The 288166-nt window shown below is 31.6% G+C and overlaps 8 protein-coding genes and 2 long non-coding RNA genes across 14 annotated transcripts; 5 read left to right on the top strand and 5 right to left on the bottom strand.

Moving 5' to 3' along the window:
• Positions 1-63934: 63934 nt before the first annotated feature.
• LOC145323631 (uncharacterized) lies at positions 63935-67439 on the bottom strand. Its single transcript, XM_080166029.1, has 5 exons — positions 67369-67439; positions 66592-66674; positions 65490-66240; positions 64410-65328; positions 63935-64211 (listed from the first exon to the last, which is right to left on the bottom strand). Exons 1-5 carry the CDS (start codon positions 67394-67396, stop codon positions 64043-64045), a joined length of 1950 nt encoding a protein of 649 aa, XP_080022155.1. The 5' UTR covers positions 67397-67439; the 3' UTR covers positions 63935-64042.
• Positions 67440-86057: 18618 nt separating this feature from the next.
• LOC145324511 (uncharacterized) lies at positions 86058-140726 on the top strand. The gene is made up of 22 exons (XM_080167094.1): positions 86058-86215; positions 86428-86746; positions 86873-87012; positions 87131-87359; positions 87592-88143; positions 88240-88677; positions 96879-96985; positions 98757-98858; positions 104465-104524; positions 105168-105225; positions 116680-116723; positions 117732-117791; positions 117919-118380; positions 119505-119581; positions 122975-123057; positions 126098-126182; positions 128990-129114; positions 134880-134942; positions 136245-136372; positions 137913-138003; positions 139074-139178; positions 140175-140726. Exons 1-22 carry the CDS (start codon positions 86090-86092, stop codon positions 140315-140317), a joined length of 3597 nt encoding a protein of 1198 aa, XP_080023220.1. The 5' UTR covers positions 86058-86089; the 3' UTR covers positions 140318-140726.
• Positions 140727-155654: 14928 nt separating this feature from the next.
• Positions 155655-160900, top strand: LOC145323629 (neuronal acetylcholine receptor subunit alpha-2-like). Of its 2 annotated transcripts, none has more exons than XM_080166025.1 (10): positions 155655-155783; positions 156074-156161; positions 156518-156578; positions 157128-157222; positions 157581-157671; positions 158296-158364; positions 158960-159015; positions 159481-159606; positions 160102-160174; positions 160713-160900. In XM_080166025.1, exons 1-10 carry the CDS (start codon positions 155726-155728, stop codon positions 160803-160805), a joined length of 810 nt encoding a protein of 269 aa, XP_080022151.1. In that variant the 5' UTR covers positions 155655-155725; the 3' UTR covers positions 160806-160900. The 2 variants fall into 2 exon arrangements, with proteins under 2 accessions (XP_080022151.1, XP_080022152.1); XM_080166026.1 differs by having other exon boundaries at positions 155769-155867.
• Positions 160901-161524: 624 nt separating this feature from the next.
• On the bottom strand, positions 161525-201952 carry LOC145323628 (condensin-2 complex subunit G2-like). Of its 3 annotated transcripts, XR_013881028.1 has the most exons (44): positions 201889-201952; positions 201139-201260; positions 200940-201015; positions 200779-200832; positions 199755-199895; positions 199422-199529; positions 199008-199066; positions 198864-198905; positions 197555-197632; positions 197213-197403; positions 195647-195781; positions 195004-195101; positions 194721-194778; positions 194054-194115; positions 190049-190181; positions 189463-189583; positions 188825-188905; positions 188305-188413; positions 183765-183874; positions 182947-183052; positions 182541-182610; positions 182179-182250; positions 181539-181603; positions 180877-180950; positions 180351-180441; positions 171675-171740; positions 170959-171041; positions 170035-170112; positions 169366-169444; positions 168939-169043; positions 168694-168764; positions 168135-168223; positions 167745-167819; positions 167429-167502; positions 167072-167119; positions 166654-166715; positions 166020-166071; positions 165561-165665; positions 165009-165092; positions 164616-164651; positions 163905-163969; positions 163184-163236; positions 161912-162120; positions 161525-161786 (listed from the first exon to the last, which is right to left on the bottom strand). XR_013881028.1 is itself a non-coding variant. In XM_080166023.1 (43 exons), exons 1-43 carry the CDS (start codon positions 201949-201951, stop codon positions 162056-162058), a joined length of 3609 nt encoding a protein of 1202 aa, XP_080022149.1. In that variant the 5' UTR covers position 201952; the 3' UTR covers positions 161525-162055. The 3 variants fall into 3 exon arrangements, 2 of the variants coding, with proteins under 2 accessions (XP_080022149.1, XP_080022150.1); XM_080166023.1 differs by having other exon boundaries at positions 161525-162120; XM_080166024.1 differs by having other exon boundaries at positions 161525-162120; positions 180877-180955; positions 181544-181603.
• Positions 173856-176680, top strand: LOC145324032 (uncharacterized). Its single transcript, XR_013881174.1, has 5 exons — positions 173856-173876; positions 174454-174535; positions 174873-174925; positions 175391-175464; positions 176614-176680. It is a non-coding gene; the product is annotated as an uncharacterized LOC145324032 (long non-coding RNA).
• LOC145324275 (carbohydrate sulfotransferase 11-like) lies at positions 176914-179922 on the top strand. Its single transcript, XM_080166897.1, has 6 exons — positions 176914-177064; positions 177342-177422; positions 177741-177823; positions 178124-178245; positions 178442-178509; positions 179406-179922. The coding sequence occupies exons 1-6, from the start codon at positions 177006-177008 to the stop codon at positions 179578-179580; spliced, it is 588 nt and encodes a 195-aa protein (XP_080023023.1). The 5' UTR covers positions 176914-177005; the 3' UTR covers positions 179581-179922.
• Positions 201953-203269: 1317 nt separating the features above from the next.
• LOC145323627 (uncharacterized) lies at positions 203270-215474 on the top strand. Of its 2 annotated transcripts, none has more exons than XM_080166022.1 (14): positions 203270-203640; positions 207308-207402; positions 208055-208120; positions 208567-208631; positions 208894-208956; positions 209954-210008; positions 210488-210600; positions 211468-211536; positions 211714-211818; positions 212066-212145; positions 212641-212719; positions 213630-213724; positions 213987-214067; positions 214523-215474. In XM_080166022.1, the coding sequence occupies exons 2-14, from the start codon at positions 207309-207311 to the stop codon at positions 214734-214736; spliced, it is 1179 nt and encodes a 392-aa protein (XP_080022148.1). In that variant the 5' UTR covers positions 203270-203640; position 207308; the 3' UTR covers positions 214737-215474. The 2 variants fall into 2 exon arrangements, with proteins under 2 accessions (XP_080022148.1, XP_080022147.1); XM_080166021.1 differs by lacking the exon at positions 203270-203640 and adding an exon at positions 203971-204207.
• A 2873-nt stretch (positions 215475-218347) lies between these two features.
• Positions 218348-237197, bottom strand: LOC145323624 (uncharacterized). The gene is made up of 12 exons (XM_080166017.1): positions 236849-237197; positions 233029-233121; positions 225268-225310; positions 224282-224391; positions 223709-223809; positions 221546-221650; positions 221217-221327; positions 220749-220944; positions 220350-220448; positions 220078-220132; positions 219742-219825; positions 218348-219324 (listed from the first exon to the last, which is right to left on the bottom strand). The coding sequence occupies exons 1-12, from the start codon at positions 236902-236904 to the stop codon at positions 219274-219276; spliced, it is 1104 nt and encodes a 367-aa protein (XP_080022143.1). The 5' UTR covers positions 236905-237197; the 3' UTR covers positions 218348-219273.
• A 552-nt stretch (positions 237198-237749) lies between these two features.
• Positions 237750-239791, bottom strand: LOC145323625 (uncharacterized). Its single transcript, XR_013881027.1, has 2 exons — positions 239597-239791; positions 237750-237794 (listed from the first exon to the last, which is right to left on the bottom strand). It is a non-coding gene; the product is annotated as an uncharacterized LOC145323625 (long non-coding RNA).
• Positions 239792-242940: 3149 nt separating this feature from the next.
• Positions 242941-249762, bottom strand: LOC145323623 (uncharacterized). The gene is made up of 12 exons (XM_080166016.1): positions 249668-249762; positions 249297-249347; positions 248416-248488; positions 248036-248128; positions 247358-247409; positions 246973-247074; positions 246677-246760; positions 246026-246074; positions 245677-245759; positions 245048-245154; positions 244555-244598; positions 242941-243101 (listed from the first exon to the last, which is right to left on the bottom strand). The coding sequence occupies exons 1-12, from the start codon at positions 249723-249725 to the stop codon at positions 243073-243075; spliced, it is 825 nt and encodes a 274-aa protein (XP_080022142.1). The 5' UTR covers positions 249726-249762; the 3' UTR covers positions 242941-243072.
• Between the last annotated feature and the right edge of the window lie 38404 nt (positions 249763-288166).

Below are 288166 nucleotides of genomic sequence, written 5' to 3'. Positions count from 1 at the left end.
GTGAATTAAAGAAGGGGATTTTATTTGCTAAGTTTTAAATTGTAAAGTATAACCAATTAGGGGAGCTAGGAGGATTTTTACAACATTTTCTGTTTTAGATATCTAGATTTTTAGTAATGAAGTTACTCTTTAATTCAGTATGTGTGTCTGTCAGTAACGCTATGAGGGAAATGTGATTGCCTCGGCTGCTAATTAGATAGATAGCTGAAATTTCCGGTTCTGATCCCCTGAACAAATGAGCATCCAGTGAAAATTTATTACGACCATACATAACTATAACTTATTCTAATTGTTTATCCATGATTTATTTGTGCTTCATTATTTAAGGATGCTGTCATTCTTGTTCAATGTGCTTCCTGTTTCTAATTTTGCAATGATACAAGATTTATATCTACAAAATAGTGATTTCTTGAACAATTAGGTTCATATCTTAATTGAAGCATCATAATAACAGCACGCAGCCTACCACCGTTTATAACAAAGCCCCTTGAAGCAAGGATAAGCCAATGCACATAGGGGCAACAAGGGGCAACAATTCACCACCCCCAAATCAAGTTTTAAACATTCTATGAGTATTATTATACCCAATGTACATCAGATTTCAAAGGAATCGTAAAAATACGCTTTTTAGGTAAGCATTCTAATGCATGGAGGTCAAGAAATGCAAAAATTTTCTTACAGAAAAAGGCATTCTTTTTGTGTTTCACCAACAATTTTAAAAGTATTATAAAATCTCTTAGAATTAACGTAATTAGACAAAATAACTTCTGATGAGTCATGCATTACATATATTTTAACAGTATAAAAGAAAAAAACACAAATTCAAGAAATTAGTCCTAAATAATTCTAGTTGAAGTCAAGATTTTAGTTTTTATTTGTTTGTTTTTTAATCAACATTTAAAAAGACAGTAAGAGGAAACATGTTTTCGCCGGGTGTCGCCGGCTAAAAAAACGATATTTGTTTACCCAAAGACATATTTTAATCGCCAGTACTGGTTTCATTTACCCCCCCGCGCCCCCGTAGGGGTTTTTAGCCCGTTTTCTGAACGTGGGTGCACGAAAAGCTTGTAAGAAAAGGCGTTTAAATGCGCTTTTAAAGTCAAAACTTAAGATATAATTCAAATAAATAAAAGACACAAAAACATAGACATATTGGGAAATATTTATTCTGACTTAGAATTAAAGTTAATAATAAATATTTTCAAGTTCTATTGCACTAAATGATGAAGAGAAGAGGGGGGGGGGGGGCTAAACCTAAATCTAAACCTCTTTATGTTTGATGTTTTAATGTAACTAAATAATCGTTTCTATAGATTATTACAAATATCAGGGATCTAAAGGGATAAGACAAAGGTCAATAAATTGTTGTACATCCCCAATGATAATACACAAAATTATCCCTTGTGTAGATTAAAAATAGTAGTTAAAACGTTTGAACACACAACTGTAAAACTTTGGGGACTAGTGTTATAAACAGCCCAATGTCCCCTACCTCACTGCGGAAAAGTAAAGTTAATATGCAAATAACGTGAGGTTCTTATAATCATTCTAAATTGGAATTAGCAAGTAGTCTTCTGTCTGTCTATTGGTAATGCTTTGTTTTTAAATTATGAAGTTACAGGGTATTCATGTTTAAAGTCAGCAGTTTTATTTAGAAAGGGAGGGGACTGTTAATTACACTAGTCCCCAAACTTCAAAGTTTTATAATAACGTTTTTATATTCGTTAGCATAAGAACTTCAGGAAATTTAATTGATTTTTTATTGGTTGGTTCATTAAGATGAGTGTCAAAACTTTTCAACCACTAATTGTCATCTACAGACAAATAATTTTGTAATATAATTTATTAAATATGTATCAATATTGGGGATGTACATATTAATCGGTTATTGTTTTGTTCCTTAGATCCCTAGGTGTTAATATATAATACAAAGTAGCTTGATGTCTGTTAGTCTGTCCGCCCATCCCTTAAGATCTCGCTAACCACTAAACTGATTGAATTCTACTCTTCAGGGAATATATATACTGGTCCTGTGGTTGTTTAAAGATCTTTTTCAAAAATAAAATCCCCCTCAATTTTTTCATATTTCTATAATTAGGGTCGGTCCGTCCGTACGTCTGGTACAGTTAGCTCTTTTACTTAACTTAAACAGGCTAGAATTGTCCTATCGATCTCAAACTTTTCATGCTGATCTCTACAACAGTTAGGTACGACTTAGAAAGCACAGCAACTCTATAATTGTTACCAGAAAGCCCGTACATCCATTTATAATAAGCTGATTTTTACTTTTTTGACAACAAATAATGGTTTTGAATGTTAAAAATATCCTATTCATCTGATTTTTTGAATACTGATTCCTATTTCAATAACGTCTATTGTTATAAGCGAAGCATCTCTATAATCAAGTCCTAAAAACGTCAGTATGTCCTTAAACAGTAACATGTATTTAATCAGTTTTAATTACAATTTTGTATAGACATGCATTAATATTCAGTTCCGACACTTAATGTCAGTTAATGTTCGTTTGTCCTTTCATTTCAGAGCTTCGCTTCTTTCATGGATGTTGTCATCCTTGTTTAATTACCTCTTGGGGCAAATCCCCTAGAGGCTAGGGGCGAAGCCGCTAGTGTACATATAAACAGTAAACAAGAATCATTATAAATATAGATATTAGTTAATAAAAATTTATGTTAATCATGCCCACATTTGTAATGGATTTATTAAACATAAAAATAAAGTGAAACTTGTAGCTTGCTAAAATAAGGATCCCCATCCACCCCCATTTACACCATCCCCTCCCCTCCTACTGAAATGAATTCCATGACCCCAAATTTGACACTTTAAACACTAAAATCGGACTACAATTAACCTAGTTACACTTCAAAGGGCCCAAAAAGCTAGTGATAGGGTAGCTGCGCTACTAAAAAATTCTCATATTGCTCTGATAACCAAAACCCCTAATTAGACATTTTAAACACGAAATTCAAGATAGTTGATGGATAGATAGATGGATAGATAGATGGATAGGTAGATGAATAGATATATGGATAGATATATGGATAAGTAAATGGATAGACAGATGGATAGATGGATGGATGGATAGAGGGATAGATTGATGGATGGATAAATTGATAGGTGATGGATAAAGAGATGAATAGTTGATGGATAGATAGATGGATCGATATATAGATGGATAGAGAGATGGATAGAGAGATGGATAGATAGATGGATAGATAGATGGATAGATAGATGGATAGATAGATGGATAGATAGATGGATAGATAGATGGATAGATAGATGGATAGATAGATAGATGGATAGATAGATGGATAGATAGATGGATAGATAGATGGATAGATAGATGGATAGATAGATGGATAGATAGATGGATAGATAGATGGATAGATAGATGGATAGATAGATGGATAGATAGATGGATAGATATATGGATCACAGTGCGATCTTTTGCCAAAAAACGGGACATTTAGAGTAGACAAAAGTAAACTTCAATAAATAAGCTTGTATTTGAAGAAATGATGTAATTTCTTTTGCTTTAACTCGGAAATAACTTAAATTTTGCCTCTGTTAACTTCTAATGTGCATTTGGTAAGTACGTCTTGCTGTTTTGGAGGAGCGAAGCTACCCTATTTTTAAAAAATCTATAAAACTTCAAAACTTTAGTTAGGATAGGAATATTTTAACAAAATCAACGTCTATGTAAATATTTCTTCAATGCAAACAATGTTTGTGAACAAGAATATAGTGTCAGGTGCACCCAGTTCGAGTACCGGCATTTTTAGGTAGGTCCAGTATAAGTTAAATAGGACACTTATAAGGCATGTTTTCAAATATTTTTTTTACAGATATAAACAACAATAACATAATTTTCAAAACACTTTTGATTTTGTGTTAATACCTTTATTCTAAGTCTAGCTATCTTCATTTAAAGTTTGTATAAGAATATAACATAATTACTTAAATTATATTCTCTCTCAAACGTATATTTCTCCCTCTCTCTCTGATGCGTATATAATGTTTTTGCAATATTATAATTAATCTCCAAATTTGAATTTCTGCTGGACCAAAACCAGTTAGAAATACAAATTTTTTTAGAACACATGAAATTTAGCAAATTTAATTGCTAAAATAAAAGTATTTGAAGGCCATCTTTATTAGACGACTCCTTTAACCCTTAAATGTCCATTAAAACCGCGAGAACGGCAAAAATCGTTAAAAATCACGCCAACGGCGGCAAATAACGGCGAAACGGTTCGCCAGAGGCAATTGATGCATAAGTCAAGAAAGATCCGCCTTAAAAAGTTTGAAAATATTGCAGAGATGACTTTGGGCTCTAAAATGACTCCTTCCCCCTCTAACGGGGGAAAATTTGAAATTAACAAGAACGAAATTGTTCAAACCATGCAATGTAAAATGCTCAATTACTCAAAAACGGACAAGAGGCCCCAGGTTGTGAAAACTGTTTTATACACAATACATGTTGTATATTGATATTATTATTGCAAAACCCGGGGCCTCCTGTCCGTTTTTGGGTAAAATGGAGAAAACTGATTTTTTGGGGTTAAAAATCTTAATATTTTTGGTGAAATTTTCTCACAAAATGTCAATTTACACCACCAAAAAAATATTTTTTTTTTTTAATTTTTCTTTAATTAGACATTGGTACAGGTATCTGAGAGTACCTCAATAAATTTTTTTTTCAAAGGATGAACATAAATTGTGTAAAAAAATCTGGAAAATCATCAAAACTGAAAAGAAATTTTTCACTACCTTTTTTAAAAACGGCATAAACCCGCCAAAAATTAATATTTTTTAAAAATTTCTTTTCTAGCTGTCTACTTACAGCCATTATTAGGTCCTAGGGTAGATCAAAGTCGATTTTAGAATTTTTTGGATGTCCCGATTTTTTTCAAAAGATCCCACTGTGTGGATAGATAGATGGATAGATAGATGGATAGATAGATGGATAGATAGATGGATAGATAGATGGATAGATAGATGGATAGATAGATGGATAGATAGATGGATAGATAGATGGATAGATAGATGGATAGATAGATGGATAGATAGATGGATAGATAGATGGATAGATAGATGGATAGATAGATGGATAGATAGATGGATAGATAGATGGATAGATAGATGGATAGATAGATGGATAGATAGATGGATAGATAGATGGATAGATAGATGGATAGATAGATGGATAGATAGATGGATAGATAGATGGATAGATAAATGGATAGACAGATGGATAGATAGATGGATAGATAGATGGATAGATAGATGGATAGATAGATGGATAGACAGATGGATAGATATATGGATAGATAGATGGATATATTGATGGATAGATAGATGGATAGGGTAAGGGGGGGCTATTTTCGGGAGGGGTTAATCTGGTAATTTTCTATCTACCTTCATAAAATGACCTTTATCTCTATGTTCCTTTCAAATGACAGAAAAAAACATAAAAGCTAATTTGTTTGTTGTTAAATTACCTACAAAAAAGTATGAAATGAAATTTTTGTGAGATGAATTTTAAGGGTACTAAATAATTAAATCCCCTTTTTGGTTGATTTGCCCCAATGTGCAATGGTTGATAAAATCATGTACATCCCCTATGATGAAACACAAAATTACCCCTTCTATAGAGTAAAAGGGGGACGTAACTGAAGCTTTTTTGATGGAGGGGGGGGGGGGGGGGGTTTCTCAGGAACCACTTGATGAACCGTGTAAATTTTTTGGACTTAAGCTTTTATGGGTATGAACATCTTATGGTTTCAAAGTCAACCCCCACCCCCTAGCCCCCAGGGGCTCAAAAACTTAAGCTTAAGCTTTTATGCTTATAAACTAACTTTTAGTATAGAAGTCACCCCCCTGCACCAACCCCTAGCCCTCCGGGGCTCAAAAAAACCTAAAAATTTACCTAACCTTATTTTTTTCAGAAACTATTTAATCAAGAGAGATGGTCACTTAAACTTAAGCTTTTTTGCTTATAAGCTAACTTATAGTTTAGAAGTCACTCCCCTGCTGCAAACCCCTAGCCCTCCGGGGCTCAATAACCCTACAAATGAACCTAACCTTAATTTTCTCAGAAACTATTTAATCAAGAGAGATGATTTCTTAAACTTAAGCTTTTATGCTTATAAACTAACTTATAGTTTAGTAGTCAACCCCCTGCCGCAAACCCCTTAGCCCTTAGGGGCTCAAAAAACCTCTAGAAATGAACCTAACCTTAATTTTAAAAATCATCATGTTTTAAATGGACATTTGGACTTTCTGTTAATGATGATAGAGTAGCTACGTTTTTTAAAATGTACGTAAATGCTATAGAAATTATCATGCAAAGTTTAAAATCAATAGGACAATTATGATATGTCTAAATTAACAAAAAAAGCTAACCCTCACAGACCAAACCTAGTTAAAGAAAAGCTTTGCTTTAACAAAATTTTTAATAAACTAAGTATAGAGTCCCAACTCTTTTTTCCCATAACAGCTGAAGTCCAAAATATCTGCACACTTAATAATGGGGTTCCTGAGAAAACTGAGGTTAGGTTATTCCTCTGAAAGCCTACTAAAAAAAATTTACTAGAAATTTAAGCTAAAGTATATTTTTTAGGGGGGTTTTTGAGCCCAGGGTGGCTATGGGGTGGGTGACTTCTAAAATAAAATTTAGTTTATTACCATATATCTGCCAAACAAAAAAGTAGTTTATACACATAAAAAATCATCTCTATTGATCAAATGGTTTCTGAGAAATTAAGGTTAGGTTTATTTTTAGGGTTTTTTTAAATCCCAGGAGGGCTAATGGTTTGCGGCAGGGGGGGGGGGGGGGGGACTTCTAAACTAAAAGTTAATTTATAAGCATAAAAGCTTAGGTTTAAGAAATCATATCTATTGATCAAATGGTTTCTGAGAAAATTAAGGTTAGGTTCATTTTTAGGGTTTTTTGGGCCCTGGAGGGCTAGGGGTTGGCGGCAGAGAGGTGACAACTAAACTAGAAGTTAATTTATTAGCATTATAGCTTAAGTTTAAGCAATTATCTCTATTAATCAAATGGTTTCTGAGAAAATAAAGGTTAGGTTCATTTTAGGATTTTTTGAGCCCCATAGGGCTAGGGGTTGGAGGCAGGCTGGTGACTTCTAAACTAAAAGTTAGTTTATAAGCATAAAAGTTTTAGTTTAAGAAATCATCTCTATTGGTCAAATGGTTTCTGAGAAAATTAAGGTAAGGTTCATTTATAGGGTTTTTTGGAGCCCCGGAGGGCTAGGGGTTGGCGGCAGGGGGGTGACTTCTAGACCAAACAAAAAAGTAGTTTATGCACATAAAAAATCATCTCTATGGATCAAATGGTTTCTAAGAAAATTAAGGTTAGGTTCATCTTTAGGGTTTTTTTTGAGCCCAGGAGGTCTAGGGGTTGGCGGCAGTGGGGTGACTTCTTAACTAGAAGTTATTTTATTAGCATTATAGATTAAGTTTAAGCAATTATCTCTATTGATCAAATGGTTTCTGAGAAAATTAAGGTTAGGTTCATTTTAGGGTTTTTTGGAGCCCCGGAGGGCTAGGGGTTTGAGGCAGGGGAGTGACTTCTAAACCAAAATTTAGTTTATAACCATAAAAGCTTAAGTTTAAGAAATCATCTCTATTGGTCAAATGGTTTCTGAGAAAATTAAGGTTAGGTTCATTTTTAGGGTTTTTTGGAGCCCCGGAGGGCTAGGGGTTGGCGGCAGGGGGGTGACTTCTAGACCAAAAGCTAGTTTATAACCATTAAAGCTTAAGTTAAAGAAATCATCTCTATTGGTCAAATTTCTGAGAAAATTAAGGTTAGGTTCTTTTTTAGGGTTTTTTGGAGCCCCGGAGGGCTAGGGGTTGGCGGCAGGGGGTTGACTTCTAAACTAGAAGTTAGTTTATAACCATAAAAGCTTAAGTTTAAGAAATCATCCCTATTAGTCAAATGGTTTCTGAGAAAATTAAGGTTAGGTTCATTTTTAGGGGGTTTTTGAGCCCTGTGGGGCTAAGGGGTGGGGGTAGGGGGTTGACTTTGAAACCATAAGATGTTCATACCCATAAAAGCTTAAGTCCAAAAAATTTACACGGTTCATCAAGTGGTTCCTGAGAACCCCCCCCCCCCCTGCATCAAAAAAGCTTCAGTTACGTCCCCCTTTGTGGTTGAAACTTTTGAACACTAAACTGAATTTACCAACCAATAAAAATTTATTAAAGTCCACAAAGTTGTTAAGCCAACGAATAAGTAAACGTTATTATATTATTTAGGGTACAATAAATTCTTGTTCCCTCTCTCTCTGCCTTTAAAGCAAGAGAGCAGGCACTAATGTTGTACACCATATTGAAATTACCCAAGACAAAGAGAAATAAATAAATGAATTTAACATAGGGAAGAATATGTGTGTAAGGGTTTGAGAGTGAATTTTGATTTTACAACTTATATCTCGTTTTTAACATTAACCATAGATAAAAGATAAGATAATAAATCCCTATGTAGAAGGATGGTGCCTGTGTGTAACGAAGGATCTCGCTAACTGTCCTGAGCTGATATGATTCTCCTTTACAGTGTTCGTTTTATTAAAGTAATAGGATGTCTGTGTGCCTTTTAATACCAAAGGATCTCGCTTTTCGCTAAACCATTATGGCTCTTTTTTTACAGTGAAGCTTCTCAAAGGTCTAGGATAGATTTATAAATAATTTGGTGGATGGTACCTGCAACCTCCCAGGTGAAACTAAAAATGTAATCATTTTATTTTCGTCTAAATGATTTTATATTGGAAATTGGTTCCAAAATTAGAATCAAATTTTAGGTGTATTTAATCATCCCTTTGGTCTTGGTGTGTGTAACACTAGGGAGGGAGGGGAAATTTGGCTGTTTATTTCGCTAGTCCCCAAAGTTTAATAATAAAGTTTTTTTTATTCGTTGACTTAACAACTTTGGTGACAATAGTGAGTTTTGATTGATTGATTGATTCATTAAATGTTTCAACCACTTATTGTAATCTACTGAAGAGGTAATTTTATGTATCATCATTAGGGATGAACATTAATTTATCGGCCATTGTCTTATCCCTTTAGATCCCTGGTGTAACCCCCATCTACATTGAAATTGTGAGCATTACAATTCCAATATTCAAATTTTTAACCAATTTTCTGTTTCCAGCTTCATTTTATATGCTTCTGCACGGATTATGGATGAATAATGTTGTAAAATATTTGCAGTAACCGACTCGAAATCGATAATATCCGCTGGAATAATACTGGATCTGATCCGTACTGAAAATCATGAATAGCATTGTATTTTACGAGTAATATAATAAAAATTAATACAAGTCTAGGCTTTGGAACCAACAAAAATGGTTTTATCTTATAAAAAATTATTTCAATATCTGCGGAAAACTGTCAATAAAACAATGAGATAAACTATCTTTTGATTGAGTTTTAACAGTATTACTTTAAAATCAAGATCTGGTTTAATGGAAACAAAAATGTGATTTAATGAAGTGAGAAATTAAAGTCCAAATTGATTAAAGTTTCTGCAAAATCAAAACCTAACTGAAGCATTCTTAAGAAGTAAAAGTAAAAAAAGAGTAGCGCCTAAAATAAAATTGCTGGTATGACGTGGCAATAGTCATCACATTTTACCCCCCCCCCCCCTTTAATTTGGTGTCATAATATCATCATTACTTCGATTCTTATCTCGTCATACATTTCTTAAATCCACATCCCTTTCTCGTGTAAAAATCTATGTTTCTAAAGTCAATAGAATAAAATGTCTTATGGTTGCATAACCACTTTATTTAGATGATAGCGTATCTGCCCCTAAGGAAGGTGTTGGGGGATAATTGACCAGCCACTATTTATTTTAGTTTTAAAGGTAACACTAAAAGTAATGCTTTGGGGTGGTATTTTTTCATGGGCAATATCACAAAAATAGTTATTTACCTAGTCATTAGCTATAAGAAGATTCTCTGTTAAGAGGAACACGATCGGTCTAATCGTTATCGAGATCTTAAGCTACACACATCCTGTTACTTTTGTATAAGGATATGAAAATTTTTAACATAATTGTCTTTTTCTATCTTTAAGGTAACGTGGTAGAAAATTAGAATAATTATAAAAAATCCTGTTTATTATTATTTGATTTTATCAATTGCATATTTTTATCCACTAGCAACCAATTTGTAGGACAGTGAAGGCACTGGCTTGCTTCTTGCGTCTATTAAACTGTCAAATAACAGCACATTTCATAGCTGCAATGGGCTGAAAATTCACTGTAATTTTACAGAATTTTACGTCTTTGAGAGAAATGAAATAGCTGGAACTTGTCATGACAATTCTCATATGCAATAATATTAGAATTTATAGACACAGAAAGCCAAAAAATTCGGGTTTAATTTAAAAATATCAATGTTTCTTTTTATTCAATTTTCTGAGACAATCCTATGATACAAAGTAGTATGGTTGTTTTGTCTGATATCTTTAACGACGACCGAATAGATTGGTTTCTCGATTTCAGGGAAGCTTTATATAGGTCCTGTGCAGGTTTTTAGCTATATATCCCAAAATTTAATATGTCCCTGGCACTAAGAGAATGAAGTAACAGCAGCGTTGATTAATATGAAACGGTAATTAGAGCTTCAAGGAGAATCACCGTAAATTATTTGTAAAAATCCCTACAAAATTTTTTAAAATGCCCAAGTAAATATACATATTTTCCTCATTTCTTTCTGACGATTGCAGAAGCATGGAACTCTGAGTAAAAAAATAAAAATTTAAGATAAAATGTTGTTTTACTTTTAAGTATTTTCCTTATTTATTTACTCTTAGTTCATCGATACAGGTATTTAAACAAGATTATAGGTTGACAGACTTTCTATGTAACTGTCTTTGCACAAGTAATGTCTTTTTATTTAGTGCACTACTACTCTTCATATAATAATCTAATCTTAAAGCATTTTTTATGGAATAGCTTTTTTCAAGAGAAAGATTCTCAGTACATTTAGAATTTTGTACATCGCCAATAAAATAAAAGGCTTGGAAGTCTTTTAAAACTTTACAATTAAGCTTAAAGTTAAATATATTTGTTGATGTTGTCATTCTTAATGAATTACAATTTTAATATTCTAAAAAGTCTAAGGATTTGCATAGGAACATATATAAAGCATAATACAAATATTTTTTAAAAGATAAATGTCACAAAATATAGTTAATACTGGTAATTCTTGTGTTGCTTGAAATAAGTTTGATATAGATATATCCAACCTATTAACTTTGCATTTTTTAACTGTATCAAAATTTGAAAGTTGTGAAGAAGAAAATAAATATTTAGTATACTTTGATTTAAACATAGCGTTTGATACACAATTTCGAACTTACCAAAGGAAGAAACATTTATTTTAAATATCTTTAACCTTGAAAAATAGAAGGACGACAACATACATAAAAAAGCTTATCCGAACATTAAAAAATTATATGAAATTAAATAACAATGAAATTTAATTTTCAACGTTATTGAGAAGTCTGAACGAAAAATTCCGTATATATCTCTACTCAAATTTATTATTTAAGGGATGCTTACTATGGACATAATAATTCTTTTAGACTTGACCGTAGAGAAGGTCAACTTATCACATAGGACCGTCCCAGGAATAATCATTCTAAAAAAAGTTTAAAATCAATATGCTTTTATTGGGCATTATAGTTTCTAAAAATTGTACCTTATAGTTATTGGAATAATCATGTAACGTTTTAAATTGAATGTAATATGCCTAAAATACGGACAGACTCACACTAATTATAGAAATGTTTCGCTTTTTAAAAAGCATAAATGCGCGAAAACCCCAAGTTTTATGAAATTTTGCAATATGTGTTAGGAGAAAATAAAACTTTTCTCATGGATTTAAATGCAAAGCTTGTGGAAAATTTATTTGATATTTGAAAATAATTCTGGTGTAGAGTTGACACTAGATATACAGGTATCGCCAGTCGAAATTTTCTTTTCTCGTCAATGCCACTGCAACGACAGTTCCAACAACCAAGGATGACTGAGGGTAGCAATTTATCTTTTTCTGTCGAAACACGGAGGGTATTCGGTTGGAAACAGACCTTTTTTATCGAAGTTTTAACTTTGAATGTTGGCCTTATTTATGGGTCAGGGCATTACCATTTCTTTTACTATTTATGTCACGTAACTGAAATAGCAGCAGAAGGTATTATCTTTATTATTATTATAACTAGGTATGACAAAACACCAATAAAATAAAATAACGATCCCTGTATGAAAAAAAACACAAAGTGTAAATTGGGATTAGGTTGAAGTAAAATCTCTTATCATTCTACTTTTGCGTAGTTTTCGCTTCCTTTACTTGTGCGCAGAATCTCTTTATCCTATTATAGGAAGTAGTAAGCTTTTCGTGTCTGTGGCGAAGGATCTCGATAACTGCCAAACCGATAAGGTACTCTTATACAATGAAGCTTCTTTTAGGTCCAGGGAGGGTTTTTAATTATTTTAGAAAGGTTATATCTTCCCTCCCAAATTTTTTTCCCGTTTTCGTTTTAAAACTCAAATTAAAATAGAGGGGGTTGGATCAATTTTTTCCTCTCCCACCTTAAATGCCCCTAGAGGTTTCTAGGAGCATAGCCGCTAGCCCTATTATATAAATTAATGAGTTCTTTTTGTATGTAGCTTAAAATTTAAAAAAAAAACTACTGAACAGATTAATTTCTCCATTTTAGGGAAGCTTCACATAGGTCTCGTGAGGGTTTTAAGCTATTTTATTTCAAGTCTTAGGATGGTTTTAGGCTTTTTTTCTGTCTTTCCCTTACCATTAAATTACAGAATACCTAGATGCTAGGGGCTCAGCCATTATTATACTTCATATTTCAATATGCAATGCAATATTGATTAAAAATATTGGAGAATACTAGATCTAATTCATTCTATTTATCTACTATGTTCAAGTTTTAGCCTATTTATAGAAAAGTTAGGTCACCTATTTACTATTTGATAACAATTCTTCTTCCTAAATATTCTTTACCTTTAGGACACAACCAAAAACCGAAAACATGGCAAAAAGTGCGATTTTACGTGCATTTTCTCCAACCTTAAGCTACCTGTGCTTTACTTTTCCTATTTTCTCCTCATTATTATGTCAACAAAAGTATGTCATTAGAATGTCGATATGTCAATATTATGTTAGCCATGGCCACTTTTTATCTACGCCTTGTAGTCGATTAATAAATTGTCGGGGAAAAAGTATGCAGATATTGTGTCAAACACAATCACATTTTATTAAAGCTATATAGTTTACATAAACCCTTAAATTGCATATCGATAATGTCAACGTTTTTACAGGATTGTATTGGCTATACCAGATATTTGTAGGGAAGTTTTTGCCAGTTAAACCGATAACAGTCTTTAAATACCACAAAAACTTCCTACACTTATTCGTATTTTACCGTCTAGATGTTTTTTATTGTAAAAGTTTCTTGTTCTCTCCTCTTTTAATTAAAAGTGTCATTGACATTTGAGTACCTCACATTTTTTTTATTTTTTATCCTTTTCTTAAAAGGAAACATCTTTTGTAGTTTTAAGATTTTTTGAACAAAAATATTAGGATGTTTTCTATTGTATTTTTGGCATATCAGACAAAATTTTAAAAAACGCATTTGCTGATATTCAAAATGATTCAAATATGTGAGATTTTTGATTGGTATATTAAGATATTCTTGTCAACATCAGTTGAAATTACATAACAATACTTAGTTATGTCTAATACAAAAAGAAAATCTTCCCAAAAAATCTTATATAAGTAATTTGATTTATCTGGTTGATACAAGACCTAACATTTATGTCTGAGGGTTAAGATATAACCTGGCCAAAAACCAATTTAAACCTAACCTGAAATAGGCTAAATAGAACAATCATTCTCAAGATCTTACGTAAATATGATTCAGCAAGCCTGAAACTTTGTTATTCCATAAGTTCGTTATTTTGCTTTGGAAGCAAATTCAATAAAATAATTATATACATTGATTAAAAATCTAAAATCTACGTTATATTATTTGAGAGAAGGGATAACCTGACCTAATTCATACACAACCTTTATATTACAAGTTAAATAACTCTGGGCAAAACAGTTTTAGCATACTCCTATCTAGATAACTTAAACTATGAAATAGCCACCTTTAAAACTTACTTTTTTACAGGAAGGGAGGAGACAATAAACTTTGAATCAAGCTGGTAACCAAAGTTTAATAATTATGCAATCTTAAAATTTTTTGGGGGGCATTTTAATAGGGTATTTCCAAACTAGCAGTGTCTTAACTTTTAACCAACAATTTATCATCCATCGTCTTATCCCTAAGATCCATGGCCACTTCCTTAGGATAAAAGAACAAACCTTATCTTAATAAAGTGAGATTTTTACCGATTTTCTTTAAGATTGGAATTTAATTTTTTGTGTAGTTTCCACTAATGTATGAACATGTTGATATTTAATATTGTTGTACGTCTATAAATAGAAATAAGATAGCTCCTTTAATAATTTTTATAAATTAATTGTATATTGTATTTAGTCGTTATGTACACTGTTAAAAATAAAAAAAAATTTAGCATCAGATAATACTACAGCATGACCCTCGAAAAAGTATTTTTAAGCATCTGCAGCCCTTATTTCTCAATGAATTATTAAAAAATGCATATGTCCTTGTTCTCTATAGTATTCCACGTAAGTAGATATAAAAATATTTTTTTTACCTCCATTAACACCGGAGATTTTTAGTGCTAAAGTTTTGAAAAAGTGACTGAGGAAAAAGTAACTTTTAACATGATACGACTTTTTTAGCAAAATTAAGCTAGAAATCCTTTTATTTTTGTTACTAGCAGAAACTTTATACAAAATGAAATAAAAAATTTTGTTTTTGAGTATAAAGCATTTTTTTACACATATTTTTTGAGTCTTTTTAGTTTAATGATATTTTGAAAAACTTACTTATTAGGCAAAATTGTTTAAGATTAAAAAACCAAATAAATCTCTATGAATATAGCAGGAAAATTGTTTTTGTTTCACAATCCTAACTTTAATAACAAACAAGTTATAAAGAAAATAAAAATAAAACATAATGATTTTTTAGTCTAAAAAGCTTAATTTACCCCTTATTAAATAATTGAGATGTCAGAAAAGTAGGCGGAGCAACTGTCATAATTAATCCTTTTCTATAAATAAGGGTTAATAAATAACCTAAAATTTGCAAATAATCAATTCATTCAGTAGTATTTTTTGCCATTAAAAATTTATATTTTTGGTGGAATAAAAAAGAAATATTTAGTTAACTTGTTTTTCTTTGTGTCTCATTATTCAATTGCCAGAAAAATATAATATAACCATCCAAAAAATAAGAGAAACAAAAAAAAATTCTTTTTCTCAGTCACTTTTTCAAAACTTTAGCTCTAAAAATCTCCGGTGTTAATGGAGGTAAAAAAAATATTTTTATATCTACTTACGTGGAATACTATGGAGAACAAGGACATATGCATTGTTTAATAATTCATTGAGAAATAAGGGCTGCAGATGCTTAAAAATACTTTTTCGAGGGTCATGCTGTATATATTCATTTCATTACTGTATAGCATCATCCCATACGTTCTAGCAAAAAAACCTCATTACGATAGAAGTAAGATTCCAATACTGTATTGAGTATTACTAAGTGTTCTATGGAGTAATATGTATTACTAAATAAAGAATGTGAATTTTATATTATTATCTAATACTCTCTATGGAATAAAATTCAATACGCTAGAAGGAAGTTTTTAATACTCTGGTTCGTAATTTTTGTTACTCTGTAGGGTAAAAATTTATACTAAAAACGTAATATCTCTGTATAGTAATAGTTATTACGGTATATAGTACTACATGGTGCTATATATTTATTTGTTAATACAGCACACTTACGGGTCCAGGTCTAATACAACCCCAGCGTATCAATTGATACTAAATGAAAAAATTTTTTTTTCAGTATAGTGCGCCTATGGATGAAGGGTCAAAAGCTTAATGGTGGATTGAATCAAACAAATGGGAATTTTTAAATTTTTAATTTACTGTTGAAATACATAGAGTCAGATAATATCTGGGCCAATCTCAAACATTTAGATTTTCCCTCTTCCTTCCTCTGTTAAGGAGCATAGCTGTTCTATCATTTGTTTTGTCTATTGAAGATTTTTTGGTACTTTCCGTCAAAAAAGGGGAGAAAGAGGGGTATGGTTTTTCTGAAGTGAAAAAAATAACGTAAAAGAGACGTGGACATTGAGTTACTAGTTACAAAGTTAAGAAGGGAAAATAAATGATAATAAATAATATTTTATAATACTTTTTATGCCTAATCTTAAAGGGTGCCTATAGTTTGGATCCCTTACGCTGCGGACTACTCTCTACCCAATTGAACCTATCCTAATCATATATAAAATACTTTTTAGATTACTTTTGTTGCTGTAAACTAACACTCCTCACCTTATTTCCAATTTCAAGTTGCGGCTGAATTTTTTCGAAAATTTGAAAGAAAAAGTTATTTGTCATCCTTGTTACAAAGAGAAAATGCAATTTAAGAGATAGGTCAAGTTAAAACAGATTAAATATATCATTACAATTTAAACAATTTATTTAATATGGTTTTAATTTAGTGTAATAAAATAATAGTAATAATGACCCATATAAAGCTTTAGGGATAATCATATTCAAAAGGACATCAATGAAAAATTTAGTTAAAATCAGAAGAATCCCTGACACAAAAAACCTTCTGTTGATTAAAAATATTGGTGGAAAAGTTTAGACACTGATAGATTGTACAAAATATTCAACAGTTTGTAAAGGTCCCAAAGTTTATAAGCCATCGAATAAGAGAAGGTGTTTAAAGCTATGTATTGTATATTTACCTTGCAAAAATAATTATTGACAGTTTAACTTTAACAAAACATTTGATATGTTACTAAAGTAATAAAATATTTAGGTTTTCATCTGTTAAATACACAAAGATATTGACTCTCAAAGCTCCCCTTATAATGTACGTATGTATTCATTGTTAGTAAAACCTATATAAGATTTAATATCTTAATTTTTTCATTTAATCTCTGTTAAAACATATGTCTTTTGTGTATTTCAATGAATTTGAAGCTGCAAAAATAAATGTATAATTTCAGATGTATAACCCAAACTACTACCTAGCCCAAGTGTTGGGAACCTTTTTCGTCTGCCAGCAAAATGCTTTCTGCTCTTTTATAGCGAATTAGAGATGTTTATATTTCTGACACTATTTGCTGATATTCAAAGACCCAATTGAAAGTCGTCACAGGTTCTTAATGCCCCCTCTATTATTTTACTTCACTGCTGCAATTTTTACGAACATAATTATCCTATTTTAGAATTTTGCAGTTTTTTTCCTTTATTCAAAATAAATCAGGCTTACTATACAAAATTCTATTTTTAGATTATTATATTGCATCAGTTTGCCTATTAATGAAAATTGTTTCATCTCCATTGAAAATTTTGTAATATTTAGAACAAACATTTCAAACATTTTTGAAAATTGAAAACTAAAAATAAAGTTTCTCTAAACAATGTGAAAGGCATCATTAATTATTACAGAGAATTAAAATTATATAATATACAAAGTAGAATGATGTCCGTCCGTCCGTCCGTCCGTCCATCCATCTAATCCCTTATAATCTCAGTAACAACTAAACCGATTGGATTCTACTCTTCAGGGAATATATCTGCTAGTCCTTTGGCTTTGAGCTATTTTCGTAGGGGGTTGTGGGACACCTCCCCCCCCCCCAAACAAAATAATACCCCTCAATTTTTTTAGGTAGTTTATTATTAAAAATCATTAGTTGCATCACCAGAGGTAATTAATTTATTTTCTTTAATTACCTCTTGGGGCAAAGCCCGTAGAGGTTAGGGGCTAAGCCGCTAGTGTTTCAATATTAAGATAAATAAGTCGATCATGTGCTTTATAACATACTAGCGGCTATGCCCCTAGCATATAGGCGCTCTGTATTCGAGTGTCAGAGAAAGGCTGGAAAAATAGCTTAAACCATATAAATACTCAAATATGAAAATAAAAAAATCACATAACCTTTGTGAAGCTTAACTAAAATAGAGAAACCAATCGGTTAAGTAGTTAATAAGATAATAAACACTAGTGAATCGGTGGTGCAGGCACCACCTAAAAAATTATATTCTACGTTATCTCACTTCTGAATATTAACCCTATTCTTCCATTGACCTATCCCAGACTATTAACCTTTTTCTTCCATTGACCTATCCCCGACTATTAACTTTTTTCTTCCAATGACCTATCCCCGACTATTAACCTTTTTTTCTTCCATTGAGCTATCCCTGAATATTAACCTTTTTTTCTTCCATTGACCTATCCCCAACTATTAACCTTTTTTCTTCCATTGACCTATCCCCGACTATTAACCTTTTTTCTTCCATTGACCTATCCCCGACTATTAAACTTTTTTCTTCCATTGAGCTATCCCTGAATATTAAGCTTTTTTTCTTCCATTGACCTATCCCCAACTATTAAACTTTTTTCTTCCATTGACCTATCCCCAACTATTAAACTTTTTTCTTCCATTGAGCTATCCCTGAATATTAACCTTTTATCTTCCATTGACCTATCCCCGACTATTAATCATTTTTCTTCCATTGACCTATCCCCGACTATTAACCTTTTTTCTTCCAATGACCTATCCCCGACTATTAACCTTTTTTTCTTCCATTGACTTATCCCTGGCTATTAACTTTTTTTCTTCCATTGATCTATCCCCGAATATCAACTTTTTTTCTTCCATTGACCTATCCCCGACTATTTACTGTTTTTCTTCCATTGACCTATCCCCGACTATTTACTGTTTTTCTTCCATTGACATATCCCCGACTTTTAACTTTTTTTCTTCCATTGACATATCCCCGACTATTAATCATTTTTCTTCCATTGACCTATCCTCGACTTTTAATCTTATTTCTTCCATTGACCTATCCCTCAATCTCTCTCTCTCTCCGAACCGTACTACAAATCAAGTTACTCATAAAGATTACTACGGCTTTTATAGTTTTGTTTATTCATCAATTTTTAAAGATTTAATGTCCCTCTCTCTCACCCCACTTTTCTTCCGTCTTTAATTTAATTTCATTATTTTTATTTAAAACCGTATTTATAATTTTGTCTTTCTTTTTTAAAAATTTTTTTGGATCCCAATGTTTTTTGTTTAAAATTATCGTCCTTAAAGGGTTAAAGTATTTAGCTAAATGTTAAATTTTAGTTTAATATCTGAACACATTCGGGCGCGTCGCTAGTATCATATTACATTAAAACTTAGTTTTCCTTGATTTACTATATTATAAACTTAAATTTTCTATTTTATGAATAGAAATTTAATACTTCAATATAATTTGAATAGCAACATGAAATAAAAAATTTAATTTATTCTTCATAGAGTAAAATAATGGGTCTTATCATTCTGGTCATTAAGAGTTTATTATTGATTATTGAACCAGTATGAGTTTTTAACATCTGACCTTTGGAAAACTTGAGCTCATTTATAGACATTCATTTCCTATATAGATCTGTCATGGATCTTGATGCAATACAGCAGGCCGTTTTGTAAATGTTAAAAATTGGAAGATTTCATTAAATAAAAGTAATCGCAAATATAAGTATTAAATAAGACAAAAAAATCTTGCTAATTAATATAATAGGATGACTCAATGTATGTACATTGTACATATATTTTTTTTAAAAATCATGTAAGTTAAGACGAAATTACTATGAAGAAGGGTGTAAAAAGTTAACGTTTAAAACCTTTTTTAGATGGACAAAGTAGCAATAGATTAGATTAGATTAGATTTATTATTCTTGGGTGTACATACATAGAAAAAAAACTACAATAATAAATGAATTAAATGAATATTATATACATTTATATATACAGAAAAATTTTATTGATATGGTTAATTTATAAAAATATTTTCTTCCCAAATGGCAGTTTCCTAAAAAATAGGAGTATGCAGTAATGTGTATTCACACATTGTTTTCATACAGGCCATATAAATAAGACAAAAAAAAAGATAATAAGCAATAAATGAAATCATATTGGAGAGGAAAGAATGATAATAGGAAGGATTGATTAGGGCATACAAGTCTCACACCATTATTGCAATAATAGAAATTTTAAAAAAATTTAAACAAATAAATTTTGATTAATTTATCAGATTTCAAACAATATTGAAAAGAAATATAAATTTATCTACATTCTTGACATAATGGGTTGTTACACACTAGAATTAAGCTTGATAACAAAGATTCTTTTAGATTTTTAATAAATTTTTTTCTTGGTTGATTGTGGGTTAATAAATCATTATTACAATGGTTATTCCATAATTCTTGAAAATGATACTTAGGAAATCTTTCAATAGATTTAAACTTCGGCTTTTTAACATCAAACATATTTGAGTTTCTAAGATTTCTGGTATGTAATTGGTTACGGCGAAGCCATGTACCTTGAAAGGAACTTGGTAGCTTACTGTTTATAAAATCATACATAAATAATAATTTCAAATAATTAGCTGATTCATGTAAAGGAAGGACATTCATTTTTTTAAATAAAGGCACTGTGTGTGAGATGTGTTTCTTACTAAAAACAATTCTTATTGCCTTTTTTTGCAATTTAATTAATGGTTCCATAGTAGATTTAAGACCACAACTCCAGGCAGGTAAACAGTAAAGTAAATGACTATTTATAAGGGAATGAAAAAGCATTTTTTTGCTATCTAAATTCAGTATATGTTTAGCTCTATTTATAAGAAATAAGGAACTAGAAATTTTTTTACGTAAATGTTCTACATGATATTTAAAATTTAAAGAAGGATCTATAAATACACCTAGGAATTTAATTGCAGGAATATTGCTACTTGAATTGACATAATTTAAGATTTTTATTTTCTCAGGATCAAACTCATTTTCATTGTTAAAGTTTAGCTTAATATTAAGAGCATTCCAATCAATAGTATTTTCGTTTTTATTAAATATCATAATTTTAGTTTTATCAGGATTTAAGCTCATTTGATTACTCCTAAACCAATCAGATATCTTTTTAAGTTCATTGTTTAATTTCAGTTTTATCTCTGTAAAGTTTTTACCAGAAATTAAAAAATTACTGTCATCAGCAAATAATAGGGTAAATAAATCAGTACAGTTTTTAAGATCATTTATGTAGATTAAAAATAGAATTGGTCCTAAAATAGAGCCCTGTGGGACGCCTCTATCTATTTTCAGCTTTGTTGAGTCAGTGTTGTTTACATGTACAAATTGCTGTCTATTACTTAAATAATTTTTAAACCATTCAAGTTCAATGCCATTAATGCCAATTTTTGACAACTTTTTAATTAAAATATGGTGTGGAATTGTATCAAAACATTTTGCAAGATCACAGAAGACTCCAATTACAGTTTTATTATCGTTTTTTGCTTCGGCTATGTAATTTAAGAGGTGTACCACAGGGTGTATTGTAGACTTTTTTGATTGAAATCCATACTGATGTTCAAAAATGATATTAGATAATATTTTACTTTTTATAAAACTGGTTTCAACCTCCCAACTGTATGTGATAATTGTCAAAGCTTGTTAATATAAAAACAAATTACTAATTCAGAATTCGCAACATAAAGCAGTATATAGTAGATAGAGAGCTTATTCCTATTCTGTAGAAATTAATACTGTGTTTCAAAAGTTTCCAAAGTACGACGGTTTCCCTCAAAGTGCCTAGTCGAGCGAAGATACCTGCCCCCCTATTGTTTTTTAATAAATCATATAGGGAACTCCAGGTGGTACAGTCTCGCATGGGTAATGTATTGGAAAAACCCCTTCATCCCTTTATTTTCAATTTATGGGGGAAGGATACAGTGCTTGATAACAACCTTAAGGTAAATCACTGAAAGTACAGTTAAAACTTAGCCTGACATTTTATGGGATCGAAAGGAACTATAACAATAATCCATTCGCATTTATACGCAAGAAAAAATATACAAAAAGAAAGACATTCTAGTAGCGCAGCTACTTTTTCTTATTTGCGGTAATATAATAATAGAAGACATAAACTACGCTTGAACTTGGGAATTTTTTTTATAAGTTAACTTACATTAGATATTTATGTTACAAAGAATTGTTTTAAACATCAAAATATTTAGTTTGAAAAACTCATTGCTTCACAAAATAACACATTACAGTACCAATGTATCTCATATAATAATATACTGTTATTTTGAGTAGCTAACAAATCTAGAACCCACCTAATTTGATAGTGTCAGAAGCAGTCTACAGAAAACTAGACCAAGATGAAATTTTAACAAGTTATTAGGTATGCTTTCCTAAAATTAAATATGATGAACGAGAGGGACTGGAGGGTATCCCCCCCCCCCTCATTATTTCTTTAGTTTTTTATTAGTTTCATTAAAAAGTTATATCTTATGGTTGGTTATGAACCCCCAAAAAACATAAAGCCTGCTCTGGACTAATAATTTACGTTATTTACAGGATCATTTAAAAGAAATGATTTTTTTTAAAACCTAATCATGCATAGAAACTAAAACAAATATGTAAAATCCTTTATATATTTGGAAAACCTATTATGAGACATTTATGTTTCAAATTTTTGAAAATGATTATTTCAACAAATTATGCCCTAAAAACCGATTTATCCAAAGGCCTTTTTTTCAGAGATCTATGGATTTAAGGGATGAGAAAAAAATACACACATTTTTAAAATTCAAATTGCGTGGCTTGTGTTAATAGTAGAAAAATGTTGCGCATACCGTTGGAATCATCATAAGCTCTAGTTTTTAAAAATATAAGTCCCGTTTTTGTGCTACTTGTAGTTTAGAAGCTACGTTGAAAAATGTGAGAAAAAGGATAAAAGGTTTAAGTAATTGGAACATTTTACCACGTAGCTCCTATGCTATACGTAGCACAGGAATGGTTCTTATATATTTAAAAACTAGAGCCTATGACGATTCTAACGATATGCATAACATTTTTTCTACTATTAACACAAGCTGCGCAATTTGGATTTCAAAAAGGTGCGCAGTTTTTTTACAACCTTTAAATCAAAAAATCTTTTTAAAAAAGCCTTTGGAAAAACCGGTTTTTAGGGCATAATTTGTTGAAATAATCATTTTTAAATATTTTAAACATAAATGTCTCATAATAGTTTTTCCAAATATATAAAGGATTTTACATAATTGATTTATTTTCTATGCATAATTAAGTTTTTTTAAATCATTTATCTTGAATGACCCTGTACAATTACATTATTTACTACTTTTGTGTTTTATCTATTTTTTACCTTGTTTATACCTTGTTAAGAAATATAAATAAAATAAAAATTAGCATAGACAAGAGTAAAAAATTACCAGATAACATTTAATTTTGTTTGGAAGGGCACAGGAAACCATCCAAAATCGTAAATTTTAAAGTTAATTCTACGCAAACCATTGAGGAACTTAAATAATGCTTGCCTTAAATTGAGACGCCAATCGCTTCAATTGATAGTTAGATTACAGCGAACAAACAAAAAAGCTTATTACTTTCATGTACTCTTTATCCTTTTAATATGAATAAAAAAGATAAATAAATCATTTTTCAATTAGTCCGACTGTGGCGAAAACATTAAACCTTATCAAATTTCCTTCTAGACGTTCAAACCTAACAACCTAAAAGCTTTCTTACAATAATAGCAAATCATTATACATAATTAATTTAATTGTGATAAGGAGAACCATTGTGCGTGGCCTATGCTCTGGAAAGAAGAGATAACAGGCTATGATGACAGTGATGAACTTAATTATGATGACTTTATTTTAATCTTTTTTTTAAAAGGATTGGCATTATTTAAATCAACGCATGTCCTAACTTTAAATTTAAAAAAATTCTTTAATTCCATATTATTATGGCCTATTTTTCATTCTTGTACCAAAAATAACCTTTAAGAAAACGTGAACCACTTGCTATCAATTGCCACTTCAAAATCAAATAAAACACTTTAGTAGCGAAATTACACTATCATTTACTTTGTATGTCCGTCCGTTCGTCATTCCGTAACGCTATGCGCAAAATGAAAATTTCTCGGCTGCTATTCAAGAAAGACTGCTGATTTTTTATGTGAAGATTCCCTTTACCATGATTTACTTGGTCCCATGGTCTGTCCGTCATGCTACAAAAATGTAAACGTTAAGACATGTTGTCATCCTTGTTAAAAGCCAACATTCCTACAATAAGGGTCGATCCATACGGCCGTCCAAGGATGTCCAATTGTGGGGTGGAGGTAAAGGGGTGAATACCCGCCCACTCCCCAAATGAAAATGCTTGGATGCCCTTACAGCCATCCGTAGTAGATATATATTTTTGTTAATTAATACATGTTAGAATTGTCCCATCGATTTCAAATTTTGCAAGATGCTTTATTTAACAATTAAGCACGATTTAGGAAGCACAGCAACTCTATTATTGTTACCAGAAAGTCCCTATGTCCAAATAACACATCCTGATATTATAGACAAAAAAATTGTGTTCAATTTTGTTCAGACTTATGAATTAATGTTCTGCATATTAAGTTCTGTCACTCTACAAGAGTTCGTTTTTGTCATCGTTGTTTTTAGTATGTTTGTGGGAACGTTATGTTCCCAGAAGCCTTGTATCAAGGTTGGATATGCAAATAAAAGGCCGTGAAAAAATCTAACTGGTAGATTCATTAAAGGACGCCTGCAAGAACTCTCACGCTTTAACTGCTGAAAGACTGCCACAAGTAGACCCAATACCCCAAATTTGAAGCCTTCAGCTTCAATAACCTAAAAGTTCTAGGCATTTCAAAATAGTATTTTATGTACATTGATATTTTTAAAGATTTCCAATGCTCATAAAAGAAAAAACAAAATTAAATTACGTCGCCTAGACACAAAATTATAACCTTATCTTTGTCAGAAACTTAGATTACCGGTAACTGATTACATTTTTACATTAAAAACACCACATTTCATAGTCAAAATCTATGAAAAAAAATAGATTTAAATTGCATTTGTAAACGAAAATCATAGCGGACACAAAGGGGGAAACTTATACAAGCTCAGCTGTGATTGGTTTTTTAGCTGATTCAGCCTTCTGATTGGCTACAGTACATTCGGTACAATGCAAGTTAAACTTAATTTTTTTTAATGATTTTGACTATAAAAATGGGTATTTTTAATGTAAAAATATAACTAGTTACGGGCAACCTAAATTTCTGACAAAAATAAGCTTATAATTTTGTTTCTAGGCCACGTAGTTTAATTTCAAAATTTCTAACATTAGCATTGAATTTCTTTCAAAGTTTCCATTGTATATAAAATGTAAATTTAAAATGCCTAGAATTTTTTTGTTATAGAAGCTGAAGGCTTCAAATTTTGGGTAATGGGTCTACTTGTGGCAGTCTTTCAGCAGTCAAAGCGTGGTATTTCTTGCAGGCTTCCTTTAAAGATCAAAAATAGAAAAATTAATATGTTTCTAGAGAGGGAAGGGACAATAGGCCGTTCATTACACATGACCCAAACTTTCATAATAATGTGTTCTTATTCGTTGGCTTAAAAACTTTGGGGACTTTGGATTGGTTCGTTCATAAAGTTGAATATTCAAACGTTTCAACCACTAATTTTAATCTACAAAAGACAAAATTTTGTGTACCATCATTGGGGATATAAATCAATTTATCGATGATTGTATTATTCCTTTAGATCCCTTTATATTTCCCATTTTAGTGGCCCATCTATTGTATAATAGATATTTTTCTGTATAACCGAGTCATTTAACAGACAATTTACTGGTTTTTTTTAAAGCTAAACTACATTTGTGGTCGGTCCATCCATAAGTAATAATTAGTGCTAGTATCGTTAATTTAGTCAAGTTAGAATTGTACAATCGATTTCAAACTTGGCAATTTATAAAGCATAGTCCGTAAAGTCCGTACTCCATTTTTAAAATAATATTTTAACCAACCTATACACTTGCTTCTATGAATAACGATTTCTAGGACCATTTGATATAATGTTGAAAGCGAAGCATTTATATAGTCAAGTCTAAAAACGTATCAAAATAAATCATCCTGTATTTAAGTAGTTTGTATAAATGTTACATTCGAAAAAAAAGATCTTTTGTGAATACGGCTACTTATTTGTGTGATTTAGACTGAAATTAAATAAATAACATACAACGATGTTTGATGAATAAGGGGTGAAGAATTTTCACATGTGTTTCCACCATTATTTCACCATTCTCTTTCGCCCACATTTAAATAATCTCAACAAAACTTGCCACTTCTTTTTCTTATCCCATTTTCTTCATTGGCTCGGCACCCACGCCTCAGCCGATCATAAGGCTCAAATTTAAACCTGCTAGTGTGACAATTTTTTTTCTCGAAAAGATGGTTTATCTGTTTAGCAAAAGGTTTAGACATCCTGCTGAGTTTTAAAATTATAATATGACGATCTAACAGAGGCTTAACCGCGGCTGCCGCGCGACTGCCGAGCCCTGAATTTGATCTATTTGTTACTAAGGTTGTTTAAGGACTAATCCTTCCAGAAAAATAGCCAGGGTGTCTGTACTGTACTTTTATGTCTGCAGGGACGTCCAAGCCTTTTTATTTGAGAAGGGATAAAGAGAGAGTTTATTCAGGTTTTGATGGGGGGAAAATGAGGGGTTTTTAAGGCAGGTAAAAACCCTTTTACCTCCACCCGAGGACCTCAATGCATGTCTGTACCAAACTGCTTGATTAATTGGATTTTCTTTATATAGGTTCTATATATACCTGGTTCCATATGGCTAATTTTGAAAATAGTATTTCAGAGAAGCTAAAAAATGTCTTTAGCTTAGTATAAACAAGTAAAAGCTTACTTTATTCTGTAACTAGCGACATCGCCCCTAGCCTCTAAAAAAAATTATGTCGAAATTCGTAAAAAGACCAGGGAAATCTTCAGCAAATTAAAAACAAAAATGGGGGGGGGATTTGTTTGTTTTTGGGGAGTTGGGGGTGTCCCACCCCCTAATGTTAATGTTAATGTCGTGTGAGTGAGTTGCACCTGGACTGAATAGTCGACTTGTCAACTCAAGGCCAGACTCTTGGTCCTTCACCTCATACCCGTAGTACAGTACATTACAGACAACCAACCCTTTCATTGCACGATCTTTGTCTGGAGATCCTAATTGGCATGGTAATGAATTGCGCCTGTTTGGGGCCAAGGCATTCCCCCTACTCTACTTTTTGATGTCCTGTGCCGAACAAAGCAGGTAGGTACCATAATTAACGTCTTTGGTATGACGCGGATTCGAGTTGCATCCTTACCATCAATTTCCTTGGCACTTTAATTAGGACTTGTGGGTAATTTACACTTCAACCTTATGGGTGGATAGTTAAGGTTTCGTGATTTTTTGGTCACGGTATCATTGCGACAATTAATGCAACCAAAGCATGAACATGACGCTGTATCAGCAATGACTGAAGCCACGTCAAATCCTAGGGACTTTTCAATGCAACCTAGGATCCAAGCATGACTCCTAGTCGTTGAACTAACAAACGCCACTAATACACTAGTGAGCTACTACACAATGCTAGTCCACAAGAACTTTTCAATCAACCTATGACCTTACAGCGTTTTTCGATCACTAGTGCACCATGCCAAGGACCACCCATGCATACCTGATTTAGGGCTAAGGATTCCCCCCTACTCTTACTCCAAATCTCTAACGCCTGAAAGAGCAGCAGTAGGTACTAATTTTACATCTTTAGTATTGATGCGGTCTGGGGACTCGAACCCGACACCCTCCCAACAGATAAGCGGACGTTAAACCACTAAGCCATATCTGCGGGTTTTGTCCCACTCCCTAAGAAAATAGCTTAAAACCACCACAGGACCCTGTAAAGTAGAATCCGATCGGTTCAGTGGTTACCGAGATCTTAGGGGACAGACATCAAGCTACTTTGTATTATAGATAAATGAATGTACTGTTAACATTAATATAGATAAGTTTTACTAGCGCTAGATAAACTTCAGTATTTGCATAAGATTTAAGTTGGTATAAATTTAATTTGTAAAGTTAATCAGTTGAAACTATAGAAATTGAATTATTGTGCTAATTAGTTTAACCTATTAGTGTCCAATTATTGCAGGCAAACTTGTTATCCTAATATAAAAGCGTTAAGATGTCTGTCTGTCAGTCTATATATTGTCAGAGAAGCTTCATTTTAAAAGTTTTTTAGTTATAAATTTTTTCTTGCCAAATTAAAAAAAAACAAGGATGACAACATCCTCAAAAGCGAAGTTCAACATATCAGACATTTTGCATAAATCTATCCCAAAATTAATTTTATCCAGGATGATAACATTTTCAAACTTGAATACAGAGATGCTTCGCTGTGCCTAATCAACAGGTAATCCTTATACTAAAGTAACAGGATGTTTGTCTGTTTGTCTGTCTCGCTAACCGCAGAACCGATCGGGTTCCCCTTAACAGGGTAGCTTCTCATCCGTCCCGGAAAGGTTTATAACCCCCCCCCCGAAAAAAAATTTACTCCCCCCCATTTTGTATTACTTTTTCTTTTAAAATTTAAAATAATAAATTTGGTTATCAAATTCTACTCTCCCCGACTCGATATGACAATCCTGTCTAAACTACCGCTTATTTGTATTTCACATACGGACGGATCGATCCTGAATGTAAAAATGCTTTGCCTCTTAAAAGTCTTTATACTTGAAAGGAAAGATAGGTATCCTTTTAGTGGAAGTTATCTTCTAAAAAATGTATTTAGGGCTGGATTAAAATAATCAATATATATCTTATACAATTTTTTGACAATCAGTATGGATAAATTGACAGATAATTTGGATGAACGTTATATTTAGAATTTTAGATTATTATCTGAAATTGTTAACAAAGACGAAGCTGAAAAGAAAAATTGCATAAAAATGTCAATTAAAAAGCATCTTATTTTTATCACGCATAATAAATGTAAATAGGGACAGAAATACTCAAAATTAGATTATGTTTCGATCAACCTCATATGAGGCGTGATTTATTTAAGTTAAAAAGATTATTCTATGTCAAGAGTTTGTCGCTCCGTCTGTATGACAAAACCACTAAGCTTTCTTATAAATTTGATATTTCCATTATCAAGCAGCTTTTATGGCCCTAAAAACTAATATTCTGTTCAGCTGACTTTTTGATTATCAAAAATAACTACATAACTGAGAAAAATTGTTTTAGAATGTTATCACTATGGCGTCCACATGAATCCAGAAATCTTTTCTTGGTTATCAAAGTATGGGCTAGCAAAAACATTATGACTTTAACAAAACCTAATATTCAATTGAATTATATAGTTTTTGGTTGTGAATTCTTGTAAATGTCTTTGATGAATATACTGACTAAACTAACCAGCTGGCTTCTATAGAGTGCAAACCTGAGAAAAATATATAGCATATGCAGTCAGGTTGATAATTTAGATATTGGTTAACCTTTAGTCATATACCATTGTACTTTTAAGATTTAACATATCAAAACTAGACCTTAATTCTAATGACATTAGAATTAACGATAATAATAACCACAATTTAAAATATGAAAAATCTTATGAAACCAGGAATTATAGTTAACTTAATAATTTTAATGGTTTAAGGGACAAATGGCATTCAACTTGAGTGGCTATAGCTGACATGTTATGAACAATAATTTTACCGATATTTTTGTCTACATTTTTACAATCTTTGATCAGTATTTACATATATTTACCCCATTCAAATAATCTTATTTTACCAGCCGTTAGGCCCCTAGAGACACCAAGGTAGTCAAACCTCATCCATCAATTTAAGTTGTTGAGGGGAGCATTGCTATTTTTAAAAGCGAAGCTTTTCTATAATTAGGGTCGGTCTGTCCGTCCGTTACGGATAGCTTTTTTTTGTTAATTTAGACATGTTAGAATTGTCCTATCGATTTCAAATTTTGCATGGTGATTCATTTAGTAGATAGGTACGATTTAGAAAGCGTAGCAACTCTATAATCATTACCAAAATGTCCGTACGTCCATTTTAAACATGCTGATTTTTTTACTTTTTTAAATAGCTTTTTTCGTTAATTTAGGCATGTTAGAATTGTCCTATCGATTTCAAATTTTGCATGTTGATTCCTGTAATAGTTAGGTACAAGTTAGAAAGCGTAGCAACTCTATAATCATTACCAGAATGTCTGTACGTCCATTTTAAACATGTTATTTTTTTTACATTTTTAACAACAAATTTGTATTTGACCTAATTATCCGATTGGTCTGATTTTTGGTATACTGATTCCTGGGACAACAAAGTACAATATTATAAGCGAAGCAACTCTATAATCAAGTTTTAAAAATGTAAGTATGTCCATAATCATTATCCTGTATCAAGCAGTTTTTTAACAAATTTACTTACAATTTTGCTTTGACTTTATACATTCGCATTCTGATTATTCAGTTCTGACATTATACAAATGTTAATGTCCGTTTGTCGTACCGTTTCAGAGCTTCGCTTTTACGGATGTTGTCATCCTTGTTTTCCAGTGTAAACTACCTTAGTAGGGTTGTGTACCCTTTCCAGAAACAGTTATAAACCTTCCCAGAACCTATGAGAAGCTTCACTGTAAAGGGGAACCAAATCGGTCCAGCGGTTAGCGAGATCCTTTGGTACACACAGAAAGACAGATAGGCATACTGTTACTTTTATACAACGATGATTATGATATCATAAAAGGACAACTAAAGGCAAACCAATAAAAAATTAGCTACATGACCTCAAATACAAATTATTCTAAGATTGCACTGTATAAGAAAGCAATTACTCTGTGTAAATGTTGTTGAATATCCTTGATAATTAGGTATTAACTCTCATACAAGTGCATATTGAACAATTCAATTTCGTCAACTTTCTAAAGATAATTGGATCATCAAAATCACACTATCAAATTAGTTTTCCTAAGATCAAAACTTATTGTAAATACATAAATTTTACAACTTTAGAACTCTATTTTCTCAGCCCCCAAAGTGGTAAGTTTCAAGGTCCTACACCCACTATTTCAATCATACATACATAGATCTTAAATATATGGCAAAGACTATTGCAAGGATACAGCTATTTTTTAAGCCAACCTTTACAAGAGAAATATAAAATTTAAGCCTGACTTTTTTATTTTGAAACAAAATTCAGATGCTAAGGGCGTTTCACAACTTCATAGGACGATTTCCTTAGAGGCTATTTGAATAGATAATAATTGTCAACAAATCACGTAAGATGGCGTTTTTGTAGATAACTTACATTTTATCCAATTATTTTTCATTTTAAATCTTATCAAACAGCATAAATAAAAACACAAACACTACACTACTACACTTTATGAACTTGTATCTATATTTCTAACTGCAAATAGGAAACAATGCACAAGTACAATTCATATTAGGAAGCATATTTGATTTTCAGACAGGCCTAACCATCCAAGTAAAGCTTGTAACTATTTAAAACTAAATAAATATAGCACAAAACCGATACTTTACCTATGTGAATCTTACCTAAAAGCTTTCCCAGTTGGTTCAGTAATTATAGAGATATCCAGCTTCAGACAAAAATCCTTACTACTTTGTATAATAGAATATAATTCTAGTATGAAGGTTAAATAATATTAAATATTTCTGTTGATATTTTTAGGTCAACCAATTTGGCATCTAAATTTGAACATAATTCTTATTTTACTGCAGAAGGATTGCAAAGGTTTCTTTATGAATATTTTATAACTTTATCTTTCACTCTCCAGCGGCTACGCCACTAGAGGCCTCTAGGGACACTTGGGGACGGCGGAAAAGGGGGGGTTGGAGATTGACCCTCTTCTTTTATTTTTGGTTTTAAACGGGCTAAAAAATAATTATTTTTCTTCTGGGAGCGAATTCTCTTGGGTGGGTAGAAGAACACCCCCTCAAAATAGTTATAAACCTTTTTTGAGCAATTATTTAAAAGAAAACCAAATGGGTTGCGAGATACTTTGCAACAGACACACATATAGACATCCTGTTACTTATAACTACTTTTTACATTGATAGAAAAATATGTCCATACTGTAAAGTGTCAATTAAATACCTTTAAATACTAATTGACTTAGAAAGTTGTGGTCCTATCTAACTAAATTATGTGTTCAGTTCATATCTTGAGTCGTTCTTTTCACATCATACTCAAACATTTAAAAGATTTAATAACAATGGAAAATCATTTTATATATTATAAGACAGGTAGACAAGTTATGGATTGTAATTTCTTTAAAACGGGTAGCTAGCTTTAGATATTTTCCAAGAATCTTGAGTCGCAGTTTTTTTTAGACCGCAACAAGTATTGACAAGAAACCGCAGCCATCTTTCAAATGTTGAAAGATGTCATAAATCTACGCAAGTTGGCCAACAATCCGTGGCTACAGGTTATTTTCTGTGAAACTTTAACGGGCGGCTACTGGTACTTCCTAAGAACACCTTTCGACCCCAACAAAATTCTCTGATTAAAAAATTTATGACTTTTTAAGTGACAAGCGAATAAATGTACATAAGTTGATTCATAACTATTAGAACCAAAGTACTTCCTACTTTCTCTTACAAGGATATCCTACATAAATGTCTAAAAAAGATCGTCTAGATTAGGAGCAAAACTTCAAGTTCTCGCTTTGGTGGAAACGTTAGAACACTCAACTGAACCAACTAATCAAAATTGTTAAGCCAACGATTAAGTAAACACCATAATAAAACTTTGGGTGCTGGTGTAATAAACAGCCCAATATCCCCTTCATACCTACAAGGAAGCAGTTAAATCTTTTATTTTTTTAACATTTAAATTTAAAAATCTTGCACTTTGGATCTATATTTGCCAGATAAGAGATGAAAATTTTGGCAGAGTCATTTTTTGCAAGGCATATTTTGGCGAGCTTCCGACAACTATCCTTCAATATCCCATCACAAGCTTTTAAAGCCACCCCTTTCTGGAATATTTTTACAAATGCATGTGTTTATCTCATAGGATGTTATTAACCAAGGTCATTGAGCAATTTTCATAGAAGAACTATGTGTGGATTCTATTTTTTTATTGACAGAATTCTTGATTTTTAAATTGCCATTGAACAAATAACACAACTGTATGGATGCTATAATCAATTGGTTTTAAATAAATAGATGTAAAATATACGTGGATATTATGACTGGAGAAAAATGGACGTCGAATTAGGTTGCTATTTCCCCTGTCATTCATCGATCATAGGTCGTTCATAGAAGGGGAAAGGATGAAGTACATGAAAGGATTAGAATGATCGATATTTTAGCCAGCTACAAGTTTCACTTTATTAGAGTACATGATAATCTGGTGTAAGATCCAAGTAATAATAAATTCATTTTTAACTATCTTACGGGTGGGGGATGATTTAGGCCACTTGAAGCCCACAAGAAAATGTGAGTAATCCCTGTGTGATATTGCATATTGTTTCTGTATACATAAATATAAACAAACTTCTCTTTTTGAATTTTTATTTCATTTTTGGAATACTAAGTTCAGAGCTACTTATATCTTATACACATCTATAATATAAAATTAATTTTAAGTGAGTTTGACTAAAGTAAAATATAACTAAAAGTAAATAGGTATATGTAAACTATAGTAACCAACTTCCAGGCTGGATTAGGCTGGATTTAGGGTCTTGGACAAAGTAGCTTTAGGACAAAGTATCTTCAGGACAAAGTAACTTCCGGACAAAGTAGCCTCCTGGCCGCAGAGCTCGGCCCCCTGGCCTGCCTAGCCGCGGGCGCTCCGCCCCCTAGTCTATAGCCTAACCTAACCTAAAAATTGTAAAAACACGTTTAAAAATTGTAAAAACAATACTAAAAATTGTAAAAATCAACCACTTTTTTTTAAATCCACGAAATTTTAATTCACCTGTGTATTAAAAGTTGAGGATATTTTTCTTAAAGAAATGCCCTGAGGTTAGGTTAGGTTACGTTATAGGCTAGGGGGCCGAGCGTCCGCGGCTAGGCAGGCCAGGGAGCCGAGCGCTGCGGCCATGACCTTTATTACTATTGGAGACTATTTTTCTTAGGATGCTACTTTTCTTAAGTTAATGTCCTGAAGCTACTTTATCCTGAAGCTACTTTGTCCGAAGATACTTTGTCCAAAGCTACTTTGTCCAAGATCCTGGATTTATGCTACTTTCAGGATAAAGGGTCTATAAAGATAATTCTAATTCTTTTTTGGTGATTAGTGGGTGCGCCCCAAGCTTCTAGAGGGTCTGTATCAGAAGGGGTAAAAAAGGGCAAAAAATTAAATTAGCCTGAAACAATCCGAAGACTTATATTTAAAAAAATAGCCTAAAAGCTTCCCTAAAACGGAGAGTTAAATTTGTTTAGGGCTTATCGAGATCTTTACAAGAAAAATAACCTACAACTTTTTGCAACCTCATCAAATACTTTTTCTAAATACATTAAAAGCATCTATATATTTAAATGAATATGTTCTGCTAGTTTAAATTTGTTTTGTATTTAAAAAAAAACTTTAAGTTAAATATTTACAATATTGTTTGTTATTTTATATCTTTAAATAAAAGTTTTTGTGTCTAGCCTTGTTGAACCTTTTCTAAACATCAAAATATATTTTACACATCAACAAATTTTAAACTAACATCTGTAGGCTGGTGTTCTCATGGAACAACAAATTTAAAAGCATCGATTTCTATCAATGTTATAAAAATGCAGGTTCCACATAGTACTGAGATTTTGTGTCTGGGCGTTGCTTATAATTGTTGAATGATGCCAAATTTTTGTTTCTGTTGATTGTTGAATACATTTTTTTGGCCGTTAATTGTGTTTGCTTGTGAAAAAAGCAACACAAAATATAGGATGCAACCAAATATAATTGCTATATATGGCAGGTGATTACAGCTGCTGCTGCAATGTGTCAGATAAAAGCAGATCTGTGCAAAAGGTGGGGGTGTCAACATTTTCATAAGTCAGAAAATTGGGTAATATTTTCTTCTTTTTACCACTCAAAACTACTTCCCCTTAGCAAAGTCTTTCAAACTTTCTAAATTGCTTTAGCTGAGGTGCTTTTTTATAATGATTAGGTGGAAACCTTCAAAAAGTAATCAATTTTATGTGAACTTCATGTATTGCTATCAGAAGGAATATTGTCATAACATGTCAGACATACACGCTTGACCAGAACTTATACAACTCTGACTAGAGTGAGTATGGCAGGTGTCCTACCTTAGTAAAGTAGAATATACTCTAAAGAAATTATATTCATAAGTGATTGTAAAAACACTGGGTGAGCTTACTTGAACCTTTTATCTAAATACCTGTTGTGCAACATTTTAAAAGTCTGCATGTTAAACTCTAGTCTATTTTCAACTTTGTTATTGCTTATGTATGAAGGCAGTTTAAACATACATCTTACACATAAATCTTTACCTTGAAATTTAAAAGTCCCAATTTGTCTCTACCTCTTAATGTTTCTTACTTATCTTGGAAGGCAGGTGTAGGTTTGCCCAGGGACTTCTTCTCCATCTCCCCGAATAGGACCACTCCGGAAAAGCTTGCATTCTTGTTCCTCAGTATATTAGTTAATTCAGACATTTGATAAAGGTTTTTACCCTAAAAAAATTAAGAAAAACATGATTAAGAAAAAAAACTATAAAATGTAGCTAATAAGTCAACGTAAAAATTCTTTTAAATTGGGTACTTCCAACTACCGTACTGAATTAATTTTAAAATTCAGTTTCCTAGACAAAAACTTTTAAATAAAGGAGTTTAATTTTCATAATATTGATTTTATAAACTGGGAAAGTTTTTGAAAGTTTGAATATTTTCTATTAAATTTAGATCTTCTCAAGATTATGGTGAGATTGAATAAAACTTGCTCCCTGTAAAATTTCACCCAATTAACTGAATTCAAACCAAGGCTTTACAACCAGGTATTCATCTAGGCCAAACTACTAAAATTATTCAGTTTAATTAAATTGTCAAAAGATATGTAAAAGATAAATTAATGCTTTCAGTAAAATCCTCCAAATTTTTTTAGCCAGGAGGTTTGATGAATCTTTAGTTTAAATTTGTTTGACTGTACTGAAATCCATAAGCTTCATAGTATAAGTGTGCTTTAAATCCAATTTGCCAACCTGTCATGTATCTCCTTGGCTTTAAGGTATAAAGTTTTCTAGTTGTAAGTTCTTGACTTTTGGTAGAGAAGAAATGTTTTATTGTAATAGGAAACTAACTTTTTCTCCCTCTTCTTAAAATAGTTAGGGAGCTTCCTAGGTAGGTAAGGTGTGTGTGTATTTGTGTTAAGGTATTAATGCAGACTTACAGGTAATATAAACAAATATTGTTTTTGGTAATCATATAATTTGATTTATCACATGTCCTATGCTCTCCTTCTGTTCAAAAACTTTTAACTAACCTTATTTAACATTTAACCCTGCAGGCAATAATTATGCCAGGAATAAACTTGACAAGGGTTTTCATGAACCTAAGTTAACCTAATGTAAAAATACTTTTTTCTTCAAAAAAAAAAGTTGTAGAGAAATCTGCATATTACTAAATATTGTTAAGCTAAGAAGGATGTATATATTGTATATTAGATTTATTATTATATTTATTAACAGTTTTGTATGCACACTATCTTGTAAAAGAGTGTGTGTGTGTGTCCATGCAAGTCAACATGAGAATCATTCTTGGGCCTAATTCATCAAACATCTATCTTTCAGTGTGAATATTTTTAAAAATCTTTTTGTAAAGATTTAAATATTACTGTTTAAGTGATTATTGAATTGTAAACTTTTAATGAAAATGGGCAATTTTAAAAAGAACAAGGATGACAACATCCATAAAAGCGAAACACTGAAACGGTAGGACAAACGGACATTAACACTTATATAGTGTCAGAACTGAATAATCAGTATATAAATGCATAAGAGTCGAAGCAAAATTGTGAGTAAATTTGTTGAAAAACTGCTTGATACAGGATAATGTTTATAGACATACTTACATTTTTAGGACTTGATTATAACAGTATACTTTGTTGTTCCAGGAATCAACATATCAAAAACCAGATCAATCGGTTGATTAGATCACATAAAAATTTGTTGTTAAAAAAGTAAAAAAATCAACATGTTTAAAATGGACGTACGGACATTCTTGTAATGATTATATAGTTAATACGCTTTCTAAATTGTACCTAACTACTACAGGAATCATCATGCAAAGTTTGGAATCGATAGGACAATTCTAACCTGTTCAAATTAACGAAAAAAGCTATCCGTTTGTGACGGACGGACGGACCGACCCTAATTATAGAAAAGCTTGGCTTTTAAAAATTATCAATTCTTGGTAAAATTTTTTTGAAAATTTAAGTATGAATCAATACACACGTGTTTCCTATAAGATAATTTAATTGCTTTTGAAACTCCTTTGCAATTAGATTTTAATTACATGCAACTGTGATTGAAATTAATTACATTTGAAAATCTTGATTTATTCCATTTGAAATATAAATAAACCTTACAGGTAAATGAAATATTCAGTATATGTGTATTTTCTAAAGTAACTAAATGTATCTAAACTATTATATTTCTTAAAAATATTATTTCAATTAATCTTTTCTTCATAAATTGATCTCTTGTGAGTAAGTTTATAACATGTATCCAATTTATAAAAACTAAAAGTGAACTTTATCATTGTTGAATTAACTTTTCAAAATAAAAAATGATAAAACATGTAAGGAAAAGAAGATTTAATGAATTAGGACATTGATGTATAGCATTGCAGTTTTAGAAGCTAGAAATATAAAAGTTTGCCAATATTTTTCACCTTGATAATGTAGAGAGAGAGAGAGAGAGCAGAGAGGAAGGGAACATTGGGCTGTTTATTACACTAGTCCCCAAAGTTTTATGATAACGCTTTCTTATTCGTTGGCTTAACAACTTTGAGGAATTTTTTTAAATTTTGATTTGTTGGTTCATTAATTTGAGTATCCAGACATTTCAACCATTAATTGTAATAATGTGTAATTTTTTATCATTATCATTGGGGATGTTAATCAATTTTTCGGCCATTGTCTCATCCCTTTATATCCCTGGAGTGAGAGAGAGTGTGTTAGTGTGTTGTACATATATTTTACAAAATACAGGCTTGTCATTTACTGGATACCTTATTGTATCTCTGAGATTTTATAATAAATCATTTTCAGTGTGTTGAAATAGTACAATACAAGCTGACAATGACTTTAGGTTTCATTTTTCAAGTAAGATATAATAGATACTAAACTTTTGTGTGACATATGTGCAACAGTTTTCTTTTGAAGTACATTTACCTTTATATTTAAAGACTTTTATATAACTTAAAGACTGTTAACCATTAACATTACAAATTGATTTATCATTACCTTTAAGTGAATGGTTTTAACCCTTAAATTATAAAGCAAAATTAGAAAATTATTTTTTTAAATGTTAAAAGTAGATGAAGGTTATGATAACTTCAGAAGATGCCTTTGCTGGTTTAAATTAGAAATCCCTTCAGCTCTCCCTCCTTCCTTTCATATTTATAATTCATAGATCTATCATAAATATTTGCACTATACCTCAAGAATTTTACACAAGATTCCAAGTGTTCATGCAAAAAAGTTAAAATTCTCCCGATAGCTTATAACTTTCTACATGGAACTTTACAATATACCTTTCTTATTTACCAGTAATTCTATACCATCCTTTTAATCAAGTCCTAAATAATATCCTGATTTAAACGTTTTGCAACAAATTGCTATTCTGTTAAGACTTTTACATACATTTTTATTTTGCATGTTCAGTTCTGACACTTTACAAGTTTTAATGTTCGTTCGTTTTAAGGTTCAGCCCTTCGCTTTTACGGATGTTGTCATCCATGTTAGTTAAAAGCTATTCCAGTAGTGTGTTTTTCTTTCTTTCTCTTGTGTTTAGAATATAATATTAAACAGCTTTACTTCGATTGGACGTATTATTTCTTGTTTAATCTAAACAATTTTTTAAAATCACCTAACAGGGTGATATTCTAAAACTGAAAGGAAAATGTTCAGATAAACAAACACTGGCGTTAATCAAATTGTCTAGAAATCTTGATAAAACAAAAATAGTATAAACTGTTTTTTGTGTTTTTTTTAAAGCGAAGCTTTTCTATACTCAGGGTCGGTCCGTGTAGTTAGGTACGATTTAGAAAGCGTAGCAACTCTATAATCATAACAAGAATGTCCGTACGTCCATTTTAAACATTTACTTTTTACTTTTTTAACAACAAATTTTTATGTGATTTAATCATCTGATTGATCTGATTTTTGAATTATTGATTCTTGGGACAACAAAGTATAATGTTGTAAGCAAAGCAACTCTATAATCAAGTTCTAAAAATGTAAGTATGTCCATAAACATTATCCTGTATCAAGCAGTTTTTCAACAAATTTACTTACAATTTTGCTCCGATTCTTATACATTTATATTCTGATTATTTAGTTCTGACAATATATACGTGTTAATGTCCGTTTGTCCTACCGTTTCAGTGTTTCGCTTTTATGGATGTTGTCATCCTTGTTATGTTCATAATCAGGTGCAACCTCAAGACTATAGAGCATAGAAATAGAATGAAAGTCATGAAATTAAAGGGTAGTTTATGAAATATTTACATAATGAACCTTAGTTACTTTTCTCACAAATTTTATATGACTTACAACACATATTAATGATATATCCTATTAAATAAAGTAGTAAGTTTATTTTGTTTGGTTGAAGCTTAAGATTTTAATAACTATTGAAACAATTAATTCTACATTTTAGGAAAGTGACACATTAATACCAGGATGGTTTTGGTCTTTTTTTAGATTTCAGTCTTGGAATGGCTGAGGGATATTTTTACAATCTTCGAATGCATAGCCCCTAGATGATAGGGGGGCAGGCTATAATGTATCAAAAAAGTAGATTTTCTTTTAAAAATTCAATTGGAAATTTAATGAATTAATCTATGTACATGTAAATTTAAATTGAATAAACACCTTTACTTCTTTTCTATTCATGGAATGTATATTTATGTAATTTCAATTATTTCTTAATAGATAGAAAGAGGATTATGTAAGAACAATAAATATTTCCCATAATCCAAAATATACATTCCCAAAGCATTACACATAATTAATTTTACCTGATTTATCCTGGCAATAATTCCAGGTATCTAAAGGGATAAGATAATGGCCGATAAATCAATATACATCCCCAATGATAATACACAAAATTACCCCTTCTGTAGATCATAATTGGTGGTTAAAATGTTTGGACACTCAACATATTGAACTAGCTAATCATATTCAATTAAAGTCCCCAAAGTTGTTAAGCTAGCGAAAATAAAACATTATTATAAAACTTTGGGGACTACTTTAATTAACAGCCCATTGTTCCCTCATTCTCTGCAATAATCCACACGGATAATTAATTTTATACATCTCCTAGAAATATGTATTATCATTTTATGGATAAATAATAAATACTATATAACTAAGTATAACAGGAGAAAATGTCAAAATTGCAGACCATCTGGAGAAGCTTTTTATAGTGCAAGGGGATAAATAAAAAAAACTTTTGGCCAAAGTATCCCAAATGACGTCATATTAAGATAGTCCATTATTTTAATATGACATCATTCGAGATTTTTTTGTCAAATGTATTAAAATTTGTCCCCATTTTTACAGGCACTATAAGCGCTTGATGCTGTGAGTATTGGTGCAAAAAATATGACGTATCAAAAAAAATTAGCCAATGAGAGGCCACTATAAATTTTACCATTGGTCAATAACGGCCTCTCATTGGCTAATTTTTTTTGTTACGTCATATTTTTTGCACCAATACTCACAGCATCTAAGCGCTTTGATAACTGTTAATAAAAAATTGCGACGTTCTATCAAATGCTTTCCTTATGTCTAACTGTCACTTATTAATTTATGAATTTTCTAGCAGTATAGAAAATTGCACTATGGAGAAGCTTCTTAACATTGAACAAGATTTCAAAAATATGTAATATTTTAATACTTTTATGCTCTTCATGCATAGCCTTCTATAAAACTTTTAAACATTTGTAAGATTTGTTCTACATAAAGTAAGGTAGTTTATCCATGCATTTTCTACTTAATAGCAGGGATCTAAAAGGATAAGACAATTGTAGATAAATTTATGTACATCCCCAATTATGACACACAAAAGTACCCCTACTGAAGATTGAAATTAAAGATTGAAACGGTTGAATATTCAACTTAATTAATCAACCAATCGAAATTCACTAAAGTCTCCAAAGTTAAGTCAACGAATAACAAAACATTATTAAAAAACTTTGGGGACTAATTATCTCCTCTCTCTCTGACTTACAAGTCTTACTAGTATCTCTTCTTGTTCTAGTTTTAAACTTTTAAATCCTTATAGCCAAAGAAATTGTAGGAAAGTTAATGATTAATAAAAGCGCGAAAAATACAGATTTATAATGCAATCAAATCTTATTTATAACTACTTTATTAAAGAAACAATAAAAACAGTGTTCATAATGGCCAATTTGTTTGATAAAAAAATTATTATGACTAAATTAAGTAATTAATTAAAACAGTAAGGCGCAGAATCAAATTTTAAAAAAATTTCTATGTGATGCCTTTGATCTAAGAACAACCAGTTAAAAGAGTATATTTGCTACGAAAAATGTACAATTGTATTATTATAATAGATATAAATATTTACCAAAATCTAATACAACTAGATTATCAAGTGTTTTTATTTATTTACTTATGCATGTCACAGTATTTACTTTGGAAACAAAAACATTGAATAACTGAAAAAAACAATTAAATTAAATAAAAATTTGTTTTTTTTAGTTCTGTAACAATATATATTTAATTGAAGAATACAAAGATTACTTTCTTTTAAATGAGAAATTTAAATAGTTTTTTTAGTATATTGAATTAAAATAAACAAGTTATATTGTTATTGCCTCAAAATTGTCAATCAAGTTTATTACATTTTTTAGAATATATTACATGGATTTACAAATAGGTACAACTTTATATCATACGTGAATCTATGCCCCTAGAGGCTTCTAGGGGCACTTGATGAGGAGGGTAGTTGAATTTGACAACCAATTTTTTTATTTTAGATTTAAAAAGAAAAATTTAAAAAAATGGGACTTTTTTTTTTTGGGGGGGGGGGGGTGAGGGGTGTGGTGTAGAAAATGTGGTCAACCACCACCATAATAAATTTCAGTTTAAAAAGAAAATAAGAATTTTTTTTGGGTGGTAATTTATTCTACAGGCAATTTCTCTGGAGAGAAATAGTTATAAACCTTCTCAGGACCTTTGAGAAGATACCAGTTTCTTTTATGTAAGGATATATCTTTGTTTCTCCTTTGTGCAGTCTCTGAATTATTGATTATAATGAAAGTTTAGTAAGTCTGGCATATTGTGTCCAAATTTCAAGATTTCAAGGTGTGTAGACAGATATTGAAGAACTGGCCAATGAATATATTTTCCTGGTAGATGTATTGCATATTCAGTATATGCAAATTTCACTTCATATTTCATAGTAATATCTTAGTTGTTATATTTTGCTTTGACATAAAAGTAAAGGTTTCCTCATAAAAGTTTCTAAGAAATAATGAAGGGAATTCCATTATACTAAAAGGGCATTTTTATGCCAGAGATTTTGTGAAATAAAATCTTTATAATTGAACTAGACTGGAAAAAAGATCCATGAATTAAAATTAGGTTGTTTGATTATTTATAACCCTACATTATTGCATGAATGAAAATAGAGAAAATATATCCTAATAAGCTAAAGTTATAACAGAAAAGAATTAACAATGGTTCCAAGTGTTTGGTAGGTTTTTAATAATTGACTCTCATTAATTTTACAAATTAAGAGAAAGAATAATTTCTAAAGCTATCAGAACCTTTTAGATAAACCTGAAACAATGTTGATATTTAGGAGTTCTTCTAAATAGATGTTACTTCACATAGAAGAAGGAAAATGAAACATTTAAAAGTGCAGAACTACACACATATTCTAAATATTCTCTTACAAGGTTGAAATTCTTTGTTTACACACTCACAAGAAAAAAGATTCCAGAGAATTTGAAAAATTCACCAGTAAAATGTATATTGTGTACATTTTAATTTTTTATATAAGTTAAACTGGTTGATTCGCCCCAAGCCTCTAGGCAAGGGCTGGTGATGTCAGGGAAATAGCCTCCCTAAAAAGTATAACCCATTTAGACCAGCTATTTCCGAGATCTTTAGCTTCAGACAAAAAAGTCTTACTACTTTATATAAAAGAATAAAAGATTTAAAAATATTTCAACTATTATTAAAAACCTAATACATATTTATGTGTGATAAATAAGTATATATTTCTTTCTTATATGGATCATGAAAGATTTTTTCCCTTTAGAGTTTAGTTGAGCTCTCCCCCCCTTCAGGTTAGGTTACATGGGGTACTTGATAGCTCCAGAGGGTTAGGAAACCGTTGGTATATGCCCGCAGGGGTTAGGCATAGAAAAAACACTTTTCTAAAAATAAGAGGGGGATTCAGTGATTGAAACCAACATTGATGGAAAGCACCAACTTCTTTATTATCTTTTATCTTTGAAATTCATCTTATACCCTTCTTTAATCATTACCCCAAATTATAGCTTCCTTTGTTCAATTTTAGATAAAATGTAGCAAAACAGTTTGTTAGAAATGATCAACAATTCTTCATTTTTTATATCAAAATGAGGAAGTTGAGGTATAGATAGAGTAATTTAAAACTAACTTTAATTTTGTGTTCTTATATGAAATACATTTAATATGAATTTATATTGCCAACCTTGGATTAATTGTGGTAAGATGAACTATTACAACATTTATTGGCAAATCAGAATAAGAGAAAGTATGTATGACTATGCATGCATGTACATTCTACATATGAATAAATTTCTCAATCAAATTAAATTCCAAATTGGTTCTGGTTTCTGTGGCTTGAATTCCAATAGTTTTCACATTTTAAATATGATTAAGATGTAATTGCATTTCATCAATCTTGAAATATGCCAACATTTTATGCTGAAAGTTTTGATTTTGGATTTGAATTACATGCTGCTTTAATTTGTTTCTCACCTTGAAAATTAAATAAAACTTTTCATCAAGAAATATTCAATAATTCTAAAACATTTTATTTTACTTAATATAAATATCTGACCAAAAGTTATATAAATGAACTTAAACAAAATCATTTTTTCTTGAAAATCAAAATTCTAGCAAATGCAAAGAATTTACATAAAAATAATGCATTCAGATTTTTTTCAGCAGCATTTTAAATTTCCCCCTGAGATGAAGTTAATGTTTTATGTTTGAAAGATGTTGTGCAGGATTCTGGTTTGTCCAGGTTGTCCAGGCCAATGAAGAACAAATATAAAATCCAACTCAGATATCTGTTTTAAGAGAGAATTTAAACTCTTCATTTTAAACGATGACACAGTTATACATCCAAACAAGAAAAAACTAAAACATAATAAGTTTTCTCATATTCAATCAAATCTGGTGGATAGGAACCAGTTCCCATCCATACGAAAAAACTATGTCTAGCATCGCATTATATCCAGATTTCTACGAATATAAAAATGTATAATCATAAGATTAAAACCAGTTTTTTTAGCCCGTGCCTTCAGCATCTTGGGGCTAAAAAATCTTATAATTGTACATTTTTTATCCGCAGAAAGCCGTTTATAATACTATGCAAGAAATAACTATTCTAGCATAGCTTTGAACCTTATTAATATCCAATGGTTTAATTGGTTCTGAAATTTATTGAAAAATCATGTATTACATCTTGGGGCTAAAAAAACTGGTTTTAAACTTATAATTGTACATTTTTTACCCGCGGAAAGACGTTTATAATACGATGCCATTAATAAATATTCTAGCATAGCTTTGAACCTCATTTATATCCAATGCAATGGTTTAATTGGTTCTGAAACTTATTGAAAAATCATGTATTACATCAAATTACAGACAATTTTCCACTAAAATAAAAATCATAAAATTAATACCAGTTTTTTTAACCCAGCTAATAAAACTGGTTTTAATCTTTTAATCTTTAATTTTGATATTATCGTTTCAGTTTAAATCTCATTCATCAACAAAAGTTAACCATAAAGAAAAACTTGTAAATAGATATTATAACAGTTTTAAGGTTTAATGATTTGGTGATTTCTAGGAAAAGTAGAAAATACTACTTTTGCAAGGTTAAAGCTCTTTAAATTCTTGCAAGCCAATTTGTATGCAATTAAAAGTCAAGTATGAACATCATCAGGAACTAAGTTCTGAAAACCTTGTAATTGACAAATTGTATAAATGAATGTTTGTAATTAGATAAGCTAATATGAGGCTGGACTAGGGACTAATCACAATAATATTTTGCAAAATATTCTCTAAATCAAAACTAGAATTTCTAAAATGCAAAAAGCACTGAAATAAAATTAAATTCAAACCAAGTAACCAAATAGGGATAAAAAAATTCAAAGCTGTTGTCGTCCACTTAAATATAAATTCTCTTTAAAATTAACCAACATCTGATAATGGTTTGATCAGTTTGGAGTTGCCTCCATTTAAATGACTGATGTAACCCAGGAACTAACAACAATTCAAATATCCAAAGCCATATCATAAAATAAACGTATTTTTTTTTTCAAATGGCAGTTATCATAAATTAAAGTAGTACTTTACTACAAAACTTTGTCAACTAACAAGCCAGGCACACACACACCCACACACACAAACACACCCACACACACAAACACACCCATTGATATAAAAATTCTTACTGTTACACCTGTGCTGGTGAGAATTACTCCATATCTAACATTCCTATTCAAACATGTGGTGCGTGATTTGCCTAAGACCTCTCTTCTCCTTGGATTCGTTATTTATCAAATCGTATTATTGTCAACTTTACTCGGATTAGATGCTAACAAAACTAGTATTAATTTATGATTTTTATTTAATATTTGTTGAAAATTGTCTGTAAAGCGATGCTATACATAATTTTTCAATATGGCTGAGAACCGGCTCTAATTCAGCTGATATTGTTTGGTTTCGATGCCATACTAAAAAAATAATAATAGAAGATCTTGCAAACCACAGGACTGATCAGATTCTGCTTTTTTAGGGAATCTTCCTGCTACCAAGGTATTAAATTAATGTTCTAAAGGATAGAACCAATATCTAAAAATAAAAGTTGTAACTTTATGGTTGAAATAAAATAAGAATATGACTGGTCTAAATTTTGAAGTTCTAATGTAAAGGTAAATCTAATGTATACAGATGAATTATAATCTCCAGTCCACAACAAGCCTGGCCATAGAATATAAAGACATTTTGATATGATATTTCTTCAGTTTTACAACTATGTTCCTGTGCAATCCAGCCTTTATCTTTTAAAAAAATAAAATATCAAAAGATTATAAAATTGAATTGTCTAAGGAAATGTAAAAAAGTAGCCCCTAGAGGTCTCTCAGGTGTACTTGATGGAGGGTTGGGCTGAATTCAACCCCTCAATTTTTAATTTTAGTTTAAAAAAGAAAAATTTTAAGAAATATTTTTTTGGGTGGTGGGTTATTTTTTCTATGGGCAATTTCTCTTGGGTGAGGTATAGTTATAAACCTTCCCAGTGCCTATGAAAAGCTACATTGTATAGGAGAACCATATATGTTCACTAGTTAGCGAGATCCTTCTTTTAAAATTTTTATAACTTATAAGCTTTGATTATTTGAGTAAAAAATAAAGAAATGACAAACCCAAATATATTTGTGGTTAATTCTATCCCTTTAATTCTATTCAAGTCTGCACCAAGTCCAGCCTAGCCACCTAGCCACCACACTCCTGTGCAATTCTATTTTCCTATTGTGGTCATTTAACATCAATATACACCTGCGGAATGTAAATGTCATATACAATATAAATTCAGGAAAATATACACTTTAAGGTTTCAAATATCGTAATTGTTGTACATGACAAAGTAATAAAAAAAATATGCCCTTTTCAAGTGTCAGATCATCATAACTTAAAGTTACTTTTATGAAAAGGACTTCAAAAGTAACAAATATAAAACAGTATATCAGATGTTATCTCTTTTTATTTTTTTGTTTGTTAAGAAAATGGAGGCGGTGGGATTTTCTTTTTGGGGGGGTTGGGGTGCCTTACCCTCAAAGACATTACTGCAGGATCACTATCTATATTCCCCGAGAAGCACAACCCTGTCGGTTTATTGGTTACTGAAATCGTAAAACAGACATTATACTATTTTGTATTGATATATTTTCAAAATTTAAAATAAATTAAAAGTAAATCAGCCCATCTTTTATAATTTGAAGAATAATGTACAACTTTCCAGGAAAAGAATTTTAACTTGAAAACTGTGATTTTGAAGATTTTGACAGAACTGAAAATGCAAGTTGAAAAAAATGAAGTTAAGATTTCTTCAATTCATTAATGGTTCAAATTTATAAACGTTTAAAAAAAAATGACTAAATGTGCATAATCCATAAAAAATCTTCACTAAGCATATCATCTTCATTAGCAGCTGTTAAATATCACATTTCCCCCATAGCGTTACTGACTGACTGACTAACTGACAAAGCAAAATACCAAAAGCGCTCCGTCTCGATTAATAAAAAAAAAGCATAAAGCAAAAATATGCATAAAAAACTATCTTGAAATATAAAATAAGGAAAAATGTTATTCTATGGTTAAAAAGCATAAAAGGTTTATTTTTATGTTCTTTGTATCAAAAAATAGTTTCTGACATAAATTTTTGTAAATCCCATTCAGATTTCAAAACTGTACATTAAGATATATAAGTTTTCCGGAATTTTAAAGTTAGGGGGAGATTTGAAATCTGCGTCAAATTTTAAGGATTTTTTATAAAATTCGTTTTTTCTATAATTCTTTATCTAAGAGCGGAAATGCATTTTAAGTTAATTAATTTTGACCAATAGGATAGGTGGATTTTAAACTACCTGCGCTCTAATTGGTTGAATGATGTACGACATCCAATCAGAGCGCAGATTTTTTAAATCCACCAATCACAGATGCCAAAATTAATTAACTTAAAATGCATTTCCGCTTTTAGATAAAGAATTATAGAAAAAACGAATTTTATAAATAATCCTTAAAATTTGATGCAGATTTCAAATCTCCCCCTAACTTTAAAATTCCGGAAAACTTATATATCTTACTGTACATAAGGTCTTTGACATTTGTACTTTAATCTATAGAATTATATTTAGACATATTTTTCGCGTTGTGATCCGATTTAAAAAAAAATATGTAGATAAATGTAACAAAATTAAATTTTCAGTCCTTCTAAGATTGTTTATGTGGACTCCTGTTTGTCCACTCTGATGTTTGGGACTCCTACGTTTGTCCTGGAACCGTTTATGTACTTGGATGAAATAACAAATAGCTTATTTTTCATACATCTTTTGTGTTTTTGTTCTGATTTTCGCAATTTTTGTAAGTTCTCTAGCACTAAAATTTAATTTCCTTGTGTCTCTTTTCTTATATCAAACTAGCGGCTTCGCCCCTAGCCTCTAGGGGCTTTGCCCCATGAGGTAATTTTAAAAAAAATTCGGGTGCTCCGAACCATAGTTTCCCCCCATTTTTTTTTGAGGGGGGGGGGAATTTCATTTTTTGGGGGGTTGGGGGTGTCCCACCCCCCTAGAAAATAGCTTAAAACCACCACAGGACCAATAGGTATATAAACTGAAGAGTAGAATCTGATCGGTTCAGTGGTTACCGAGATCTTAAGGGACAGACGGATGGACGAACGAACAGACAGACATCGTTCTACTTTGTATTATAGATATCTTTTAATATTTTTGTGCTTTGCTACTAATATATGTTGTCATCATGGCTTATATGATTAATATTAGTAAAATTAACATAAGATATAACTAATTATATAATAATTTTGCAAATAAAAATGTATTGTCCCGCAGTTTTCCTTGAGATGAAAGGGAATTATGAATAAGATGATTATCTTGATAAATGCAGGGAGGAAGGGGAATATCGGACTGTAAATTACACTGGTACCCAAAGTTTTATAACACAATTATTAAATCATTAGCTCAAAAACTTTGGGTACCTTTCTTGAATTTAGATTGGTTGGTTCCAAATTATTAGTGTGCAAATTTTTCAACAAACAATTTCAATCTACTGAAGACCTAAATTTATCTTTCTTTATTGTGGATGATGTTTATCAATTTTTCTCCATAGTCTAATCCTTTAATATCCATGTGATAAATGCAACCTTTAAAAGTAGACAATGAAAACAACCAAATGAAGAAAATACATGGAAAATACTGATAACAAAAGTTTTTTCCGCTAAGATCTTGCAAACAGCTGGACTTATCTCTCAAAAAAATCTCTGCGAAGTGTATCATCAGCCCTGGACATGATTTAGGCTGTTTTAACCTAACTACATGAACATCGCCACCCTGCCAAAATTAGCCATGACATCTCTAGAACTAGGAATCATAAGAAACAAGGAAACACAATGGAACACTTCTGGAAATTAAACAAGGAAACACATTGGACCACTTCTGGAAATTAAATAATTCCGAAGATGGTCATCACCCGCATTTTTAAAATATATGATATACACAGGACAATATGATTAATATAATCTTAGATATGACGGGGGTTTCCCTCAATGTGCTTAGTCGAGGAAAAATCCCCCTCCCCCTTATGATGAAAGTTAGTTTAGGCCTCGCATGGTTAGGGCTCATCGCAGGGGTTAGCAAAGAGGAAAGAGGGGGGGGGGGGCAGTTCAACACTATAATTTAATATATTCCTTTGTACTATTTTAAGCCATAGTGATGAAAGTTTACTACCTATTCTAGATGCAATTTCAAAGACTTTAATTATCATTCTAATTATCTATCTACGTAAAGTGTAAATCTTCGAGCCTTAACGCGACATGTCGAGCCAAGGCTCAACATGTCACGTCAACGCTCACTAAACCGACTAATATCCGGTGGATTAGAACCTGTTCTCAACCATACTGAAATATTACGTATAGCATTTTATTACATACAGTTTTCTAGTAATATAAAAATGTACAGTCATAGATTAAAACAAGTCTTTTTTAGCCCGTGCCTTCAGTTTTAAGAAAAACTGGTTTTAATCTCATAATTGAACATTTTTATAACCGCGTAAAGCTGTTTATAATACGATGCGATAAATATTATTCTATGGCGAATCCTTTTTACACGTATGGTCGTTCAGTGCATTTATTATCGTAACTATTTCAAACTTGGAATGATAATTTCTGAAATTGTTATGTAAAACAAATAAAGCTTATTCCTATTTCTGTCTAATTTGTTAAAATTTCATGGATGTCTTCATCCTGGCTTTAAACTTCTAAATTCAGAACAATTTCTAGTTATTAAAATAATATTTACAAGAAAACTTCTCTACAATTTATTATTAAAACTAGTTTTAGCTTTGGTGCTTGAAATTTCGATGAACTTAAAAGATTATCTTGATTTTTCTCAAGTTAATGGTCTAAAAATAAAAATAAACAAATATCTTAGGGAGTGAAAAAAAGAACTACGAACAATATCAAATGACAAATTATCATTTGATTTTAATTTTAACTAACCTTTCAAAACATAAATATTAATTATTATGACTTTATACTTAAAGGAACCCTACAAGAAATACACCGCTTTAACGGCTGAAATGAATTATTTGAATGATTTTGACTATGAAGAAGGTTGTTTTTATTGTGAAAATGTTATCAGTTACTTTCATCCTAAGTTTCTGCCAAAAATAAGCTTATAATTTTCTTTCTAGGCGACGTATTTTAATAATGAAAATTTTATTTTTATCAATGAAAAACTTTCAAAATTGTCATTGTTCTAAAAATATCATTTTGAAATGTCTATAACTTTTTTGTTATTGAAGCTGGAGGCTTCAAATTTTGGGTATAGGTTCTACTCGTGGCAGTCTCCCAGTAGTTAAAGCGGTATATTTCTTGCATGGTTCCTTTAAAGTTGTGAAACTTTTCTATATACAGATTCCGTTCATTAGAGATAGCTCTAATCGTTCATTTAAGCATGTTAGAATTGTCATATTTCATTTCGATCTTGGCATGGGGATTACTTACTATATTAGTAAGGTTCGATTTAGAAAATGTATCAAATCCATAATCATTATCAGAAAGTCCGTATGTCCATTTTAAACATGATTATTTTAGGCCTTTTTGAAAACAAAATTTGAATCATGAAAATGAAAACGAGGTAGCGGGTTTCGTCGTATTTTCACAGTAGCTTTATTCTATTTTTATCCCTAAGGAGGGCTCTAATCCTGCGGGGCGATCCTTATTATTTACCTAACCTATTATCAAAGCTATAGTAAAAATAAGAGGAAACCCGCTACTTCGTTTTCTTGCCATGATACCAATATTTTAGGAGTCTCTAACAGCCTACAAAGGTATTTTCAGATGTTAATCAGCTGTTTCGTTAAGATTAATTTTAATCTTCTCTATACCCTGTAGTACATGTCATCCTTGAGTCTTAATTAATATTTGAATTGAACCAAATGTTACATAAAGTTAAATATTAAACTGCATAATCAGATAGATACACACAATTATACATATGCATGTGCTGTGTTAATCTTTGGTCCTACTGTATGGTCTACAAACATTTTATCAACCTGCAGTACTTATGGACATTACCAATGGACCTTAAATAAAACAAGGATGACAACATCCATAAGTAGCGAAGCACAAAAATTCGTGGATGGGATTGACCGTTATTGTGGTTTTCTTCAAACGACGGGAAATTTAATTTTGATATCTATAACTGAAAAAATTTGAAAATCGGACCATAAACATCAAAGATATGGGGAAAATGTAAAAAATATAAAAATAGCCAAAAACCTGCAAAAAAGGCAGTCTGACCGTCATTGTTGTTTTCTCCAAACGACGGAAAATTTAATTTTGATATCTTTAACTGAAAAAATTTTGAAAATCGGACCATAAACACCAAAGATATGGGGGAAAATGTGGAAAATTTCAAAATAGTCTAAAACCTGTTAAAAAGTTAATAGTTAATTGTGCACCTTAATGATGTTAATGTTGTCAAAAAATTTCAGCATTCTATCTTTTATAGGAGCTGAGTAAATCCCATTTCCCCCATAGCGTTACGGACGGACAGACAAAGTGAATTTTAGAGTAGCTTCGCTCTACTAAACAGACAAAGTGAATTTTAGAGTAGCTTCGCTCTACTAAACAGACAAAGTGAATTATAGAGTAGCTTCGCTACTAATAAGGATGGGAACATTTATAAGTAGCAATGCACAAATATTTATGGATGGTCATAAATCAAGAAGACTAGCTTCGATACTAAAAATATATATGATTAGTTTAACTTTTGTTAGCCAGGGGCCTCGACCACTCTAGGGCAACAAACACGGAATCAATTCTTTAATTTTTCATATATTAATTTCCTTTTAACTTTTATGAAATCCAGGGATCTCAAGGGATAAGACAAAGTATGATGAATTTAGGCGAAACATTTTCGGGGTCTGTATAAATTCCATTCCATTCTGCATATTCGAGTTTCTTATCAGTTCTGAATTAAAATATGTTAACATGTTGCATCAAGTTTAGCAGGGTACACATAATTAGGAATTACTTAACTTACTCAGCACAATTTGGACAACACAAATATTTAAAATTTAAACCATTTTTTTTGTATTATTAGGTTTCATATTTGTTTTTATTTTACTATTTACGCATTTATATTTAAATTTTTATACTGACCTTGAATTCTTAAAAATAAACGGTTGCCTCACTAAAATTTTATTGAGGCAAATTTTTTAAAACAATTCACCTCATATGTAGGAAACAACGTTGTGGCTTTTACTTAATGTATTTTTAAATATCTCTAGTATGATTCGATATGGTTCACACTCGAACCCAATACCTTCCAAAAAACTAGCAACCTTTATTTAGATTATTTTGAAAATTAAACTGTAATTATTTATACTTTAACCCCCCCGGCCCCCTGCCGCAGGCTCCTGAAGATATATCCTTTATGAATGTTGCCATCCTTGATTAAACTTAACTTCTACTTACATCCTCCTCAAATGAATTTAAAGGGATAAGACAATGGTCGATAAATTAATGTACAACCCCAATTAAATTACAAAATCTACAAAATTACCCCTTCTGTAGATTACAAATAATGGTTAAAACGTTTGAACACTTAACTTAATGAACCAACCAATCAAGATTCAATACTAGTCCCCAAAGTTGTTAAGCCAGAGAATATTACCATGTTATTATAAAACTTTGGGGACTAGTGTGATAAACAGTCAAATGTTCCCTCCCCCCCCTGCCGCACGCCCATGAAGATACATCCTTTCATGAATGTTGTCATCCTTGATTAAACTCAGTGTATATTCTAAGTTAGATATTGGACAGATTTATAATCTAGAAACATATAAATTAGACCTGATCAAAATTTTGATATTTAATTCTGGGACCTTAAAAAGTGTGCATAAAATTTTGAATACTCGGCGCGACTCAACAAGAGCCACCATTAGCCGCGCGGATATCTTAGCCACCCAGTAAACTTCAGCCTCAACACAGCCTCCACCCTAGCCACCAAATTTCAGATCAGCTACTCTCAGCCACAGCCACCCTAAGCCTAACTGAGCCTCAACCACCACCACTGAATGGTGCGCTTTGAAGCTCACACTCAAGTGAGTGATTAAGAGTGCTTTCTTTTTCTTACAGCGTTATATTTTCAGCAGCAAAGATTCTTTACAAATTGTTTTGTACTCTTGCTGGTGTTAACTGAAAAATTTTTGTTTAAAAATATGTAGTTTTGCCTAAAATTGTTGTTATTAATAATACTTGTTTTGATAATTTTTGTTCTTCTGTTATTTGGACAAAAACGTAAATCTAAATACAACAATAATGATCAGGTCTAATTTAGATACTTACTTACATATAGTGAGTAAACTTTAATATATGCCTAGCCTTGGAATAGACAAATGGTTAGATGATAGATAGATAGATATAAATATTGTTAGATATTGTATATATTGATGGATATCTATGATACAAAGTAGCTTGATGACTGTCTGTCTCTTAAGATCTCGGTAATCACTGAACCGATTGGATTCTACTCTTTCTAATCAAAAGAAATATTAATAAAATATCAACATTTAATTTTCTGTATAAAAATGCATCATTACATTCATAGTTTTTTATTGACATTTTTTCCCCTCAAATATTAGTGTTAAAATATACACAAAAAACTGCAGGTTTCAACTCTTTTTAATTAGATAAGCAATAATAATAATAAACCCTAAAAGTTACTATTTTTTGCTCGTAATTGTATAGGTACTCTACTAAAAACTAACGGCTTTTCTCCAATAAGCACTTGAGGTCAAAAGGAAGGTTTAAAAAAGAAAACGTAATATAACATTTTTTAATGGCGATTTTACTTGTTAAGGTGTTGGTATCCTCCAAAAATAAAACCTATGAGATGCTACATTGCAAAGGATAATTATATCGGTTCAGACAAACAGTCTATTACTTTAATAAAAAAACTAGCGGCCCCCCTAGCCTCTAGGGGCTGTGCCCCAAGAGGTGATAAAAAAAATTTGGGCGAAATACGTAAAAGGACCAAGGAAATCCCCTACAAAAAAAAAAAAAAAAAAAAAAATGGGGGGGGTGATTTTTTGTTTTTGGGGGGTCCCACCCCCCAAGAAAATAGCCTAAAACCACCACAGGACCAGTAGGTATATTCCCTGAAGAGTAGAATCCGATCGGTTCCGTGGTTACCGAGATCTTAAGGGACGGACGGACAGACAGACGGACATACATCGTTCTACTTTGTTTTATAGATAAAGTGATTTGTGCGCCCTACTTTTTTGCAATATTTTTTGCATTCTCTTTCTCACATACACATTTAATAAAAATATTTCATTCAAATATTAAATGTTGAAATATGCCACAGAAACATATTGAAAAAACTTATTGATACCATTTATTTGTCAAAGTTTGTTGTTTTATTCAGATTTCTAACCTATTTAGTTAACTTTATTTATACCCAAAACAATTTCTCAGAAGAGTTTGATAAATCAAGGATGTACAAGATTTTTTTGGGTGGGGGATTTTTTTTATAGTTTTTCATAGGGGGGGGGGGGGGAAGGATTCACACACACATAATTTAAAAAGTTAGAAATTAATATGTTTATAATAGACGTACGGACATTCTGGTAACGATTATAGAGTTGCTACGCTTTCTAAATCGTACCCAACTACTACAGGAATCACCATTCAAAACCTAAATCAATAGGACAATTCTAACATGCCTACTTAACGAAAAAAGCTATCCTTTACAGACGGACGGACGGACCGGCCTAATTATAGAAAAGCTTTGCTTTTTAAAATCTATTAGAATAAATAGAAAATAATACAGGTAAGGCTCAACTCAAAACAGTTTTTATTTATTTTATACTAAAGATATGTAAGAAGTAAAATGTTAATCAAAAAGGTGAATTCAAGCAGAGCTATACTCCATATGAATTAAGATATTAACACCTACCTTTATACCTGCAGCATGCTTTTTATATTTACAAACTTACAAGTGAGTAGCTGAATTCCAAAAAATAGTGCACATACCTTTTGAAATTGGCGCAAGTTTTGAATGCAGTTTTTAGCCTATTGGTTTATTGGACTTTACAATTTATGGCAATATCATAAAGAACACGATAAGCTTTTACAAAAAAAATAATGAGAGATAAAATAATATAATAATTATTTTTTTCAAAACTTTATGTTTTATATCTTTATAAATCAGGAAGTTGTGTAAACCTGTTTATAATATAGAAATCCTCCAATTCAGTAAATCTTTTAAAACACAAAACTGCGGCTTCCCATCCCTTTCAGATAACTGAAAGGGTTTTACGCTTTTGTTAACAATTTTTAAAAAATATTAAAAATTTTTATTTCTCATTTAAATTGATTTAGTTGCAAATTAACATCTTAACATCAAAATCATTTATATATATCTTGCAAATTTTTATTTCATTAACAATCTCCGTTTTTTCCTTATTACTTTTTGGCTTGGCTACATTTCAAACCTTTTTTTATACTAGATTACCACAATTTTTTTTCTTAGGTACTTTAAACTGTACTTTAAAAAAAATAAAACTGCAACCGCAGCCACAGCTACTTGTCCAATATTCTAAAAGCTCCAAGTTTAGAGTTAAAGAAAATTCATGGATAATAACCAGCTACGGCCGTATGTAAAAAAAACTAAATAATTTCTATAATTTTGTTTTCTGTCCCTGTGCACTTTTGAATATTATTAGGTTTTACTTTTACCACCTTCTGTAGTGAGTAGACCAAAAGAAAAAGATAAAAAAAAGTGCATCCAAGTCAAAAGATGTTTAAAAAGAAACAGCATATAGAGCCTAATAAAAAATTACGTCATGCAATGCAATTGACCAATAATAAACCAGTATACATTGTTATTGACCAATTGTAAAATGTACACTGGCCTATAATTGATCATTTGTATTGTATGAAGTAATTTTTTATTTGGCATTAAAAGCTGCTTCTTTAAAAATCTATAGCGAACCTTTTAAGATTATCTATTTTTCAAAGTAAATAAGTTTGTCCTTATTCTCGTAATTTCGTCTGAACAATTGATACCTGTATTGTATCAATACCTGTAGTGTAAAGTCTTGTGATTAGACTTATAGAATATAAGCTCTGTACCTAACTACAACACTAAAAAAGTTTTACATAAGATTAGCTTATTCGTTTAGCTTTGCTTTTAAGTTGTTATTTCATTAAAAATAAAATAAGAACTTGACCTAAAAATTTAAACCTAAAGTATCTTTTTGGTGGAAATATGAATGCAAATTTTTATTTCCTCTTCCAATAATTAATTGCAGTATTACCCAATTCTAATTTCTGTATTTCCCATAATTTTTTAATATACATATTTTTGAAAATTATTAGACTTAGCTGTGTTCTGTAGAATAAGTATCTAGAGCTTTACTTGATATTTAAGTTAAACAAGAATGAAAATATCCATAAAAGAGAAGCTTTCAAATCAAACAGCAGAACAAATATTACATGAGATTATTAACAAGATTTTTATAAATTTGTTGCAAAATTGCGTAAATAAAGTAATTTGTTTAGGACATACTTACATATAAAGGTATTGATTATAAGGATGCTTCGCTTATAATGTTATATATTGTTGTCCTAGGTATCGTAATTCCAAAAATGAGAGGAATTATATAAATATAATAAAAAATGTATAGGTATATTTGCATGTTCTAAATGGACATACGGACTTTCTAGTAAAGATTATAAAGTTGCTCATCTAAATCGTACATGACAGAAATCTCCATGCAAAGTTTGAAATATTAAAATGACAATTCTAACATGCCTAATTGACCGATAATCTCTATCTGCTACATACGGACGGACTAACCCTAAATATATAAGGGTTTTTCTTTAAAAGAATGTAATTTGTATTGACCCAGATCAAATCAGTTAAGTCACATTGTAGCTACGTCAATAATTTCTAATATGATAAATAAATAAATAAATTTGACTGAAGTCTCAGAGTAATTGTTGTGTATAAAATATTAATTTAAATTCTTGTACAACCTGCGTCAGATCATAACTAGGCTTCTTGCAAACGTAAACTAAGCTTTTAAAACAAATATTGGGTTTATAATTTATCCTATCTATTATGGATGTGACTGCTAAACTAAAAAATACTTCAAAAAGACAAGGTAATTTACATGCTAATTGATATTGAATTAAAAATATAGTTATTTATCGCATCGTATTATAAACAGCTTTCAGCGGATAGAGAAATGTACATTGTACAATTATAGGATTGTAAGATTAAAACTGGTTTTAATGTTATGATTATAAATGTTTATAATCGTAGAAAACTGGATATAATACAATACGATACAGAATTTTTTATTATAAATAAGAACCGGTTCTAATCCAGCGAATATTAATCGGTATCGAAGCCATACTGGAATAAAATTCCGATTTCGATGTAAGTAACGGAAATTATTGCAATTTGACATTTAGAAGCAGTTTGATTTCTGCAAAGCATTTGATAGAGCGTTTATTTATAATCCACTCGTTGTGTATTTAAGAACTTAGATTCTTCATTGATAAGGAATCGTTCCAAAAAAATCAGATGTGTATCCTAAATAGTAGTAAATTATCTGTTTGCTGAAAGGAAAACTTCAAAAAACAATACCTGACAATTCTTTAGATAACAGCCTCATTTAAGACTGATGGACGTAAAGACAAAGTGATTTATTGAGTAGCTTCGCTACTAACAAATGTACTTTTGAATAAATATTTGTTACAACTCTAAACATATATAAAGTAAATTTTAAAACTTTTCAACATATCACAAAAATGTCTACCTCGTCCCAGAGCTTAAGACAAGTCTTCTTTAAAAAAATATATTTTACGAAGACCATTTTATTGCAAAACTTTTGCATGAGCCTTTATGGGTTCACCAACAATTAGACCTAGGTTTTAAATCTTCAATTTTTTATGCCGCTTACAGGTGGCTCTTGCACGGCTGCCGAGCCCTGCTAACAAAACATACAAACAAATTGTATTCCTTTCCTAATTGGGGATGTGTTGCAAGCTTTTTGTATTTTCTTTATTTTAAGAATATTTATTCCTTTTATTGATCCTTAGCTTCCTTAACCACCATTTATTCTAAGCTTCAGATGGAAAGGGGGAGGGAGGGCGTAACAGGTTTTTGACACGGAGAAACTTTTAGGTGATTTCCGGCAAAGCGCCTATCGATCACTATATTACCCCCCCCCCCCCCCATCAATTTTAAACTAGATAAATAATAACTGGGAGGGAATGGGGTTGTATGTATGCATGACTGATGCGCGAGGACTTAAACCTGGGGTGGGTACTACCCCAAACGTACGAGTCCCAAACGTCAGAGTGGACAAACGCAGGAATCCCAAACGTCGGAGTGGACAAACGCAGGAGTCCCAAACGTCGGAGTGGACAAACGTAGGAGTGGGACAAACGTCGGAGTGGACATTCCTTAAGTAAAACCTAGGAGTGTCCGCTGTTTTAATAATATGACAATTTTAAAACTTTTTTATACCCCTGTCTACAAAATAATGACTATGGCCGCAGCGCTCGGCCCTCTAGCCTGTCTAGCCGCAGCGCTCGGCCCCCTGACCTATAACATAACCTAACTAAGAAAAATAACGGGACCGATGGGGGGGGGGGGTGGTTATTGTATAAAAAAATCAAAATTGAAAAAGAAATTCTCTGACGTTTGGGACTCCTGTGCTTGTCCACTCCGACGTTTGTCCCAAAAATCCTGCATTTGTCCACTCCGACATTTGTCCCACTCCTGCGTTTGACCCACTCCGACGTTTGGGACTCCTGCGTTTGTCCACTTCGATGTTTTTCCACTCCAACGTTTGGCGTGGAACCCTGGGGTGCCCTAACCCTGCGGGGCTACCCAATACTTAATATAACGTATCCTAACATGGCCAAGAGTAATAGACAACAAAAGAAAAACTGCCCCCTTTATATATTTAAGACAAGGTGGGTGAGGGGGGGGGGTTATGCTCAACAAGACAATTTGAGGGAAACTTCCACTTTTTAAAACAAAGTTTACCTTTGTGTAACAGATTGTCACTTTTTATAGAAAAAGAATTTAGTTTATGCAAAATTTAGCCTTTATTTTAGGTTCATGAACACAGCAGAATTTAATTAGGTTTAATTTCAATTTTATTTTCACAAATGTTTTAAATTAATGTTTTCCCCTCTTTGTTCTAGAAGAGACGATTATTATGTCAATGGTTATCGCAGCAATATCAATCTAACAAAAAAAATTGTACACAAAGTAACAATTTATATGAAACTTATTTAAGGAAATAATAACGGTACTGTCAGTAAAATTATTGTGCTATGTTTATTTGTTACCTCTTTAAGGCAGAAATACAAACATACAATTTTAATTATAGAATAGCTTTGAAGGTAACATTTAATTGGTATTTATCCTTTATTTTGTAAGTAAAATAACTATAATTTACCCCCTTGACTTTCTTTGAGATATCTAGTTCTAGAGTTACGTTTTCTTCAAATTCATAGAAAAAAACATGAATCATGATATTATAATATTTACACTTTAATTAATCATTCATGTATTCAAGCAGAATCATGCAGAAGATTATGACAGGGGTGATGTGCGTAGCACACCAAAAAATGACAATTTTGATGATCTGCTATTCAGGCGAAATAAAAATCTAACGCCCCCCTCGTTTCATGTTCGAGATGTGCATTATGACTTGGAGTTTCACCAAATGTTCTAAAAGGGGTTGTCCACACCCCTTATCAAATTCTCCTACACGCCCCAATATTTGAATGATATAAATCTTATTACTTTACAAATCATTTTATCTTAAATTAAAATTTGAAACTTTACCCGGAGAATTTATCTAATTCATTGAAGGAATAAAAATTACAAAGTTTGGTCCAGCTTTTCGTTTGCAAGGTGTTTAATCAATGGAGGTAATATTTGATTTAATTACTAGCGACTATGCCCTTAGAGGCCTCTAGCGTAAAATATTTTCTTTTCAATCAGCTGTAAACCAAAAATACCCAAAAGGCCTATAGGCTGTACTAGTTTTTTTTTACTTTTTGGTTGAAATAAATCTACCCAGGGGTTATGAGATCCTACACTATAAAAGAGAACCGGATCAATTCAGCGGTTAGCGAGATCCTTCGGTACAAACAGACATTCATCGATCCCGTTACTTAATTATAAGGATGTTTTTTTATCCGTTTAACAAACATAAATTGCTCTTATTAGGTAACCAACAAAGATATAGAAAGTAATTAAAATAGAAGCAAATATAAACAATTCAATGCTTTCACAAATTTATTGAGATATAAAAAATTATATCGAGCTTGTTTGCTATTTTATCTTTATAGTTCATGATTGTTTCAGTCTGATATTAATGATATAATTAGAGTCATAGATAAATTTTCTGTCTCTCTATCTTAAAACATATCACAAGCCGATGGGTTTTTATGTTTAGAAATACTTGGTATAGTTAAGATTTTAATCTATGACTGAATATTATAAAACAATCATCAAACTTAATTAATATAAATCATAGTTTAACCTAATGTAAAAATTGCTATTAGATTTTTTCGTTATTTGTGTGATTATAGATTTGAATTGATGCGGCTAAGATTGCCTAACTTTTCAGTTCAAAGCAAAATTTTCAAATATTGAATGTATAACTATTTATGATAGATAGCAAGCATTCTTCGGCGGTTATTAAATAGGCTAAATGATTATAAATTATATGTTTGTTAAAGATAATCCTTCTGAAAAAAAGTAACAAGATTATTTCGGCCTATATAACTGTGTTTGTGTACCGAAAGATCTCGAAAATCATTGATCTTATAAGACTTTTCTTTACAGAAAAGCTTCTTCAGGGTTTTGGGAAGTTTATTTTACCTTTTTGTGGGGAAGTGTACCGCAGAAAAAAAACTCCCCCTCCAAAAAAAAATATATCATTTTTTTAATTTTTAATACTAAAAATAATCTCTATTAGAATTGAAATATTTTGCTTCATTATTTTAAATTTCAGCTTTACATGTACATTAGTTGAAATTATGTCTAGAAGAATTTTTGGCGGTTTCCTTCAAAGTGTCAAGTCGATCAATGACCCCCACCCCCCCGGCCCCTTTATTGTCAAGATAGGGTGAGGGTAAATTTTCTGATTGTTTGTTTTTTATTTTAATTTAGATAAGGTAAATTATATTATGTACAGTGTTATCCCCGCAGGGTTAGGGCTCCTAACAAGGGTAGGGTATGGGGAAAACCCCTTCCCCTTATTTTTTCAAAATAAAGGGGGGTGGGTTTGCTCTATAGGAACTTTCAGGGAAAAGACTGAATTTTCAATATTGTAATGGTTCTAATTTCTATATCTGTGTGTCGACATTGATCAATAGAATCTATTTTTACTCGTCTCAATGGAGTTTTATATAAAACAAGGATGACAACATCCATACAACCGATTCTGAAAAATAATAAAAAAGGAACATTGCCACTATAAATTTCACTCTATGAAATATACAAATATAAAATTCATCTAGTGATTGATGAAATAATATAAAAAAATATAAAGAATAGATCCACTTGTAACGGAAATCGCAATCAAAATTTTAAACCAATAAAATGCTTCCTATATGTCGATTTGTTGATCTTAAAATCCACAGATTGTTGCTACAGGAATCTTTAGAAAATAAATTGGCCAAATTATAATGCCTAAATTAATGCTAGATATTTTTGTTTTTTCATTACGGCAGAAGAATGGACACGTCCTAAACGTAGATTAGCCTTGCTCTTTAAAACTACACTCTTAGTTTCATCTTATCCTGGCCTCTTGTTTCAAATTTCAAACACTTCAACAGTGGAAAAGTAGATTGAAAATATCTTATTCAAAAGATGTTATTCTTTTATTTAAAGTTTTTTTCCTTTTTTTAGATCCCAAGGATTACTTAAATTTTAATAAGCGAAGCCATGAAACGGTAGGACAAACTAACATCAACATTTGCTGGGTGTCATTCCTGCACAAGCAGAATATTAATGCATAGGTCCAAAAAACTTGTAAGTAAATTTGTTGCAAAAATTCTTAAATACAGGATTCTGTTTAAGGACATACCAACATTTTTCGGACTTGATTATAGTTATGCTTCGCTTATAACATTGTACCTTGTGGTAATAGGAATCATAATAGGTAAAAAAAAAGGCTGTGTGGTTTCCATAAAGATTTTCCAAATATAAAGAAGTTTGTAATTTTTTCTTCCTTAACCCATTGATTTAGAATTATTTATTTTCAATAGCGGTGGCGGTACAATGCAGCTTTTAGCTATTTTTATTTTATTATAACTAATACACAAGTTTTAATGCTTTGCTAAGGTCAGAAAAAAGTCAGATTTTTTTTCTATGTATCTAGGATAATCAAGCAAGGTTAGCTATGGTACTTTCCGCCCAGAATGGTAATATTGAAATTAAAACGTTAGTTAATTATGGCTTTTTATCTTATACACACAAAATAAGAGAGTAACAGCCCCCCCCCCCCCCCCTCCCGGTTAACATAAGATTGGTTATTACAACTTTTGTTTGAAAATTTTCTTGATAAAGTGTATAGGAAATTTAATTTGTAATCCAAAAAGTAAAAAAGTTAAGTCCTAATTAAATGGGGCGTGTCCGTCTGTCCGTATCTGCTGTATCTTATACCTCTTGTTATCTATTTACAGTCATGATAAAAATACTTCTAGTGAATTAAACACCTGTATGTGGATTCCTACAATAATATGATATAGTTTCGTAAGAATTAAAGTAGGTAAAGCCTTATAAAAAGCATTCAGTTATTTAAGTTTTTGATGTTCAGATATCATATTGCTTAAAACAACTTTGACATCCTTTTTGTAACATATTTTATTAGGTATTGATTATATTTAATTAATGCTTATTCATGCCATTATAAAAAGCCAAAAAGCTTGAATTCAGGTTTGTTTATATGTAAAGTAAAATTTAATGAAGGTTAATAAACAAGGAGTAATCAATGATTTGCTATGTTAATTTCAAACATTTTACATATACATACAATAATAATATGCATTAAAAAACATGAATAAAACTTCAATATAATCAATAATATAATTATAATCAAACTTCAATATATTTGAACAGTTGTGTCTTGAGGTTCCAAGGTTCAGAAACTCTGCATGGTTTCCCTTCAGTTATTGCAGACTTGCAGTTCAGCACAGTGCCAAAGTTGTTCATCAACATGAAGTTTTCGCCTGACTTAATAGCTCTCCATTCATACATGTGGTAACTAAAAGAATTAGGATTTAATTAACAATTAACATTCCCAATGATGATAAACTAAATTAGCCATTATGTAGTTTACAATTGGTTGATAATTTTGGACACTCATCTAGTACCAGAAGATTTTGAACCAACAAATAATAAAGTGTGCTTATAAGATATTGGATCCTAAATGTGTCCCCTCCCTCCCTGAATTTAGACTCACCTTTTAAAGGGTTTATTGGTAGCCATGTTGATAAGCATTAAGCCTGATTCAGACCACCTCCAGAGTTGGTTGTCAGCTCCAGTATTAGCCTCAAAGGTGTAATCATTGATGGTACTGTTGTACGTCAGCACCCTGCCCTCCATCTTCCAGTGCAGGTTACCAATCATGAATGTTGGGCCTGTGGGTTCACTAAGCTCATAACACAATTCAAGATCTCCTTTCTGATTTGGGATAGGACAGTCAACATTGGCAAATCTATCAACTGCACTATCTTCCAGGAAGTCATATCCATTTCTCATCATTTTTTCCATTGTTGGTATGAAAGCATTGACCCAGGTTGTCTGATCAGCAGCAAACTCTTCCATGATCTTATGCAGAGGTTGGGACCCAGCTGGTTCTGCTAATTCTTGCAACTTGCAGTCAGGTTCCGCTCTTCCCTTCTGTCCAGGTAACTTAGACCAGATTGGTTCACCATCATTGATTGGCATTGATTCATTGAAAACTTCCAATCCAACACATCCATGGATAACACCATCAGTAACCTCAAAATCCCTGTACAATCCCATCTCACAGTTCATGGCCATTTCATCACGGTTCATCACAATTCGGAACCTTTCACAACCATTATTCAGATCATCATCCTCTTCATCAGGCTGACGGGGTTCAGTACTTCCAGCAGCAGGATCTGCATGGCATTCCTGACCTTCTGGAACATTTTCATAACATGTCTTGTGTTTAAGTGTTTGAAATGGACTGTAGATGGGTGGGCATATGTAACTTCTGTGAATCCAAAAGACAGGCCCGCCACGTTTGTCCATTTTTCTGGAGTGAGCCAACCACTGGGTCTTAACCATTTTGTGGCCATAAGCATCTCCTGTTGCACGACATTCTGGGTCATCAAAGAACATTCTGTCCTCACCTAAATATAGTTAAATAAGAAACCTCAAATATTATCAATTATAAATTTCAATTACACAAGGAGTAATAATTTAATAGAGTTTAAATTGATATCAGTGATAAAAACATCCTAAGATTTGTTATATTCTGGACATATTTTTAAATATTATAGGAATATTTTACCTGTAATAACTTTATAGTAGTCATTGTTGAAAGTGTGTGTGCCACTAGAAGTCCAGATGTAAGGAAACAAACTGTTTGTAATAGTAAATCTTCCTAAGGTATGGGCTCCAAAAATAGCAGCTGTTTCTCTTCCGTCAAAATTAAAGTCCTTCTTAAAGAATTCAATAGTCTGCTTTCCATTTCCAATTGGGCTGGGATGACTCTCTTCTTTGTCTGTAATGTAAGGTCTTTCAGGATCTGAGCCTTGACAATCAATTCTGCCATGTTGAAACTGGAATTGTTTGTCAGACTTAATCAGACAAGAATCATCTCCAAGTTTATGCATACAGGTAACAGAAGGAACACGTTCATCAAATTGATCCTGGCAGGCAATGTTATTGATTCCCATACTGAATTCTACAGCCACTATACCAGCATATGACCAGAGATCTGCTCTAGATTTACCGGTTTCATATAAAGACTCCTTCATAGGAGGAACATTGGCTGGGTATCTAGCATCCTTATAGATCTTTTCTAGTTCATCAACAATTTCCTCAAGGCCCTTGTTATTGGTGCCGTTTACAATAGGATTATTGTAAGCATACTTGGTATCATCCAGTATAGTATCAACACCCTCCCAGTTGAGACAACCATCACATCCACCTGTTCCATCTGCATATTTCAGGCAATCATGAAAAGTAAGCCTAAGTGCTTTAGCAGCGTTTCTTGATCCATCTCTTACACGGAAGAGAGAGTACAGTTTACCTCTCACCTGATATAAAAATCATTATTATGATTCAATATAAAAATGATCAATTATAGTTAAAACTTTACTGCATATTTTCATTTAAATGTTCTTTTCGATTTTGTAAAAACTGGCTTTAAAAATCCTAAAGAGTTTTTTTTGTAGCAAGTTGGGGTTAGATTAAAGTTAAATGCTATGAGTTGTCTAAAAATCATTTTGCTATATAGAAACTTTTCTTTTCAACCTGACCCTGGCACCTGCGTTTGAACTCTGTGATTGAACCCCAGGTAAAAAACTTGCTATTCCAAAAGATTAGCTTTCTTTACAGAGTTCAATCTCGAGTTTTAGAGAGCTGTGCAATTATTATTGATTATCCACCTTGACAAGATCATCCTTGGACCAGGCAGCTCCAGTTTCCCCGGGTACATAAACAGAGCTAAGCTGCCCAATTAGTACAAATCCTAAAAAATTGAAAAATGTAAGGAACCATATGTCAATTAGAAGTAATATTTGTGGTTAGTATTAGTAGTAGAGTTATTTTTCAAAATAAAGAACTATAAAATGATACACAATAAAGCATAAGTATATTCATAATTACATAATTTCATATTTCATTCTGTAAATACATTGGGAGCTAAGATGTCGCATAAGCGGTGTTGTTTCTAGCTGTTGAAAAAAAGAGACAACACCGCTCACATGACATCCTAGCTGCCAACAGAGGAAAATTACTTGATAAATTTTTTAAAGAAAATTGCTATTATATTTAGTAGTTTTCTAACATTTTTGGCAAAAATGAAAAAGTATAAATATAGTAGAAATAAAAAAAATCATATTAGGAAAAATAACACTAAACAAATATATTTGCAACAGCAATAACAAATTCAATTAAAAGACAAGTAAATTAGAAGTTAAGATTTAAATATTGCATGCACAGTCCTTAATTTTTTATTTTGAACTATAGAGCATATAAATGAAGGCTTTCACTGGTTTTATTTAATTCTTTGCTGCTTGCAAATTGAACAGTAACCTGTGGATAGATTTTTTTTTCACATAAGTGAAATGTTTACAGAAAATAAGGGTTAGATCAAGTTCGAAAAGCTAAGCTGTTTGGAACAATTAAATATTATGTGATAAAAATAATGGAATAGCTGTTACCTGTGATAAAGATGTGGGCGAGGTACATGTTTCTGTTGACTAAATATTGTACTCAATTGTTTACAGTTTTATTCAATTAAATTGTGTTTACTTTTATATTCTATTCTATTATAAGACTAACATTTGTTCTTATCAAAAGAACTTGCAATATCCACTGTTAGGGGAAAAAGTGCCCCCCGGCCCCCTTATTTTTGGGAAAAAAAATTTTGGGGAGGGGTTGTTTTTCGTTTGTGTATTACTTTAGATCAGTTTAGGTTAGGATCTAATGGCTACTGTGCAGCCCTGTAGAGCTAGGACACCATAGGAATAGGTACCGCAGGGTTATCCCTCCCCCCCCCCCCCCCATGGTTAGACATAGGAAAAACATCTACCTTCCCCCCTTATTTTCAATTTAATCATTAATAAAATAAGGAGGGGAGATGTCAGTACTAGGCACTCTAAGGGTAAGACTCTAAACTGATACAGGAACATTCATCAAGTTTAAAATATATAGAACGATAAAGCTATCCGTTACAGAACATAAAGACCGACCGTAAATGTAGAAAACCTTCACATCTAAATATCAAAAATAAAGTTTTTGGACCTTTTTTTGTCAATATTTAATTATGAGATCAAATATTTTATTCATATTTATACCTTTGTTTTCCTTTAATAGCGAAGCGTTGTTATAACTTGTGTATCCGATTGTACCTTCTTTTAAAATGTTCAATAGATCTTGAGCAAGAGAGATGATTATATTCCTTCATGGCTACGCCCCTAGCTTCTATCATGTGGCGTTTGTAGATTATATTTAGCCACTTTCTGCCCTACATAAATACTTTCGTGAACTCAAAGTCACATACGTTGCTGCTCAACCTAAGAATGTAATTTTACTTGTTTCTAATCTATTTTATTGGTAACGTAGCTCATAAGTTATTAGGGTTTGACCGTACGGATGTTCGTACTTCAGTTAACATGAAATTTTCCTTAAAAACAAAGTGCAAACATCTTAACAAAATATATATTGTTAATGACTTATTGACAAAAACATTTTGAATGATTTTATATCATTTTAATGTATAATACTTCAATATGGGTAATATTTATTTTACTGTACAATACTTTACTGTAATTCCTCGTGTGTTTTCTTGTCTTGTAAAGAAGAAAAAAAGTATTAAAATACAGAGGAGCTAATCTCTGTTAATAATAGCACAAGTGTTTTGTATTTGTATATAATATAAAAGAAGTACAATCAAATAGTGACGTATAACACAAGGATGACAACATCCATAAAAGCAAAGCTCTAAAATCAAAGGGAAGGACAAACGAGAAATAACTCTTATAGAGTGTCAGAACTAAATAAACATTTAACATAACATTTACATAAATTTGTTGCAAAATTGCGTAAATTTAGGATACAGAAAAGGGCATATTAAATTATTAGGATTTGTGATTATAGAGATGCCTCGCTTTTAATACTGTAGCTTGTTGTCCTATTGTACGTATTGATAATTATATCATACAGAAATGTTGTCAAAAAATTTAACGTGTTATAAATGGACGTACGGACTTTTTTTGGTAACGATTATAAAGTTGCTGCAGTTTCTAATTGTACCTAACTGTTATAGGAATCATCATGTTTAAAATCGATAGTATAATTCTAACATGTCTCTTTGTGTGTTACCGTTTAGTCAAATGCGCTTATTAAGTGGCAATGTTTTTAATTATAACCAAATGTATATGTATGTATGTACAATTTAGGATATATAAGTTGGAAGGAATTTTAATGTTAGGGGGAGATTTGAAAACTGCATCAAATTTTAAGGATTTTTCATAAAATTCGTTTTTTTGTATAATTCTTTATCTAAAAGCGGAAATACAATTTAAGTTAATTAATTTTGACATCTGTGATTGGTGGATTAAAAACTATCTGCGCTCTGATTAGAGAAGCTTAAGTGTCGTACATCATTGACCCAATTAGAGCGCAGGTAGTTTTTAATCAACCTATCCTATTGGTCAAAATTGATTAACTTAAATTGTATTTCCGCTTTTAGATAAATAATTATACAAAAAACGAATTTTATAAATAAAAATCCTTAAAATTTGATGTAGATTTCAAATCTCCAACTTATATATCCTAATGAACATAATTAATAACAGTTAAACTTAATAAGCGCATTTGACTAAACTGTAACACACAACTTTACAGCTAAAATACGCGAAAAAATCCCCTCTTTAGTAGATCGGCCAGAGGAATCTTTGGAAAAAATTAGCCGTCTTTTCAATTAGCAGCCATTAAAATCACATTTTCCCCTAAACTAACGGACAGAATGACGGACTTACCAATAAACTAAGTCATAGAGTGGCTACTAAATTGAGTTTAACAATTACGTGATGACATCTAGAACTGCACCTAATTCCCATGGTGTCTAGTGAATGTTAAACCACTGCACTGCGTGGGACTAACCATACCTAATTCTAATAAACCTTAACTAACCAATTAACGTTACCTAATCCCTCCAATGGCTTTTTTAAAAATCTTTACTATCCCGAGTGGGTGAAAATCAATGTTCAACCAAAAATAAGATTCCAATATAATAAATATCCTAACTCAGAAATAGTTTATATTTTGTACACTTCTAATTGGGAGGGGGAATTATTTTAACAACACAATGTAACTAAAATCGTAATAAAGCAAATTTTACTATAAATTGCGAAAAGAAATGGTTCTGAAATATTATTATCTGTTCATAAGTAACGGCAAGCAATGGCAAGCCAATATAATATGTATTTCATGACATATAAAACCCCAAGTTAAACAAAGAAGTTATAATTATTTTGGGTACATTCTTTGTTAAAGCAACTTACAAACGAAAATAACAGTAGCTCTATAAAGTTTATAATACTTCTTTTTCTAAATACTTTTTTGGCTGAATTGTTTCAACACCGCAAAGAGATGGTTTTGGGTGCTACGTCAAGCCCGTGGGGTGCGAGAGAGATACTCCGAGAGGTACACACACACACATACAAACACACACACACACACAGATAAATTTAGCTATACAGTTTATGGTTAGGTTCTCATTTATTTACACCCAATAAGGAACAAAATAAGCATGTCATTTTTTATATTTATTATTTTAAACTTTATGATATTCTAAAATAAATCATACGTTTATATGGTCATATAGTGCTATGAAATCAGTGAAGACAATAGTGATATTTATTAAAAATATATATAGAATATTTATTTTCAATTTGTTATAAAGAAAAGTTAAAATTAAATATTCATTATGATCAACCCTCCCCCCCCCCCCCCCCAGCTGTTAATATTGTTTTGATTTATAAATTGAAACTTTTATAGACTTTATGTTGCTTCATATGTAATGTTTTTGCTTTTTTAATAGCCTTTACACAACTGATAGCAATTATGCATATAATGATGAAATCAAAAAAGTGTAATACTATTATTACTAATTTTTATGTCGATAAAGTTTGACGGTTAATAAATTTTTATTTACTCGGCTGCTATTTTAGATAGATATCTGCACTAGTTGCTTAGCTGAGTTTAGTCTTAGTTTGATATTAATAAGTTTTCAAGTTGAATTTGTAACTCATTAACTTTGAATAAAAAAGGTTAAACAAAAATTAAATGATGATTTAAAACAAAAATAATATTTGAAATATAGATGAGAATTTGTCAATATGTTAATTAGTATGTATACTTTGTAGTTTTGGTATTATCATATTAGAAATAGAGTCACAATATAAACTTTAATAGTCAAATTTTTCACAAAAAAGATAAACTTTATAGTTTGAATTCCAATAAAAGTGAATATATTGTGCTGTTCAGATGTTGAACAGTCGCTTAATAGTTATTTCTCGTATCGTATTATAAACGGCTTTCCGCGGATATAGAATGTACAATTATAAATTAAAACTAGTTTTTTTAGCCCCGTGGTGCCGAAGGCACCGGCTAAAAAAACTAGTTTTAATCTTATGATTGTACATTTATATATTCGTAGAAAACTGGATATAATACGATGCTAGGCATAGTTTTTTCGTATTCATGAGAACCGGTTCCTATCCACCGGATTCAAATGAATACGAGAAAAATAATATTTGATTATTCTATGAGATAATTTTAATTTTAAGAGTTTCGAATAAATCAAAAAGGAAAAATTCTTCTGCTTAGATACAAAATATAAATTATGCCAGTTTGTATGTCCCCATTTCTAGACTTTAAAAATGTAGCGGGACTAAGTGTTTCAAAAATCAGCCATATGACGTCATGACGCTACCTAAAAATACTAAAATTATATCTTTAAATTCAAGTAAATATTCCAATAAACTTAACTTGTGATAAAATGATAATTAAATCAAAATAAATATTAAATAAGAAATTTTTTAGAATAATTTTCTGTTTAAGTCTTCTAAATGACATATATCTATTTGTAAGGTATTTGTTTTGTATAGATGCTTTGTTGTAAACTTCAATTTCATAATCAGGAATATAAAAGAATATGACTATTGGTTATTTTGTAATTAAAAAGGGAAATGCACAAGAAATTGTGCTAGATTTTGAGCTTTAAACAACTAGGTACCGGAGTCCTTAATTTTAAAATAATTCAAAGATAAGAAGACTCATTTAAAAAGTTATATCAGAGGGGGATGGGGGATAGGAGGTTGTACATGTTTAGTAAGTGGATAATAAAAAAGCATGAAACCAGGTGAATTATTATCTTTTTTAAATTAATCAGAATGTTAATGTTGAATGTGAGATTTTTTTTACGTATTTTGTTTTAGCTAAAACTATAAATGCATGAATTCTTGTAAATAAACTAGCATCTTAGTGCATAGTAGGAGGAGGTTATATTATATTCATATTATATGCAAATTCAAATCAGGTGACACAAAATATTGTAAAAAATAAAAATTGTTCTATTTTGAAATATATTTTTTTCGAAAGCTTAAAAGAACAGGTATATTTGACAAGTTATTCCCTAAAATGTTAGTACTCTAAGTCATCTTATTAAAGGTCTAACCTAGGTTTGGTTAAGTTATTTCTTGGGTAGCCCTGCAGAGTAAAAGAAATTATGAAACAGGGCGTTTAAAATAATCCTAGTTTCATTACTTTAGTTCTGACACTCCCCCTAATTTTCATTTCAAATTTATATGGTTTTGGAGTGGGGGGAGATGTTTTGTCGTCCGATCAAGATAAAAAGAAAAAACTTGATCTTTTTTTATTCAATATACTAATGCATCTGAATGTGTGTGATTGTGTCTAAATATATACAGAATACCCCCTCCGGCCTCCCCCCTCCAAAAAACGATATATTGTGTTAGGAAACCTTTCCTCCCAAAAAAAATTTAAGTTGAGCCATATAAAAAACGTTCCACATACTCTAAAGACTTTTCCCAAGGGGGAGGGGAGAGGGGGATTTTTGGATTATGATAATCTTTATTTGAGGGGCTTTATTAGTCTATTGCATTCAGCTAACTTCTCCTCTGAAGCACTACTCATTTCTTTGTTGTACTATCTCTCTATCCATATATATATTATATTATATTATACACCCCTACCTCCTGGTAATTAGTATGATAAATGATAGAGGAAAAATCTATAAATAATAGTTTTTAGCAGAAAAAGAGCAAGGATTGCAACATCCATAAAAGCAAAGCTCACCAAATCAGATACAGAATGTCAATGCTTAATATGAAAAATAGTTCCTTTAAAAAAAATAGAAAATCAATATTCTTAAAAACTGTTTACGAAAATGGTTAGCAACATAATTATTAATACTATAAAAGCGCAACTAACGTAAATAGGTGAAAAAGTTCCCTTTATCTAAAATATTTCTAAAATTCTATTGACTCAACAAACCATAAAATAGCAAATAAAGTGTACTGCACTTTTATACGCTGATTGTATACTAATTCTATCAGTATTTACTTGATGGTCTGAAATCTTTTGGACTATTCTAACAACAAGCATAAAATAACGGAAGGATCCTTATTGTAGAAAAGCTTTGCTTGCTAAAATGTATAGATATATAGTTTTTAGCAGAATTACAAATATTTGGAGTAAACAATGTAACAATGACAATTATTTTTAAATTTTAAAGCATTTGGAAGCATTGTTTATAAAAATTTAAAATATAATTAAGAGCATAGCTATAAAGAATTTGGAAAGTGTCCAGTCATACAGGATAGCTCTGAAAGTGAATGTTAGAATCGTCCTATAGATTTTAAAGCATTTATGAAGGATGAGATAATTATTTAAGTTAATATGCAATTATTACGTGTAGGAGTATTTATAACATCGTATAATAAACAGCTTTCTGCGGATCGTACAATGATAAATTTAAGATTTTATTCACCCGGGACCAACAAAAATGGTATTTATTTAATGATTTTTTTTTTCATTATTCGTGAAAAATGTCTATAATGCGATACGATACATATTTTTTTAGTATGCATTGGCTTGTAGATGTTGGATACTTTTATTGAATCTTTAATGGTTGGTTCACACTAGGCTTTGCCATAACTTTTTAACTAATAGTTTCGATCTATAAAGGAGTATGTTTTGTTTATCATAATTGAGGATTTAAATCTAGTCCCTTGTCTTATCCCTTAATATCCCTGAAAATTACTCACCAGATGAAATGTCCAATAAAATTGCAAATGATGCAAGGTATGAAATTGAAGTGAAACTATGCAAAGAGAAAGGGGACAATGGGCTGTTCCCAAAGTTTTATAATAACGTTTTCTTATTTATTGGCCTAACAACTTTGGAAACTTTTACTGAATTATTGTTTATTAAGTTGAGTGTTCAAACGTTTCAACCTTTAATTTTAATCTACAGAAGGGTTGATTTTGTGTGTCTTCATTGGGGATATACATCAATTTAGCGACCATTTTCTTATCACTTTAGATCCCTGGCAACTATGTGTGTACAAATATCGTATGTATAAGATGTGAATTACAGGGTGTCCACTACGATATTTGTTAGTATAATTAGTATAAATATATATTAGTATTTATGTGTTTCCTTGGGTGGTTAAATGTAATTTTCCTTCAAGTTACGAAGACCTGAAAATTATAGGCGAAGATATTAGTATTCTTCTATTAACTTTAAACATTGTAAGTAAGTTTCCAAATTCTTTTGTACAGCTATGCTGTAGATTAATCGGAGTAACATTTCATGTCTTTCCAAGATTTCTCAAAATCAGATTAATTTTTACTGAAATAAAACCGGTACTGAACTATTATATAAAAAAACATGTACCATACAATTGTTGAAGTGGGCCTTGGCTAATATATTGGCTATTATTATCATTTGGTACATGAATGAAAATATGAAAATAACTTGCATGCATAGACGTCCAAGGGGGGGGGTAATGGGGCGATTACCCCCCCCCCCCAAACGGCACCCCCCAAAATTTTTTGATTTTACCCCCCCCCCCCATTTAAAATTTACCCCTACCCTGGGCACCCCCAACCATTTAGGAGGGGGTATTTACCCCCCCTAAAAAATTTTTACCTTCCCAAAATAAAAAGCTTGGACGCCCCTGCTTGCCTGTACATGTGAATGTTTTTCTTTTCTGTACCTAATAAGTGTTGAGTGTTTTCTCTACATAAGCAAATAATCATTTTTTTGCTAATGATCATCTTCTACTAATTAACCTGATTAGTTTAGGGTTGAAGCTAACTTCCTATTTACTTTGGATTATTCCCTTATGAATAATTATTCCATATTGTTAATTATCTTCTTTTATATCCCTATAATATATCCCCCACAAGTTTTAGTGTTAAGAACCTTACCTAGAGAAGTTATTTCACATGATTATCATAATAGTAAAAGAATTTACAGGGCTTTAACACTAAAGCAAGAATGATTTACCAATCTGTTAAGAAAAAAATTAAAATACCTACAAATATATCTTAAACATTGGAATAGAATAAATATTATAATTGAAACATATGACAATTCATACTCTCTTACTTTACATTAAGATGTTGAATAGTTAAAATCTATTTGTTTTACTATATTTATGTTTATATTCCTTGTTTAAATTTTGTAGAGGGCCTTAACACTAGATTTTCTCTTGTGTAAAATTTCAGGTTGAAAATCCTTTTATGATCTGACCAAGCATAAACATTCATAGCATAATCTTTTTACCTTTTCTTCATACTAGCATGTTATTTTTAAAAATAATAAATACAATATTTGGTTTAATGAATTTAGTTTACAAATATAAATATTTTCTGGAATCAAAGCATAGGTTGAGTATAATAACTTTTTGCCTATCATTACCTAGAGAATAATCTATTTGAGTATACTGCTAATGGTGCAACATATGGAGCTATATCAACAGGAAAATGAAAGCAAATAGTTTAGTAAGATTTATTGTAATGACATTTGCATATATCTTTTCAGTATTATATTTAGACATTTGAAATTGGTATAGTCTAAAATTTTCAAAAAAAAGTTTTTAATGAATTGTTTATGTTGCTCATTATTTTAATGTAAATTCATGAAGGTAATCCAGGGAAAGTCAACACTGCAGTTTCAATTTTGTTCTTGTAATGAAAGCTTTGAACTAGTTTAATAGAGTTACTCTTAATTTCAATTTTCTATCATCTACCACAGTATGTAACTTTAATATCCATGCACTCACACATACACACACACACACACACTTACACACAAAGTTTAAAAATATACATTTGTATAGATAAATATAAATAGATATGTAGTGAAATAAGGATGACAGCATCCATAAGTAGCGAAGCTCAGAAATTATGAATGTATATTATGAATATATTTACAATATACCAGTGTTATCCTATATATTTGATGAAATAGGGAAATGACAAAAACTTCAAAATCACGCAACCTTTCAAGCACGAAAAATGAAAAATCTAGGAATCGATCTAGCACCACAATTTATAAACAAATCTTTATAAAACTTGATGAAAATATGTAGAATATGAGCATATTCAATCCCTGATAATTTCAGCCGCAAATCCTGAATAGGAATTGAGAAAAGAATAGAAAACCTAAAAATCTAGGAATCGATCTAGCACCCCTATTAATATAAAAATCGTAATAAAACTTAAGGAAAATATGTAAAATGTAAATTTAAGCAATCCCTGAAAATTTCAGCTCATTATCTTAAAAAGGAGTTGAGAAAATCAGAAAAACAAGAAAATGGAGGAATCGATCTAGCACCCCAAATAACAGACGAATGGACAAAACAATGTATAGATTAGATGTGCATATGTTAGAAGAATCTTCACTAAAATTTTCAGCTTTCTATCTTTTATAGGAGCCGAGAAAATCACTTTTCCCCCACTTTGTCTCAGACGGACAGACGGACGGACGGACATTTCGAATTATAGAGTAGCTTCGCTACTAAAAAAGATCTATAACATATTTATAGGGAACACATCTAATATTTTTTCCAAAAATTCGGTCTTCAAATTCTTGTATTATTTTAAATAATAGTAGATCAAGTAATGGTAAGGATGGTCCCAATTATATAAAGTAGTAAGGTTTTTCTGTCAGGTGCATAAGATTTCAATAAATAATATCAATATTTTATAGAGCTTCACTTAGGTCTAAAGTTGTTTTTAGAAAAGATATAGGATGATTTAAGCAATTTTTCCAATTTTCTAGAAGCTACTAAATAGTTAGATATATAATATTAGTAAGCAGGTATTATTTGATGAACACCCTGTACACATATATTATAGATATATTATTGAGCATGCATTGTGCACTCATACAGAAAATCTCTTTCTAATCATTGTATACCATAGAAGAAGATTATAGAGAGACACAAATTGTTATAAATACATATTTAGATATGAAGACTAATATGCTTATAAATAGATTAGTGGATTATAGTTTTGACTATTTGTTTGTCATACTACTCTAGATATTTTCTTAAATGAGAGTAATGCATTACATATAGTATTTTAAACTTTAAATCATAAAAATTAGGGCATATTTTTTTTCTTTAAGATATTACAATTCAATACAAATCAAATTTTAACATTCTCTTATATTACTTTTTAAAACTTTATAAAATTGGATTTACTCAATGCGTATTTGAAAACATACTAAAACCATCTAATTAAGTATATGAATCTTCCATGAAATTTAAACTCTGATCGTTCCTGTGTTTTGCAAGATCTTAACTGACAAACAGAAGATCTTACTACTTTGTATAATAAGATTTTCTGCTAGAAAAAAATATGGCCACCCTGTAAATGTTAGTTTTATATTTATTGGAAGAAATTACTAAAAGTTTGGTCAGAGTTCCGGGGAAAACTTACGTTTGCAATTTTGTTTCCGGAAGGGTGGGATATATTATTCCACCCCAAACTTTTATGGTGTCCCTTCGTTTCCGCATACCATGAATACTGCAAGTGTTTCACAATAAAAAAATGAAATAAAATATTAAATGATGCTTTTGGTGCAAAGAAAGAAACACTTTGTGCTCTTGTAATATTATGCTCTTGTGATTAAAAAAATTAATACATTTGAGGAATTGAAAACGCACCCCCTTTCATATCATGGACATGGTTCTTAAGAATAGTTATTCTTCGCATCGTATTATAAACAGCTTTCCGCGGATATAGAATGTACAATTATAAGATTAAAACCAGATTTTTTAGCCCAGAGTTGCCGAAGGCACGGGCTGATTGTACATTTTTATATTCGTAGAAAACTGGATATAATTCGATGCTAGACATAGTTTTTTTCGTATTGATGAAAACCGGTTCTGATCCACCTGTTTCGAATGAACACGAGAAAGGCATTTATTCCTCCCCATTCAAATAAAAAGCGAAGCCACTAGCCCAGTAGAAAAAAAGTAGTAAGCTTTTTTTGTCTGTAGCTATCCGACGGATCTCGCTATCTTATTAATTGATATGATTTTCCTTTACAGTGAAGCTTCTTATATGTCCAGGGAAGATTTTTATCTATATTTTAGGGAAGGGTTCGATTCCCCCTCCCTCATCTAAAGTGTTCCTAGAGGCTTCAAAGGGCGTATTCGCTAGTATATTTACGTAACAATCACATTTATATTAAGTTATTTATTGGTGTACTTGGACGTGTGGCATTATTATTTGAATAAACAAAATTAGGACATATGATGTATGTATAATTATATTCCCCTTTAATAACTTTGGTAAATAAAAACCTACATACAGTAAAAGTTACAATAATGAGAGCGTCCAAGAGTAGCACAAACTATTTACTAAAGATCAAAAGTTATTTTTAAAGTTGTAGGATCTTCAAAGTTTTCAGACACCTATCTGCAAAATCACCTCAGCTGGATCTTTAAATCGTTTAGTGGTGCGCTGAATCGGGGCGATCCAGTTCACCCATGTTTGGCGCAGCAATGTCACTCGTTGAGTGCCATTGCCGCGCCAGTACCGCGCCACTGGGCGCGCTGATTCGCCCATTCCATTTTGATTTAAAGATTGAAATCTAATAATATCTAGGTGCGCCGAACTGGATCGCCTCGATTCAGCGCACCAATAAACGATTTAAAGATCCAGCTCTGCACATTTTCTTCATGTAGATTCAATTTACACAGAAATGTATGTACAAATAAAGTTTCATATATATTAGTTCGTAAAAACTATACCCTAAATAGCAGCTTAGAGAATCTCGTACTTTAAAGACATAAAAAAAAGACTGAGGATCTAACACCAGTTACTAAAACATAAATAACTGTATGAACAAATACTTTTTATTTGTGATTCGGTTGTATAAACCAGCAGTGTCCAAACTTTTCCCTTAAAGTTTACAGAATAGGTGATCATATTTGTACATTCATTTGTCACTTAAGATCTCTGATTTCTAATGATCCTTGCCAGACATATGTCTACTAGAAATCTATTCAATAGATCTTAGACGATGGAAATTTGAAACTGTCGGGTCAATATTTCTTTAATATTCCCCCTAGTTTCTAACTGTCCAAAGACGTTTATAACAATTAGGGAAAGGGTTGAATTTGGACAGGAAACCTAAATATTAAAATCTTTTCTAAATTTATACGATCCTGAAAGTTAATATTTACTGATATTTTCCAATAAATTTTTTCGTTTCGTCAAAATTTGGAAAAATAGCCAATATGGCTGTCTAGAAAAAACACGAAACCTCTACACCTAATATTTTCTCAGTGTTTTTTTTACTTTTTATACAATTTTTTTTAAAAATTAAATATTGATGAGTTTTTTATTTTTATAGAATGAATTATAAAAAATAATATTGGTTGATTGGTTTTTGCGATATCAGAACTCAGAACCATATCAGTTTTACTTTTAAACAATTCAATAAATATGAAAACTTTAAAAATTAAATATTGATGAGTTTTTTTTATTTTTTTAGAATGAATTATAAAAAAATAATATTGGTTGATTGGTTTTTGCGATATCAGAACCATATCAGTTTTACTTGTAAACAATTCAATAAATATGAAAACTTAGATATAAAATTTGTATAATAGATAAGACTTTTAAATAATTTATTCTCCCCTTTCTTTATTCCAAAAATCTCGATTTTTCTTTCATTGTCATATCCTAGTATTTATTATGTGTATTTGTATTGTCGTGTGAGTATGTGAGAGGGTTGTAAAGGATAGATAAATTACCACCCCCCCCCCCTCTCCCTCACATAGCTGTTAAGACTTAAGATTTTTTGTTTCAGGCTTTCAGCGTATCTACTCTATAATAATCCACCTTCCAAAGATCCAACACCCTACATTATCCAACCCTCCACCCTGCTTACTGTCTTCTACATTTCAACTCAACCATATATCAAACTTGCTAATATCATAAAGTGAAAGAAAAGTTAAAAAATAAACCACCAATAACCATTAAATAATGTATTAATCATTCTAACTCAAGTAATATGTACTAATTTATTATTTAACCTAACATACTAACAAAACAATAATCATAACTTTTTTTACTTTAATGAAATAAATAATCTAAATAAATAAATAAACTATGTTGACTTAAATAAAATGAAAATAAATATTTTTATTTTATTTGGATTGGAGTTAGTTTTGTAAATTGTAACGATTTGTCCTTGTTCTCTAAGGTCTCATATTTCCTGTATCATGAGTTGACCCTTAGCTTTATGCGGTCATAAATGTTCCCCCCCCCCCCCAAAAAAAAAACGCTTTTATCAATATACCTTGTATATTGGGGAATATTAACAAGGATTAAAACATCCATAAAAACTAGTACTGAAACTTTATGACAAACGGATACAGGAAGCAAATGCCTACATTACCAGAAATGAAAAAAGCTATCCGCTTTCTTACGGAGATTGACCAGCCCTAATTATAAAAAAGCTATTGTTCTGTAAGATTAAAACGATTTCTGAAACTGTATAACAAACGGATAATAACACAAACACTTAAATAGTTCAGAATAGTCGACAAATAGTCGACGGACAAACTGACCCTAATTATAGAAAATTATTGTTCTGTATGAACTTGAAGATCTCATATTTCTCATGTGAGTTCAGTTAAGTTGACCCTTCCAGTTTCCCTTCCTTAATCAGGTGACATAAATTTTTCCTCCCCGCCCCCCCCCCCAAAAATAAATATTGTACAGCGATTAAGGCGCGAAGATATGTTAATTTTATTTACCATAAAAACGAGTACTTTTATTATCAAACTGACATTATTCTTTTATTTTAGTAATTATGGGAAAATTGAAACAAATTTAAAATGCACGGAAAAATGTCTATAAAAATTTTAAAAAACTTAATTATGAAATAGCTTCGCTCCAAAAAAAATAAAATACTGAAGGGAAACAAACTAATCTCAAATCTTAAATATATATGAACATAGCTTTGTAAGTATGTCTGTCCAGGCGATAAATTTAATTCAAAAAATAGATATTTATCAAATTATCACATCGTATTATAAGCGTATGACCGGAAAGTAAAAACGATTTCTTTCAACTGAAGTCCAAAAAAACCGTATATAGTTATTCCGAATTTTACGATTTGTATTTAATAAAAGATAGACAGACAAAAAGAAAGAACTAAAATTATTAAAGTGATTATCTAAATTTGGTTACTATCATCATATCTTTGTAGTTTGTATAATTGATCAAAAAGCCTTCATAAAACTCCTAGGAAAGTTTTTTATCCGTGGAGATTAACAGACATCCTATTATTTTATTCTTTGGTTTTCAATGATAACTATGATATATAGACAGAACAGAAATGTACAATCGTTTGATTATTAAAACCAGTTTTTTTAGCCCCGAGGAGCCGTTTAACTATGAAAGAAATAGCTATCTGTCTTAAAGAACGAACGAATTAAAAAGTAAAAACTTTGTATATTTGTTTTATTCAAAAAGAGTAGGTTTTATTGCAATTAGAGTCTTCCAACTAATTCACTTACAATTTTGCTTCATATCCGTGTCATGTTATTTAGTTGACCCTTTTTAAAAAAATTTAAATTTCCCTTCCTTGCGAAAGAATGTTTTTAAAACTTAAAACATATGAAATGATATTATCACAGATATTATCATCAATCTATAATATAATTGGCCAAAAAGCCTTCATAAAGTGTTATAAAGCATATAGAGAAGTTATCTATATTCCAACTTTCAATATGTAACTTTGAAGCAATTTTGTTTGTTTTCTACATTACCGAATACTTTGTGAAATCAATTCGTCTCAAATGTAACTTTTCTTAAAAATAGGTTTCTAAAACTTGAAATATAATTTTTAACTTTTCTCACCAATGAATGATGAAAGTATAAATTTAAGAACAATTTGAAATATTTACCCTCTAACGGCTAATTTATTTACTATAATTTCATCGTATTAAATCCAAATTTAATCTTGTTTCTCCCCCCCCCCCCCCCCACCCCAATTATTACCATACCATTACCAGGTTGGTTACGATATTATATATTTGTTTTTTATCCGTGGACCGTGTGACATGAAAGATTAAGCATCAAATCCTCCCCCCCTCCTCAAAGGGGAAATTAGCAGAATTCTTACATGTCTACCTAATAATTATAAAACATACATAAGTAGCGAAGCTCTAAAATTATGAATAATAAATAGACCATTTGGAACAATGTATGGTTGTCTTTTGAAGCATTAAGCTAATAGAAAAACGTTAAAACTTAAACAATTGAATTTACAATTACATAATCCTAAATTTGCCTAAACTTAAAATTGTTTATTAATTATTTCTTATCAGTTCAGCATTTTGATTTTTGATTATTATTTATTATTGTCAACTGTCCTATCCCCTCCTAATATTTATGTTTTTCCCCCTATTTTTTTGGGGGGGGGGGGAGCTAAACAGATATCCTATTACCTCCTAATATTTATTACATACAACACCAACCCCAATTTTAGGGGGTTACATGGGGGGGGGGGGGCGCGCATTACCACTCCGCCCATATTCATAATGAGCGGTGAAAATGGACAAAAAAATTGTAAAATACGTGATAAAAAACACATTTATAACAATCTTTTTCTATATATAACAATATAGTGTATTTCCGTAAAAAGACTCGGACGGAGGGACGTATGGACATACCTTAATTATAGAGTAACAAGGATTCTTATAATTTCATTTTCACTATGTTTATATATATGAGAGGGGGGGGGGGGGGTCACGATTAATTTTTAACTTGGGGAGTGGGTAAGATTATAATTTATTATACTAGTGTAGTCTCACCCCTCCCCTATTTGAAGGTTGACCGTTACATTACAACTTACGATACAAATATTGACCCCTCCCCCCCCCCCCCTCCCCAAGAAATAAGTTAACAATTCAAAACATATGGAAAATAGGAATTAGCGAAGCTTTTCTATAATTTGTGTTGGTTATAAACGTCAGTTAGTATTACTATTTTATATAATTTATAGACAGAATACTTACTTTATAATTATACTTATGCATTTATGTTAATGTTCCCCCCCCCCCCCCCAAGAAACAAAACAAAACAAAACATATGGAAAATTCAAAATACTAGGAATTAGCGAAGCTTTTCTATAATTTGTGTTGGTTATAGACGTCAGTATGTTAGTATTTATATAATTTATACTTATAGACAGAATACTTACTTATAATTTTGATTATACTAATGCATTTATGTTAATGTTTTGCTTTAATGGATATTGTCATCCTTGTTAAAAATATTTCACACATATTGAAGATATCTAGAATATTATAAATCTTAATAATTTCTTGGAAACCAACAACAAAGAAAAATTTGTAGGGGGTAATTAATGATTCCTTGAAATTTCATTTGCTTACAGACCTTTGAAGTGACAACATTTGAACATTTGTTTTATTTTTGCTATCGTTATTATGGCGGAACAAGGACAGAGAGTCACAGTTGGGCGCAGGCGCAAGCCGGTAGCGATGGATGACTTGGTTCCTTACTTCCCCCGTACACTTACCTGTACAGATCCAGAACCAAGTTTATACCCCGACCTGATGCCTGGATGGTACGCCCATTATCAGGTCCTTCACAGATCTTTTAAAGATATATCTAACCTGCTTTACAGGTCGGGGTTTCAGAGTGTTCGGAATATGCAGGCGATCAGACTATTTAGTGAAGGAATTGGTATATACCAATTCCTTCACCAAGCCCTTCCATCTTCTCAGCGTACACGCGAACAAAACCAACTTGTTCTGCAGCAAATGGAAGCAAAATGCAACGGTTACCGTGACGACGTTATCCAGGCGTTAGCTGTCTATGACCGTGCGATAGGATTAGATGGCACAGTAGATCTATCATCAGATGAAGACGAATATCCCGATATCTCCGGCGATGTAAATCCATCTTCCGATGATGGAGATATTGACGCCATCCTGGAAGTTCTGGAACACGAAGGTGGCGCGAGCGAAGGTGAAGGTGATGACTCTGATGAGTCAGTGATCATTATCGATTGAGTTGAGATCGCATTCCTGTGAATATTTAGTTAGATTCCACATAAATAACATAACTTGACATATATATGCTATAATAATAAAACTATGAAAAATAATTTTCTTATTTTTATTTAATTTAATTTGTAATTGCGATGCTGCTCTATAATTTGAATTATAATTGAAGAAGTAAGCTCTGTTTGTCTGTAGCTAAGGATCTCGCTAACCACTGAACCTATATGGTTCTCCTTTACAGTACAGCTTCGTATAGGTCCTTAGATGGTTTTATTTGTGTACTTATTTTAACTTTGAATTGAAGACATAAATTTAAAATTATCAATAGCTATAGTATTAACTTTAACAAACAAAAACATTTAAAGTGCCACTAGAGGCCTCTAGGGGCGTAGCCGCTAGTAAACTTATAAAGAAGTAAGCTCTGTTTGTCTGTAGCTAAGGATCTCGCTAACCACTGAACCTATATGGTTCTCCTTTACAGTACAGCTTCGTATAGGTCCTTAGATGGTTTTATTTGTGTACTTATTTTAACTTTGAATTGAAGACATAAATTTAAAATTATCAATAGCTATAGTATTAACTTTAACAAACAAAAACATTTAAAGTATATACTGACAGACAAGGTGAATTATAGAGTAGCTTTGCTAAAAAAAATAATATTAATTGCTTACCTGTTTAGGAGGTTTAGCCGTCACTGGATCATTGACCACAGAGATGTTTACCGAGAGTATAGGAAGGGAGTGAACCTGGCCAGCTTTCAGAGGAAGTTTCAACAGGCCCAGGCAGATGCTGAAGTTATCCATGAAGTCAAAATATACGTCACTGCCCTAGAAGCGCTGCGCCACATAACAGGAAAACTGGTTAATAATGAAAGTTTCCTTCGCTTTAAGGTAAATGTATGTTTAATATTTTTGATCATATTTGCTGTTATCTAATGTCTCATACCTATATTTTTTTAAACAAAATTAATTGAAAATGATTGCTAAAATCGAAATATATCTTCATGTCAGTTAGAATAGTGTATTTTTTAAAAATAGGTTGAAAAACATACTAACTTTAAAAAATTCGCTTTAAGGATACGGATGCCAATGCCTTTGACCATATCGTCGCCAAGCAGGTCGGTTTACTTGAGAAAGGCAAGAAGCAGGATGCACCCACCAGCAAACAGCTTCATAACTGGCTGCAGGGGCAGCACAAGTATTACATGGAATCCTTCAAGAAGATTTTAGAAAATAAAGGTATTAATAACTATTAACTATTAAGTATTATAATTTATAAACTAAAACATTACTAAATAATTTCAAAATCTGAAAGAAATAACAAATAATTAATTTAAATTATCTTCACTTCCGCGGGTGTGTACATTGCCGAAATCGAAGGAAAGGTGCACACCTGCGGAAAAAATGTTAATATTTAATTATTTTAAATAATCAATATTATCTTTGTTTCCGCAGGTTTGCACCTTTCCTTCGACTTCGGCAATGTTCACCACACCGACTTCATTGCAGGTAACCTAAATAAAATAAATAAACTATTATTATTTATTAATGCAATTACAACTGCAGCAGCTACATAACCTGAATTAAATAAAGTAAAGTAAACTATTATGAATGAATAATATAAAAGAATTACTAATTTTTCAGTAACTGCAAACTATACCGATGCAGACGGTCCCAAAGAATTGTTGCTCGCCTGTGAACAGGTATAAGTTTAAAATTAATTCTTAGAAATTTAGAATGACCACAAATACCTAAATGATAATTTGATTAATTACTTATGTTTAGATGCCTAAACCCGATGCTTCCGGCCGCAGCATCTACGAATATTTCGAAGAACTGTTGAAAAGGTTTGGGCTTGAGCATTATCAACTTCTCAGCTCCACATCCGACTCGGCTGCCAACTGTGTAAAGGTAATGAAAAATTATAAATTATAATTATAAAATCATAACTATTTAATAGTTTTTTCTCGCATCGTATTTTAAATGGCTTTCCGCGGATGTAAAATGTACAATTGTAAGATAAAACCAGTTTTTTTAGATGAATATTTGAATGAATACGAGAATTAATATTATAAAACAATACCATTAGAAAGTAAATCATTAATTTATTTTTCATTCTTTAGTCCGTCAAGATACTCAATGAAGAGCACGGGAAAACCCCCACAGAGTATACAAGTTTCATGAACCATGAGGGAGTCAGTGATGATGATAGTGATAAGGAAGACACACCTGAGGCTGATAGTGAAGATGAAATCCCGTTGGATTTGTTTATAGAAGATTTAGATGAGGTTGAGGATGGTGTTGTAGAAGCCGAAGGTGAGGGTCAGGATGGAGATGAAGAAACCCTGGCAGGAACAAGACAAGGCGATGGCGGCGATGGCGGCATATCAAGTGCGATTTTCTACAGGTCCATCGCCATCAAAGATCCACAACAAAGAGAGGGTAAGTAAAGTTAAATTAAATTCATTCCCAAAAAATTCAATGAATTACATTTAATGATTTACAGGGGTAGTTTCACGAAATGCATTTAACTAAATTATATTAATTTATTAAATTATTTCTTTTCAGCAATCACAAATTTCGGGAAACTAATAGAAGAGAACATCCAAAGAACAATGAAATGTGATGAGCAGAAATGTGGACTTATAGTGGGAGGTGTTTGCCTCAACCACCAAGTGGAGTTGGCGTTGAAGCAGGCTGCCAAAGTTGTAAGTAAATTAATTAAATGATTAATAGAACCAACTAAATAACTTATACAGTAACTTAAAAAGTTAAATAATAAATTATACAAAAACGTGAAAATTAACAAATATTATATTTTTTTAGAAAGGGAAGGGGTACAACAGAACCATAATTAACCTGGCAAAGCTGGTCAGTAAAATTATGAATAACAAGAAGCTGCGTCGCATTTTGGTAGAGAGTGGACAACGTATGCTTACCAGATACGTGGAGACGAGATGGAGCTCCAGAATGAACATGATAAAGCGGTTCTTAGAGTTGTTTGACAACAAACCACTACTTCAGAAGGTGAAAAAATCCGTGCAGGATCAGAAAGGTAAACCCAAAAAAGTTAATTATAATTTAAACAACAATTTAAAACTAACAAAATTACCAATTTAAATTTCTCTCTGTCCCTTAATTAAACAAAAGAGAAAGGTAACAAATAGAAGTTTATTAAAATTTAAACTAAATAAATTATTTCTTCTCTCGTTCCCTTAATTAAAAATTAGAACTGTATATATCAATAGAATTAATTTTTAATTTTTAATTTTTAATTTTTATTTTAGTCAACAAGAAGTTTGACAATCTGTGGCCAACACCTGACCAGGTTCTTGCCCTCAGAGAAGTCCTGGAAGTGTTGGAGTGTGTGGATACCATGCTGACAATTCCTGCACAAGCCCATGAGGCCACAATCGTCCAGATGTTCACCATGCTGGATACGGTGTTCTTTACCCTACGGACAAGTATGCCTGGCAACTTATTCGCTAGACGTGTATTCAAGTTCCTTCACCTGAGAGTTAACAAGATTGTCCGTACTAATGCAGGATGGCAAGTCTGTCTCTACCTACACCCCCTGTCACGCAGTCATTTGGAAATGATTGCGAGTGGCACACAAAGCTTTACGGTGACACAGGATGAAGCAAAAACAATTTTACAACAAGCACCCAAAAATTGTAGGTTGTTGGGTGAACGGCTACACCGAATCTCACTGAGAGCCAACCTAAGTCCTGAAGAAAAGGCAGATGAAGAGGCCGACCTGCGTAGAGCTAATGCGGATGCCGACAATGAGGATTCCGAAGCTGACGAGTACGAATCTCCAGAAACTGCACCTCCCACAGGTAAAGATATACAATATTAATTAAAATAGATAATAATAATAACATTAGTTAAATAATTCAATTATCATTTTTATTAATTATATTTATGTATTACAGGCATGATGACACCCATCCAAAAGATGTTTTGGAACAAACAACAAGAGTTCAAAGAAATTCAGGCTCAAGCAGCAGCCAAGAAGAAAAAGAAAGAACAACGTGACAAACAGAAGGATCCCCTGGACGTCATGAAGAAACACCTGAAAGCTGGGCTGAAGGATTGGAGTAACATAGAAGAATCCAAGTTGCATGCCTTGACATACGGTTACCAACGTGAAGTCGCTAAGATAAAGGAGGAAATTGCGAAAGTCAAAAAATCTAAGTCCAAGGATTTCGATGTTGAAGAACGCCAGAAACTGTACAAACAAGGAGCAATGACCGCAACCCACAGGATGCTTACTGCCAGGTATGAACATGTTGCAGAGAAGATATGTTATCCACCTGGACTTGTCAGTTTGATGACCAACTTCAACAACTTACAATTACAAACTATTATAAGTTAACTTTAATATATTTCATTATCGTTATATACTTTTTTTACGTAATGCAAAATTATCCTTTTTTAATATTAGGAAGAATTTTTATTTTACCCTGTAAAAAAAGCAATGAAAAAAGTAAGACGTCTAAAATGTCGTATTCTTAACAGGTAGACTTTTTGGAGTAAGGAAATTATGTCATCACATTAATTTCATAGAAAGAACCTAAAAGTCTAATATATCTAGTAAATTTTATTTCGGAATTGTTTAACGAACATACTTAATTTAAGATTGCGTGATTTATTTCGAAATAGAAATATAAAACGTAAAAATTTATTATTTTTCAAAATCTTCTATTTATTTACCAAGTACTTCGTATATAAATATTAAGAAATTTGAATATTTAGAAAAATAGAAATAGGGATGTATTTTTGAACGAAGGGAGAGGGGAATTAATATCCTATTTTTGAAATAGAATTCTTGCACACGTATATAAATATTCCCCAATTTCAATATTTTCATATGTCTAAATTCCCTTCCAAATTTACTTGAAATACGATACGTTTAGGGTTTAGAATAGTTAATATTTAAAATATCTAGTAGACACATCATTGATCCTTGCTTTTTTTTATTGGCTTCTTTAATAAAAGTGTTTTTATAAGAAATAATAATATAAAGGAGTTATAAAGAAACTGGGATTGTAATGAAGAATAAAGCTAAAGTCTTGAAAAAAAGAAATGGGAGAACAATTTCGCCGATTACTTTGCATTGAAGGTGTTTCTTTTATACGAGTTTTTCTTCATAAAAAAAATAGCTAAATCTATCCCTCTAATTGTTTATAACTATAATAAGCAAGAAATTTAAACAGCAAAATGAGGAGAGGGTTTGCTAAACAATGGTAAGGGATGATCAAAAGAAAACATAAATCATCATTGGAAAGGATGACTAAAAAGAAAATATTTTTGATACAAAAAAACGAAATATTTAGTTTCATCTATTTGTTCTAAAGCAAAATGCTGAAAATTATCGCCCTTTAACTTATTCTTATATCATTTTAAATCTAAATTCTGCTAAAAACCAATTGGCATATTTTCACCATTGTATGAATTACTGCACTGTAAGAACTCAAAGATAGAAGGAGGAAAGAAGTGAAGCTATAACTTGCACAACTTATTATATAGATATTAAGCCAAGTAATATATGTTAGTACAATACAGCTAAACCACTTATTTTTCAATTTAATGAAGAAAAAAAATGGAGGTGGTTAGTTCCTAACTCAATAATCACTATGATGGAAATCCCCACAATCCTTAATAAAATAAAATTATAGATATAGGGTTGACTCCCTATCCCTATCTTAAAAAGTGCCCCTAGAGACATATATTAACTTAAATTGCTGCATATTTTGATATTACAAAATGTTCTGTTGTGCATAAATACTGTTAATATCATGATCTTTACTAGATAAAGATTGGACTTGATCTTAGAATTGTTTTCCTACTATACAACCAATATATGGTCTATTATTACAAAAACAATCAAACTAAAAAGATTAACAAATATGTAATTATATCAATTATTAGGGGCTACGCTCATAGATTTAAGACCTCTGTATTTGAAGAAACATGGAAAGCAGCAAAATAGCCTTAAACCATACCAAGACTTAAATAGGAAAATTAATTAGAATAAAACGAGCTGGGGACCTATGTGAAGATTCCATAAAATGAAGAATTTGATAGTTGCAGTAATTATTGAAAACTTAGGCTACAGCCAAAAAGCCTTCCTATATAATAGGACTAGCGGCTACGCCCCTAGAGGCCTCTAGTGGCACTTTAAATGTTTTTGTTTGTTAAATTTAATTTTATATGTACGATACCACCTTATTTGACGTTGAAGTCTCCCCTAAGGGGGGATTTTTTGTTTTTGGGGGGGTTAGGGGTGTCCCACCCCTCAAGAAAATATCTCAAAACCACCACAGGACCAGTAGGTATATTCCCTGAAGAGTAGAGCCCATTCGGTTCAGTGGTTACCGAGATCTTAAGCTTCTGACGGACAGACAGACGGACAGACGGACAGACAGACGGACAGACAGACATCGTTCTACTTTGTATTATAGATAGTCATTGGTGGGAGTTGAGGTAAATAGTTTGTGTGTGCTGTGTGTGTGTAAATCAGTCAAGGATACTAAGGTTGGCAAAGGAAGAAAATTGGATGTACAACAATGTACACCTCTAATTTTGATGAACAAAATTATCCAACCAAGGTGGATAATATAGAACACGTTGATTTTGTTACTCATTCAAGATTATGTATTGTTGTCAAATTCTATTTCTTTTTAATATCCATTTTAGTCTAAAATTATCATATGCTGTTTAATCATGTTGTATTTTTTTGTTTAATTGAGAAAACACATAATACACAAATTTTGCACAGTAATTCGTATATGATTATCTAGTATTTATACAATACCATAAGAGACATACAAAGAAATTAGCTAAAATATCAAATGTCATTCTTAATAATTATCAACAATGTTAGCCAAAAATATTCTACTATTTATATGATTAGAGATTACTTTCTATCTTACGTTTTTCTGATTAAAAACTTTATTTTAGTTTGCAATTGATGTGCTACCTGTGGTTTTAACCCTAAATCACAAACCGTTTGAGGCTAAGCTGATAATGACCAAAAACATTTTCTTACAATAACAACTCTAAAGCTGTAGAGTAAGCGGTATTTATTATATAAAGTTTTTTAGAGTTTGCTAATGCTGAAGATTTCAGCTGTTTTGTAAGATATATCTAGTTATACAATCAAAAACTTGGATGACAAAATAAAGATCTGCATTAGACCTGTTCGTTATTTTCACTTTTTTCATTTTCTTTTTTCATCCTGCTGTAATACTTAGGAAATTCTTTGACTCAGAAACAGGTCTATCACATTACCTTCAGTAAGCAGATTTAAATTCAATTTAGATTTTTAAAACCAGAATATATCTAGAATAATAATACACACAAAGTGCCGAATGAGCAATGATACCCCCCACCCCATCCATTAATTTTAAAATAAATTAAATTCGTAACGGATGCGGGGAACCCTAACTCTGCAGGGCTTATGCTTGCATTGCCCTAACGTTCCCAACATCCAGTTCCCAACATAAGCTTACCTAACAATATTACCCGTTTTGTAGATTACAATTAATGGTTAAAACGTTCAGACACTCAACAGATGAACCAAACCAATCAATTCAATAAAAGTTTGCAAAGTATTTAAGCCAACGAATAAGAAGACATTATTATAAAACATTGGGGACTAGTGTGATAAACAGGACAATATCCCCTCCCTCCCTGATAAAACTTCTTTTATTTCCCTAATTTTCAATCTAGTAAAGTATCAATGACCATAATTGGCACTAAATAAAAGTTATTGGTCGGTTTCACAACTTTTATGGAGGTAAAATTTAAAGGGAATAGATAATAGAATTCCACTATTTCCAGGGATACGGGATGGGAAACCTGCCAAAAAATTTAATTCGGCCTTGTTTTGATATAGGCCTAAGATAGTATTTTGCTGCATTTCTCATCCCTTATCCTTGGCCATTACTAATTAAGTTTTTATGCCTATTTGAAGTTCATAGCTTTTCTTGGGTATAGTCCTTTCCACGACATCCCTCCATAAGGGGCGATTCTTCGTATTTTTCACAGTAGCTTTTCTCCTATTTCTAGTATCAGTTGGTCTATGCATTAACTGGACGAATATCTGCCAAATTAGAAGAATACATGTTTGTTTATCTAAATGAACGTATATTGGCTATTTTTCGTTGTATTTATATCCTTTTTTAGCTTTAATATCAATACATAAGGCCTTAATTATATACACAAAAGGACAATCACCTTTTTCTAAAAATGAATGTGAATTTCTATATTTAAATAAATGCAGCTGTAATCAAAAATTTGAAAAAGTTAAGGGTTCCAGGAATAATAAGTTTTACAGGAAATTTAAATAGCAACAGGAAAAAATCATGCTCTTACAGGGAATTAAGGAATAAGAAAAAGGACAAAAATTGATGTAAACCCTCAATTGTGATAAACAGAATTAGTCAAAATGCAAATTAAAAATATTGATGGAAAAGGTTGAACACTAATAGATGATGAAAGTAGATGTACCCAAAGTTTTAATTTAACTGATAAGAGAAGGTATTCTAAAATTTTGGTACCAATATAATATACAATACAATGTTCTTACCTCCCTACTTTGTCAATAAAGCAAGTTTACCATATCCTAGTCATTTTTTTTTATTTTTACACATTTTCATATGGAAAAAGTTTTGTTTATTTAGAAGGTGTAAATATTAAGAGCTATGCAAAATGTAAATATTATATAAAAAGTTTAATTCTTGATTGACATTTAGGATTTTGCATTTCATCTTCTCACTTTCTCTTTCTTGTGCAATATTCCAAGATTCAATAATAAAATAAGTCAAAATTTCAGCAGCAGAGTCCCGCTATATATAAATTAAGAGTATGGTATTGTCCGTCCCCCCCCCCCCCATGTATTTTTAAAAGCGAAGCTTTCCTATACTCAGGGTCTGCCCGTACGTTTGTCCGTAGAAAAGGTTTAGCTTTTATAGTTAATTAAAGCAAGTTAGAAAAGCATAAGTTTTCATGAAAACTAATTTTATTACTTAATTGGTACTAATTTTAAAAGGTACAGCTTGCGTTTTATGAATATTAGTTTGACAGGGAACGGAAATGATTTAAATTTCCCAATGATGGTTGGATAGTTTAATGTTTTGTAGGAAATAATTTAAAACAAGCAAAATGCATAAAAATTGCATTTATTGTTTTATATATGGATATACATAGCTATATAAATCATACAAAAGGTCAATATAATGGTAGAAAAAAATGTAATAGACACAGTAGTTGTTTTTGGATCATGGAAAGAAAATGAAGTAGCGGGTTTCGTCGTATTTTCACAGTAACTTTTGATAGGTTATTTTAGATTAGGTAAATGTTAATGATTGCCCTACAGGGATAGGAAATTGGCCACGCAGGGCTACAGCCGCCCGCAGGGGCTAGAAAAAGAAGTAAAGCTACTTTGTTTTCTTTCCATGATCCGTGTTTTACAATACAAAATAATATTTTATTTGTTAATGTTTAAATGTCCGACTGCTTGAATTTATGAATACGGTCATCCTTGTTAAATGTTGACCTATTAATATGCCAGAAAAAATAATAATTTTTGCTTCCAATAAATGTAATATGTGTTCGACACTTATCTGATATGGTTTATGAATACATAATAATTGCAAAGAAAATAATAATTGCAAACATCTATTCAATATTCACCTAGAGAAAACATAACCTAAACAAGGATGACCAAATCTATCACTAACAAGACACATACATAAAAATGAAAAACAAATTGATATTATACATAAAAAAGCTGAACACATAAACGGACAAAATAAGCTACAGTGTAGATGCTCTTCAAGCAGGGGAAACTACCCAAAAATAATCCTACAGCTGGGATAATTAGATTTACCCATTATAAATAAATTCTCCTTTGTAACATTCTAGATAGACAGAAGGACAAAAGAAAAACGATCAGATAAATCTTCACCTGAAAAATTCAGGCTTCAATCTCTTATTACAAAAGGGTAAATCACTTTTCGCACATATAAATACAGATGGATAAAGTGAGTTGTATTGTAGATTAGCTGGAAAAATATGTTTTTATTATTGTAAAGAATATTCTCATTATGGAGGATAAAAAATGTTATTACAAAAAAACTACTTGTATGATTGATATATATAAAAGAAGAAATATAATGGGGGGGGGGGGGGGAAGAGAAGTATCTAAAATACAAAGTAGAATGATGTCTGTATGTCTGAAGCCTAAGATCTTACTAACCGCTGAACCGATAGGGTTCTACTCTTTAGGGAGTATACCTTTTGGTCCTGTGTTGGTTTTAGGCTTTTCTCTTGGAGGTAGGACATAACTAACCCTACCAAAAAAATCCCCCACATTTTTTAAGGTACCTAATTTTTTTTTTATTACCTCTTGGAACAAAGCCCTTAGAGGCTAGGGGGCAAAGCAGCTAGTATTAATATACAAGGACGAAAACGAAAAAGGAAAAAAAATGAAGATCCATAAGTTTGCGTTAGTAGTGGAGCTACTCTTCTAATAGGGATTCCTTCAGTGATTATAGAAAAAGGTCCTGCTGGGACTTAGTCCCACAGTAGAGGCTAGTAACATGTTTTTTCTTTAGAATTTCAAACATAATTTTTTGTGCGTGAAGTTGTGATAATCATAAAGTCCATTTATGGGTTTGAAAAAAAGTTTTTTATGTTCTTTTCACCCCCCCAAAATATGCTTTTTTTCAGATATTATTATGAAATTGTAGAAATGAAAGATTGTATTAGTTGTGTATCAGTGGGCTGCTGGTGGCTGCGCCTCTCTCCACAAAATATACTTTTCCTTCTGACAGTTTACTCCTCATGTTCAGGAAACTATTCTTGTTTACTTTTGTGGTTCGGAGTGCCCTCAGGGCCTAGGTCCACAGTGATATAACAATGCTTTATCATTGTATATTAAGTATTAAGCATTTGCCTCATCCCCAATATTGCTAATGTGAAATGGGGGGGGGGCGGGTTGGCCTCCCCAACCTACCTTAAGTTCCCCTAGAGGTTTCTATGGGCGAAACAGCTAGTATGTTGATAGCTATTAGGTTCAAATGTTTGTAAATCTGCGCAATATGAAAAACGATAATGGAGTGGGCAATATCTTATTGTACTGTGTTATTTTAAGGGGTTAGGTTTTCTCCAGATGTTTTGCTCCAGAGAGGAAAAATTGCTAAAAGACAACTAAGATGATAAAATAGCCTCTGAAATAACACAACTATAACATTTCAGCCATTTTAAGGAAAAATATGGTTTTTACCTTGATTATGATTATCCTTGTTAAATTCTTTTCGATTTGTGTTTGTGTTTTTTTTTTGTCTAAATATGCTTTAAAATAGAACAAGTCAAATTTTTAAAAAAATATTGATTTACAAAAGCTTCATTAAATTTTCAATAAATGTTCCGATATTTGTTTTAAAATTCCAATTTATTAAAATTGATACCACTGTGATTAACATTGGCAAACTTCTGGTTTTAAAATTTGTATTGAATTGGGATATCTGAGTATTGGTTTCCTTCTTCCAGGCTGTACAATACCCTCCGCATAAATATCATAACAAGGACGTTCAAGTTTTTTTGAGGGGGGTAAAAGGGGGGTTTCAAAGGTATAAAAAGGTTGATATAAGAATTTTAAGAATTTTTAAAGGGGTAAAGTTAGTGGTTTCAAAGTATGAGGGTAGGTAAACTCATCCCCCCCCCCCCTTCCACTTCCTCTTAGACGTCTATGCAATATTACCACACAAATTGCAATTAGAATAAGTATTTAAGTCATTTTCAAGCTTTAAATTTTGGAGGGTGCAAAAAAATCGTAATATAGGTGGCAATTTAAATATGGTCATATGTGGAATTGATGTTTTACCTTCTTCAAAGGGTTGCGTAATTTTAAAACAGATAAATGTGTTCATTTTTCTATTAGGAACATTGTTGTACATTTATTAACATCAATTGGTGTTTGAAGAAAAAAAAATAATTTACTAGATATTAGTTTTTTTTTAATGCTGTATCCTTTCTGAAACCTATTATAAATTTGTTTTGACATAAATAAAAAAAACTGGATTGCTATATCTTTCGTGGCTGCTATTTCATTAACGAGCGGTTTCCGTTATATAGCATCACAACCTATTTTTGACGTATTTCTTATTCCTTTTTTAAGTTAGGTTTTGTTAAGATAGGTAGGAAGATCCCCGCAGGAGGAGTACCCCGTAAGGATAGGGCATAGTGGGTTAGATCAACTTGCATGGTTATAAATAAGTTTTTACAAAAATTAAAACTAGGGAAGGGAAAAGGATTTCAGTGGTTAAAAAGGAGGTTTGAGTCAGCAAATATTAACAACGAAACTAATTCAAAAAAAAATTCACGAAACCTGTACGTGCTTGTCAGCTGTCGTTAGGAGACAACAAATAGTAAATTTGACGACCTCTCCGTTTGCCCCCAAATATTATTTTAGATTTATTTCGCTTGTTGGTGATACCTTATTAATGTTTTTGAGTGAAGATATTTACTTATTATGTAAACAAGAATTGAAAATATTGTACAGCTGTTCTGCCCTCACTGAACTCAAGTTCTGGTTCTGGTACCTCAATAATATCCGCAGAGGAAACTTTCTGGAAACATCCGGGAGAAAATGCAACTTTCCCATGCCAGGTAATGTTCATAGACAAAGGTTAGGCAATCAAAAGGTTGTCTGTCTGTTAAATATCATAATAGTTACTGCTTTCTATTTATTACTCAAAAGGAACTTCTAATCAAAGGCCCTAAAATCAAAAACATATCTCGATTCAGGGTAAAGTGTAGGAATCTTTCACTTAATTGCAAAGTTAGCACTTTAAGTCAATGGTTCTGCAATCAGTGGGTTGGTTTTCTGTACGACTAATAATATAAATCATAAGCAATCATGGCTTATTTCTTATTTATTACTTGCAGAGAAAAGACTTGAAGACTAACAGTAAACTAAAAAAGTAAAATTTATTGTGATGCCTTATTTGCTACAGAATGACACAAAAACGTGATTATGACTAAAAAAACACGGATAAGCTTTGTTCCAAAATATGGAATCTTTTGATAAGGTCCTTAGTATTTTAGGGGTTAGGCTTAGGTAATCTCAAATTGTGGCGAGTTACAGACCAACAGACAAGATACAAAAAATCCTTGAAAATGTTAAATGCATTGTTAGTTTTTAGTGGTTTTAGACACAGATTTAGATTATAAATAAAACAAATTTGAAAACCTGTTATATTTAGGTTTGTAATAATTTTCTAAAACTATTAAAACTACTATTTTACATTTACCTGTATGGGTGTATCGTGATCTATAATATGGAACTCATATGGAACTCATTTATTGGCCAGCAGGAGCTCATTTATTGGAGGGGAGGTGATGGGGTAAAGGGGGAAATCTTTATTTTAGCCCCCACTGCGTGTTTAACTTAATTAGAGAACTTTGAAATCTAGTGTAAGATCATAGAGAAAAGATCCAAGTAATAATATATCTAATATATTTGACTAAAATGACTACAAGATGTTAGAAATAAAATTTCTTATTCAGAATATTTTTCCCCTTCCTTGTTTGTGAGAGAATAACATGTTTAGGAGAACCCTGGGGTAATCTTAACACTAACACACACACACACACACATACCCACACATTGATATGATGCAATCTATTACAGGGATAATTGAATAATAGATAACCAAAACAAAACATTAACGTATTTCAATGGGTAATATAATAATACAGCTTAGGCTTATGTGATTGTATGGGTGTGTACCAATCTGTTTGGAGGGTTTGGGTGTGAATAGTCTGCACCCTAAGACAAAAACAAAGCTTCCCAAAGAGACAAGGTATTTCAGAAACCTTTTCCTTTTGAAATGCCAATTCAGAGGCTAGAAAGAAAATATTTGGTAATTCGTATTAAATTGAATGGTTGTAAGAAGGATTGTGTGCAATATGAAACCAGAATATTGCATCAAATGCCCTATTTTTAGGTTGAATTTGATTAGGTAAGATAGATAGATTGATATTTTAAAGATACACCAGTTTTTTTAATAGTCCTAATTTCAAATTTAGAGGGGAAAAAATTTATTCTCTGTGGTGGGCTATAGCTCTAAAGGGCCCTATATTTACAGGGTACTTTCCTTGCTTGACTACTATAACCTTTACTTAACCAACCCCCAAAGTGTAAGTATTTTTTTTTTTTGGGGGGGGGGGAATGTTTCTAGGGCCGATTTCTTTTCGGAGAAATATTTATAAATCTTCCCAGGACCTAATTGAGGCTAAATTGTAAAGAAGAACCGTATCTGTTCAGTGGTTAGCGAGATCCTTAGGTACAACACACATCCTGTTACATTAATTTAAGGATATGAAAACAAGAACAAAAAGATTAATAGTAGCAACAACAACAATATTAATTTTGCAGGTACGAAATCTCGGAACAGCTGTGGTGATATGGAAACATGGAACCAGAGTTCTAACTGCTGGAGATATCATCATCAAGAAGGATAACAGATTAAGTTTACAGGTAATCAGATATTGAAGAGTAGCTGTGCTAATATTAAATGTTTCAATTTGTTCTGACTTTCTATTAAGTCAGAATGTATTCAAAGTTCGTAACTTGAAAATGAAAAGTAAGTATGAACAAGATAGCTGATGTAACCAACAAAAGATAAAGTGAAACATATGATATTGATAGATGTTATGTTTGTAGCTTGAAGCGATAAACTAAATTTAATGGTTCAATTGATAACTTTTAAAAATATAGATTTTCAATTTTAGATCACCTAGATTATGTGTGTCTTTTTTTGTAGCAAAACCTTTATTTATATAGACTTGATTTGTGTGTCAATCTAAAATAAACTATTTTAGGCCAAACCCTATAAAAAACTTCCTATGTTACCCTGGGAGTTTCTTTAGCCTTACATAGATTTAAAGCAATTTTACAGGATCTGACTCATTATTTCATATCTCATTTTATACTGTTTCCTCTATATAATATAGACTTTCTCTAATAGCATTTTGGATAAAGGGAAAGACAGACATACGAACGTTCAAAGTTAAAAAGATTAATAATATATGATAGTTGAGCTATTAAGGAAAATCGTCTAAAAATCTAGCGAATTGTAAATAATAATTTCTAATACAATATATTAAAAACTTTATTTTAGTTGGTAATCCCTTATAAATAGTTGAAACAAAAGACATTTATTTCATTGTATTATTGTATTGTGCAACTATTTTATTTATTTAGTTTCTCAATATTATTATACTTTCTTGGGGGTGCACTTCTTACAGTTATTAATGCAGTTTAATGGTAAAATCTAAGCTGTAATGCCCTAATGAGGGTTCTCCAAGAAGATAAAGGGATTGATCATTAAAAAAATTTTCTCAAAAAAATCTACCAAACTTTTAAAAGATAATCGTCTAAGTTAAAAAAAAATTCTTAAAACACTGAAAATTCTAAATACAAGTTTCATTAAATCTTAATTGGTTGGTACAAACCTTCAACGTCCAAATTTTTCCACCTTTAATTTTTTTCTACAGAAGGTGTAATTTTGTCAATTATAATTGGGTATGTAAATCAATTTATCATCCAATATCTTTCCCCTCAGATCCCATTTTACAAAATAATCCCAAATTATTGATATTTTTTTCCTTAAGTTTTTCTATACCTGTAACCCTTGATAGTTGACAATTGTAAAGGTTTGCTAATCTCTTTCTACAAGTTGTAACTTTGTTATTGGTGTCCATTAAGTGACATTAGTTCCTGTCAATTTTATACACCTGTCGATATAATAACAAGGACAATATTATTTGTAATAGTAATAGTTTAAATCATTGATATTCCAGTTAAGCATGGTAACCATGGCTGATATATCTTCAGAGATTTTAAGGGATCCTATAATGGTGATAAAATTTTACATCTTCGAATATGCTAATCAAATTTTCTACTTTTATAGATACAAATTTTTGGTTGAAAAGTTTGGACACTATAGTTTAAAACCAACCAATCAAAATTTAATGAAATTATTTAAAGTTTTAAGCCAACAAATAAGATAACTTGGTTATAAAACTTTGTGTACCACTGTTATTTACAGTCCAATGTCCCATACTTATTTGAATATTAGCGACTTTTTTATTACCTATGATTAGAATACCTAAATATTAGTATTACAAAATGATTTCTTAAAGCGCGCGCATTGCTAACAATTACAAAAATATTATAGTTGCTAGCAAATAAAGATCAATAGGTTTAGTGTTTGTTGAGTTATTTCGTTTAAGACAAAAAAAACTTTGCTTTACTGTGTATAAAGGATATGATTATTTAACAGAAAACTTAAGTAAACTTCTTATACATATTTCAAGTAAAGGAAGTGGAAGAGATTTGGAAACTGGATTTAGAAAAGATTACTTACATTGATATTACATATGATGTCTAGGCACGATCCTTTTAGTTTCAGGTAGTGTATATTGTATAATCCCTCCTTTATCATTTCAATCATTAAAAAATTGGGACTTATTATACTTAAGCATCTTTTAGCATCAAAGCTACATTAAATGTAATGAGCTAACATTATTTTATTTATGATTTAATATCTGAGATATTTTTGGGAAGATTCCCCTAACTATATAACTCACTTTGTCTGTTGGTTTATTTCTAGTTACGATAAAAGTGAGATTTTTAATGGTGGCGGGGAGATTACTTATATCTACTCAATTATAATGGTAAATTGCCTCACAAACCATAAGTCTGTTAAAATATTGAAATCCTTTAAGAGTACATATGTCAATGTCAATTTGATGATAGAATATATTTGAATATAAATAATGGATCAGTCAAGAAGTTATACAAGATTTTACATACCCTGAAAAGCATCTCATAATATAAAGTATAAAAATTTCTGTCCGTCTGTCTTAAGAAAGATATCTAAAGCATCCACTAGACCGAAGTTTTTTATGCCTCTATGGTTATCCTCCGATTTGTCCTTTAATGGTTTTAGGCTATTTTTTTTATGAGGAATATATTACTTTTCACAAAGAAAAATCATCAAGATATATTTAAATATTTTTGTTGTGATGATCTAAAAATGTTTAATTCCTAAATTCATATTTAGATATCACAGAATTAAAATCAATATAAAGAAAATCTTACAAACCAACAAACCTTTATCAATATCTTTGATTCAGACTTTTGAGAAGAAATAGGCTTGAAATAGGGAAAATATTTTACATTCACACAGTCTTTACAATTTGTGTCTTTTTGACTTCAACATAATGTTTGTCATTCTAGCTCAATATTTTCATTCATTCATAAATCTATAATACAAAGTAGCTTGATGTCTATCCGTCAGTCCATCTGTCTGTCTGTCCGTCTGTCTGTCCGTCTGAAGCTTAAGATATCAGTAAGCACTGAACCGATTGGGTTCTGCTCTTCAGGGATTATACCTACTGGCCCTGTGGTGGGTGGTGGGTGGTGGGACACCCCCAACCCCCCAAAAATGAAAATTTCCCCTCCCAAAAAAATTGTTTTTAGGGAGTTACTTCACATAAATTGGCAGCACTAAAAAATTTTTTATATTACCTCTTAGTGCAAAGCCCCTAGAGGCTAGAGGCGAAGCCGTTGGTCCTATTATATAAAGCAGCAAGGTTTTTTTGTCTGTAGCGAAGGATCTCGCTAACCGCTGAACCTATACGGTTCTTCTTTACAGCAAAGCTTCTTATACGTCCAGGAAAGGTTTTACCTTTTTTTGGAAGGGGGGAGGGGGTATCTTCACCCTCCAAATAAAAGATGACCCATTCAAAAATAATATTATTTTTCTTTATTATTATAAAATTATTTTAAAACTCAAATTGAAAATGGAAGGGGGGTGGGTGGTGGTCGTCTTTTCCCCCTCCCTAGAGGTCTCTAGGGGTGTAGCCGCTCGTATAACATAAGTAGACAGGGAAGGAATAGTATATAGTGATATATTTCAATTTACAATCCTTACATCCCTTTTACATTAAATCTTAAAGAAGGTGTATCAACTTTTTTTTTATAGCTAGCTGGTTCTTTTAGTAAGTAGTAGATGTAAAATTTCTCATAGAATTCAGATATGCAATCGGTTTTTTTGTAGACCTCTTATTTTTTAAGTAATTTAAGTTTTAAAAAAAAAAAAATTAAGTCGATTTTAAGGTACTAAAATGCAACAAAAAAAAGAAAAAAATGGCCATTATGAACAAAAATAGTAAGATCTTTAATTTGACACCTTACTTTTTCAATTCTGTCAGGTAATTATTGAAAAAATCGATTTTTTTAAACCCACGAGAATAAAAACTTTGACATTAATTTTATTATTTCACAGGTAAAAAAATATGGGTTCATATATACCTTTAGAATCAGAAAAATATTACGAATTCATTGTAAGCAAAATTTAAAAAAAAAGTTTACAATATAGTATATAAACTACAATAAAAGGAATTATATGAAAATATCATATTATATTGTACAGGCAACGTCTTAATTCTTCAATTGAGTATAAAAATGGGAAGGGGGTAAAGAGGGGGTAAAAAAGGGAAGACGATAGTGTTGCCTGAACAAAAAATACAATTGGCCATTTATTTAATTTTTAATTTTTTTACTTTTTTTCAATTTTGCTTACAATGGATTCGTAATATTTTTCTGATTCTAAAGGTATATATGAACCCATGTTTTTTATGTCTGTTTGAGAAAATATTTAGGTCTGAAGTTTTTATTAAACCGAGGTTAAAAAAATAGATTTTTTCAATAATTACTCAACAGAATTTTGAAAGTAAGGTGTCAAATTAAAGATCTTACTATTTTTGTTCTTACTGGCCATTTTCTTCTTTTATTTTGTTGCGTTTTAGTACCTTAAAACCGACTTAATTATTTTTTTTAAAAACTTAAATTACTTAAAAAATAAGAGGTCTACAAAAAAACCGATTGCATATCTGAATTCTATGAAAAATTTTACATCTACTACTTACTAAAAGAACCGGCTAGCTATAAAAAAAAAAGTTGATACACCTTCTTTACAAAATGATTGAAGAAGAAATGGTTTAATAATTGTCTACTACCGTTAATAGTACCATTATTGGTAGCATTTACATAACTTTGGATTATACTGGTACTTTTTACAAACACAATCTCTAATTAGTTGGCTAAAAACATTTGGTACTTTTATCAAACCTTTTGTGATTGCTTCAAACAAGCTATTTCAAAGCTTTATTATAATAGGGAATAGTCCCTTTCGTTGCAACGCCTCTTAAGGGGCGATTCGTCGTATTTTTAAAATGGTTTTTGATAGTTTATTTTAGGTTAGGTTAGGTTAGGTTATATTGGGTTAGGTGATTGCCCCGCAGGGTTAGGCAATTGGCCCCGCAGTGGCTAGAGATAGGAGAAAAGCTACTGTGAAAAAAACGAAGAAGGAGCTTTGCCACGAAAGGGACTATACTCTAATAATCTTAATTTAAGGGTTAATTCTATGCCAAACCATTGGGGTTGTATTTTTATTTATAGTCCACTGTATTATCCCTGGTCACTTGTTATCAAATCAAAAGGAAAAATAACATATAATAAATCAGACATATTGACCTAAATTTGTTATTGATATTGTTATCATTATTATTAGATCTTTCTAATTGTTATTGACCTAGTTCTAAAAACACAAAATAGTGTTAGCAAAAGAAATGTGTCAAGTCATTAGACTTTTATGATCGGTCTCAAGATAATAACATCCAAACAATTACAGACAACCCATCCTTTGATTGCACGTTCTTTGACTGAAAATCCTAATTGTGCAAATTAATAAATTGCACCTGTTTTGCGCCAAGCCACGCCCCCTATTCTTGATATTTATGACGCTCAATTGACATAGCAGGAGTAGGTGCTACTTTTAATGCCTTATATTATGATGTGCTAAGGGCCGAGATTCGAAACATCAATTCACTAACTAAGAGTGTTACGCTCTAGTCTGGGGTTGAGTTTGTCTCTAAGTTGTTGCCTCATCTGTGATGTATTGATAATGTGGTTGTCTGTTTCAGTTGCGAATGACAATGAAATGTTCAAAACTACAGCCGAATTTTGCAACATGCAAAAATAAAAAAATTATAATCCTTTATTCATTATTTCAGGATTCTGGACTGCATCTCAACAACCTCAGAAGTGAGGACGAAGGAATTTATAAATGCGAGGTAGGTTCATACTTTTTGTACTTTTGACCCAATTCTTTTGGGTTAAAGTAGAAGAAAACTTATTGTACTTTAAACTTTAAGTAGGTTCAATATTGATAAAATAGATACGAGTACAAATTTTGACATGTTTGGTTGTTGTTTCTTGTTTTATATTTAACCTTTCTAGTTTGGCATTTTCAACAATTTTTTTAAAATATTTCAAATGCCCTTTTAGGCATAAAACATTTAACCACACTTTGATGATTTGACTTTAGAGTGGCATTTGACTTCTTACTTATACTTAAAAATTAGATTAAATTAAATAAAAAATATTTTAAACTCAACCGCCAAAGATAACTCAATTCCCCTTTCAAATTAACATTGCTTTTTTGATAAACCAATATAAACAGTAAGTTCAATAGTAGCTTAATATAAAATGTAAATATGTGATAATAATAATTTGCCTAACCACTTAATTGGGACAATTGGAATGAAATTGGCACAATATTCAATACAGAATATGCTCTGTACCATTTGTTAGGGAATAGGTATTGATAAAAAAGGCATAAAAAGGCAAATATATCCTTTATTATGAAGTAAAAAGGTTTTTTTGTCTGAAGCTAAAGATCCCAATAACTCCAATAACTCAATAACTCTATTTTAGGATATAGATCCTGTGATGGTTTTTGACCGGTTTCTATTCAGACCTAGGTCTTTTGATGGTTTTACATTTTTTCTCGTCCCTCTTAGCTTGTTCGAATACAGGGCCCCTATATGCTATGGGCGTGCCACTAGTGCATATCATACGTATAGACTAGTTTTTAAAAACCTTTATGGACTTCTGAAGTTCGTTGGCAAGGGGGGGGGGGAAGTATAATAGCATAAAGTGATTTAAGGGCATTATTTTTATCCATGATACCACTAATTACTCTTAGGCTGCTAATCAGAGTCCTGTATAGGAGTGTTTACTGGTTAGTTCGGAGCAATAATTCAATATATTCAATGCTCATGCATACATTCATACACCAAGGGATATCTCATCAAAAATAAACTTTTTTGAAGTGAAATAAATTTTGTATCTCTTTTTAATCGTTAACTACCAAAAAATTAAATATTGCATGTATAAAAAAAATTCTGTTCAGTCAAAGAATAGTTGACTTACCGCAAACGATTTTTAAAACCTATTTTCTGAGTTAGGCTAAGCATAGATTAGAAGAACCCCACAATTAAAAAAAAATAAATTAAGTAAAGTGACGTGTTTCTTCAATGGTTACAAATAGATTTTGAGTGGAGGCATCCTTAATTGATTATTTAGCCGAAAATTGAATATAGTTTTTCTTCAGATAAACTATCCCTGCCAGATTTGTATGTAGGTTATAATAATATGCAAATTAAGATTATTGCAGTTTCTCCTATACAGGTACTCATTTCAAAATATTAGTTTAGGCTTTTTCAAGATAATATTGTTTTAATTATTTTTACACGCATTTGAAGGCTTACAGATAATCTTGAATATCCGATATTCCACTATTCTGAGCACAGATAACTTGCCACACATATAAATGCACGCAAAATTTACGCGTGTTTTCAATAGCCAAGCGATACATGTACATTTATGGTTATATCAGACTGTTTATAAAAATTCGTATGCATGTCATAATTATGTTCATGTAATGATAGCCGTTTGGCTGGTAGTAGTCTTAAAGCAATTTTTAAAAATACTAAATGTTAATAAATATTAAGCTAACTCTCATATCTTTGTAAATCGGGTCTTATTTTCGTTGATATTCGTGTATTGAAAGAAATAACACCCGAGAGACAGCACTTGACTGGTTGCACCTTCCTCCAATGAAGCTAGGGGTGACGCCATGAGCTATTTTATTGTATGGTATGGTATGGTATTCATTAATTCCGCTAACTAACATCATTTGGTATACAAGAATAAGTATATAACAAATATATGATATGATAGGTAAAAATCTAGAGATTACATTATTATATACTAGCAGGTGCGCCTATCCAAAATAGACTAAAACCATACCACCAAGACTTATTTGAAAAAATTAAATACCCTAAAACCATCTAAGAGCCTATAAGAGGGTTCGCTGTAAAGAAGAATCATATCGGTTCAGCGGTTAGCGAGATCCTTCGCTACAGACAAAAAAAAACTTATTACTTTATATTATAGGATAGGATAATAATTTTATAACTATTATCATAAGAAATTTGGATAGCTGACGGGGATGCAAGTCATAGTTTTATAAGTTATACCTTTAGATAATATTTTATGTAAGAAACTAATAAAGTTAAGTATGTAAATAAGAACTAGGAGGACAGTATTTTCAAAACGTAAAGCTCTTACTTAATATTTTTCTACCTTACTTATGATATAGAATTTTCAATTGAAGTATGAGAATAGGACATATAAAACTGTAAGTTTTGTCATTATAATAAACAATTTGATCAGAGGTTTGCAGAGGGTTTGTCAGGAGGGGGGGGGGGGTGCGAAGGCTGCTGGGAATTTTAGTTTGGTTTAATACACAGGGAGGGTGGAGACATTGGGCTGTTTATTATACTAGTACCCAAAGTTTTATAATGACGATTTCATATTCATTGGCTGAAGAACTTTGGAGACTTTCTTTAAATTTTGACTAGTTGGTTCATTAAGTTGAGTGTCCAAACGTTTTAGGATTTAATTGTAATTTGATGAAGGGGTAATTTGTGTATCATCATTGGGGATGTACATCAATATATTAGCAATAGTCTTATCTCTTTAGATCCCTGTGTAATACAGACGTCCTATCCTTCCTTAGACAAAATATTACTTTTTCAAAATTAAAATATTGAATTTGATACCGTTTTGTAGAAGTAAAAACTTGTATAAATGCTATGCATTTAAAAATCCATCCACTCAAATTTTTGGCAAGTATTTGCCATTGTATTAGAAACACTTGAGACAACAAATACAATTTCAACAGTATGACGTTTGAGCTGAATACTAGCTTCTTGTGAGGCTTGAATTTAAATAAATCTGTGGTATGATATGGGTTTTGTTTCATAAATGAAAATATAAAAACATTTTAGTTTTTTTAGGTTTAGCTGTGGATAATCGCTTTCTTATGTAAAATCTAAAGTTAAACGTTTTTTTTCAAATAGAACAAGGATGACAACAACCAAAAAACGAAGCACTAAAATGGTAAGACAAACTAATATTAACACTTGTTGAGTGTTAGAACTGAATAAGCAGAATATTAATGCTTAAGTATAAATAAAATAGTAAGTAAATTTGATGTAAAACTTCTTAATTATAGGATACTTTTTAAGCACATACTTACATTTTTAGGACTTGAATATAGAGATGCTTCGCTTACAATCAGTTTGCAGTAAAATAACAGCAAACCGTGAAATAATTGACTTAGATAAAATACGGCAAACTATAATGTAAAATTGATTTAAACAGGTTGGGTTAGTGTGTGTACCAGTGTGTACCTGTCTGTATTGTTGTTTGTGTGTGCGTGTCTGCGCGATTCGGTATGCTCTTTTTGTAAGTAACTCCAACCTTTATGGTACTTCTAAATGTAACAAAGTAGCGTTTGAATATGCCAACAATACATAGATAATATATAGTAGATAACTTCTAAAGATTCACTTTAGTAAAGAAAAATCCCACTCACATTCCACACTTTTACATAACAATATTTTACATTTATTAAAGCAAATATTCTATTTATTTTATTGGTTTTGAAAATCAAATATTATTATTTTATATAAATGTATTCTTTGAAATACAACTTGAAATTGAACAGATTACTAAATTTTATTTTTTTATATATCAAGTATTGAAATTGAAAAATCGGATACTTAATGAGAAAAGGGGGAGTTTGAATAGAAAAGTTTAAACCAAATTAGATTTAAAACTATAATACAGGAAGGGTGAGTTAACTAAATATGTCTTCTTTCACCTTATTTGTGGTGTCCCTTAAAGTGCCTGGTCGAGCATAGACCCCCTCCCTTATTTTCAAAACTTTAATATAAGGTAAAGGTTGTTTTCTGTTTGTTTGTTTATTATTTCAGATCAGGTTAGGTTATTTTAAGTTATATTAGCACTGGGTTTATTACTGGGTAGCCTATCAGGCTTAAGCCACCGCAAATAAAGGCAAGCGGGGTTTAGCAGAGGTCAGACATAGGAAAAAACAACCTACACCTCCCCCCTCCCTTATTTAGATTTTTTCATCAACTACTCTTTAATTATCACTAATAATGTTTATTTGTATTGTCTTTTATTGTTATTTATATAATAGGCTTATGTTTCATAAGACATTTCATTAAGAAAAAAATATAACAAATATTAGGCTATCCTAGGAGGTGGGATTTCTTTCCTAAATATTCTGTATATCTATGTAAAGTTAAGAAAATATTTGCTCCAAGGATAGCCTAAAAAATCTTGGTTTGGTTTACTGAATTCTAAAACTCTTCTAAAAATATCAGGTTATTCAATATTTAATGCAATTGAAACAAAAAAAATTATATTTGACAAATAAATTGTAGTAAAAATAACACATGAGATCATCTCTCTAATTTGCATCCAAATATTTGAAATAAATATTAACATTTATTTGTTCGAATGTTTTAGGATGACAAAATTAATTAGATTTTTGTAGTTAATAAGATGGCAAAATTGTCTCATTGCTTTTTGTTCATTAGATTAAAATGAGACATCCTAAAGCCAATTAGGTGATTTTATTTTCATTATTTGTCTATTAATGTGTTAAATGTGTTTTATTACATTTGTAAAAATAAAATAATAATCCATGATTGAAAGGGATAGAACAATGGACGATAAATTGATAAACAAAGATGTTTATTAAATCATTATTGGTTAAAATTTTTGGACACTATGAGTAGTTTGAAGCCATCCGATAAAGATCCAATAAAAAATACCTCAAGGTTTTAAGTCAACGAATACTATAAATATAATATAAAACTTTGGATACCAGCGTAATTTACAGTCCAATATCCCCTCCTTCACTGACGTTTGACTTTTAGGAGCAAAGCTACATTAAATCTCTGGAAATTTTATCTGTTTATTTGTAATGCTTAATTATTTCATATGCTAAAACTGTACTGAAACGTCCTTGTAATCATTATCATGTATGAAAATGCTGAAATATTATTTAGCTGAAAATTATTAAGTTTTGTGTATAAAATGTAAATTGTAAAGTAAACATGTAAAGAATTTGAATCAGGGATATAAATGGATAAGACAATAGCAGATAAATTGATGTACATTCACAATTTTTTTACCCATAAAAAATTTACCCCGAAGGTAAAATTTGATTTGGGGGGGGGATAATTACCCCCCCCCCCTGAAATATGTTGGAGGGGGAGATAAATACCCCCCTATAACCTGTTAGGGGGAGGTGGGTAATTACCAACCCCCCAAAAAAATTTACCCTTGGGGTAAAATCTTTGGGGGGGTAATAAGAAAATTTCACCTTCTGTACATTAAAATTAATGGGTAAAACGTTTGAACACTCAAGCAATGGATCAACCAATCAAAATTAAGTCCCCAAAGTTGTTAAGCCAACGAATAAGAAAACGTAATTATGAAACTTTGGGCACTAGTGTAATAAACATCCCACTGTCCCTTCTCTCTCTGAATTTGAATAGTTTTGTAAAAGTTTGATTGTTGCCTCTGTGTATGTACACAAATACAACAACAACAGTTATTTTAATTACCCTCCTCCTCCTTCTACACTTTACAAACATTGCAATTTAGTTCAATTCATTAAGAATAAACTTTATTTACATAATTGTTTTATACACTTTTCTTATAATTATGTAACAAGGCCATGCTTTTAGATATTATTGTTAAAAGTAGCAAGATACTATACTTTTGTTTAAAGTCCAAGATCTCGGAAATTTTTGGTAATATTTGGGTGCTTTTTACAAAATTGTGTATAATTTATTACTTGATAATTTAAACATTGAAAAATAAATAACTTAACCCCAGAAAAGTCTGTTAAGTAGTTTAAAAGCATATATTTTATCAGAAATATTTAAGGAAATGTTTAAGAACCAAAAATTTCATTGCAAAATGTTTTGTAATTTTGAATAAAATTTTGAATTTGATTTTTTGCTTGAAAAATTGCGAATTGGTAAATGCAGAAATTGTAAATCATAATCTTTTTTTAAATTGATGTAAATGCAATTCTTTAAATCAACACTTTCAGTAAAATTGTCCTTCTTATAAAGTTTATTCTTTCTTTTAAATTTTAAATAGTACAAAGAGTTTAGACATGTTTTGTTCTCATGAATTTTAAAATGGAATTCAACCTTTTTATGCAATGTATTTAGTTTTTATAACCAGAACATGTATTCATAACTTGAGAGCAAAGGGGGGGGGAGGAAATGAACTAAAACGATCCCAAGACTTTTATTTGATAGATATCTGAAATCATCACAGGAGCTATATGAAGCTTCTCTAAAAAGTAAGATCTCTAAAGATATCTTAACGGATTGACAAAAAACCTTACTTATCCATATAAATAATCAATAGTTGGCTCGCCCCTAGCATTGGTGACTGCGTTCCAAGCCATATAGCCATATAACCCCACCATATAACATTTTGAAAGTACCACCCTCATCAAAATAATTAAAAATATAGTAGTCCGAATAATTTTGCGATTTTTAACTGTAAGTGTTTCAGTTTGTCGCACAAAGTGGAGATTTTGAAAGGACAAATATGGTTTTCTTTGAATAAAAAGACCTCTAAAAGCATTGGGCAAATTATTAGTTAAAACAATAGAGGGGGAAGGGGTTGAATAACTGTATGTCCCCACCCAGGGGACCCTTTTACGACTTTCAATTGGGTTTTTGAAAATCAAACAATAGAGTCGGGAATATCAAATCGCTACAAAAGAGCAGAAAGCAATTTGCTAGCAGACAAAAAAGGTCCACATCAGGGGGATCCATGTAATTGTCTGGTTATGCACCTATATTTATAGATTTATTGCAAATTAGTGTGAAACCAGTAAAAAACTTATTAGTATCTCAGGTATAAATTAAAAGCAATAACCTAGTGCTTAATATTATGCGGTAAATATTCATGTTTGCATATTGATATAAATATATTTTGTGTACTTAATAATATCTATTTTTGATAGGTTTACACTGAGATAGACACATGATAACAAGGTTCATAACATCCGTAAAAGCAAATCAGTCTTATGAAAATTGTGTGTGCGATGATTGTCCAAAAAGATCTCGTAAACTGCCAACCCAAAACTTTCAACATTTTCAGGGCAGGTTTAAAGCTATTCTAAGGGGTGTAGGGTTAAAATCTAGAGAAAAAAAAATCCTCTCCCAATTTTTTAGAAAACAAAGATTGAATATTGGATGTACCCTCACCATCTTTTGAAGTAAAGCCATTAGAATCAATCAAAATAACAATGCTTTTAATCTTAAAAGATAATAAAATTGAGAAATATGAGCCACTCCAATTTCTCTCGTATGCAGAAAATGACACACTGAACTATGTAGAGATAATTGAAGATATCCTACGCTTTATTCCTATATGTGCGATAATTCTTCATTTTAGAAATTTAAATGATAGGAATCATCATGTGTCTCTTGATTCTTGAGATTAATAGGATGATTTTAAAATCCTAAAATCTATCCTTTACGTGAGAAGGAACAGACCAACTCTGAATGTAGTAAAGCCTCACTTTAAGGAATATTTCTCTGTTGATAGGTTGAGACTGAAATAGACAGCTTCCTTTCTGTACAACATAAACTACACATTCTAGGTGAGATATTTATTCTTAACAAGGATAATTTTGTACATAAACAGCGCTTGTATGAGTTTTACTAAAAATCAAGTTTTATATGAAGTGGTAAGGAGCTAAAATTACATATTTAAACTGATTTGTCCCCATTTAAGAAAGATATTTTGTGTTCTAGACAATGGACAGTTACATTAATGGCAGTTTGATAAAAAATCCTTATGTTATAGTCCTCAACATAAAACATATATATATATAAGATTAGAATGTATCTTTTAATATCATTATTGTAAGTAAAAGTAATATTAATTGTTAATTGTCTAAAACCTTTATGATATTTTTTTTTAAATCCTGATTATTTGGTATATATGGTTATAGAAAAAGTACAATAGCTTTTCATCTTAGAATGCATCTTGTTGTAATTATAGCATATTTCAAAGCAAAGAAGCAAAGGTTTAAAGTTCAAAGAAATTTATGATAATATCTTACAATTATATCTTAAAATTTTTAAGCTACACAGCAACAAAAGCAATTTAAATCGTGAATAAGGTAAATTTATAGAATTTCATATTTTAAAATGCTTTTCTTCAAAACTTATTGGGGAACTCTAACCTGTAATTTCCTTCCAAACTTTGCTAACCTATCCCTAAATTCCTGATGAATATATTTATTTGAAATATATTGAAGTGATGTTACTTATACTGAGTAAACCTAATATGTACTACATGCCAAAATTTAACAAGAGATTGTGAAAAGTATTCATAAAATAAATTAGGTCTTGTTCAAGTCATCAGGCCAACAAACTCTTTGGTTTAAGAACCTTACTGAAGGACCTAAAATGCATTGTTGCGATTGCATTTCTGAAAAATACGCTTACCTATCTTAACAAAGTATTTTTAACGTCTCTAGCATTAGTTGGAAATGGTAAACCTCAAACTTTCTCAATATTTAAGATAAAAATGACAGGATACCTTTCTAACCGTCTGTATGATGCTTAAGATATCTCTAACCGCTGGTCTTACATTGTATTTCTTTACTAGAAGGTTCATAGCTATTTTCGGGAATGATAACAACCCAGGAGAAATCACTGTAAGAAAAAATAGCTTTCTTATAAAAAATTAAAACTTAAAGTATATTAATCCTTATCCCTATATTGGATTAGATAGATAGATAGATGCATAAATGTATATATGCAGGTAGTCACAAAATTGTGAAAATATGCATCAAATTTCTACCATTCTCTTCACAGATATGCAGTGTGGTTCTTAAAAAATTTTAATAGTAAATAAATAAAGGCTCTCCTATGAAACAAATGGTGCAAAAATTCATCACAGTTTTATCACATTATTTACAGGGTGTCCAAAAATTTATTTTAATTGTGAAAATATTATCGCCTTCTACAATTATTATCAAAAAGCTTGTATTTGTTGAAAAGGTAAAGTTATTATACTAGGTGCTATTTTATAATACAAAAGTATATGTTAATTTCTAATAATGTTATACAGGGTGTCAATTAAAAGATAAAAATTTGCATATTATTTAAATAATTCTAGAGATATACAGGTTAACAAATAAATACTCAAATGCTGATATAAAAAAGGGATTTTTACTAAAAACTTCATATGCTATTTTTTTAGAAACACTTCATAAAAGGGGGTGCCACAAGAAAAGAGTATGTTCAAAATCACACTTCAAAATCTCTAAAGTAAAAAAAGTGGTCCTAAAGTACAAAGTATGCAAACAATTTTTAAGCTTGATTTTAACAGTACAAATTGTATATTTTATTACTCATGTTACACAAAACCCCTAAAAAAATAAAATAAAACATCAAAAGTATAAAAAGTCTCCGAAAAAGAAAAAAATTATATTCAAGCTAAGTAATATAAAATATGTTTGTTACTTGCATCATAAAGTTGTGTGATTTATTTTTGAAGTGTTCATTTTTACACCTGTTAGGTCATAGATTTAGTGACCAGTACAAATATCAGAATATCAAAAGGAAGAGTTAGATATTCATATAAAAACTATTAGTTCAACTTTTTCTAAAACTTTGTCAGAAGTTTGGGGAAGCTATTACATTTCAATGCATATTCACAAGAATTAGAACATTTCTATATCAACAAAATATGTCCAACTTCTTACATTTTCATATTTTGTCCACATTATTACATGGATATTTGCAAAACATCTCTTTTTGTCATCAAAACCAGAGAAAAGTTGAAATATTTTCATCACAAAACATTGAATAATTTGACTTTACAGAGCGTTATAATATGATAAAAAATTTATTGATATTTTGCTTTTAAAATAAGGGAAAAGAATAAATGCTATAGTTTTATCTGATAAAAAGACTACTTTCTGCAGTTTTACTTTAGTTGAAAGTGGAAAAAAACAAATATTTTGGAGGCTTAGTTTAAGTTAGGTTAAGTTAGGATCAGGTACGTCCAAGCTTTTTTATGTGTGGGGTTGGGTAAAAAATCTAAAATAAAAATCTTCATTTCTTTTTTGGGGTAGGGTAATCTTTATATCATAGAGGCAAGGACGTCCAAGCTTTTCTTTGTTGGAATACAAAACAATTCAAAAGATGAAAGTAAGGGGGGAGAGGTTAGATAACCTGTTGATTTGAGGGATTTTACCATTTTTATTTAAATTATTTTCATAACAATTATACTTGCAGAACAAGGAAAAAATATATATTGCATTATATATGTTATGATACATTTACCATATAGAATTAAGATTCATTTATATTCTGCAAGAGTCATGAAAGATCAGAAAGTTGAGCAAAAATATTGCATTAAACAGCAAAATAGAGATCATTTCAAATGACTGTTAAATGTTTTTTTTTCTTGTAGAATTGCGCAGTGCTGAAATTATGAAATGTGCATTTTAAGCTGGGTTATCCTTACAATAACAGGGATGTAGTTTTTAAAAAGTTGTATACAAATGGATACAAACAAAAAAATAATATGCTATCAAAATGAAAAATATGTTTAAATAATATGTGTATAAACCTTAAACACAAATTATAAGTGAGTAATTATGCACAAATCAATGAGTATGAAAATAATTATTTTTTTAAATCCTGTATTACAGCCTTATATGATTAATATTTATTTTAAATATTGGCTGAGTTAATAAGGTGGAAATTTTTATGCACAAACTAAAATTAAGTTACTTCTTAGTTTAAGTATTTTTATTAGAAAAACAACCATTTTATCTAATTATTTGATTATTAAGACTTTGATATCATTTTGATATGTAGCATTGATAATTCCTGAAATAATTGTGTAGATTTAGTTCAGGGTCAGAAAAAAGTGTTATATACTATGTTATAATTCTATATTTCCTTCAATATTCCAAGTGCAATTTTACCAAATGCATTGTAAAGAAAAGAAAAGGTTTTTGGAAATGTTGAGTAGGTGAGGACATTATGTAAATCAGTTTGTACATCATTGTTTTCTTAGGGAAAAATCCTTTTTTTACATTTTGAATTTCAAGAAATCTACCAGGAAAAGAAAACTGAGTTTTAGAAGAAAAATATATTTATGTATATTAGATTTTTTAGAAAAAAACATCAGTATTAGTACCAAAAGAGTGCATTAGGAGGGTGTAGAGTGGTGTAATGTAAAAATAAGTCAACCTCCCTTAGATTTAAGGTTGATGTGAAAAAAAAACTTTGTTGACGTCTGGTAAGTGTATCCAACACCCAGACAACAAATTAATATTTCTCTTGTTGTCTGCATTACACCCCCCCCCCCCTTCAAAAGCTCACACCTTTTCAATATCGATTTGGGGGGTGTCAAAATTTTCGGGTTCATTTTATGCAACCCCTTGGTGAACCCTGTGCACACCACTGATTGGTATTCTTAAAATTAGTTTGAAAACGTGTCAATCTGAAAATATTATTTCAAATATAAAAAAAACTTAATTTGGGTGAAAGAATTAAGTTTAGATTTTTTTGGCCACCCTGTTGAAAATTAAGCTAGAAAATGAGCCAATGATAAATTTGAGGCTTAGTTTGCTTCTGTCATTCAAACAAACTTTGGGCATTAATAAACAAATAAATAGATAGATATCGTAAATACCCAGATAGATGGATAGATAGATAGATGTTTGTTTGTGTGATTGAAGCAAAGTTTAGGCAGTAAACTCATTTGTTAAAGTTTAGTTTTGCATATACATTCACAAGCACACATCAATACACACACAAACACACACACACATCATACACAGACACAAAAACATTTTAGATATCACAAAATTAAAAATTATAATTTAGGCTAATTCAAATGTGAATATACACGGAAAATAAATTTAACAAATCGGACAAAAAAAACAAATTCATTATTTTTTCTCCAAAACTTTTTCTTAACATCTATTTTTTTTCAGAATCTCCTTCAATAAAAGTGAGCACTCCAAGTAGAGAAGTGAAGGTAGGAAACACTTAAACAAGAGTGACAACATCCATAAATTAAAGTATAACAAATCAGTCAGACAAGATAAAAAGATTTTTAATGAATTTAGACATCATTAACCTATTTTATAAAGTAGTAAGCTTTTTTTGTCTGTAGTAAATTATCTCGCTAACCGCAGAACCGAAAAAATGCTCCTTTTTAATAAAGCTTGTTATAGGTCCCAGGATTGTATTAGGCTGTATTATTTTTATAATCGTTTGATGGTTTAAAGCTATTTTTCTGCCCTTTCATATCACTTCGAATATCCCTAGTTACTCGGGACTAGGTCACTAGTAAGAAGTATTATAACATTACAAAAATTCCTAAAAATTACAACATAGAATTTCTCAAAATGGACATACCTACATTATAAGACTTGATAAAAGAGAAACTTCTCTTATAGTATTATACATCGTGGTTGTTTATCGTCCAGCGTTTGTACATGAAACATGTTAGTAAAATATACTTATATAATCTTTACATAATTGATTATAGTCTATATATTGCAACTGATTATTTATGTAACTGTTAGTGTTAAAAATAACTTACAAAGAACCTGAATTGCTGACATAAAATCAGAGAATTCAATTCATCTTACGTTTATGTAATTGTTCGATTACAATACACGAAACGCACATACGTATTTCTTGGTTGTTCTTATAATGAGATGATTTATTCAAATTTTTAAATGAATTTAGGTAAAATAATTTGTAATGTAATTGAATATAAGAAGGGGGCAGGTGGAGGCAGTTTAACGTTTTAATTATTACTTTAAGTCAGGTTATGTTAGGTTATTATGGGAACTGGATAGCCATGCATGGATCGCAGGTATAGGACCCCTTTAAAGGGTTAAATATATCAATTTATTCAAAAAGCGTTTGTGAATAAGCAGTCAATATTTTACTGTCTCAAAAACAGTAATACATAAGGATAATTGATTTTTTAATTAAGTTTTAATCGTTAAATATTATTTTGATTTTATTTTAGGTATTACAAGGGTCCAGTATAACCATCCAGTGTTCAGCTAGTGGAGTACCAAAACCACAGGTAATTATAACTATACAGTGTTCAGCTAGTGGAGTACCAAAACCACAGGTAATAATAACCATACAGTGTTCAGCTAGTGGAGTACCAAAAATTTCAGGTAAATATAACCATACATATAACTATCAAGTGTTCAGCTAGTGGAGTACCAAAACCTCAGGTATTTATAACCATCCAGTGTTCAGCTAGTGGAGTACCAAAACCTCAGGTAATTATAACTATACAGTGTTCAGCTAGTGGAGTACCAAAACCTCAGGTAAAAATAACCATACAGTGTTCAGCTAGTGGAGTACCAAAACCTCAGGTATTTATAACTATCAAGTGTTCAGCTAGTGGAGTACCAAAACCTCAGGTATTTATAACCATCCAGTGTTCAGCTAGTGGAGTACCAAAACCTCAGGTAAATATAACTATACAGTGTTCAGCTAGTGGAGTACCAAAACCTCAGGTAAAAATAACCATACAGTGTTCAGCTAGTGGAGTACCAAAACCTCAGGTATTTATAACTATCAAGTGTTCAGCTAGTGGAGTACCAAAACCTCAGGTATTTATAACCATCCAGTGTTCAGCTAGTGGAGTACCAAAACCTCAGGTAATTATAACTATACAGTGTTCAGCTAGTGGAGTACCAAAACCTCAGGTAAAAATAACCATACAGTGTTCAGCTAGTGGAGTACCAAAACCTCAGGTAATTATAACTATCCAGTGTTTAGCTAGTGGAGTACCAAAACCTCAGGTAATTATAACTATACAGAGTTCAGCTAGTGGAGTACCAAAACCTCAGGTAATTATAACCATCCAACCTGTGATAAAGGTGTTCATTTGAAAAAAGAAGAAAAACTTAGGATTTTTAGGAAATAAGGAAACCATTCAATAATTCCTAATTTTCATTTTTAAAGCTTTCCTTACAGATAGGCAAAAAGTAAAGATTTAAAGATTTATTAAAACAATAGACAATAAACAATGTGGAGTACCAAAATCACAGGTAATTATAAATATACAGTGTTCAGCTAGTGGAGTACCAAAACCTCAGGTAATTATAACCATACAGTGTTCAGCTAGTGGAGTACCAAAACCTCAGGTAATTATAACCATACAGTGTTCAGCTAGTGGAGTACCAAAACCTCAGGTAATTATAACCATACAGTGTTCAGCTAGTGGAGTACCAAAACCTCAGGTAATTATAACCATAGTGTTCAGCTAGTGGAGTACCAAAACCTCAGGTAATTATAACCATAGTGTTCAGCTAGTGGAGTACCAAAACCTCAGGTAATTATAACTATACAGTGTTCAGCTAGTGGAGTACCAAAACCTCAGGTAAATATAACCATACAGTGTTCAACTAGTGGAGTACCAAAACCACAGGTAATTTTAACCATCTAGTGTTCAGCTAGTGGAGTACCAAAACCACAGGTAATCATAACCATACAGTTTTCAGCTAGTGGAGTACCAAAACCTCAGATAAATATAACCATACAGTGTTCAGCTAGTGGAGTACCAAAACCTCAGATAAATATAACCATACAGTGTTCAGCTAGTGGAGTACCAAAACCTCAGGTAATTATAACTATACAGTGTTTAGTTAGTGGAGTACCAAAACCACAGGTAATTATAACCATACAGTGTTCAGCTAGTGGAGTACCAAAACCTCAGGTAATTATAACCATAGTGTTCAGCTAGTGGAGTACCAAATCTCAGGTAATTATAACCATCTAGTGTTCAGCTAGTGGAGTACCAAAACCTCAGGTAATTATAACTATACAGTGTTCAGCTAGTGGAGTACCAAATCTCAGGTAATTATAACCATCCAATGTTCAGCTAGTGGAGTACCAAAACCTCAGGTAAATATAACCATACAGTGTTCAGCTAGTGGAGTACCAAAACCTCAGGTAAATATTTTATTTTTTAAATCACCTACTCATTACTAAATTTTTAAATATTTGAAACAAAAATGTCCCAGAACATATTTTCCAAATATATAAAGCATTTTATATAATTGTTTTTTTTTCTATTCAAGTTTTTTTTAAACACATTTCTCTTGAAACACCCTGTACAATTCATTGACTACCAATGGTTTGGCCTATATTATCTATGGACTCCATATTCAGAAAATAAGCCAAAAACTATTCCAAGACTTTAATTTAAAATTTTAAAAAAAATAAAAACAACGATGGACCTAATTGAAGCTTCCCAAAACAAAATGTTCTAGAATTTAATATGCTTACTTTGTATTCTTTAGGTTCATTGGTTGGATAACAATGGGCAAAAAGTTGCGGGAAACAATTCAGCTGTTTTGAAGATTCAACATTCTTCTAGGAATTTACATCAACTTAACTCTTGATCCTTTTGGGACTTGGGCTAAAAAAATTCAGTAAAAACAAAATTTAATTAATGTATAATCAGCAGTTATGATTATCGCTCCCAAACAACTTAAGAACGAAAAATACTCGTTTAAGTAGAAGCTTTTAAAGAAAATTTAAATGAAAATTAAATTGAATCGAACATGTATGCGTGTGTGTGTATGTATGTATGTGTAATGTAGATGTGTTTGTAATGCATCAATAATTGGACAATAAATCTTTGACCGAAGTGTGCACAGTCACTAAATGGTTCTCATACATTCTTCTTACAAAATTTAATGAATTTTTAGCTAAATTTTTCCGAAACCCACATTTTATCATATTTAAAATTGAACTTAAGTTAAGAAATAATAAAGTATAAAGGTATCATTACTTTCTTTGTTATTTAAATATTGACATGTTGTTAAAATTAGATACTACGCAAATTAATGACACTTTGACTTAAACAAAGCCGTTGGCCAACGAATAGTTGACAATTTTTATTTCTATGAAAAATTTTAAACAAATTTTTCTTTGATAGAATCGTGATTATTACGGTATGTTCAACTGACCAAGTCTGCACAATTACAAAACATTATTTTTCCATTGGAACAAGTATTCCGAAGTAATAATAATGTTATTGTTATATTATTAATAAGTTCTTTAAATTATTATTGGCTTGTTATTGCTGTGCTTCTCATGAGCCTTTTTTTGTTGTTGAAATTTTGGGCTTATAAATGTCCAAAAAATATTCAATTTACCAAAAACAAAAAATATAATTTTACATTTTTTTACGAACTTCATTCCTACTGCACATTGCATAGAATGACAGATAAGAAAATTGAATCACAATTTTTTATTCTTACATTTCAAATAACAATATATTTTATTGCGGTGATAAATGGCTTCAATTTTATTGACATGGCATTTCATCAAATTTCAAAAATTTATCGTTACTGTTCAAAAAGAAACTTTAAAATCTCTGCGTGACCTGTCATTAAACAATTTGACAAAAAATTAACAATGTAGAAAACTTAAGAACAAATTAAAGGAAACAACTATACTTTAAAGAGAAAACCTATTTTATATATCTAAAGTTACATTTTCAGATAAAAATAGAGAATTGTTGAGGAAAATTGTCAACATGGATTAAAACTTTATAAAAAAAATTCATATCTTGTCTCGGAAATAGGACACTTTATAAAAAAAAAAGTTTTGGGTATAGTCCCTTTCGTGACATTGCACCTTAAGGGGCGATTCTTCGTATTTTTCATAGTAGGTTTTCTCCTATTTCTAGCCCCTGCGGGGCCAATTATCTAACCCTGTGGGGCAATTACCTAACCCAATAAAACCTAACCTAACCTAAAATAACCTGTAAAAAGCAATTTTAAAAATACGACAAATCGCCCCTTAAGGTGCGATGTTACAAAAGGGACTATACCCAAAAAGTTTTAATATAAGTGCAGCACTAGTTTGACAATTATTGTTTTATTTGGAGAGACAATTATTTGTTTTTTCTTTCAATTTTGTATAGTTTTAAATTTTCAGAATATAAATAAAAAAAAAAAAATCTTTCAATTTGTAAGATAAAAATAACCAATATCTTCTTTTTCTTATTTCCAGACTAAATGTGTTTTTGCTGGTGTTCGAGTCCTTATAGTCACTTTAAATAAATATTGAACTGTAATTCATAAGTCATAATAAATTTAAATAGTTAACACAGCCAGGGGCGTCCAAGCTTTTTATTTGGGGGGGTAAAATGGCGCGCGAAGCGCGCCGCAAATTTTTTTTACCCCCCCTAAAATTTTTACCCTGGGGGTAAAATTTGCTTGGGGGTGTAATTACCCCCCCTGAAATCTGTTGGCAGGGGTAAAATTTGTTTACCCCCCCCAAAATTTACCCCCGGGTAAAATTTTTGGGGGGGGTAATTTAAATTAAATATTAAAAATGCGCGCGAAGCGCTCAAAAATTTTTTTGTTAGAGATTTTCTTTTTTGGGGGGGGTATTTACCCCCCCAAAATTGTTTGGGGGGGTAAATACCCCCTCCTGAATGGTTGGGGGTGCCTGAATGGGTAGGAGTAAATTTTAAATGGGAGGGGGGGGTAATCGCCCCATTACCCCCCCCCCCTTGGACGCCTATGAACACAGCCACTATTAAGGTTTGTTGATATATTCACCGGTGTCTACGGGTGTGTTTGTGAGCAAAAGACATTGCGGGAATGTATTGAGAGTATTTGTCATAATCTATAATACAAAGTAGCTTGATGTCTGTCCGTCCGTCCGTCTGTCTGTCTGTCTGTCCGTCCGTCTGTCCCTTAAGATCTCGGTAACCACTGAACCGATCGGATTCTACTCTTCAGGGTATATACCTATTGGTCCTGTGACGGTTTTAGGCTATTTTCTTGGGGGGTGGGACCACCTTAACCCCAACCCCCCCAAAATGAAATCCCCCCCCTCAAATTTTTTTTAAAAATTACCTCATGGGGCAAAGCCCCTAGAGGCGAGGGGCGAAGCCGCTAGTTTGTCATATAGAGTAAAGATGTCTTAATAAGACAAACAAACGTACTGACGTACAGAAAAACTATAGCTAACCAAACGTAAATTTCGCGACTGCTGTTTAAGACAGACGGCATGAATTTTGTTACAGATTCTCTACACCAATAAGCATCCACTATATAATTTACTTTGTCCGACTTTCTCTCGGTTAATTCAAAGGACCAAAACATGTGTATGCAAAAATGTTGATTTGTTTTATTTATTTTCTATATCAATGAATGCCTACTCAAATAGATGTAGTCGTACTTTTTTATGAAAGGTTTCTTAAGTTGATGTAAAATCCTGTATCAGATTTGATTCTGGAGAGTATAAATGTATAGCTGATAATGGTATTGGAGATCCTGTCAAGTCTTCTATAAATATCATTGTTAATTGTAAGTATAATTGTTTTATTAATCGCGACTGTGGCTCAACATTTAGCGCAACCGCTTGTCGTCAGGGGAGGTGATAGGTTCGAATCTCGAAACGACACTGCGTCATAACTAAAGACATTAAAAATGGTTTCTACTGCTGCTTTGTCAGATGTCAAACAAAAATAGTTAGAGTAGGGGGAATGCCTTGGCCCATAAACAGGCGCAACTCATTACCATGCAAAGTTTGGTATTCTCAGATATTAGTTGTGCAATCAAAGGTTGGGAATAGTCCTGGGATTCGTCGTATTTTTAAAACGGCTTTTTATAGGTTATTTTAGGTTAGGTTAGGTTAGGTGATTGCCCCTTCAGGGCTAGAGCCCCCCGCAGGGGCTAGAAATAGGAGAAAACCTACTGTGAAAAATACGAAGAATCGCCCCATAAGGTGCGATGTTACGAAAGGGACTATACCCCAAAGGTTTTTTTAATTTTTTATATTACTTAACCTAATATGGGTGTTAGAGTATAGTATCCCATTACAAGCGGATGATGCTTTGGATTCTCTAGATGATCACTTAAAAATCGAAGGTGAATCCCGCCCTTACGATTAGTGATAAGATAGTCTTAGTAGTAGTGAGAATATGCTCTATTATTCCAAATATGCCATCTATAATTTCATAACTGTACAAGGGCTAATGGGATTCTACTCTGAAATTAACTTATTCTGTCAGTTCATAAACCTACATGGTACATGAATAATGTCATACAGCTACAAGATACATAATTCATTTCATCTCCATATTTATACAGTACATTCCAATTATAAAATAGTTTAATTAAAATCTAGCCCAACCCACCATATTTTGTGTTTTAATTTATTTTCTACTTTTGCAATAAATATATCAGTTAAGGGAAACGAACACTTATTTAGTTAGAAAATGTTGAACGTAAAGACCTTGAAGATTACCTAACATACGATTAATAGAAGTACGTTGCAGAGCTTTTGAAGAAAGTTAAAAAATAATTGCCAGCGATATCTTTTCTTTTTAAATGCATCTAGCTGTTTTCATTAGGATAAAATTCAATGTAACAAATTTTACTTAGTCTCGTTTAGCTAAAATTTTGTTTTAATAGGTCTTTAAATCTTTACTTTTTGCCTATCTGTAAGGAAAGCTTAGAAATGAAAATTAGGCATTATTGAATGGTTTTCTTATTTCCTAAAAAAAGTTTTTCTTCCTTTTCAAATGAACACCTTTATCACAGGACACTGAGATATGCATGGTATAATTCTTCAAAAAAAAAAGGTTTAAAAATTGAAAAGATATGCATATGTGTGCACTTTTTCTCAAGATGGATTAAATCGCCTTCTATGATCTCGCTCTCTAGCGTTACTACCAGTTAAAACGGCTTAAAAGTAAGGTTCATTAGTACATTTTTTCTTTCAATATTTCTTTCACATTCAAGGTAACTTGACAAATTTTCTCTAAAATCAGCAATGTGACGTCATAAAATTGAGGGAGATGAGAGAGAAGTGGGAAAGAAAAACCTTAAATAAGAGATGGATAATTCCTCATTATTATGACGTCACATGGCTGATTTTTGAGACACTTGTCCAGTTACATATTTCAGTGGTTCGTCCAATCCACAGTTTCTTGAGAAGGACTTGTTTTCTCAGTGGCGGTTGTAGTTGTTTCGAATGCTGATAGTTAAAAATAAGTGGTTCAACATTAGATTGTTCATTTGCTTGCGACTTCTTTATGTCTATATGTATTTTTAAAAAATCCGAAAAAAATGCCTGTCTAAAATCAGGTGTTACAATATATTTTTTAAACCTCTAGATAAAATTTTGCACATAATAGTTGAGTACAAATGAAAGATATTTCGTTGTAATGAACGAACATACATATATGTATAAAGAATGAAGTGTAAAATTGGCCATTTCTCATTCCCCAGCTCGTTATTCATCATCATACACTTATTAAGCTTCATTACACACAAACGGATCATTTGCACGTGGTGCTTAAAGTAGCACCGATACTTAATCTTGATAGTAGCAAAGCTGCTATATGACTCCTAAAATTCTGATCATTGATCATGTATATTATACATTATACTTTGTCAATCCTTCCGTCCATAACACTTTATTAGGATATTTGTTACAATGGGTAATCCCTTATTAGTAACTAACAGCTTTTTTAATAGAAGGGTTTTTTCCAGGGACGATTTCTCTTGAAGAAGGTGGAGGTACTCTCCTCCAAAATAGTTAAAAACCAACCCAAGACCTATAATAAGTTTCTCTTAATAGGTGAACCTCCTTTTACTTTTCTATTAGGATAAGAATCGGCTCTATAACTGTAATTTGTTCCTTATGGATGTTTTCATCCTTGCTTATGTACACTTGCATACAATGAATGGATTATGTTATTTTTAGTTCACTGTATTAAATATAACTGATATTTTAAAAATGAAAGTGAAATTATTAGTTATAAAATAGGATTGCTTCTACTGTTCAGCTTTTTAACTTATTTTTGCTATTTAAGCTGAGAGATGATTATTTCGTTTGTAATCTTATACTAAATTGTCCTAGAAGTTATCATAATGAAATTTAAGTATTTAAAACAGTTTTATAAAGAAAAAAATATATATAAATTTAATATGTTTAAAATGAATGTTACTATTGATGATTATAGAGTTGCAGCGCCTTCAGAATTGTATCTTACTATTACAAGTTAATTGTTATTGTTAAGCCTGTATGGATGAACTAGACCTAAATGTAGGAAATCTTTGCTCAAAGCAAACTATCTTAACTTACAAAATAAACAGTACTGTAAATAGATGATTTCAAATATGCATTCTGGCAATTTAAATCAAATTACAGAATGCTTAAATCACATTTTCAGCGCGTCATCAAAAATACTTTGAATTCAGCTATTTGAATCATTTTTTACGTAAATATATCTCTTATTTTATTTGACGCTCAAGTCTCTCATATGTTTCAGCCTTTGCTCAGTATTAAGTGTTTTTTAGCAGTGAAATAGTTTATAGAAATATTGTTTTTGTTAAGATGCACCTACAGCAACGGCCAAGAAGTCGGTGGTTCATACGGGGCCAGGAATCACGGCTGTTCTCACCTGTACAGTTTATGCCAGGTAATACACAGTGGTTCGCACGGGGCCAGGAATCACGGCTGTTCTCACCTGTACAGTTTATGCCAGGTAATACACAGTGGTTCGCACGGGGAAAGGAATCACAGCTATTCACACCTGTACAGTTTATGCCAGGTAATACACAGTGGTTCGCACGGGGCCAGGAATCACAGCTATTCACACCTGTACAGTTTATGCCAGGTAATACACAGTGGTTCACACGGGGCCAGGAATCACGGCTGTTCTCACCTGTACAGTTTATGCCAGGTAATACACACTACACAGTGGTTCACATAGGGCCAGGAATCACGGCTGTTCTCACCTGAACGGTTTATGCCAGGTAATACAAATACCAGCAGCTATAACGTGTAGTTCTATGCGTTTTTCATAGAATTGGGGTAAAATTAGTCCCATATTTAGTCAATCAAGTTAAAAGGTTAAAAGTTTTATATACTGTTCCTCAATCACTTGGTTATACATACAAATTATAGTCTCAGCCAGTTAAACATTTTTAAACCGATCACTAGAAATATTATAATAAACATTATTAGATGTTTTTATTGTTTTTTAGGGAAGCAACTTATAGTGCCTTAAAAAATGACGTCATGCAATACAAATGACCAATCATCTGCCAGTTTACATTGTAATTGACTAATTTTAAAATGTATACTGGCCTATCATGTGTCATTTGTATTGTATGAAGACATTTGTTTTGAAGTTTTTTTTTCTTTTCTTAAAAACATTTAACATTCGAAACATTAAAAAGCTAATACTCTTGAGAATTGTTTAAACTTTCTATAGTCTGCGTAAAAAAGTTAATAATTTCACTTCTACAAAGAAAACGAAGGTAAAAAATCAAATCCACATGGACACATTACTTAATTCTTTTTGTGTATATCTATTTAGGTGTATTATTAGTTTAAATTGTTCCTAGTAAAAAGCATGGTTTGAATTGTCTTTTACTATGCACTTTAGTAGCTACGCATTCAAAGACATTTAACTTGCAAAATGTGTTCTATAAACTTTAGATTACCTTATTCAGTCTGTATTTTTATATCAAATATCTTGGCAATGTTTGTTTCCATGTTAAAAGTACGTTTTTAGTTGAATTTTTATAAGCTGTAACCATTGTCAATACCTGTTCTTGGTTTTCAATGTAATTCTAAATATTTTTAATATTCAACCGCTTTGATCAAATGTGTTCTTGTTCCAATTTTCCATATTGAAGAAAATAATGGTTTGATAAGATCAATTTTGCATAAAATTCTTAGATATTACACGAATTCAATTTCTTTATGCAATATGCAAGTAGAAAATTAAATACGTAGTTTTTTAAGGCAATATGATTGTTTTTATTAGTAGTAACTTAATTTCATAAAATTTAAGCAAATTTGACGAAAAAAAACTCCAAATTTAGATTTCAAAATAAATATTTGACGTTTAACTATTTTTCATTTAAAATGCACAAAATAATTTTTGATTCCTTTTAAAATAAATTTTACATAAATGTTCTTTCTGTAGAAACAAATATTTGGTTTACATCGTTCTGAGTATAATTTCTTCAATAATATTATGATTTTTATTACATCCAAGCTAAGAAATAAATAACAAAGACAACATTCACAAAAGCAAAGTGCTTTTAAATTAAACATGACGGAATTCAAAGACTGGAATAAGATACTATATTAAATTTCAACCCACGAGCATTGGTTAAAGAGTCGCTTATATGTTTACTAACAAGAAAGCAAAGAAGCACAAAAAATCGTACAAACGAACAAAGAAAGTTAAATTGCAAATGTTCTGTGATCATAGAAAAGAAAAAATAAGAGAAAGAAAGATATTGCTTATAAAAAATAGAAATCAAGAAACCTAAAAAATTATATTTGTCTTTTGTAGCAGGACTTTGTAAGTTTTTTTTGGATGCTTTTTGGGTAGAGGTATTCTTATTCTAAAAAACAGCCATGAAAATTACATATTTCTCCTAGCGTAACAGACACACGGACGGACAGACCCAGTAAATATAGTGTAGCTTCAATACTAAAAATCAATTATTTCTTATTTCTTGGAAGATTTTTCTATTGTGCTTGCCAGAGCAAATTGAATTGATTAAATTTTACAATTTTCATACGTATAATCATTTTTCAATACTTAGAAAATTATTACATAAATTCAGTGTTTTTTAGGAGCTCCATAATTCAATTTGTCTGTCTGTCTGTCTGTCAGAGAATCTTTAAAAATTTTAAACTGGTCTGTCGGGTATGCTTTAAAAAACATAGATAAAATACTAGATACTAGCATAGTAATTTTGATAAAGATTTCATGATTTTTAGATAATTTATCGCATATTCACTCTCTTTCTTTTTTATGCCAACTGAACTTCTGTTATATGTCTTACTTCATCCGTTTGTCCATCCATCCAAGATTTATTTTGCTACGCTACTTTGGATGTTGTCATTCATGTTAATATTGGTAAGAAAATCATACCCTTTGTGAAAGTATAGACAACACAAATTAATCACTATTTTATCAAATTATTTTATTAAAATCATTAAACCTATACCTTTTTTCAGCTGTCGTTAGGGGTCAACGCATACTAGAATTGACGACCTTTGCTAACTCCAAAATTTAGTTTAGATTTATTTCGCTTGTTGGTAATACCTTATTCCTGTGGAAAAACAGAAAGGAAACTATATTATAACTATTAGTTCTTTTTCAGGAAGCTTTACATTATTTAAGTGTTTATTTTAAACAAAAAAATAATTTTTTGAAAACATTTTTTCAAAAATATCATGAATTGTTTACTTTTTTAGTCCCCCTGCCTCTGTAAGCTGGTACAAGGAACAGTCCTTAATACAAGATGATGCCAAAAGAGAGGTTGCCAGGCTGGGGGATAATTTCACTCTTACCATCAAAAACATTCATCCATCAGATTTCGGTAAGTTTTTATGTAGCTTAAAACCTGCCCAGGAACAAGTATATAAAGCCTAAACGGTGTGACCGTTTTCAGATCTTACAGAACACGAAACAAACATGCATCCACCAAGATACTTTGGGTATAGTCTCTTTTGTGGCAACGCACCTTAAGGGGCGATTCTTCGTATTTTTCACAGTAGCTGTTCTCCTAATTCTAGCCCCTGCGGGGGGCTCTAATCCTGAAAAGGTTGCCTAACCCTGTGGGGCAATCACCTAACCTAATATAACCTAAACTATCCTAAAATAATCTATAAAAGCCCCTTTAAAAATACGACGAATCTACCCTTAGGGGGCGTTGCCACGAAAGGGCCCGATACTTTTTTTAAGAAGATTTTTTTAGAAGGGAAAAGTGGTCATATTTTCTACAATTGCTGAAAGGAGAATTTGACCAATACAAAACTACCCAGAAAATTAGGAAACGTTCAGTTTATACCCTTACGAGATCTTAACGGACAAACATCCTGTTACTTTAGTACATGTTTGTATTTCTATTCATTTTAGAAAGAAATATATACAGTTTGTGTAAATGAAAGCATTTATGTTAATTTATTAATTTGGGGAAATTTATCTTCAAACATTCATGACACATTTATTTCATCTAGCTTTTAGACAATGACGATTATGTCCAATGTAATTACATCATTGTAATAAAGTAACAAAATGTCTGTCCATCTGTTTTTAAAGGTTTATAACTATTTTGGCGGAGGGTACTAACATCCTCCTCAGAGAAAACGTCCCTAGAAAAAATTACCCGCCCCCCCCCCCCCCAGAAAATTTGTTTAACTGAAATTGAAGTAAAACAATGTGTTTACTCTTTTTTTTAAAGTGCCCCTAGAAACAATGAAAGAATGAGATAAACAAATCAATTATGCCCTCGCGAAATTTTGGACAACATTGTTTATAGTTTAGCTTTAGTTTATAGATTTATCATAGACAATCATTACTTTATAATAATAAATTAATTTAAAGTTCAACATAACATCTTTAGAAAAGTTTCATTAAGATCGGACAAGCCTTTTTGTCTTACTGTCCCTCGTAATGACATTGTGCCGTACTGAGTTCAATCCCCGATTATAGACAGTATATCACGTAGAGAAGATTCGCTTCAATAGTGAATTTAAAAAAACTATGATAGTAGAATAATTTCAAGAGAAGAATATAAAAAAGTTTAAAATTTGAAAGAGAAAAGTTTGTTAACCACAATTGAAGGTCCGGTCTGGTTAGGTTAGGTTCAGATTAATAGAGTCACACATGGGCCATTTTAAACAAGAACAAAATACGTTCATTGAAAACTAAGCTTACTTTTATTGAAAAAAATTTTGTGTCAACAAAAAATCAAAAAATTTATTCAGATTGTTTATGGTGTGTTACTTAGTTCGTAAATAATTCTATACTTATATCAATATAAAATTTATCTGAGAAAAAAATATTTAAAAAAATATTGTGGCTTAATGTTCATAAATATTTGCAGAGCTGCTCTATATCTTACTAGAATATGTCGACATGTCCGCATGTCCCTACGTCATAAAGTAAGTTATGAATAATTGCTTAATTATCTTTTGATAATGTGGAAATTTCATGCTTTTGGTTTATTGACAATACCCGCATTAATTGACTTTCAATAAAAGGCAAGGGAATTAATATTGCTTACTACTTGTCCTTGAGAGTTTTAGTTTTAGGTCATATGTAATTAATTTCAGTTCTCTTAGTAGAGTAAACATGAAAATAAAACATAAATAACATTAAAATATAAATTTCTATGTTATGTAAGACTTGATTGGGCGTGGTGGGACACTGTGTATGATATTCTAATATGTAAGCAATGCATAATTATGCAAGAGGTGGTACAATACCCCCCTAGAATAATGTAGTGGATCTCAAACAAATCCCCTTCTTATTTCTCATACCTTTTAATGCTACTAGTGGCCAAATGCAGACATTATAAACTTGAAAATAAGTCTTTAAATATTTCAAATAATTCTGTAAATACGAGCTCCTAATGTATATTACTTGGCTATTTCAAATATCTGTAGGCATTTTTAAACAGTTTCAATTATGTGCATTCGAAAATTGAGTGATTTAAATGAAATGACTTAAAATCCATTTAAATACCTATTTTCGACGTGGGTCTTTAAGCAAATATTTAGAGCTCTAAATTCAAAAGTATTGACTGAGGGGTGGTGAGAAGGGGTTTCTGTAACGGTGAAAGGGACTTTGCCAAAGAGTTTAATCCCCAAGTTTCCTGTTGTTTGTTGCTATGTATCATACAAACAGTCACACAGACATACATTCTACGATTCAATTTACTAAATCATTGTGGGATTTGTTTCTTTAAAAATATTTTGCTTTGTTCAACTATTTCTTCTTTGAAAAAATTAAAAGAAGAAATAGTTGAAAATTTAAACCTACATATGTAAATACCGTCTTGATTAATATCAATAGAATCTGTCTCTTTCCCTACAAATAACTTTGAATATAAGGGCTAGGGGTCAAGATATGCATCATGTTATAATCAATATGATTGCTTCTCGCAAAAACATTTCTTATTAAATAGTCCGGAATTTTTGTAAGATACTTTTGGTAAATGATCAGAAATTATTAGAATTATATTAAAAATTTTATTCCGGGAATCTTAAGCAACATTAGGGGTGCCACTGGGGTAGAGGGGATAGTGAGGCTAATAATTTACATGTGCTAAATACAACTTTCACCTGTGCACGCACTCATTTGGATATATAAAAGGACTATCATAAAAAAAGTTTAATCTTAAAAAATTTGAATTTTTGTAAAACTTTCATCCTAAGTTTATTAAGAACAAAGAAAGTTGATATAATTTGTATGCATTTATCACCCAGTAACATTTATGATAAATATTTCCGTAGCTTGTAAACAGTTTATTCTTTTTGTAACTAAAGCATTATATTGGCAATATCCTTGGTTTATATACATTATACATAGTACAAACATACAGGGTCCAGAAATAAAATGTCTAATTTTTAAAAAAAAATCTAGTGCAGTTCGAGGTAAAATGTTCCTGGTAAAGATTGAATTATAAAGGATGATAGCTGCCAAACGGCTAACCGTAATGGGGGATGAAAAAAAACAATCGCTTCACTTTTTCAATATATACCTTACAGTTTTGGTCCACGACCAAAACTAATAAAAAAGACTATTTGATGGCCTTCTTTTGTCAGTCAAAATTGCACTAGATCCCATTTTTTAAAATACAAAAGTTATTATTGAAATCGACATATTTTTTATCTTAACCTTTGATTAACTACATATAAGCTACGATTTCATCAAAGTCTTTGTAAATGGCTGTAATCCTTCAATATATTTAGATAGGAGTTTTGCTGTTGAATCGGCCGTTTTACCATTGCACAAAAAGTGAAAATTTAATAGTTAATGTAAATTAGGATGATTTGTAAAAATTCTGAAAATCTTAATTATTGAAATAAAATTATGTGTCAATGTCTGATGGCCCTTTTTAATGTATGACTTCAGTGCATTAGAAAAATTGCTTTCTAATTAAAAACAAGGATGACAACATCCATAAAAGCGAAGCTCTGAAACGGTAGGACAAACGGACATTAACACTTGTATAATGTCAGAACTGAATAATCAGAATGCGAATGTATAAGAGTCAAAGCAAAATTGTAAGTAAATTTGTTGAAAAACTGCTTGATACAGAATAATGATTATAAACATACTTACATTTTTAGGAGTTGATTATAATGTTGCTTCGCTTATAATATTGTACTTTGTTGTCCCAGGAATCAGTATACTAAAAATCAGACCAATCGGATAATTAGGTCACATACAAATTTCTTGTTAAAAATGTAAAAAAATCAACATGTTTAAAATGGACGTACGGACATTCTGGTAATGATTATAGAGTTGCTACGCTTTCTAACTCGTTCCTAACTATTACAGGAATTACCAAGCAAAATTTGAAATCGAAAGGACAATTCTAACAGGCCTAAATTAACGAAAAAGGCTATTTAAAAAAGTAAAAAATCAACATGTTTAAAATGGACGTACGGACATTTTGGTTATGATTATAGAATTGCTACGCTTTCTAAATCGTACCTAACTACTAAAGGAATCACCATGCAAAATTTGAAATCGATAGGACAATTCTAACATGTATAAATTAACGGAAAAAAGCTATCCGTGACGGACGGACGGACGTACGGACGGACGTACGGACGGACGGACGTACGGACGGACCGACCCTAATTATAGAAAAGCTTCGCTTTTAATAAGTGGATGAATTCACCTTTAAAGTCTTAGTTGAGAAAAATAATTGAATTGGTTAATTTTATAAAATAATAAAATAATATTTTTTTATATTTTATTTATCTTTTAATTTAAAAAATGAGACATTTTAAATTCGCACCCTGTACACAACATACATGCACAAACATAAACAAAACACAATGCAAGTTGGAGATCTATGCACAGTTTTTTTGGCATAATGACTCAAGTAAATTTGCCTTTATCTGTTTCAAAATATAGGAATCCTTTTAAATTTAAAGAATGGCATTTAATTAAAATGTTTTTGGTATTTATCCTTATACAGATAATTTCAACATTTTGTTAAAATTACAATATAAACTTAATAAATAGCTTATTATTCGGAGAGTTAAATAAAAAAAAAATAAAAGCTAATTTATAAACTTTTTCTGAACTATATGAAAAAGATATTGTTTGTTGATATTATATTTTATTTAAAACAAATATCTTAAAAGATAGTACTTTTAATTCATAGTGTTTCCTAAAGAAAAATTTAAAGTAGCATTCTTTACAAGATGTCACTTAAATCAATTTAAAAATTGGAGTAAAACAGAAAGCTAATAATTTACATGAAATAGTTTGGTAATATTGAATCTTATGACTTATTTAGTAAATATAATGCTAAACAATAAAAAGTCATGATAAAACAGTGTCCCCATGTGAATGTACTAGCGGCTACGCCCATAGAGGCATCTACTGACACTTTAGGTCTTTCAAGGTTGGGGAAATCGACCCTTCGTTTTCTATTTTAGTTTTTTAAAAATTTTGTGTTTTTTGTTGGGGGTGGGTGACTCATTTTTTGTACGAGCTTTTTCCCTTATGAGGATGAAGATACTCTTCCCCAAATAAATTAAAAACCTTCCCTGGACCTATAAGAAAGGTCACTGTAAATGAGAACCTTATCGGTTCAGCGGTTAGTGAGATACTTCGCTACAAACAAAAAAATTACTACTTTAAATAAATAAATTTAAAAACATATTTCATATAAAGAATAACAAATTATTAGTTATTAAATTTAAATATATTTCTATGTCTCTCAAGCAAGTCTATTTGTGAACTGAAATATTGCAAGAAGGACAAAATTTTCCCCATTGTATCATAAAATAGGATGCATTTGTTTTGTAAACTGTACTTTTTTCAAAGTATACATTTATGTTGGGGAATGATTGAGTTATATTGTTAAAGTTTTGCTCCAGGAATTAGTTTGTATCAATCTTTACTACAGATAAACTTAATCTTGGAAGGCTTATATAACTTCAAGGTTTTTAGGTACACAAAAAGAACTAATTTGTTGCTTATATGTAAATTTTTATTTCTTAATCAAGATAAAATATGCTTCAAAAAGGTAGTTTTGTGAATGGTATTATATATATGTAATTGATTTAAATAAGCATATATTAATCTAGAACTAATTATTCATATTCTATTTAGGAAATTATACTTGTTCAGCAAGTAGCAGTCTGGGGAAGGGCAGCACTGATGTTCATCTAACAGGTATCATAATAGATGATCCATAGATTTTAAATTAAAGAAATAAGAAAAAATATAAATTGCTAAATAAAGGCTGAAACTTTTACTCTTAATACTTAATTCTTGAAACTCTATACACAGAAACTAAGTATTCAAAGTTCAAACTTATCTTTTAATATAAAGATAAAGATTTTGTATGTTATTTACTCCAAAATGGAAAAAAATCTATGATTCCCGTAGTAAATCATATGTATTTCGAAACATAGATATAATAAACAATAACATTGTTTGTAAACTAGACTAGATTTTCCAAGAACAACATTTATGTTATCTCAGATTGTTCCATAGGGAAAAGGAATACAATAATATGAAATAAGAAAAGTTTACATATATGTGCAGAGTATACATATGATGATAAAAAGTGTATGGATATAAAAGTTTACTATACTTTTTACCTTCACTAACATAATAAATGCAAATAATAGATACAAAAGCTGCAACCACAAGAATAGATTTTGTTATCCCTATCTCAACATAGGTTTTACTTTTTGTCTAATAGTTATGTCTCTACCTAATATTGATTTTTTCAAAAAGCAAAGCTATTCTATAATTCACTTTGTCCTTTCGTCCATCAGTAACGCTATGGGCTGCTATTGAAGATAGACAGCTCATTATTTTTGTGAAGATAACTTTTACCAAAGAGCATTTAGCAAGCAACTTACTTGAACCGTCGGTCTGACAGTCACGCTACAAAAGACAATATATCTTTTTTATAAATTTTTAAAGATTTTCTTTTGTTTGATAATTCCATATTCTGATTATGTCTCGTTCTTTTTTTTATTAATACTGAACACTTGCTCTTTAGAAAACTATTCTGTAAATCTATCTATGATTTTTTGTGTTTCGCTATTGATGGAGGTTGAAATCCTTGTTTATTCTAAATTAAAACCTGTGTATCACTAGACATATGCTGTATAAAACTCTATTTTTCATTCTATTTTTTGCGTTTCGCAATTATGAATGTTGTCATACTTGTTTTATTGCAAATTAAAATCTGTTTATTATTGGACTTATGCTCTTTAAAACTTGTGTTGTCTGTTAATCTATCTATTATTTTTTGTGTGTAGTTACCCATGTAGGTTGTCATCCTTGTTTTATCTAAAATTAAAAAGTGAAGTGCTGGAAAGTTTTAATGTGACATCATAAAAAAACGTCCAAATCCATCTCTTATTTAGGGGTTTCCTTTCCAACTTCTCTCATCCCTCCTTTATTTTATGATGTCACACATGACACTTTCCAACGCTTCTTAAAATGTGGATTATTTAGGGCTCCCCGAAGCTCCTGTGGTGACCCCAGGTCCATATTCGAGTACAAGCTATGTTGTCACATGGTCCTGTACTAGTTTCTCAACAATTATGCAGTACAAGATCAACTACAGAAAAATGCAAATGAAGGTACTTTTTTAGTTGTGTAGCTACTCTACTTTTAATAAGTCACATTATAATATCTAAGTAAGTTAAGTAAAATGATTGGATTTTCTTGTTTTAAAATCACACAGTCAAATTTTATCCTGTATGCACAAACACAACTGTACTGACCAGTTCACATACGTCGGAGTGGACTAACGCAGGAGTCCCAAACGTCGGAGTGGACAAACGTAGGAGTGGGACAAACGTCTGAGTGGACAAACGTCGGAGTGGACAAACGTCAGAGTGGACATTAACATTAAGTAAAACCTAGGAGTGTCCGTTATTTTAATAATATGACAATTTTGAGGTTTTTTATACCCCTGTCTACAAAATAATGACTTTGGCCGCAGCGCTCGGCCCCCTAGCCTGCGTAGCTGCAGCGCTCGGCCCCCTGGCCTATAACCTTACCTAACTAAGAAAAATAACGGGACCGAGGACCGGATGGTGTTATGTATAAAAAAAATTCAAAATTGAAAAAAAATTTAAATTAAAAAAAAATTTGGGACTCCAGCTGTGTTTGTCCCCTCCGATGTTGTCCCAAAAATCCTGCGTTTGTCCACTCCGACGTTTGTCCACACCGACGTTTGTCCCACTCCTGCGTTTGTCCCACTCTAACGTTTGTCCCAGTCTTGCGTTTTTTCCACTCCGATGTTTTTCCACTCCTACGTTTGAGACTCCTACGTTTGGCGTGGAACCCATACACACAGACATACTAAACAAATCAAATTTTATATACTATCTTTATTTTATATTGTTTTTAAAAATATTTATTATTTATCCTTTAAAATAAAAATTGTTAGAATTCAAGTCTTTGCAATTTGACAGTGACCCTGATTTTGGTTCTATTTCCTATTTCTAAAAGAGTGCATCATTTTGAATGCCCTTTGTCTACCTTCAAATAGAATATAGGTTCTATTTGCTAACTCATGTGGAAGATATGGACAGAATTTAAACTCCGGGAGGGAGGGGATATTGGGCTGTTTATTACACTAGTTCCCAAAGTTTTATGATAACATATCTTTTTCCTTGGCTTAAAAACTTTGAGCACTTTTATTAAATTTTATCAGGTTGTTCCATAATGAATTTGTGTATTATCATTGGGGATGTATATCAATTTATCGTCTATTGTCTTATCCCTTTATATCCCTGATATAAACTAGAAACACATGAGGAGAGTATAGCATGAGGTTGCTAAAACCTATATTCTCTCTAAACTGACCATAAATATTGTACATCACAGAGAGATTGGTAATTGATCTATTACAGGACAGTCACTAGGTATATATATACAAGTTGAAAGTATACATAGGGCATTTAAGAAGATATAATAGATCAACATATTTACCAGAAAAATGTACAGTGCTCTAGAAAAGATGCCTGTAATTACGTAAAAAGACCCAAAATAATGACAACAGAATTTTAGTAATATTAAACATGCACAAAATATATTTTTTCTGTGTTATAAAAAAATGAAAGTTTGAAAGTTTTACTAAAATAATGATTACTCTATAATTTTGTTGTTTAGGGTGGAGTATCAAGCCCTGGAGTATCAATATCTGTAATTCAACCTGACAATAAACATTCAGAACATATCTATAAATACACATACCTAATAGGTAGGTTTATAATACAACTACTTATACCATATATAGTAACCAAAACACTGCATATAAGGGTAGAACATTTTTTGTGATTTTTTAGAATTCTTTCAGGTTAATTTAAATATCTACTATCTAGATAACCTTATATAAAAGGATCAGGATCTGTGTCTGTCTGCGTGTACCGGAGAATTCTGCATCCGCTTAACTGATATGGTTTTCCTTTACAGTACAGATTCTCATAGGTCCTGTAAAGGTTTATGACTATTTTTAGAGAGGGTACCACCACCCTCCAAAGAGAAATCACCTCTTTAAACTAAAATTTTAAGTTTTTTTTCTCGAGGGGGTGGGTGTTCGAATTCTCCCTAGAGTAAAGTTGTAAGATACAAAGATAACAATGTAAGGATTTAAATCACACAAAAAAGTATTACAGTACATTTTTATTCCGATTTAGTGTATTTAATCAATATTATAAACATTATTAAGTAAAATATTATCTTCATTGATGATTTAAACAAGCCTAATATTTGTAGATTTAAAAAAAACTGAAGATTTAGAATTTGAGATCAAAATATCAACGTAATTTATATTTACTAGGCAGAATATGAATTCAAATATTTTATTAAAATTTATCTGAATGTTGTTACCTTGAATAACACAACTAAAAACATGAGACAAATGTTAAAGTAACTTTAACTTTTAAACTGCATGTTTAAGGTTTAACAACTGTGCATGATAAAAAAGTCTAAAAAATCTAAAACTTAAGGAATGACTTTGATAACAATCAAAGTACCCTTTTGAGCATTGATACCCCCTTTTCTTATGCCCCCCCCCCTCACCCTAACCCTTATATTATAAAAATCGAAAATAAAGCCCCGCAGGAATTAGGTATCGTAAAAAAACTAACCTTCTGCCCCCCACCCTCCCCATTTATTTCCAGTTTTCTTTTTTTAAACTAAGGGTAAGCATAGAATATCTTCTTTGATCATAAAAGTATTTATTAGTGATTTACTGACATATAAGATAAAAAAATTAAGTAAAAAGTCCGTTGTTTTACTAAAAATTGTAGACAAGAAATTTTGTTGCAGAGAATCTGTGGCCAGACACTTGGTATGAGTTTACAGTTGAAGCAGAGAATATGTTTGGCTGGAGTGGAAAGTCTGAATTGTTCAAGTTTCAAACTGAAAGGACAGGTAATATTTTTTCTCCCAGTCTGATACTCTGAAACTGTGCATCTGTAGAGAAAGTTGAATACATTCTGTTCTATAATGTATTTTGTATATCAAAATTAATAACATAAACTTTCATGTTAAAAGAAAATTAGGGAGAACGATTATTGAATTGTATTATAGTTATTATAATTTTACAGCTAAGCAATCAACATAAAATACCCAATAAAACAAATTATTAAATCAATTCATCTTTAATATCTAGAAATAAAATTAGTTTAATCACCTTATTTGAGATCAAGTACAATTCACGATAAAATATTGCTGATATCGATTATTTGGGAATAGTCCCTTTCGTAACATCGCCCCATAAGGGGAGATTCGTCGTATTTTTAAAATGGCTTTTTATAGGTTACTTTAGGTTAGGTAAGGTTATATTGAGTTAGGTGATTGCCCCACAGGGATAGGCAATTGGCCCCGCAGGGTTAGAGCCCCCCGCAGGGGCTAGAAATAGGAGAAAAGCTACTGTGAAAAACACGAAGAATCGTGCGATGTTACGAAAAGGACTATAACCGATTATTTCCATAAAAAATGCGAACCTTAACACCTGAATGCACAAATAATTTTCGGACATAACTCTAATTGTAAGAAGAAGGCCTACAAATAATCTGAAATAGCCAGTACTATAAATTGTAGATTTTTTCTCGTGGTGATTGATTTGCATTCTCCTATTTCAGATATTTTAGTAGGCCTTTTCTCCTATTTCTAGCCACTGCGGGGGGCTCTAACCCTGCGGGGCCAATTACTTAACCCTGCGGGGCAATCACCTAACCCAATATAACCTAACCTAACCTAAAATAACCTATAAAAAACCATTTTAAAAATACGACGAATCGTTACTTATGGGGCGATGTTACGAAAGGGACTATTCCCGGCCTTATGTCGGCTTTAATTTTTTTAAATAATCTATAACAGCAACATTTTACCAGAGTCCTCTTCTGTAACTTATTTGATTTTTAGAATCTGCAGACCAGAAGGCCAAAATGTTGGCGTACATACCAACCAACTCTAAAGATCCACATTCAGAACTTATTATTTCTAGTGGAGCTGGACCAATAGTTTGTAACTGTATATTAGCGAGTCTATCTTTCATCTTATTGTAATATAATTCTTGAACTATTAAATTATGTAGGTAGCCATAATGATTTCATTAAGACTTCCAATCGATATACAGGGTAAAATACAGCCTTTTTGCTTTGTTTATTATACAAAAGAAGCTGATATTTTTCTGTTATTAATTTTCTACATAATGTTTCTTTCAATTTTAGAATTTTGATTCATTTAAGGAAAATTTTAACCATTGGAAAGTTGTAACAAAGAGAATTCTGTAACTTTAATAACAAGACATTTAATAATTAGAGTCTTATTACATGATTATAAAAATTGAAAAATTCTAGGATAAATTCATGTTTTTTTAATGGCTACATACATTGGATTGTAATTATTGTAAAAAGTATTATAATTAAATTAACTATTTTTAACTAAACTAATTAATAAAGTTATAAAAATCATTATCTTTATTTTTTGTTGCGGTGAAATCTTTTTTGTTAATAATTAAATGTTACTCAAAAGTCAAACTGTTGATAAATGAGTTATAAGTAAGAATATTAAAAGTAGTTGAACACTGGACTATAAGATAATAAACACCCATTACTCCCCCTATCAAAAAAAAGATACAAAATAACTCTTGTGTACATAGATTATTTTTTTTTATGGAAAAGTTTGGACTCTGCTATACTGAAACAACCCAATTAAAATTAAATATAACCCGTGAACAAATTTATTTAACTGATTATAGATTGGTTTTTTTTTTGGGGGGGGGGGGTTAAAATATTTCATTGCCTCTTTATATAATTAGGAACAAGTCCAGCTAATTTAGATAAACACTGTATCTGCTGTAATGTAAGCTGCGTGACTTTTGATTTATGTTGACGTTTGAGAAATTACAAAAGCTATAGATATTGTATAAATTTTTAAACAGAGATTTTGCGGAGTTGGTTGTCTGTTCGCTAGTGGCTTGCTTCGTGATGTTGGTGCTGAAAAGTACATAAAATTAACAGAATAATGAGTAATGACAGCTTAAAGAAGTATCTTAATAGTTGAAAGGTCACTCATTTGACAAAGAAAAATTGAGGAAAATGTAAAATCTGAAATAGTGAGTGCAAAGTTTGGGAAAGTTTAAAAATAATAGATTTGAAAGGTAGCACTTGCTTCCTGCCACTTTCAGGTGTCAACACAATATTGTAAATAAATAGGGATGTTTACTTCAAAAAGGAGCAAAGTTTTATGATAAAATATGTAAATTTAAAAAATATTACATCATATGTTTGTTTTTTTTGTTTTATAAAATCGAAGCTACTCTATAATAAGTGTATATCCTTCCATCTTACATCAGTAATGCCATAAACAAAAGATAAATATCAAATGATCATAGTAAATTTTGTATTTATGGATTTGAAAAAGAATTAAAAAGTAAATTTTTATATGATGAAGTAATTTTCTATATCTTATTAAAATATCAATTAAATAGTAAATACTAGTATTTTTACATCAAAAACTCTTATTGGTAATTAATATATATTCTTAGTTCTATTACATGTTAAACAATATTCATTATATAGCAAAAAATAGCTACATGGCTTGAATACCACTTATGGTGTATATAACAATTTAAAGAAAAGTTTGTTAAACCAGTTGGTCACACTAACTTTTAAAATACCTTTAAATATCGAAATGGCAAAATTGTGGATTAAAATTGAAAATAATGACTGTTTTTTTAAAGTCTTTTTTTAAAACACATATAAAAACTCCTCTATAATTTAGAATGCTCATTCGTACTTGCATTGCGCTATGGTTGAGATAAAAATGTATGTGAAAGAAATTGATATTCTTAATTAAAATTAGATAAATTTATATATTATAGATTATTGTGAAGATTATCTTGGCAAATGAGCCATTCAAGTATTCCACCCTTATTCTATTATGTAAGGTTTAGAATTTTCTGGGCCAAAAAATGGGATTTTATATAACTATTAACTGTCTTTGATATTATAGAGAGCTGTTTTTATATTTGTTGAGCTACGCTACTTATGGAGGTTCTTATCCTTTTATAAACAGAAAGTATTAATGGATCTTATGACAAAATATTCTTTCAAAAATTGAAAACAAATAAATATTGCACCTTTTTGACCCAATCAAGAAAAGAGAATTACACCAAAATAAATTATATTTTGATTTGATTTTCGTTGCAAAAACAGCAATTTTTGTTGCGGTGCAGCTTTTCTACACATAAGTCAATCTAAATTAATAATACTGATACACAAACACGTTTCTAGCAAAGATCTTGGTATGGTTTTAGGCTATTTCAAGGAGATTAGATGCGATTAATTTCCATTTTATTGCATATTTAGGGAAGAAGAAACAAAGTTGTTTTAAAAAGTTTCTACTGCTTTGGACACAAGTTTACTTTTAGCAGGGATATAGGAATTTGTAAATGGTAATGTCAGAGTTTAATTTTATAATCAGAATAAAAACAACCCTCCTCCCCTCCCCCCCCCCCCCTATTTAAAGATCACTTTAACATTTATATTGCAGGGGAAAGCTAAAGTTAAAGATTGGTGTAATATTTTCGATGCGCTTCGCGCACCCCTCTAGCAAAGTATGTTATCCTCGATGAAATATTACTATCGGCATCTCGGGGCTACAAAAACTGGTTTTAATCTTATATCTGTACATTTTTATATCTGCGGAAAGCTGTTCATAATACAATGCGATAAATAACTATTCTTTATAAATTTCTTGATCATTTATCTCTCTCTAAATTCTTAACTCCAGAAGTGCACAGGTTTTCCTTAAGATGGCATATCATCAACTTTAAAATTGTAAAGTTTCAACTGATAAAGTATTTGAAAATAATGAAAACTTTGTTGGTGTATGTTATCTCTCTACAAACTATACAGAAAACTGAACAGAAGTTGTACAGAAAAAAGATTCCACCACCACTGAAGAAGACAAAGTGCCAGAAACTAAGTTTTTTCAAAACTAAAGAAACTCTATTTTTAACCCCAGGTTAGAACTTGGAATAAAAACTAGCCTAACCCCTTATAATCATGAAATTTTTTAATGATAGCCAATTGTTATATAAGATTTATTCCTTTTTATAATTTAATGTGATGTAATGGATATTGAATACGTGGATATTGTGACAAGGGAAATTTTTTTCGCCAAGAGTACTAAGATATTGGTCAATTCGTTCCTCCATGGTAAAAGGATGGGATGGGGTAAAGAAATAAGGGTGTGAGAATATTTTTAACTGCAAAAATACTATACTATCATTGAAAGCAATCGTCCACAAAGTTATTTTGAAATATTTAAGTTTTTATCTTAATAGAGATGTCTTTAACTCCCTTTCTGTTAGGTGATTCTAGCAAGTTTTCTTACCCATCTAAGATTCAGTTCATTCTGTTTTAATTTTCTAATGAAAGAATATTCAAAAATTGCAATGTGAATGACCTAATATGGATGAGAGACTTATTGTACAGTTATATTATTTGGATATCAAGTCTGGAATACGATGGCAGACATCTTTTTGGTGTTCCTTAAAGTTGATTCTTACGGCCAAAAATTATGCCACGTAGTCCAATTTTCACACAAGAAAGGCCTACAAACAATCTAGAATAGTATAACTGAGCAATGTAAAACGGTTAATTTTGTGATTTTTCTCGAGCCGCGTGCTTTCTGTCTTGGCTGATTCTTATGTTGTGTATGATAGCTTTGCCAGTTTTACTCATTTGCTGATTTAGGCTGTACGGCTAGACGTTCGGCTGCTAGCAGACTCTAAAATTACCGAAATATATGTCTTCCTTCATAATTAGGACTTGATCCATAATTTTAATTAAAAAGATGAAACTTTTTCAACGTCTCTGTTCTCTAATTTTTTGGGCTTTGCCAATTTTGTCTTCTAATTTTGATATTTTAAAACTAGAACAGACTGTACTTAGCAATATCCAACGAAGAAGGTTGGGTAATTCTAACCCCTCCCCCCCCCCCACACACATACTTATTCTGAAATAAATTGATAATAAGGTTGGGGGATACTTTTGTTTGTTTATCATTTTATGTCAGGTTAGGTTTGGATATATGGATACTGGATAGCCCCGCAGTGTTTTGGTACAATCACCAAGTTAGGTCATTTGGAGCTTTAAGGAAAAGCACCGACGGTAAGTAAACAATATAAAAAATACTAGATTATGCTAAGTTAGGTCGCCTTGAAATGTGTGTGAGGGTGGTGTGTTACGGGTTGTGTGTGAGTGGTGGTGTGCAAGGGCCAATAACATCTGATGTAATTTAATCCTGTAACTAAGCAACGTGGTTTAATGATTTTAAATTATACATGAATATTTTGAAAAAAAACAGAAAAAAAATTTAAATATGAACTTTCCTCTGATGAAGCTAAAGAGATTGTCTATAATTTGTCTTATAAATTCGATTGGTTTACTATTACAACAATTCAACAATAGTACAACAATTCAACAAATTTTAAAGTATGTACTTTAAAAATTAAATATTCTTCTTTAAATAATTTAATTTTTTGGTTTAGTTCCTTGTTGCAAGATATTTGTTGGATTTTTCAAGGAATTTTACATAAACTTTGAGTATTTAGAAAGGACGATTTTGTCCATTAGTGCAAAGATATTTTAAGAAACAAGGATGACAACATCCATAAAAGCGAAGCACTGAAACGGTAGGACAAACGGACATTAACATTTGTTTAGTGTCTGAACTGAATAATCAGAAAATAAAAGTATAAGAGTCTAAGCAAAATTGTAAGTAAATTTGTTGAAAAACTGCTTTATACAGAATACTGTTTATGGACATACTTACATTTTTAGGACTTGATTATAGAGTTGCTTCGCTTATAATAATTTACTTTGTTGTCCCAGGAATCAATATACCAAAAATCAGATCAAACGGATAATTAGATCACATAAAAATTTATTGTTAAAAAAGTAGAAAAAACATCATGTTAAAAATGGACGTACGGACATTCTGGTAATGATTATAGAGTTTCTACTACAGGAATCACCATGCAAAGTTTGAAATCGATAGGACAATTCTAACATGCCTAAATTAACGAATAAAAGCTATCTATCTCGGACGGACGGACGTACGGACGGACCTACCCTAATTATAGAAAAGCTTCGCTTTTAATAAACAAATCTTATGTCAGGAATAGGTATACATACCAAATGATTCAAGCCCTTTTTCAACTTACACACTTTAACTTGTTTTTTTGTGTGCATATTTCGAGCATAGCAGAACCTTTTTGAAGATGCAAAATTAGTAGGTATACCCTGTAATATATGTAAGAAAAACAAAGATGAGGTGGGTTGGGTATACCTTCTAGTACACCATCCTTGTGCTAATCCCTGATCTGATTGGATTATTTAGTGCACCTGTCAAGTGTAATAACATGGTGTATCTACAAAAAAAAATACAGAATTAGAAAATACAGGTTTGTGAATATATTTGTAAAAAGGTTTTCCAATAATTAGAGAAACATATTTATGTATAAATTGTAATAAATTTTTAAAATTTTTAATAGTTTTGCAATGCTTATTTAAGGTTAGGTTGATAAAGATTCTAGTTAGCCCTGCAAAGAATCATGAAGAAGAAGAAGAATAATCAAATTTTCCAATATCATATGAGAGATTTTATAAGCAAGCAAATACACAAGAACCGAAGAAACTATAACAATGAGCATAATTTGGCTGTTTTGGTTGTTCGTTAATAAGATTTGATCTGCCCTTTCTTACTTAATAAGGTCACAAGTACAAATAATAACATACTTTTAAAATATTCGATAAAGAAACATGCACCCAAAATTAAAATCTTTGCTTGCAATTAACAATTAAATAATTTTTTTTCTTCATAAGATATAGTTTAGCTTATGTTGTTTAAAACCTTTCTTCTTTTATTATATGATACCTTATTTGCAGCTTATTTGTAAACTTTTTTTTGCAACTTGCATTCTTAGTATTGCTTAAGATATGTTTTAAAATTGTAGAAAATTCAAATTCTTGCGCTTATTTTATGTAAAATAATGCAAAGGTTGAAATGTTTTTGTGTTAAGAAAATAATTTAGTATTCAAGTCAAGTTTTTTAAATAGTAAACAACTGCAAAACAAAATAAAAGTATCTGCTACTACTGGAAAAAATCTCAGGAAGCGATTCTTTGGCTATATTTTAAATTTTTAGGCTATAATCCAGCTTCAATGTAAGCAGATAGACGTTTTTTACAGTCCTTTGGCATCTTTTTGCATCAATAGTAGCTGAATAAAAACCTAAAACAATAATTATTTGTTGGATGAAAAAAGGAGTGAAATGACGGTCTCTGCGATTTGTAAGCATAAGTTGCCTCCTAGGGCATAGAGTACGCAAACTTTACCAAAAGTCTGCTGGTAAAAATAGAAACGATTAAACCTTGCTTTTGCGGTTGCTTTTCCTAGAAAAAAATGCTGATTGCACACATTCAACACCAAAATAAACTTTTTCAATACTTAGAATTTCACAACAAATAAGTTAAAAGTTGCCAAAGTAATTGGAATCTCATTCCTATTCTAGGTCACCTCTCTGGTGGGACAAAATAAAGTATTATCTAATCAGATTTTTAGTTGGAAAAATGAAGTTTTTCTTATGATATTCTATAATCTATTCGACTAATTTATAACAAATAAAAAGTTTCCATTAAACATTATTATTTGTTTGTGAAAAATTCTTGCGTTTTTTGGTTTTTCTATGTTGAATTTAATGAAACTGTGATTTTACAAAAATTAATTTCTTTTCTTTGAAATGTTTTTATCCACAAAACTATAAGCATGAATTCTTTATTAAAGTGTTTTAGTAATACAAAATATGTTTTAAACAACCATAATTATCATTTAAATTCTTTTTAACTAAAGTCTCTTATTTTTAAAACTTGCATTTGTATCACAGGTCTTTAAGGGGAGCTTTACCCTAATATAACAAGCAGCTTAAAGAATAGAGAGGTTTAGGGTTAGCTCTCGGAGCTAGCTAAAGCTGTATAATTAATAATGATTACCTTGTAATAATGAGGATTTCATAGGTAGTCTAGTGTTGTTCTTGCTTCAGCAGGGGCGTCTTTAACTGCAGATTGTATTAGAGGTTGATCTTTGCATTTATTCTGTTGACGTGCTTCGCCAGTAACCTAGATTAAAAGGTGTATAGTATTAATAGCTACAGTAAATAGTTGTTTTTTTTCATACATATTTGGAAATAGTTCCTTTCGTGGCAACGCCCCTTAAGGAGCGATTCGTCATATTTTGAAAAATGGCTTTTGATAGGTTATTTTAGGTTAGGACAGGCCATATTGGGTTAGATGATTGCCTAGAAATAGAAGAAAAGCTACTGTGAAAAAAAAGAAGATCGCCACTTAAGGAGCGTTGCCACGAAAGGAACTATACTATATTGTTTAAATGGTAATATCACAATCTTTAATTTTATCAAAAATTGTGAATATTTCAAATTTTAGCTGTTTAGAAAGAATAGCTAAAACATTAATTGGGACAATGTCAAATTGGATAACATACAGATAGAAATATGGGGCCAAAATTATTAACATCAAATCTTTCACAAGTTCAACTTCCTTTCACTTTTGCTCCATTTTATGTAAAGAAACTATGATTGGGTTTTTATAAAAAGATCTCTGAAACGGTTATTTTATTAAGTCCTATCAAAATAACAAAAAATCTATTAAGTAGTTGGCATGATGACTCCAGTAACTATTGGGTACGATCTAACAACTCTAAAATCGTAACCAATATGTCCGTTCATGTTGATTTTTAACTTTTTTTAATAGAATAATATAAGATATAATTTTACTGTTTACGTCGGAGCGGACAAACGCAGGAGTGTTAAAATATTGATTTAATTAAGTATTTCTATACAGGTTACGCTAGGTTAAAATATAATATACAAATAAGCCCCCCACAGTGGTAAGGCATTTAAGAAACCTATAAGATGTTTTAAAATAGGTTAGGTTAGGTTGAGTGTCCACTCCGACGTTTTGAACTCCTGCGTTTGTCCTAGGACCGTTTATATGATTTTTGGAATAATGAATATTGGGACAACAAAGTAAAACATCTCTAAAACAAAGTCCTAAAAATGTAACCATTTCAGAGCTTTGCTTGTATATATGTTGTCATTCTTGTTTATAGTATAAGCATGGCTATCAGAAAGTTCACTATTTCACTATCTGAAGAAAATCCAGCACTAAAAGAATATAAAATGGAAGTAGAAAGATGTAGGACATTAAACAATAGATATCATCTAGTACATTTTTAAATACTTCGCCCCTAGCGATCAACCTATTTTTGTGTTATTTAAATTTAAAAACAAAAATAAAATAAATTTTTTTTTTTTGGGGGGGGGTATTTTTCATTTCTTGGGGGGGGGGGGGTTTGGGGTGTCCCACCACCCCAAGAAAATAGCTTAAAACCATCACAGGACCAGTAGAGTAGAGCCCAATCGGGTCAGTGGTTACTAAGATCTTAAGCTTCAGACAGACAGACAAACATCGTACTACTTTATTATAGACTAGCGGCTGCGCCCCTAGAAGCATCTAGGGGCACTTTACTTAGGGTAGGAGGAGGAAAAGTCGACCTCATCCCATTTAAAATTTGAGTTTCAAAAAGATAAAGAAGATATTTTTGGGGGGGAGGGGGGTGAAGACACCCTCTCCCAAAATAGTTTAAAACCTTCCTAGGACCTATAAGAAGCTTCACTGTAAAGGAGAACAAAATCGGTTCAGCAGTTAGCGAGATCCTTCAGTACAGACAAAAAACGCTTACTACTTTATATAAAAGGATAGGCTTCCATTTTAAGAAAAACAATGATGACAACATCCATAAAAGCGAAGCAATGTTTTGCTTATAAAAATTGTAGATTTTGTATCCCAGGAATCTTTATTCTAAATAACAATCAGATTATATCATTTTAAAAAATTTTGTTGTCGTGTTTTAAATGTACCTAAGCCTGGTAATTATTATAGAGTTGCTGCGTTTTCTAAATGAAACTGACTGTTACAGGAATCATTGTGCAAAGTTTGATAACGATAGGAAAATTTTGACATATAAAAGTTTTCCGTCACGTACGCACAAACCGACCCTAAATATAAAAAACTTCGCTTTTAAAAATTATCTCTAAGTTAAAATTATTATTTTTTTACACCTCCATTTAATAATGATGTTCCGCCGAATTTTTTGACAATTCTCATCAACAGCTCTCCAATTTAGTATAATTAAATCAGCTGCGAAATGTAAAAATCAATAGTTGGGAGCCAACTGCCCTCAGCCGCAAGATACGCAAGACACGGAATAGGAGTCATACTGGAATATAGGTTTTATGTATCATGTATATGTCATCGTTTTTGTAAGTACAAACGCCATGCTTGATGTATAATTAATTCAATTATTTTGTATTCTTGAGATTCTCAAGATATGTGTACTTTAATTTATCCTGCATCATATGCTTTTATTTACAAATAATGAATATAGAGTTGCTGCGCTGTATATAACTTGATTGTTACCTAAAGACAAAGAACATTGCGTTAACACATAGCAAATGCATCTATTATTTGGAGTGATGTGTTCGAATCTCGCCTGAAAACCGCTTCATAAATAAAGACATTATAATTGTTCCTACTGTTGCTCTTTCAGATGCACGACATTCATTGTTAGAGTAGAGGGAATGGCTTGGCCCAAAACAAGCACAGCTAATTTTAAATCTAAGTTAGGACTTCCCTACAAAGATCATGCAATCAAAACGTTGGTTTTAAGTTAAACATTATAATACTACAGGTATTTGGACAGTTGATGGCTCGTTAGATTGTCATGGACAGTACGAGGTAATGCCTGAAAAAGGCACAAAAGTCTCAATCAGTAGAGCTCACCATTAAGCCATTCGTATACACAAAAGAAAGATTAGCATAAGTGAAAAGCGCATCAAATTTAAACAAGTTTTAATCATTTATCTATCGAATAAGTATTTTTGTTTGAAAAAAGTAAGATATTTAAAGCTGGGACAATTTTGATGTTCTTTCCAGGAAAAGGTCCTATTGTTAGATTTTGGTAAGTTTAAAATCCATCGATAGTTATAGAAAGTTAGATGTATAAAGACATGTTATAGGATACTGAAAAGTTTATTTGTATAGTTACATACACGATATAGGTTATTCTAATAGGCGAACTAAAGTTTATGCTTTATAAGTTTGGGACACCTTAACTATACATAGCTATTAGGGTATAATAGTTCAACTTAATAGGATAATACTTTATAAGGATAAATTTAGTATTTTAAACTTTAATATTATAATTTTGGCTACACCACTAGCATGTCATTTCCTTCAATCTATATTAATTTTTTTTTGGGGGGGAATTATAATTTTGTTTTACAAATGGGGTCAATCTACGGGGAAAATAGCTTAAAACCACCACAAGAGCAGTAGGAATATTCATTAAAAAGCACAATCTATTCATTTAAACGGAAGGATGGACAGGCATCATTCTACCTTATAAATCACTTTTGCTTATTCCTGGCTTTGCTACTTATAGGGGATGTCATCCTTATTTTCTCAGTTTTAACATGCTGAAGGGTTAATAATAAATTGGAACAATTGACTGAAATACAGACACAAACACTTGTGGAGTATGTTCCCTTCTAAACATCCTTGCTTCTCGTGTATCTCTTGGATAGATTATGGAGCCTGATTTAAAATTGCAATTCTTTGCATATTTTTCAGAACAACTATTAAACTAAAAGTATTTTAAAGTTACTAATTTTCCTTATTTCATATTGTAGCCTACTTTTCATATTTGTAAACTAGTCATTGAGGCCTCTAGAGGCACTTTAGGGAAGGAGCGGGGATGAGTCAATTACCATTTTAATTAAATTTGAAAAAGAAAAGTAAAGAAGAGTTTTTGGTGGGGGTGGGGGGGACGGGGAGTGACATAATATCGGCGTTGTTCTATTGACATTATTTCTAACTATGTATTTATTATGTTGACATTATAACTACGCAATCTTTTAATGTGATAAATTGATCATTTTTATTGATGCTTCCTAAACTTCTATACATGTAGTTCCTGTACGTCGCATCACCAGTATATCACAGATTTTGGCCGTGGGTAATTTTTAGAAATAAAAATAAATTTCTTTGTCTCAGCAGCCTCACCAAACAACCACAGAAACCTCAATCATCAGTGAGCAGCTCACAGAAACCTCGTTACTTCGTGAGTCATCCTGCAATAAGCATCACTGTCAGTAGCCATCCAGTAAGCCAAAGTCGCAGCCACCCAAATTAAAATCAGCCACCTTAAGCCTTAACCAACGTCATTCGCCATCCTCAGAAAAATGCTGGTACAACGACCTTTGGATGTTTGACCAATTTAATAAAAAGAATACTTTATCATTATAGAATAAGAGGAAAGTTCTCTAAGTTTCTGCTAATACATCCTTTATATCAACCTATTAAAAGTTGCAAGATTTTCAAATTAGAATAATCCGGATTAAAGAGTTTGATAAGTCAGGGATGGGTCGCTCTAAAGGAAGAAAATTATATGATTATAAAAAACTTTTAAACCATTAAATGCTTTGTTTACGTCAAGGTGCTATTTGCAATATGATTGACTCTCAGCATTTTAGAGTTTTCTTATTTTTTATCCAAATAAATGGTTAAAGCATAATTTCTTGTTAGAATTATCAAATTTAGAAAAAGCTTTATATTTTATTGTCAATACACTAAAAATTTTAAATATCTAAGAATTGTTTTTATACATTATTTTAGTAATTGTATTTACGTGTACACATGTTAAGTTTGAAGTTAATTATTGCATCATATTCAATATCCATTTTTCAGCTGAAAGTAAAATAAATGATTAAAAGATTAATCTTTATTTTTCGTTTTAAATTCTTTTTAATATGCTACAAAACACAATCTGCCTCTAATAAAATGAGAATTGTTACAGGAATCTTAATGAAAGATTTTATTTTGAGAGGACTATTCTGATATGCTTAAATTAAAGTTAAATGACTTTCTAGATTTCTAGATTTAGAAAAATCTTTCCTTTGATACTTTCAAATCATTAAAGACAAAAATCTAAAATAGTTAACTCTTTTTTGATTACTAGGGACTACGCCCCTAGCATCTGGTGGCTCTACATTAAAAGGGGCTAAAAATATCCATAAAAATCCAAAGACTAAAATCTGAATATAAAATTGACTAAAACCATCACAGTACTATGTGAAGGTTACCTAAAAAAGAGAACCCTATCGAATGAATAGTTTTTATTGAGATCTTAAGATTCAGACAAAAAGCCTTACTACTTTATATAATGATGCAATATCTGAAATTGCGTATAAAAGAATATAACAATAAATATTGATAAATCTTGCATAGTAAATAAAAAAGAAATTGCAACAATTCACATTTTACAACTCAGCGAAGCAAATTTAGGATTTTTTCTTTTGCAGTTTGGATATTTTTTGGTTGCTTTACATAGGTCCCAGATTTTTAAAAGCGAAGATTTTCTATAATAAGAGTCTGTCCGTCCGTACGTCCGTCCAAGATAGATAGCTTTTATTTGTTAATTTAGGCATGTTAGTTAATTTAGGCATGTTAGAATTGTCCTATCGATTTCAAACTGTGTATGATGATTTCTGTAGTAGTTAGGTACAATTTAGAAAGCGAAGCAACTCTATAATCATTACCAGAATGTCCGTACGTCCATTTTAAACATGTTGATTTTTCTACTTTTTTAACAACAAATGTTTATGTGATTTAATTATCCGTTTTATCTGATTTTTGTATATTGATTCCTAGGACAACAAAGAACAATATTATAAGCGGAGCAACTCTATAATCAAGTCCTAAAAAGGTAAGTATGTCAATAAACATTATCCTGTATCAAGCACTTTTTCAACAAATCTACTTACAATTTTGCTTCGACTCTTATACTTTTATATCTTGATTATTCAGTTCAGACACTATACAAGTTTTAATGTCCGTTTGTCCTACTGTTTCAGTGCTTCGCTTTTATGGATCTTGTCATCCTTGTTATTTTCTAATTGGGTTCTTCATAGGCTATTTTCATGTCCCATCCTTCCCCTTTCTAATAAAGTCCCAATAGGCTAAAGGCTCAGTCGCTCGTGTAAAACTGTTGAAAGGAACTGCAAAATAGCCAAATTTGTCCTATCCTAAAATATGAAAATTTCTTTTGAAAATTCGAAAAGGTCGCATATCAAATCTTATTTCCTCCTTGATAAGAAAAAGGGGAAATGCGTCATTTATAATTGCTTTGTGCTCAATATAATAAATTAAATGTCATCTATTTATAAATACTGTACTACACGACCGAAAACTATCATAGTTTGTCCTCTCCCTCCTAGAAAATTTGAAAAATATAAAAATGGTATACAAATGTAAATAAAGGTTTTTGTGGGTCCTGGGACAAACGCAAGAGTCCCAAACGTCGGAGTGGAAACTTAACCTAACCTAACCTATTTTAAACTATCTTATATGTTTTAAATGCATAACCCCTGCGAGGGCTTATTTGTATATTTATATCTTAACCTAACCTAACCTGTATAGAAATACTTAATCAAATCAATATCTTAACACTCCTGCGTTTGTCCACTCCGACGTTTGGGTCTCCTGCGTTTGTCCTGGAACCTTTTTTTGTACAATCTATTAAAAATTACAAAATATTAATCCATTCTGTCAAAACCATAAAATTAGTTGGAAATTTTCTAATGTACTCTAATAGTTTTTTTTTGTGTAAGAGCATTCTATTAGCATATACTGAAATAGCTGTATACAACTTTTCTGTTGGAAGGAGTAAGCGAGTCATTCAGTGAGGGAAGAGGATACTTATAGAGAAGCTACGCATTTAAAATGATATTTTTCTCGCGTAGAAAAATTGTTGTCAAGCATTAATTGAAAACTGTACATAACAACCCTCGGATATATTATCTGATTTTTAACAGAGATAAAGAAATTAGTAATAGTTTATTATCGCATCGTATTACAGACAGCTTTCCGCCGATATTAAAATTAAGAGTTATAAGATTGGTTCCAGTTTCGTCTGCCATAAGGGGCCCTAGGCCCGGGTTAACAAAACTTGTATGATTTTTATTTCATTATTTGAAGAAAATTGTCTGTAATACGATAAGATAAATGATATTTATCATGGTTAAGAACTGGTTCTAATCCAGCAGATAAAAAGGACCTCATATTCTTTGTCTTAATATTTTGGGTACTTGATTGATTGGTCAGGGTATAAACTTTACCGCCAATAAGTAATTTTCTACAGGAATATAAACAACAACTTATTGTCCATTGTCTTATCTCTTAAGATTCCACTAATATTAAGTTTTCTCTTGCTTACATGTGTTTACGGATGTTTATGCTGAAATGCCGAGCCCTGCTGTTCATATACATGATAAACATACAAATACAATTGATTGTCCATTTGTTCCCTAATTTCCGAAGTTGTACGACAGATAAACCAGCTATTGCAAAAGCTATTTTCAGCAATTCTGGTCAAAGGGAAAGGGACACTCCATTTAATAAAACGTAAAAATAGCTAAATTTGTGAAAACAGAGCAGTATGTACATTATACATTAAAATTTTAATTTTTCAAATTTTGATTTTTTGTTGTTTTAAAGTTTGAAGCTTTTTTAGCTAGTAGTAAATATTGAGATAGGATGAGGGTGGTACGTACAAAATCGGAAACTAAGATTCAGCTCATCATATACATCGCCATCATAAATATCTCATCACACAAAACTTTTCAGTGTCAATTTAAATCAATTGAGCACACAATGGGTTCGTTTGGGATATTTTTTATAGATTATGCAACAGTACATTTTTATACAGATACAAATATGATATATAGTTGCCTTTTTGTATGTACAGTATGATCTCAATTACGGCAACACATTTTTTAACTAGCGGCGAAATTGTTTTTTTCTTTTCAAGCAAAACATCAAAAAATATAGAGAAAGAGAGGGGACAATGGGCTGTTCTTTGTATAAGTCCCCAAAGTTCTGTAATAAAGTTTTCTTATTTATTAGCTTAACAATTTGGGGAATTTTACTGAATTTTGATTGGTTGGTTTATTAAAATCAAACATTTCCACCACTGTTTTTAATCTACTAAAGATGAAATTTTCTGTGTCATGATTGGGGATGTATATCTATTTATCAGTCATTGTCTTATCTCTTTAGATCCCACCATAATATCTGACCATGCAGCGATAGAAGTTCAATAACCTACGGATTAATATCGGGCTGAATTTTAACATTTCATTCTCTCAAAATTTTCGATTTGGGAATTTTCATTTTTTTCGCTTTCGGGCTCATAGTGAAAATATATAAAAATAGACATTGTGAGGAATAAATTTAGTCTGTTTTGATTATCCTGGCAGGCTAGACTATGAACAGGATGCTGTCACTACTGGTACTGCTAGTCCCTGCCACTCTGGCACACACAGGTATGATTATCCTGGCAGGCTAGACTATGAACAGGATGCTGTCACTACTGGTACTGCTAGTCCCTTCCACTCTGGCACACACAGGTATGATTATCCTGGCAGGCTAGACCATGAACAGGATGCTGACACTACTGGTACTGCTAGTCCCTTCCACTCATCTTTATTTAATTTTAAAAAGACAAAATTTTGACAAAAATATTAATGGTTATTAAAATCTTGTTTTTTTTAGAGGCTAAACTTGATATTTATGTTTTCAGCTTTTCTAAACATTTTGACAATGTTAATTTTAGGTAGCTACAATGTTCTGCAAGTTCAGACAAGATTAAAGAGAGACATGATGGACAACTATGACATGACTATGGCTCCACAAATGGACAGGAATTTTCATTACAAATATATACTAAAAATTCAAATAAACAAAATATTATGGTTTTTAATGAACTTTTCCTAGTTGTTAGTTTTTGTTTCTTATTCTAGTATATTTTTTTATTTCTTCTTTAATCTGAATCTCATCTTATTTTTATTATTTTTAAATGGACTATCGAATCAAATGCTTTGCTAAAATCAAAGAATTTTTAAAAATTCAACTTTTAGAAGTGAAATAGTACGTTTTTCTTTTGGGAAGATAGTTTTGTGTTTAAACATTTAAAAAGTAAATTTTATAGGGACTGTATGAATATTTATATTCTTGCATCTTACGAATATTTTTTAATGAAAAAAAAAATGAAAATTAGTGCTGTACCAATCAACGTAACTGCTGGTATGTCTGTCTACACTATGGACCTAACTGACAATGTAAGTGGACGAGTGAGGATAGGAAGATTTGACTGTATATCAACCAGTACAAAAAGTTTTATAAACACGAGTAAAACGATTGTTGGCTTAAAATCGTCTGAGACTATTATAGAAACAAAATATTTAATTTACAGAAGAAGTATTTTTCTTGTATGTCAATTTATCGCCTATTGTCTTATACCTTAAGGTCCTTGAATTGGATTAATATATTTTCAAATAGATAGATAAAAATCTTAAAATATTTATAAAAATTAAATATGAGTAAGACGACAAATAAATTCTCTACAACTTAAAAATATCTACCTAATATAAAACTGTATTCATAATAGGCATTTTCACGATGTATAAATTTATGTGTTGCTTTAAAAAACCTTGTAATGAATTAAACTTAGAAATTTAGAAGATTTTTTTTTGTTAAACCTAGCTTGGCATCTTTATAGCTTAACACAAAAGTTAAGAGAATGCAAATGTCATGAAAATAGGGAATTCTTAAGGAGAGACTTTAGAATCAATTTTAATTCTCTAACTAAAGTTATGTTTTTTTATCAGGGGATGCTGAAGGCTGTTGTGTGGTTCCGCAGTACCTGGCAGGATGACAGGCTCACCTGGAACCCCAAGGACTATCATGGCATTTCTGAAATGAGGTACTTTTCAATTTGTACCATCCAAAAATTTGTTTGGATGGGGAGGAATATTTTTGGGGAAATTTATTGTGTTAGTGTAGAGGTACCCGCACTAAATATTGATAAAAAAAAACCAATAAGCTTCCCCTAAACGCAGTCACTTCGGTCCAACAAACATACATTTACTTTTAAAATGGATTTAAAATGTTCATATAATTTTTTAGCTAGCTCAATTAATAACTGAGTTAACTAAAAATGTTTTTTTTTTCTGAGTATTTCTCTATAAGAGACAACTGATTTCAACACCTTGTTTTATCTCGTTTTTGACCCCCTCAAAAATTTTCCTTCAACTTATGTTTAATTTTTTTGACATTTCTAGGATTCCTGCCTCTGAGTTGTGGGTGCCTGACCTGGAGATCTATAATGCGGAGGATTATTCTGAGGGATACTTTTCTCATGATTTCCTTAGGAACTTACAATTTTTAAAACACTTCAAAATTATGTTATACATAATACGAAGCAAGGAATAGTGCAAAATGAGTGCGTGGTCTCAGGAATAAGGTATAGCCAACAAGCGAAATAAAATATTATTTGGGGGGGGGGGGGGCAGATAAAAAGGTCGTCAATTCTACTATGTGTGCTCCCCCACCCCCCTCCTCATAACAGGCGGAGGTCACATATAGGTTTCTTGATTTTTTTTCGTTGTGGGTATAAGCGGGCGTGGTCTGAAAATCGTACATAAATTGGACAGTTTGGTACATTTTGGTGAAGTCACTGTGCAATAATTGCATAGCTGAGTCTATGCTATTTAAGAATATTTTCAATTTAGACCTTTACGGAACTACTTGGAAGTCTTGATATAATTGATAAAAGTCATGAAAAAGAATCTGTTTTATGGAGTACTTTTAATAACTAATTACGGGTTTACATGCTTCAGCGGAAAATAGCCTCAAACCAAACCAGGAACCCAAATTCAAGCCGTTTATGGAATCTTATATCACACACAAATACTGCCTTACACAAAGATACTTAAGAGATCTTGATATAAATGAAAAATTATCTTTTAAAGTTTCAAATTGTAATTTTAAAACAGGCAGAGAAATCATTATGCTATTGTTTACAGTACTGGTATGGTTCTCTATATTCCTCCTACTAAGATAAAGGTAGGTGATATTTGTGGGGTGGGACACCCCCAACACCCCCCCAAAAATGAAAATTCCCTCCCCTCCACCAAAAAAAAGAATGTTTTTAGGCAGTTACTTCACATAAATTGGCAGCACCAGAATTTTTTAAAAAAATTACCTTCTGGGGAAAAGCCCACTAGAGGCTAGGGGCGAAGCCGCTGGTAATATTACAAAGGGGCTTGGAATTTTAGGAGTTCTTTTCTCCTTGAGAGGGCAGGAAATAGCAGAAAAATAGCCTATTTCTGACCGAAAGACTTACTTAAGAATCATTTTAGCCTAAAACAATTTAGTAAGCTATAAAATAAAGTTTACTTTTGATGAAAATCTTACTTCTTTACACAGAAGATTTTATCTATCTGTCAGTAATTTTTCCATCTGTGTATCTATATATCTTTGTATATTGTAAATCTATCTATCTATTTATCTATCTGTCTATCTTGATATGATGAACAAGAATATGCAGATTATCCATGGGGAGAATATTCTTATCTATTTGTCTGTCTATCTATTTAGGTTAGATGTGGTGAACAAGAATTTGCTGACTATCTATCTGTCTATCTTTCTATCTATCTAGGTTAGATGTGATGAACAAGAATATGCTGATTATCCATGGGGAGAATACTCCTGCAGGTATTTACAAATATGTTATTGTACTTTCCCTAACCTTACAAATCTAAATATATTGTATATAGTAAAAAAGATTTAAAAAGTTAACGTGCAACTTACTATAAACCATCTCCAAGTGGCAAAGCTATTAAATATAAATGTAAGAGAAACAATAAAAATATATGCATAATGGTCATATGAATGTTATCACAACATTCCTTTGATAAGAGGTATTAGAAACAGATTTTCTATGAAAAAATATGTATTCCAGAGCAATACCGATGGACAGACAGACAAAGTATGTTAAGAGTAGATGTGAATATCAAAATAGGAGCCCTTTATCAATAAAACACATTTCTGAGTTTAATGTCCTCTAGAGCGTTATAGACAGAAAGAGCAAATACATTATAAAGTGAGAAGAATCTTCACAGAAAAATCAGACGTCTATCGTGAAAAGCCGCTAATCAACTTGTATGTATTTTTTTCCAGCATGAAGGTTGGTCCCTGGACACACAGCACCCAACATTTCTCTCTGAGACCCTACAATGAGCACAATTTCATCGACTTCGAGGGGGCGGATGTGTCACCTGTCGTTTTCACAGAGGGTTCCTTCAGGTTAGTTATTTTTTAATGGCGAAACTAATCTATAATGAGATTCTGCTTGTAATCCAAAATATACTGAATACAAATCATTTAATGAATTTTTGCAGTAAAAAAAACTCAAGTATTTATACCAGTTTCGAGCACTTTGACTTAAATTTAGCATTTAAGATTATTGAAATTCTACCTATGGTAGATTTTCAAGCTTAAAAAAAACAGCATTTCATATTAAAATTAAAGCGTAGCAACTTTATTATTTTTTTTCGCATCGTATTATAAACAACTTTCTGCGGAAATAAAAAAATAAAATTATATGATTAATACCAGTTTTGTTTTAGCCGCAAGATTCCTAAAAAACTGGTTTTAATCTTTTAATTGAACATTTTTATATTCGTAGAAAAATGATTATAATACGATGCTATACATCATTTTTCAGTATCTGAGAACCGGTCCTTATCCACCGTATATTAATCGGTTTTGCATGAATAAAATATATTTTATGTATTTCAGTGGAGAGGCTTTGGAGAGCAAGACCTACGACTGCTGCCCAGAACAATATCAATCAATCTTTTACAAATTTAAGGTAACCTTACTTATAAGCAATTATTGTTATTAATACAACGTAAAAAAACTAACATCTTTTTGGTCATGTAAGCGAAACGAAGTTGCAGGTTTCATCGTATTTTCTCAGTAGCCTTTGAAAGGTCATATTAGGTAAATGTTGATGATTGCAATGTAGGGTTAGAAATAGGCCCCGCAGGGTTAGAGCCCCCCACAATGGCTTAAAATAGGAGAAAAGCTACTGTGAAAATATGACGAAACCCCCAACTTCGTATCCTTTACATGATCCAATATTTTTGCTAAGGACATTTAAATGCCTTTTTTCTGGAACTTATATTGCAGTTTTGAGATGTTAAACTTTTCGTTTAAAAAACCATTTATGAACATTTGAAAATAGAAAAAAAGTGTCCCTTACCAATTTTAGGCTTTCTTTTAAAACTGTTATAAGTTTGTGTGAAGCAATTAGGCATTTTTAACTTTAAAAAAAAATTTAACAAAACAAAGACGTACAGATAACCACTTAAAATATACTAGCTGCGCTACAAAATTAATTATTACAGGTACAAAGAAAATTCAGAATGACTGGCAAGGGACTTGAAAAGAACCCCAACCAAGTTAATCAATACAAACAACCTTCTCTGTATGATATTTAAAAAAACAATGACTCATATTTAACTGGTAAAATTGTTTAATTTTGTAATCCAAAACTTTTTTGAATTCTTAAATATCAATAAATCTTTATTGCTAATTTTATTTTGTTTATCAAACATATAAATACAGATTTATATTTATACAGAGTATACATATATGCTGAATGTTGAGGGAAATTTATATTTAAAAAAAGGATGACAACATCATTAAAAGCAAAGCTCTGGAAAGGAAGGACAAACGAACATTAACAATTGTAGAGTGTCATAACTTAATATAAATATAGGAATATAAACAAAATTGAAAATATTTTTTTTTTGCAAAACTCCTTATAATCAGGATATTGTTTAAGGACATACATACATTTTTAGGACTTCGAGAATCTTCGCTTACAACATTATACCTTGATGTAATAGAAATCTCTATTCGAAAATATCAGATGAATAGGATAATTATAACACATAAAAATTGTTAAAGATAAAAATCATCATGCAAAGTTGTAATCGATAGGACAATTCTAAAATGTCTAAATTAACGAAAAGAGTTGACCTAACGTACGGACAGACCGTCCCTATTTAGAAAAAAGCTTTGCATTTAAAAAAAAAAAAATTTGTTTAGTATATTTTACACAGATACATGTCTTATAATCCTTTACATATAACGTGCGACTTGATCTAAGGCGCGAAATTATATAAAGAATAGCTTCACTGATAATAAATTGAACTTTTTGTTTCAATGTAATTTATTTCATAAATAATTTTTCATCACAAGTTCCATAAGATTTAAAAATAATAAAGTAGAAAAATACATAACGTAAACAATTAAAATAATACTATATAATAATTTTTAATACAATAGATACTTTTTTATCTAATTTCATTTTAAAACGTTTGTAGATAAGATTAAAATTAATTGTAGGTTTTGTGTGAATATAAGGATAATGGAAGGAAAACGAAGTAGAGGGTTTCGTCGTGTTTTCACAGTAACTTTTGATGTATATTTTAGTTACGGTAAATGTTAATGATTGCCCAGCAGGGTTAAGAAATTGGATCCGTAGAGTAAGAGCCCCCCGCAGTGGCTAGAAAGAGGAGTTAAACTGCTGTGAATGTACGAGGTTTTCTTTCCATGTTCAAAATATAAAAATATTGGGAAAAGACAATGAACAATAAATTTATCTATCCCTATTATTATTCATACAATTCATAGTTTTGTAAATTAATTATTGGGGAGGTAGAAAGGGGTGAAGATTAATTGTTTATAATGCAAGAATATTTAATACTTGTGTGCACTCTTCCTCATATTCTTCCAATTCCTCAGATTCTAAATAAAATAGTTATTTCTCGCATCGTATTATAAACGGCTTTCCGCGGATATAGAATGTACAATTATATGATCAAAACTAGTTTTTTAGCCCCGAGGTGCCGAAGGCACCGGCTAAAAAACTGGTTTTTAATCTTATGATTGTACATTTCAATATTTGTAGAAAACTGCATATAATACGATGCTAGACATAGTTTTTTCGTATGGATGAGAACCGGTTCTTATCCACCGGATTCGAATGAATACGAGAAAAACTGTTATCCAAATCAGTGTCGCGCACAGGATTATCCCAGTGGGTGCGCGAAGCTCACCCAAAAATTTGACAAACCCATTCGAATCAAAAGCGAGGCTTTAACCTTTAAGGAAGTGTAACAAAGATAATTACAGATGGTGATATTTAATTTATCTTCAGGGGGAGATACACCCCCCTTAATAATCAACATAATCTAAAGTCAAATAAGCGTTCTTTGATCTTAAAGGGCGTTTCGTCGTATTTTCAAAGTAGCTTTTGTTAGGTTATTTTAGGTTGGGTTAGGTGATTGCCCCGCAGGGTTAGTGCCCCCCGCAGTGGCTATAAATATGGGAAAAGCGAATGTAAAAATATGGCGAAACGCCCCTTAAGAGGCGTTGCCACGAAAGGGACTATACCACTAATAAATTATAACATAAACCCCAACAATTTGAACCTTCCTTAGTGATTCTCATTACAATACCTATTGAAAAATATTTCTGTCTTAAAAAAAAATATATGAAAACGTTATCCTATCAAATCATTGTTAAAATAGCGATTCCTTGGACGAGTATGCAAAATGTTGCAAGCGTAGCTTCTCTAGAAATATCTCTCAAAATGTTATAACATGACGTTCAAGTAAATCTTTGATTTGATAACAAAACTTTATCTTCTAAAAAAAAAAATTTTATTTTATACAAGAGAGTTTCTTTACAAGACGACTTTTATTTAATCATTAAACATAAAGACAGTTTTCCTTCAAAGTGCATACTCGAGCAGAGAAAAACCTCTCTTTATGCTCAATAAGCACTTTAGGTGAAAGCACCAACATACCTTTATCAGTCAGTTGTTCAATTCTTGTCTTTATACTTTCAAGAAACTTTTCCCTAAATAAAATAACAAATTAAATAGGTAATCTAGGTATAATACAAAATAGCTTGATGTCTGTCCGTCCGTCCCTTAAGATCTCGGTCACCACTGAACCGATCGGATTTTACTCTTCAGGGTATATACCTACTAGTCCTGTGGTGGTTTTAAGCTATTTTTTTTTGGGGGGGGGGGGATAAACCCAACCCCCCAAAAAATGAAAATCCCCCCCCCCAAAAAAAAATAAAAATTGTTTTCTGGGGAAACTACTTCACATAATAAAATTAGCAGAACTAGAAATTTTTTTTTAAATTCTTTTTTAAATTACCTCTTGGGGCAAAGCTCCTAGAGGCTATGGGCGAAGCCGCTAGTATTTTTATTTTCCTAAACATGCAACGGATATTTTTAAACTTTTTAGGTAATTAATTCGTCTTTTTGTGTGTGTTTTAGTTTAGGTTCAATTGAACGAAAATTTTATTTATGATATGCAGGGTTGAAAAAACCCTTAACCCTTTAGTCATATGCACTTATTAAGTCAAAATGTTCCTAATTATTACCAAATGTATATAATATACAAGAACAGTTTGACTTTAAAAGATTTGACTAAACGGTTACACACAACTCTACGGAAAATACGCGAAAATGCCCCCCTTTATTGATTGGCAGTTACTAATACATGAAACTTTACCTTGTCTGTTGAGGCATATTTGCCAATAAGCATAGGTAGATAAACAACATCTTAAAATCTTCCTTCTTAAAAGAAAACAAAAAAATATTAGTTTTATGTCTAATAATAATTTGAATTAAGAAGTCTTTAACAAATGAAAAAGTAAAACTATCCCCAAAATAAAGGAACATGATGTTTGTTTGTTTGTACCGAAGGATCTTGCTAACAGCTGAACCGATCGGGTTCTCCTTAACAGGATAGCTTCTCATGGGTCCCGGGAAGGTTTATAACTATTTTGGGGGAGGGTACCACCAATCTTCCAAGAAAAATCTCCCCAGAATTTTGTTAACTAAAATAAAAAAATGGGGTGGAGGTCGACCCAACCTCGCAATTTTTTTTTACTTTTTTGATAAATTTAAATTAAAAATAAATGGGTTTTGGGATTCAACTCCCCCCTCCTCAAGTGCCCCTAGAGGCCTCTATTACGCGTATAAATTAATGAACTAAAAGTAAAGAATATATTCATATTTCACTATTTCAGTTTGAATATTTGTACATAATCAACTAGGTACCATGTATTTTTTGTATAAAAATGAAAATATGGAGAGAAATTTAACTTTTTTTATGAGGACTTAACTCTCAGTAAGAGAAATCATAAAAACGGTTAAGCAATTATAGAGATCTTTTGAAACACACAGACATCTTTTATCTTTATATATCTAAAAATCTAACCTCGGGGATAGCTTCTGTGATAACTTGATGGAAAATCTAAAAAAATAACCCAATTAGACAAGAAAATAGGAACAAATCAATAATCTTGAGTCCAGTTAAATCTTTAATAGCATAATATACACCAATTAAAATCTAAAATACAAAAGATTATCAAAATAATCCTGTTATATAAAGTAGTAGGTTTTTTTTTGTCTGTAGCTAAAGATTTCTATAACTACTGAACTTATTGAGTTCTCCATTTTATGGAAGCTTCTTTTAGGTCCCTGGATGGTTTTAGGCTATTAAATTTTTATACCTATAGTTTGGTTTTAGGCTATTTTCATACTTTCCTTCAAATTCAGAGCTCTTGATACTGGGAGCGCAGCCGCTAATAATTCTAAAATACTAAATTACCTTAGTGAAGGCTATATTGTCTTCAAGAATACTGATTAAGTTATGCACAGTCGCTGACCGCAGGATCTCGAGGCAGGGTTTCTCCTAAAAGTCAAATATTAACAAAATAATAAACATGAAGGGCTACATCACCAATTACTTCATTGGACCAATATGATCAATCCAACCACATTATTGGTTGGAAAGTGTAACCATTTCGTAAGAAAGACTTTTTTTATTCATATAATTCATCTTTAAATAACTGAAATAGGACATATACTTGTTTTGGGAAAATATAAACTCCCAATATTATATTACTCTTTAAATGTAATTGAATTATATGGGACAAAATGTAAACAAAAATATTTATCCTCTAGAAATAAAAGAAAGAAATATATGATAAAAATAAAAAAATCAAGAAAACTTTACAAGAACATAAATATTTAGGTATCATGCCCTTTGGTAAGAGAAATTTTCATAAAAATATCCTAAATAAAACAAAAGAGATTATAACATTTCCCAGTACCGACAGACTGACAAAGTTTATTATACATTAGCTTCTCTACTATAAACCTGTTCAATGTTGTTGAATCTATCCATGAAAACAAGGGTCTCAGTTTTCTGTAATTCTAGATCTGCTGCCTGGAACACTGCTAGGCTCACTGTTTCTACCAGATCCTAAAATTATGTGTGTGTGTGGCAACAGATCCATAGTGTGTGTGTTGGCAATAGTTCCGTAGTGTTTGGACCTAAGTAGTCATGGAGTAGGATGAGACACTTTTGTATAGCTACTAGGGCCATCTCTATCTCACTATTCCTTGACACATTATCTAATAGGCGAGAATAGAATACTAAACAATCCCACACACTAATTCAAAATTAAAATAGCCCTCAACCGTTCCGATACTTATATGAAGATTTGCAAAAATAGTTAGCGAGATTCTATTTTTAGTAAGGATATATAAAAGAAAAATGCTCATTTATCCGACTTCATTTTTGGGTATTATCATTAATGTTATACAAGGAAATTACCTTCAATGCATCTTTAGTGCTAGAATCCAGTTTGGAAATCTTCAGGTACAATCTAAAATAAATTTTTTTGTATAGTCACTTTCGTGACAACGCCTCTTAAGGAGCGTTTCATCGTATTTTCACAGTATATTTTCTCCTATTTCTAGCCCCGGCGAGGTCAGTTGATTTACCATGCGGGGTCGGTTGCCTAACCCTGTGGGGCAATCACCTAACCTAACCTAAAATAAAATATCGAAAGCTACTGTAAAAATTCGACAAAACGCCTCTTACGAGAACTTGTCACGAAAGGGACTATACCCCAATTTTTTATTTAAATGTTTTGAATCTAATTCAAGGGCGCCCAATTCAAGACATTTATGCTATATCTGACACGTGACAATAATTAGGAGGAGGAAAAATGTCTAATTGTTATGCAATGAATAGTAATGGCTTCCCAAAAATGGAATCAAAGAGTTGTTTGTTATTTGATATACTTGTATGTTTTTATGATAGAGCAACAAGTTTAAGTAAATATGAACAATGTGGTCCTCGGAAGAGTATATCTTAACTGTGTACCTTATTTCAAAGTCGTCAACCGTTTTGCTATAGTCTAAACAACAATCACAAATAAAATATTAAAAGGATTGGACATTACCTGATAAACTTTAGGATTTTGGATTTGATAACTTTAGTTTGATCAGGCTCCAGTTTGTCACCCTAAAATAATCAGTCAAATCAGACTTTTAACTTTAAAGAATATATTATAATTTATTACCTATAGGTAAATTTAAAAAAAATCCTTATGGCCAAAAACAGGTAAAAATTCATTACCATGAAAAGTTAGGAATTTTAAACAAAAGTTTTGCAATCACACGGTTGGTAATCTAAAGGGTTTTTGATCATATAATCATGCACGTCATAAAGAGATACACCAAAGTAACATCTAGAGGTGTATTCTGTCATCCTGGTTATAATAATAAGGGGGATGCTTGAATCCTACTCGCCCCTTGAAAAATGTCTTAAATGCAATGTTTCTTCGCATATGGAATAAATTGAAAAAATAATTGCTTTACCTTTTGTGAGTAAACCTTCAGGAGGTTGACAAAGTTGACCGGAACTACCTAAATAATACAGTTTTAATCATTCTTTGGTTTTAAAGGAAGGCAGGGGTGTATATTCTGCACACGATTTATTTTTTTCCTGCTGCAAAAAAAATCCATCATCCCTTAAATTAAAAATTTAATTTATCATCATTTTAAGTGATTTTTGTGTCTCTAGATGAGAGGACAAGAAACATTTTTGCTGATTTTAAAAATATTTTTTTTTATGACATACATCAATTTATCGGCCATTGGCTTTTCCCTTTATATCCCTGGGCCATATTATCTATACGTTTAAGAATCAACATAATTTTATTTATGACAATCTACCTCATCAAACATTTCCAAGAACTCGTTGTTGAAACACAGATTGGCAATTTCCCGTTGAATATCAAGGACACGGTCTAATAAATGCAAAAAATAAGTGAATTTAATTGTTTTCTAGTGAAACTAAAGTTGATTTAAGTTTCATCTTTTATTTATATTGAATTTGTGCTATTACCTAAGTTTAAAATTTAAATCTAATTGCCCAGAAACCAGGCACGATGAGAAGAAAATTATATTTAACTAAAAAAACAAATTTTAAAGTATTCTTGATAAGATGCACAAAAATAATACCATTTATATAGGGGTATATTTTTTTTACCTGCAAGATTAAGGTTTGGAATGATTTGAAGCAGGAAATCAAGAACACGTTTCAGAAACTTTTCATCCACTTGTCCTGATATTAAGATAAAATATTTTTTTAATTACATTTGATTTTCACCAGAAATTCGCACATAAATGTCCAGAGAAAGTGTACTTAGTCGCGCCCTTTGCCCTATAGCACTGAAATAAAACATTGAGAGATTATTATGGAAGTCTTTAGTAGTCTATTTATATGCAAAATATGTCCAATAAGATCTCTTAAACAGCTAGATATAATATTCTAGAATAAAGAACGATCCACCTTTTTTCATTAAAAACAAACATAAATAAGAAAGGGAACCATACAACTTACTTACTAACTTAACTAATATTTTTAAGCATAGGTAACCTGTAAGTAGGACCCCTTCTAGAACAGCCAATACTTCCTCAGTACACCGTTCCGCCAGTCGTAGGCTGCTCAAACTACAAGGTTGTTCCCTGAAAAAAAAAATTGTTTTTTAAAACACAAGGGTAAAAAAAGATAAAGAAATATAATTAAGTAACAGTATGTCTGTCTGTACCGAAGGATCTCGCTAACAGCTGAACTATATAGTTCTTCTTGACAATGTAACTGCCTGTAAGTCCAGGGGTGGTTTTTTACTATTTTGGGAATGGGTACGTACATCACCCCTCCCAATAGAAATCGCCGCTTAATGGGTATCGGGGTGGAGGGTTGACTCCTCCCCTCAAGTGGTAAATTGATAAGACCATGAATGTGCATCATACTAATAAAGATAAACAATTTAAATAAGTTTATTTCAATCATACATTTAAAGCTACATTGTAAATATCAATAAATATCTAAATATGACTTAAGTAGGCATTTGTTTAAAAATTAAAGGCTTATATTACTTTCATCTAATCTCTTTCATTATAAAAGATACAAAAATTTGAAAATAAAAGAATACCTTAATATCACAGGCACAAGTTGTACGTCTACCCAGGAAATCAGATCTTCAAACTTCTCTATCAAATCTTTCTAAAAGAAAATATTTTGTTTTGTAAGAACATACCAGAAAATAGACGAAAACTAGATTTAATTTTAAAATTGAAAACACTTTAGTATTCTTATACCTATTTATTTTTAAAAGATTAATTTTGTCTATTTGTAAGTTTCTAAGCAACACCAAACATACTGAACAATGCCTCCTACCTTTTGAAGTCCAAGAACGACATTAAGCTTGAAATGAAGACCAACAAGACTGGAATAATCATCAATTCTCTGCTCTGATATATCCACATCTTCTCCCATTTTATCCTGATTCATTTTAATGTTATGTTTACAAAAATAAACCAAATGCCACATTAATAATGATAGGTATTCAAAAAAAATGATTTTTCTTTTAAATATGGTTCTTGGATACTTATAGTGTGTCATCATTGGGGATGTACATTTTATTTACCCTTTAGATCCCTGTTAAATATGATAAATTTTGAGAGAAAATGTTTAGGTGTAATCTGTAATATAATATCATATGCTTTTACCTTGTTAGAAACAATCCCTACAGAGATCATAAAAGGTAACCCTAACTATGAATTATAAATAACCATCCCCCCCCCCCAAAAAAAAAAAATCTTACCTGAATTAAATTAAGAACTTGGGCAGTAGATTGTGTGAGCTCAATAATTTGCGCCATATTTTTCTTTAAAAGAATCATCCTAAATAATATACAACCTCTATAGGAGACATGCCGAAGAAGGGTGTATCTACCCACTTAACAGGGTAGGGGGAGGGGGGAGTTAAAAAATAACAACCCCAAAAGTTCATACCCCTCTCGATTTTGAATAAAGTTGGTTGTCAAAATTTTCGGCTGTGATTTGACAAAACCCTGTGCAAATATTACAATTCCTTCCTTAAGACATACTAACGTTTATGTCTCTCATGTTAAACAAAAGAATCTAAGCAACGACTGGGCCGAATATGTTCTGCTTAGCAGAACCAAAGGCTTCTGTGATTGCCTTTGATTGGCTTCAGGCTTTTTTAAAGTACTCAAGTACATATGAATAGTTTAAAATTTTGATAACAGATCTATTGTATAGAATATAAAGATAACTACATCCCCCCTTTTCCAATTTCCTTTTTTGTCTGGTAGCAAATTGTTTTGTTACTTGGCTGTGTTAATATTTCCGACATCATTGGTTGATTTTCACAGACCCATGGGAGATTCGGCACAAGGTCATTGAGATAAGGAAATAAAGTTATCCCCTCTAATATTTTGATAGGTCATTTACAAAACTAAATGACTTACCTTGTTGTTTCATTGTCTAGAATGAAATTTGCCATATTAATTGTCTTCTGTAGGCTTGGCTTATCTGTATCTGGCTCCCTAATAAATATTATGGATTATCAATTTAAACATTCTTAAGGTTCTAAAATATCTAAAACATTTAGAAAAGTTAATATTGTGAAAGATACAGGGAGGAAGAGGAAATTGGATTGTAAATTGCACTAGTATCCAAAGTTTTTTTTTTTATACGCGGTATCTTTTTACTGGCTAAAAAAGTAGTAAGCAAACTTTATAACCGATAATTTTAATCTGCAGACGGGCTAATTTTATTTTTCGAGCATTTGTGGTAAGACGGCAGCATACGGACAAGCCTTTCATAGAGTTGCTATGCTTTGGCTTATCAAATTACAATCCTATTATCACCATTTCACCCTGCCCCTCCGGGGCCTTGCCGATACATCACAAGCAGCGGTCAAATTGGACATCTCTGATAGTGTGAGGGGCGCGGCCCCTCTACACCCCAAGCCCCAGTTACCTGCCTTGCCGGGAGATGTCTACACCCCCTTGCCGCAGCCGGACCTTCCCCTTTCTCTGCCATCACCTGCCTACCCCAAGGAGGCAGCCTTCCCTCCTACCTTTGCGCCTGTGGACGCAGCCCCCAGCTCAAAGGAATCCATCACCAGCTACCCCTCATCATCTATTATTATACTTCTATTTGCTATATAAACCTGTATATCTTTTGTAATGGATCAGTTCAAAATATATCCTTTAATCAGTAACTCCTTGTAGTTATTTATTGGTAGGATCTTTAAGGCTAGGGGCTCGTTTGAATCGAACTCGCTCGGTAGGGTTGAATTGCTTCACCCCGAAATACCACACATTGTCTTTTTCCTTTAGATCCCTGACAATTTTGAACTAGCCCCATTGAGTAAGATATGTTAGTACCTGAATTGAACTCCATGGTTGGGTCTCACTGGGGTAGGGGAATCTACTTCCTTCCTCACCCATTCAATCAATAATTCAAGCACCTGATTAAACATATTAATAAGAATTATGATAGTTGTTATGTTTGATTTTTTAGAATGGCTCAAAACCAGTTTTAACCATAAATGAATTGGACTCGGAGCTTTACTGATAAGATTATAAAAAAAAGATTCTGTTCCATTTCCTGAAGTACATATTACCTATTTTAAACTGTAATTTAATTGATGTTTGTTGTCAAATAAACTTTAATCAATAGATTATCATAATAATAAAACTAAGGGGAATTGTTTGTTTGATTAGCCATAGTTTTTACAAAGTAAAAATTCGTATAACATGACTTGTTAATTTTCTTTGAATATTTGTTGCTCATTCTTTGAAAAATTATTGAGTAGCTTTACAAGTAAAACAATAGAGGGGGAATGAGTTTAATAACTGTATATCCCTTTCCCGAAGACCGCCTGTGCCGACATTGAAAATCAACCAATAACGTCGGGAATATTAACAAAGCCAAGTCGCTAAAAAGAGCAGAAAGCAATTGACTAGCTGACGAAAAAGATCCTCAACAGAGGAGTCTGATAGTTGCCTGGTTATACATACACTTATATATTTATAGATTTATTTTTGAAAGAAGCAGTACAGAAGTAAATTATTGAGTAGCTTCACTATTGAAATATTACCTCATCCCCCCTCCGCCAGTTGACCAAGGCTTCCGCGTGCACTTGGAATTTGTTATTCTTCTTCAACTAAAACATGAAAGATTAAATTAAATGGAAGACTAGTTATTTCTCTCATCGTATTATAAACAGCTTTCCGCGGATATAAAAATGTACAATTATATAAACTTATATCTTATGATTGTACATTTTAATATTAGTAGAAAAATGGCTATAACACAATGATATGCATAGTTTTTCAGTTTGGCTGAGAACCGGTTCTAATCCATGGGATGTCAATCGGTTTCGAAGCAAAACTAGCATAAACATTTTCAAATGTGTGGATTGTACAATTACATATTAAAAGCCCTATAGAGACATTAGGCTGTTTATTACACTTGTCCCCAAAGTTTTATAATAGCGTTTTCTTATTTGTTAATTAAACAACTTTGGGGACTTATATTGAATTTTGATTGGTTGGTTCATTATGCTGAAGGAAATTATACAAAAAATCGCTTTTAAAAATTGATATAAGTCAGGAAGGAAGGGGACAATTGGCTGTTTATTACATTAGTCCCTAAAGTTTTTAAAAACGTTTTCTTATTCGTTGGCTTTACAACTTTAGGGACTTATTGAATTTTGTTTGGTTGATTCATTATGTTGAAAATTGTAGACAAGCTTCGCTTTTAAAAATCGATATTAAAGTCCCTACTCATTTGAATTTATTCTAATTAAAAGGGACACCTGATTTTTTAACATATGTTCAACATCTGTAATTAAATTAGTTTGCAATACAATTCCATGTGCAGTGTTACATGTCAGGCGGACAAAGTTAATTAGACTGTGTTAATATTAAGTTTATTAGAATGTGTTACAGATTAATTAAACATATAAGGATAGTAAAAATTACATATTTTTTTCATATATGATTCTAATTATGAATATATCAGACTATAAAATACATAATAAACTAAAATAAAATTGATATAAAGCTATTGAAATAAAAATATCGTGGCTTTTTATAAAGATTTCAAAATATTGATAACAAGTCAATTTATTGTTATTGTTTTTTTTTATGAAATGCAGAGACTGAAAAAAATGACTCAATTATCCACAAGATTTTTTGTGAAAATAGTTTGTTTTAGTGGTGTTGTTAATCTAATATTATATGCTTTAATACCCAATCAAGAATGTGGTTCATTTCAACCAATCAGGTATAATATAAATCGTTATTAAAACTTTTGTAAAATTAGAGTCGGAACGGTTAGATCTAATAGTTAATTTAAACATGTTAGAATTGTCCTATCGATTTTAAACTTTGCATGATGGTTCCTTTAACAGTTGGGTAGGTCATCATATTATTCTAAATAATTACACTAAAGCAAAAAAATATAGGGGGGCGGGGTTAAATAACTGTGTGTCCTCTTTCCGTGGACCCTGTGCTGACTTTGAATTGGTTCTTTGAAAGTCAGCCAATAGCGTCGGGAATATTAACACAGCCAAGTCGCTACAAAAGAGCAGAAAGCAATTTGCTAGCAGACGAAAAAGGTCCGTAACAGGGATGTCCAGGTAGTTGTCCGGTTATTCATCTATACTATAGATTTATTATAATTAATATTCTTATTTATATTTCAGTGAGTTACCGAGCTATTCAGACAGGAAAGTAATTTTTGAACATTTTCTTTTCCAATATTTCAATTTTAAATTTTCACTTAATTTTTAAAGGCGAATATTTTCTATACTTAAGGTCGGTCCGCCGTACGTCCGTCCGTCCGTAATGGTTAACTTTTTTCGTTAATTTAGATATGTAAGAATTTTCCTATTGATTTCAAACTTTGCATGCTGTTTATATAACAGTGAGTTAGGTACGGTTTAGGAAGCGTAGTAACCATATCGTCGTTACCAGAATGTCCATACGTCGTTTTAAAACATGTTGATTATTAACCTTTTGGACAATTTTTTTTATATGATACAATTATCCTATCAATCTTATTTTTGGATTACTGATTCCTATTAACAAGGTAAAATGTTATATATTCTGCTTATTCAGTTATGACTTTCCGTCACTACACTTAATGTTCGTTTGTCCTACCATTTCAGAGCTTTGCTCTTATGGATGTTGTCATCCTTGTCTACAAAAATATCATTAACTTGAAATTTTTCATGAAGATATTTCAAAAATTAAAGAATGGCTTGTTTAGAGTTTATAAGAACAGATGGAAAATGGTAAGAATCTTTAAATATTTCATCCCTTCGGTGCTTTCCCATAAAGTGCAAGTAGAACAATAAACACTCTTCCCTCATTTTCAAAACTTACCTATTTTTAAAATAAATTAAAATTAAGGGGGAGGGGACAGTTAGTGTATTTTCTCTTCCTAACTTCTTAGGGAGGAGGGGTTGCTAATGTTACGCTTTTAATATCGTACCTTGTTGTTCTAGGAATCATTTTTTCAAAAATCAAATATCCAATAGGATAACTATATCATACAATAAATTGTTATCAGAAAACTAAAAAAACCATGTTTTGAATGGACGTACAGACTTTCAAACTTTATAGAGTTGATACTTTTCTAATTCTTACATGAATCAGCATGCAAAGTTAAAAATCAATAAGACAGTTCAAAATTCCTTAATTAGCTATCCGTTACATACAGACGGACCGACCTTGATAATAAAAAAACTTAGTTATGAATATAAGATCATAATTTTAAAACATTTTTTAAAACCTGCTGGTTATCGCGTTGGGAGTTTGCTCTATTTGAATCAGCTCACATCATTTGTTAAGCTAAATTTATATTTTAAGGTCCAAGACACTTGCATTGAATATGAACAAGAGCTTACAAGACAAATTGTTCTCATGTTTGATATGGTTTCTGGACCAATAGGTAAACTTTAATATGTTATTACATGCTTAAAACCCAGGGATTTAAAGGGATAAGCCAATCACCGATAAATTTATGAACATCCCCAATGATTAAACACAAAATTTCCGGTTCTGTAGATTAAAATTAGTGGATGAAACGATTGGACACTTAACTTGATGAACTCAATTAATATTCAACAGAAGTTCCCAACGAATGAGAAAACTTTGGGGTCTAGTGTAATAAACAGCCCAATGTCTCCTCCCTCCCTGATTAAAACCTGGAAGTAACAAACCACCATCTGTAGAAAAAATACCATTAAATTATAAATTCAATCAATGGTAAAATAATTGTATATTAGGTCTAAATGCAGATGTCCTAGTAGACAGAGACAGAAAATTTTACTGGTGTAAGGTAAAAATGTTTCACTTATTATTGGTTTAATCCAAATATCAGAGACGTCCATGCTTTTTATTTTAGGGGGGTAAAATGAGGGATTTCTAATGGTTAGCTCCTTTCGTTAGTTTAGGCATCTGTCCTATCTATTTCAAACTGGATGCTGATTTCTGAAACAATAAGGTACGATTTACAAAGCGTTTCATGCAAGTTAATGAGTCCATTTTGGAACAGTGATTCCTTTGATAATAAAGTACACTATTCTAAGCAAAGCATTTCTAAAAATAAGTTAAAAAATTGTAGGTTTGTCCTTAAAAATTATCTTGTATTTACGTAATATTGCAACAAATTTATGTACAATTTTATTAAGACTGATATATTTAATAATTTATATTCTGCTTATTAAGTTTTGACACTCTACAAGATAAGTTAATGTTTATTTGTCCTAACGTTTGACTGGATCTTGTATAGAACTTATTTTAGGTGCCTAAAGCAGCTAGTTCAAGTTGGACAAGTCTGTTTTTGTCTGATAAAAGTATTATGGAACAAATTCAACGGTAATATGATAAAAATTTTAAGATAATTAATCATGAAATGAAAGTGATGAGTTTGGACACAATGAATTAAATTGTTTATTTGTCAAAATTCTAAATCCTTTATATAAAGAAGTAATCTTTTAATGTCTGTAGCGAAAGATCTCACTAAACGCTGAACCGATATAGTTCTCCTTTACAGTGAAGCTTCTTAAAGGTCCCAGGGTCAATCTTTATTAAAAGTCTGCATATGGTTTTAGGATATTTTTCTGCTCTTCCATATCCCTGCTAGTTAATTATAAAGGGAGTGGGATGAGTTTGAACACATTGAATCAAATGGTTTATTTGTCAAAATTATAAATCCTTTGCATAAAGTAGTAATCTTTTTTGTCTGTAGCAAAAGATCTCCTTTACGGTGAAGCTTGTTAAAAGTCCTTAGATGGCTTTATTAGGCTATTTTTTTATAAATAAAAATCTGGGTAAAGTTTTAGGTTATTTCTCTTCCTTTCATATCCCTTCGATTATAGAGCCCCTAGATGCTAGGGGTGTAGCCGCTTGTATGAATTAAAGCATAAAATTTTACTACACCGCACTATTTTATTTTAAATAACTTATGATTATGATTTTTATTTACTTTTTTTCCATCTAGACCAGAAAACTTGTCACTGGGTGTGCAGCATCAGAAATTAAGGAATAATGAGAGTACAATTAGTTTAATAAATATTTATTATTTTCTTCCTTTAATATTTTTTATATGGCTTCGAAACCGATTAATATCCACTAGAATTGAACCAGTTCTCCGCCATTCTAAAACAATCATTTATTGCATCGTATAACAGACAGTTTTACACCAATATCAAAATAATAATCGCAAAATCAATACAAGTTTAGCTAGGAAGGGCCTAACTAAACTGGTTTTAATCTTATAATTTTTCACTTTAATATTCACGGAAAGTTGTCTATAATACGAGGCGTTGCTCACAAAATAACGCACTAATCATTGCTTCTTGTTGTAACGATGTGATATAGGTAATCTTTCCTATTGAAAAAAGGAAATTAATAAAGTAAATGAAAACTTTTATAATTTTTATATGATTACACCATGTATTTTGCATTTTAATTTCACAAAAACAACATAAATATTACTATTAAACTAACTGTATGCTATATTAGATCAGTAATGCCACCTATTAAAGACCCAGAAGAATATAGAAACATACAGGAAAGCAGTAGACATTAAACAAAATTTAGTACTAGCCTTGTAAAGCTATGATTCCTAGAAGATATGATGAAAAATGCTCCCCTCCCCAATGAAAAGACAAGATAGATTAGATTCAGAGAATTTGATAGATTTATATCATTTTGATAAGTCGAGGGGATGTTTTAATAATAAGCAAGACTTATAAGGAGGTACAGCTTTAAAGATGGTTTTAAAAACAAGCTCCCCTTCCAAGAAGGGATTGTTCAGTGAATTAAACTTTAAGAAACCAAAAGTATCAACATTAATGATAATATATTCAAAATTATAACTTGCTTTAATTATTTAGAAGAATTATTTTTCATTTATGACAGTGAGACATCCTTTTGAAAGATTGCTTTCTGCCTACAGAGATAAATTCTTTAGGTGCAGTAAACACCTTTATTTGGATATAAGCAGCGATCTTAAGTAAGAGATAAGACAATGGACGATAAAGTGATAAAAATCCCTTATGATGACATTCTAAATTACCCCTTCTGCAGATTAAAATTATTGGTTGAAAAGTTTGGACACCACTAACTGTTGCACTAACAAATAAAGATTAAATAAAAGTACCCAGTGTTTTTACAAACAATGAGCATATTTTTTCTAATTTATTGAATAAATAACAAATTTTAGTTGAATTCAAAGTTAACATTTTAAGGAACGATGATTCATTGAGAGAAACAAACAAAGCTAATAAGTTTTATGATATCTATGGCAAGGAGATTATAGCTAAATACAGGTCAACTATCTATTTCATTAACAGTTGTGTTGCAACAGACACGCAAATAGAAAATTAAAGGTTAGAATCCTGTTTTGATTAAGAGTTTTATTTGCGTAAGTTTCTATAAAACCATAAAATTGCTATTAAGGTTTAAAATTTGTTTGGCTTTTGTAAAAATAACCGAATTTTTGAAACGTCTTATTTTTAGATGTGTCTTCATTATTATTAACGTTTAATTCTTTTGTTCAAGCTAGTTTTTTTTCTAATTCTATCATGGTTTTTATGCTATTTTCCTGGGGAAGAATGGATTTTAAAAATTGTTGTATATATTATCAGGGATCCAGCAAAGTCTCAGCAAGACCCTGAATATGAATTTGCGCCAACCTTTGTTGAATTTGTTGATTATTTACTAGACACAGGTCATAACTTGTTACAGGCAATTTTGAATGCAAAATAATTTTCACATTTATTACATGAATATGTTGATTTAAATTCATATATTCCAGGATAAATACATTGTTGTTTTTTAGTCTAAAATGACTAGTCTCAATTATTAAGCTTGGTTTCAAAGTATAATTTTCATGACTTTTCTATTATCAACCCTATCAAATTGTGCATAAAAATAAATAAAATAAACCGGATGTAACAGATTGTAACAAGTAACATTTACAGTCCAAAAGTGTTATGATTATACTTTATTAAATATTGTTTTTTAATAGATGCTTTGGAGTATAATGAACATTGGCTGCCCTACTATCTACAATGTCTTCCCTGTCACCTCAACTACACTATGGTGGCTAAGACAGAAACACTCACATTTGATAGTGAACAAATCATATTGGTATTTTTATTTATCTATTAAATGACATATTAAAACTTTTAAGAGACACTTAAATTGCTTTAAAGTTAAATAAGTTACATAAAGAAATGTCAAATTCAGGTGAATTACTTGCAAAACTTAACATTCAAGCCCAAAATTTCCTTATGCCATTTTCTTAAGATCAAAACATCAGACAAAACCTTTTATTAATTTATAGGAATTGAACCAGAGAGGATTAAATATCCATAACAACAGAACTAAACTTCTTGCAAACTTACATAAAAGGTCAGTTTCCGAAAATATTTTCAATCCTTATATAAAAGTAACAGGATCTTTGTTTGTCTGTTTGTACCAAGGAATCTCGCTAACTGCTGAACCAATATGGTTCTCCTTTACAGTGTAGTTTCCCATAGGTTCTACCAAGGTTTATACCTAACTATTTTTTGAGAGGGTACCTCCAAACCTCTTAAGAGAAATCGCCTCTAGAAGAAAATGACCAACCCCAAAATTTTTTGTTTCTTTTTCTTTTTTACTACAATTAAGGCCTCTAGGGGCGTAACCGATAGTTAATTATAAAAAGTGGTAAGGATGTATGTTTGAAGCAAAAGGTATATAAAACTGTTAGTATTTGTTGTAAGTTTGAAAAAGCTATTAAAGGAGTCTGCAGGCTATTTCAGGAGAGTTTGAGGCCACTAAATCATATCATCAAAGTAGAAGCTTTCACTTTAGACCTGTCTGCCTAATATATAATTCTTGTCTTAAAATTGAAATAGGGTAGGTAGGCCATCCTTTCCCTTCAAGATTTATACCTAACCCCTGGCAAAACTCAATGCATGCCACTGGGTGAAATAAATATATTGAGTTAAAAGACTATCTCACTGTGATAACTGGAAGCATCCCTTATATCTTCACTAGCGGCTTCGCCCCTAGCATCTAGGGGCTCTATAATCGAAGGAATATCGAAGGGCAGTAAAATAGCCTAAAACCATACCTACCCAGACTTTTTATGAAAATAAAATAGCTTAAAACCATCCCGAAACCTATAAGTAGCTTCACTGTAAAGGAGGACCATATCGTTTCAGCGGTTAGCGAGATCCTTCGCTAGAGACAAAAAATGCTTACTACTTTATATATTAGGATTTACAAGATAATATCAATTATAATCATCTCCACCTTTTCAGCTCTGTAAATCTACCATCCAAACTGTATTTTGAAGAGCTTGACAAGGAGAGAGTAAAGGCTTTGTATGATAAATATGAAATTGATTTTAAGATGTTTGATTATTCTATAGAACCTTATTTGACATATGCCGCAAATACTCTTGGGGTTGGTAATAAAATCAAATCATTTAATTAAATATAAAGTGAGAAAAAGAGACATTAATAGAACATGATATTAATCTTATAGAAAAGTAACAGGGTGTCTGTGGGTGTCTGTACCGAAGAATCTTGCTAACCACTTAACCAATATGAATATCATTTTCAGTAAAGCTTCTTATAGGTCCAGGGAAGGTTTAAAACTATTATAGGGGAAAGTACGGAGACCTTTTAAGAGAAATACCCCTTGAAAAAAAATAACCCCCCACCACAATTTTTTTTCTTTTTAAAACTTCCATTTCTTAAGTGCCCTTAAAGGCCTCTAGTGGCGTAGCCTCTAGTAAAAGATGAGTGATAACAGAATATTTTCAATTTAAATAATTTCTATAGATAAAAAAAAATTTACAACTTATACAATGTAGTTTTTACAATTAAAAATGTGAAATGTGTTACTTCAAAATTTATGTTATTTACTGTTTAAAATGCATACGGAATAATTATAAGCATATGTATGTTAATGTAATGTAATTAATACTTGCTCAAATTAATATTAAGAACAAAATTGAATAAATGTGTTAAAAAAGAGTATTATGTATCATTTTTCCATGAAATATTTCCTGGATTAAAGAATAGATAGTCGCATGAGATGCTTATTTATAAGATAGAAAGTTAGCCAGGTGTAGAATACTTGACTAAGAATAGGATAGGGAATGGCTAGCCACGTGAAGAAAGCTAGCCTGTAGAGATAAAGAATATATAGCACTATGAAGATTAATAAAATAGAAAACTAGATAGGTATAGAGTATTTACCTGAGATAGAGAATAGCTAGCCACGTGAGAAGCTGAGGAGTGGGATAGAAAGCTTGCCAGGTATACAATTGTGCTTGATATACTGGTATCCCTAAATTTTAAAATTTTCTATAAAATTCCATATCTAAATAAGATTTTAAAAACTTTATAAACATAGGTAAATAGTTAGAAATTAAATCATTCAATTATAACTACCCTAAATATGAAAGTTATTACCTATAAACTGAAAATGTTTCATTAAACATGTTATTATCGTGCAGGCCTTTATTTATATAAATTTATAATGGAGGGAGGGGTTGATTTTCGTTTATTACTTTAGGTAAGATTATATTGGGTACCAAAGGTAGGGCCACCTGGGCTTTCAGGGTTTTGGCCCCCTCGCTAAGGTTAAGCATATAAAAAAAACTACCCCCCCTCTGAATTTAAATTCATATAAAAAATGTGGGATGAGGAAGGGTATCGGTGATCCACTGCGCATTTTAGTTTTGTATAATAACAAATCTTTTTACCCCGTGTTTATGCGTACCTGTAATGTTTGAAAAAGGTAAGGATACTCTTAGCAACCTTCTGCTCAAGATACAAACGATAATTTTTGTTTTGCTCCTATTTTATTTACATATTTCAATCAATCAATTAAAAGGGCGAAATCAAAATTTACTTTTTTTAACTAAGGAAGGGGACATAGGACTGACTCATACTGTTACCCAAAACTTAAAGAATGTATTCTTATTAGTCGGCTTCAAAATATTAACAGAAACTTAAACCATCCCAAAAGGCATATATTCTAAAACAAAAAATTCTAAAACCATCCCAAAATTTATAACTCAATTGGTTAATAAGTTATTGAAATCTTAAGCACCAGCCAAAAACACCTTTTTACTTTATATAATTGGATTGTCTTATCCCTTAATATCCCTAAATTTTGAATAATAATATACTCTCTTTTTTCTTGTAAACGTATCAATATGATCAGAAAGAAAATAATATGTAAAAATGATCATGGTCAAAGGAAGCTCAATTTAGAAATTATAGAAGGACAATTCTGCTTTGTAAGTTTCATTCTGTGACAAGAAATGATTCTATTTTAACTGCATTATTTCATAAACAAAATGCATTCAAAAGACTCACTGCCTAATGATTAGATTATCCTTATATTGCTAAATTGATAATATGATTGATTGATTATAATTCCTCAGCAAGTTCTTGATTAAGATTGTACCAAAGAACACAGACAGAATCCAACAGGCCTCCCACTAAAACAAGAATAGTTATCATAAAAATGATGCCTTTTTCCAATTTTTAAAACAGATTACTGTCCTTTTATGTAAAGACATACAAACATTAAACATCAACTAAATTAAGAAATTATATTGCCCTTTAAAATTACCTCTATAATAATAAAAACTAACTAAAAAAGAACCATTCTTCTAGCCCTATTATACCTAGCCAAAGATAGATTTTTTGCTAATTTACTTAGACGGACGGACGGACAGACACACGGACATACAATAACAGAAGCCGGACGCCATATTTTCCTAGATTGATTAGGATCGGTGAAAGGATTTTAAAACTAAACGAATCTGTGTTTAATGAAGAACCTTAATATTAGCCTTTAAAAAAAAATATATTTTTATTGAGCACTTAAAATTTTAGGGATTAGGCCAACATGACCCATTCCTGAGGTCATTTTATTTATTCTACATAAATATTATATACTGGCTAACAAAATATGATTACCTATCAAGATTGAAGTCTTATAGGTATATATTCATGTAGATTATTTTAAAAATACCTATTTTATATTGAAAGTTAATGGTTTAAAACTTACCAAGCTCCATATCATTGTACAAATGATCCTCTTGAATTCTTGATTCACTTTCAGAGGCAATCACTGTGCTTGCTGAAAAAATTAAAATTAACAATTTTAATTAGGTAAAATCGAAGCTATTCAATAACTTTAAATGTCGTCAGTCCGTAAGTTATGTTTTAAGGGGATATGGCTGCTAATAAAGATTTTTTTAACATATGAGCTTACTTTTTATTACTTCTTCTTGTTAAAAGAAACTAATAACAACTCTTAGAATAAAAGCAACTATATTTTTATAAAAAGCTTCACAAATAAAAAGAACTCAATCAATTAACCATTTACAAGTTCTTCAGTATCTAAATATTTTAGGTGTATAGAAATACCTAGTGAACTAGTTGAGGTAGAATCCATTGTAGATTCTGCTGATTCATCCAATACACTTTTATTATACAACTAAAATGAAAAATAAAACATTACTAATTGTGAATCTAAAAGGTTGGTTAACTGTTCAAGCGAATTTTTGCTGGTTTAGCAATTCAAGGACCGAAAAGAGAGTGAATGGCCAATGCCTTTTTGAGCACCAAGGACGTTCAAGAAGAGGGGAAGGGCAAAAGGGTTAATTCCTCCCCTCCCCCAAAAAATATTTTGCACCATGGTTCAAATACCTCAAAATTTTTGCAAATCATGTAAATTACCTACCTATCATTTTTGACATTTCAATCCCAAAATTTGCGTTTTTTCGCACCCAAAAATTGAATGAAAACAACAATGAAAAAAATAATTTGCAACCTTTTTCTTCTTCTTGCCACTAGCGCCCATATTCTCTTTGTCTGAATTCTTGGATTTGAGATAGTGACGGACAGAGTCAAGGATTGCATACACCAGTTCAATTAACCTTAACAAAAAAAGAAGTCATACAAGAAAAGAAAACTTTAACTTAAATAAAAAAGGCACTGAACCTTTCCATATTTTTTTTTGCTAAACCTATAAACTAAAGATAGGTTAAAAATCTGATTTGGCCATTTATTTTTATATCATCTGTTGGTTGATTACAAAACTAGCCTTATTTTAATTGTAGGTACCCTTTCTATAAGTTGATGCTATTTACTCATGACATCTTGATAAACTCAATTTCAATCCCTCAAAATCTGATGATAGATAGAGTAAGTTTGCAAATGAACTGTCTGGATAAAAAAAAATATTACGATCAGACAGAAATAATCAAAATTAAAATTGTCTCTGTTGTACGGACGCTGTGATTTACTGACCTTAATTTTTAAAAGCTTTGCTTTATAAAGCAACTAGCGGCTACGCCTCTAGGGGTACTGGTAGGAGGGGGAAAAGTCGACCTCATCTCATTTTAAATATGAGTTTCAAAAAAGTTAAAAAAAAACACCCTTTCCAAAAATAGTTTAAAACCTGTTCCCAGGACCTATAAGAAAGGAGAACAATATCGGTTCAGCGGTTCCTTCGGGACAGACAAAAAACGCTTACTACTTTATATAATAGGATGATTTTTAGGATAACATTAAGTCCTTTCGCTTTACCATCAAGTTTATATGCAATACTATAGAGTTACTGCGCTGATATTAATAAAAGTTGGTAACCTTTCTTTTTCAACTATGGCCGGTACAATGAAATAGAATTTTCTAGCAGCTTTCTTATTTGTCTGCTGAAGTTTGATGGCTCGGTTCAATAAATCCTCCGTTGTGCCATCCTGAATATATTTGTTCTGAATTAGTAGCGAAGCTTCTCTGAGTAATTTGGTCATTCAGTCTGTTGTTTAAGCCAAGCCTCCATAAAACAGGGGCACTACTGGCAGCCCAACCTTACATATCAATATGAAGGTAGCCAGTGTGTCGCTAACCATTGAACCGATTTGGTTAATATAAAACCCCAGTAGCTACAGGCGAAGCTAACATTAACAGAAAATAAAGATAGTTTAAAAGACAATGAAACTAAATCTCTAAGATTAAATAACACTAGCATTGAAACCTGAATGTAAAAAGTTGGAAAATAAAGGCATCAAATAACAAAAACAAATAAAACAGTGAAAAATGATTTTGAATTACAAAATTATGTTAAGTTATGTAATCACAGTTCCCATAATGTACCCATCCATTCCTTCTCTGTAACATGAGGAAAATACTGTGCTCTATATATTTGAATTTCCTCGTATTTAAACTCTGTCAATAGTACACAGAGTGCTGGGATATCAGAACAGAGTTACACCAACACACACACAGTAAGACCAGAGCAACTGGGTCAATGATAGTTACACAAAATTTATGTAAAGAGTTGAAAGTTTCGTATTATACAATTAAAATAAATTCATTTTGAATTCAAAGATACTTAAAATCTATATGTTTAACAATATAATAAATACTTGCAGCTAAGCCCCTAGCATCTATGTATGGGCTCTGTATTAAAATGTTCAGAGAGGTTCTATAAAAATAGCCTAAAACCATCACAGGACCTATGTGAAGCTTACTTACAATAGAAACCCCGATCGGTTTAGTAATTATTGAGATATTAAGCCTCGGACAAAAACAATAGCAGGCCATAATTAAGCATTTTTCAGCATTGGTTCTCGGATTTCTTTTTAGATGCTTATTATAAAGGTTAAAACTAAAGCATGGAATGTTAAAATCTTACACAACAATTCAAGTTACAAAACCGCAAATAAGTTTTAGAATATTTTTCAAATATTAAATTGGCCAGTTTTAAATCAAACAAAAAAACATTATTTTTTATTGCAGCTTTTATATAAAAAGGTTGAAGTTCCAACCTGTAACCTAAAAAGTCGAAGACTATTAACTTAAAAGAATAGGTATATGAATAGGCAAGAGCATAATAAGTACACAAACATAGTTTCTGCAATAAAATTTTTTTATAAAATGTTTATATTGAAATATGTTGCCTACTCTATGAAGAGTACATTTTAAATCAGGATATCAGAACTTCTCAATTAAAATATATTTATTAATACATATTATATTGTATTTCAAAGTTACTTATGAAATGATAAGTAGTGTAATAAATACTTAATCAATGCTATAAAGAATTTCCGCAAATGTTTATTTATTTAACTTAGGGTAACTATTAAGTATTCTCAATTTATTATGAAGACAAGTGTAATTTTTTTGGATTATCTGTTTAAAGATATTTTTTAAAAAGAAACTAGAATGATTAAATTTCAAGGAAGCTTAATATAGGTTATTTGATAGCTCTAGGTAATTTTTGTGGAGGGGGGGAACTACCACCATTTATTTAGTTTTTTTGGGGGTCCTATCTTTGGTTCATGCAAAACAACATTTTTAAAACAATAATAGTTTTGGTAAAAAAAGGGAAAATGTAAAAAAACATGTGAATATAAAACACGACAAGGAAAGAGTGCAGAATATGAAAATATTTTTCTTTTTAACCAGGAAATCAGAACAAGCATGAAATATACCTCTATATCTGGGCAATATATTTTGTGCAAAATAAAGACACGGAAAATAAACTTGGGATTTTCCTATTGAAAATATGCAATATTTTTGCACATTTACGGATATTCTAACTTTTAACTTCTTGATAAAAAAATACAAAGATAAAAAGGCGACATTGGCAAGATGAATATCAGTAAAAGAAATCTTAAAACTTAAACATTAAGAAAAAAATAAAATAAAGACCCAAAAGTAGCAAAACATGGAAGCCAAAAAAATAGGTATTTTAAATGTACTAAAATAGTAGGTTCTCATTAGTATCTAAGTAAAACTAAACGAAAAATTCCTCATTATTTAGGGGAATCATTACAAGAAAATATTCTAATGTCATCTGAAATTAAATCCAAAAAGTTTCCCCGTCTGACGGTCCAAAAATCAAACAAGTGGCTAAAAAAAAAAATAAAGAGGAAATTTTAAACAAACACAAAAGAAATAAAATGTACTAGTTAAAAACTGAAATGTACATTATGAACGAAATATTACCCACACAAACACACATACACATCATTACACATCAATATGCATTGCAATTCTAGATAAAACTGCTTGACCACTAAGTTTACAAATTTAAGTAGGCTTTAAATTAGTCCTGGTCTGTGTTTAGAGGCCAGCTAAGTGAATAACACCATGGCTCGGCAGCCGTGCGTCAGCCGCCTGTAAGTCTCAGGCAAATCAACTTTTATAATTTCAAAAATCAGCTAGAAGTCTAAACGTTACCCAAAAAAGACAACCCCTCTTTTCAAAACAATTTTCAAAGCTTTCAAATGGGTTGCGGCTGACAAGCCTTAAATTATTTCACCCCGGTCCCCTTCCTGTAAAAATACTAAAAATTTGCAAAGTTCAAAATACTCACAAGGTTATTCATAAATCCCTGAACAGTATACTACAATTTTTTCAAGCAATGCAATAAGCTGCCATTCACCCGAGTGAGCCGGTAGCCAGCTGCGTGTATCCAGTATAAACCAGCAGGAAGGGCAGGACAATAGTTTGTACTATTTGACTCAACACAACCTGGAGATCAGAAAACCTGTAGAGCTTCAAAATGCAACATAGTGCAGTGAATATTTCATATAGAGATAAAATTGTTAGATAAGTAGTTTAAATTATCCAATTCATATTTAAACTGGAAGCGATGTCTGTATCTGTCCGTCTGTAACTACTTAAAGATCTTGTTAATCGCTGGACCGATTTGGTTCTCCCTAATAATAAATATTATTATAGGTTTAGGGAAAGGTTATCTCAGGTGTTGTGGTGAGTGGGGGGGATCACAATCGGAGCACACTAACTTCCAAATTTTGTACATACAATACTTGTACATTTATTGTCTGTAGTTCTTTAAAAGTTTGAAAATTAAAGATCAAAAGGCCTTATTACCAAGATTGGTTTATTTTCCCTAAAAATTCATCTATAAGAATATTTCTTGGGCTTAAACTTTTCAGTGGAAATGCATTTCGCCGGATGCAGTGTAATTTTGCAGGAACAAAGCTTCTCTATAAAAATATAAACGTATGTAATTTTAGATAAAAGCTGGAACAGTTTTTTTTTAATGCTCATAAGGCATGTTTTGAAAGTTATAGGAGAATTCAGTTTTTAAAGGTTTTGCCTTAATAAAAAAAGTGTCCTTTCAAGAATATTTTCCTTCTGGGCAATTAGAAACACGTCACCTGCATAAAAAACTGACAATTTCTAGCACAAAGATTTTCTAAAAACCATGGCATATTTAAGCAGCTGTATTATTTGGATAATATTATTCTTGATAATATTATCATGACCTATATTGTGTAAAGCTCCAACTTGAGAGCTGCATTCTGCCAGGAGGACCTCGTACTTTCTGTACACGTGCACATTTACAAGGTTAGAATGGAGTTAGGATACTGAACAATTCCTTATATAAAAGACGAGTGGCAGCGCCCGTAGCATTCAAAACTTTGCTCGAAAATTGTCTAAACCAAACTCAAGATATAAATTATTATTATGTAGCTATCCCATAAATGCAGCAAAAGATCTAAAAAAAAACTAATTGACCGATTTAATTCTCCTTTAAAGCATCTCAATAGTCCCGTGGTTTATGTTTATATTAGGAAAAGGCAGCTAAAACTTCTTCAACTTATCTATCTATCTCTGTTCTTGGTTGCTAAGTTAAACTAAATTCAACTTATACAATGCAAATCTACACACAATTACACCAACCCAAACACACCCACACACACACACACTAACACTAAGGCACAGTCACACCACACACAAGAGATTTTGCATAAAATTGCATCTACACTTTCCTTTAAGTCACGATTTCAGAATTTTGCATTCACGTGTAATTTTACATAGTACATTATCACCAGCGCAGCTACTTAATAATTTGGGTATGTCTGTTGGATAACACATCCGTACAAAATAGTGTGTTATGTTAATGGATTTAAAATACGTGTATATTGTGAGAGATTATCATAAACCCTAATAAAATTTTTCTCCCATCTGGCTAACATAACGATACCTCCATTACTTTACCCCATCCCCTACTCTTAATATGGAAACATTTTGACCAATAACTGATGACTATATTAGCAACCTAAATTGACGACATAAATTCCCCTGTCACAATATTCACGCATTCTCTAACCATTAAACCAAGATAAAGCTTCTCAAATGTTAAAGTTACCTTAGGAAATATTGATGGTATGAGAAGCTTGGCTATGGCGTTGGCTACCACAGGTTTATCCAATTCCATTTGTGCCAGAAGGTTTTCCAGGGGACAAATGTCCCAATATCTACAATAATGTAATTTATTTTTTTTATTTTGAGGGTTACAAAAAAGATCTATAAATCTCGTTTTTTCACTTGTTGCTCCGCCTATAGCATCTAGAAGCTCTGTTACTGTGTTGTAAAGTGATGGGAGGCAGAAATATAATCTATAAAATCAACCAACAACTTGGTTTAAAAATAAAATAACCTTAAACAAACCGGTGGGCAGTGTGAAGAAAATCGGTTCAGTGGTTTCCAATATCGGCGGCAATATAATTACGGCGGATAGACGAATAAAAATTACTACTTCATATAGAAGAGGTTGGACTAGACTCCTTTCTTCTGCAATTTGACCCTTTCTCTCATCAAAAGTAAGGGAATAGAAACAGGTTTTAACAAATCGTGAATAAATAAAATAATAAATAATATTGCCCTACCTGATTATTTTGATACTTTTTACAGCAAGCAATAAATCCACGAAAGCAACTCTTACACTTTCATTGGTATCATGAAGGCCTCTAAAAAAAGAAAATATCAAGAAAAATTATTTTGTAAAAATGCAACGCAGCACAAAATAAATTTTTATGCTATAAAATATAAAACAACTATTATTCCTAAGTCTTCAGGGTATTGCAATTTTAAACATGAATGCATCTAAAAATGCTTTCCCTTTCAGTTGATCAACACATCATTTATATTAAAGGTTAGCCCTAAACATGCCAAGTTGAGACTTTCAAACCAAGGTCATGTAATTAAAGGGTTGGTTGTTATCGATAGTTGGACCGAGTAGGTCCTCAATACCTCCTGAACTTGGTATACTTCAGATGGGGATGAGACATTGGGATCTGTATTACACTAGTCACATACGTTTTATAATAACTTTTTCTTGTTCATTGGCTTAACAACTTTGGGAACTTTTATTGAATTTTGATTGGATGGTTTATTAAGTTAAGTATCTCAAACGTTCCAACCGCTAATTGCAATCCAATTATACAGAATGGGTAATTTTGTGCGTCATCATTGGGGCTGTACATTGGCCACTGTCTTATCCCTTTAGATCCCTGGGTATACTTACAGTTTTAGTTTTGGTAGAATTTCCTTCATATACACATGTGAGTAAGAGGTATCCAGTATTGATTTGATACACTCGTACACGCGGACTCGAACCTTCGACACACTGTCAAAGGCCAGCTCCTATCAGAAATATTATTCTGTCAAGCATAAGTTTTATTTTTGAATTTACAACATGCACATTTCTATCATAAGATAGGCATAATCATGAAAGCGAAGCTACTAAAATTCTTCCCAGAAAGATTATACGTCAAACTAAGTATCTTAATTTTTTATCTCCTGATATAAATTTTTAAATGGTGAATACTAGAACGATTAGAAATAATGTTATTATAACTTAGCATTTCTAAATGTCTACCTTAATCATCTTTCTATTAATGCAATTTTCAACTGATTAATATCAAATTTTTATTTAGTTTTCCTATTGAAGCTCAGTTTCTTAAATATTAAAAGTGACGTCACATTTTTTAATATGCATTACTCCGCCTGTCTGATATAATTTTCGCTTTATGTTGTAATCCTTGCTAGAAGCGCAAGCTACTCCAAGTATGAAAAAAGTAGTATGACTCAATAGCTTGAAGAGAATTCCTTAATGATAGGCTCCATGAAAGAATTGATTGTTTCACTGGATAAAAGAAGCCAGTAGTTTGCCAGGATACGTCCCAGGCCCACCAAGGTCCGGCTCCGAATTTCAACCACGCTGTCCATTAACAGGTTGCGCAACTATGATAGATAAAAAAAAACAAGGATGACAAAAGTAGCGAAGCAGAGAAAAGTTTGATGTCCAATATTCAAAAGAGCAGATATTTAGTGGTCATAAAGAAAAGAAAGCAGGTGTGTCTAGCAAACAATAGAATATCACAAAACCTTTAAAAATATATTATTTAAGCATGACCGACAGACCGACGGACAAAGTAAGTTGTATATTGAACGATCTTTGGTAAGAGGATTGTTATTAAATAATTAATCTAATCTTACATTCAACATTCTAACTCAAATAAAGGGTCCCAGGACAAACGCAGGAGTCCCAAACGTCGGAGTGGATAAACGCAGGAGTGGACACTTAACCTAACCTAACCTATTTTATACAATCTTATAGGTTTTTTAAATGCCTAACCCCTGCGGGTGGCTTAACCTAACCTAATCACTGTGGGCTACAATTGAATCAAGACAAAAGTAAGTGCCGAGCCCTGGGACCTATGTAGGGTGAAAATATACATAAATCCTTGATGATTCCAGGTGGAGACAAAATATTTTAGCGGGGTCTTTTGGTTTTTTTTCAATTTAAAGTTCTGGAAAAAAAATTGAAAAAAATATGAAAATCTTGAATAAAAAACAAACAAAAAATGATTTGTAATATTTTTTTTATTTAAAGATACAAACAACTTATATAAATACTATAAGCTTTAAAAAAATCACAATTTTTAAATTTAGACTTTCAATATAAAGATTTGTAGAAAAAACCTAACAACAAATTCTAACATATTTCTGATCAACATAGCAATAAAATGTCTTTTGCAAAATCTTTATCATCAAAAATAAATAGCACTTACTAAAGACTTTTTTTCATTTAAACTTATACTTTTCACATTAATTAACTTTAAAGATTGATTTTTTTAAAAGAAAGGTTGCGTGATTTTTTTATTCATAATTAATTGCCTAATTTTGAGATTCAGATAAAAAACTTTACTACTTTATATTAATGGATAATCTTCTAGCAGCGGCTACGCCTCTAGAGGCATATGAGGCCCTTGGGTTGGGGGGGAAGTCAAACCCCCCTTACAATTACATTTTTTTTAATGAATAAGTCAAAAACATTTATTTTGGAGAGTTAATTCTCTTGGGATAGTGGTGGTACCCTTTCCTAAAATAGTTATAAACCTTACCAGGACATATGAAAAGCTACCATGTAAAGGAGAACCTTAGTTCACAAAAACTTACATAGAACCTGTTACTTTATTATAAAGATACATATATACACAGAAACTCTACAATCAGAGTATGTCTGTTTGTTCATCAGTCTGTATAAAAACAATACAGAATATATTTATTTTGCTATAGCGGCTACGCCCTTAGAGGCCTTTAGGGGCACTTAAGAGGTGAAGAAGGGGTTGAATTCAACAACTATATTTTTATTTTAGGCTTAAAAAGAAAAAGTTTTTTTTGTTTGTTGTGGTCCTTTTTTAAGGGGCGATTTCTCTTCTCTTTCTCAAAAAAAGTTATAAACCTTCCAAGGACCAATGAGAAGCTACATAGTAAAGTAAAAATAGAACCATATCAGTTCTTAAGCATCAGAAAGATGGACAAACAGACATCAATCTATTTTGTATCTTAAATAGTGCTTTTAAAATATCATCTGGAAAAAAAAATTTTCCTATTGTTTAAAAGTTATATCCCTGTATAAAAAAGATAGGATGTCCGTGTGTTTTTTCTGTCTGTGCCTAAAGTTCTTGCTAACCGCTGGACCAATTTGGTTCTTCTTTATTGACCTATCTTTAAGACTGAAAATAGGATCAACATATTAAGGAGTAGTTTAGTGTCTATTAATCCTTATATAAAAGTAACAGTTTCTGTGTCTGTCTGTTTGTGTGTGAGGGTGTCTGTCGGTAACGAAGATTCTTTGTAACCGCTTAACTGATATAGTTCTTCTTGGTTCAAGTTTTTCATGGTCCTGAGAAGTTTTGAGTTTAGAAAAAATTAGTTCTTACCCAACATTTAAAAAAAACTTTTTCTTTTACATACTAAAACTGAAAGTAGGGGAAGGTCAACTTTCCCCCACTTATCAAGGGCCCCTAGATGCCTCTAGGGGCAAAACCGCTAGTGATAAAATAAATTTTATCTTGAATTATGATTAAATTGTTCTTTTTCCATTTAATAAAATATATTTGTAATTATCAACCTCAAAGAATATCCAGAATTTGTAACATACAGATACAAAAATATATTAATCAGAGCGAGATGGGACAATGGGCTGTTTATTAGACTAGTCCTCATAGTTTAATATAGGAATTTGTTATTCGTTGGCTTAACTACTTAGGGGACCTGTTGCGATTTTTGTTTGGTTGGATTATTAAATTAAGTGCCCAACATTTCAACCATTAACTGAAACATACAGAAGGGTTATCCATGTATCATATTTGGGAATGTAAATCAATTTAGCGGTCATTGTCTTATCCCTTTAGATCCCTGAATAGTTCTTTTTTTTCTATGTAGCTTCTCATTGGTTCTTGGAAGGTTTATAACTTATTTTGGGAGGGTACCTCCACCATCCTAGGAGAAATCAACCCCTAAAAAAGGACCCCATTTCACACAGAAAAAAAATAACTTTTTCTATTAAAGTCTAAAATAAAAATCTAGTTGTAGAATTCAACCACTTCTTCCCCTCTCAAGTGCCCCTAAAGGCCTCTAGGGGCGTAGCCGCTAGTACCAAATAAATATATTCTGTAATGTTTTTATACAGACGGATGAACAAACAGACATACTCTGATTGTAGAGTTTCTGTGTATATATGTATCTTTATAATAAAGTATCACGTTCTATGTGAGTCTTTGTGCACCAAGGGATCTCACTAACCACTGAACCAATATGGTTCTCCTTTACATGGTAGCTTCTTATATGTCCTGGTAAGGTTTATTACTATTTTGGGGAAGGGTACCATCACTATCCCAAGAGAATCAACTCTCCAAAATAAATGTTTTTAACTTTTTCATTAAAAAAAAACTGTAATTGTAAGGGGGGGTTCGTCTTCACCCCAACCTAAGGGTCCCTATATGCCTCTAGAGGCGTAGCCGCTGCTAGTAGAGTATCCAATGATATAAAGCAGTAAGGTTTTTTATCTGAATCTCAAAATTAGGCAATTAATTATGAATAAAAAAATCACGCAACCTTTCTTTTAAAAAAAATCAATCTTTAAAGTTAATTAATGTGAAAAGTATAAGTTTAAAGGAAAAAAAGGCTTTAGTAAGTTCTATTTATTTTTGATGATAAAGATTTTGCAAAAGACATTTTATTGCTATGTTGATCAGAAATATGTTAGAATTTGTTGTTAGGTTTTTTCTACAAATCTTTATATTGAAAGTCTAAATTTGAAAATTGTGATTTTTTTAAAGCTTATAGTATTTATATAAGTTGTTTGTATCTTTAAATAATTAAAAATATTACAAATCATTTTTTGTTTGTTTTTTATTCAAGATTTTCATATTTTTTTTCAGAACTTTAAATTGAAAAAAAAACCAAAAGACCCCGCTAAAATATTTTGTCTCCACCTGGAATCATCAAGGATTTATGTATATTTTCACCCTACATAGGTCCCAGGGCTCGGCACTTACTTTTGTCTTGATTCAATTGTAGCCAACAGTGTAATACTAATCTGTATAGAAATAATTAGTTAAATTAATATTTTAACACTCCTGCGTTTGTCCACTTCGACGTTTGGGACTCCTGCGTTTGTCCTGGAACCAAATAAAGCTTTAAAATCACATTTCATTAGTGATTACCAATAGATCACAGAATATCAAACACTTGCAGGGACGAAACAGTCCCCATCAATCTTATCTTTTAAGTTTTTAGTTTTTTTTTACTTATTTTCCACTTACCAACAAATTCTGTTTGTCAATTTCTGCTTCTCTCTCTTGCTTTGAAAGAGATAAGTTTTCAACTAAAAAAGGAGAGAGTTTATTTTAATAGTTGTGTAGAATAAAGATACAGTATTCGCATAAATATATATTATGTTGCCTTCTTTTTTCAACACATTTACAATAATAATTCAATATATTTTAAAATTCATAGGTGTAAGTTTCGGCCATTGGTAGCAGGGTTGTCAAATCGGGCGGGCGGTTTTGGGCGAGGGTGAAAAAAGAGGGGGTCGGGCCTTTTTTTGGGTGACATTAACTATTATATAAATTTATAAGCTTTTTTGTATCTAGAGAAGGATTTCACTAACCGCTAAACCGATATGGTTCTCCTTTCCAGTGGAGCTTTTATATGTCCTGAGATGGTTTTAGGCTATTTTATTTGTAATAATAAGTCTCGGTATAGTTTTAGACCATTTTTATAACCTTTTTATATGCTTTTTACGACATTTGCCCAAAATGGTTTTTGGGCAATTGGGCGGCCCGTTATCGAAAAAAATGTCCAATATGACAACCCCGACTGGTAGCAAGAGATTATTAATAAATTAACTGTTTACAGTCCTCCGTAAAATGGAACATTTTTTGTTGTTGATAAAATCTACCAAATTAAAGATTTATAAAGGTTACTTACTTGGGTATGCTGAAAGAAAAATATCCAAGGCATTCTGTCGTACATTCATGTTGGAACACTGAAACATGAAAATCGGCTAAGATATTTCAAAGGGCACTTTTCTCAAAAACCGTTAAACTAAGATAAACTTTTTCGAGATCATCATATTGGAGGTCGCAAGGGACATTCAAAAGACGAGAAAACATAATAAATTTTCGAACTGGAAATCAAAATGGATAAAAATTATAAAATTTTAGTTCCAAAATAATATGAAAGGTCACAGAAATCTAAAACAAATGTTTACCTTTATGTATCTCCAAATAAAAGGAGCGTATAGATTAGCTAGCAGAGTCTTGAGTTCACTATTCTGTTTGTTATCGTGGAAACAATGAAGAAATGATGCTAAAAATTAATAAATAGCCATTATTTTTATAAGAAAAAGTTCAATCTTATTATGTTTTTTCATTATTTTTTTTTTTGGGGGGGGGGGCGTCAACACCCTACCAAATCAGAAATTGGGTAGGACTGCCTTCCCCTTCTTTCACCCCCACAATATTTCACACCCCCCTCCTAGTAAATCCCAGGATTTTATTGAAGCTGTGCTAAAAATGGAGAACTCAAATGATTCCGTTGTTGTGCACAATCTTAACAGATAAACTTTACGATCTTTCACTTTTTTTGAAAAAACGTTTAATAATATAAAAATCCTAATATAAAAGTAACTAGATGTGTGTGAGTCTGTCTGTCTAAGTGTGAACCAAAGGATTCTGAGATTTCGCCAACTGCTGAACACCTTTACAAGTAGCTTCTTATAGGTCCTGGGATCGTTTATATCTTACTATTTTGGGGGAGGGTGCCATCGCCCTTCCAAGAAATAAATACCCCCCCCCCTTTCATTTTTTTAATAGTAACCATAGGTATGTAATAAATAAACAAAATTTACTTACCAACATTTTTTGCCAAATTGAGATGTTTAACTCTGTTAACAAGCATGCCCTCGTCCATTAGTTTTTGCAGGTTGTCCTCAAGTAAAGTTCTAAATGCCCCACCACTTTGGGCCCAAGCTTTCATATACACTTCGCCTATAAAAATATGAAATTAAAACTTACAGAACAGATAAAAGAGAATGATATGAATTATGAACACTGAGGGGGGCTTTGGTTTTAAAGTTACACTAGTACCAAAAGTTTTTAACTTATCTTATTCATTGGCTCAAAAACTTTGGATACTTTTAATGGATTGTGTTACAAACTAGTACAGTCCATACTTTTCAACAATTAATTTAGGAATACAGAAGGGTTAATATTGTTTTTTATCATTGGGGACTTTTCCTTAATATCCCTTCTTAAAAATAAGAACATCAAAAAATATTCAGTGTGGCCACAACCAAAAAAATACTGATACTGAAGAAAAAAAAGGAAATACTGAAAATACTGAATCCTAAAATAAGAAAAAATACTGAAAATACTGAAGAAAAAAAGGAAATACTGAATCCTAAAATAAGAAAATATACTGAAATACTGAACAAAAAATACAAATACTGAATAAGTATTTTTTTTATATGATTCCTCATTTCAAAATTTCATATATCATACTTTTATAATTTGGGGGATATTTTAAAGACCTTTTAATTTTGCCTCTTAGATTTTCTTGCACCAATTAAGCAGAAAATGACTGATAAATATTTTAAATGATTACAAAACTTAAATACTTTTTAGTTAATTTAAGAGCATGCTAAAAAACTTTACCTTTAATAATTATGCAAAGTACTCACCTTAGATTATTCATTCTATTAATAGACAAAAAAAATATCTGAAAAAAATACTGTATAAAAGCATCTCAAATATCTAATAAATTTATATTTGAGATGAAATTGAAAAAAAAATGTATATTACCATCATAGACGTCCAAGCTTTTTATTTTTTTTTTTGAGGGGGGGTAAAATTTTTTTAAGGAGGGGGTAATTCGCTTTTGGGGGGGGTAAAATTCGCGCTCTCCTTAATGGTTGGGGGTGCCTACGGCACCCCCAGGTTAGTGGTAAATTTTAAACGGGGGGGTAAAATGAAAAAAAATTTGGGGGGGTATGATTACCATAAAAAAAAACAAAATTAATGTACAAAGTTATAGGGTAATTTAAAGGAAAGTAAAGTAAGGCGCGAAGCGCCGAAAAAAATCTGACATGAACTACTTGAAAAAACATCTTATTTATGCAAAAATTTTTGGAATTTAAGAAATAATGAAAATACTGAATCATGAAAATTTCCAAAAACTGAAAAATACTGAATAAAATTTCCAAATACTGAATATTCAGTATTTACTGAAAATACTGAAGCCCCAATTTCCAAATACTGAAGAATACTGAAGATTTTCAGTATACTGAAGAATATGGCCACGCTGAATATTAGGTACCGATTTCAAAGAATGTAAAATAAGCTTAATTAAAATTAACAATTCGAGATGTGCTTATTAAAATAAATCTAAATATTGAGAAAATGGTTGAAAACAAAGCTTACCTAGATTATACGACTGTTTAGCTGTCAGAGAAATCAAGCTTTGTTTAATCTGCTTACATATGTCCTGTGTAAATTGAACTGATAATGTGAAAAGATGGGCCAAGAACTTGATACCCTCTGGTTGGGTGGTCAGGAATAATGAACTGGAGAAACAGCTGAGTAGATCTTCCTTCAGACCACACTCTTCCAATCTATATTAAAAATATTTTAATTAGGTTTATAGGTAATTTCTGTTTTTTAATGTTATAAAAAAAATTTTTTAGCATAAAGTAAAGTACAGATATACGATTTTAGATACATTTCTTTTAGATTTGTATTAAAAAAAATAAAACATTTGATTACCTGAGAGAAAGTAGGATTTGATGAAGCGACCAAACTCTTTTAACATCATTCTTTGCACCACTCTTTTCAACAATTATTCTGTGAAAAAAAAATAAATAGGTATGACCTTTATGACATTTACTTTCTACTTTATAACTTAAACTAGCGGCTTCGCCCCTAGCCTCTAGAGGATTTGCCTCAAGAGGTTTGATCAAACCAATTTTTCGTAATTTAGATTTTAAAAATAAATCTAAAAAAAAAAATTTCTTTGGGGGGGGGATTTTTTTTTATAAGGGGGGGGGAGTCGACCCCACTATTTTAATTTTAGTTTTAAAATGAATTTTTTTTTTTAGGGGGGGGGGGGTATTTTAATTTTTTTGGGGGGTTCAGGTTGGGGGTGTCCCACCCCCCAAGAAAATAGTTATAAACCTTCCCGGGACCTATGAGAAGCTATACTGTAAAGGAGAACCCGATCGGTTCGGCGGTTAGCAAGATCCTTCACTACAAACAAACAAACAGACAGACATCGTTCTATTTTGTATTACAGATTATCCGTCTGTTCGTACGACTATAGACAAATTATTATTTTCTCAGTTCTTACTAAATAAATGTGGCTTTTTTAGTAGCATATTATATTTCTCTTTTTAAAAGCGAAGCTTTTCTATAATTAGGGTCGGTCCGTCCGTCCGTCCGTCCGTACGTCCGTCCGTACGTCCGTAACGGATAGCTTTTTTCGTTAATTTAGGCATGTTAGAATTGTCCTATCGATTTCAAATTTTGCATGGTGATTCCTTTAATAGTTAGGTACGATTTAGAAAGCGTAGCAACTCTATAATCATCACCAAAATGTCCGTACGTCCATTTTAAACATGTTGATTTTTTACTTTTTTAACAACAAATTTTTATGTGATCTGATCATCCGATTGATCTGATTTTTGGTGTATTGATTCCTGGGACAACAAAGTATAATGTAATAAGCGAAGCAACTCTATAATCAAGTCCTAAAAATGTAAGTATGTCCATAAACATTATCCTGAATCAAGCTGTTTTTCAACAAATTTACTTACAATTTTGCGTTGACTCTTATACATTTATATTCTGATTATTCAGTTCTGACACTATACAAGTATTAATGTCCGTTTGTCTTACCGTTTCTGTGCTTCGCTTTTATGGATGTTGTCATCCTTGTTCAGTTTAGTAGCCAGATTGATATGCCCGAGAATAGTCCTAATGTTATTGGCTGCTATATTTATAGATTTAATAATATATTAATGCTACTAGTGGATGTTCTTAGACTTGCAAATTATAAGTGAAAGGTAAATCTACTTACTTTTTTAGCAAGAACTTTAATGAACTAAGAGCTAGGTCTTCCCTGAAAAAATAGGTTATTTTGACATATTTTATTATTCATTTATTTATGTTTCATAAGTTTTTTTTCGTTGTCTCAAAAGCACAAAATGTGAAATGGGCCTACCTATCTTCCATTGAAGAAGTGTACCACAGTTCTATACATCTCGAAAACGCATCTCCTATCTGAAAGAAGTAAATTTTCTAAATTACTTGAATTAAGATAGGTAGGTATATTTATCTTATTTCTTTCTTCAATGAATAAGATTTAACATTCGGCATAATAACACGACGCTTGTTGTCAGGTAGATTTCAGGTTCAGTTTTGTATTACATCATGTCTTTCTTCTAGAGATGTTTAAATTTGTGCTGCAATGTTTAGCACTTGTTATAAAAAGTAATTAAATCATAAACAGACACAACTCAATACCACAATCACTTGGAAATTTTGGACAAATGTAGTGAAATAAAAAAGTTAGTTGGCTTAAAGGAAGTGAAAAATCCATTGTCACACCTAACAACGATGTGATATATTGTTATACCTGATGTTTAACATGTAGAATATGAGTGCTGAAATGATTCAAAGTTTCTCTTAAAAACTGAGATGGAGAATTAATAACATCCTCAAGTCCAAGGCACAATCGACACACCTAAATTAATTTGTGTTAAAATAATAGAATGTCTGCAAGCAGATTGAAATAAAACTTTAAACTGCAAATCATTGAGTGTGTCAGAAGAAATAGTTTAGAGTATTTAGTAGGTATATTTTTTGATTTAATAGTAAACAATAATTCAACAATTAGAATACTATCTGTAAAATCAGCTTCTATACTAATAAAATGATTTGAAAAGAAAAAAACCGTGAGATAGCTTACCAAAGCAACGCCAGAAAGAACATTTGTAGATATTTCTTCTAAATTATTTTCAGTTTCAGGTTGATTCGCAAAAGAATTATCTTGGGATAAATGTTCACAGGCTGTCTTCACGAAATTGGCGAGTCTACTCCACATTGCATTCTAGCGTATAATTAATGTGTTAACAAAGATGTCAACATCAATAAGTAGCGAAGCTCTTGAATATAAAAGTAATACCCTTTAGCAAAGCAGGTATCATTAGATAATATAATTTATAAAAAAAATCTTATGACATATATTTAAAAAAGGTAGAATTTATATTATACAAGGATGACAACATCCATAAAAGCGAAGCTCTGAAACAGTACAAACATTGACTCTTGTAGAGTGTCAGAACTAAATATACAAAATTTTAATAGGTATATAAGTTTTGACAAAATTTTACGTAAACTTGTTACAAAAATTCTTAAATACACAATTCTTTTTAAGGACACACTGACATTTTTTGGACTTGCTTATAGAGATGCTTCGCTCCAAATATTGTACCTTATTGTAATAGGAATCAGTAATCCAAAAATAATATTAATCGGATGATTTTATCACATAAAAATTGTTGTTAAAAAAATGAAAACAAATCAACATGTTTAAAATGGACGTACTCACATTCTGGTAACTGTTATAGAGTTGCTACGCTTTCTAAATCGTACCTTACTACTTCAGGAATCATCATACAAAATTTGAAATCGATAGAACAATTTTAACATGCCTAAATTAACGAAAAAAGCTATCCATTACGGACTGACCGACCCTAATTATAGAAAAGCTTCGCTTTTATCATAGCATAACATTGATTATTTCTTTACAAGCGTGTTTAGTTTAAGTGTAACGGTTAGTAAGTAAGCACTAAGAAAATATACAGAGAAAGTAGCACTTAAAACTATTTATTCGTTGTATTTAAATCAATTTTTAAACAAATTACAGATATGTTTGAAATACCCTAAGCATAGAAAAGCTGCGCTTAAAAAAATATTTTAAAACAAATAACCTGTTCATCAGATGTTAAAATCGGGATCACTTCCTCCAAATCAAAATCATCTTTCTAAAAGTAGAAAAGTAAACCAAATAAATATTGATTATTTAAGAGTATACAAAATTACACAACTTGGGCTAAAGCTTTCAGGCAGCATATATAAGCTTTTGTTTTACCTTGCTTCTGTGGGCATCAATAAGCTGAATAAACTTTTCTGGTGTTTCTAGTCCATTTAAAAGTCTTGAATGTCCACTGATAAAAATATATATTAATAAATGCATAGGTATAAAGATATCTAATTTAATAATTCTTTCATAATAGATTGCCTATTGGCCCTCCCTCAAAATTTATGAAAATTAGTCATTCCTATCCTACCTTGTAGGAATGCTATCAGCCGCAGTGAAGCTGGTTTCTAAATCATTCCCCTCTTCGCAATCCATTGATTCTTCTACTTCATTTTCGCGCACAGATTTATTTCTAACGCTTTCATTTAAAACCTAAAATTAAAAAAAAAGTATTGTAATAAAGTTTTAAAGAATTTACAGTTCATTTTGCGTAGGACAATTACAACATATCTAAACTATAGCTATTGTAAAATATATTGGGCCTTTATAATTGGATTACATTAAGTTATAAGATTCAAGATTCAAACAACGATTGAAAGTGAGAATATTTTGATTAATATTAGAAAAGCAATTGATATATTCAGCAATTTAATTCCATTTGAAATTGCTGAAAAATTCGATATTAATTGTGGCGTAATGTTGGTGTAAAACTTGTTTTATGCTGAACTAAATGCATGGAAAAGGGTAAGAAAGGGGAGAGAGAAGGAAGCGGGTTGTGGGGAAATTTTTTTTAACAGAATTGTTTGTCAGAATCCTGGTCCCTTGTTCCTGGGTAATTGATAAGAATCACACAAAGCCATGCATGTGCATTATATGTTACATGCATTATATACAATTATTATATATGGCCTAAAGTTTTGGTGTTACAATTGCTGAGTCTATATTAGAAGACTTAAACTCGTCTTTTTTCCTATCAAAGCTTAGTACGCTTACCTAGAAGCTCATTCTATTTCTAATTTTATAATAAGAAAAGAAATAAGCAATTCAAAAGGAGATTTACCTCAGTTCGACTTTGGTCTGCCTTATTTTGTGATTGTGACCCCTTTCTCTTTTTAGGAGGCATTGTCTCTGAAAAATTATGCTTGAACATTATAAACTTTAATTTATATTAAGTAGTTCAAATTACTTTTGTCCGTCAAGCTCTCGCTAAATAATTAGCCAATCGAGTTTTCGATCTTTAAAAAGTCTCATGATTCTAAAACGACCCACAACACAATTATAAAAGAATCGGTAAACTTTTCCATTCAAGGAGATTTACGAACATAGGCGCCTAGGGATGGTTTCAGGTAACTTTATTTTTAGACTAAATTTAAGTAGCTCTAAGAATGCTTTTAGGCTATTTTAGCCGTGTCCCTCCTCTTGGATTAAGGAGCCTCAGATACTTTCAATTGTACTAAATGAGTTTTACCAACAGTGTAAAAGGTGTATGCAAGTTCTTTCTTTTGTAAACAATTTATTTTTCGACTTATAAAAACTGCGCTATTTATGGAAATAACTGTCCTTATATTCATACCATAGGCTTCATTATGACATTGATTGTTGATTTCTGAAGCAATTTGACATATTTACTTTTCAATTTTTTTGGCGGTTGTTTTGAATTGAAGCGCGAATGCCAATTTTTATTATCAACATTTGAATGTCGTCTTTGTATATTTATAGCTTCTTTTTCTCTGTTATAAAACTTCCCTAAAAGTAGATGAAAAAAATGACAAAAAATATAAAGTGAATTGTTGAAAAAATACAACTAAATCAGTCAATTCACTTTTAATTATGATGAGTTATAACAGTCAGACATACAGACGCACATCCTACCTTCTACATATTGAAAAATAAATTAGGGGAAATTTGTTTATAAAGTATTTTTCCAAACAAAATTTATGGAAGAATAACCTACGATAATTTTCTGTTTGTTATTGTTTACATTTTATTTGAAAATGAAAGTAAAACCGTTAAAATAGAAGTTAAACGGCACATATGTGTTAGATTTTGTATAAGTTGTTATCATTTATTTTAGGATAAAAAACATACTCTAAAAAGTTGCTGAAAAAGGTCGTATTCATAATATGAGTCATTTTCCCCCTTCTAATCTCCAAATTAAAAAGAGAAGGGATTTTGTATGTGTATATAAAAATACATATATATATATACTGTACAGTGTACAGCTATATGTTGAGGAAAAATTCGCTTAAAACAGAAGTGCCATATATTTTGTTTTATTGTGTAATTGACATTGGTATTAAAATCTTTATTTTATTTCATGAAATATCTCTAGGTGTTCTGCTTTGAAATTATATGAATTTAAATTTCTAACGACTAAAAAACTTTTACTTTTAACGGCACCTCTCTGTAATATTATATAGCTAAAAAACAGCTTTGTTTTCATTTTTAGAGTAATAATCAGTTAAGCTTGTATTACGCAATATTTGCAATTTTGTACTTTTCTTTAACCTTAAAACTACGTTTTAAAAAAAATATTTAATGATTTAATTAGAAAAAATTAATCTTAAAGTGACAAACTTAAACAAAAATCGTTTAGAATAACAATATATAGAAATATAGATAATTATAGTGTACAATTGTTTGTTTAGAGTGATTTTCACATGAAATGTTATGACTATCGTAATTTTATGATGTCACAGACAGTTGAGTTTTGAATAATCTTGGATGTAGTGCATTGGCTTGATATATAATTAAGCAGTTGATATAATAAGAAGATATTTTTTGGAATGGTTGAGATATAAAACCTCGTAAGGTATGTTTTGTTCAATATTTTTGAGTATGTTTTTCTTAAAAATGATAATTTTTTAAAAGGTACGCTTTCTAGCTACAGAACGTATAGGTAGTTCAATTTGATAATCTTAAAATCGACCAATATAACTACAGAAATGCTTTGCTTTTGAAAACAAGATAAATCTTTAAAGCCCTAATAAAATATCGATTTTTACAGTCATTATATATAATACCTATCAGATAATTGTAGAAGGGGGGGGGGGTATCATCCACCCCCCAAGCAAAACCCCGTGCACGCCACTGTGCATAATTGGGGTGTGTTGTATAAATGTGTTTAAATATATATTCTTTGTTTTCTACATGCTAATGTTTACTATAATTTAGAATAGAATTGTGTCAGCAATCGTTTGACCATTTGATAATTCTTATCAGTTATAAAATAATTTTGATAGACGTGAGTTCGAATCTGTGCTACGTTTATGACAAAGCCCAAATAATATGTTTACAGAGTTTCTTATTACCAAAAGTTTAACTAAAAATAATTTGTGTTTATTATCTATATAAAACCAAAAATGGGAGATTGTCCGAGGTAGATAGATCTTACCATTATTCCTTATATAAAAGTAACATGATGTCTGTGTGTGTGTGTAGAGAAGGTTTACGCTAACCGCTGATCCGACATTATTGTCCTTTACAGTGAAGCTTCAAGGAAGGTTTTCCACTATTTTGGGGATACCTTCTCCATCCTCCATAGAGAAAACAACTGAAGAAAACATTACCTTCTTCAAATTAAAAAAAAAATATGCTAACTCCGGAATTCTCAGATTCATGCTAAATTTGAATATTTGGTATCATTTATGACTGTATCTTTCCTGTTTAAACTGGTCAAGATTCTTTTCTCATTAAGTTTTTATCTTTGTACCTAAATATAATAGATTTTAGAGGAGGGCGGGCTTAAGAAACTCAAAGCATAACTTCAAATCTCCGCCCATTAAGAAAAATACGTGTTATCATATTTTCCTTGAGATTGGTAGACAATATGATTCTTCAAGATTAAAGGACCCTGTGATAAAGAATGAATTTGTCTTAAAACTCAGAAATAGATTTCAAGTCTTAGAGGACCTAAATGACGAGACTGAGATCACATGGACTTCAATTAAAGAAAACTTTCAATCTACTGCTAAGGAAACCCTAGGACACAAGAAACCAGAGAAAAAGGACTGGATCTCTGATGAAACATGGAACAAAATAGAAGAGAGAAAGAAGCTTAAAAATAAAATTCATAATGCTCAACATTTGGCTGACATGAGCAATTTAAGAGCTGAATATACTGCTAAAGATAAAGAGGTCAAAAAGTGCACAAGGAAAGACAAGAGAGATTACATTGACAATCTGGCTGAAAAGGCCCAAAGAGCAGCTGACTTCGGTAACAGGAAAACAGTATACAACATAACCAGGCAATTAAGTGGCAAATATAACAAAAAGATTGGTGAGACTATCAAGGCTAAAGATGGTAAATTACTCACTACAGAAAAAGAAGTTGCTGAAAGGTGGAAATCGCATTTTGAAGAAGTGTTGAACAGACCTGAACCAGAAATTACTGCTGAACCAGAACCAGGACATGAAATAGACATAGACACACGACCACCAACTATTCAAGAAGTTAAAGCTGCTATACATAGTCTAAAGAATGACAAAGCACCTGGTCCTGACTTGATAACTGCCGAAATGCTCAAGGCAGACATAGATCTTTCTGCTAGGACTCTAACTGATCTCTTTGATAAAATTTGGAGGCAAGAAAAGATACCAACGGACTGGTCTAAAGGTATAATCATAAAACTTCCTAAGAAGGGAGATTTGAACAATTGTGATAATTGGAGAGGAATTATGCTGCTTTCTATCCCAAGCAAGGTCCTATGTAAAATTATTTTAAACAGAATTGATGAGAAAATTGACAATAAACTAAGAGAAGAACAAGCTGGATTCCGTGCTGGAAGGGGCTGTGTTGACCAAATTTTCACCCTTAGGACGGTTATTGAACAATGTGTTGAATTTAACAAGCCACTCCATGTAAATTTTGTTGATTTCTCTAAGGCCTTTGACTCCATACACAGACAAACACGCTGGAAAATACTAAGAAGTTATGGTATACCTGAAAAGATGATAATTATGATAACTAAATTCTATGACAACTTCCAAGCCTGTGTTTCAGTTGGAAACAATAAGACATCTGATTTCTTCAGAATAAGCACTGGAGTTAGACAGGGATGCATTTTATCACCTATTCTATTTATATTGGTCATTGACTGGGTGATGAAGAAAACCACAGAGGACAAAAAACGTGGTCTCCAGCTGGGAATACTAGGACACCTAGAGGATCTGGACTTTGCTGATGACCTGGCACTGATTTCAGAAACAATCAAACATCTACAAGCTAAAACAGATAGACTAGTCAAATATGCAGGACAAGTCGGGCTCTTTGTTAATGTCAAGAAGACCGAAATTATGAATATACCTACAAACCCTGATCAAAATATAACAATAAATGGTGAACAATTGAAACAAAGCAACAAATTCACCTATCTGGGGAGTGTTATCAGCAGTGAAAATGGCTCAAAAGCTGATATTAAGACCAGGATTGATAAGGCTAGGGTTGCTTTCAACAGTCTACACAACGTTTGGAATTCAAAGAAACTTGCTCTGAAAACAAAAATCAGACTTTACAACAGTAATGTGAAATCAGTTCTTCTTTATGGAGCTGAATGCTGGAGAACTGTGAAAACTGAAACAAATCAACTTAATGCATTTCACAATAGCTGCCTAAGAAGAATTTGCAAAATATTCTGGCCAAACAAAATATCAAACATTGAGCTGTACGCTAAGACCAAGTGCAATAGTATTGAAGCAGAAGTGAAATTTAAAAGACTAAGGTGGCTAGGACATGTGTTTAGAATGGAACAAAATAGGTTTCCTAAAAAGTGCTTAAAATGGAACCCCACCACTGGTAAACGCAAACAGGGACGACCAAAAATGACCTGGAGGCAGAGCACTGAAAAAGACCTAATTAAATTAGAATTGACTAGGGAGAAGCTGAAGCACTTGCCAAAAAAAGGAATTCATGGAGGAACAAGGTGTCCGTATTCTCTGGACTTCACAGTCAAAAAGAGAGATGCGCCTGATGATGATCATATTTTCCTTAAACCAAATTTCTTAACAAACATCAGTCATATTTTATCTTTGTGATTGATACGTATTGTATAATAAAATGTTGGATATGGAAGGTTCTTTAGTTTTTTTTTTTATAAATATTGATAGCTATTATATAGATTCCGACAAGACGTTTCTATATTCTTTCTATGTTTTTCTTTTTGTAAAATTGATTGTTTTATATGAATCAAATTTACCTTTTTAAAGTTATTTTTTAAATAGGCTACTCATAATTATTGTATGTCCATCTGTCCGACTGAGAAATCAACATAATTTGGCTATAACTAATGGCAGATAAAATGCTTAAGATACATTGCTAAACGAATATGTCGTTTTAACCTGCAAAAAGAGACCATATCGTTGTATATTATTAATCTTTTAAAAAACATTTTTGAAATATTTTCTTTCATCCTAATGTAAATCAAATAAATGTTAGCATGTTATTACTACTGTACCTAAAAACATAATTATCCTTGTTTTAGTATGGAAGATAGAATTTTATTACTACAACCTGAAGTGTCCCGAACACCATGGTGGAAGAAAAGCAAATATACATGCCCTCTACTTTTCATAATAGGTAAGTTTTATCATGTTCAGTTTAATACACAAGTATACCAAATTATGTAGGATTCCTATTTAAAATACGCCAACATATCTTTGAAGAAAGTCATAAAATATCTTTGGAATGTTACTTCTTACGATAAATTATTTGTTCGGTAGTTCAAATTAACCAGTGGACAACAATTTACCCTCTTTTACAGTATTTTTAATAGGGATTCGGAGCTGTTTTATTTTGGTGCGGCTCCGGATTTGGCTCCGTCCTAAATTCAAGAAAAATTCAACATATTTTTTGCCAAGTTTATTTTTGACTTTTTGAAGGTTTTAAAAGTTCAATTCTTGATAAAAATGGACTTTTGCACACGACATAACAGAGTTACCAAATTATAATTAAGAAAAAATCTCTTTAGCTAAGCCGGAGCCGCTTTTTAACGAAAATAACGGCTCCAGCTCCGCTTCCGGCTCCAGCAAAATATGGCGGCTCCTCGACTCCGGGTCCGCAACCCTGATCTTCAATGTTAAATATTGTTTGTCCCACTTGGCATTTTGATTTTATCTTATATAACTTTAAAGTAGGATTACAAAAATATATTTAATTGGGGGTAAATGACGAATACTTAAGTAAACTTTTTTTTATTAATACAAATAGGTAAACATTTTTAATTTTTTAGGTGTGTGTTGTTTGGCAACAGCGATCGGCGTTTGTTTGTATAAAAATGCATATGAAGATCCCATAGGTATACTTAGACTTTTCCAGTATCGCTTCGAAACCGATTGATATCCGGTGGATTAGAACCGGTTCTCAGCCATACTAAAAAATTATATATGGCATCGGATCTACGAATATAAAGATGTATCCGCGGAAAACTGTTTATACTACGATGCAATAAATAAATTATACTCCAGATCTTTACATGGAAGAAAATATGTGTTGTTTGTAGCATGACCAGACCAACGGACCAATTAGTCATGTAATAGATTTACACTAGTATAGGAAATCTTTACACAATAACAAGAGCCATTTATCTTTGTAAAAAATCCTTTTTCCAATAAATTTAAGCCTTAAGGACTAACAGACTAAGCCAGATTTCTTATAATAAAAAAACTATAAAAGGAAAATTAAATTAATATATTGATTTATATTTGGATGAGTATAGAATCATCGCTGTGATTTTATTTTCAGCTTTGAGTATTTTGTCACTGAATTGTTGGGGAACTCCAGGCTCTATGGGTTCTTATGATAAAGAGGTAAATTTTCTGTCTTTATTTATTTTTTTTATAAATATTAGAGATATTTTTATTAAAGCATTATACTGATCTTTTAAAGAACAGACTAAGAATACCTACTTAAACAAATTCTAAAAATAATTTATTTTGTTACTAAATCTGCTTTTCTTTTTATACTATTCATTCCAAATATTCATTACAATTGAGTAGACAAAGATTTCCGTCTGACGGAATAAATGTAAGCGCGAAAAAGTTTAACAAAATGTATTTTATGTTATTTCAGTTGCGGATGAAAGAAATTGGAAAAATGATCGAAAAACAAGAACACGATGTTTATTTGTTGGAGGTAACAGTAAAAAATTTATTTTATCAGGGGAGAGAGGAAACATTGTAGATTAAACTGTACCCAAAGTTTTATAAACACCTTTTCTCAGTCGCTGACTTAAAATTTGAAGACACTTTTATTAAATCTTAATTGACTGGTTCAAGCTGGTAGTTTCCAAACTTTTCAACCATTGATTTTAATCTACAGAAGAAGTAGTTTTGTATAATTTGGGATTTATGTTAATTTATCTTTCATTTTCCTATCCCACCAAAGATCCTTTTTTTTTACCCTATTTGAATTTCTATTCCTTAAGGTATTTGAATTATCATTGTTTGAAAAGAAAAGGAGGGAAATCAAATATCAATAAAGTGTTAAAAGATTAATGCTATAAATAAATCCAATCTTACTCGTTCATTAAATCCGTGGAAATTATAAACGGACAGGCGGGTATCCTATCACTTCATTCGTATATTAATCTAGTATATTTTTAAGAGCGAAACTTTTCTATAACTAGGGTCAGTCCGTCCGTCCGTCACAAACGGATAGCTTTTTTCCGTTAATTTAGGCATGTTAAAATTGTCCTATCGATTTCAAACTTTGCATGGTGATTCCTTTAGTAGTTAGGTACGATTTAGAAAGCGTAGCAACTCTTTAATCATTACAAGAATGTCCGTACGTCCATTTTAAACCTGTTGATTTTTTTACTTTTTCAACAACAAATTTTTATGTGATCTAATCATCCGATTTAACTGATTTTTGGTATGTTGATTCCTGGGACAACAAAGTATAATGTTATAAGCGAAGCAACTCTATAATCAAGTCCTAAAAATGTAAGTATGTCCATATACATTATCCTGTATTAAGCAGTTTTTCAACAAAATTACTTACAATTTTGCTTCGACTCTTATACATTTATATTCTGATTAATCAGTTCTGACACTATACAAGTGTTAATGTCCGTTTGTCCTACCGTTTCAGTGCTTCGCTTTTATGGACGTTGTCATCCTTGTTTGTTTAGGAACTATGGATGAGGCCAGACCATGCTACTGTCAAAAGTTATGTTGATAAAACAGGTTTGTGTTCAACAGTATCTCAGCTGCTTTACAATTATACGTCAAACCATTAAACCAATATAGAATAAATTGGAGCAAAATAAAATATTTTGTTGATTTACTGGACATTTTTTAGCTTTCTCTATATAAGTGCATTGTCTAATAATGCTTTTATGCGCGAACTTTAATTTACTTGTCTTCTATATGAGATAGAATTTTGAAATTTCTTGTGTAAAACTTAAATATTTCTAAATTACAACCTCTAACAAAGATAATTGTGCTGATTTGTTGAAATTATTTAAATAATTATCGTTGCTTTCCTTCAAAGCACCTAGCGAGAACAGACTCCCACTCGCCCCTCCCCCGCCCCCCCCTATTATTAAAATGAATGAATGCTGCGGGCTACCCAGTACCCACTGTAACCTAATCTAAACTAAAGTATTTTTTAAAAAAAAACTAACCCCAATTTAACTAATCCTCTCATTAATTTCTCATTTTAGATTATGAGATGACAGAAGTTGGAGATCTTGCTATCCATGGTTGGTGTGACGGCCGTGTTGATCCCTTGTACTGTTCTGGTCTGGCCATTGTCTCCAAGTTTCCTATACTAGAGGTAGAGTATAGAGTATCCATGGTTGGTGTGACGGCCGTGTTTATCCCTTGTACTGTTCTGATCTGGCCATTGTTTCCAAGTTTCCTATACTAGAGGTAGAGTATAGAGTATCCATGGTTGGTGTGACTCCGTGTTGATCCCTTGTACTGTTCTGGTCTGGCCATTGTCTCCAAGTTTCCTATACTAGAGGTAGAGTATAGAGTATCCATGGTTGGTGTGACTCTGTGTTGATCCCTTGTACTGTTCTGGTCTGGCCATTGTCTCCAAGTTTCCTATACTAGAGGTAGAGTATAGAGTATCCATGGTTGGTGTGACTCTGTGTTGATCCCTTGTACTGTTCTGGTCTGGCCATTGTCTCCAAGTTTCCTATACTAGAGGTAGAGTATAGAGTATCCATGGTTGGTGTGACGGCCGTGTTGATCCCTTGTACTGTTCTGGTCTGGCCATTGTCTCCAAGTTTCCTATACTAGAGGTGGAGTATTATAGAGTATCCATGGTTGGTGTGACGGTTGGTTGATCCCTTGTACTGTTCTGATCTGGACATTGTTTCCAAGATTCCTATACTAGAGGTAGAACATAGAGTGTTCATTCCTCGTTTTTCAATTTCTTGTTGACAAAGACGTTAGGTAACACTCATATCCAACTAATCATTGATTTTTTATTTGGACAAACAAATAAAGCTTAATAAGAAAAATTCATACTTTGTTTTAAATGTAGTATTAGACATTTTTAATTTGAAGATTAAATAATTTTGTATTTAATAAGAACATACTAATGTACACACCCTGGTGTTAATTTTTTCAAATAGAATCGCTCTTAACAATACCCTTTCCTACTGTCAAGTAATTTTAATGATTTTGATTTTAGAAAGAGTTCAGAGTTTTCTCAGTTCATGGAGACTTTTGGTGGAACGATGGTGAATACTATGCTAGAAAGGTAATTTAATTGCTTCTAAATTTGATTTGTTCTGCTTACCTACTTATGAACAAAATGGTCCTTATAAGTTGAAATTAAAATAATATTTGAAAACAGCAATCATAAAAAGAACAGTTATTTATCGCATCGTATTATAGACAGATTTCCGAGGATATTGAAATGACTATTTTATTTCAGGGTGTTGGAAGGGTCAGGATCGAGCCCCGGCCAAATATAACTGTAGATGTGTTTGTTACACACACCGCAGCCAGTGATTATAACTATTGGTACAGGCAAATACAGGTAGATTATTTTTTAGATCAGCTACATTTCTTGAGGGCAGTGGGGTGGTCCCCTCGTTTCTTAATTTCAGTTTTTTAAAAAAGTTATAAAGGGGAGAGGTGAGGGTTTATTTATCACGGTTAAAATTTCTATGGATGGTGGAGGAACGAGGTTCCCTACCCTCAAAATAGTTATAATCTTTCCTGGACCTATTTCGTTTGACAAAATCCAATAAAATCCAATATTTCTGACATTTTTTTAAATTCAGACCCAGGAAGTAGTTGACTATGTAAAGAATTCAACAGCCGATTTTGCCATTCTGGGAGGTGACTTCAATATTGATCCAAGGTTTGATTAATTTAATAAGCTGGATAAAATATTTTTTGCTTTTTGAAATAAATAGCGAGAAAGTTTGTTGTCAAAGACCACATAAATGCAGCTGTGTCTACTAACTAAATAATTTGTAAATTCGTGATTTTGGGAGGCAACGCTTAGTAGTAATGACGTCCTTGTTTATCTGGATTTATCTTATTGACACAAATGAAAGAAAAAAAACTTGCGACTTCGAACCTGCTGTAAGAAGGTGGTTCAATGCCAAATAATATATCCCGTTTAACCTTTCCTGAAAAGCACATCTTAATTGGTCCAACAATTTTAAAGATATGTTACTTAACTTCAAACTAACAAACAATAACATAAACTTTATTAGGTACAGATCAGCGCTTTCTCCCCTAGCTTCTTGGGAATTTTACTTTTGGGTTGGGGTAGCCTTAAACCATCCAAAGATAAAGTTGAAGCTTCCCTGAAAATAATAACAACAAATTCAAGACATTATTTTTAAAGGATGAGAAATGAGACAACATACCAAACATTGACCAGTGAATTAAATGGTGCCATGCAAGAATTTTTCGTTTATTTATCGGTAAGTTTGGCTTTTATTGTAGAACTTAAATGGTGCTTGCTTACATGTGAAGACCGGAGCACCGAAACCCCCCCCCCCCCCCCCGCTTAGTTTTGACAAAAATCAAAAATAAGGGGGGGGTAGTTTTTTAACCCCCCGCTTAGTTTTGACAAAAATCAAAAATAAGGGGGGGGGGTAGTTTTTAACCCCCCCCTTAATTTCGAAGAAAATCAAAAATAAGGGGGGGGGGTAGTTTTTTTCACTGTACAACACGCCAGAAAGTTGAGTGAGGTAAATCAAGTAAATCCAGTATACCAGAGGGGAAACCTTATTACAGGGATATTCATGTTTTGGGGCATAATTTCCTTATTTATTGACTGATTTTAGTAATTGATGTATCCCTGAACAGAAAATAAGGAGGAGGGGGGCCAGTAAAAGGTTTTAATTTTGCGCAAAATTAAAACCTTTTACTGGCCCAATTACTAAATTACTAAAATCAGTCAATAAATAAGGAAATTATGCCCCAAAACATGAATATCCCTGTAATAAGATTTCCCCTCTGGTATACTGGATTTTCTTGATTTACCTCACTCAACTTTCTGGCGTGTTGTACAGTGAAAAAACTACCCCCCCCCCCCCTTATTTTTGATTTTCTTCAAAATTAAGGGGGGGGTTAAGTCTTTGCCTTGCTGAGCACTTTTCCTCCTTGCCGTTTTCCAGACATTAAAAAACTACCCCCCCCTTATTTTTGATTTTTGTCAAAACTAAGCGGGGGGGGGGGGGGGTTTCGGTGCTCCAGTCTACCACATGTAAGCAAGTACCACTTAAATATCTTTATTATTGCTATTATTATCTATTATAATATTGTAACTTCGTTAAAATGTTTTAGTCTTAATATTGTTTCTGGTCAATAATTTTTTTGTTATTTTAGGAAATATTAAACCCCCGCAGGGCTACCTACGGAAATCCAGACAATAATTACAGCCATGAATTTGGACCACAGCTTTATGATTATATCTTTCACAGGTAATTAGTTCTTTTTGTAAACTTTTTAGCCAATTTCAAAGACCATATTTTCTAATGTGTAGTTTTCAAAACATTAAAACTCGAAGAAATCATATGATATTTGCATCTTTTGAATGATCTTTTTTCAATAAGCCTTTTCAGTGATGTCTCATTGTATACTATGTAAGATTCTGAATTCTAAATTGCAACTTTTTAAATATCCTCTAATACTTACCTATACTAATGTAATACCTATTTATACTTTGTATGATTTTTATTTTAGATCCAAAGGATGGAATTCTGTTATTATTAATATTTTTGATGTGCCTATTCTGAAAGCTTTTATTCTTAGTGAGGAAGAAAGGTAATAATTTATATTTCTTGCATTGATTAATGATTTAATTTTCATTGTTTACGTTAATTCAAAGTCATTTCGAACTTGTTTGGTATAAAAGATCTCTCAAATATTAGAATGTTTAATAAATATATTTGCATTAAAAAGTATGTGATAAACCTTATATTATCAAGCTTTTACATCTTGAGCTAAAGAATTAGTAAAAACAAGAAACAATTTTTGAGTACAATTTTAATTGAAGATGTTTATAACATTTAAAGAGACACTTTTTAAAGGGATATTTGAAAGATTTGTCTGTTAGGGAATTTATAAAAATCAAGCAAAGCGACTATATGATATTTAAAAAGAGAATCATGCATCCTTTTTTAGAGTAATTGAAAGTAGTCATATTCTTGTAACTTTTGATGTTATAGTACAGATTATTAAGTGCGCAGATACTTTACAATAAATTCATTGTTTTTCAGTGCTAATGTTGAGTCAGCTGAGAGTAAGGAGGCCATGTTTAAAGAAATGGGGGAGAGATACAACGCCACAGCTGCCAATTTCACAGCATCAACGGCGGCGGAGGGTGAGCACAAACTTGAAAAGCGGTCAGCTGAAAAAGAATTGAATATTAGCCTGAGTGACCACGAGGCCATAACTTCCTCCGTTCTTCTTTTCAAGTACAGATGGAATTAAAAAACAAAAAAATGAAGATTAGCAATATAAAGTAAAAGAAAAATTTTGATAAAACAGTAAAGTTTACTTGAAGTATTTTTGTTGCTTAATGTTTTTTTTGTTCAAATTCATAATGTTGATTTATTTAGAATAAAATCTTACTCAACTCTAGCTCTACTGTTCAAGAACACAAAGTCAACACTGTATAACAAATTTCTTTACTAATTTGACAATTATACTCACTTCTATGTATACTTTAGTTAATAAAGAAAGTCAGAAAAAAGGAATATTTTTTAAAAAATTATACAAAGAATAAAAGTAAAATATTAAAAAATGTATTACTTTAGTAAAATCTTACCAAATGACATATGTAATTTTTTGTTCATACTTTTATTTTGTTGTTTTACCTATATTCTCTGATTTTAAAAAAAATTTTCTCTTCTGACTATTTGACATTCCACAAAAAAAAGTCCAAAATGAAAAAAAAATGTTTAATGCCTAAAATTTTTACAGCATTTATATAGAATAACGTAAAATACATATATAACTACTTAATTAACATTGTAGTAATTATCATAATAGAATATTTGCTTTACTACATAATTGTTGATTTAAAATTTACATCTTAAAATTTTTCCTTTGCCAAACTAGGTAGGTATATTTTATGAAAAAAAATACATTTATTTCAAGTTATGTTAACTTTAAAAATTAAAATCAAGCTTTGAACTGTTTAGTTTCGGTTTTATACCTTTAATTTCTGTATTAACAAGGATGACAACATCCATAAAAGCGAAGCACTGAAACGGTAGGACAAACGGACATTAACACTTGTATAATGTCAGAACTGAATAATCAGAATGCGAATGTAAAAGAGTTAAAGCAAAATTGTAAGTAAATTTGTTGAAAAACTGCTTGATACAGGATAATGATTATGGACATACTTACTTTTTAGGACTTGATTATAGAGTTGCTTCGCTTATAATATTGTACTTTGTTGTCCCAGGAATCAGTATACCAAAAATCAGACCAATCGGATAATTAGGTCACATACAAATTTGTTGTTAAAAATGTAAAAAAAAAATCAACATGTTTAAAATGGACGTACGGACATTCTGGTAATGATTATAGAGTTGCTACGCTTTCTAACTCGTACCTAACTATTACAGGAATCACCATGCAAAATTTGAAATCAATAGGACAATTCTAACATGCCTAAATTAACGAAAAAAGCTATTTAAAAAAAGTAAAAAAATCAACATGTTTAAAATGGACGTACGGACATTTTGGTAATGATTATAGAGTTGCTACGCTTTCTAAATCGTACCTAACTACTAAAGGAATCACCATGCAAAATTTGAAATCGATAGGACAATTTTAACATGTCTAAATTAACGAAAAAAGCTATCCGTGACGGACGGACGGACGGACGGACGTACGGACGGACGGACCGACCCTAATTATAGAAAAGCTTCGCTTTTAAAAAATAATATGCTTAGGACCTAGGTCATTATTAGATCTTTCTTAACCCAAAGCTAATGTGATATAATTATAAATATACAACTCAATATCATGTATTATAACTAGTAGTTTGTAGACAGTTAAAATTTAGTTTAATAAAATTATTAATTGTATTCTTTATTGACTTCTTGAGATTTTTTATAGGTAGAATATTTACTAATTTAGTCCCGGTAGTTATAGTTGGACAGGAAGATATGGGAATCTAATCCTAGGGACCAAGTATAACACTAAGCTTACCTCAAGGTCAGAAACAACTTATCATTAGTTTTAAACTTTATATTATAGATATGTTTGAAAGGGTGAAAAATAAAGTCGAGCAATTACAAAATAGTATATTGCCATTAATTTATAGCCATTGAGGGAGCGCTTCAATGAACATTACTTTGAAACGTTAATCATGGAGTCCATTTTGATGACAGACATATGAACTTAAAATCACTATATTGATTATGTAGGTTAAGAAGGAAAATTTAATGGAAGAAAAGAACCAGGGACATAAAGTAACATAACAAACCCTTTGAATGCACGACCTTTGACTGGATGTCCTAACTGCATGGTAATAAGTTGCGGCTATATACTGTTATATAGTCATGGAAACAAGGATAAGACAATGGCCGATAAATTGATGTACATCCAGGGTTGTCATTTTGGGCGGGCGGTTTTGGGCCGCCCAATATAAGGTCCCTTTGGGCAGTTTTGGGCACCCCCCTTTTAGGGGGAGAGAAAAAGGGGAGGGGGTTAAAAAAGAGGGGGGGGGGGCGGGCCTATTTCTTGGGTGATATCCTTATACTTAAGTAACAGGATGTGTGTCTGTACCGAAGGATTCGCTAACCGCTGAACCGATCGGGTTCTCCTTAACAGGGTAGCTTCTCATAGGTTCTGGGAAAGTTTATAACTATTTTGGGGGAGGGTACCACCAACCTCCTAAGAGAAATCGCCCCTAGAAAAAAAATTACACTCCCCCAAAAACTTTAAAAATTTTTTTAAAAAATAAAAATAAAAATGGGTGAAGGAAACCCACCCCCCCAAAAAAAAAAATTTATTACCCCCCCCCCCCAAATTTTTTTACTTTTTCTTTTCAAATCTAATATAATAATTGGATTATCAAATAAATTTGACTCTCCCCTCCTCAAGTGCCCCTAGAGACCTCTAGGGCCGTAGCCGCTAGTTAACTATATAAATTAGTAAGCTTTTTTTGTATCTAGAGAAGGATTTCGCTAACTGCTGAACCGATATGGTTCTCCTTTCAAGTGGAGCTTTTATAGGTCCTGAGATGGTTTTAGGCTATACTATTTCTAATAATAAGTCTAGGTATGGTTTTAGGCTATTTTATATCCTTTTTATATGCTTTTTACGACATTTGTCCAAAAAGGGTGCCCAAAACCACTTTTGGGCGCCCAATACCCTTCTGGGCAATTGGGCCGCCCAATATAAAAAAAGTGCCCAATTCGACAACGCTGTGTACATCCCCACTGATGATAAACAGAACCACCCCTTCTGTAGATTAAAATAAGTGGTTAAAACGTTTGGACACTTAAAGAGCCAACTACACAAACTTAATAAAAGGTCCCAGTTGTTATGGCAAAGAAAACGTTAATAAAAAACTTTGGGAACTGGTGTAATAATAATTGGTTTATCGACTAAAAATTTATGCTTCACCATGGTTTTATATGAAAAAACTTTGAAATGTAAAGCATGATGCAATATTATCAAATGCTTTGTTGAGTTCAAAGGACAAAATAAAATAAAAGCATCAAATGCGGCAAATTGTAAAAGTACATAAATTAAACTGTTTAAAATATTACAAGCTACCAACGCCTATTCTAAATATACATTTTTAATCAAAATAATATACTTTTGTGTCAAAGCTTTTAAACAACAGTTTGAACTCATCAAAACATTTGATTATATTGCACTAAATGATGCTAACATTTCAAAGTTTATTTTCATAAAATACTATAGTGAAACTTTACTTTTCAGTCGATAGACCAAATATTAAACATAAACCTAGTAGGTATATTCACTAAAAAAATGCTATGGATCAATGCTGGAAGGTGCTTAGAATCACTTGCTCTTGTTCGTTGATAGTCCCCTTTAAATCAAAAAACAGATAGTTAAACAGAAAATATATTTGAAATAATGTCGTATTCAATTCATAACAAGTTTCTATGAATTTACAAATTCTATCGCGTCAAAAACATATTATTCTATAATTATTATAATTACATAAATATAAAACAGTAGGTAAGTAGTAAGGAATAGCTAACTATTTAATTTAAATACATTACATATTTTAATCTTTTTCTTGTATTTAGAACATTTTTATAACAAATATTTCAAAGTAGAAAAATCTATGAATAATATTTAAACCTTTAAAATGAAAAAGTGATGATTTAAATATAAATTCCTACTTTTACAAGTTGCATTATTTTTAGAGAAAACTGATACAATGGTATATATTATTATTTTTGCTCATATGTTTAGATTTTAGTCAAATGAAAACATAAAAATTTAAACTTACTTAGGAGAATCATTGTATAAATGTCGTAAAATAGTGGGGGATTTTTGATTACGAGATTTTTCATGTTAGCCTCCTCCCACCATTTGGTCTTACTGATGATTAGTTGCTTAAAAAGATTCCATTTCACTAAAATCTGACATATATATTATATATAATAAACCGGTATAAGACATAATAAAATCACAGCATATCAATGTTATTTAGAGGCCTCGCAACATATATGGCATTCTCAGATTAAAATAAAATATAAAATTCCTTAACATGGCATTGGAAGATATTTTTTTTACATATTACCAATATGAACTAGATTTATTGTACCCTGATAGTAAGAACTTATTTACATCTTATTACTTTAAAATCTGACCATTTATAGCGTAATTAACATCTGACAATGTTTATTTCAAAGTTATTTTTCAGGTTAAGGTTAGGTTACTTTTCTGAAGGTAATTCTAGTATATGTAGATGTGAATGAATAATAAAAATTTAATTTTAATACATTTTTACAGAAATATTGATGTTTTAATTGTCCTCCTCAAGCCACCCAACTTCACCTGTAACATCTCTTTCTTCCTGAAATAAAAAATATTTGATTATTAAATAATCCTGCATTGGAATAATAAGAATTAGTTAGGAAGGAAGCTGATAAAACAATATTAACTTTATTAAATCTAAACCACAATGTTTAAAAGCAGAAACTAAGAAAATGAGTACGATTATTTATGACCTACTATTCCATCATGATCTCTTTTTTTTGTGAGAAGGAGGGACATTATTACACTAATCCCTACCAAAGTCTATCGTATTTGTTGGCTTAACAAACTTGGGGACTATAATTGAATTTTGATTGGTTGGTTTATTTTTTGCGTGTTCAAACGTTTCAACCACTAATTGTAATCTACAGAAGGGGTAATTTTGTGCATCATTAATGTACATCAATTTACCGGCCATACTTTTATCCTCTTTAGACCCCTGACACAAAATATACACCTGTTTATGAATGATGTTCTGAATATCAGAGGCCTTTTGAACCTGGTCTTCGGTAACATGAGGACATCCCAACCAAAAACACATCTAACAATAATGTTAATTAGATTTTTGACAGATTTTTCAACAAATAATTGAGTGTGCCATTTTTCTATCTTATATGATTTTATTTTATTAGCAGATAAACTTCCACTTGTAATAGAAAATTAAGTAGATGGGGGAGTCGATCGAAATTTCAATGTTTTAATCCTATTTTGAAGTCTTAGAACATATAACTTTACGGTTAAATAGCATAAGGAACCTACCACCTCTTTTTATAGATATTTAAAATAAAATTACCTTGTTGGTTAATTTACAGGAATTGGGAAGATCTGAAGGTTTCACTTGCTCTAACCTGAAAATAATATACCCATGTTAATTAATCAATTAATAATACAATTTAAAATGATAAACTAAAGGATTATTTGATGAAAAGCACAAGAAAATATTTACCATTTAACCATCAAAGGTTTCTGCTTTATTTAAAAAAAAAGAGAACACTAAGTTTGACTTCACCATAGCATTTGATACTATTTACCTTTAATTTCTAAGAGCGAAAATTCGATGATTACCTGAGTTCTGAGTTGAACTGCCAGGCAGTTCCAGAGGCTGCTGTGTCTGCCAGATGGAGAGCCATATATCCACTATACTCCCTGCAGTACGCACTATACCTAAACAATAAGAAATGTAGTAAGAAACAATTTAAACCAGATTAGTTTTCATGTACATATGATTTAGCCTCTGGAAATTAAAACACTAAAAATCTTAGGTACTACTTTAATCAGAGAACATTTTCAATTAATTTTTATTTCTTTCAGTCAAAATTATTATAACAGTCTCTAAAAAATCTCTAAAATACACCGTTTATAAAACGCTGAAGCACATTAATTTTACACGGAAATTAACAAGCACAGATTTATTTGTTTAAGTTTCATTATTTAAAATACAAGGCTTGTTTAATTATCACTAACCTATTCCAGGTATAATAAGGTGAATGTTCGTCGTCGGTAATCTGAGCGGCCGGTGACAGGTCGGGGTAGTCAATATTTGGCTGGTACACGGTCATGTGACGGACCCCGTGGCGGGCCACCTGCTTGTTGACGCCCAGGGCGCGGGTAGTGCCAAGCACAGTGCAACAGCTGCTCTGGTCAGCAGGGTTGGTACTGCCTAAATTGAATATATTCCGTCAAAATCATGAGTAATGTAAGGCGATGACGTGAGAAATAAACTTTGATTCTTTGTTACACATCAAGCTGACCCGCAATTCTCGTGGAAGCTTACAAATCTAAGATTGACAAAAGGATTCTCACTTCCAGTCCCACTTTGCATCTGAATCCTAACTTCAGAGCATCAGGGCTACAAATAAACAATGTAAGACTTTGATACTTAGGCATTTATCAACAAAATCCTTTGCTTTTATAGATTCTGTTTATGCTTACCTATAGCAGGGGTAGAGGAGGTGGTTGAGGCGCCACAGCAACTGGAAACAGCTGACACTGGTACAGCTGCAGCAGCTAAGGGTAAACAGGAAGCTTCTGGAGAATTCTCAACTGAAAGTCAAATATATATTATATAAAATAAAGGGTAAAACTTTAAATAGGACATGTTTATCTTAACAAATTTTCTATTGGAAAAATTATTGTCAAACCAATAAATCAACTGATTATATTCAATTTTTTTCTTATACAATCCAGTATTATTGATTAGGACCTAGGTGGTTGTTTATATTCTCAATAATTTTTAACCGTAAAATAAATTTGTTACCTACCTTTCTTCAAAGTTTTAGACTTTGTCTTAGCAAATAATTCTGTTCTTGTGACAAGATTCAACAAACTTCCTCCCTGGAATCCATTCTGCAGGCCAAGGTATTTTACTAAAATATAATTAAACTTTGATTGTACAGTCTTTTTCTTTAAGTTCTTGCTAGGTAAGCAGTTTATGAATTGAACTTCTTTGTGGACAAAAGCATTGCATTGCAGATAGTGTCTTCAGGATATTTAGTTTAACCCCATTGCAGGAAGGTAGCCATAAATTACCGGTCTGGCGGTGAGCGAGATATTAGGGACAATCCAGATATAGACAGACGACGTTCTACTTTGTGTTCAAGCTAATTATTCTTTGTATTCATATGTAAAAATGTCATTTTACAGCCCTTTATTCTAAGCCTTGGGAAAGGGGTAAAACTTGCAAGATTATTGAAAAATGTCTTGAGATTATTCTGTACACCTTTAAAAGGAAAGCATCTTGGAATGCAGGCTGGCAGGGATTAGGGACATAGATATGGAAAAATTGAAAAAATCCACCAAAAATACAAATTATGAAAGGATAATTAAGTAGCTAATTTTAGACGAACCCCTACCCATTAGCTTAAAAAATATTCTACTTTCGTTTGTTTTTGACTTTAGGTCAGGTTATATTGGGTACTGTGTAGCCCCGCAGGGTTAGGGCACAGCAGGGGTTAGGCATAGGAAGGAAAAAAATACCCACCTCCAACCTCCAATTTATTTCAAAATAATGGAGGGAGGAAATTGAGGGAAATCACAAAATCTTATTAAATTAATTTTCAGAATAGTTGTCCCCCTTACAGCTACTAAGGGTACAGAGTGACGCAAGTAAAGAGGAAAAAAGCATCATTTAAGTCAAAATAGACATTTCTAAATTAAAGGGTTAAATATTAAAGTAAATTGAGGTCTTTTAAAAACTGCCATTAAAGAAATATGGGCATTACAGAAAAGGATTATTTGTGAGACATATTTTGCCCTGCTAAAAAGCATAAAAAGGCATAAGAGCATAGATGCATGCAAGGATCTGTCTGACTCTTTGAGCTTGGCAATATACATGTATTCAAGGATAAGATTGTCCATAAGTTACATAGTATTCAAACGAAAACACTAAATTAAATAAAAAATGTTAAGTACTGTTACATATATGATTTTTTAAAATAAAAATGCTTGTAAATAATGGGGTTATAAAATGCCTAATTATGCAATATAACATAATAAGGAAAATATAACAGTACATTATACATATCAACCTTTATCAGTAGTAAAGGAATTGGACACTGGTCAGACAATATTTTTAGAGTAGCTGCTATTAACAATATTGTATATATTGCTAGTTTCAATGGCAAGGACAAACTAAAAATTATAAAATTGTTTGCTAGAAGGACACACGCCGCTTGTTATGAAACTAAGGGTATGCATGTTTGCACAAGCTATCCTAAGACGTAGTAGACTCAACTATTATCCATTAATGAATCTACATATTTACTATCCTTGGAACAAAGATGTTGTTTTGACTATGTATGGGAGGTTTATTATGAAATTGAAATTTTTATTATATTTCAATTTTTTCCATCAAAACAAGACCATCTGAAATGTTATCAGTTATCACCTTCTTTGCAAAACATGCAGAAAAATCTCAATAATGAAATAGTGCTTTTTACTTGTGGATAAATTGGAAGAAAATAGCCTTCGTTTGGGTTCCATATAAAATCGTCTTAAAAATTCCTGTTTGGCTAACTTGAACCATATATAAAAAGAATAGGTAGGTATTATTCTCATGTCTTCATTACTTTAAAAATTTAAAAAGGGAAAAGTAGGTTGCGGGTAAAATCCGTAAAGGTGTGTGTTTTAAGGCTTAAAAATAGTAGTAGAACGATAATATTCACTTAATATGTGTATTTCTTATTGAAAAGAACTATAGACAAATTTTTAACATAAATTTTTATCGTTCTACTTCTGTTTTTTACTTAAAACTCACAACGTTTAGGTACGGATTTTACCCGCAACCTACTTTTCCCAAATCTTTAAAATACAAATATGAAGTTTTTATTTTAGAAACACAAAATGCTCTTTGAAGAATAATCCCTAGGAATAATTTTTTTTTATTTGAAGCTTCATTTGTGAAAACACTAGTCACTAAAACTTACTTGCTAATCTGCTGATCCTCTTGATGGACTGTACCTCCATGTCCAGCTGTTTTCTGTTCAGGTAAACCTCAACATCCTCCAGACGGCCACACAGCTCATTGCTAATAAGCAAGACATAAGTACATGGTTTCAAAATAGATAAAGATAGCTAGAGTAAGTGTTTCTTTCAATTTAAAAACATTAAATATTATAATTAAACAAGAATTTAAAGAGCAATTAATTGTTAAAATCAAGAATTAAATATGAGAGAGAAAATTACTAAAACTTTCTACCTACCTAACTTATTTATTAATTTTTTTTGTATTATGACCTACAGACTGACAAAAAAAATTGCATACTGGAGGCTCAAAATTAAAACTATATAAATTGTATTGATTTTGGACTGATGATGTGTGTATTAGCTGCTCATGAAAATTGAAAAGGAAGGATTTTTAGATAAGTACTAATGTTTCAACAAAGAATCGGCAATAGGGTACCTACTCCTAAATTAGGGTTTGCTTTTAAAAAATGTACTAATAATACATCCATATTCACTGACAAAGTAATTATTAGGTAGCTTTTAACTAAAATTACCTATTGATAAGAAGTTTGCTATCAGAGGTACTGTTAATGATCGTATTGATATCTCCGTGTGTATCCAGAGCTTTTATCAATACAGACTCCAACTTCTTTGTATCACATGCCTAAAAACAAAAACATGAATTTGAGAATCTATAAATTTTTTACCACTCAATGTTTGTTTAAACCAATCAATGTTTAATTAAAGATAACGTTTTTAATCTAACGAATGAAAGATCGTAGTTATGAAGTTCAGGAGTGTATAATCTGCATGTGATACCCTGAAGGGGGGGGAGGGGGTAAAAATATATTGGAGAGGAAAAAATAAAGAGTAGGTATTGAAAAGTGAAAACATTATTCCATTTTCTCCTCCTATTTTGCGAAAAAACTAGGAGGGGGGGGGGGGGGGAATATTTTTTAGCAAGGGAAAAAAATTAATCATGTGCGAATGAAGTTTCAGCTTTCTGTGAAAGTCCAAGTCAAAAATTTGTGGTAAAATTGTACTTTCGCCACAAAAGAAAACATATATGCAATGAAAATTTTTAGTAATGACGCTTTTGTAAAAAAAAAGTATATTACATAAAGCATATTACATAATTCCACCTCAAGATTAATATTGCTTACTAGTCATAAGTGCACTGTACTTAGACAGAATACTTAAATAAGTCACAAAACAGTCCACTTTTCCACTTTATATTGGTGAAATGTCAAAACATTAATACTTGTGCTTTTCCACATTTATATAAAAAAGGAATGTTTTATCCACAGAAAAACTATTTTTTATATTAATAAATAAACGTTTTTTGGGTTGTTTTATATACTATTTCAATCTAAATTACTTATTATTATTAGAAATGTTTTTCAAACTAAATTTTGAATGGCGGAAAGTTGAACGCACTAGCCGCAATAATTTGAATTTTGCACAAAAAAAACATTCACTTACAGACTAAAATAATTATAAAGAGGCTTCACTCAAAAAAAAACAAAATAATAATTCTTACCTCTACAACATTTACGCTAAGTTGTGAAGCTCCATATAACTCACTGTTGACATATTATTTTAATACAAATATTTATATTAGTTTTTTGATTAGGTATACATGTTCATACGTCTGTACGTCTTAAATGTTTTTGAGCTTCGCTGCTTATGGATGATGTAATCTTTGTTGTGTTCTTTGTCGTTAAACATAAAATTGTCATAATGTTTTTTTTAAATTAACTTTTAGCTTTCATAAAGATCTCAACGGTCATGAAAACCTGAAAATCTTGAAATATCCAACAAGTTCTATAAAAAAAAATCCACCAAGACAAAATATGAGTCAAAGTGCAGTAGTTTTTATGCTTTTAGAGTTCAAAGTCTAATCTTTAAGTTCCAAAGTTCAAGGAAATGCTAAACTATAAAGTCAAATAAATACAATATTAAAAGGATCTTATCTAATTTTCACGGTAAATTCATTTTATTAAATATGATTATAAAATTGTATACTTTAATCAAATGCTTTAGTAATAGTGCTCATTTTTTCATTATTATTCATAAATACTATTCATAAATAGTCGGATTGGGGGGGAATGCAAAGTCCGTACAATTTTTTAACACATACAGTGCAGTGGGTTGTATTATGATTGTTATTTAAATCAAAATTAGGTATAGGTATTTATAGTTCTGTTGTTTTTAAAATTCTACAAAACAATGAAAGGTATGTGTCTGTTAAAGGAAAAAGCATTCGAGAATTTTTGGCAATTTGACAAGATAACTTTTTTACGTAGATAGTCTCCAAATTGTCGCTTTGTTTTTTGTCATTTTGTATGAGAATGCATAGCTGCTCTTTCATTTACTTACTTTTACTTTTTTTTACAAATATTCTTGAAGTAATGTACCACAATTCCGTACTTAAAAAGTATTGTTCTTGATATAAACAAATAAATAAAAATAATTATGCTTGGCTTGTCAAACAGATATGATCAATAATATAATTTCACATATACATATACATATATTACAATTTTTGCATAAGATATCAAAGTTTATAGTTGTCCTTGTTCTTTTTGTTTACCTACTCTGTTTTTAAAAGTGCTGTGACGGCACATTATACATAAATACATAATTGAATACGCTTGCACTAAATACATCTTTCCATTCAAAAACACATGACTTAAGTAAGATGTCAAACAAAAAGTCGATTTCTATATTTTTGTGGGTAATTTAAATAAGTTCTTGCTTATTGGAAGCCAAGATATTCTTTATTTGGAAACTGAACGTCAGTCACAACATCTGTACGTCAAGTGTTTAGCATTATTCATGAATGATAGAATTGTCTGCTCATTATGAAACTTTGCATGGTTATATTTTGTTTGGTTTTCAATATTTCTATAGCAAAGATATTACATTTTCTTAATACAATACACATGACTAATTAATACCTAGATTGTATAATAAGCATGCGTAACTATGAAGTTAAAACAAACAAAAAAATGCTTTCCCTCATATATAATCTGCGCACAATTTTTGCGTTAAATCCAGTAAATCTGTAGGTACATTATGAGTGTGCAGAAATCTAGCTCAACGCGTAGAATTTCTTGTCATGACGTCAGAGCCTCTCTCAGGTTATATGAGTTAGGGTGTTTATTCAAAAATAAAAAAAACTAGCGGTTACGCCCCCCTAGAAACCTCTAGGGGCACTTAAGGTAGAAGGGGAAAATGTCGACCTCATCCCATTTTAAATTTGAGTTTCAAAAGAGTAAAAAAAATATTTTTTTGGGGGGAAGGGGGTGAAGACTCCCTCCCCAAAAATAGTTTAAAACCTTCCCAGGACCTATAAGAAGCTTCACTGTAAAGGAGAACAATATCGGCTCAGCGGTTAGCGAGATCATTCGGGACAGACAAAAAACGCTTACTACTTTATATAATAGGATGTTCTAAAGGCATTTTTAAAAATCTACCAAGGCTATGAATATTATGGAATAAACTTAATAAATGCTACATTATTAAAAGTGTAAAACGCCTGTCAAGGACCTGGAAGGTTTTCAGCTATTTTCGGAAAGTAGGTTAACCTAATTCTCAAAGAAATTGTTGGGGAAAAGTCAAAAGTCCCAGGAATCACCATAGTCAACAAGGATTTTTTCATTACTCCTCAGTTAATGTTGGATTGAAGTTTTTAAGATGTTTTTTTTTTACTTTTAAAATATAAACATATATATATAATCATATGCTGTACTATGTGAACAGCTGTTTAAGGATAATAGTACATTCCTCAGAATTAATTCTATATTTATATATTGAGAACCTGCTCTATTTTCCTTTCAAAGATTAATAACAAGGATGACTAAATATAAAATAAGTATATCTAGTGTATTTTCGATTTATGGGGAAATATACAGAGGGTAAATAGCAAAAACTAACACAGACAAATATAAAAAAAGTACCTATTTAGAGAAGTTTTATATATAATAGAATTGAAACTTTTATGAATTTTACTGCATACTTACTATTTGTTCGTTTTGTAGGTAAGGGGGGGGGGAAGTTTTGCCACTTTCGCGTAATCCGTGATTATTAGGCTAGGTATTGATGTGAGACTATAGGTTATTTGGGATAAAAGTTTACTTTTGGGTAGTACTTCACGTATATTTAATCATTTTTTGGATAGGTCTCCAGGTTCAGGTGCTGCAGGCTGGAAGGTGGTTTCTGGACAGGTAAAAAAATTTTAAAATTTTTGTTTGAAGAGTTAGAGATCAAATTATAAAACAAAATATGCATCTTTATGGATGTTATTGACATATCAGAAGAAAAAATTAAAATCGGCCTCCAGGTTCAGGTGCTGCAGGCCTCCAGGTCAACTCTGGACAGGTAAAAAATCAAGTTTTTTATTTGAAGAGTTAGAGGTCAACTTATAAAACAGAATATGCATATTTTTTGATATTATTGACATATTTGAAGAAAAAAAATAAAATCGGCCATCAGGTTCAGGTGCTGCAGGCCTCCAGGTCAACTCTGGACAGGTAAAAAAATAAAAAATTTTATTTGAAGAGTTAGAGGTCAACTTATAAAACAGAATATGCATCTTTTTTGATATTATTGACATATTTGAAGAAAACATTAAAATCGGCCTCCAGGTTCAGGTGCTGCAGGCCTCCAGGTCAACTCTGGACAGGTAAAAAATCAAGTTTTTTATTTGGAGAGTTAGAGGTCAACTTATAAAACAGAATATGCATATTTTTTGATGTTATTGACATATTTGAAGAAAAAAATAAAATCGGCCATCAGGTTCAGGTGCTGCAGGCCTCCAGGTCAACTCTGGACAGGTAAAAAAATAAAAAAAATTATTTGAAGAGTTAGAGGTCAACTTATAAATCAGAATATGCATCTTTTTTGATATTATTGACATATTTGAAGAAAACATTAAAATCAGCCTCCAGGTTCAGGTGCTGCAGGCCTCCAGGTCCACTCTGGACAGGTAAAAAATCATTTTTTTTATTTGAAGAGTTAGAGGTCAACTTATAAAACAGAATATGCATCTTTTTTGATATTATTGACATTTTTGAAGTAAACTTAAAATCAGTCTCCAGGTTCAGGTGCTGCAGGCCTCCAGGTCCACTCTGGACATGTAAATAATCAAATTTTTTATTTGAACAGTTAGAGGACAACTTACAAAACAGAATATGCATATTTTTTGATATTATTAACATATTTGAAGAAAAAATTGAAATCGGCCTCCAGGTCCACTCTGGAAAGGTAAAAAATCAAAAAAATTTATTTGAAGAGTTAGAGGTCAACTTATAAAACAGAATATGCTTCTTTTTTATATTACTGACATATTTGAAGAAAAAGTTTAAATCGGACTCCATGTTCAGATCCTGCAGGCCTCCAGGTCCACTCTGGACAGGTAAAAATTAAATCTTTTTATCTAAAAAGTTACAGGTCAACTTATAAAACAAAATATGCATTGTTTTGGATACTTCTTTATATAGACAGTGACACTTTTACCTAGATCCTGGTGAACGCTGGTTGTTGCCGGCTCCAGGTCCTTAAATTCACTATAATATTATATTTTAACCTTATTCTATTTCAAATTCTTTCTTCTAAATTCCAAAATAACAATTTTAGATTTTCACTTGGCCGGCAACAACCAGCGTTTACCAGGATCCAGGTAAAAGTGTCCCTGTCCATATAAAAAAGTATCTATGTATATGATACCTACCATGTTTTAAAACCTCATAAAAGGAAAAAAAATTAGAAAAAAAGCAAAAATACCTGAAAATGAAAGCCTGTAGCACCTAAACTTGAAGGCCTATTTTAATTTTATCTTCAAGTACATTTATTATATCCAAAACAATGCATATTTTGTTTTATAAGTTGACCTGTAACTTTTCAGATAAAAAGATTTAATTTTTACCTGTCCAGAGTGGACCTGGAGGCCTGCAGGATCTGAACATGGAGTCCGATTTTAATTTTTTCTTCAAATATGTCAGTAATATAAAAAAGATGCATATTCTGTTTTGTAAGTTGTCCTCTAACTCTTCAAATAAAAAATTTGATTATTTACATGTCCAGAGTGGACCTGGAGGCCTGCAGCACCTGAACCTGGAGACTGATTTTATGTTTACTTCAAAAATGTCAATAATATCAAAAAAGATGCATATTCTGTTTTATAAGTTGACCTCTAACAATTCAAATAAAAATTTTTTATTTTTTACCTTTCCAGAGTGGACCTGGAGGCCAGCAGCACCTGAACCTGGAGGCTAATTTTAATTTTTTCTTTAAAAATGTCAATATTATAAAAAAGATGCATATTCTGTTTTATAAGTTGACCTCTAACTCTTCAAATAAAAAAAATGATTTTTTACCTGTCCAGAGTGGACCTGGAGGCCTGCAGCACCTGAACCTGGAGGCCGATTTTAATGTTTTCTTCAAATATGTCAAAAATATCAAAAAAGATGCATATTCTGATTTATAAGTTGACCTCTAACTCTTCAAATAATTTTTTTTATTTTTTTACCTGTCCAGAGTTGACCTGGAGGCCTGCAGCACCTGAACCTGATGGCCGATTTTATTTTTTTCTTCATATCAATAACATCAAAAAATATGCATATTCTGTTTTATAAGTTGACCTCTAACTCTTCAAATAAAAAAATTTATTTTTTACCTGTCCAGAGTTGACCTGGAGGCCTGCAGCACCTGAACCTGGAGGCCGATTTTAATGTTTTCTTCAAATATGTCAAAAATATCAAAAAAAGATGCATATTCTGATTTATAAGTTGACCTCTAACTCTTCAAATAAATTTTTTTTATTTTTTTACCTGTCCAGAGTTGACCTGGAGGCCTGCAGCACCTGAACCTGATGGCCGATTTTATTTTTTTCTTCATATCAATAACATCAAAAAATATGCATATTCTGTTTTATAAGTTGACCTCTAACTCTTCAAATAAAAAACTTGATTTTTTACCTGTCCAGAGTTGACCTGGAGGCCTGCAGCACCTGAACCTGGAGGCCGATTTTAATGTTTTCTTCAAATATGTCAATAATATCAAAAAAGATGCATATTCTGTTTTATAAGTTGACCTCTAACTCTTCAAATAAAATTTTTTATTTTTTTACCTGTCCAGAGTTGACCTGGAGGCCTGCAGCACCTGAACCTGATGGCCGATTTTATTTTTTTCTTTAAATATGTCAATAACATCAAAAAATATGCATATTCTGTTTTATAAGTTGACCTCTAACTCTTCAAATAAAAAACTTGATTTTTTACCTGTCCAGAGTTGACCTGGAGGCCTGCAGCACCTGAACCTGGAGGCCGATTTTAATTTTTTCTTCTGATATGTTAATAACATCCATAAAGATGCATATTTTGTTTTATAATTTGATCTCTAACTCTTCAAACAAAAATTTTAAAATTTTTTTACCTGTCCAGAAACCACCTTCCAGCCTGCAGCACCTGAACCTGGAGACCTATCCAAAAAATGATTAAATATACGTGAAGTACTACCCAAAAGTAAACTTTTATCCCAAATAACCTATAGTCTCACATCAATACCTAGCCTAATAATCACGGATTACGCGAAAGTGGCAAAACTTCCCCCCCCCTTATTGTCAGGGAGGGAGGGGACATTGGACTGGTAATTATATTAGTCCTCAAAGTTTTATAATAACGTTTTCTTATTCGTAGACTTAACAACTTTGGAGACTATCATTGAATTTTTATTGGTTGGTGTCCAAACGTTTTCACCACTAATTGCAATCTAAAGTAGAGTTCATTTTGTTTTATCATCATTGGGAATGTACATCAATTTATCGGCTACTGTCTTATCCCTTGAGATCCCTGAATGTTTTTGCTCACACTTCATAATATTTGGTTTTTAAACCTGTACGTAAAAATCTTGTCATACTCAATAATAACTGGAATAATTGGATGTGTCAAATGCAATAAAGACTTAAAAATCTATCAAATATTTTTTCAACTCATAAACGCAGTTGCAATATTCTAGTTTTCTTGACGTAATACGAAATCTAAGTTTTTTTTATTCAAATTACGATTGACTAGAAGTTGAACGTTTGACTGTGTGTATCCGCATGTCAATTAAGATCTTGGAAACCAAGAATTCCATTACATTTAAGTTTTGTGTTTTTAAAAGCGAAGCTTTTCTGTAATTAGGGTCGGTCCGTCCGTCCGAGACAGATAGCTTTTTTTGGTAATTTAGGCATGTTAGAATTGTCCTATCGATTTCAAACTTTGCATGGCGATTCCTGCAGTAGTTAGGTACGATTTAGAAAGCGTAGCAATTCTATAATCATTACCAGAATGTCCGTACGTCCATTATAAACATGTTGATTTTTTACTTTTTTAACAACAAATTTTTATGTGATCTAATTATCCGATTGTTCTGATTTTTGGTATACTGTTTCCTGGGACAACAAAGTACAATATTATAAGCAAAGAAACTCTATAATCAAGTCCTAAATGTCTATAAACATTAAACATATCCTGTGTAAAGAAGTTTTTCAACAAATTTACACACAATTTTTCTTTGTCTCTTATTCATTTATATTCTGATTATTCAGTTCTGACACTATACAAGTGTTAATGTCCGTTTTCCCAACCGTTTCAAAGCTTCGCTTTTATGGATGTTGTCACCCATGTTTTTGTAAAAATTTAAACAGCAAAAACTCGTCTAGACTAAACAAAATTAGTGAAAAAATATTCACGTTCATAGAACATGTGCCTTATCTTGGGGAAAAAATAAAGCTTTTAATTCTTCTTTTGTGTTCATGATTTTTTAAAAATTATGTACATTAGTGTCTTACTCTTTAGGTACCTTTATGTTAGCGTTTGAAAGTTTTTGTGTAATTTAATATTTAAGTATGAACATAATTAGGTATAGGTAGCTTTAATTGCATATTTTTAATATCAATGATTTTATACATTAAGTTTTTATGGCCTTTATCAAAATTATTAAGGTTCGATAAACCACATGTTATTAAATGCTTCCTTCAAAAAGATAGAAGTCTAAATAAATAACTACTGAATGTGAAATAAACGCTCTACTATAAAGATTTTATGTTTTAGTTTCAATTGAACATCTCATATTCCGTTTCTAGGAAGCTATATATAAATTTCTAGATTTATAGGAGGTTTTTAACTATACTAGATATGTAATGCTTCGATACAGTCATCAATTTCCTTTTTTAAATTTACGATATAAAGGAAAAAGCTTCTATATAAATAAAACGCTGTTTACCACAAATATACATTTTGAATTAAACTAATGCCTGAGTCGTTTATGTTCTGAGTGGCAGAGTACTGGATCAGGACATGCAAGGATGACTCTGGAACCACGTTTCAATAAAGCCTCCAATACTGATCTGAAATAAATAGATTCATTATTCATTTTTAAATAGACTAGATAATGGATAATAGAATAAACATAGATATTATGATGATGGAAATTTTTTTTGGCAATTTAAGTTGCTAAAATGGAACTTATTTATTGGTCAGTTCATTCATCCAGTGAAAGGGGAGGGGATGGAGTAAAGAGGGTTGACATATTAGGCATTTTTGGACGAAATGTCATCAAATGTTTTATTGAGTTCAAACTGATGTGACAAAAAAGTAAACCTTTTCCATAAAAAATGTTATTTTAGAAAAAGGGATGGTAACTTGTAATATTGTAAACAGACAGTTTTATAAGTGTACTTTCTTAATCTTCAGCATTTGATTATGTTTAGGCGTGTTATTTTATGTTTATTTTAGAACTCAATAAAACATTTGATAATGATTCGTCAAAAAATGCTTAACATTTCAAAGTTTTGTTAATAGAAAACCATGGTGAAACTTAATATAACATAACCCTAGTATATTCACCAAAAAAAAACATTTAGAATCACTGCTGGAAGGTGCTTAGAATCACTTGCTGTCGTTCGTGGATAATCCCCTTTCGTTCTATTTTATTTTTCATAGGTATTCCTTTTTATTCAAAGGTACAAATGAGTGCTATTTCTCAGGTATAGAAACATACTTTATATATTTGGAATATTGAGTATTTAGTTCACAAACTTATAAATAGGTACTCTCTTATATTAGTGTTTTTTTGTATAGGGCTAAGTCACAGTCTTCTACTGTATATTTGAATTAAAAACTTTCTTCATAAGAAGCAATGATTTAAACAGAATTATGTTACAGACAAAACACTGGACAAACTATATATGTATTGTTCAATCGCTTCTAGTAACTGTACAAATTTCCAAAAAAACCCATGCTTGGGTGAATCAATAGGAATTTTCTTTTGCATAAATAATCTTCCACTAATTTAAATCAAATTCCAAGAAATTTAGGACAAGTTTAAATTGGCAACAAATTGCGCAAATATGTCTGTCAGAAATTCTAATTAGTTCTATGTAATAAGTCAATAAATACGTTTAATCAATGCAAATTTAGTTCATTAACAATTCTTGAATTTATGCTAAAATTATAAAAATAATCTTTGTATAAAACAATATTATGTCTTCATTAATGCTTATTCGCTTTAAAGAAATCTACATAGTTTTCATTATAGATTTTAGAGGAAAGGGAAGGAGGTGGTTATTCAAAACCCCTCCACTCTTTCTCCAAACCCCCTTAAATTTTTACTAGAGGAGGCTAGTAGTTTGATAAATACCTATTTCAAATTATGTTTTAATGAGCAAACTATGTTTATCATCAAAGTATATGTACAAACTACAAACATGATTCAATAGTTCAATTTTCATAAATACTTATCAGTTTAATTTAATAGCGTAACTTCTCTGTGATTTTAACTAAATACTTTTAGTCCTTTCATTATGCTTTTGAGATTTGTGTTTCATTTTGAATGGACAAACTTTAATCTTTCTATTCTTTTTATTTTCTTAAATATGGGTAATTTTGTTCCTTATGAAATCGTTCAGACTTGCACAAACCCCCACCTTACGCCCGGCCCCCAATTCTAACTTAGCAACTTTCAATCAGAGAAAAAAGGGCCAGCAAATGATACAAAAATTTTACATAGATTTTCATATGCACCTTATGTTAATGTAATAATGTATATTCTTAAGAGTTTGACTACTTTACAACTTAGGTATGTCCGTACGTCCATCTGTGTCTTCATCCTAGCAAATTAAATTTCTCTTTAGTCTATTTTCCCCAAAAAGATGTTGAAATGGTTGAAATTGGAATAGCATTGGTATGAATAGATGGAAATTAACTTATAAAACAACCTACAGTGTAAAATGTTACTTGTAAGCTATGATACTTTAAAATATCTTTTTCCTTTTGTTAAAAAAAATCTATTTGTTAAAAGCTAACATTTAACTTATTCCTACACCTCTAATATTTCATGTATATATTGACTCTATAGAGTAAGAGCTTTCTTTTTCCGATGTATTCCTATCTATCTATTCCTTTTATAGATATTTAATCAATGGAAAATTTGCAATACGAAAGATTTTTTGCTCAATAATAACAAGCTATGAAATGTTAAATACTTAGGTACTAGTATTGAAAAAAATTCTAAAATTTCTTTTATACATAATTCTAGGCCCCTAAGGACAATAAAAGTGCAGAGTGTCAGCCCTCATTGTGAAGTACTAACCCCTTGAGACATTTATTGAAGTTTTGTCCAATTTTGTGCCATAGTGTTCGCATTTGTGTAAAATCACGAGACAATTTGTGTTTGTGTGAGTGTCTGAACAATTATGTAAACTTATGTGATGTAAAAACTTGAGGGTGCTTTCATACTAAGTGTCTGTTGAGCACTGTTACACTCCTTCCTTATTTTTGAAGAAAAAAATGAAAAAGGAAATAGTATTTTTTGTCTTACTCCTAAGGACCCTGTGCCTGTGGTGAATTAACCCTAATGGGCCTACCCAGTACCGAATGTAACCTAACCTATCCTGACCTAGATCTGAGTAACAAATAAACAAACAAACGAAAAAATAACCCCACCCACTCATCTTCAATTTATTTCAAAATTCGAGGAAGGAGAGTTAGTTCAGCGCTCAAAAAGATACTTTATGTGAAATATCCAGATAAAGATATTATTAAAAAGAGATATGTCTATAGTTCTACACAGCCTTAAATGTTGTAATATGACAAGCGTAGGAAAAAAGTACTAATAGAAATTGTCTTAATTTATATCAAATTAAAATGAAAAAATTTAATTTTGATTAAGATACTGGAAAATATATGATATTAAAAAAGCCCTTTCATTAAAAATAAAAAAAATCATTCACATACCTAGCAAATTTAAATCTTATCTTTAAAAATCAGTTGCTATGTCCCTCAATATAAAATGCATTGTTATATGGAAATTTCCGTAGAATGGATAGTTAGATAACAGGCCATTAAGTATCTCAGATTCTCTTTTTTTATTACAGGGAGGATATATTAAAGCTCATTATAAGTAACTACGACAATTTTTAAGCGTAGCAACTGTTCAACTACAAGGTATCCGTGTGTTTGTAGGATTACACTTAACTATGTCTTTTTAAAAGAACATTACTACTTTTAAAACTACTAGAAATACATAAACTGTTTAAAGCATACCGTTGATCAATTTGGTAAATAAAGCAATATTTATATTAACAAAAATACAAACAATTCAAATATGGAAATTAAATTAAGATTATGCCTATCTATTTTAAGTTTAGATAAGCACGGCTTAATTTTCATTAATTTGGCTTCGTTAAGAATTATTGCAAAAGATTATCATGCACTTCTTATAAGAATATATTAGGTATTACTTATTAATTAATATCATACGTAGATTTTTAATCATATCAACTACAGTATAACGTGTATATTTATAAAAGGTGTAATCCTTCGATCCGAGGAATGGACCATAAATTAATTTAATTTCAATTTCTAAAACTACCGTATTGTAAAAAGAACCTGAGAGTGGCCATAACCCCTTGGGAGTCCAAGCTCTAGTCTTCTACCTCTTACTCAGCCTACCCTAGCCTAAAATAAGCTTTAAAATATTTTCTTCCTGAGTAAGTTTTTTTTGTGGAACTTTTACAACAGATTATGGAACAAATAAATTATAGAGTAGCTGCGCTACTTTAGATAAACTCTTACCTTGTGAAGCCTCTTGGTGTGCCAATAACCAAACATATTTGATTTCTTGGAAACATTTTGATATGCTGCTAGTGTATTCAATGTCTTTGGTTTATCACAAATATATAATTCTGTCACTTTATGCAATTTAAACTGTGTTTAAGTGCATCAAATTGCTAAAGAACTGAGCGTTTAAAAACAAAACTGCTCCTTCTTATAAGCACGTAATATGCACGGCACCTTAGGGTTAAGTTATTAAGAACGTTCACTCACTGCTAAGTAATGGGGGATGTGTGCTGTTTGTGTTGAGATAAAGGGAAGGAGAGGGAGGAATGAGGAAAGGATTAGGGCAGAGAGTCGGATTTATCTAGTTTACATATTGGAATCAACATTATTTTGTACTTTACGCATGTTTACACAAAATTAATCCTAATATTGTTAAAGATAAGAATGGAAAACCAGATATTATTAGAAATTTTTCACTACTCCTTCTTATGAATATTTTTTTAATAAACGCATCTCTTCAATTCAATAGTTTGTACGGCACTTAAGAACTATTCCACCAATTAAAAATTTACATTCTTGTAACGATTAAGCATAATCTTTAATCTAAAAGTCAGCACGTCTATTTAAAACATGTTGACCTAGCTTTTCTTGACATCAATTTTTATATGATAATTTTTTTTTTTTTTGAAAGCAACGATTTAATTCCAAGATGATAAGAAATTAGAATACCCTGAATTTTTAGGCATACTTTAACATCGATTTTTTTTGTTTAGACTTCTGTATCTTCAAAATTATATTATCTGTATTCTTACTTTGGTCCTATTGTCTAATTTGTTGTTAAATTCAATAGATGCTGTCATCCTTATGAGTTTTAAGCATGAAAAATATAAATTTAATTGAGATTCCAATTTTCCTATTTATAAGATCATCCGTCACTGTTTTGTCTTCTAATTTTTCTTTCCTAAAAAATAAAACTTATATTACTAAAGATCATACCTAACAATAAACAAAGAATGCTTAAATAAGAATGCTTAAATATTTTAACTAGATATGGAGTAGATACGCTACTATATAGATAATGTTTCAAACTAAAATAAGTACACAAGTGCTTACAATTCATATAATGCACTAATTTACTTTTTCATTATAATAGTAAAGTGACTACACCCCTAGAGGCATAAATTGGTACTTGAGGTAGGAAAGAGTCTAACACTGCCCATTATAAGGGGGGGGGGGGTTAATGCAACCATCTCGTAATCAGAGAGCAAATGGCACTTAGAATTCGAATTTCCATCTGAAATTTTGCAAGAGTAATCCTTGGTAGGTCTATTTTCCCTAAATCGAACAAAAAGTTGGAAAAGTAACGGCTAACGGCTGGCGGCTCAGCAGTTTTGCCATTTTTTGGATATCTATTGTACAAATTATTCACGAAACCTATATCCACCTTATTCTCGTTGCCACTCCAAAACGCTATCAAACGGTTCTAGGCGGTAGCTGTTGGTACTAGAAGTTTCAAAAATGGTTATTGCCATTATTTAACATGAATTAAACCAAAAATATGTTTTAAATAGTTGATTCCTACGTAATTGATGATGAATTTACCCTGAAAATAGGCAAAAAACGGCTGAACGGCTGAGCCGCCAGCCGTTACTTTTCCAACTTTTTGTTCGATTTAGGGAAAATAGACCTACCAAGGATTACCCATGCAAAAGTTTAGATCGAAATTCGAATTCTAAGTGCCATTTGCTCACTGATTACGAGATGGTTGCATTAAACCGCCCCCCCCCCCCCTTTATAAAAATAGTTTTTAAAATAAAAAATTTTAAACAAAAATTTTGGGAGTGATCATTTCTTTGAAGGGTGATTTCTCTTCCAAAAAAAGTTATAAACCTTCCCTGAACATTTGAGAAGCTTAAATTATTACTCAATGTTATAGGATTAAAATAGTTTGTTGTTAATGTTATGAATAACCTCATATTTCATTAATGCATTTTTTACACCAATAAGTACATATAAATACAGTGGGTAAACATAACATAGAAAACAATTTTAAAATGCAATAATCTATAATCGAATAAAACTATTAAAAAAAGCACTTACTCAAAACTGAATTAGGTTGAAATCAGGCTTAAATACCAATTTTCATGAAAACATTTCATTGAAGGCCCATAAAAGCGTTACTTATATAGAGAAGTGAGAGGGGAGGGGGAACTTTCTAGACATTTCTCGCAATTGTTTACGCACTAAACAACACATGCATAGCTTTGGGGAGGGAAATGAGCACTTCATATAAGTATGGGCAATAAAATATGTGACTTGTTTATAATATATCCAATATAATAAAATAATAAGGTATTATATAGAATTTGAACCAAAAGTTCTCAGAAATTTATGGTACGTATGGGCTGTGCTTTTTAGAGAAGCTTTAAAAATGTCTTAGGTTTGTTTTAGACTATTTAATTTCCCGACCTTTTAGGCAATCAACTAGAGGCTAGGAGTGAAGAAATAAGTTCTAAATAGAGCGGTATAATGTTTAAAATTCCCATTCTTATGAGCTAAAAATCACTAGCTTTAATTAAAATCAATAAAGTTAGAACGATTAATATAAATGATAAACATATCTTTAATCAAAATAACTGTAAATATACCTGCATTGTAAGTTAATTAATGTATAGTACAATATTTTTTTTGTCTGCCAACAAAATTGTAAATAACATATTACATAATCTACGTATATTTTAATATAATAAAATCTTTTCTTACCTAATTTCAATATTTTTAGTTCTTTAATTCACGATATCTTGTTTAATTCTCTATTGCAAAACTGCTGCTGTATTAATAGATAGAAAATTATAAAGAATATTTCAGCCTATTGCAATCAAAATTAGTTTTATTGTGTGTGTGTTTACGGCAACACAAGATTACGCAAACTAAAGTTGTTCTGCAACGAACGAACAACAACAAGTTTGGTAGGCCTAGCAGTTATAGCGGACTTTTTCTACTTAGAGAAATCTTCCCTTTCTTAAAAAGTAAATTTTAGGGTTTTCTTCTGGGCCAAACATGTATTTATAGTTGTTTTTCATAGGATTTTATTTATTTTAGACAATTTTGCTCTATAGTTTTGTAATAATTAGCCATTTAATATTAATAATAATTTCTTTAAAAAGGGAACATTTATGCAGACAATTATGTCTCTTAGAAAGCAGTTGCAACAACAACAGAGCTGGATCTTTAAATGTGTAGCCGTTGGCGTGGCTGTAGCCGTGGCTGTAGTCATGGCTGTAGTTGTAGTTGTAGTCGTTGTCGTAGGCGTAGCTGTGGTTGTAGCTGTAGCCGTAGTCGTCGCCACAGTGCTGCTAATAAAACATGGATTTTTAAATGATTTTACAGAAGTGCAATGCCGGCTATCCTTGAATTATGGATATCTAAAATCTTTTATGGCCCACCTAAAAATAAATTATTTTCATCAAAGAAATGAAATTATATTTTATACAAAATTACTATTTTAATAACACATTTTAAATGTTTGTAATATTTACATATTATTAAGGGCATGAGCCAATGTAGTTGGTACTACGGCTGGTATGGCCTATATCGTGCCGGGGCACGGCACAGCACGACATTGCACGCCCGGCCAATTGCCCAGCACGTCTGGATTTACAGCCACTACACACAAGACAAAGGGAGAGTCCAATAAATTCAATATAAATAAAAAAATACATTCAATTACTAAAATTTAAAAAAATGTAATCATATTCCAACCTTATCAATAATATTGCAGTAATAAATCCCCAAAATAATTTAATTTAATTTAAGTATATTTATAGTTTTATCATATTAATTTCCTGAAAACTGTCTCTTTATGTAACACAGGCAACATACTTTATTAGTATTACCCAATACCCATACGTGACGGTTCAATATTAACAAATCATTCCATGCCCGTACGTTATTTTATACATCATATAAATAAACTACATCCTAACTTTTATAATTTACTTTTATTTTATTATTTATAAAAACCACAATTAAAATATTTTTATGATAGTTTTTAAATAAAATATTCCATGCCCGTACAATTATTCATACATTCATTTAGCAATTATAATTTACGTTTTCAATAGTTTTACGTTAAAATTATCAAAAGCAGCTGTCTTTGTGGCTTTAGCAACGCTTTAGCCACACCAACGGACTGTGGTCACTTTTAGCGTGGTTAACCACGCTACGATAACAACTACGCGTTGTCAATATGATTTAAAGATCGCATTTTTTTTTGTGGCCACGATTACGCGTGGTTAATATGATTTAAAGATCGCTATTAGGTTGGTGGCTGTAACTCTGACCACGACTACGGACACGGCTACGCTTTTAAAGATCCAGCTCAGCGTAATTCACGGTAGCCAAAACTTAAGAAAATAAGTTGCTAGATAATATAGTACTTTTTGATAAAATTTTATGGCAACAAATTTAAAGTTAAATTTTTCATAGAAAAAAATTTTATGATGAAAAAAGTTTTGACTTTTGGTTTGTTAACCCTGTTATTTACATTATTTTAAAGACGACCTTTAATTTCCTTATGCCAAAGAGACTTTGAAAGCCAAGAAAAATTATTGTTATTATTTTATTATACTAGCGGCTTCGCCCCTAGCATCGAGGGTCTTTGCCGCAAGAGGTAATTCAAATAAATTTGAGATTCAACCACTTATTTCAAACAAATTTTTAAAAAACATATTTTGGTGCTGCAAACCATAATTTATGGGTTCCCCATATAACGCTTCTTTCTTTTCAATCTTTTAATAATTTTTTTTGGAGAGGGGGGGGGTGTCCTACTTCCCAAGAAAATAGCCTAAAATTACCACAGGACCAGTAGGTATATTCCCTAATCGAAGAGCAGAATCCGATCGCAGGGTCGTCCAAGCTTTTTTATTGGGGGGGGGGGGGGGGGTAAAATTTTGAAAATATAAATTTTGGGGGTTCCTACGGCACCCCCAAGCTCATTTTGAGGGGGGGGGGGGGGTAATCTTTATTTCATAGACGCATTTTTTATATGGGGGCGGGAGGTAATCACCCCATTACCCCCCCCCCCCCCCCCTTGGACGTCCATGTCCGATCGGTTTAGTTGTTACCGAGATTTTAAGACGGACGGACAGACAGACATTCTACTTTGTATAATAGATAATATTTTTGAAGCAAAGAAACTGTACAACTAACTTTGTCTGACTCTCAATCCGTCTACATGTAACCCTATGGATCGAGCTGGAATTTGTAAATGTATAGGAAAATTTATGAAAACTTAAAATAATGTATTGTACTAAGAAAAGTATCTGATCTATAGTAATATTTTTATTTTATATTTAGATAACAACAAAATAAATGTGCCAAAAACTATTTGAAATTAACTGGAACGCCAAATTTTGATGTTAGGGGAGGGGGATAATAATGTACCATGTACCACCGATCCGGTTCGCATGCCCAATTTTGGTAGCTTCAAAGCACCAAAAACAACCAACAGTAACACATTGAGTAAAACATTTATTTTATTTAACATACAAGATACAATACATCTATTTACAGAGATCATTTATGCTATCATAATTTTGTACAATATTTCCAATAGGTTTATATTTGACCTTCATTAAATGTCCTAAACTTACAATTAGATAATTAAGAAATTTGTTTAAATTCCTATTTACAAATACACCAGTAATCTGGACTAGATTTATCAAAATTGGACGGCAATATTCCTAGAGCTATTACTATTGACAACAAATTTTACATATTTTTGAAGTATAAGGTTTGAATTGAGTTTTATTAAGACCCCATAGGGTTATACATCCCAACAAGGGATAGTCATATTTGTATTTTTATTAAATAAAACGAGGGGGGTTGTCCTTTCGACAGGAGCCTGGAGGGGGGGGGGGGTATGATGATTTAATCATCTAGTATTGCCCAGTAAAGGGCACAGAGGTTTTTCTTACAATTTGTTTTTAGGTTGGTGTTATCACCCCTTTACATCCTCCTTCCACACGCCACTGCATTTATCTATAATAATCTTTAATAAGGATTCAACCTTCTACCAATATTAGGAGGAATAAGGTATTGCACATAAAGCTATTCTACATTTTTAACCATAAAAGACAGTGTAATTTATGTTAGAAGAAAACACAAAAAGCGTTTATCCAGTTAGCTTTACATCAATACTATTTGAATTTTTATTGTCTTGATTGTTTGGTAGATTTTTATACTTGTTGATCTTGAACTGGGGCCTGTATTAATAGAATATCATTCCTTTCAGAAGCAAAGCTTATCTTATTCTTAATTGAATTAATTTATCAGTAATATAATGTTTCAGAAAACGTCAAATATAAATAAAGAATATAATCTTTACAAAATATTTCAATATTTTGTTTTTGTATCAAACTGTTATCTTTAACACCTTTTTATAAAATGCAAAAAATCCCTTATGTCTGTACTATTTAATTAAGAAAAATAGACATTTTAAATGTGTTATTTTTTAACATGGTTTTAAAACTCTCAATTAGTTACAATTATAAATACATAATATTGTTGCTTTTCATTTTATTTTTGCTTATTATGTATTGTATTATTGTGTTGGAGATGCGATCCTCAATTTTCAAATTCTTTGAACGTACATATAAGACTTTTACAGAAATGCTTCGCATCCAGACTATCTATCTATGTTTGATATAAAGTTAACACTATATAGAGTAGAATCTAAATATTTGATTGATGTGCCCCTGTAATTATCAAGTAGCAGTCAGGCACGAGACACAATTACTTTAGCTAGGCCCAAGGCATCATTTGTATCCTTTTATGCATTCATAGGCCTACCTTTACCAATATAACACCATATATGGGTATTGCTAGCCTATTCATGGTAATTTGTATGTGATTTGTTAATATTATATGTTTATTAAAGACATTATGTTTATTGTTAAAGTAACCATGTAACCAATCAGTACAAATATGTATGCCTACAACCATGTCTGATTTACGTCACAAATTAACATACAGACACTTTATTGCACAGACAAACACTAAGATCCTTGTTCTAAGCTGATGTTATAGCATGTACCTCTTAAAATAAGTTAGTTATTTATTGACTCTCCTACCATCAACTTCTCTTCTGGCTTTAAAAGGTAATGACTTAGTTGTTTGGCATGCATTGTAGTTTAAATTTAGGACCCTTAGTACTTAGCATGAATTGAGCTTAGGCCTTATGTTAGAATTCTAACACTTAGCACAATTCACTGCTTGGGACTTAGGGCACTTTTCTGTCCTACACTACTTATGATTTTAACACTTATCCTGTAAATATTTTCATACTTAACTTATTAACTTGTAATATAAATACACTTTATAAAGACATCTTCCTTCCTTAATACTTAATATACTTGTATAATTCCGATCGAATATCAAAACCAACCATTTATTCTTAGATTAAAGCAATATAATACTTCGCGTGGGTCTTTTGTTGAGCTTCCACCAGCTCAACCAAATTCGTATTATACTTGTGGGAATAGAGGGATAAGCATTCTAAATAGACGAACCGACGATGAGAATGTCTATGTGTATTGCAGTAAAAGTAGGTTTTTAGTAGTACTCATAGAAGAGCGGTCTCCATACCATAATTTGGACAAACGCCCCATTCGCACTAACAGTGTGTTTTTTATTCAAATTAATTGAATGATATATTTCCTTGATGTATTCTTTTCCATTGTTTGTCTTAGAATCATTCTTTTTCCTAAATTAAAAATATCATACAATATTTGATATTCTTGGAAGCTAATCTTTTCTATAATTAGAAACTGTCCGTTCGTCTGTAATAAATAGCTAATATTAATTTAGGCATGTCAGAATTGTACTATTGATTTCAAACTTTGCATGATGATTCCTGTAACAGTTATTTAGGTACTACTTAAAAATCGTAGCAACACTATAACCCTTGCCTCATCGTACGTAGGTTCAATAAAAAATGTTTATTTATTAACTTTTTTGACAACTCTTTAGAGTTGTTTGTAATATTATGTGAAGTTTTTACTTGCCTAATATCTTTTTTTTTCAACCAACCTCTAGTAAAATATTTTCTAACTCAGACATTTAGTTGGTAAAAATAATATTCAACAGACATAAGACTATATTAATAGCTTTGCTTCAAAATTTATTGTATTGAAGCCATAATATTTGTTTTACCTGCAAATCAGATAGGCAATGAGACCAATGATGAAGATGAAAACCAAACAAAGCAGAATTATCAGAATCCACATCCAACTTGGAAATCCAAGCTCAGCTATCTTTATCTGGATAAACAACATTACTGATTATCTCGTTATACTATCATGTGAAAAGAAACATACATTTTTGACACTAATTGATATAATGACCATTCATACCTAGATTTCCTAAATAGTTGGACAAGTAGCGTGCCTAGTGATTTGCCAGGGTGGGTTTATGAATATAGAAATAAAGGCAGATCTCCTCTTTTTAAAATTTTATAGTGGAGTGTTGAAAACCTTCCCTTACACGCCCATGAAAGCCCGATACTTGTCAATAAAATCACAATTTTTTGTTTTCTTGACTCTCGCAAAACAGTTGTTAAAAAGGTACAACTGGTGTCCCATCTCGTTAACTACTATTTGAAAGCATGATTATTAAGAACTAATAAGTAATTCATCTTGTCATGTTATGTTCCTGCATGTTTAAAAGTTTAAAATTATTGTGAACTTACTGTATTGTTTGTCATTCGCATCCGAAGTATTATTTATTGTAAAATTCTATTAAGGCAATTTGCCTATTCAAAGTAGATATCTCCACTGACTTACCTCTGGTTTAGGCTGAAAGAAGATTGTTTCTTTATGATTAGATGTCTCCACTGTCAAACTAATGTTCTTAGATTTCAGATCATCTAAAATTTTGGAATATTAACAAGAATTTTACAGTTTAATTAAATATACAATAAAGAATAGAAAACTATATCTATTAAAGACAAAATTACTAAAAAAATTTTAGCAGGTACTTTTAAAAAATCATCTTACTTAGCATACAATTGCTTCATAAATTTTGGTTAAATTGTAAAATCCTTTTACTTAACCATAACCTACAGTCAGATAGTTAAAGCAGTCAGACATACTTCAGTTATAGTGAAGCTACGCAGTTGAAATATGTCTTTACCAATCTTTCTGATTTCCAACTTCATTTTGTACTCATTATAAGCAGCATTCTGTATAAAAAAAAAGTTAAATAAAAAATTTAATTAAAATTGAACAAGAACAATAATGTTCTGTTGGCCTAGCGTCATTTATGATAAACAAAATTACTCTTGAGATGGATTATTATTATTAAAGAATTATTTTGTTCTGATTTAACCTTTACACCTATTTTAAACTATCAATGACAGAACGAGTTTCTAAAGTTTGGGTAGACTTTATTTAAAGTTCATTGTACTTTCTATCTATCTCTATATAGTTAAATTGAAATAGTTCAGGCATATTTAGTAAATAAAACATTAAAAGACTCTAGTTTCCCAGTTCAGAAATTATGAATTTTTATGACTTACTTTTGAAGAAGAAGTTAGTCGCTAAAAAAATAATTCTTACGTCATAAAAATGAGGGATGAGGAGAAGAGGAGTGGGAAAGAAAACCCATAGAGGAGATGGGTAATATCTTATTTTTATGACGTCTAATGAGCGACTTTCAGCGTCTTCCTTACTATTTAATTATTTATAACTTATAAAATTTTTATAATAAAGTCTTTCCTTATAATGATTGCTAACGGTCATACCGTAGTTACTAGTTATAGATTAGCTGCGCTCGTATATATACCTTTGAATCAATAGAAGCAACAATATCAGCCTTCATATTTTCTGTTGGGTGAAAAGTTTGCCGACTTCCGTCATCACTATTTATCTGAAAAAAACAATTTAAACACTTTTGAGTAATAGTCTTTCTGTTTGTCTGTCTGTCTGTTTGTCTTTCTGTTTGTCTGTCTGTTTGTCTGTCTGTCTGTTTGTCTTTCCGCCTGTCTGTCTGTCTGCCTGTATATCCATCTATCTTTCTATCTATCTATCTATCTATCTATTTATTTATCTATCTATCTATCTATCTGCTATTCTGCATACCTCCCAGAATACATTCTCCTCCTTAGGTGGTGGTGACATGTTGAAAACAGCTTCCAGGATAGTTGGTAACTCCAGAGAATATGTACTTCTACTTATCAGCTCCTGGTATAAAGGAAAATCAGATCATGATTTTAGTCAAAAACTAAATGAAATAATATGCTATGGGCAAACAGGTACTTAAAATATATTTTTTTGAAAACTGCTAAATTCTAAATTCTAATACAAAACTCCCCAAGCGAATGAAGAAAATAAGATATTGATGAATAATGTTTGATAATCTGCAATCAATTAACCGTCTAAAATTTCGGCTCTAAAAATAAGCAGCTGCCGAGCCCAAGGGGATTTGTTTTTATTTGATTTGATCTTACTTGTTCCATTTTACTACCTGCTTCACTATAATGAGGTTGATGGAGTCATAGTTTCCATCTTTGTAACATCTAAAAATAAATAACATTTTCATTTGATTGTGGATACGTGGATGAAAAAAGAAATGGACTTTCTTTTCGATGGCACCTGGTGCAGAGACGTATAAGAGAAAAAGGGATAAAGAGCTGACCAACGAATGGTACCCCAAGTTGGTGGTGCCATAATTTATGTAAAAGAATGGAGGGAGCATGATCTATGTTTTTGTTACTCTGCCCACAGGGCGATGATCCTGTCTCAATTCGATATTGTGTCTTTGGAATTAGCTATTAGCACCGGAATGCAGGCGATTTTCTACAAAAGCACAGAAAGCTATTTTCTAGCAAACGATAGGGTCTCCATCACTAGGGCCAAGTAATTAACTGGATTATACATCTATACTTATATGTACATTCATTGATTAATTAAATAAAACGTTTACAATTTAGAGTTGAAGGTCTTTGAAGGGTAGATTAACCCTTCCCCAAAATGTTTCAAAACCCTTCCGTGACATAGAGAATACTTTTAGAGATCTTTTAGAACAAACAAAAAGATTAGCAGACACACATCCCTTTACTTTTTATCTAAGGATATATTTCAGAAAACCCAAAGTATATATATTTGGTAGATAAGCTACTCCTTAAGCAACCTAATTGCTTACCCCAATTCTTTTTCGTTGTCTTGGAGTGTTGGCATGAATTCAAACACCATCAACACAGAATCATCTGTGGCTTCTAACCGGCCGGTGTAATTTCTATAAGTAAAGTGCAAAAGCTTACATTATTTTTTAAGAATATTGATCAATAGTTTTATCAAGTATTGAAAGTAAACTGCTAAATATGACACTTTAATTTGAGGATAACCAATATATACAAAGCAATTTTATTGAAATCTGACAACATAGAGACGGGTGGATGGACGTATTTTCTGACACGTTTTGTTCATTGTAAGAGAAGAATGTCCCTAAACAGGTAACAGGTATACATTTATGAATTTAAGAAAAGTGTCTTGAAATCAAAGGTTCAATTGTTTTTCAGGTACCTGTCTCCTATTTTCCAGTAATAATTGCCAGGACTTGTGTCCGTTTCTTCACATTTTAACGTATAATTATTCCCTAAAAACAGAGATTTGATGAATTTTAGAAAATTGTAATGGTTTGAATTTGAGTTTTTTTCTCCTCAAGATAGAGAGCTATAATAAAGTGACTTTTTAGATATGGGTGTAACACATAACTGAAAGTTGAAATTTTTTGAATATCTGGCGTCGGATGCCTGCAAACCTGGTAGGGTCATCTAGGTAAAGAGATAACATATTTTTTGCTTAAACAGTGCATTTTATGTTACCAAAATACTTAAATATCCTACAGTAGTACATCTCAATATAAAATATTGGTATTCAGATCAATTTCTGATTCCAGGTATGATCCTGCAGGTCTCTAGAAAAATGTAAATAACTCCTGTGACCCCAATTATTAACTTAGATACTTCAAACTTTATACGTTAGCTTTTCTAACATTACATATTAAAATTTCATATAAATCCGCCGCTTTTTTTAATACCGACCGCCGACTACGGCGGCTTGTAGCTGCCGCCGCTGAAATTTATATTTTGATATTACTACTTTAAAATTTACAAAAAGATAAACATTTTCTAAAATAAATTTCTTGACTTTGACTCACTTGTAGTCGAAAAAGAGAGGACATGCTCAAAGTCTTTTAGCTCTCTAGCTCTATTAGGAACTGAGATCCGAAAGAGAAAGGGTCCGAAAGGGTTAAGGTTTTATATGAACTGTGTAGTAAGATGGAAGGGGCATTTAGTGCTTTACAGCGTACAAAATCAAATGTATTATCTTGAGTTTATACGAAGAAATTTTCTCTATTTAAAAGCTTAGATACTGCGTGAAAAAATATTGAGTAAGCATACCTGCTGTGTAAGTTACAGATCCATATATATCTACAAATTCTATGCTGTACACTAAAATTATAATTCATGTCATATCAGTATATAACAAGGAAAATTGTGTCCAATAGAATCGATAAGAACAATGTCTTTCCGTTTGTGGATGTGTACCGAAGTATCTTGCTAACCACTTAACCGATATGGTGCTCCTTTACAGTGTAGCTTCTCAAGGGTTCTCGAAAGGTTTTTAGCTATTTTAGAATTAATCAAAAAATTATGTTGAAAGTCTGATTAAATCTTTTTTTTATAATATGCAAACCATTGTACTTTCGTTCTATTTAAAGCTTATATTCCGTCAATTTGATATAGTTTTATCATTTAAAAGAATAATTTACCTTGATGTATGGTTATACAAATAAAAAGAGAAAAATCTCGCCACAAACTATTCCGCATTTTGTATCTTAAATTATATATATTTAATTAATTTATTTCCCATTGGCGGATACGCCCCAAGAGGTCTCTCGGGGCATGAGAAAAAGTGGGAGAGGGGTCGATACTCCTATTTTTTGTTGTTGTTATGATAAGCTCATCTGTCCAGGAGAATCATATCAGTCAAGCGGTTAGATCCTTCAGGCTGATCTAATAAGAACAGAATTAGGCAACGTTTTTGAGTAATCTTTGACGGGCGGTAATATTATTATTCTATTTGTAGAGTAGCCTTGCTATTAAAAATATATTAAGGACAAATATATTATTTGCTAATATTTGTATTTTTTCTGATAAAGGGATTTAATATTGTTTGTTCATAGATAATTGATTTATTGCTCATTATTGCGGAGCCTTTTTATAATTAGGGTCAGTCAATCAGAACGTCCTTAACGGATAACTTTTTTCCTTTAATTGAGGCTTGTAAGAATTGTCCTATTAATTTCAAACTTAACGTGGTGATTTCTGCAGTAGTTAATATTATTCAGTTCCGACACTCAACAAGTGTTTATGCCCGTTCGCCGTCTCAGAGATTCGCTTTTATGAATGTTGTCATCATTGTTTTTATCATAAATAAAGCTTTATTCTGGACCGTTAAATATATATGAGAACTTTTTTGGATAGTTAAGGAGGAATTTTTTTATCCTAAAAAAAAGAAAGAGAGAGAAAAGAGAGGGATAGAGAAAGCGAGAGCGAGAGAGTGAGCGAGAGAGAGAGAGAGAGAGAAAGAGAGAGAGAGAGAGAGAGAGAGAGAGAGAGAGAGAGAGTAGAGTGAGAGAGAGAGAGAGAGAGAGAGAGAGAGAGAGAGAGAGAGAGAGAGAGAGAGAGAGAGAGAGAGAGAGGAAGAGAGAGGAAGAGAGAGGAAGAGAGAGACATACAGACATACAGATTGACTGATATATAAATAGATAGGGAGTTAGAAAGAAAGAGTGATGAAAATGGTTATAAATGATCTTTCTCCCCAAATTCTGCCATTGCATTGGTAGCAAATATTTGTTACTTTGGAAGCTACAAATTAAAGTTTGTTAATGGGGGGTTGATATGACAATATAATCTTCTACATATATTAACAGAAGTAGAATCAAAATTATCGCCCTGTATCCCTTGTAAAATAAAAACTATTCATTTTTATCTGTCTACTTTCTACTTTTGGACATTATTGTTATTGCTTTATTAACATGTATGTAAAATGTAAGTATATAGAATGAAGAACAAATGAAAGCCTAGTTTAACAACCATCTTCCTGTCTGTCTATATTTGTAAAAAAAATGCAAATGTGTATACAACACATAATAAACAAGACCACAAACAGTCATAAAACGCAAAAGTAAAAATAATATAAGAAAACAAAATTAAATGATATAGATTATCTAAATTAAGTATTTGCAGATTAGCAGTGCTCATAATTGTAAAATTAAAGGTTTTATGAAGTGATCTAGAAAGAAATGAAACGTGAAATTAGAATATAATGACTAGGGGCCGGTGAGGGGGGGCGGGGAAGGTTGATGACTCTTCGGGTACACGTCCTCTCCACGTCACCTTCAACATAATCAACTCATTGATTGCACGACCTTTGTCTCAGAAGTCCTAATTGTTCATGATAATGAGTTGCGCCTATTTTGGGTCAAGGCATTCCCCCTACTCTAACTATTTGTGTCGCGCATTTCACATAGCAGCATTAGGAATCTATTTTTTAACATCTATAGTTATGACGCGGTGTCGGACCTATCATCTTCCCGACGACGAGCGGATGCGCTACGTATTGAGCCACGGTCGCTGGTTGGTGGTTGGTGGGAGAGGTGTCCCTGCAAGTTGGTCCACCTGCACAGTGTATCAAGGAGCTGGAAGGCTATGCTGTAAACGTTCAACGACAACAGACAGACTGCCAGGGAGATATCAGACAGAACACACCTCCTGGTCCCCCAGGTTGGGGGTTGGTCGTTGGGTTAACTACCCAACACTTTAAAAACACCACAAGTTTACGGAACTGTAACAAGAGCTAATGATAACCACGCGGGTACACAGGCTGGCTCTATTGGTCCCCATGGTCATCATGGTGACAATATGACCGTGCCTAATGAAAGCCTCTGGGAGGAAGTTAGGTGCGAGAGGAGGAGTCTTCTAGGTCCCAAACAAAATTTACAAATTGGAACATGGAATGTTAGAACCATGTGTGACTGCTCAAAGTCAAACCAAATTCTACGAGAAATGAAAGTTTACAAACTTGATTTACTATGTCTCAGTGAATGTAGACTAAAAGATAGTGGTAAAATGCTGCTAGAAGATGGAACTACACTACTTTTCTCTGGAAATGCAGAACAATGAACATTTACTTGTAATTATAAAAAAAAACGCAGTAGATTTGTAGGTAGAAAAAAAATATTTTTTTATAATTTCCTCATAAATTTAAGTTTTAAAATAATTTTTTAAAGGAAAAATTAATATAAATACATAAATTTAATTGTATTTCATGATTTTGAATTTGCTGAGTAAAATCAATAGTATTTATATTAATTTTTCCTTTAAAAAATTATTTTAAAACTTAAATTTATGAGGAAATTATAAAAAAATATTTTTTTTCTACCTACAAATCTACTGCGTTTTTTTTTATAATTACAAGTAAATGTAGGTCATATGTAGAGAAATATTTTATTTGTAGATGGATTAGTAATTTTTTTTATTGTTTTACATTTTTATTGTAATTTTATCCTTCTGATAATTCAGCACTGAACCCACCCCCTTATTTTTAAATTTATGAGGAAATTATAAAAAAATATTTTTTTTCTACCTACAAATCTACTGCGTTTTTTTTTATAATTACAAGTAAATGTAGGTCATATGTAGAGAAATATTTTATTTGTAGATGGATTAGTAATTTTTTTTATTGTTTTACATTTTTATTGTAATTTTATCCTTCTGATAATTCAGCACTGAACCCACCCCCTTATTTTGGAAATTTATTAAAATTAAAAAGGGGGGGGGGGGGTTCAAACTGTTCCTAACCACTACGGGGACTTTAATCCTGCGGGTCTACCCAGTACCCAATATAACTTAACCTAAGCTGACTTTCTCCGAGGGTCAATATCTACTAACATAAAATAAAGTATTTTTTTCAACAACTTTCGCTTGAAGAAATACCATAACATGTAAAAAACCAATACATTTTATCTTCATAATAATGAATTTGGACTGTTGAAAAGTTTGATGTCGAATAGTTATATTTTAATTGCCTAAGAAAATTAAAAAGACATGACGATGAAAACTGTACTAGGAATAAAGGAAACAACTAAATATCAATGGTCTTTGTAAGCTCTGCAAAAAATTTTAAAATATACTTTGTCTTAACATACTGGATGTTATATACACACCCAAAACACAAACAAGAAATGACAATATTCATGAGTAGAAAGGCAAAGAAGTAAGGGGAGAGTGCTTTATTGATTATAAGTCCAGTAGTCATAAATCTAGAATAAAGAAAAAAATCATGAAACTTTTATATGTGTGTTTATTAATACTTTTGCAGTATTATTGACAGACCGACAAACCAAGTAAATCATATACTGGATGCTCATTGGTTTAGAGAATCTTAACAAAAAATTTAGCTGTCTATCTTGAACAGCAGCCGAGAAAATCCCATTTCATCCATAGCTTTGCCGACGGACAAACAGACAAAGTAAACTTTAGAGTAGCTTTACTTCTAAATACTATTTCACACAATAACATAACTTGTAATATAACCTAACTATCACACAGGTTGCTCATTCACTTCCGCATATTATAACATCTGCATTTTGTTAATTAGTCACCAAAAAATACACAAAATAAATAATTGAATAATGATGAGGGTAAAGCAAAAGAGGAAAGGTCAGTTTGTGCTGTTGTAATATGAAGTTCTAGTGATTTCATCACCTCATAGGTGACCCCTAAAATGGTGGGTCCACGCATTACGTGCATGACAGATATCTCGAGTTTTTTCCGTATTAATTTCTTACGACTTTTTATACAGTTTTGTATTGTGGGAGGCGTAGTTAGACAAATTAGTTAAGGGGGAAAGTACCAATTCAACGGTGGGCGTTCATTTCCGCATGCTATCACTTCAGCATATTGTTTCATCAATACACAAAAGCAAATTAAATTAGAAGGGGTATACAGTAGTGGGTATAATGGATCTAAAGGAATAATGATAATAAGACAATGGCCGATAAATTAATATATACCCCAATGATGATACTTAGAATAACCCCTTCAGTAGATTAAAATTTGTGGTTAAAAAGTGTGAACAATCAACCTAATGAAGCAACCAATTTAAATTGACTCAATCCCCAAAATTGTTAAGCCAACTAATAAGAAAACGTTATTTTAAAACTTTGGGTACTATTGTCATTGCCCACTCTTTCTCTGCTGTACAAAGTTTATACGGTGTTAACAAGGACAAAAGGGATGTAAAGTAGAAAATATTTTTTCCCGTGAAATAAAAGAAATTATTTTTTCATTAAATAAAAGAAAAATATTTTGTTTCTTGTTTATAAAGATATTGTAGATTCTAAATAAATTTTGCTGAGTAATTTACCACATCATATTATAGACATCTTTCCATGGATAATAAGTGAAAACAAGGTTCCGAATGTCTTAACTATAAAAACTAGTGCTAATCTTATGATATTTACTTTAATACTCATGTAAAATTTCTGCAATATTAATAGTAATAGAGTAGCATCGCTACTAGGAAATAATTTAACTTTGTACTTAATAGCCTTTCTTTAAGAGAAATAATTCTTCAATTTATACATGGGAACGTTTTATGGGGGTGTTCAAAAAAGTGGTGGTTTATGCACCACCAATAATTAATATTTAAACAAAATAAAAATCTGTATAATAATGTATTTTACATATGTAAATAAATCTAATTCCTTTCAACCTTTATTTGAAAACTTACAAGCAACTTTAGATCAAGTATCTATTAATTTGAATTTGTTCGCATGTGTTCAAATAAGTTCGTATCAAAGTGAATTATGTTTACAGGAATAAATCTAGTTGAAATATGGATCTTGAAATTGTTGGTGAAGTTTATCTATAATTTGAAATGTCTGTCAGCGTGTCAATGTAATTTTTTTCTGCTTTTACTTTTTATTTTTATATTTTTTTTATTTTCCTCAGAGCTTTTCAAACAGAGTGACAGATTAACATGTAGAAAAACAAAGTGAGTTACAGAGTAGATTTGCTTTAAAAAATGTGTTTATCTGCCAACATTTTTATTTTGTTAGTGAGTGAATAAATATTATTTTTTTTAAAGCAAAGCTTTTCTATAATTAGGGTCTGTCCGTCTGTATGTGAGTTTATCATTATGGGACAGTTAGCTATTCTGGTTAATTTATATGAAATATAGGTGTTCAAGTCAATTTCAGGCTCCAGGCATGATCCAGCAGTTCCTGATCCTCCAGGTCTCCAGAAATCTTTAAAAGCCTCCTGTGACCGCAATTTTTAACATAGAGCCTTCAAATTTTAAATTTAAGCTTTTCTTACACGTCTACATAATGTATTTTATGAAGATCCGCCGCCGTTTTCCCGCTGACCGCCGACTGCGGTTGCTGGCAGGTATCAAGTACAGCTGCGGCCGCCGAAATTTATGTTTTGAGATTTCTAATATAAAATTTATATAAATATAAACATTTTCTGGAAAAATTATTTTTCTAGCTTCAAAGATAAAAAATGACAGCCTTTTGAAAATTTTATGTAGAAAAGGACTTAAACACAAAGGTTGTTAAATTAAAGGGTGAAGAAAGCGAAAATTGACTTAGGCTCAGTTATAGTCAGAAATTCATTATCAAACAGGGGCCATGCACTGAGATAATAGAGGGGAAAGGGCGTTGAGCCCTACCCCCAACCGATAAATGTGCGGCAAGGGGCTCCAGGTTCAGGTGCTGCAGGCTGGAAGGTCACTTCTGGACAGGTATAAATTTAAAAAAAAAATAGTTTGAAGAGTTAGAGATCAACTTATTCAACCAAATATGCATCTTTTGGGATGTTTTGAGCATATATAAAGAAAAAATAAAAATCAGCCTCCAGGTTCAGGTCCTGCAGGTCTCCAGGTGAATTCTGGACAGGTAAAAATTGAAAATTTTTAATTTTATAGTTAGAACAGAACTTATTTTACAAAAGTTTCTACTTTATTGATGGTATGAACTAATTTGAAGAAAAACTTGAAATCAGGCTCCAGGTTCAGGTCCTGCAGGCCTCCAGATATATTCTCGACAGGTAAAAACTGAAAATTTTTACTTTTGAAGTTAGAACAAAACTTATTCAACACAAGGTTACTTTATGGCTAGTATTAACATATTTGAAGAAAAATTTAAAATCGGGCTCCAGGTTGAGGTACTGCAGGCCTCCAGGTGTATCCTGGACAGGTAAAAACTAAAAATTTTAACTTTTAAAGTTAGGGCATAACTTATTTAACAAAAGTTGCTACTTTATGGATAGTATTAACTCATCTGAAGAAAAATTTGAAATCAGGCTCCAGGTTCAGGTACTGCAGGCCTCCAGGTGGATCCTGGACAGGTAAAAACTAAAAATTTTAACTTTTAAAGTTAGAGCATAACTTATTAATCAAAAGTTGCTACAATATGACTAGTATTACCCAATTTGAAGATAAATTTGAAATCGGGCTCCAGGTTAAGGTATTGCGGGGCCTCCAGGTGAATTCTGGACAGGTAAAAACTGAAAATTTTTACTTTTGAAGTTAGAACAAAACTTATTATATTAAAGTTGCTACTTTATGGATAGTATTAACATATTTGAAGAAAAATTTGAAATCAGGCTCCAGGTTCAGGTATTGCAGGCCTCCAGGTGGATCCTGGACAGGTAAAAACTAAAAAAATCACTTTTAAAATAAAGGGGATAATTCATTTAATAAAAGTTGCTACTTTATGGATAGTATTAACTCATTAAACTAGGGGTATTGAGTCTGCTTGTTGGATTTTTACCGCAGTTAGAGCAGTGTATTTCCTGCAGGCTTCCTTTAGTGACTGACCTGTTGACAATATGTTTTTTTTTTATTTTAGTCAATTGTTATAATTTTTTTTGCAGATATAATTCAAAATGTAACAAAATGGTTTTATTAAACTTGAACCTTGAGCCCGATTTAAAATTTCTCTTTGAATTAGTTAAATAGACATAGTTCTAACTCTTAGTTAACTCTAAAGTTAAATATTTTAATTTTTACATGTCCAGAATCCACCTGGAGGCATACAGTACATGAACTTTGAGCTCGATTTCAAATTTTTCTTCAAACAAGTTAATACTATCCATAAAGTAGCAACCTTTGTTAAATAAGTTTTGTTCTAACTTCAAAATATAAATTTTCAGTTTTTACCTGTCCAGAATTCACCTGGAGGCCCCGCAGTACCTGAACATGGAGCCCGATTTCAAATTTATCTTTAAATTGATTAATACTATCCATAAAGTAGCAACTTTCTTTAATAAGTTATGCTCTAACTTTAACAGTGAAAATTTTTAGTTTTTACTTGTCCAGGATCCACCTGGAGGCCTGCATTTCCTGAACCTTGAGCCAGATTTCAAATTTTTCTTCAAATGAGTTAATACTATCCATAAAGTAGCAACTTTCTTTAATAAGTTATGCTCTAACTTTAACAGTGAAAATTTTTAGTTTTTCCTATCCAGGATCCACCTGGAGGCCTGCATTACCTGAACCTTGAGCCAGATTTCAAATTTTTCTTCAAATGAGTTAATACTATCCATAAAGTAGCAACTTTTGCTAGATAAGTTATGCTCTAACTTTAAAAGTAAAAAAAATTATTTTCTACCTCTGCAGGATCCCCCTGGAGGCCTGCAGTACCTGAACCTGGAGCCCAATTTCAATTTTTTCTTGAAATTAGATAATACTATCCATAAAGTAGCAAATTTTGGTAAAGAAGTTATGCTCTAACTTTAAAACTGAAAATTTTTAGTTTTTACTTGTCCAGGATCTACCTGGAGGCCTGCAGTACCTGAACCTGGAGCCCAATTTCAAATTTTTCTTCAAATTAGTTAATACTATTTAAAAAGTAGCAACTTTTGTAAAAGAAGTTATGCTCTAACTTTAAAAAAGAAATTTTTGATTTTTTACCTGTCCAGGATCCACCTGGAGGCCTGCAGGACCTGAACCTGGATTTTATTTTTTCTTTAAATATGCTCATAACATCCCAAAAGATGCATATTTGGTTTAATAAGTTTATCTCTAACTCTTCAAACAAATTTTTTTTTTCATTTATACCTGTCCAGAAGTGACCTTCCAGCCTGCAGCACCTGAACCTGGAGACCTATCAAAAAAATTTTTAAATATAAGGAAAATACACCCCAAAACTAAACTTTTTTCTCAATTAACCTATCCTCTCCCTCCTAAGACAAGGCCTATACTCCCTGTTTACGCAAAAGTGTCAGATCTGCCCCCCCCCCCCCACATGTCAATCAAACAACAAACCCTTTGATTTCATGAACTTTTTTTTGAAAGGCTCTTGTGACCGCAATTTTCGACTTAGAGACTTCAAATTTTAAACCTAAGCTGTTCTAACATGTATATTTGACATATTTAAATTTCATAAAAATCCAGCGCCGTTTTCTTACCGACTTCTGCCTGCAGCGTCCGGAAACTGCCAAGTACAGCTGCAGCCGCCGAAATTTATATTAGGGATTTCTAATATCATATATACATAAAGGTAAACATTTTCTGAAAAAAAATTCTTCTTCTAGCTTTAAGAGTACATAAATTACAGCCTTTTAAATTTTTAAGTAAAAAAGGCCCTAAAAAAAAACAAGGTTGTTCAATAAAAAAGTAAAAATTACTTTGATCCACTTATTGTCGGAAATTCAATATCAAACAGGGGACATGCACAAAAATTTCTAGCCGTCTAGCTCTAGTAGAAACCGAGATAACAGAGTGAACGTTCAATTCCCCCCTCCCCCTCCCTTCGACCTATTAAGGTCAATAAAGGGGACCAACCGTTAAAGGTTAAACATAGAGTAAATTCGCCACTAAAAATAAACTGTAAAGTCATCCTAAAATTGATTAAAATTTTTACTTAGTTTCCTGCGAAGAAATCTGCGATAACGTCGCTAATTTTTAAAATTATAATCTATGCTTTTGTCATACAAAATTAAATTCTTTAATAATTTGTATTAAATTTAAATATGGAATGTAAAAATCAAGTAGAAATTATTTGTTTCTATCAATGCGTTGCAAAATTTTAAGTTCGCCAAATTTAAGATATGTCTGAGAGCCAGACCCACCATTTTAGGGGTCACCATTTCATAATTATAATACCCATGCGGAAATGAACGAACACCATTATATATAGGAAGGAAGGGGACAATATTCTGTTTGATACAATATAATAGTCCCCAAAGTTTTAAAATAAAGTTTTCTTATTTATGGCCTAACAACTTTATGGAATTTCAATGAATTTTGATTTGTTTATTCATTAAGTTGAGTGTCCAAACGTTTCAACCAATAATTGTAATCTACAGAAGAGATAATTTCGTGTATCATCCTTAAAGTTGTACAATTTAGCAATTGTCTTATCCTTTTAGATCCCTGATACATAAAACATATTCATATGAAAGTTCACTCACAAACAAAAAAGATAAGAGAATAATATGTTTGGCATCCTCACGCACCTGACGGCACCTACTCTCACGCACCTGACGGCACCTACTGATTTATTAACACAAACATTCTTATCACAAAAGAGCGACAATATATTTCTATGAAACAGGGACTAGGTATAGATATTGACATCTGAAAAAAAACCTTTCTGTAATATCTGGATAAATACGTAATTTTTTTATTTCGTTTGAGAGTCAACCAGCCTCTATATTTATATATATATGCTAACGGCTGCACAACACCTAGCATCTAGGGGCTCTGTATCCATCTCAAGACTTATATAAAAAAAATGGAAACAGCATAAAACCATGTTGAGATTCTCTAAAATGGAGTACTTAATTGGTTCAGTAGTTTTTGAAATCTTAAGCTATAGACAATAAAACCTGACTGGTTTGTATACTAGGATAAGTATCGGCATGGATGCAAAAAATAATGTTTTGAAAATCAGACCCTTTTAAAATCTTTTCTCATATCATCCTTATAGAAAAAACAGGCTGTCTGTTTGTGTGTGAACCGATATGGTACTCCCTAAACAGTGGGAAGGTTTATAACTTTTTTTGGGGAGCTACAAAAAGAAATAATTTTAGTATTACATTCTATGTAACAATATTTTCCCAACTTTACTATATTACACTTTATTGTTAAATGACACATAATGTGATGCTGCGCTACTTAGGGACAAAATAAGCTTTATCCCTTATTCCCTGCTTAAACACATTGTATATTTGTCAATATTTATTCTATCAATTGCTCATATCATATATGTATGTATAACCAATATTTGGGAAATTTTTGCTTTTTATATTTTTTATTTTACTTTGAAATTTTGTTAGGGTTAAGTTGATAAGACCTAAAGATAAGAAAGGGTTATAACATTCATTTTTAAACATTCACTTATGAGTGGTTTGTTTGTTTTTCTTTAAAATTGTTTATTCATTTTCTTTTTAAAATATATTATTCATTGGGTATAGTCCCTTTCGTAACATCGCACCTTATGGGGCGATTCTTCATATTTTTCACAGTAGCTTTTCTCCTATTTCTAGCCCCTGCGGGGGGCTCTATCCCTGCGGGGCCAATTACCTAACCCTGTGGGGCAATCACCTAACCCAATATAACCTAACCTAAAATAACCTATAAAAAGCCATTTTAAAAATACGACGAATCGCCCCATATGGGGCGATGTTACGAAAGGGACTATTCCCGATTTATTTTGTTTTGTAGAATTTAAACTAATAACAAATTAAATTTATACAGATGAATCAGTGCAGGATTAGTGTAATAAACTGCCCAATGTCCCCTCTCTCCCTCGATCTGGGCGGCTCCGGGTGGCTCCGAGAGCCTATTTGCTTCAGATTCTAAAAGCCCGAATAACAATAACATTTTTTGGCTATCCAGCACCTGAATCCATATTCAAATGCAAGAAAATCATATTTTAAAAAAAATTCTTAAAGTAATTCTTTTGTCATTTCAAAATCTACATAAAGAATTATTTATAAATAAAATGATAGTATTCCTGTTTAATAATGAGAACATTCTATCTTCTTCTTATAATATAAAGTATTCAGCTTTTTTTACTGTTGCGAAGGATCTCGCTAACCGTTGAACCGACATGGTTCTCAGATCATTAGGTGGCTTTAGGCTATTTTTCTGTCCTTCAATATCCCTTCAATTATAGAGCCTCTATGTGCTTGGGGCGAAGCTGCTATGTTATAATACAAAGTAGAAAAAATGTCTGTCTGTACATACTGGTTCTATATTTTTTAAAGCTATTTTCTGGGGCAGGGTTGTAAATACTAAAAATACCCCCCACCCCCCCTAAAAAGATGCTGGTAAATTTTTTAAAAGCTGTGATTTAAAGTACTAGTATCTAGGGTTTCTGTACAAAAAAAATAATTTATGAATGTATTCATACTGAGATGTCTTTCATGTTCACACTAGTCTTGACTTCCTGGGTGTGACTGTCTCAAGCTGTAAAAAGTATTAGTCTACAACTTTCACTGTCTCAGCTCATTGTTTTAACATTGGTATATTTGGTGAGTTTAACTACAGTTGTTAAGTAAAATTTCATCCTGTATTTATTTCTTCTTTTGAGTAACGAGCTAGTCCATTACGCTAGGGGGGGGGGGGGATATGTAACTTTCTTGGTTGTTATTTAAGATAGACTCTTGATTTTTTTTATGTTGGGGATACCCAATACCAATGAGCATCCAGTATGCAAATTACTTATTCCATTGGTTGATAAGTCATGCTACAAAAAATATAGATGTAAATAATAATACATCACAAAAAAACATGTGAAAGGTTTCGTGATTTTTTTATATAAATATTTTCTTGATATATAACCACTAAACATCAGCACTTTAAATCACATTGTCCGTCCACCCATGTACTTCGCTATTAATTGATGTTTTCATCCTTGTTTAGATTAAAGAAGCGGCATAAATAAGGATTTCCAAGATTTTCTTAGTGAGGTAAAAAATCTTAATAGAGGGGGGAAAGTGGCGCGCGAAGCTCGCCAAATTTTTTTTACCCCTCTCAACCATTTTATAAGTGTTTTTAGAGATTTTAAGTAACATACTGACACAAATCCCAATGTTCAAATAAAAAGATATTTCACGGTCTTTAACACAACTTTGAAATCACCAAATCTCTCCCATGGATATAGTCAATTTAAATAGGTAATAGTTTTCATATTTAAATGTGAAGATACACTTTTTCTGGTCCTTTGTCCCTCCGCAACGCTTGGAGGAAATATTTTGTCTTATATTCATAATCTGAAATACGTTAAAACTGTAAAGTAGAAATATGTTTTATTCGACTTGATTATGATGATTATAAATGGTTGATATTTGTGCATAGGAACTTAAAATCAAAACTATAATAGTTATTTCTTTCATCGTATTATAAACGGCTTTCCGCGGATATAGAAATGTACAATTATAAGATTAAAACCAGTTTTTTAGCCCCGAGGTGCCGAAGGCGCCGGCTAAAAAAACTGGTTTTAATCTTATGATTGTACATTTCTATATTCGTAGAAAGCCGGATATAATACGATGCTAGACATAGTTTTTTCGTATGGATGAGAACCGGTTCCTATCCACCGGATTCGAATGAATACGAGAAAATAGTTTTATAATGTCTCAACCAAGTTTTTGTTTGACACGTACATTGAAATAGACAAACAGAAATAAATTATTGCAGAAAAATCCTCTAAAAGATAAATCCTTTTGTCTCAACCATGACACTTTGGTTGAGCTTGACTTCCGAATTAGCGGGAAGTTCACGAGATCAATTGGCGAACATACAAACCCCCAATACCAGGAACCATCAAGTTTCAACAGCAGGTTTGAATATAGATTTATTGATGAAATTCTTTCAAAGACCTGAAGTTCTTATGGTTTCAAATCCCTGATATACTAGGGTCGTTCACACACTATGAGACCAATGATAGGCCCAATTTTGTTCTCCGAAATCTTCACACTCTCATATCTCATTCAAAAGTAAGAACGTGCGCATCAAAATAAACAAACAATCCATGCCGCGCCACATTATGAAAGGAAAGCCATAAAAAGACGACATTTGCGCTTAGTTTTAGGATAATGATAAGGAATTAATTTCGCACTTGATAAACACAAAGCTTCCTCGAAAAGAGGTTAAGACACACCCCCCGTTTGAAAGTCAAATTAACTTCCTTAACGAGATTCAAGGTTTTTTTGCGCTGAGCACTAGCAACATTTCTCACTAAACTCAACTCACCATAATCGCATGAGAATGGCCACATCCCGAAAACGTGACAATTTTGCTCCTAACTAAATGAAACCCCGTGAAATGCATACACAATACTATACTCCTCACTAGGACTCATAATACCTCACATTTTAGGATAGAAGGATGGGGATTGGTTTGTACCATACAACATTCCATGCACATGACAATCACAAGATCACATACACAAATCCTAAAATAGATAATCCTATTAATCATGATGTTGTAAATATAACAACTATACTAAATAAAAATCATTTCATAATCAATAGGTAATAAATCATTATTAATAAATCAATAAGTACCTACGAAATCAGGTTGAAATGTAAATGTAAACAAATAATGGTAAAAATAAAACGAAATAAATCTTAGACAAGAAAATTAAGATTTATAGGTACTTAAAACTAAATTTGTTAAGCATCAAAAAGAGTAGTAAGAAAAAATATTTCAAAATCCTTGGGCAGAAAGTTTTTCAAACCTAATGAATAAGAACTGTAATATCTTAATCAACAATAAAACTTTTTAATACTTAAAGAATAGCAAAATAATAATATCTGCGTTAGAATTTTCATTGAAATTATGAAAAAAAATACCAATTTTTCTTTGTAAAAAAAATATGAGACTTTAAATATGAATTTTCAATCATTCCTTGATCTTAATAAAAATGTTTACTTGATTGAAATTCATATATAATTTTTAAAAAAAAAAAACTGCTAAAAAATACTTGATTTTTTCTCTTAGAATAAATCTCGAATCACGCAACCTCGACACATTTATTCCTTTTTGTTAAACTTTGCAGGTAAGTTTTAAAATGAATTGTACTTTTGAAAGAAATTAAACTCAATAAATTTAAATTTGAGCATATGAAATAGAATAAAATTCAATCGCATTTCATTTGATTCTTATTTTAGGCATAAAAATAGGCATATGAAAAATGTGGCTTTTTACTAAAAAAATCTCAATTTCCATAAAATAAGAATCAATTATTAATCATAATTTTTAACAACTGCCTGACTGATACAGCATGTTCTTCTAGGGGAGATTTATCTGTCAACCTGAACAAGACTCTTGCCGTCTTTCTTCCATCCTCAATTCTCGTCACTCGGCCCATCCTCAAACATCTCATCAGCGGATTGGTACTCGTAACCAGAACTATATCTCCGTCAGCTAGTGGCTCCGCCATCTCATCCTTCCACTTGGACATCCGTAATATCTTCGGTAGGATCTCCTGGCGGTAGGCAGTCCAAAACTGGGCAGACAAATCTTCCAACAACTTCAACCTGGAGGAAATTTGGTCCTCCGGTTTCATCGCCACATTGCACAACGGCTGGCGGTCAACATTTCCCAGCAGCTGGCCAGGGGTAATCAGCCGCCAATTCTCCACGTCGTTCGCAGCTTCAATCGTCAATGGTCTGCTATTCATCAACTTGCTAACCTCCGCCAACAGCACCAGGAGCTCGTTGAAATTAACAGAACTATTCACCAACTTCTTGGACAGCAATCTCTTGGTTAATCCCACCATTTTCTCAGCTTGCCCAATGAAATGGTGGGCTCGGGCCGGGATCTGAGACCAAGAAAACTCTACCTGGCTGCCCAACTTCTGCTCTAAAACCTTGCGAGCACCGGATAATTGTGTGCCCATGTCGCTTACTATGATCTTCGGCAGACAATGAACAGCTTCCAACTTGCGCAGGGACAACAGGATACTGCTGGTATCATACTTTTCCAAGGCATCTAACCATAACGCCCCTGAGAACCTGCAGACCACCACGAACACCCACACCTTCTTCGTTGCTGTCTGACTCCTCGTTTTGGCGGCAGCTCTCCTCGTAACCAGCGGACCCATCAGGTCGACTTGCACAGCTTCAAAAGGCCTGCTCGGGACCAACTTGTCAGGTAACACATCCTTCATGGTAGTACGACATTCCTTAGCCCTCTCAACACTGCAGGGCCAACACTTCTTCACTTCCATGATGGACAACCTCCTTGCCTTCACAATCCAGCACCAACGGCGGCTCTCAGCTAAAGTTCCACGGACACCAGAGTGAAGCTCAACATGCGCTTCTCTCATAAAAACAGCAGCTAACCAATTACCAGGCTCCAAAATTATTAAACCTGGCATGTCTTCAAATATCATTTTACGGCCACCAGTAATGGCGTCAATGACTGGCTGTCCACGACCAACCATTTTAAGAATCCTCATCTCCCTGGTCACATAATTTCCTCCGGGACCAACGACAGGCCAGGTCAATGATACTTCATGCACTAATGGATTTAATGACGCATAATTGCCTTTAGCTTCATTTATCCACTCATCCTCTTGGCTTCGTGACACAATGAAAAGTTCCGCCGCCGCCATAAAATTGTACAAAGACGGCTTGTACACAGAATCTGCGGCTGCTACATGACTACCAGCAGCTGTAGTCTTACCTTCTTGTCTGCTCTTTAGCTTCTTCAACCAGGTGTTCGCAACTTGCAGGACAGCTGCCATAATACGTTTGGCCTGTCCAAATGATCTCCTGTTCTTAAACCTAAAGACATCTTCAGCGGCTTCTCCGGCAACTTTCATTGAACATAACTTAACCATTTTGGTATTCAACTCCTCTGGGGGTAAAACCTGCTTGACTTCTTCGGCAGTTTTCACCGGCCACGCGCTTTCATCCAGGCGCAACCATTCTGGGCCCAATCTGTACCTGGAACCTGGTCCCAAATCTGATACCTTGCAGGTGCTTCTGGTGCCCAAATCTGCAACGTTGTGTGTCCCCGGGACCCACCTCCAGTCATCCTTGTTGGTTGCAGATTGAATTTCTCCAATACGATGAGAATTAAATGTGTTCAACATAGCACTGTTGGAAACTATTTGTGATAAAATACACGATGAATCAGTAAAGTACATCACTCTGATAATATCAAAGGGCAGGGCATCTCTGACGGACTTTGCCAACCTTGTGGACATCTGGCACCCCATCAACTCAAGGCGTGGAATTGATTCACACTTGACCGGCGCAACTCTTGACTTGGTGGCTAGCAGAAACGTTTCAAATCCTTGTCTAGTTGGCCACCTCAAATATGCATTACTTGCATAAGCCTCTGATGACCCATCCGAAAACATCATCAAGGATGGAAGGCCAGTTGGTTCATCCGGGACCACACAACGGTCAAACTCCAGTTTAGCGACCTCAGCTCTATCTTCCAGCGACTTAACAAGTTCATCCCGTAGACTTTTTGGAATGAAATCTTGCCAACCCAAATTCAGCAAACATGTTTTCCGCAGGACAAGTTTAATTCTCAACAGAATAGGGCTGCAAAGCCCGATCGGGTCGAAGGTTTGGGCGGCGAACCTGTGGACCATCTTCTTTGTCAGATTCTCGTCCAAGGCGTCCTGGAGGTTGTACAAATCAGCATCCTCTTTCACCTTCTTTCCCTTAACTTTACCATCTTGGTTGACTCTTGTGGCGATGGACAACACATCGGTGGCTGGCTTCCATATCAGCCCGAGAACCTTGGTAGGCTGGCAATCATCTCCAGAATAAATGACTTGTTTGAAGGAAAAACTACCTTTGCCGATAATTCTGTCGGCCTCTTTCATCATCTCCTTGGCTTCTGGCTTCGAACCTGCTCCTGAAATAACGTCATCTATGAAGCTGTGCTTCTCAAGCTTGACTGCAACTGGAATCTGAGGTAACTTGAATTCCTCATCAGGGTAGGTAGGTATTTGTGGCTCTTTCCATAATTCAGGTTTAGCAACAATTTCACTTCCGTTTATCTGCCCCTCTCCATACATCTCCTTGACCTCTGCTTCACTCTTTCCGCCGAACAGGCGGGACGTCAACTTCAGGGCTGTAACTGCCAAATTTCCCGCAGCTAACTCGCCAAAATTCACAACTTTAGTCAGGTAAATTTCAAGAGGACCGTCTGGCGTCGGGGAAAATAAAACTCTCTTCATCTGGCTGTCGAACTCTGTGGCCAGGATGGAGTTATAAAACTTGGAAATATCCGCGGTTATACCAACCTTGTAACCGCGGAAAAGCATCAAATGATAAAAAATCTTCTGCATTGGCGGCGGGCCTCCCAGCATTATGTTATTAAAACTGGTACCCTTGAACGTCAGAGAACTATTTGCACACAATCGCATGGGTGTGGAACTTGAATCCTCCTTGAAAGCAACCACTATTGATGAACAAGACTTAGGCCCTTCATACTGCAATTCTTCAGGCGTGGCTTTTTGAAAAACGCCTCTTCTTATAGCGTCGTTGAATACCTCCACATACATTCCATAGGTACCTTCCTTGACCATCCTGGCACGATCCTTTTCAGCAATTTTGCGGGCTAAACTCTCATTGTAGGGTAAAGTGTGAGGATCTTCAATATAAGCATATTGACCTGTCCACTTGTTGGACTGCAAGTCTAGTGTTAAACCTGCCTCAATTATCCTCTGCCTCTCACGCTGGTCCCAGGTAGTGCCGTCGGCCATAGCCTTGCACTCTTGACAGGCAGTACATCCTGGACAAAGTGCCTGCGGCTGTACGCCAAACGATTCAGACGTCAGAAAGTCTGGCAAGGTGCCTCCACTGACACTGACAGCCTTATAAGCCGACTTTTGATCTCCAGCTCCACCATCAGCACTCGTACAGATAAAACCACTACCAAAAATGGTTCGCCACAACATAGACTGGCCCACTTTCTGGTAGGTTGAAGGAAACACGTCAGGATGTGTATTTCCAATGATGATATCTAAGCCTCCACTAATATATGTAAACCTTTCTGGCGGCATTTTAAATATCTCGGCGGCAGTTTCGGGGTGGACCGAGCGCATCTCGTTGGCCCCGCCGAGGGTAGGCATGACAGCTGCCTCAAACTCCCTCAAATTGCCGTCCCTATCCTTCAGATAAAACACAACATTGCGGCAGGAAGACTCACTGCCATCAGCTACAGAAATAGTTGTATATCTGCCGGTAGATTTCAGCTTCAACTTGTTGGATAATTTCTCAGACACAAGTGGCAAATTTGCCCCGGAGTCAAACATTACCGTGGCATGGCAGGTGCCGCCGCCAGGTGCTACAACAGGAACTAACTGAAGTAAGAAGGTACAGGGGCTGGGTGCAGAACTTGACTTGTAGACTGTATTCACACCAGCACTAGCCTCATGGAGTAACCTTGAATGGTATCTGTCACAATTATTGGTACCACAAACACCAAGCTTATCCGATTTATTACACTTGTCAGCAGTATGGCCGTCACACAGGCAAAGTTCACATAATTTCTTCTGCTGGACAACTTTCTTTCGGTCAACCACATCCATCTTCTTAAACGTGAGGCAACGGAAAATCGGGTGTTTCTCCTTGCAGCTCTCCACAGGACATGCACTGTTCCACTTGGAAGCCTTGTCCTTCCCAGCCTTTCCATTCTTATTGTCGCTGCGGCCAGATACTTGCGCGGCGGCAGCTCTGTCACGATTTCTCTTGCCGGCGCCACTGTCATAGGACATATCACCGGCCAACATGGCACCCCTGGTCCTCTCCAGCAGTTCTACAATCTTCTGGATGTCTGGTTGGTTCATGCTACCTAGCTCCATCATAATTTTGTCTCTCAAATTTTCAGGGCACTTGTCTTTAAAAATATGAATAAGAGTTAGGTGATTGTAATCCTTAGCTGCAGAACCAACGATTGTTTCTACCTCCTGCATCATGCTCTTGAAGGTAGCAATTGCGCTAACCACGTCCACAGGTTTATCCACAGGTTTCATCTTGTTCAGCTTAGTTAAAATCCTCATGAACCGGCGAGTGTTTGATAAAAACATCTGATCAAGAAACGCCCATTGTTCATTATGATCTCTAATCGCTGACACTTGCTTGCGAAGTTCCGGGTTGGTTATCACCTTCTCCATACACAACATCAGACTTAACCTCTGGTCAGCAAATCCATAACCAGAGCATAGATCTTTAAAGACCTGTTTAAAGTTTGGGTAATCCGTGTCAGTACCGTCGAACGACGGCAACAAACTGTTGTCCCAGCGCCCATACTGCGGGTTGGAACTCCGAATATCCACGGCAGACATACTTCTGGAGAGCATAGCAGGTGTCCCACTCTCATCCAGATTAGATGAACGACGTTCCATCTCTCTAAGCCTTCGGTACATATCACGTACTTCTTGGCGCAACTCCACGGAAATTTTAAGCACTCCCATGTCCATCTTCACCTTCTCAATGACGTCGAGGTTCCTGGCGACAGTGCTTGACCTCGCGTCGTCTGAATCATTGTCAAGCCAGTACAGAATTTTTGTACACTGCTCCAACGACGCATAAACTTTATCTGCAACAGTTTTCTGCTCACTAGCTTCATCCAAATCACGCTTGAACTCGCGCAGCTCACTAGTCTCCACGGCAGGTTTTAGACTTTTTATTAGGTCAGATTGGTCCTTGACCTCACTAAAAATGTCATGAATTGATTTTACAGTCACATTTTCACATGAACTAAAACTTTGGCAGGCTTTTAGATTGTCATAAAACACTTTTAACTGTTCGTCAAACACTTCTAGCCTTTCACTGCCAATAGCGATAGCTCGCTCAATTTTCTGCTTTTTGGTTAGTGGCATATTGATTCACTAGGTACTTATTTCACAGAAAAATTGTCACAGTTTTATTGCATCAATAATTCACTGGATGCTATTGATCTCTTGATGAATGCTAACGCCTATTCATCAGATACTTTGAAATTGTCTCAACCATGACACTTTGGTTGAGCTTGACTTCCGAATTAGCGGGAAGTTCACGAGATCAATTGGCGAACATACAAACCCCCAATACCAGGAACCATCAAGTTTCAACAGCAGGTTTGAATATAGATTTATTGATGAAATTCTTTCAAAGACCTGAAGTTCTTATGGTTTCAAATCCCTGATATACTAGGGTCGTTCACACACTATGAGACCAATGATAGGCCCAATTTTGTTCTCCGAAATCTTCACACTCTCATATCTCATTCAAAAGTAAGAACGTGCGCATCAAAATAAACAAACAATCCATGCCGCGCCACATTATGAAAGGAAAGCCATAAAAAGACGACATTTGCGCTTAGTTTTAGGATAATGATAAGGAATTAATTTCGCACTTGATAAACACAAAGCTTCCTCGAAAAGAGGTTAAGACACCTTTTTATGGACAATTACAGCTGCAGCTAGGTTTTATATGCTATTAATTATTATATGCTCTGATTTATCAAGGTCTGTTTTCAAAATATAAGCAACATCCATAAAAGATACACTTATAAATAAAATCAAGTTCAAATAATCAGACAGTTGGACTTTATTGAATCTCAGTGCTCATAAAAAAAAACTAAGTCTGAACCAAAAGGTTTTAATCTGACGAAAACCTGCCCAAAATCAAGATGCTTACTCTTAATAAGGATTTACATTTCAATCCATTATTGGGGTATAGTCCCTTTCGTTGCAACGCCTCTTAAGAGGTGTTTCGTCGTATTTTCACATTAGTTTTTATAGGTTAGGTTAGGTTAAGTTGGGTTAGGTGATTGCCCCTTAGAGTTAGGCAATTGGCCCCGCAGGGTTAGAGCACCCCGCAGGGGCTAGAAATTGGGGAAAAGCTACTGTAAAAATACGACGAAACGCCCCTTAAGAATCGTTGCCACGAAAGAGCCTATACCCCATTAATTAAATGTTAAAATGTTGGAATTATTTTTCTCGTATTCATTTGAATCCGGTGGATAGGAACCGGTTCTCATCCATACGAAAAAACTATGTCTAGCATCGTATTATATCCAGCTTTCTACGAATATAAAAATGTACAATCATAAGATTAAAACCAGTTTTTTTAGCCGGCGCCTTCGGCACCTCGGGGCTAAAAAAACTAGTTTTAATCTCATAATTGCACATTCTATATCCGCGATTCTATATCTATATAGTACGATGCGAGAAATAACTATTATTGTTTATTGAAATTCTTGCAAGGTTTAAAACTAGTTAAACATTTCTAACATGCTTAATTTTAGAATAAGGTAAACTGACGGACAGACACATTGAAAAAGTAAAAAAGTTCACATTTGGAACTATTTTAACAAAGATATTACATTTGTTAATGAAACTTATCATATCAATCACATAAACGTCACAGAAAAAATGCAATCTGTCCATAGAGTAATTTTTCTAAGAGTGTTCTTTAAAGTAATGCAAATTTTGATAACTTAATAATATTATTTTATCTTTTGCCACCCCCCCCCCCCCCCCTCCCCGTAAATGTTATTACCACATTTATTACGATTATATTATCCCTTTTTTTCTTTGTGTAGGTTAGGATATGCATTGTGCAAGCCCAGCAAACTTAAAGTTTCCCACAGGGGCTTGTTAAATTTTTTCATAATTGAATATATTAAGGAGGAGATTTTATAAGCCAAAAATGTAAAGATCTTCAAAATTTGATCTTTTCATAAATTCTTCTATTAATTTCTAAACAATTTACTTTGATTATATTATAGCTAAAAAATGATTCTCTTGTTTAAAATAATGATCAATTTTAATGAGCAAAGTAAATTTTACTGCCATTAAAAAAGAACTTAACAAAAATAGTGCTCTGTGAAATAAATTTGAATTAAACAAAAGCAGACGATTTGTCACGTCCAGTGTTCTCTTGTCATCGTTAGCAGCGAAGCACATCTATATTTAGGGCAAGTCAGTACACCTTTGATAATAGAAAAGTATGAGCTAGTTTCTAGTGACGTCGAGCCGCTTTTGAGAGAAAAAGAGTGAGGGGGAGTGTGGAGGGTTAAAGAGTAGATACTAGAGTAATAAAAAATTAAAACTCTCGGAAAGAATTTATTTTGACTCTTCAAGTTAAAACACAAAAAACTTTAAAATTCTTGGTACAGTCAGAGATGGAGGGGACATTTGGACTCTGAATTACCATGGTACCCAAAGTTTTACGACCATGTTATTATATTAAAAAGTTCAAAAACTTTTTTTATATTTTGATCGGTTAATTCCAAACTAGTTGTCTGCAAACTTTTTAACCAATAGTTTTGATAATTTTGTTTATCAACATTGGGGGTCTACATCAATATCACTTTAGATCCCTGAGCATAATAGAGACTTTTGTCCTTTTTTCTGATTTTTGAAAGCTTCGCCTTTAAAAATGTTGTGAAACTTGTTATTATTATACTCTGATTGCACATAATAAGAAACTAAATATGACAAAAGAAAAATCAGGCAGCTTAAAATACCAACATAGTCATAAAGACTTTGTCTACTAATTTTATGTGATTTTTTAGAGCATAGCTTCTCGTAATTATTTTCAATCTTTTTTGGTAATTTAGTTCTACAGATATAATGTTCGAAAAGTCGATTGTTGCTGTAATAAAATCCATAAAAAATATGCAACAACATACATACAGCTGCCAATCAGTAAGTTTATAAGCGCAGCTGCCAACTTAAATTTCTTTAACCAGCAGCAATTTTGGCTGAGAATATTTTTTTACAGTCACCAATTAAAATGTTATGAGATATATCTAGAAATGATTTAATTTGTTTAAAGGAATTTTTCAGTGATATAATTAAAGATATTAAACGATAATTTGGTGTACATCCACACTGATGTAAAACAAATTAACCCTTCTTTAGATTAAAATTATTGATTGAAAAGTTTGGACACTAGTAGTTTCTTATTAACAATAATATTTCAATAAAAGTACCCAAAATTTTTGATGAAACGATTATAAAACTTTGGGTACTACTAATCAACAGTTAGATATGGAGCTTTAAAAGTTGAGCTGGTAACTCATATATGCTGCTTTAAACACAGATTGATGAGTAAGAAGGTTTTTCAAGTGAAATACAATCATAAATGATTCATGTAATGTGAAAGTTTATATTTTACTACCCTACCCACTGTGGGCTAGAATTGAATCAAGACAAAAGTAAGTGCCGAGCCCTGGGACCTATGTATGGTGAAAATAGACATAAAACCATGATGATTCCAGGTAAAACCAAAATATTTCAGCGGGGGCTTTTTGAGAAAATTAGATTTGAAAATTTCAAGTTCAATTTTCACCCGCTAGGAGTTGCCGCATAATCAGGACAAGAAAAGCAAATATTATTTATTTTAAATTTTGAACAACTTTGCTTTTATGAAGTCCTTCTTAAAACCTCTCTCTATGTATGATTTATTTTAGGCTGAATTTTCGTGACCTTTGCAAAGCAAGTGATAAAAATGGCCATTTATTAACTCCCTTCAGGAGTGGTTTTATGAAGAACTTTATAAAAGCAAAGCTGTTCAAAATTTTAAAAAATAATATTTGCTTTTCTTGTCATGATTATGCGGCAACTCCTAGCGGGTGAAAATTGAACTTGAAATTTTCAAATCTAATTTTCTCAAAAAGCCCCTGCTGAAATATTTTGGTTTTACCTGGAATCATCATAGTTTTATGTCTATTTTCACCATACATAGGTCCCAGGGCTCGGCACTTACTTTTGTCTTGATTCAACTCTAGCACACAGTGTACCACTTTTTGGTAAAATTAAGAACGTGTTGAACCGTCTTGGAGGGTTCGGGTACAAGTATCTGTAATTCAATTTGAAAGGCATAAAAATACCATTCTCTGATATTGTCTGACCGCTAAGATTTGAAGTTTTGGAATAGTTTTAGGCTATAATCTGCCCGTGCCAACTGACTCCCCAATCAAATACGGAGTCTTTAATGCTGTGGGCGAGGCCGTTATTATAATCGATTTGAGAAACCTCTAATGTTGAATTGTTATTTCATGGAGTTTTAGATCATGGAAAGAAACCGAAGTAGCTGGTTTCTTAGTATTTTCACAGTAGCTTTTCTCCTATTTCTAGACTCTGCAAGGGGTTTTTAACCCTGTTGGGCAAATTTTTAAACCCTGCAGGGCAACCATTAACATTTATCTAAACTAACCTAACCTAAAATAACTTATCAAAAAGTAATGCGAGTGTACAAAGAAATCCACTACTTCGTTGTATTTCCAGGATCCGAAATTTAAAAAAAAGCATCTTCAGGAGAATACTGAAGATTATTAAAACACAAACTAAATTTGAATAAATTTGATCTTTAGCAAAAGTAATGAAAAGCTAAAATTTTTGCACCAAATAGTATTATGAGGAAGAATTCAGACATAATTGATTACTAGAACACTTGTTGCGTGTCAAAAAGCCATGTGCTTTGGTTACACAAATGATTATTTAATAACTACCATGTGTAACTTTAAGTAAATATTAAGAATTCAGAGAGAGGAAGTACAATGGCCGTTAAATTTATCACCAATAGATTTTTTACGCATAATAAATGTAAAAAAAGCAAATATCCAATTCCAAAGTTTGGCGTAAAGATTTATTTATTGTTCATTGTTCTATCCCTGCATCCCTGTTACGAAGTAGAGAGACTTTAAGCCAAGTGGATCGTGAAGGGATGAATAAGGGTGCAGGAGCCAGGTTTTAAATTTCCATCCCTCCATTAAAATTTCCCAGTATTTGTAAAGGGTGCTTGTACACTTTATTATTCCATTGCTCTAGTTAAACCATTCGACTTTTAATTACACTTATTACACATTTTACTATCACGTTTTCATTATTGGTTGGAACACTAAAAAAGTGTCTACACGTTTCAACTAATAATTTAATCTACAGGAGTAATTTTGTTTATTATAATTTTGTAGTACATCAATTTATCGCCCATTATCTTCTAAACGGGCAGAAAGCTAACTCAATCGCATGAGTATTAAATGTCAGTAGTAGTGAAAGGTGAGTAATATCATATTACAACTTTTTTGCAGCCAAACATATAATAAAATCAGATGAAAAACGTTTTGATAATAGAAAAAAAAACTTGGGTCATTGTCAAATAGACGTTTCATAGACTAGACTGATATATCTCTTATGATTCTCAGTCTACTGTTCTTTTTTTTACAACTTATTGTAGTTGTGCTACTTACAGAACTGTACTTCTTATTAAGCAATGCAGAATTATATTCTGTACAATTATTGAAAGTAAATCTGAGTAACCATCAGAGAAAGGTCTTGAGTTTTCTAGCAAGAAGTATTATTGCAGGATGGGGGGGGGGGAAAGTTGGTTCATAAGGAGACCACCGGTCCAATTATTAAGGGAGGGGGGGGGGGGATGATTATGTTCATATATGAAAGAGGGTGTTTATTATCCCCTTTACAATATTATAGTAGTGGTTAGAAGTATAGGAGAATTGTTAAGTGTTTGAACAAAATTTTAAAATAGCCTAAAACTATCCTAAGATAAATTTATGGCTTTCCTAGATGGAAAACCTCGATTGACAAATCTGTTTTGGAATTATTTATCTTAAGATACTTTCTACTTTGAATCTAAACACTTTGCTTTATAAGAAAAATATCCTAAAAGACACAAAGAAATCTTTCTTTAAAACCAAAAATATTTTTAGACCAGCAATTTTAGAGATGATTTGGTTCAAATTCCTTAACTTAATAAATAGTTTTACTTTTGTTTAAATTGCTTAAAAAGAAAATTAAGTTTTCTAGTAGTTTTAAAGATCACATATGAAGGGAAGGACTAGGGGGTTAAAAATTGTTAATATGGTCAGAGACATTAAAGATAAGGGAGGGTAGGGGTGGAAAGTAGAGGAGAAGGGCGTGCACGGGGTTGCTTTGGTCAGGGAGATTGTGGTGGGGGTGGGGGAGGGGTTATGGTCAGGCTTCACGCTTCAGATTACTGCAAGAGTATCCAGTCATGCAGTCAATAGTAGTAGTCCCATATTATTCTCCTCCCCGCAGTAATATTGGCTCCGTGCGCTAGAGTACCTTCAGTCATTAGGTCTCCGCAGAGAAAGAAGCACGCGCGCAGTTTAGCCAAGCAAGGCGCACAGTAAAGTTAAAAGATTATTGCGCTTTCTTAGTCGTCGTCGTTTTTCTGGTTAGAAAGTAAGTGGAATAAGATTTATAAGAAAAATTTATAAAAAATATTTTTAATCAAATAATATTGAAAATTACCTAATGTATATTATTTTCCCATATTTTCCTATGATTTTTCTAGTTCATTTGTGAATTCAATTTGGCATAGAGAAACGTCGTTTGACTATTCTTTTATTTTTATGTTATTCTTTTTCTGACGGACAAAATTGTTTAATTTTAAGAAAGATAATACAGAATAAAAGTAGAAATATATGTATATGTTTAAATAGGTATGTCTATCTACATATAAAATATGTTAGCATATATATTTGTAGATTGGAAACAAATAACCGATTTTGAGTTTTCTAGGGATCTAATAGGATAAAACATAGGCCGATAAATTGATGTACATCCCCCATGATGATATACAAAAGTAACTCTATGTAGATTACGATTTTTTGATTAAACGTTTGGACACTCAACTTAGTTGACCAACCAATCAAAGTTCGGTAAAAGTCACCAAAGTTTTTAAACCAACGAACAAGAAAAAGTTATTATAAAACTTTGGGGACTAGTGTAATAAACCACCCTATGCCCCCTCTCTTCCTGGAGATTCCCTTAATTATATTTACAAAGCAATAAATTGTTTATGTTATTTTTAAAATATGATAGTACGTCTATCGAAATTACACTTAAATCGTGAAATAACCATTAATTATGTAAAAAAAATTTTTTGTCGTCTGCCGAAATCTGTCGTGCATATACTTGTTAAAATTTCTTAAAGCTAATTAGTAACATACACTAACTTTGGTTATTCCAATTCTGAAATTTCACATTGCTTGCTATTAAAATAAACATTTCTACAAAATACATTCTCCTATTATAGTAGAACTAGTTATATTCAACGAAATGCTGCAATTCAACTTATTATTTTTGTTAAAATTGTTGTAGTAAAAATATACTTTCTATTCCTGGGTTTTAAAGTTCTTCTTTATTTTTTCCTTTAATTCAAGCGAGTGCTTCTTGTAATGTTTCTAGAAAACAACGCAATATTTTCATTATATTAGCTGGATGTATGTTTGTATGTCCAGTAAGAATTTTTACTTCCGCTCGTCACTTGATATTTAAAGTATTTTATATGTTCTATCTATAAACCGTTAATGAAGCTTTTTAGTGCCTACAAAAATGACGTCATCCAATACAAATTTTCAACGACCTTCCAACAAACAGATTAAATTACCAATTGCAGGCCAACATACAGTTTAATTGACCAATGTTAGACCAGTATGCCGTAATTTTTTATAGGCATTATAAAGATCTTAACCCTTAATTCAATGCTTCGTGTCTCTCCTTATTCACATAGAATCGACTATTTATGTTACACATAACCAGTCTCATAATCATTTAGCCAAACTTTTATTTACTTTTATTTTAAAATGTATTTTTTTCTCTGCTATTTGTGTACATAAGTGTGCTTGTGCTGTTTTGACTGGACACCTACTTCATATTCACGGTCTGCTGCAGTTTGCAAATAATTCTACCTCAAGTTTCCTAACAATTTTAGAACATTTTTTTTACATTTTCATACTTTTTTTATAAACATGCATGTTATTGAAAAATTATTACTCAATGAATTTGATCCCTTGAGCCTTTTTCCATCTTTTTGATATGCATGTTTCTTGCTCATGCGGGGAGTTCTAGTCTTGTAAGGTTATCCCACCTATACTTAACCCAAACTAAAAATGCATTATTTTTAGTCTTGTAGAAGTATTTAGTCTTGTTTTAGAGCTTTTACATCAAATTTTTAAATATTCTAGAGTAAGGGGGGGGGGGGGGATTGCCTTGGCCCAAAAGAGGCACAATTACCATGCACATTTATACCTTCCAAACAAAGGTCTTGCAATCAAAGAGTTGGCTGTCTATTGTGTGATATTTAACAAATCACCATGTGTTATGACAGAAAAGGAGATATATTTGACGAGGTAGGAATAGGTTCAATTTTCATTAATTAGCCAAAACATGCATGTTTTTCCAACAAAGATAGTAAATTATAGAAAAAGAACTCAATAGCAGAGAGAGAAACCTTTCTTTTACCGTTGCGAAACTAAGCAAAGGGAGAAAGACCAAGAAATCATTTAAATTTAGAATTTATACTTTCCCTCCTCAATGCTCATGTACATACAGGGTGTGTGTGTGTGTGTGTGTTTATATGCGAATGTTCACAAAGGCATGATTATTATTGCAAATTTCTTAAAAGAAAATTATTCTTTGCATCGTCACGTATCATTGACTATAATACTTATTGGAGAAAAATGAAAGTTTAATAAATTGTTTAGCAAATATCATTAATAAAAATTTGATTTAGTATATTTATTGCATTTAATTTTTGCATTAGTAAAACCAAACGAAAATCAGCACGAGCAAATAAAATCATGTCGATAATATGTTCATTATTATTACTTTTAATTAATCTAAAAAAGTCTTCATGTAATTTCATTAAAAAAATGAATGTTAATAATCAGTCACAATCCTTTCAAAAACCCTTAGATTTCATGTCAATTGTTACATTTTGATGTATTTTTCTTATCTTTAATGAACCAATAAAAAAATCTGCAAGTTTTTATTATTAAATAACATTATTAGCATAATTTGAATAAATCTTATATACAAAAAAAGGAATGTTAGTTTAAAATTATTACTGAACAATAAGTCATAAATGCATGCTTCCAGGCTAAATTATACAAAAGTCAATTATGCTTCTCCCTATCTGAGATAGGTAAGGATATTCTTAAAACAAAATGGTTATCAAATTGTCTTTTTATAGGTTGATGTAGGTTAGGTTAGGTTAATTAAGAGCGGGGCTCTTGCCTAAAGCCCTAGAAGCCAGAAATCATTTATTAAAAGTGAACCTTGTTGATAAGATATAATTCCATGTCCCTGCAGTTTTTCCACCAATTATATTTAGACAAGGAATTCTATTAAATTGCACTGAAAACTAGAATTAATTTGCTAAATTACAGTGAAAAGAACAAACTTCGACAATAATAACTAAATATAAAAAGATTCTAAAAACATGATAGTTTAAATTAGATTATTTTATAAAATGTTTAATTAAAGCTACAATGATAATTATTTTTTAAAAGGGAATAATAATCTCCGACAAATATAAATTTTACTTTGATTTAGATTGAGCTACAGTGTCTGTTTTTTTTAACTTAACACCCTCTTTTTAATAGGGGGGGTGCATGTAGACCCATATTAAGGGGGTGTAGAGGGGTATAGTGGGTGGTAACAACTATCCTAACAACCCTACACCCCCCAACTGCACGCCTCTATTTAGCTATATTGATTCTTAAGGAAAAAGAAGTATTAAGCCATACTTTACTCGAAAAAATGATAAATTAATAGTCTATAATTACCTACCATTTTAAAATTTGCCCACAGCAATGTATATATAAATATAAAATGCTTCTCATAATTTGTTGTATTTTTATTATATAGTACAGCGTGGCAACTTCTTAATGACATTATAATTCATGTCTATTTAGATTAGAGTCGCTACATTGTTTTTTTTAGCTGTCGTGTCTGTAAAAGTTTTTGATTCCCTCAAAAAAAGATTTTTTGTTGTCTCAGTCTTGTGAAAACGCAGCTACATTTTGAATAGGGTAGTTCACTACGTTTGTAAAAGTTAAGAAAACAGATAATCACTTTCTTGCTTATTGAAAAAAAGAATTGCTTAAAATCTAATGATTTATTTGCACTACCTGCTATATGTCCACAAAGTTTTTAAAATGAGTATCTACCATATCATTTTTAAGTATAATTATATAATATGCAAAAGTGTTTACTTTTTTATAAAAAAATTGAGTTTTGTTAAATCTGGGCTTCTCGTAGACATAATTGTTTTTATTTATTTTCATTTTATGTCTAGCTTAGCTTCGCTTTTTGGAAATTTATATTTTCATTTGTGTCCAAACAAAAGCAAGTTGATCATTATTTTATTATTGCAGATTGCTATACCATGAAATTATTATCAATATTAATAACAAAAAAACTATAATTATTCATGCAATTAAGTGTTGAAGTTTCTCATGCTTTTTTTTCATTTATTTGTAAGTGTTGCCTTGTTTTTTTGTTTTCTCTATGTACAAAGATTTCATGGATTTTCCAGAATTTTTAATGGAATATTTTTATAATCCATTAAAATGTAAAATATAAACTAAATCACGGGATATGTAAAAATTTTCTGAAAGCAATACTAAATGGATCGACTCTTTTTCAAAATATTTTGCTTTAGACAATTATAACATTGACTGTGTTATATTTTAGGAAAGATTTAAACTTACAATTAATAGCATTCGCTTTGAAATTCTTTGCATATTTAAGTTTTATAAAGCTTAGAAATGTTATGATTTTGACGCTGTTGCAAGAAGGGACAAAATTCTCCTTGTTAAATATATGAATAATGTCCTTTCCAGAATAATTATAAATCCTTATGTTGAATAATGTTTAATTATCATAATTATATTTAGTAGCAATAGTGTCTCTGTTAGACTTTGAGGGGATTACTATCGACAAATTTGCATTTATTAACATATTTTCGACATGTTGTTACCGTAGCCAATATGTCTGATGTTTTTAGCATTACTTTTGGTATTCTATATTTTTATTCCATAAAAAAATCAAATGATTTCATGTTGATATAATTGCAAGAGAAAAGTATAACCTGGGTAAGTGAATGGTTTAATGTTTCATCAGTCATTTTACTTGATACTCCCGGTGTGAATAGTTCTCATATATGTGATCCTAGTTAGGGATAGGTCTTCTAAATACAAATTTTACTTGATACTCCCGGTGTAAATAGTTCTCATATACGTGATCCTGGTTAGGGATAGGTCTTCTAAATACAAATTTTACTTGATACTCCTGGTGTGAATAGTTCTCATATATGTGATCCTGGATAGGGATAGGCTTTCTAAATAAAAATTTATTAAAATATCAACAAAATACAGATTATAAGCAAAGGGAATATCCACAAGAAATTAAGAAGCCAATCTCATACAGCAGTAAAGTTTATTCATATTATATTTAATTTCTCCTTTAATGTTACAGACAGGCGAAAAACATGAGTGAAACAAGCCAGGGAATCTTCATAAAAATCTATCGCTAATATAAGATAAAAATATCCTTTCCTATAACGCCTAAAACGGACAAAGTAAAAAATAAAGCATTAGCCCCTTTCTCTAAAGTCTTAAAGCATTAAACAGCAAATGGTTCCTTTTTGAACTCTTTTTTATTTCCAATCATTTTCATATTTTATCTAAATCATTTAATTTATTTAAAAGAGATCTTATCCATATTCTATATCGCGCACAGCGGTAGCATATAACTCATTCAAACGGACAACAATTATTTATGGGAATGCACAGTTTCTTGAACATTTGACATAAACCATAAACATTTTCCCCTCCTTTTCATATCTAAAATTATATAGAAGTTTTTTTTAAAAGCTTATTTTTTTAACAATTTGTATTTTTTTGTTTTTGAATCCTACACTGTGACTGCACGACTGACGGACATTCCCTGGTTAAAGAATAACTGTTCTGTAAAATATGGTAAATTACATTTAAATTATATCACCAAAGGGGGACAATTGAAGTTTAAAGGAAGCTAACGGGAAATATACTTTGACAATATGCCGCCGCAGTTGTCAAAATGTAAATAATAAGAAAGACAATATTCTATGGTCATGTACTAAATTTCATTTCAATTTCTTCAAATTTCACTTTTCTCATTTGAAAAACAAGTGTCGCCCTTTTAAAGCAGCCATGCACTTACTTTTAAAAGCCATTAAAAGATCTTGCTAACCGCATGACCGATATCATTCTCCTTCACATTGAAGCTTCTTATAGGTCCCGGAAGGTTTATAATTTTTATGGGGAGAGTAACACAACCCTCTAAATTGAAATTCCCTAGAAATAAAATCCCTCCAAAAAAATCAACTTGAACCTACTTTCCTCTTTCTTACGTGCCCCTAGAGCTGAGGTCGAAGCCACAGATATTTTTTTTTATTTGTGAAATTGTAATGGGGCAGTTAGTATTTTAAGTTTATCGACCAATACAATCAATTTAAAACCAAAATTAGGTTTCTATGTTTTCTGTAAGTTTTTATAATAATTATTACTAGGATAAAAAGCAAATATAACTAACCTAACATTTTTGATGGTTGGTGATTTTGTTATATTCTTCACACCTTACATCATAAAAATCTTAGTTATCGCATATCAACTGCTTAGTAGTGCAGCTGTTTTCTGGAGCTATATTAAGTTTCAATACATAGGAGAACCAAATTGGTTCAGGAGTTGGCAAGGTCATTTGCAACAGAAAAACGCACACCCTGCTACTTTTATAAAAGGATTAAAGATATCAATCCATTAGTACAAAAATGAAACTTACTTAGCCGGTGTGTATAATAAGCGTCAGATTATTTTGTTTCTTTATTTTCATGAGGCATAGTTTTGATAATAAAATTATAATTTTAATTGTAATCTTTATAAATGGCAAACCAACTGATATAAAAACAATGCACGCGTTGTGCATGCTACTTATAAACATATTCAATAAAATTCCAATCAATTTTCAATATTTAATTATTAGGACAGAGAAAATTGAAAGTTGGATTGATCATGAAGTGGTAATGACCAATTATCCCGAGGTATAAATGTTCAGGAAGTCCGGAAATCAAATGATTCATCAGCTAATAATCAACTCAGTGTTTTACATTTTCAATAATAGAAAGGATAGATTAAAGGGATTTTTTTTAAAATTTCATGCAAAACTGTATTTTTTTGCTTTAGTTATAATTATTTTTGAAAATCTATTAATTTAATATTTGTCAGCAGATACAAAAATAAAAGTTTTCCTTTTATTTCCATTTCTTTAGACATGATTTTTTTGTATTATAGAACTGGTTTATTTTTGGTTAAAAATTCCTGTTATCCGTGGAAAGTTAGCCTGGAAGATTTTTTATTTCCTTTTCACTCTGGTCCCCCTGGTCCCCTAATTTCTACAACTTCCTGTTTAAATCCCCTAGAAGTAGCGCCCCTCCATCCCCCCTCCCCCAACATACATTTGGTTTATGTTTTATTTTCCATAATTTTCTACATACACATTTTATATGTGGTATTTAAACTGATAATGTGGATAAATTGTTCCAAAATATTTATCCAACTTTTACAAAATTAGATTTTAGAATATCATTAATCTACTTTTTTATGTATTACTATGCATTATTGTTCATTTTTTATTATAACTGCCTTTAATTCCCTTATGAAAATTCATCTAAATTAATTTATCATTGAGATAGTTTGATTAGATTAAAAAACATTCCCAACTTTTTGTTTTCCTTTTTTAACTTCCCCCACATCCAAACTTATTACATCCGTTTTCTCTTACATTTGTATGAATAACTATCCACCCCCTTATACAAACCCCCTATATTGTTTTACCTCCCCCCCTCCAAAAGAACCACTTATGTATATATGTATGACTATATGTTTTTCCCACCTTATAGTTATACCTGGCCAATTTGAACCTTTAACAAAATAACACCTGTCTATATGTGTAAGCACATTTTTTATATGTTAGAAACATGCATGTTTTTTTTCTTTTTAGACTTAAATTACATTTTTAACACTCTAAAAGAGCTTAAAAATATTTTTTTTCATTTTTCTTTGTTTAATTTATAGAAAAAGTTTTTCGAAAAGTCTTTAAAATTTCTTTTCTCTGGGGAAGTTTACAACTTTATACCCCCCCTTTTAAACGCCCCTGTTTTTTAGCTGTAAGTCTATAGCAGTAGCTTTTACATAATCATATTTATAAAATTATAATTGATTGCTATTATAAATACAAGCATACATGTTTATTGAAAGTAAAAATTACATTTTAAAATACACATATATATACATACATACATACGGTTATACATATGAAAGAGGAAACGAATCATCAAGTTTTCTTACAAGTGTATTTAATTCAGATAATAAACCAACAAGAATAATAAATGCATAATACATATATGTAGAGTAGCTTTTATGACATGTAGCTTTACATACATTAATTTAGTAAAGCATCTCATTAACATAGAAAAAAACTTTAAAGAAATTATAGCAAACCGTTTTTTCAATCTAATATCAGATTTTTTTTATAGAGTTTCATCGCTAGTAATAATTAAGGGAGGAAACAGTGAGAAAAAATTAGTAAGACGACTAGGGGATGATTCAAAATTTTACAAGAAGGGTAATTTCCAGGGATCTTAAAGGATAAGACAATGGACGATAAAATCATATGTATTTCCCAACTTCCCCATACAGTAGGATAAACACTATTGGTTGAAAAGTTTAAACACTATAAGTACCTTTGAACAAACCAAATAAAATCTAATACAAGACCTAACGTTTATGAGACAATTTAACTAGGATAATGTGGTTTTAAAACCTTGGGTACTTGTGTAATTTACAGTTCAATATCCCCTCCCTCACTGGTAATTTCTAATACCAGAAGAAATTTTAACCGAAGAGAATTTGAACCACCTTTAAAATCATTCATGTGAATCTAACACTTTCTTTTATGTCACCATTATCTATATCAATATTTAATAAAGCAAGGATGACAACATCCATAAAAGCGAAGTACTGAAACGGTAGGACAAACGGACATTAACACTTGTATAGTGTCATAATAATCATAATATAAATGTATAAGAGTCAAAGCAAAATTGTAAGTAAATTTGTTGAAAAACTGCTTGATTCATGATAATGTTTATGGACATACTTACATTTTTAGGACTTGATTATAGAGTTGCTTCGCTTATTACATTATACTTTGTTGTCCCAGGAATAAATATACCAAAAATCAGATCAATCGGATGATTAGATCACATAAAAATTTGTTGTTAAAAAAGTAAAAAAATGAACATGTTTAAAATGGACGTACGGACATTTTGGTGATGATTATAGAGTTGCTACGCTTTCTAAATCGTACCTAACTACTAAAGGAATCACCATGCAAAATTTGAAATCGATAGGACAATTCTAACATGCCAAAATTAACGAAAAAAGCTATCCGTTACGGACGTACGCACGGACGGACGGACGGACGGACCGACCCTAATTATAGAAAAGCTTCGCTTTTAAAAAGCGTAAAAAGAAAATTTACTGTAAAAAAGAAAAAGATTACTATTGTATATTTTTTCGAATTAGTAGACATTTTGTCATTTTAACACATCACGATGAAGTTTTTAACCATAGCGTTTTCTGAGTACTGACTATTATTTTTTTCTAAAAGCATAGGATAGCTGCTTAATGATATCTTTGAAAATAGCAAGAAGTATATAAATCCATTATTAATAAATCATATTGAAAGTAGAAATTTATCATGTGGTCCATTGACTGAGATTAGACTCCAAAAAATAACCATTTTAATTATCAAAAGTTTTATCCAAAAGGATAAATTATGTCTTAATGTGTTTGTTGGAGGGGGAGGGGGGGGGGGAGATACGTTTTTTTTTCTAGGAGTTATTTATCTTGGGAAGTGGGACTTGCCCTATCCCAATATTGTTTTTAAAATTCATGGGACCTTAGTAGCTTCTTTGTAAAGTAAGTCCACCAGTTAGTGAGTTCTTTCACACAAATACACAAAAATTCTGTCTCTTTTACATAAGGATTATCCCCTATCCATGAATCGGCTAAGAAATCTTACCTAAATTGATTGACTTCGCGGTTGTTTCATTAATTGCACAATTAAATCTTTGCACAATGTATTTAAAATCAATTTCAATAAGAGAAATAAGAAAATTGTTTTATTAATTTTACATTTGTACTGTATTTGATACACATAATTCTTTCTGTCCAACTTTAAAAATCATCTGTGCTTTTAAAAATCATCTGTGCTTTTCTTAAATTGTTTTATCCAGCCGCATGCTCTGCTGCGGTTTGAAGTAAAAATAGCAACTGGATCTACACAGCTGCCAGGGACTATAAAATACACATATTTGGAAGCAAGTTAGTTGATTAGCCGCGGTTCATTCATTGTTTGCTGTTAGATTTAACGAAAATTAAGCTATTAAAATGAATTTTTCTTCTGTTTTCTAGACACACATAAGAATATCACACAGAAAAAGTAATTTATTATTAATTTAATTGGCAAAGAAGTTGTATCAACTTTTTTGCTTTTTATTTAAGATAGCTAGCCGGTTCTTTCAGTAAGTAGTAGATGTAAAATTTTTCATAGAATTCAGATATGCAATCGGTTTTTTTCTAGACCTCTTATTTTTAAAGTAATTTAAGTTTTTTAAAAAAATAATTAAGTCGGTTTTAAGGTACTAAAACGCAACAAAATAAAAGAAGAAAATAGCCAGTATGAACAATAATAGTAAGATCTTTAATTTGACACCTTACTTTTAAAATTCTGTTGAGTAATTGTTGAAAAAATCTATTTTTTTAACCTCGGTTTAATCAAAACATTAAACCTAAATATTTTCTCATACAGACATAAAAAACATGGGTTCATATATACCTTTAGAATCAGAAAAATATTACGAATCTATTCTAAGCAAAATTGAAAAAGTTTTATAAAACTATAATAAAAAAAATAAGTTGTTTTTAAGAATCATAATTTTCGGCTTTAAAGGGTTAGCTTGAACCAAACCTGAACCAAACCTAAACAAAAGACAATGCAATGTAGCAGATATTTTTTAAACACAAGAAACAATAATGTATTTTTAACTGCATTGTTTTAAAGTTTATAAACAGACTGATGCATATTTGTTCATAATTTTTCATTCTTTACATGTTCTTTAATATCACTATATTTATTGTAGTATCTATTGTATATATTGTATGAACGTTCTCCTTTTTTTCTGGCAATTCTATAGGTTAATCTTATAGGTTAAGCTTCCCGATTCGTCAATTTTTGCGATTTGTGATTGGCTAGTTTAGTAGTTACAATTCTTAAAATAAACTTTTTATTTTTTCCATTTTTTTTTACAATTTTTTTAAACTTTTTCAATTTTGCTTAGAATGGATTCATATTATTTTTCTCATTCTAATGGTATATATGAACCCATATTTTTATGTCTGTATGAGAAAATATTTAGGTTTAATGTTTTGATTAAACCGAGGTTAAAAATATAGATTTTTTCAACAATTACTCAACAGAATTTTAAAAGTAAGGTGTCAAATTAAAGATCTTACTATTTTTGTTCATACTGGCTATTTTCTTCTTTTATTTTGTTGCGTTTTAGTACCTTAAAACCGACTTAATTATTTTTAAAAAAAACTTAAATTACTTAAAAAATAAGAGGTCTACAAAAAAACCGATTGCATATCTGAATTCTATGAAAAATTTTACATCTACTACTTACTGAAAGAACCGGCTAGCTATCTTAAATAAAAAGCAAAAAAGTTGATACAACTTCTTTGTAAACCGACTAATTTCAAATATTATCTATCTTAGTTTGGTTGTCTGTTTTTATGTCCTTTGGTTTTTATGGAGGTGTCCAAAGTCTCCAATGATAACGTTTTCTTGTTCATTGGCTTAAGAACGTTGGAGACTTTCTTTTAATCTAAATTGGTTAATTCATTAAGTTAAGTGTACAAACGTTTCAACCACTAATCATAATCTACAAAAGGGGTTAATTTTGTGTAGAATCATAGAGGATGTACATCAATTTATCAGCCATTGTCTTATCCCTTTAGATCCCTGCATATCAACACTGGCTGCTATTTTGTAAATGGTGAAATTGGGCCAAATAATTTAACTTGATATCAAATTTCAGAATTTCTCTGGTTTCAATATTATAAATTCAATAATTTTAAGAAATTTATCAAGTGAGCATCCAATACAGCAAATATTACTATTATGTTGCAGCAAAATTAACAAATTAACTTTATTCTTTTTAATATAATTAGTCATAAAATATTTTGACTCGTAAAATAGTTTATTAAACGTGTTTAAAAACTTTACTTTTGCTATTAACTATCATCATTAATCATTTCTGGATAGCTTAAAATTGCCTATATTATTGAA

The sequence above is a fragment of the Acartia tonsa genome, chromosome 7 (genome assembly GCF_053477335.1).
Source record: "Acartia tonsa isolate MP-2025a chromosome 7, ASM5347733v1, whole genome shotgun sequence".
Classification (NCBI taxonomy): Eukaryota; Metazoa; Arthropoda; class Copepoda; order Calanoida; family Acartiidae; genus Acartia; species Acartia tonsa.
The sequence above is the reverse complement of the archived record's forward strand: the minus strand, read 5'-3'. Positions and strand labels throughout refer to the sequence as shown.

Bases quoted from the DNA above. Each gene is read 5' to 3' on its own strand.
- LOC145323631 (XM_080166029.1), bottom strand. From the start codon at position 67,396: ATGTACCTCGCCCACATCTTTATCACAG. The intron at 65,329-65,489 runs GTAAAATATTCC...AACTATATTTAG, and splicing joins CTACTATAAAGTTATTACAG to GTGAGGACAGAATGTTCTTT. The intron at 64,212-64,409 runs GTGAGTCTAAAT...TAATTCTTTTAG, and splicing joins ACCAATAAACCCTTTAAAAG to TTACCACATGTATGAATGGA.
- LOC145324511 (XM_080167094.1), top strand. From the start codon at position 86,090: ATGCCTAAACCCGATGCTTCCGGCCGCAGCATCTACGAATATTTCGAA. The intron at 86,216-86,427 runs GTAATGAAAAAT...TTCATTCTTTAG, and splicing joins CGGCTGCCAACTGTGTAAAG to TCCGTCAAGATACTCAATGA. The intron at 126,183-128,989 runs GTAATACACAGT...TTACTTTTTTAG, and splicing joins ACCTGTACAGTTTATGCCAG to TCCCCCTGCCTCTGTAAGCT.
- LOC145323629 (XM_080166025.1), top strand. From the start codon at position 155,726: ATGAACAGGATGCTGTCACTACTGGTACTGCTAGTCCCTGCCACTCTG. The intron at 159,016-159,480 runs GTATTTACAAAT...ATTTTTTTCCAG, and splicing joins TGGGGAGAATACTCCTGCAG to CATGAAGGTTGGTCCCTGGA. The intron at 160,175-160,712 runs GTAACCTTACTT...TAATTATTACAG, and splicing joins CAATCTTTTACAAATTTAAG to GTACAAAGAAAATTCAGAAT.
- LOC145324275 (XM_080166897.1), top strand. From the start codon at position 177,006: ATGACAGTGAGACATCCTTTTGAAAGATTGCTTTCTGCCTACAGAGAT. The intron at 177,423-177,740 runs GTCAACTATCTA...ATATATTATCAG, and splicing joins GAGATTATAGCTAAATACAG to GGATCCAGCAAAGTCTCAGC. The intron at 178,246-178,441 runs GTATTTTTATTT...ATTAATTTATAG, and splicing joins ATAGTGAACAAATCATATTG to GAATTGAACCAGAGAGGATT.
- LOC145323628 (XM_080166023.1), bottom strand. From the start codon at position 201,951: ATGCCTCCTAAAAAGAGAAAGGGGTCACAATCACAAAATAAGGCAGAC. The intron at 198,906-199,007 runs GTAGGCCCATTT...CTATTTTTTCAG, and splicing joins ACTTCTTCAATGGAAGATAG to GGAAGACCTAGCTCTTAGTT. The intron at 162,121-163,183 runs GTATGTTGGTGC...TATTTTATTTAG, and splicing joins TGAACAACTGACTGATAAAG to AATCTGAGGAATTGGAAGAA.
- LOC145323627 (XM_080166021.1), top strand. The intron at 207,403-208,054 runs GTAAGTTTTATC...TTAATTTTTTAG, and splicing joins CCCTCTACTTTTCATAATAG to GTGTGTGTTGTTTGGCAACA. The intron at 212,720-213,629 runs GTAAGTTTGGCT...TTGTTATTTTAG, and splicing joins AATTTTTCGTTTATTTATCG to GAAATATTAAACCCCCGCAG.
- LOC145323624 (XM_080166017.1), bottom strand. From the start codon at position 236,904: ATGTTTCCAAGAAATCAAATATGTTTGGTTATTGGCACACCAAGAGGC. The intron at 225,311-233,028 runs GCATTAGTTTAA...ATATGTCAACAG, and splicing joins TCAGAACATAAACGACTCAG to TGAGTTATATGGAGCTTCAC. The intron at 220,133-220,349 runs GTAATCATCGAA...TATTATTTTCAG, and splicing joins CAGTTCAACTCAGAACTCAG to GTTAGAGCAAGTGAAACCTT.
- LOC145323623 (XM_080166016.1), bottom strand. From the start codon at position 249,725: ATGCGGAATAGTTTGTGGCGAGATTTTTCTCTTTTTATTTGTATAACC. The intron at 248,129-248,415 runs GTACCTGAAAAA...CTTTACTTATAG, and splicing joins TACTGGAAAATAGGAGACAG to AAATTACACCGGCCGGTTAG. The intron at 246,075-246,676 runs GTATATATACGA...TTTTTTATACAG, and splicing joins TTGCTTCTATTGATTCAAAG to AATGCTGCTTATAATGAGTA.